Raw genomic sequence first — 288358 nt, forward strand, 5'->3', positions numbered from 1 at the left:
GCCATTTTGCAAACTCCGCAATGACGAAGAATTTGTGGCGTCCTGTGTGAACGGTAGCTCACAGCGCCACTCCAGAATGACTTGACTTGTGGCGATACTTTCTTTGCGTGTGTGAACGCGGCTTATGGTCTTCAGTGTGTTGCCATTTGTTAGGACACCAGCTCGGGTAAGGTTGGCAGTGGTGTAATGGATGCAAACTATTTCACTTGGTGGTGTTTACTGTTTGGCTATGTCAATTGTCAGTTTGAAAATGGCGTCGAATTGTGTTGGCATGCAATGTAGGTTTTTGAGTTTGTCTTCTACGCGTTATGGTAAAAGAAACTTCAGAAAGTTTTTGTTGCACAATAAAAGAGGCACAAGATTATTCAAGAAAGCGCAAACAGAAAAACCAGATCCTGACATTCCCATTTACCGTAAGTTTATCGAGGAATTTTAAATATAGTCAGCTGCTTCCATAATTTGTTTGCCACTCTGTTACGGCAAGTTTCGTCCATGAAATGTAAGTGACAATATTAAAATGGCTCTTGAACGATAGCTTTTGTTAATTTTTTTAATTTTGGAGATGCTTGGTGATTACCAAGGAGGGTATTGTCGTAGGCAGTTACAAAAAATACATTTTCGTTAAAATATAGACGTGGCTATAAAATTTTGTCGTACCGATTTTTACGTTCTGTTAAAGCGGAAAGCATCATACTCAATAAAAAGCATCATACTCAATAAAATACACTGTCAATCTTCGCGCTTCCCGAGAAGTCGGTGTGGAATGGTCCTGTGAAGTTGGTTGTTACTGTGCGTTCTTTAGGATTATTTAATTCGGAAACTGCTGTAGCTGGAAAGAGTGAAATCGTACCCTAATTTTGTCATTCAAATCACAGATTGATGTCTCCTCTGTGAAATAAAGGTATGTTAGCATTCATTATTGTTTCACGTAGAGATGCACGTGTTCTGGAAGGACCAGGCTAGATTGTCGTATTGGACTCGTCTCTTAAATCTTGACTGTTGTGACATAAATGAAAAGTGCAAAGGGACAGGGAGGAGGGTCCACAACGTAACTTTTACTAAATAGGTATTGTATTGTAAATGAAAGTGTGTGTGTGTGTGTGTGTAAAAATGTGCTAAAATTCTTCATCTTCAACACATTACATAATCTTTTGCGGTGTGTTTTCTACAAATATCTTTCCTGTCCGCGTTTTGAAAGTGCCAATATTGTCATCTGAGCAACCAAGATATGGTTTACTTGTGCTCTCCTGGCCAAACTATTGTAATTTTCTTAATTGCATCTTTAACCTGATCACCATTTGCTTTGTATAACTTTTCTCTCTTTTGAACTAGCTCTCTGAAATTTCAGTGGTTATTTTCCAACAGCTCAGAAGTTGTATTTAGTCAGGGATGCTGGGCTCTAAACTTCATCTGATTGAGATCATATTAACACCTGTGGAATGTTCTGTTGTGGAAAGATGTTTTCTGTAGGATGCACAGTTATAGGTCTGGTTTCAAAGCAGTCTTTTTTCACAGATTTTTGTATTTATCCACAATTTGACATGGCGTTGTGGCTTTGCTCAAGATATAGGCTCAGCCACATGATGCTAAAACACTAGGCCAAATTTAATACATTTCAAAGGAACATGCCTTCGTCATTATAAATATCAACTTACAAGTGCCTTCATTGGATGGAGTTCATTATTAACATTCATCAGCATAGTCATTGCAGTTATGTTAGTGTATAAACAGTTATGTTAGTGTATAAAAAGTAAAAAAGATAAAACGCATGAAAGTTAGTAAAAATTTCATGCTTACTTCCTTGGTAACAAAGTCGTCCTCTTGAAATGTGGCTTGTCAAATGTGTACTTCAGCAAATGAAAATCAGTGCAGTGCATGCAGAGAGAGAGAGAGAGAGAGAGAGAGAGAGAATATATGGTGTGATTCTGTGCATAAATTTGTCTGTATGGCTACTCTTTTTGCCAGGAAAAATGTGTAGATGTCAACACAGCATGTGTTGTTATTGTCTGGAATGATTTACCTTTGGTGATGTATAAATGTTGATTGGCCACATTTTAAGGTGGTCTTACTACCATGCAAGTGATCACAAAATTTTTATTGGTGCAAGTGTGTTTTGATCTTTTTACCCTTTTATACACCGTCATAATGCTGATGCTTGTTTTTTTCTGAATGTATTCCTTGTATTGATTGTTGTTTGTAAATATTTCTGACTATGAAGGCACATTCCTTTGAAACATATTAAATTATATATTAGTATCATGTACAGCTAAGCCTGCTGCAAGATTTTTTTACAAGTTTTTGTAGATTTTTGCTACATGACTTACTCATAAATGTGAGAATATCCAGGCATCTTCATCTAGGCATAAATCGCTTCATCAATTAAATATGTTTTTTAATTGTAGAGAAAATTAATTACTGTTTTCTAGGCCTTCATAGTGTGTGCACAGTTAAACAGCATACGGATTAGGTAACATTTTCAAAGTTATGTGGATTTAATTGATTATCTTGCTGCTCTGTACCACAAATTCACTGCCAATAGGAGTGTGAGAAGTTTCAAATCCGTGCGGGGCAGTAACATGTTTTGGAACAGGGTAACGAACTCATTGTTTAGTACTGTTCTGTACAGCAATTAATCTATAAGGCTTCAAGCATATTTTGTAGAAAAATGACCTTTTGTTATGTTATTTCTGTAGGCATATTACAAGGAACAAAGTTATGAGAGTGGCAAGTTGGAGCACCCTTGATCATCTGGGTCAGAAACAACTTTCATCAAAACTAGAGGATTTGTTGCAGGTTTCGACTTCCGAAGAAAATAGCTCACTGGAGCCAGCTCTACAATGCACATCAGGTTACTGGTGGAGCTGAAACTTGGAAGTAGTTCATGCACCCTTAAGGGTGTTCTGTAAAAGTTTCGTTAAAATCGAAGAGAGTTGAGCTGTGACCCCTAGGTTCTCAACTTTGACGACATTTTCCACTGTGCTATGTTAGTGAAAGATTTTTCCAAGTCGTAGACTATTTTGGACCCATGTAAAATTACTGAGTAGATTGAAAGCTACTCTTCAGCCACATGTCAACCGCTGTAGTGTGGAAAGAAAAACAGCCAAAGGAATGCCAAGTTTTAAAGTCTTGCATTTAAAAAATTTGAAGCTGTACATTATTCAACCACCACACAAACTCTCTGACAAACATCACAGAAATACACTTTCCAGATCTTGGGAAGCAGCCGAACCAGTTGGAAAATCAATAAAACACATGCCCTGGAAGAATTCCAGTTTGATACTAGAGAGAGAGAGAGCACCCAGCGACCTCTTCCTCATGCTTGGGAAAAAGTATGTATTACTCCTGGTGTATAAGCAGGGAAAAAGAACGGCTGGAGAAAATTATAACCCACTGTAACATAGGTCTGCTGCAGGATCCTTTTGAATTTTTTCAATTCAAATAGGATGAGTTTCTTGGAGAAATAAAAGCTTCTGTACATAAATTAGCATAGCTTTAGAGAGCATCACACTTAATGCACCTTTAACTTTTCACATATATCGTGCAAATCATGAAATGGGTCAACAGGTAGAAGCTATATTGCTAGATTTCATGAAAGTGTTTGATACTGTATCTTAGGCAGTTAAAAAAAGACCTGGGCATGTGGAATAGGTTCTTCAATATTTGAATTGTTTAATTTTGAGTGATACAGCTTAAGTACATTGTAAAATAACAAATGTTCACCACTTCAGGATTTCTGTCCCAAGAAATTTGACGGAGCTGCCCTTTCCTCCGTGTATGACCATGTGGGCAGCAGTCCGAGACTTGACTGCTGACTCTGTTGTATTGCCACTGAATGACTGTAGGGGAGTTCAGAATAACTTGGAAAAAATATCTTATGTAGTACAACAAATGGCAACTTGCTTCAAATGTGGATCAGTTTAAGTTAATGCAGATGGGCAGAAGGAAAAGTCCTGTGTACTGAAATACAGTACTAACGGTGTGCAATTTCAGTCACATTGAGTAAATATCTAAGCATAACATTTTGAAATAATGTGGAATGGAACATTATGGAGAACAGCTAATTATGATGTGTTGGAAGAATTCTGATAATGTGTACCACATTGATAAAGGAATACTGCACTAGTATCTGGTACACCAATTAGGTTAGACTAAAGGAAGATGTCAGATTAATTCAGGGCTGTGTTACCAGATGGGTCAGTCAGTACGAGTTTACGGAAATTATCCATGAGTTTTGATGGGAATTCTTGAGGGAAAACTAATTTTTTTATTTTGCAGACAGTTATGTCAAGATGTTTGGAGAAGCTGCGTTCGAGTCTTGCAGCAGAAAAATTTGACAGCTTCCAGTGTTCATCTTGCGCAAGGATAATAAAGAGAAATTGAGAGGTTAGGGCTCATACAGGGGCTTGAAGTAATTCATTTTTCCCCCCACTGTATTTGTGAGTAATACTAGGTATGTCACTTTACAGTGGCTTGTGAAATATGTAGTTAAATGTACACAATATGGTGCTTTTTGTTGCAGTGCTCTGTTGAAACTGTTTATTGTAGGAAGCACTATGAAACAGATCCTAGCCCATCAGAAGTTACTTATGCAACCTTTTCAGAAAATGGAGCCTGATATGCTCGTACAGTGGGGGTAGCAGCATCAAGCAGTATTGGGTGAGGGAGACGGGGCCTAGTCCCTAATAAATGAAAGGAAACCACTCACCTATAGCTAACATGTCTGGTGCATAGAAATGTGCAACAGGAAACTGTATTTATACTAGCTTTCAAGCTCTTGTTCCTTCCTAGTAGAAGTAAACACATTCACACACACACAAGCAGACACCCAAATGCACACAGCTGTTGTCACTATAAGATTAACTGTTGATTATCATTAGCAGTTGCCTGGAAAGATGGAGGTGATTGTGAAGGATGCACAAAGTGAGAAGAAGTTAGTGAGATGGTGTGACGCAGGTCTTTCAATAGATGACTCGGCTGGTGCACAAAAAGACGAAAGGAATTCAAAGGGTAGACTATATAAGAGATCGAGGGAGTGGAGAGAGGTAAGGAGAGGAAGGTGGAGATGAATAGGGAGACAGGGATGAAGGTGGGGGGGGGGGGGGAGAGGGAAGAGGCAAGGTGAGGCAGTGGGAAACAAGTTAGTGGAAGTTTATGCCAGGGAGCTTAAGAGCCTGCAGGATATGCTGTAGGGACAATTATCACCTACATAGTTCAAAGAAATTTGTGCATGAGGGTAGTATCCAAATGGCTCATTTAGTGAAGCAGCTGTTGAAGTCATTATGTTCTGGTGTGCAGTATGCTCGGCAGATGGATTGTCAAGGTTATGTTGTGTTGTGCAGCGTGTTTGGTAACTGGATGGCTGTAGTTCGGTGGTGGCCATTCATGGGGATAGACAGTTGGTTACTTGTCATGCTCACATAGAATACTGAACAGTAGTTGCAGCATATCTGATATGTGGCTGCTTTTACACATGGCACTGCCGTTTATTGGGTGGGAAACCTCTTTTGACTGTGCTGCGGTAAGATTTTGTGGATGGGTGTATGTGAAAGATCTTGCACCTCGTTCGACCAAAAGGGAATGAACCGTTGGCAGCAGGATTAGAATAGAATATTTGTAGGTTGAGTGAGCGACAGAACAGAACTTTGTGTGATGTGTGTAGGATTTTGTATTGAATTTGCCTGATTTCGGGGCACAACAAGAGGTAATCAAAACCCCTGGTGAAGTATGTGGTTGGATTTCTAATAAGGGTGATAATCCATGATCAGTGGAGTGCTGGTTAACAGGTTTAATGATGTCTGAGGTGTAGATGGCACTGGAGATCCCTTTACAGATGGGCTGTGTAGAATACTGTCTGTGAATAAAGACTGTAGTAGGGTTGTCAGTATATTTTAACAACTCCTGCTTTCGACTGTCAGTGTGGTGTCCACAAGTGGCGAGACTGTAAGTTGGACTTTTTGACATGGAACATGTGACAACTGCCAAAGTGGAGATACTGTTGGTGGTTGGTGCACTTGACATGAAAGGACATATTTATGGAGCCATCTGAGTGGTGGCGATAGACATCTAGGAAGGTGGCTTGTTGAATTTAGAAGGACCAGATGAAGCAGATTTGGAGTAGGTATTGAGGTTATGAAAGAAAGAATAAGTATAAGTGGTAAAGTCAGTCTTGCCATGTCCATGTGCGTGTGTGTTTGTCTGTGTGCGTGAATGTGTTTACTTCTAGTAGAGAAAGAGCAAGAGCTCGATAGCTAGCATAAATACTGTTCTTTTGCATGTTTCTATGAACTGCACATCAGGAAGCTATTGGTGAGTGGTCGTCTTTTCTTTATTTTACAAAGATTAATATCATTAGACCTAATGTTATTCTTCTTTTTACAAACAAAAACTAAGTTTTTGCCTGCTGAACCTAAATTATGCTGAAATGAAAGTAGGTAATTCTGTTCCACTTAAATGCCCTGTAGTAGAGTCCTGAAAATTCAGTCTGTTGTAGACCGAAGGGTGGCAGAGTATGTGAAAATGCCAAGTTAATGAGAAAGGTGTTAAAAAAAGAACAAATACATGATTTTTTCATCATAAAATACTTTGATTTGTGCTGGAAGATGAAAGTTACAAAGAGTGCTATACTCAAACTGGCCGAATAAAACGTAAGAAAATACCCAATATATGAACTGAGTATAAATGTAACTTAAGAGTATTTCAGTTTACCCTTAAATCGAGGAAAATTACTTTACAAAGGCATATATAGCCTTTATTAATGAAAATTAATGAATACAGTAATTTTTTAAGTGATAAGATAGACTTCAAAAAATTACCTTATGAAGGCGTAAACATTTTTCTAATAAAAATTAACTAGCCTACTTTTACAAAAGTAACTTTTTTTTAAAAAAATGCATAATGTTCTGGTGTTTTCCACACCACAATGTGCTTTTTGATACTTCATCACAAAGATGATGAAGGAACAGAAAGTCTTACTGATGCACCTTGTTCATAATACTGAAGGGCAGTTTTGACAGCCTTTAGTCCTTCGCTGTGAGATATTTAAAGTCTTGTGTGGTGGAGTCCTCAACATCATTTTCATGAATTTCTTCATTATCGGTGACAGCAGCAGTAATTTCTGCATCAGACATGATGTCTTGCTCACAAGGGAACCTCCCCATCGCACCCCCCTCAGATTTAGTTATAAGTTGGCACAGTGGATAGGCCTTGAAAAACTGAACACAGATCAATCGAGAAAACAGGAAGAAGTTGTGTAGAACTATGAAAAAAATTAATAAAATGTACAAACTGAGTAGTCCATGCGGAACATAAGCAACATCGAGGAAAATGTAGGCTCAGGAGCGTCGTGGTCCTGTGGTTAGCGTGAGTAGCTGCGGAACGAAAGGTCCTTGGTTCAAGTCTTTCCTAGACTCAAAATTTTACTTTCTTTATTTTCGCAAAGTTATGATCTGTCCGTTCGTTCATTGACGTCTCTGTTCAATGTAATAAGTTTAGTGTCTGTGTTTTGCGACCGCACCGCAAAACCGTGCGATTAGTAGACGAAAGGACGTGCCTCTCCAATGGAAACCGAAAACATTTGATCGCAAGGTCATAGGTCAACCGATTCCTCCCCAGGAAAACACGTCTGATATATTCTATAAGACACTGGTGACGGCGTGTGCGTCACATGACAGGAATATGTTGTCGGCCCACCTAACTTGTACACTTAACGAATGGGTAAAAAGATTCTTCTACCTTGCCCGATTTAGGTTTTCTTGTGGATATGATAATCACTCCCAAAAAAGCGATGAAAACATAAGAGTTTGTCACATAAACTGAAAATAAAAAATTAAACTTTTCGCCCGAGGGAAGATTTGAACCTAGGACCTCTCGTTCTGTAGCTGCTCTCGCTAGCCACAGGACCACGGCGCTCCTTGACACCCATTGTCCTTGATGTTGCCTATCTTCAAATGGACTACTCAGTTTGTATATTTTACTAATTTTTTTCATAGTTCCACACAACTTCTTCCTGTTTTCTCAATTGATCTGTGTTCAGTTTTTCAAGGCCTATCCACTGTGCCAACTTATAACTAAATCTGAGGGGGGTGCGATGGGGAGGTTCCCTTGTCAGTATCATTTTGGAACCACTCTTCGTCTTCTCTTTCATCAGCTTCATCATGATGCTCAATAAAATCATTCCCTTGTGATCAAGGAGTTTTCTCCAGGAATGAACAAGCAATAGTGACTGTGCCTCATTCCTGGAGCCTGTCACATTCAGTACTTCTATTTCCCTTAATGCCTGGATCATACGTTGACCATTCTCATTTGCAGAAAGAAAGGAGGACAACAGCTTGTGCTTATACCTTGTGTTGAGACTAACCAAAACTTGGCCTTTGGGCTGCCATAAAAAGATGCGTTGTCCAAAATCAGAGTAGAATTCCTCGGCAGTTTTTAGATCTTAAAACCTGCTCAGCTGATGCCCATGAGGCAAATACTGCATGAAACCATTCTTTGAAAATTGCATTGCTCATCCAGACATTTGACTGGTTTCACTGAGCAAGGTGGCGCAGTGGCTAGAACATTGGACTCACATTCGGGAGGACGATGGTTCAATCCCGGATCCGCCCATCCTGATTTAGGTTTTCTGTGATTTCCCTAAATCGCTCCAGGCAAATGCCGAGATGGTTCATTTGAAAGGTCACGGCTAACTTTCTTCCCCGTCCTTCCCTTATCCGACCAGACTGATTACCTCACTGTCTGGTCTTCTCTCTCAGAAACAACCCAATCCAACTCTACAGCTCTCTTAACTGATCCAGCTGGTTTCAGTACCACACTAAAAGTTTATCCATTTCAGTGCACTTTAAATGCGTGTGGATGTTTTTATTTTCCAATGAGGTCAAGTTTTGAGTTGGTCTCCTCTTGCATTACTGCATGCTAGAATTGAGACCCTCTCCTTGCTCCTCTTAAAATTAAGGGTTGACTGTTCCCTGTAAGCAAGATTTGTAGTTTGTAACAGTTTATAATTTAACCCTGTTTCATAAACGTTGTACAGTTCTTCTCCAGTCAAACCTTCAACCTTGATGAATTTCTGAAACTTTCCTTAAACTGAGTCACACTCTGTGTCACCAGCTACTTTTTTCCCCACAAATACTAAGCTGTCAGGCTTCATTGTATTTTTTCCAGTGATAAAGTTGGCCAGTCCCTGTGACTAATTTTGGGTAGTAGTCTGTTTTAATTCTTCATAAAATTTTCAGGCCTTGTCTTCCAAGATTGGTCCACTAAATGGCATACCCTTCTCTCTTGTCTGACAAAACCAAATTTAGTGGGCTTCATTTACCTCATTGAACTCAATTTTCTTCTTGCTTTTCCTTCTTTCAGTGTTTCTGTGCAAATTCGCTTAACAAACCAATACTCGATTTTTGTCATCTTCTTCCAGTCTCCAGTCATACTTTTACCGACTCCCAAGTCCTTAGTCACTACACCATAATTTTCTCACTTATCCAGTCTCTTTAAGGCCAAACTTTTGCTCTATGGACAAGTCAACCTGTTTTCTTTTAATGGAAGATGCCATCAGAGAGTACTTTACTCTGAAGCATGCAAAAGCTTTGAAACAGTTTGTCTTCCAAGATTGGTCCACTAAATGGCATACCCTTCTCTCTTGTCTGACAAAACCAAATTTAGTGGGCTTCATTTACCTCATTGAACTCAATTTTCTTCTTGCTTTTCCTTCTTTCAGTGTTTCTGTGCAAATTCGCTTAACAAACCAATACTCGATTTTTGTCATCTTCTTCCAGTCTCCAGTCATACTTTTACCGACTCCCAAGTCCTTAGTCACTACACCATAATTTTCTCACTTATCCAGTCTCTTTAAGGCCAAACTTTTGCTCTATGGACAAGTCAACCTGTTTTCTTTTAATGGAAGATGCCATCAGAGAGTACTTTACTCTGAAGCATGCAAAAGCTTTGAAACAGCTTGACTAATATTCACTCAACTTGCACAGCACGGTTAAGAAATTAACTAACTACTTTTATATACATTTTGGGAGTGAACAGTGTTACAAATATTTACTATCAAAGACATTCTTGATCGCAATTAATTTATTTATTACGGTGACCAGTTTCGACCACTACTGTGGCCAACTTCCATCTTCAAGTCGTATACAAAGCTTTAATTAGAGGGCTACATACATTAAAGAAAATACATAAAGCTATAAAACGATGACTTACCAATGAGTAAGAACTTTCTTCTGGTGGTAAAATCACTACTGGTGAAACCAGTTCACATCTTACTATATATATTGGAGGCTCCGCCTACTTCTGATGGAATGGTATCATTACTAACCAATGGGTTATAGGTCAAATAACAATGTAAAATGTCTTAGTTAAAATAACATTATCAAGAAAGGAAAATAAACATACACTAAACTTGGCTTGTTCAACAGCTATTGTCAATTAAGAAGCGTTAAAAATATTTAAACATGTAGGATAATGAACTTCGTTTTGGCAGTACATTGGTTTCCCTCTCAAGGCATGTTAGTGAACCATGTGGAACCACTGGTTGCCATGGTGAAGTTGGACACCGTTCCAAAGATGTGGCAGCAGGCTTCTTTCTAAAGAAGTTGTTGTGAAAGTGGAGTGGCAAAGACTGTCACATGAGACGATTTACTATTGAGCAGCAACATGTCTTTATTGAAACGATTTTCAATGAGTAGGCTGCAGTAATCATTAACTGACATGTAGTACATGCTGCACAGATACAATTTACTGGTGTAATGAGAGACTTCCATTTACATAGATTACATAATAATTCTTACAGATCAATACTAAGGGTGGGAAAATCGAGAGGGCACAGTAGTTGTGCATATTTATGAAATATTTTCTATGAAGTTCATATGTAGATTCCTATATAATAGAGGGAAACATTCCACGTGGGAAAAATATATCTAAAAACAAAGATGATGTGACTTACCATACAAAGGCGCTGGCAGGTCGATAGACACACAAACAAACGCAAACATACACACGAAATTCAAGCTTTCGCAACAAACTGTTGCTTCGTCAGGAAAGAGGGAAGGAGAGGGAAAGACGAAAGGATGTGGGTTTTAAGGGAGAGGGTAAGGAGTCATTCCAATCCCGGGAGCGGAAAGACTTACCTTGGGGGGAAAAAGGACAGGTATACACTCGCGCGCGCACACACACACACACACACACACACACACACACACACACACACACACACACACACACAAGCAGACATTTTCTGCTTGTGTATGTGCGGATGGATATGTGTGTGTGTGTGAGTGTAGACCTGTCCTTTTTCCCCCCAAGGTAAGTCTTTCCGCTCCCGGGATTGGAATGACTCCTTACCGTCTCCCTTAAAACCCACATCCTTTCATCTTTCCCTCTCCTTCCCTCTTTCCTGATGAAGCAACCATTGTTTGCGAAAGCTTGAATTTTGTGTGTATGTATGTGTTTGTTTGTGTATCTATCGACCTGCCAGCGCTTTCGTATGGTAAGTCACATCATCTTTGTTTTTAGATATATTTTTCCCGCGTGGAATGTTTCTCTCTCTCTCTCTCTCTCTCTCTCTCTCTCTCTCTCTCTCTCTCTGACGTGTATTTCATTTGTCAAAACAGTTAAAAACTAATCTCTACACTAAACTTAATGCTTTCATTTACTAGTTAACTTTCATGAATGTCTTTTAGTCACATTTCTCATCCCATGGTAGCGGTAGCCTATGTGTTAATTCAGGATGTAGGCTCTCCATTCCATGGTTATCCAAATCCATCCAGCTGCTACTTCACTGATGAAAGGAAATAAACAGTTTCTAGTTTTGTGCAGTGCAAATTTTATATCTGTACGGGCAGTGTCGTCATCTGCTCTCATGTGCATGCCTGTTACCAGCGGATACGCTCACATATCATAATCAAATCTGACATTACTAGAAGCCAACCACATTCTAAGTATAAAGAAGTGTAAAGCCATCATATTTCCCTGTTGTACAACTTTTAAATGAAAGCATCTTCATGACCTTAAACTGCCTCAGAAGCTATAAGATATGCCTGACACTCAGTGGCTAAAATACAATGGGCTTCTATGAAAGTATGGGTTAAACACTCTGAGGATTGTATAAACATGTATTCATTACGGTGAATCATATTATATAGAACATACTAAATGGTAAAAACACTTTCACAAGTACCTTACAGTTCAAAAGTCAAACAGTGAATAACTTTTTTTAAGTGTAATTATCGTTCCATATTTTGCACTATATTCTTCAAATCAATAAATATCTTGCACTACACACTTTCAAAAGTAACTTGTGTTTTCATTGAGGTTGTAAGTTACTTCCATTCCAAATTTCTTCCTTATCTGCCTAGCCGTTTCGGCGTAAAGGAGTAACAAACACTCGCACACAAACTTTCACATTCATAATATGTACGGGATAGTAAACACGCATTGCCTTGTATTCAGTTCACTCGTTCAGTGATATTTGCTGTTCATTCTTTCTTACATACCTTGCAAAGGCACCTCAGGCACTGGATGTTCTAGAACATTGTATAGACTGTGTGCCATTTGACTTAATTCAGGGAATTATTTCTCACAGTGAGACTTAAACAAAAATACATTAACAGAAGAGAGAGATAGTAATTGTAAAGAATGCCATGCATTTGTTTCATCTGCACATATCCCTATTGAACTTGGCAGATGTTGTTGTTGTTGTTGTTGTTGTTGTGGTCTTCAGTCCTGAGACTGGTTTGATGCAGCTCTCCATGCTACTCTATCCTGTGCAAGCTTCTTCATCTCCCAGTACCTACTGCAACCTACATCCTTCTGAATCTGCTTAGTGTATTGATCTCTTGGCCTCCCTCTACGATTTTTACCCTCCACGCTGCCCTCCAATGCTAAATTTGTGATCCCTTGATGCCTCAAAACATGTCCTACCAACAGATCCCTTCTTCTAGTCAAGTTGTGCCACAAACTCCTCTTCTCCCCAATCCTATTCAGTACCTCCTCATTAGTTATGTGATCTACCCATCGAATCTTCAGCATTCTTCTGTAGCACCACATTTCAAAAGCTTCTATTCTCTTCTTGTCCAAACTATTTATCGTCCATGTTTCACTTCCATACATGGCTACACTCCATACAAATACTTTCAGAAACGACTTCCTGACACTTAAATCTATACTAGATGTTAACAAATTTCTCTTCTTCAGAAACGATTTCCTTGCCATTGCCAGTCTACATTTTATATCCTCCCTAGTTCGACCATCATCAGTTATTTTACTCCTTAAATAGCAAAACTCCTTTACTACTTTAAGTGTCTCATTTCCTAATCTAATCCCCTCAGCTTCGCACTCGGGAGGACGACGGTTCAATCCCGCGTCCGGCCATCCTGATTTAGGTTTTCCGTGATTTCCCTAAATCACTCCAGGCAAATGCCGGGATGGTTCCTCTGAAAGGGCACGGCCGACTTCCTTCCCCATCCTTCCCTAATCCGATGAGACCGATGACCACGCTGTCTGGTCTCCTTCCCCAAAACCAACCAACCAACCAACCATCCCCTCAGCTTCACCCGACTTAATTTGACTACATTCCATTATCCTCGTTTTTCTTTTGTTGATGTTCGTCTTATATCCTCCTTTCAAGACACTGTCCATTCCGTTCAACTGCTGTTCCAAGTCCTTTGCTGTCTCTGACAGAATTACAATGTCATCGGCAAACCTCAAAGTTTTTACTTCTTCTCCATGAATTTTAATACCTACTCCGAATTTTTCTTTCGTTTCCTTTACTGCTTGCTCAATATACAGATTGAATAACATCGGGGAGAGGCTACAACCCTGTCTCACTCCTTTCCCAACCACTGCTTCCCTTTCATGCCCCTCGACTCTTATAACTGCCATCTGGTTTCTGTACAAATTGTAAATAGCCTTTCGCTTCTTGTATTTTACCCCTGCCACCTTCAGAATTTGAAAGAGAGTATTCCAGTTAACGTTGTCAAAAGCTTTCTCTAAGTCTACAAATGCTAGAAATGTAGGTTTGCCTTTTCTTAATCTTTCTTCTAAGATAAGTCGTAAGGTTAGTATTGCCTCGCGTGTTCCAACATTTCTACGGAATCCAAACTGATCTTCCCCGAGGTCCGCTTCTACCAGTTTTTCCATTCGTCTGTAAAGAATTCGCGTTAGTATTTTGCAGCTGTGACTTATTAAACTGATAGTTCGGTAATTTTCACATCTGTCAACACCTGCTTTCTTTGGTATTGGAATTATTATATTCTTCTTGAAGTCTGTGGGTATTTCGCCTGTCTCATACATCTTGCTCACCAGATGGTAGAGTTTTGTCATGACTGGCTCTCCCAAGGCCATCAGTAGTTCTAATGGAATGTTGTCTACTCCCGGGGCCTTGTTTCGACTCGGGTCTTTCAGTGCTCTGTCACACTCATCACGCCCCCCCCCCCCCCCCCCCCCTGCGGGTTCGGGGGTTAGAATAGGCCCGCGGTATTCCTGCCTGTCGTAAGAGGCGACTAAAAGGAGTTTTTAAACCGTTTCGGCCTTCCATGTGATGGTCCCCCTTGGGGTTTGACCTCCATTTTTCAAAATTCTACAGAAGTACGAGCCTTTTGGGGAAAGACCTTGGCACTCAGCATTGTACCGGCGTTGTAACCATACCCATTATTCCTCAAATTGGGCCTAAACGCCTGATGGGTTGTACGCGTTACGCCCATAGTGCGTCCCCATCTGCACCTACGATCATGATGGACTTTCCATGGCACCAGAAATCCAGCAAGGTAGCCAGCCCGTTGTGGTGGGGTCGTCATGTACCCTCTAGGTTGTAGCCCCCCTGACCACACAGGGATCGTACTACCGATACCTGAGCTGCACCCTCCCCACGTCGGCCAAGGAGTAGATGCCCGTCTCCTTGGGGCATCAGGACTCCCGGCAACGGTCATCCTGCCAGGTGGCCCTTGCTGAGGCTGGGTGGCGCCCGTGGGGAGAGCCCCTGGTTGGAGTGGGTGGTATCGGGGCGGACGTTTCGCAGATGAAACGTCAACACGAGTCTTTCAAAAGGAAAGGTACTGTTTCTAGTTCTGGTTCTCCTGCCCTTTCCCCCTTGGCCACTCCCTGGGAGGAGGGACAGGCCCGCCGGCTTGGGGCGAAGTACTTCCCCCGCTATTTGGTCTGTTCTCGAACCGATGGGGGGACGTTCGCCACCTCCAAGCCCATGTTCTTTGTTCAGCACATTGAGGACATCTTCGGGGAAATCGAGGCTCTCAGTAAGATGCGTTCGGGGTCCGTTCTTATAAAGACCACCTCCGCCACACAGTCGGCGGCGCTCCAGGCATGCGACCGCCTAGGGGACATCCCAGTGTCCATTGTCCCGCATCTGGCACTAAATAGGACGCAGGGGGTTATTTTTCATCGGGACCTCCTGCTGCAATCTGATGAGGAGCTCAGGGCCAACCTGGAGTGCCGAGGCGTGCATTTCGTCCGGCGAGTCCAGCGCGGCCCCAAAGACCGTCGCATCGACACCGGGGCCTTTATCCTCGCCTTCGAGGGGGACATTCTCCCGGAGAAGGTAAAGGTGATGTGCTACCGGTGCGACGCGCGACCTTACGTCCCGCCTCCTATGCGCTGTTTTCGGTGTTTGCGCTTTGGGCACATGTCGTCATGGTGTGAGGCTGAGCCGCTTTGTGGCGATTGTGGGCGTCCTCTTCGTGAGGAACATACATGCACCCCACCACCTCGGTGCGTTAATTGTCCTGGCATCCACTCGCCTAGATCCTCAGACTGCCCCGCATATCAGAAGGAGGAGAAGATACAAGAACTCAAAACTTTGGATCGTCTCTCTTATTCTGAGGCCAGGAAGAAGTATGACCACCTCCATCACGTGCCATTTGACCACTTCATTTGCCTCAGTTGTGTCCACTCCTTCCGCAGTATCCTCATCCCTATCCTGTCCCCCCTCCGCCTCCTCCCCCCATCCGGGGTCTCTGCCTCCGCCTCCCAAATCCCTCCCTTCCAAATCCTCCTCCCCCGTGGCCCCCGCCCCCTCTGCCCCAGGGGTCACCCTTCCTCCTCCTCCCCCCCCCCCCCCCCCCCCCGCCGCCTGAGAAGAGATCCTCTTCTCAGGCGTCCATCGGGGAAACGTTCCGGACCCCAACTTCCGAGGTCCGGCGTTCCAAAACGGACCCCGCGCGTGAGGACCTTCGAGTCCAGCCCACCATCCCTGCGCCTTCTCAGACTTCCAAGAAGGCCTCCAAGAAGAAGTCTCTATCCCCCTCTCCACCCCGGCGCGTTTCGTCTGACGCTCCATCCGTGAGTCGCTGCTCCCGGCCGTCCTCAGTTTCGCCGGGACGCTCTGCTGCCAGGTGCTCAGCTGGTCTCTCGTCGGCAAATGATGCTGCCTCTCCTACACAACCAGGGACAGCGGCCGCAGCTGGCGACGACTCGATGGACCAGGATCCGCCTCCCGCTGGTTGTAGTGTTGTTCCCTCGAAGCCTGGCCCTCCGCGGCCGTCGAGGTGACCAGCTCTTCCCCGTCTCGTTCCCCCTCTTTTTTGACTAGCGATGGCCTTGTTACATTGGAACATAAGAGGTATTCGATCTAATCGGGAGGAATTACAACTGCTCCTCTGCCTGCACTGTCCGCTCGTCCTTGGTCTCCAGGAAACCAAGTTGCGCCCGACTGACCGTATTGCCTTTACCCACTATACCTCGGAGCGGTATGACCTCACCCCTGTGGACGGTATCCCAGCTCATGGTGGGGTCATGTTGCTCGTTCGGGACGATGTCTATTACTATCCCATCCCATTGACCACCCCACTCCAAGCAATAGCTGTCTGTATTACTCTTTCTGCTTTTACTTTTTCAGTTTGTACCATCTACACTCCATCGTCATCTGCTGTTAGTCGGGCTGACATAATGCACCTGATCGTTCAGCTTCCCCCGCCGTTTTCATTGTTTGGCGACTTCAATGCCCATCATCCCCTTTGGGGCTCTCCTGCATCCTGTCAAAGAGGCTCACTCTTGGCGGATGTCTTCAACCATCTCAATCTTGTCTGCCTCAATACTGGTGCCCCGACTTTCCTCTCGGACTCTACTCATACCTACTCTCACTTGGACCTCTCGATCTGTTCTACCACTCTTGCCTGTCGGTTCGAGTGGTATGTCCTTTCTGACACCTATTCGAGCGACCACTTCCCCTGTGTCGTTCGTCTCCTGCACCCCACCCCATCCCCACGTTCTTCGAGCTGGAACATACCGAAACCTGACTGGGGACTTTACTCCTCCCTGGCGACCTTTCCGGACCACGATTTTCTCAGTTGTGACAGTCAGGTCGAATACCTCACGGATGTTATCATCAATGCTGCCGAACGTTCCATTCCTCGTACTACCTCTTCTTCATGTCGCATTTCCGTCCCCTGGTGGAACGAGGCTTGTAGAGACGCTATCCGTGCTGGACGACGTGCTTTTTACGCACCTTTCGCCGCCATCCTACGTTGGCGAATTGTATTGGATACAAATGACTCAGAGCGCAATGCCGTAGAGTCATCAAAGACAGCAAAAAAGCTTGTTGGGCTTCTTTCACCAGCTCCTTTAACAGTTTTACTCCCTCTTCTGTCGTATGGGGTGGCCTGCGCCGGCTGTCGGGCATTAAGGCCCACTCGTCGGTACCTGGCCTGACCTCAGGTAATGAGGTCCTCGTTGATCCTGTGGCTGTCTCCAACGCCTTTGGCCGGTTTTTCGTGGAGGTTTCCAGCTCTGCTCATTACCACCCTGCCTTCCTTCCCAGGAAAGAGGCAGAAGAGGCTCGGCGACCTTCCTTCCACTCGCTGAATCTGGAAACTTATAATGCCCCCTTTACTATGTGGGAACTCGAACGTGCGCTTGCACTGTCCCGCTCCTCTGCTCCGGGGCCAGATGCCATTCACGGTCAGATGCTGGCACACCTTTCTCCGGCGGGCAAAAGCTTCCTTCTTCGTACCTACAATTGTGTCTGGACCGAAGGTCAGGTCCCCATGCGTTGGCGTGACGCCGTCGTTGTTCGTATACCCAAACCCGGGAAGGATAGACACCTTCCTTCTAGTTACCGCCCCATTTCTCTTACAAGCTGTGTCTGTAAGGTGATGGAGCGCATGGTTAATGCTTGGTTAGTTTGGATTCTTGAATCTCGACGGCTACTTACCAATGTCCAATGCGGTTTTCGTCGCCGCCGCTCCGCTGTTGACCACCTTGTGACCTTATCGACATTCATCATGAACAACTTTTTGCGAAGGCGCCAAATGGTAGCCGTGTTCTTCGATTTGGAGCAGGCTTATGATACCTGTTGGAGAGGAGGTATCCTCCGCACTATGCACAGGTGGGGCCTACGCGGTCGCCTTCCCCTTTTTATTGATTCCTTTTTAACAGATCGAAAGTTTAGGGTACGTGTGGGTTCCGTATTGTCCGACGTCTTCCTCCAGGAGAACGGAGTGCCTCAGGGCTCCGTCTTGAGCGTAGCCCTTTTTGCCATCGCGATCAATCCAATTATGGATTGCATTCCACCTAATGTCTCCGGCTCTCTCTTTGTCGATGACTTCGCGATCTACTGCAGTGCCCAGAGAACATGCCTCCTGGAGCGCTGCCTTCAGCGTTGTCTAGACAGCCTATACTCAAGGAGCGTGGCAAATGGCTTCTGGTTCTCTGAAGAGAAGACGGTTTGTATCAACTTTTGACGATATAAAGTGTTCCTTCCGCCATGCTTACATCTCGGTCCCGTTGTTCTCCCATTCGTGGAAACAACTAAGTTTCTAGGGCTCACATTGGACAGGAAACTTTGTTGGTCTCCGCACGTCTCTTATTATGGCGGCCCGTTGTACACGTTCCCTTAATGTCCTCAGAGTTCTTAGTGGTTCATCTTGGGGAGCGGATCGCACTGTCCTGCTTCGCTTGTATCGGTCCATAATCCGATCGAAGCTGGATTATGGGAGCTTCGTCTACTCGTCTGCTCGGCCATCCCTCTTACGCCGTCTCAACTCCATCCACCATCGGGGGTTACGTCTTGCGACCGGAGCCTTCTACACTAGTCCTGTCGAGAGTCTTTATGCTGAAGCTGCCGAATTACCATTGACCTACCGGCCCGACGTACTGCTGTGTCTGTATGCCTGCCGGCTGTTGTCTATGCCCGACCACCCCTCTTACGAGTCCTTCTTCGCCGATTCTCTCGACCGTCAGTACGGGTTGTATGTGTCTGCCCTGCTGCCCCCCGGAGTCCGCTTCCGTCGCCTGCTTCAACGATTGGATTTTGCCCTCCCTACCACCTTCAGAGAGGGTGAGAGCCCGACACCACCTTGGCTCCAGGCTCCAGTTCATATTTATCTCGACCTCAGCTCACTCCCGAAGGAGGGTACTCCGGCTGCAGTGTATTGCTCACGGTTTGTCGAACTTCGTGCTCGACTTGCCGGTCACACCTTTATTTACACCGATGGCTCCAAAACTGACGATGGTGTCGGCTGTGCCTTTGTCGTTGGGGCCGCCACCTTTAAATACCGGCTCCTCGACCAGTGTTCCAGCTTTACGGCCGAGCTTTTTGCTCTCCATCAGGCCGTTCAGTATGCCCGCCGCCACCGCCATTCATCGTATGTACTCTGCTCTGATTCACTCGGTGCTCTTCAGAGCCTTGGAGCTCCCTATCAGGTCCATCCCTTGGCTCAACGGATACAGCAGTCCCTCCATTCTTTCGCTGATAATGGTTCTCCTGTCAGCTTTCTGTGCATTCCCGGACATGTAGGAGTGCCTGGGAATGAGGCTGCGGATGCTGCATCCAAGGCTGCAGTCCTCCTGCCTCGGTCAGCCTCCCATTGTGTCCCATCATCTGACGTTCGTGGGGATGTTTGTAAGAGGCTTGTGTCGTTGTGGTGGGATGCTTGGTCATCCCTCCAAGGAAACAAGCTCCGGGCAGTAAAACCGCTCCCAACTGCTTGGACAACCTCCTCCCGACCATCTCGGCGAGAGGAGGTCCTTCTGACCAGGTTGCGGATTGGGCATTGCCGGTTTAGCCACCGCTACCTGCTCTCCGGTGACCCAGCCCTGCAGTGCCCTTGTGGTCAGGCATTAACAGTGCGCCATGTTTTATTGTCGTGTCCCCGCTTTAGTCAATCTCGTGTTGTCCTGTTCCTGCCATCTACTTAACCAGATATTTTAGCTGATGACGCTCGAGCAGCTGCTCGTGTTCTGCGTTTTATAACCTTGACTGGCTTGTCCAAAGACATCTAACCTTTTTACTTATTTTATCTACATCTTTGTTAGGTCTTTCTGGTGTCCCCCCCCTCCCCTTGAGTTTTACTAGATTCCCTGTGCTCTAACAACAGTGACTGGGCGCTAATGACCTCAGTAGTTGAGCGCCCTTAAACCCCACCAAAAAAAAAAAAAAATCTCTTCACGCAGTATCTTATCTCCCATTTCATCTTCATCTACATCCTCTTCCATTTCCATAATATTGTCCTCAAGTACATCGCCCTTGTATAAACCCTCTATATACTCCTTCCACCTTTCTGCCTTCCCTTCTTTGCTTAGAACTGGGTTGCCATCTGAGCTCTTTATATTCATACAAGTGGTTCTCTTCTCTCCAAAGGTCACTTTAATTTTCCTGTAGGCAGTATCTATCTTACCCCTAGTGAGACAAGCCTCTACATCCTTACATTTGTCCTCTAGCCATCCCTGCTTAGCCATTTTGCACTTCCTGTCGATCTCATTTTTGAGACGTTTGTATTCCTTTTTGCCTGCTTCATTTACTGCATTTTTATATTTTCTCCTTTCATCAATTAAATTCAATATTTCTTCTGTTACCCAGGGATTTCTATTAGCCCTCGTCTTTTTACCTACTTGATCCTCTGCTGCCTTCACTACTTCATCCCTCAGAGCTACCCATTCTTCTTCTACTGTATTTCTTTCCCCCATTCCTGTCAATTGTTCCCTTATGCTCTCCCTGAAACTCTGTACAACCTCTTGGTTCTTTCAGTTTATCCAGGTCCCATCTCCTTAAATTCCCACCTTTTTGCAGTTTCTTCAGTTTCAATCTGCAGTTCATAACCAATAGATTGTGGTCAGAATCCACATCTGCCCCTGGAAATGTCTTACAATTTAAAACTTGTTTCCTAAATCTCTGTCTTACCATTATATAATCTATCTGATACCTTTTAGTATCTCCAGGATTCTTCCAGGTATACAACCTTCTTTTATGATCCTTGAACCAAGTGTTAGCTATGATTAAGTTATGCTCTGTGCAAAATTCTACAAGGCGGTTTCCTCTTTCATTTCTTCCCCCCCAATCCATATTCACCTACTAGGTTTCCTTCTCTCCCTTTTCCTACTGACGAATTCCAGTCACGCATGACTATTAAATTTTCGTCTCCCTTCACTACCTGAATAATTTCTTTTATCTCGTCATACATTTCATCAATTTCTTCATCATCTGCAGAGCTAGTTGGCACATAAACTTGTACTACTGTAGTAGGCATGGGCTTTGTGTCTGTCTTGGCCACAATAATGCGTTCAGTATGCTGTTTGTAGTAGCTAACCCGTACTCCTATTTTTTTATTCATTATTAAACCTACTCCTGCATTACCCCTATTTGATTTTGTATTTATAACCCTGTAATCACCTGACCAAAAGTCTTGTTCCTCCTGCCTCCGAACTTCACTAATTCCCACTATATCTAACTTTAACCTATCCATTTCCCTTTTTAAATTTTCTAACCTACCTGCCCGATTAAGGGATCTGACATTCCACGCTCCGATCCGTAGAACGCCAGTTTTCTTTCTCCTGATAACGACGTCCTCTTGAGTAGTCCCCGCCCGGAAATCCGAATGGGGGACTATTTTACCTCCGGAATATTTTACCCAAGAGGACGCCATCATCATTTAATCATACAGTAAAGCTGCATGTCCTCGGGAAAAATTACGGCTGTAGTTTCCCCTTGCTTTCAGCCGTTCGCAGTACCAGCACAGCAAGGCCGTTTTGGTTAATGTTACAAGGCCAGATCAGTCAATCATCCAGACTGTTGCCCCTGCAACTAATGAAAAGGTTGCTGCCCCTCTTCAGGAACCACATGTTTGTCTGGCCTCTCAACGGATACCCCTCCGTTGTGGTTGCACCTACGGTACGGCCATCTGTATCGCTGAGGCACGCAAGCCTCCCCACCAACGGCAAGGTCCGTGGTTCATGGTTCATTGGCAGATGGCAAACATGAATAATGATTGTCAGTAGACCTCCATATAAGCCCAAATTTATCCAGGTTTTCAGTCACAGTCATTACACAAGAGTGTGTGCAAAGAAGTACCATGCCGTTAAACTTCCTGTGTAACATACTGTTGTGACAGTGCCACGACATTTAAAAGTGCCGCTACGTCAGTACGCGAACACGGCGATAGAGGCGCTCCGCAGCTCGGCCGAGCGCGGGAGCGCCACCTGGCTATGAACGGCGCCGGCCGCATGTCACGACAGGGCAGTCGAATGACAGATACGAAGTTAGTAGTATGTAACCCGCTAGTGTTTCTACTTGTGATATCCACGCAAATTATTAGTGATTAAAGGTTATAACATTTTGGCGACGAGGTCGGATATTTTTTTTTCCTGCATTGTGGACTTGGGTGTCCGTGTCGGGGCAACCATGGAACAGCTTATGCAAGCGCTCATTGAACAACAAACACAGCTGACTGCTGCTATTCAGGCACAACAAACACAGCTGACGGCTGCTATTCAGGCATTGTCGACGTCGCTTACTCATCGTCTGTCTTCCCCTTCTCCGCCTCCGTTCCCTCCTTACGACGAGGCCGCTGAAGACTGGGAGGATTATCAGAAGCGTTTGCGGCAACACTTCTTGGCTTTCGGCGTTGTCGACGCTCCTATGTGTAAGTCGTTATTTCTATCTTGGATTTCCCCAAGGATCTACCAGCTGCTATCTCAGTTAGCCCCTCTGCGGGAACCTGCCTCTCTGTCCTTCCAAGAAATGTGTGAATTATTGTCTAACTATTACCGAAAAAAACACCCACGTCGTTGCCGCCCGCGTGGCATTCTACCGGTGTCGTAAACAGCCCCATCAATCTTACCGGGCTTGGGCGGCGGAACTACACGGTCTGAGTAGGAAATGTCAGTTTGTCACGGACACTCATCATGAGTCTTATGCTGATTCAATGGTTAGGGATGCTATTCTACGGCTTGCTCCTGATAGATAAAGAAGTTCGGCAACGTGCCTTACAACTGCCAAACCCGTCGTTGTCAGAAGTTCTCAGCATCGCTCAATCTTTTGAAGTGTCTCACGCTGCTGGTCCGCAAATAGACGCGTGGTGTGATGTAGGCGCTGTGCAGACAACTTTCGACATGGACAATTTGCCTGTTTCACAGGGGAACGATGATATGGCGGCGGTTCACTCACGTCAACAACGTCGCGTTGGGCCGCCACGCTCGCAGCGAAAACAGCAACCACAGAAGCAGGTTCGTTCCGCACTTCCTTCTTGTCCACGTTGTTTCGTACAGCATGACAGGGCCGCGTGTCCAAAACGTTGGGCCACATGTAATTCATGTAGGAAAAAAAGGCCACATTGCTTCTGTGTGTCAGTCCCCTAAAGTTCCTGTCGATGAGGACGAGGCATCGGACATGGATGTTAACTGTGTGCTTTCTCAAACAAATAAGTTGTTTGTTACTGTTCGTGTTCTGGATAAAGACATTCGCATGCAAGTGGACACTGGCTCTGCGGTAACTCTCATTAATTCTCGCACGTATTTGGAGTTGGGCTCCCCTCCCTTGTCTCCAGTTACGCGAAATCTGAGAACTTCTAATAAGCAGAAAATTCCTATCGCTGGCCAGTTTGATGCTTCCACTGCCTACAAGTCTGTTGTTCGGCCCCTCACGTTTTATGTGGTGGATCATGCTGGCACTGAAAACCTGTTCGGTTATGATGCTTTCCAGTTGTTCGGGTTCTCCATTGATGATGATGTGCACCTCATATCTGAGGATATTCCGTATCAACAGCTGGATGGATTGTGTTCTGAATTCTCGTCCGTGTTCTCTGCTGGTCTGGGTCGTGCCAAGGAATTTGAAGTCCACATTACTCTTAAGCCTACGGCTCGCCTTAAGTTTTTCCGGGCACGCCCTATTCCGATGGCGTTGCGTGCACCTGTCAAGGCTGAGATAGACAGGTTAACAGCTTCAGGGATTCTCCTTCCTGTTACCTCCAGCGAATGGGCATCGCCAATCGTGGTGGTTTCTAAACCAAACGGGAGTCTGCGATTGTGTGGTGATTTTAAAGCCACTGTCAACGCTCAGAGCCTCATTGACACTTATCCTCTTCCCCGTCCTGAGGAGTTATTTACCAAGCTCGCTGGGGGCCAGTTCTTTTCCAAACTTGACTTATCGGAGGCGTACCATCAGTTGCCGTTGGATGCTTCTTCCAAGGAATTTCTCGTCATCAACACTCCTTGTGGGTTGTATCAGTACCAGCGGTTACCATTTGGCGTCGCTAGCGCGCCGGCCATTTTTCAGTGGTTTTTGGAACAGCTCACGGCTTCCGTTCCCGGCTGCATCAACTACCTGAATGACATTGTTGTCACGGGGGCCTCCACTGAGGAGCACCTTCGCAATTTGCGTTCACTGTTTAGGGTTCTGCATTCGGCTGGGTTGAAGTGCAATCTGGACAAGCCACAGTTCTTCCAACCCTTCATTGTGTATCTTGGTTTCCACTTGTCCCGTGAGGGTATACATCCTCTCTGACAGCACGTTGCGGCCATTACCGCTCTACCCCGGCTGTCTACGGTCAAAGAACTTCAGGTGTTTCTAGGCAAGGTTGCTTATTTTCACAAATTCATTCCATCCGCAGCGGCGGTGGCTCATCCTCTGCATCAGCTGTTACGCAAAAACGTTCCTTTCTGTTGGTCCGACGAGTGTGAGCAGGTTTTTGTCCGCCTGAAGGCTCATTTGCAGTCGGCGCCTTGTCTTGCCACATTCCGTCCGGGTCAGCACTTGGTTCTGGCGACTGACGCGTCACAGTATGGCCTAGGGGCTGTTCTCGTCCATCGGTATGAAGATGGGTCGGAACGACCCATCGCCTACGCTTCCAAGACCCTCAACGATGCCCAACGGCGTTACTCTCAAATCGAAAAGGAGGCGCTCGCTATCATTTATGCTCTAAAAAAGTTCAGCGTTTTTTGTATGGTTCTAAGTTTCACATCATCACCGACCACAAGCCGCTGGTCTCTCTGTTCAGCCCCTCGGCGTCGCTTCTGGATAAGGCAGCTCACCGCCTGCAACATTGGGCCTTATACTTGTCTCGTTTTCACTATGAGATTCACTATCGCCCCACGGCCCAGCACGCCAACGCTGACGCGTTGACGCGTTTGCCGATGGGCCCCGACCCGGTTTTCGATTGAGATGAACTACTCTGTTTCCACATTGATGAGGAAGAACGTCGTGCGGTCGAGGGTTTTCCACTTACAGGTTCGTAGGTCGCGTCGGCTACTGCGCGGGACCCGGTCCTGCGTCAGGTGATCGGATTTGTTCAACGGGGTTGGCCGGACAGGACCAAGGGCCGGGCATCGGATCCCCTTTGCAACTACCATGCCTTACACCTTCGTCTGTCTGTTCGTGAGGGTGTTGTTCTTCTGGCCACGGATGGCGCATCTCCACGGGTCGTGGTGCCAGCCTCTCTTCGCAAAGCTGTTCTCAAACTATTGCATGAAGGCCATTGGGGGATTTCTCGGACTAAGTCCCTGGCCCGCAGGCACGTTTATTGGCCCGGTATTGATTCGGACATCGCCCACATGGTCGCTGCGTGTGATCAGTGTGTTCAACAACTGGCTGCACCTCGTACTATGCCCTCTCCGTGGCCTGATCCGGCGCAGCCGTGGGAACGGGTGCACGCTGACTTTGCCGGCCCCTTCCTCGGCACTTATTGGCTACTGTTGATTGACGCCTTCTCGAAGTTTCCGTTTGTCGTTTGATGTCCGTCGCCCACCACTGCGGCGACGACGCTGGCTTTGTCCAAAATCTTTGCGCTAGAAGGTCTTCCTTCCACGATTGTCACGGACAATGGCCCTCAGTTCTCTTCGCAGGCCTTCCGTGATTTTTGTACTGGACAAGGGATTCATCATGTTACAGCACCGCCCTTCCATCCGCAATTGTATGGGGAGGTCGAGCGCCTTGTTCGCACTTTCAAAAGCCAAATGAAAAAATTCCTTACTGATTTTTCCACAGATGGCGCTCTGTTGCAATTTCTGAGTTCTTATCGCTTCACGCCTCTGGGTGATCGCAGCCCTGCTGAACTCTTGCATGGCCGCCAACCGCGCACTCTACTGCACCTGCTTCACCCTGTCAGGCCTTGTACTGTGTCCCCTAGTGTGGGAAAATACCCAGTGGGCGCCGACGTGTGGGCACGGGGTATGGATCTCGCCCTAAATGGATTCCAGGGGTGGTCCAGGCTCTTCGCGGCCGCCGGCTTTGTGAAATACGTACGGACGATGGCATGGTTGTTCGCCATTACGACCAGATGCGCCCACGAGTGGAGGCCATGCCGGTGCCACCGCCCCTTCTTTGTCTCCACCAGCCCGAGAAGCCAGTCCTGTCGCTGCTGCCGATCTTCCGGGCGTGTTGCTGCCGGCGCCGTCGCTACCACTTCCGGGTACGCCGGAACCGGCCCCAGTCCCAACGCCGCCTTCTCCTGGACCCATCTCGCTGGAACACACCCCAGGTCCACGACACCTATGCATGCTGCTCCGGAGTTTTCACCCATCATCTCGTCCAGGAGGCACGTTCCACGCGCAAGCTTCCGTCCTGGACATTTTCGAGCATACTCTCGTGTTTCTCCGCAGGATCTTCTTGGGGCCTCCCAAGAGGCCATGGATGTCTCCGCCCTGTCCATGTCTCCAAGGAAGTGAGTGTTTTTTTTTCAAGGGGGGACAAGTGTTGTGACAGTGCCACGACATTTAAAAGTGCCGCTACGTCAGTACGCAAACACGGCGATAGAGGCGCTCCGCAGCTCGGCAGAGCGCGGGAGCGCCACCTGGCTATGAACGGCGCCGGCCGCATGTCACGGCAGGGCAGTCGAATGACAGATACGGAGTTAGTAGTATGTAACCCGCTAGTGTTTCTACTTGTGATAGCCACGCAAATTATTAGTGATTAAAGGTTATAACACATACACTCGTAGACTTTTAAGTGTATGGCTTGCAATTTTGTCCATACAAAAATCATCAATAATGTCAAGTGAGAGACACTACAGAAAAATGTGTGGCTTGGAAGCCATACTCTTAAGGCTGAGTGTTTGTTGCAAAGGAAGTTTAATGCCATGGTACTTCCTTGCGCGCGCGTGCACACACACACACACACACACACACACACACACACACACACACACACACACACACACACACTCACTCACTCAAGTTGAATGGGGAGAAAATGATACTAATGTTCCTAGGCACATCCACCACAAATGGTGTATGCTAGTTGCAGAGTACTGATGTAAGTACATCTGCCATCATTAGATGGGTGTGACAATGTGATAAAATGGAAATATTTTAAACTGTGCACTACTAATGGACCTGACCTTATTGACAGTTTCATTATAGAGATGGGAATTAGCATTCATAAAGTTATCATGGTCATGATGATTACTAGGAAGGCTAGCAGAGTTACTGTGCTGGAAAGAGCACTTAAGCAGTTGTTACTATCTGACTTAGACAATGAATGGATGTAATTTAGTTCCAATATGTCAGAAGTGGAGGAAATGAGCAAAATTTAAACTGATAGTAAGTTGCACTCTGGAGAAGTGTGTACTGAGTAAGCTGATGGAAAAGACCCACTGTTGTTTCATAATAACATTTGAAAAGCACTGAGAAAACAGATTATTGCACTCTTGGTAGAAAAAAAAAACAGTGTAGACAGGTAAAAGTTGGTAAAAACTCATGCATTTATAAAAAGAGTGATGTGCAAAGCACACATAATCTTCCACCATCATACATTACCCAATAATTGTACCTTCCTTCAGCAGGTTGTTCAAAGGGTGTAATGCAAGTATAACGACTGAATTAAAACTAAAAACAAAAGTGATTCTTTTAGAAAATATTCATCTCGAAGTTTAACTTAAGTTTTAAAACACCTTCCTCAGATAACTTGTAGCTTCTGCCTTAAAATGTCTCATCAATGGCTGCAGCAGCCAGAATGGAAAATCACAAATTCTGACTAACAGATTAAGGGCAAGAACTTTTCATCAACTTATGCAGGAATTCAACAACCCTATGCCTTGATATGTAGCAGGTACTGATCCTACCAAAACTATCAATCATTGAGGCATATTGTTCATGTCAAATAAACTATCACTCTCTCTGTGTGACAGACATGGATAATAAAACTGTGTCTGGACAGAAAAATAAAGTTGGCAGCAGTTCAGGTGATATTGTTTCAGGTTTCCATGATTATCTGGAAAAGTTTGAGTACCCTGTTGAGAATGATAGCCCACCAAAAATGTTTAATTAGCGTAGGCTATGGAAGAAGAGATTGTTTACCAAAATAACCACATTCTACCTGTGAGGTGCATCATTTTAGATTGTATTATGTACACCTGTGGACAAAATTCAGTTTGATACATTTTCATATGGAAATAAAAAATGGTTAATCACGAAAATAATTAGTCCAAAATTACTATAGAATAGCATTACCTGTTAATACGAAATTAATGTTTTCACAAAAAAATTCAGATGTATAGCATGCCCACAGCATCCTTTTTGCTGCCAACTGATGCTGAAAACCATTTTACAGTTCACAATGTCTTTCTGATAAAAATGTTGATTTGTAGAGTGTTCAGGAGGACCATCCTGTTGGTGTCTCTTCAAATTTGGTACTGTCCTCCTCCTTCCAAGCAACCATAAAGTGACATAGAAGCTTCTACCTCACTGCCAATTGCAGTAGGAACTGCATCGATGATGTCACCATAGAAATCTAAATTTCCTCTGCTCTTCCAAACATCCCCAAAACATTTGCAAAGCATATTATTGACATCAGTTGTCTTTGCTTCGCTCACTCTACTGTATATGCCTGACCACCCATCTTATCGTTCCTTTTTTGATGACTCTCTCGACAGTCAATACGGGTTGTATGTCTCCGCCCTGCTACCCCCTGGAGTTCGCTTTCGTCGCCTCCTTCAACACCTTCATTTTTCACTCCCTGCCACCTTTCGAGTGGGCGAGAGCCACACGCCACCTTGGCTCCAGGCTCAGGTTCGCGTCCACGTTGACCTCTGCTCACTCCCGAAGGAGGTTACCCCCGATTCAGTCTACCACTCCCGTTTTGTCGAACTTCGTTCGAAGTTCATTAATACGACCTTCATTTATACAGATGGCTCTAAGACCAATGACGGGGTCGGGTGTTCTTTTATTGTCGGGGCACAAAGTTTCCAATATCGGCTCCATGGCCATTGTTCGGTCTTCACAGCTGAGCTCTTTGCCCTCTACCAGGCTGTCCTTTACATCTGGCGCCACCGACATTCTGCATATGTCATCTGCTCCGATTCCCTGAGCGCTATCCAGAGCCTCGGTGATCCGTACCCGGTTCACCCTTTCGTGCACCGGATCCAACGCTCTCTTCAGCAGCTGGTGGACGTCGGTTCTCCGGTTAGCTTTATGTGGATTCCTGGCCATGTCGGTATCCCTGGGAACGAAGCTGCAGATGCCGCGGCCAAGGCTGCGGTCCTCCAGCCTCGGACAGCTTCTTGTGGTGTCCCTTCGTCAGATTGTAGCAGGGTAATTTGTCGGCGCATTGTCTCGCTGTGGCATGCCGATTGGGCTGCACTTTCAGACAACAAGCTTCGGGCCTTGAAAGCTCTACCCGTGGCTTGGACGTCCTCCTCACGCCCTTCTCGGCGGGAGGAGGTAGTTTTGGCCCGGTTGCGAATTGGCCACTGCCGGTTCAGCCATCGCCATCTGCTGACGGCTGCGCCGGCGCCGTTCTGCCCATGTGGGCAATTGCTGACGGTCCGCCACATTTTAACGTCGTGTCCGAATTTTAACACCCTACGTCTCGATATTGGCCTGCCATGTACTGTAGAAGCCATTTTAGCGGATGACCCACGAGCAGCTGCTCGCGTTCTTCATTTTATCAATTTGACAACCCTCTCAAAGGACATTTGATTATGCTGTTTTCTTTTTTAATCCTATGCCTGTCAGTATGTCTTTCATCGTGTTCTCCGTTTTGTTGCTGTTTTAAACTTGTGACTCGCGGTGCATTCCTAAAGTAGTCTGGGCGCTAATGACCGTTGACGTTGTGCGCCCTAAAACCACAAAACAAAACAAAAAAAAAAAAAAAAAACAAAACAAAAAAAAAAAAACTCTACTGTATGGTGAAATTGCTGATGATTCAGCAACAAAGCACATTGTTTTCCATGTTTATACAATGGGGCTGAACATGTTGGAGGGATTGTTACAGCTAAGTTGGCTTCATTTTTATTTTGACCGTGACATTTTCATCTTTGATTGACTTCTGTAATACAATTAGTTTCACGTCACTGATACCGAACATTCTTTTAAAATGTTCACTGAATGCTTTGTAGTCCTTCATACTGCAACCACCATCCTAAATCATGAACTGAATCTACAGTTTTGTAAAGATCATGGTAATCTTTGGGTGTCAGTATTTCAGATTTTTTTCAAAGGTCAGCAGGAAGAAATGAATGACCTATTACTGGAAAAAACAGAGTTATGTTCTTGAGCTGCTGAGGATCTTTTTAAGTAGAAAGAAAGTCAAAGCATTTACCACATTTGAATTCTTATTTTGACCTTCACTGTCATCTGCAGAAAGTCTCCAGTTATCATTCTCAATAGGGAACTCAAACTCTTTAAGATAATCAGAGATCTGAAGCAACCTCAACAGAACCTCTGAAATAGAAGTGTGGATTTTTGTTATCCATATCTGATACACAGAGAGTGTGGTAGTTTATTTAACATGAGTAATATGCCTCATTGATTGATAGTTTTGGAAGGACCTGTATTTGCCATGGAAGCAGCTCTGTCTGTTACATAGCAAAGCATAGGGTTGAATTATGGGGGTTTCTCCATCACAAGATACTGATAAGTTTTTCCCCTTAATCTGTGAGATTTTGTGATGTTTCATTATGGGGTGCTGTAGCCAGTCTATGAGACATTTTAAGCCAGTAGCTACAAGTATCTGAGACAGGTGTTCCAAAACCTAAGTTAAATTTTGAGTTGAATATTTTCTGAAAGAACTATCTTTTTACTTTTAATTCCTTTGATACTCTTGCATTATACATTTTGAGCAACCTACAGATGCTCACTTCTGAAGAAAGATACAATAATTGGCTCTTTTTCCTAGAATAATGGTTCTCCCTACCCTTTAGACTTGAGATGAAACTAATAACCTTCTCTCTCTTTGCTGCAAACTTATCTTTCTTGTGATCAACCTCTGTGTTCTTTACATCCTTCATCACCCATAACTGATTTACCAATAGTATTTACACAACTCTGTCCAAACCCAAACAGCTTTGCAAAAAAAATTTTCACGTACTGATTCCAAATCTTTATTTACTGGAATGTGATACTAACGATCATTGCTGTCGGTTTCCTGGTATTAGCTCTTAGGTGGCGTCTCACTGGTGAAGAAACATGAATCAGCAATGAAACACTTTGATCCTGTTCTTTTTAGTCGATGCATACTACATGAGGATGCATACTACATGAGGTGCATCATTTCAAATCTTTTTATGTCTGAAAAACCAAATTTTACAGGAGAAGCGAAAAACTGATTACACTTAACCTGACACACTTTTCACTTTATTTTTGGCATTTAGTAGGGAACGTGTTGGCATGGTGGTGTGAACATGGACATGTCAGAATCTTTATCACAGTAAAAAAAAAGGGGGGGGGGAGAATATCATAAATTTGACTGTTAACTTAATACTGTATTAAATCACAGAATTTCAGAGTTCATTAAAATTTTATCAGGGTGGGATTAATGTTTGTTGTGAGATATACAGTCCCAGTATTTATTTCGAAACTATTTTTACATACCTTGTCTCAGATTTACATTGATGGACACAATTGGTTTTCTTTTCCCTCTTTCAGCTTTCTCTTGCGTTATTACCAACAGCTATTTCTTCCTCCTTAATCACAAAACTGGATCAAAGCATATAAAGTCCAACACATTTTCCTTACATTTGAAGAACACACATGCAAATTGATTTCACTTTTTCATGTTTCTAGAAGTATAACTCACATAACAACTTGACATTTTAAAATTTGTGAAAAGAGAGAGAGAGAGAGAGAGAGAGAGAGAGAGAGAGAGAGAGAGAGAGAGAGAGAGTGAGTGAGTGAGTGAGTGAGTGTGTATACCTGTCCCTCCCCCCCCTAAAGTAAGTCTTTCTGCTCCCGGGATTGGAATGACTCCTTACCCTCTCCCTTAAAACCCACATCCTTTTGTCTTTCCCTCTCCTTCCCTCTTTCCTGATGAAGCAACCGTGGGTTGCGAAAGCTTGAATTTTGTGTGTGTGTGTGTGTGTGTGTGTGTGTGTGTGTGTGTGTGTGTGTGTTTGTCAGTGTCTCTATCAACATACCAATGCTTTCGTTTGGTAAGTTAAATCATCTTTGTTTTTAGATATATTTTTCCCACGTGGAATGTTTCCCTCGATTTTATATATATATATCGCTTCTTGGTTTGTGGCACTTCCTTTCTTTTTTCTGACACATTCGCTCCAATTTTTTACTAACAGCATAGCCAACATACAACTGACTAAAATTGTATTTGATGTGCAACATCTCAAGAAATGTCAGTCACTCCATTACAAAATTGTAATTTCATTACCAGTGCAAAATATTGTTAAAATGAATACTTTTTTGCCTGCTGTGAGACTTCTATTTACCTGAAAATCTATATTTCTTTGTCTGTTTTCAACCTTTCACAAAACTGCATTGGTACTGAAGAACAACTTTTAGGCTTATTTCAGTAATTGAGTGGCAACAGATAGCAATAAAACTAATCAGCCTTGGTACCTCACTAATTAAATAAATGCAATAAAAGCTATTGAAGTGAACTGGCTTAAAATATTTATATAGTTATTAATATATGCCTTTATGGTTTATTGTTACAGTACTTAAAGAAATTAATTTTCAATGGTAACAAGAAGCTGAAATTTTAGCCTAGTTATAAAACCATTTGTTCAGTTCCACCACTTCTTAACATAAAAATGGAGTTTCAAATTAAAAAATTTAATGTTTCAGCCCATAAAACTGGTAACTAGAATTGAAATGAGAACTTTTTGATTTATGTTCATATTCTCATGGAACAGTCATATACATAAATGATCTTAGCAACTATTTATGACTGTTTGCTGATGAGGCTGTAATGTAATAGAAGGTGTTCTCATTTACTGACTATAGGAAGATACAGGATGACTTGAACAGAAGTTATATTTTGCGTCACAAATGGCACTTGCTCCAAATGCAGATTAATATGAATGAGTGGGAAAAACATTCCTATATTTGAATACAGTGTTTGTGGTGCACTGCTTGACACAGTCATGCCGATTAAATATCCTGACGTACCATTGCAAAGTTATACGAAAAGGAATGAGCATGTAAGATCAATTGTAGGTAAGATGAATGGTCGATTTTGGTTTACTGGGAAAATTCAAGAAAAATGTAGCTTATGTATAGGGGAGACCACATACAAGAATGCTTGTGCGACCTATCCTTAAGCAGTGCTCGATTGTTTCGGATCTCCACCACGTCAAATTAATGTGAGACATCAAAACAGTTCATAGGCTTGCTGCTGGATGTGTTACTGGCAGGTTTGATGAACACACAAGTAATATGGAAATCTTCTGTGAACACAAATGGGAATCGCTGGAGGCAAGTTGATGATCTTTTCGAGAAAAACATTTGAGAAAGTTTAGAGAATTGGCATTTATGACAAACTGCAGAACTATCTTGCTGCTACCTATATACACCTCGCATAGGGACTATGAAGACAAGATAAGAGATCGTGTCAGCAGTCGTTTTTCCTTTGTTCTTTTCGTGAGTGGAACAGGAAAGGGAATGACTGTCAGTGTGAGGTTATTCTTACTGCATCTTGATCAATAAGAGAACAAATGGAATTGTGACCTCACAAGTGGTACACGGTATCCTTTGCTATGCTCCATGTGGAGCTCCTATGCTATGCTTATGGAAAATGCATGTAGATATAGATTAAAGCTGTGTGAACAGTTCATTGAATCTATGTATGGGATATGACTCTAATTTGTGTGTTCCGTGTTGCTGTAAAATAACCACGTGACACATCCTGCTTCGTGGTTTGCTGATGAAAACCAGCAGTGTTCCCCCCCAGCCGTTGTTTAGGATGTTAAAACATTTTTCTGCTCTAGGCGTCTAGTTCTTCTTTGAGATCAGCATGAAGGGTCAGATTTATTGGTCAAGTTCGAACTAAATGAGGCAACATTAAATTTAATTTGAGTCTGTCTGTTGCTTTTTTTGAGTCAAGTTTCAACAGAGAGACAAAATGAAATATGGGCAAAGGATGTCTGTTTCAGTGCAAGGAATAGGTTTCATAATAGGATGGTTCGTGCCAAAATATTTTTGATTGTACAGATACTTATAATCGTACTGCCTTCTGTAACCTGGCTAACCCATGGAGAGAGGGACAAGCCAGATGTCTGTAAACGAGATTTCATCCAATACTTAGTATGTACTCAAACTGATGGGTATAATTTTACTGCAACAAAGTCATAATTTTTACTGAACATACTAAAGATAAATTTGGAGAAGCTGAGTCTTTGGGAAAGGTACCCAATGGATGACTATTGATTAAACCCACCCCTGCAGCTCAGTAGGCATGTGATCCTGTAGGTGGCATATCAGTGATCATTGCCTCCATATAAAACTTTAAATATGGTCCAAACAATCATCTTCCACAGAGATCTGATGCTTGAAACAGATTAGTAGCTATGATGTAATCTGATGCATACATTTTGTCCGACATATCCAGCAAGGTTCCAAGGATAATCAAACAGATGCAGGTACCTGTATTTTAGCCTTTGAAGGGAATGACCTCAACAGAAAACTTTAGTCACGGTTTACAGGTGTGACATGAAATCTTACATCTCACCACCCATATCGTGCTTCCGATGCTTACGCTTTGGTCGTATTTCACCCCAATGCATATTGGATCTAAACTGCGACAACTGAAGGACCACTCCACGAAGGTAGCCCCTGTAAACAACCACCTTTGTATGTCAGTTACACAGAATACCATCTTCCACATTAACTGGCTTGCCGAGTCTTCGAGAAAGAAGAGTAAATATAAGACTATAAATTTATTGACTGCCAGCTGTATACTGAGGTATGAAAAAAAATGTGGACACCTACATCCTGTTGATATAATTGATTATGCAAAAGGCACAGCCATCATCCCCACTATCTAAACTTTTCCCAAATCAATCGTCTCACCACCCTTCTATCTTGTGGTTCCTGCAGCACTGTCTTTGGGAAACACTTCACACATCCACTTGGAGAAGCAGCTTCCTCCCCCAGCATCTACCAGTGACAGGCCTCCCTCTTGGGATGCCACTTATTGAAGGAACAGTGGTCTTTGGATCTGAGGGCTGTCCGTGCTTCACCCATCCCCATGTGCATCACAGATAGGCCCTCGCAACAATCTTGGCTACCAAAGGCTGCAGAGGAGGAGGAGAACAACTGAGACAAGGCTACTGTGTTGAACCCAGTTTTGCCAAATCCTCCCACACAGTTGGAATCTGAATCAATGCTCATGGCTATCGCTCTATCCCCATTGCTGGCAGGAAGTGATCCTGGGGTGTGATTGGTTCTCCTGGGCCTGAAGTCTAACCTGGAGAGCCATAATGTGATCAGTCAGTGGGACTGTAATTGATATAACCGTATCAGTATCCAGTAACATTTACAGTGATCTTCCAGAACTACAACAGCTTATTTCCTACTCTTCTGCAGTTTGTGTTGCTCTACAAGAAATGAACTTTGTTGATGACCATTCCCCAACACTCTGTGGTTATTGTGCATTCTGCAGAACCATGCTGGTCCTGACGGGACATTTGCAAGGATCTGTACTTGGTTCATGCAGACATTGTTAGTGAGTGGATTCCCCTACAAAAATCATTGGAAGCAGTAGCAGTTCAGGTGCCAACGACATCAGCGATCGTCATTTACAACTTTCATTTACCTCCAGGCAAGCCATTTACATAGAGTTCTTTGCCTTAAAATGGTGTCACATCTGTAAAGCCCTTTCTCTAGTAGTTTAGACAAGTGGTAAACTAGATAGAAAAATGATTAAAAAAGTAGTATCCTCCATTGTGAAACGGCATAGGAAGCGAAAGAAAAAGTTTCTCCTATTGGAACACTATAATCCCTAGTTTTTCCTTCATAAATTTGAAAGTGCAACATATAACCTGTAGCTACACACCATATTACAAATACTTGGAACCACACTTTGTAGGTTATGTATTGCTTCAAAGAACTTCTTCCCTTGAAAGCCACAATACTTTCGTCAGTTAATAAGTATTTACTGGGATTGAGGATTCTGTAAAAACTCTGTTAAAATGCACTGGCAGAGATCTGACTTTATATAATTTCTCATTTGTTTAATTTCTTTTTCCATTTTAATGTTGTCATTTGTATGGATGTGTTTTAGAATTTTCATAAACCTTTCCAGAGTCATCACATCAGCAGTTCTAGAAGTGTGAAGATTGCGATCTGGCGACCAGTAACGATGAACACTAGGAAGGCTGTGAAAACTCATTAGCAGTAACAAAGCTTGCAGCTCAACTGATGTGATGTTTAGAGATGTTCCACTCTGTGATGTATATTTACTTGGTTCTAAAAGCTATCAAGAAATTCCTCAGAGAAAAAATAAAAAAATTTGTAGAGGAAACGCAAATTTCCAGGAACTCTAGGACCAAATGATAGAAAGAATGTTTGAGTATTATATTGATTCTGTTTAGAGACTTCATCTGATATGCAGTAATTACAGGCATATTAGAAATTCTGAATCTGATTGTGAACTAGAAATATATTCTAATATTTCTTCACTGTTTTACTGAACTTCATCAAAATTCAGTTGTGTGTCTCTGGAAGATCATATTAGAACATCCTTTGCATATGAATCCCAGAATTGGAACCATTGTCATCAAAAACCTCTTCGAAGAGAATCTGTCTTGTCTCAGAAGAGCTCAAGCCTGATTACTCTAATACTTTGGGTTTGCCGACATCGAACCTTATCTACCCCCACGGGGCTTGCTGCTCTTTGCAGGTTCATGCTTGGCTGCAGCGGGGCCCAAGCCTTTGCAGCATCATGTCCCCTCTGTGCTGCTTGTATATCCTCGTGCAATTCTCCCCTCCCTTGGGAACATGTTTGGGATGTTTCGGAAATGTGTTCTGCATATTCAGTAGCCACCATCAGAACAATCTCTCCACTGTATTTACTGTGTTCATTGCCCTCCTCCTATCCTACTTCCACTTCTATGTTTGAGGTTCCTGTTTTTTCTCACAATGAGCCAGTCATCATCTTCCCAGTCAATGTCTACCAAACGTAAAGGAAATGAGGCTAACAGTTCAAAGCTGCACCACGGTTCCTTGTGGTGTTCCGAATTGAAGATGATCAGTCCTCTGATACAGTAAATCTTTTTATTATTCAGAAAGGTGTTGATGCAATTGCTGGCCCTGTGAAACCTTTGTCGTTTAAGAAGTGGCACTTTGGTTATGGAGTCTACTTCTGATACTCAAGCACATCAACTGCTTACAGCTTCCTTCCTCCACAGCTGTACTGTTCGTGTCGAGGCTCATCAAATGTTGAATTCATCCTGTGGTGTTATTTACACTAGGCTGCTTGACGGTCTGACCGAGGCAGAAATCCAAATGTTCTTCTCTGATCAAGGTGTCATTGCAATCCATCGTGTGAAAAAAAAAGGTAGATGCATAGTGCCCATACACTCCCTTTGTCTCACTTTTGATAGATTGGTGCTTCTGTCAGAGGCTGGAGCAAACTAGGAAGTTGCCACAGCCCGACTGTACACTCCACAACTGATGCGCTGCTACCACCTTAACCATTACGACCACACTCGACTGTCCTGTCAACGCCTGGCCAAATGTGTAACCTAGGGCTCACGAGGGCAATTGCCTGCCTCCTTCTCCCCACTATATCAATTGCAAAGGTGACGTTGCTGCCGCCGTCTCCTCCTCCTCCTCCTCCTCCTCCTGAAATTGTCCTGTGTATCTTGATGAGTGGACTGTCCAGGAGATCCGGGTGAAGGAAAAAGCACCTTACCCGGTCACTCACAAGTTGTTGGCTGCTTGGAAACCCTGCTTTGTACCTTCTGGCACCTACAGTACTGTTCTTGCTACATCTCTCTCCATGAAGGACATGGCTGCGCAGACATGCAACCTCAATTTCAGCAGTTTTGAAATTGTCTAGTGATGGTAGCATCCCCATCCCCTCCTGCAGCTGTACCACAAGTGACCAAACTTTCACCTCATGAGGTGAAATCACCTGCTAAACAACCGATTGACCGGACAGGGCGGAAGGAACACTCCACCGAAGACTTATGTCCCTCCAACCAACAAACGTCTGAGTCTTCCTCTGCAAACTGTAAAGGCTCCAAGAAGTCAAAGGCAAACAGTCTTCTCCTTTGCTGACTTGGAACGTAGTGTTGCCATGTGGTACCCTCACTCGGCCAACCTCCATGTCGCCGGTGCACACAATCGGCTGTGTTTCTGTGCTAGACTCCGCAGATTGACAGAGGGAGAATGCTGACGCCTCTTTAGATTTCATTGAGCAGGATCCTCCAGCCTCTGCGTCCTGTAGCAGTGAGTCTTCGAAGGCTAGCACTCGGTAGCTGCCAAGGTTACACCCCTTTTTCCTCATCGTGGCTCTCCTCCAATGGAATGTTTATGGTCTTCGATCCAACAAAGAGGACTTACAGCTGTGTTTAGAATTACAGTGTCCTCTTGTACTCTGCCTCCAGGGAGTAAAATTGCGTACTCACAACCACTTTGAGCTCTCGCATTGATTTCACTGTCCCCGTTGAACCCTCCCCCTCCAGAGGATGACATCCCATCATGGGGGGAGTCATGTTGCTCATCCAGGAAGATGTTCATAATCGACATATCTCCCCGACTACCCGGCTTCAAGGTGTTGTAGTCCACATTTTCCTTCCTAACGCCACCCTACAGTGGCGAATTGTATCACTTATAAACGATTACGTGCACAGTGTCGTCATATTATTAAAGAAAGCAAGAAAGCCAGCTGGGCTGCTTTCACAAGCACCTTCAACAGTTTTACTCCTTCTTCTGTTGTCTGGGGTAGCCTGCGCCGGCTATCTGGCACTAAGGTCCACTCACCAGTTTCTGGCTTGATGGTCGCGAATGACGTCCTAGTGGCCCCTGAGGATGTCTCCAATGCCTTCGACCGCTTTTTCGCAGAGGTTTCGAGCTCCGCTCATTACCACCCTGCCTTCCTCCCCCGCAAACAGGCAGAGGAGGCTAGGCCACCTAACTTCCGCTCCTCGAATCGTGAAAGTTATAATGCCCCATTCACCATGCGGGAACACGAAAAAGCACTTGCCCGGTCACGGTCCTCCGCTCCAGGGCCTGATTCTATTCATAATCAGATGCTGAAGAACCTTTCTCCTGCGGGTAAAGGTTTTCTTCTTCGTACTACAATCGCATCTGGATTGAGGGACATGTTCCCGCATGCTGGCGCGAGTCTATTGTTGTCCCGATTCCTAAGCCGGGGAAGGACAAGCACTTGCCTTCCAGTTATCGACCCATCTCGCTTACCAGCTGTGTCTGTAAGGTGATGGAGCGAATGGTTAACTCTCGTTTGGTTTGGCTGCTCGAATCTCGATGCCTACTTACCGATGTACAATGTGGATTTCGTAGGCGCCGCTCTGCTGTTGACCATCTGGTTACCTTGTCGACCTTCATTATGAATAACTTCTTGCACAAGCGCCCAAGCGCGGCTGTGTTCTTTGATTTGGAGAAGGCTTACGACACCTGTTGGAGGGCGGGCATTCTCCGCACCGTGCATACATGGGGCCTTTGCGGTCGCCTCCCTCTTTTTATTCGTTCCTTTTTAATGGATCGTCAGTTCAGGGTACGTGTGGGTTCTGTCCTGTCAGACACCTTTTGCCCGGAGAATGGGGTGCCACAGGGCTCAGTTTTGAGCGTCGCTCTCTTCGCCATAGCGATCAATCCAATAATGGATTGCCTCCCAGCTGATGTATAGGGCTCCCTTTTCGTGGACGATTTTACCATCTATTGCAGTGCGCAGCGTACACGTGTCCTGGAGCGCTGTCTTCAGCGTTCTCTTGACCGTCTTTACTCCTGGAGTGTCGCCAATGGCTTCCGTTTTTCTGCCGAGAAGACGGTCTGTATTAACTTCTGGCACTACAAAGAGTTTCTCCCACCATCCTTACGACTTGGTCCCGTTGCTCTCCCATTCGTGGAGACGACAAAATTTTTAGGTCTTACATTTGACAGGAAACTTAGCTGGTCTCCACATGTGTCATATTTGGCTGCCCGTTGTACCCGTTCTTTAAATGTCCTCCGTGTTCTCAGTGGTATGTCGTGGGGAGCGGATTGAACCTTCCTACTTCGTCTATATCGGTCGATCGTCCGCTCCAAGATGGATTATGGAAGCTTCGTATACTCCTCTGCACGGCCATCCATCTTACGCCGCCTCAACTCCATACAACATCGGGGTTTACGACTTGCGATCGGAGCGTTTTATACTAGTCCCGTAGAGAGTCTTCATGCTGACGCTGCAGAATTGCCAATCACCTACCGGCGCGATGCACTGCTTTGTCGGTATGCCTGTCAGCTACTGTCAATGCCCAACCACCCGTCTTATCGTTCCTTTTTTGACGACTCTCTCGACCGTCAATACGGGTTGTATGTCTCTGCCCTGCTACCCCCTGGATTCGCTTTCGTTGCCTCCTTCACCACCTTAATTTTTCACTCCCTGCAACCTTTAGAGTAGGCGAGAGCCACATGCCACCTTGGCTCCAGGCTCAGGTTCGCGTTCACCTTGACCTCAGCTCGCTCCCAAAGGAGGTTACCCCCGGTTCGGTCTACCACTCCCGTTTTGTCGAACTTCGTTCGAAGTTCATTAATATGACCTTCATTTATACAGATGGCTCAAAGACCAATGACGGGGTCGGGTGTTCCTTTATTGTCGGGGCACAAAGTTTCAAATACCGGCTCCATGGCCATTGTTCGGTCTTCACAGCTGAGCTCTTTGCCCTCTACCAGGCTGCTCTTTACATCTGCCGCCACCGACATTCTGCTTATGTCATCTGCTCCGATTCCCTGAGCGCCATTCAGAGCCTCAGTGATCCGTATCTGGTTCACCCTTTCGTGCACCGGATCCAACGCTCTCTTCAGCAGCTGGTGGACGTCGGTTCTCCGGTTAGCTTTATGTGGGTTCCTGGCCATGTCGGTATCCCTGGGAACGAAGCTGCAGATGCCGCGGCCAAGGCTGCGGTCCTCCAGCCTCGGACAGCTTCTTGTTGTGTCCCTTCGTCGGATTGTAGCAGGGTAATTTGTCGGCGCATTTTATCGCTGTGGCATGCCGATTGGGCTGCACTTACAGGCAACAAGCTTCGGGCCTTGAAACCTCTTCCCGCAGCGTGGACGTCGTCCTCCCGTCCTTCTCGGCGGGAGGAGGTCGTTTTGGCCCGGTTACGAATTGGACACTGCCGGTTCAGCCATCGCCATCTGCTGACAGCTGCGCCGGCGCCGTTCGCCCATGTGGGCAATTGCTGACGGTCCGCCGCATTTTAACGTCCTGTCCGGATTTTAACTACTGCGTCTTGATCTTGGCCTGCCATGTACTCTAGATGCCATTTTAGCAGATGACCCACGAGCAGCTGCTCGCGTTCTTCGTTTTATCAAAAAATTTTCCTTCCTCACTTGACTTTTCCCTTTGTACCTTTTACATCCTTCTGTCATTCGGTGTGACTAAGGCAGACTTCTTCCAGCTTATTGGGCAACTCCCTCACCCCTTTCTGCTGCTCAGTGACTTCAATGTGCGCCGTCCCCTTTGGGGCTTGCCCAGAACCTGTCAGAAAGGTACCGTCGTGACTGATCTTCTCAATCACCGCATCTGCCTTAACATGGGAACACTCATGTTCCTTTCAGACTCCACTCACATCTGTTTCCAATGGACCTTTCCTCCTGCACTGCCTAGCTTGCCCATCGTCTCGAGTGGTTTTTTTTTTTTTTTTTAGGGCGCACAACTTCATTGGTCATTAGCGCCCAGACTACGTTAAGAATGCACCGCGAGGCACAAGTTTAAAACAACAACTAAAAGGGAAAACACGATAAGACAGACTGACAGGCATAGGATTAAAAAAACAGCATAATCAAATGTCCTAAGAGAGGTTTGTCAAGTTGATAAAACGAAGAACGCGAGCAGCTGCTCGTGGGTCATCCGCTAAAATGGCATCTAGATTACATGGCTGGCCAAGATCAAGATGCAGTGTGTTAAAATCCGGACAGGACGTTAAAATGTGGCGAACCGTCAGCAATTGCCCACATGGGCAGAACGGCGCCGGCGCAGCCGTCAGCAGATGGCGATGGCTGAACAGGCAGTGTCCAATTCGTAACCAGGCCAAAACGACCTCCTCCCGCCGAGAAGGGCGGGAGGAGGACGTCCAAGCCACGGGAAGAGGTTTCAAGGCCCGAAGCTTGTTGTCCGTAAGTGCAGCCCAATCAGCATGCCACAGCGATAAAATGCGCCGACAAATTACCTTGCTACAATCCGACGAAGGGACACAACAAGAAGCTGTCCGAGGCTGGAGGACCGCAGCCTTGGCCGCGGCATCTGCAGCTTCGTTCCCAGGGATACCGACATGGCCAGGAACCCACATAAAGCTAACCGGAGAACCGACGTCCATCAGCTGCTGAAGAGAGCGTTGGATCCAGTGCATGAAAGGGTGAACCGGATACGGATCACTGAGGCTCTGGATGGCACTCAGGGAATTGGAGCAGATGACATAAGCAGAATGTCGGTGGCGGCAGATGTAAAGAACAGCCTGGTAGAGGGCAAAGAGCTCAGCTGTGAAGACCGAACAATGGCCATGGAACCGGTATTTGAAACTGTGTGCCCCGACAATAAAGGAACACCCGACCCCGTCATTGGTCTTTGAGCCATCTGTATAAATGAAGGTCATATTAATGAACTTCGAACGAAGTTCGACAAAACGGGAGTGGTAGACCGAACCGGGGGTAACCTCCTTTGGCAGCGAGCTGAGGTCAAGGTGAATGCGAACCTGAGCCTGGAGCCAAGGTGGCGTGTGGCTCTCGCCCACTCTAAAGGTTGCAGGGAGTGAAAAATTAAGGTGTTGAAGGGGGCGACGAAAGTGAACTCAAGGGGGTAGCAGGGCAGAGACATACAACCCGTATTGACGGTCGAGAGAGTCGTCAAAAAAGGAACGATAAGACGGGTGGTCGGGCATTGACAGTAGCCGACAGGCATACCGACAAAGCAGTATATCGCGCCGGTAGGTGAGTGGCAATTCGCCAGCGTCAGCATGAAGACTCTCTACCTGGACTAGTATAAAACGCTCCGATCGCAAGTCGTAAACCCCGATGTTGTATGGAGTTGAGGCAGCGTAAGATGGATGGCCGTGCTGAGGAGTATACGAAGCTCCTATAATCCAGCTTGGAGCAGACGATCGACCGATATAGACAAAGTAGGACGGTTCGATCCGCTCCCCACGACATACCACTGAGAACACGGAGGACATTTAAAGAACGGGTACAACAGGCAGCCAAATATGACACATGTGGAGGCCAGCTAAGTTTCCTATCAAATGTAAGACCTAAAAATCATGTTGTCTCCACAAATGGGAGAGCAACTGGACAGAGTCGTAAGGACGGTGGGAGAAACTCTTTGTAGTGCCAGAAGTTAATACAGACCGTCTTCTCGGCAGAAAAACGGAAGCCATTGGCGACACTCCAGGAGTAAAGACGGTCAAGAGAACGCTGAAGACAGCGCTCCAGGACACGTGTACGCTGCGCGCTGCAATAGATGGTAAAATCGTCCACGAAAAGGGTGCCTGATACATCAGCTGGGAGGCAATCCATTATTGGATTGATCGCTATGGCGAAGAGAGCGACGCTCAAAACTGAGCCCTGTGGCACCCCATTCTCCTGGCAAAAGGTGTCTGACAGGACAGAACCCACACGTACCCTGAACTGTCGATCCATTAAAAAGTAACGAATAAAAAGAGGGAGGCGACCGCGAAGGCCCCATGTATGCATGGTGCGGAGAATGCCCGCCCTCCAACAGGTGTCGTAAGCCTTCTCCAAATCAAAGAACACAGCCGCGCTTGGGCGCTTCCGCAAGAAGTTATTCGTAATGAAGGTCGACAAGGTAACCAGATGGTCAACAGTAGAGCGGCGCCTACGAAATTCACATTGTACATTGGTAAGGAGGCGTCGAGATTCGAGCAGCCAAACCAAACGAGAGTTAACCATTCGCTCCATCACTTTACAGACACAGCTGGTAAGCGAGATGGGTCGATAACTGGAAGGCAAGTGCTTGTCCTTCCCCGGCTTAGGAATTGGGACAATAATAGACTCGCGCCAGCATGCGGGAACATGTCCCTCAATCCAGATGCGATTGTAAGTACAAAGAAGAAAACCTTTACCCGCAGAAGGAAGGTTCTTCAGCATCTGAATATGAATAGAATCAGGCCCTGGAGCGGAGGACCGTGACCGGGCAAGTGCGTTTTCGAGTTCCCGCATGGTGAATGGGGCATTATAACTTTCACGATTCGAGGAGCGGAAGGTAGGTGGCCTAGCCTCCTCTGCCTGTTTTCGGGGGAGGAAGGCAGGGTGGTAATGAGCGGAGCTCGAAACCTCCGCGAAAAAGCGGCCGAAGGCATTGGAGACATCCTCAGGGGCCACAAGGACGTCATTCGCGACCATCAAGCCAGAAACTGGTGAGTGGACCTTAGTGCCAGATAGCCAGTGCAGGCTACCCCAGACAACAGAAGGAGTAAAACTGTTGAAGGTGCTTGTGAAAGCAGCCCAGCTGGCTTTCTTGCTTTCTTTAATAATACGTCGACACTGTGCACGTAATCGTTTATAAGTGATACAATTCGCCACTGTAGGGTGGCGTTTAAAGGTGCGTAAAGCACGTCGACGAGCACGTAAAGCGTCTCTACATGCTGCGGTCCACCAGGGGACCGGTACGCGACGTGGAGAAGAAGTAGGGTGAGGGATGGAATATTCAGCAGCAGTGAGAATGACTTCCGTGAGGTGTGCGACTTGGCGATCGCAGCTTGTGAAGGTTTGATCCTGAAAGGTCGCCCTGGAAGAGAAGAGCCCCCAGTCTGCTTTGGAGATGTTCCAACTAGTTGAGCATGGAGATGGGGTATGATGCAGGAGATGGATAACACAAAGGAAGTGGTCGCTTGAATACGTATCAGAAAGTGCATACCACTCAAACCGACCTGCATGTTGGGTAGTATATAGAGAGAGGTCTAAATGGGAATAGGTGTGAGTTGTGTCCGAAAGAAAAGTAGGGGTGCCAGTATTGAGGCAGACAAGATTGAGTTGGTTGAAAAGGTCTGCTAACAGGGAGCCTCTCTGGCAGGACGCTGGAGAGCCCCAAAGGGGATGGTGGGCATTGAAGTCTCCAGTTAACAAAAATGGGGCAGGTAGCTGAGCAATAAGCTGCATCATGTCTGCCCTGGTAACGGCAGATGACGATGGAGTGTAAACGGTACAAATGGAAAATGTAAAAGTGGGGAGAGTAATTTGGATGGCAACTGCCTGCAGGCCAGTGTGCAATGTGATGGGATCATAGTAAATATCATCCCGGACCAGCAACATAACCCCTCCATGAGCCGGAATACCTACAACAGGGGGTAGGTCAAAACGCACAGAGGTGTAGTGTGCCAAGGCAATTTGATCGCATGGGCGTAGCTTCGTTTCCTGGAGGGCTACGACGACCGGACGGTGCAAGCGGAGCAGCAACTTCAAGTCCTCTCGGTTGGAGCAAATGCTGCGAATATTCCAGTGAATAAGTGCCATCGTAAGAAGGAAAGGAAGATGAAAGAAGGGGTCACCTCGAAGGCCGCTGAGGGCCTGGCTTCGAGCGAGCACTGCCGCCACTATCAGTAGGCGGCCAGTCATCGTCCATTGGTTCTATAGGTTCATCGGCAATCTTGGTAAGATGGCCGGGAGGGGGAGCTTCCTCCGCCGGTGAACGGCCAGATGTTCGGCTACCAGCGGTGCGGCCTGGCGAAACAGATGACGGCCTGGGGCGGCAACCGCTGGGTGGCGCAGGAGAAGAAATGCGCCGTGGCGGAGAAGGAGAACTGTGCTTCCTATGAGCCTTCTTGGAAGGTCGTTTTGTGGAAGTACTGGTCGATGGCTGGGAGGTCGAGGTACGTAGGAAGTCTGCACGGGACGGTTCCTTCTTGAAGGCCCGTGCATCTGACTTCTGGGTCTTCGTCTTAGCAGAAGCTGATGAAGGGGCTTGTCTGTGGGGTGATGGGAGGAGGAGGGGACGTCGACTGCGCGATCTTAGCACTGGCCGAACGGACGACCGTGGTGCTGAAGGTCAGATCGCATGTCTGGGTTGCCACCTCCCTGGTAGTCCGAGGAGAGGCGAGGACAGTACTGTATTTCCCCGCTGGGAGCAGCGTGGGCTTCCTACTAGCAAACAGCTTGCGAGCAGCCGAGGTGGACACTTTCTCTTTGACCCAAATTTCTTGGATACAGCGTTCTTCCTTATAGATGGGACAGTCGCGGGAGGACGCTGCATGGTCACCCTGAGAGTTCACACAACGAGGAGACTGAGGTGGACAGTCACCCTCATGGGCATCCCTGCCACAAGTGACACATTTAGCCGCATGGGAACAAGACTGGCGAGTGTGATTAAAACGCTGGCACTGGTAGCAGCGCGTAGGTGTCTGGACATAGGGGCGAACAGAAATAACCTCGAAGCCCGCTTTGATGCGCGATGGCAGCTGAACACTATCAAAGGTCAAGAAAAGTGTCCGGGTCAGTACAAGGTCATTGTTGACCTTTTTCATGACCCTATGGACAGCCGTCACGCCCTGCTCAGCAAGGAAAGACTGAATCTCCTCGTCAGTCAATCCGTCGAGGGATCTAGTATAGACCACACCACGAGACGAATTCAAAGTTCGGTGAGCCTCCACCCGGACAGGGAACGTGTACAGGAGTGTGGCTCGAAGCAGTTTCTGTGCCTGAAAGGCGCTCTCAGTTTCTAGTAACAAGGTACCATTACGCAACCTGGTACACGACTTGACAGATCCAGCTATGGCATCTACGCCCTTCTGGATAACGAAAGGGTTGACAGAGGAGAAATCCTTTCCGTCCTCAGATCGAGAAATGACAAGGAACTGTGGGGCAGGCGGTAGTACTTTTGTCACTGGTGGCTGGTCATGTTTCCGTTTGTGGGCAGAAGTCGAGAGAGAAGAAGAAAAATCCATTGCGGAGGAATCCCCCATGATTGCCAGAGTCTCCGATGGCGCGCTCCTTCCTTATGGGGACCCTCTCAGAGGGCACTCCCGCATTAGGTGAATGTTTACACCTCAGGTCACACCTCCCGAGAAACAGACGGAGGGACCAATCGGCATGGTCAGAAGGTATCAGCTCAGGCAATCACCCCTCCCCGGGCCTGGCCTTTACCAGGGGGTACGTGTGTGCCTTACTTGTCTACCCAGGGCGGGGAATTACACGTTACCCTGTCAGCGGCTACGCGTGCGAACGCGTGGGTCGGCCTTCAGGCGCGCACAGGGAGGAAGGAAGAAGAGGAAAAGGAAGAGAGAGAGGACAGACTGTCTCAAACGCTGAGGCGGAGACCAGAGAAGGCAAGGAGAAGGAGGCAAGGAGAAGGAGGCAAGGAGAAGGAGGCAAGGAGCAGGAGGCAAGGAGCAGGAGGCAAGGAGCAGGAGGCAAGGAGCAGGAGGCAAGGAGCAGGAGGCAAGGAGCAGGAGGCAAGGAGCAGGAGGCAAGGAGCAGGAGGCAAGGAGGAGGAGGCAAGGAGGAGGAGGCAAGGAGGAGGAGGCAAGGGAAAGAGTAAGGAAGACAGTGAGACGGAGAAGAACAAAGAAAGGAACAAAGGAAGGAAGAAACAGGAAGGGAAAAACCAAAAAGACCACAAATATAGGTCGTGGAACCGTCCGTCTCCGGACACAGGCACTAACTACCCTCTTGAGGGGGATGGACTCCTTTTAGTCGCCTCTTACGACAGGCAGGAATACCTAGGGCCTATTCTAACCCCCGGACCCGCCGGGGGGTCCATTGTCTCTGACATACTCAAGTGACCATTTCAGTGTGGTATCTGTTTGCTAACTCCTACCCCACCTTCCTTCACACTGAAACGGCAGCTTTCTAAGGCCAACTGGAGGCTTTACTTCTCCCTGGCCTGTTGCTATCTCCAGCCCCTAGGGCCACAATTTTCTGGAGATTTCGAGAGCTCCTCCCACTATTACCATGCCTTCCTCCATCGAAGACGAGCAGAGGAAGCTTGGGCGATACCCTTCACTTCTCAGAATAGTGAGTGCTACAATGCCACCTTTATTATGAGGAAGCTAGATCATGCTCTCACTTCATTCCTATCCTCCTCCCCAGAGCCAGACGGTGTCCACATTCAGATGTTGCAGCGCCTTTCTCTTGCGGGCGAGCACGTCCTCCTTCATATGTACAACTGCACCTGGGCGGAGGGCACATTTCCCAGATGAAGCCACTGTCATAGCCATACCTAAGCACAGTAAGGACAAACTCCTTCCTTCAAGTTATCGCCCCATTTCTCTCACCAGCTGTGTTTGCAAGGTGGTGGAATGTATGATTCATGCCCGGCTAGTAAGGCGGCTTTAGTCTCGCAATTTACTAACCACTGCACAGTGTGGATTTAGAGTGCGGGATTCTGCAATTGACCATCTCATCACTTTGTACACCCATGTCACAAATGGTTTTCTGCAGTAATTTGTGGCTGTGTTTTTCAATTTGGAGAAAGCCTGCGACACCTGCTGGAGGACTAGTGGCCTCTGTACTCTCTACATGTGGGGCTTCCGTGGTCACATGCCCCATTTCCTAGAGGTATTTTTAAAAGACCGGGTCTTCCAAGTACATGTGGGTTCTGTCGTGTGAGCCACCTTTATCTGGGAAAATGATGTGCCTCAGGGTTCTGTTCTGTGTGTCGTCGTCTTTGCTATCGCCATTAACCCTATAATGGCATGTCTCCCGCTGGGCATCCACGGCTCCCTTTTTAATGATTATTTTGCCATCTATTGCAGTTCTCCACGGACTTGCCTTCCATATTGTGTCAGAAAGTTTCATTGCACTTGGGAATCAGATGTAGTCTCTATGATCCAGACTTACACATTGAATGTTCTCCTGAGGCAGCAGCAACATATTTCATCAAATCTGTGGCACCTGGGGGGATGGTGGTGAGGGGGAATAAGAGCTGAGAGTTATCTTGTCACATTTTTAAATCCAGTTGTTATTCAGTATGAGATTTCACTCTGCAGCGGAGTGTGCACTGATGTGAAACTTCCTGGCAGATTAAAACTGTGTGCCGGACTGAGACTCGAAGGTTCGCAGGAGAGCCTCTGTAAAGTTTGGAAGGTAGGAGACGAGGTACTGGCAGAAGTAAAGAGGACGGGGCGTGAGTCGTGCTTGGTTAGCTCAGTTGGTAGAGCACTTGCCCGTGAAAGGCAAGGTCCCGAGTTCGAGTCTCGCTCCGGCACACAGTTTTAATCTGCCAGGAAGATCCAGTTGTTATTGTCTAGTATAGTTTTAAAGTTGTTGAAGCCTAAAGTTGTAAAGGTAATTTATAAACACCCTGTATAACTTGACACGTTCCACATCCCTGAAGGCTCCTTTCATGAATATGCCTTGTGGCACACAGCTTCCCCACCAGATGTTACAGTAGTTACGCGGATCAGTGATGTATCTTCCATGTTTGTATGACAAGGCTCCTAAAATTTGTTTGATGTGGCCAATTTCATTCACTATCCATGTGCTACTGAAACCAATTTTTGCTGTGTGTTTACTAGCTTTATTAACATCACCATATTAGAGCCCAATCTTTTTACTTAGCTTCCATCTCAGTTTTGCTGCCAATCAGAGAAATTTGTGTGTAAACCACTCTAAAAGAAGGTCCCCCCAGGGGATCCACAACTCTTTTGTGGATACGTGCGTAGCGAGCACGGGACCCCGAGCTGATGTGGCCTTCCTTCCTTTCCGGGCTGCATACCTTCCCTTTCCGCATCCTTCCCCATTCCCCATCTTCGCCACCCCCCCCCCCCCCCCCCCCCCTTCACCTCTGGCTCTTTCTTTCCCATTCTCTGGGGTTATGGTTTGTGCCTACGTCCGGAGACGGACGCTTGTACATATACTACATTCTTCGCCTTCATTCCTTGCTTGTAAGTCTTCATCCTTCCTTTGTCCTTCTCTTTTCCTTACCTCTTCTCTCTACCTTCTCCGCTGCGGCGTTTGAGACCTCTCTTCTTTCCTTTCCCTTTCTCTTTCTTCCTCCCTGTGTGTGTCTGAAGGCCAACCCACGCACTTCCATGCGTAGCCGGTGACGGGGTAATGCGTAATTCCCCGCCCCGGGTAGACAGGTAGGACACGTACGTACCCCCTGGTAACGGCCAGGCCCAGGGAGGGGTGATTACCCGAGCTGATACCTTCCGAACGTGCCGATTGGTCCCTCCGTCCGTTTGTCGGGAGGTGTGACCTGAGGTGTGAACAATCACCTAAGGCGGGAGTGCCCTCAGAGAGGGCCCCCACAAGGGAGGAGCGCGCCATCGGAGACGCGTGGAGTCGTTTATACACGCTCCCTCGATGGACTGTCTGACGAAGAAATTCAGCACTACCTGTCTGACCAGGGCGTAACGGCTGTTCATAGGGTTATGAAAAGGGTTGACACGAACATCATTCCAACCCGCACTGTCTTCTTGACATTTGACAAAGTTCAACTACCATCGAAAATCAAAGCCGGCTATGAGATAATTTCCGTTCGCCCTTACGTCCTGAACCCTACGCGTTGCTATCGGTGCCAGCAGTTCAATCACACCAGCCAGTCCTGTTCCAATCCGGCCAAATGTGTTACGTGTGGCAGGGATGCCCATGAGGGTGCTTGTCCACCTCCATCCCCTCGCTGCATCAACTGTATGGGTGACCACGCCGCTTCCTCTCGAGATTGCCCCGTTTTTAAGGACGAAAAACTCATCCAGGAAATTAGGGTGAAGGAAAAGGTGTCTACCTTTGCTGCTCGAAAATTATTCGCCAGTCGACAGCCCACCGTGCCTCAGAAAGGAAACTACAGCACTGTCCTTGCTTCTCCTCGGCCAACAAAGGAGGCGGCCACGCAGACTTGCGACCTCACCTTTAGTGCCACGGTCGTCAGATCGGCCAGCGCAAAGATCGCCCGTTCAACCTCACCACTTTCGCCTGCCCACTCTCTGGCTCACCCTTTGTCGAGTTCTGCTAAATCTCGAGCCCAAAAGTCAGACACCAAGACTTCGAAAAAAGAGCATACTCGTGAAGAGTTTTTACGTACGGCAACTTCCCAACCATCGGTTCCTCCTTCCTCTAAACATCATACTTCGAAGAAGGCTACAAAGAAACCCAGTTCCTCTCCTTCTCCGCCAAGGCGTGTCCCATCTACAGCACCACCTGGCGGAAGTCGCCCTCGGCCGTCTTCTGTGTCGCCGAGGCGCACTGCTGGCGGCCGATCAACCGGCCGGTCGCTGGTGGCAGGAGCTGCTCCTGACCAACCTATGGATCAGGATCTTCTGCCTTCGGCTGAATGCCATTCCATGCTGTCGGTCGCAAGCTCAGAGCAGTCGTTGAGTTGACAGCGACCTTGGTCGCATTCCTCCATTTTCTGTTCACCCTATGTCCATTATCCACTGGAATATCCGCGGTATTCGAGCCAATCGGGATGAATTGTCGATCCTCTTACAATCCTACTCGCCGGTCATCTTCTGTCTTCAGGAAACAAAGCTGCGTCCCTATGACCGCTTTGTTCTCCCTCATTTTCAGTTCGTCTGATATGATCTCCCCTCTGTTGAAGGCACTCCAGCACACGGAGGACTCATGATTCTTCTCCATGAAACTGTCCATTATCACCCAATCCATTTAAACACTTCCTTCCAAGCTGTCGCCGTCCGTCTTTCCCTTTCCGGATACACGTTCTCTCTTTGTACTGTATACATTCCATCGTCCACACCAATGGCACGAGCTGATCTCCTTCATCTTCTTGGTCAGCTTCCACCCCCATATTTGCTGGTTGGGGACTTCAATGCCCACCACCCGCTTTGGGGATCTCCACATCCTTGTCCACGTGGCTCACTATTGCTAGACGTCTTCCACCAAGCAGATCTAGTTTGCCTCAACACTGGGGTCCCTACGTTTTTGTCTGCCTCCACGGCAAATTTATCTCATTTGGACCTTGCGGTCGGTACTGTTCCGCTAGCTCGGCGCTTCGAATGGTTCGCCCTTGATGATACACACTCCAGTGACCACTTTCCATGTGTCCTTAGACTGCAGCCTCAACGGCCATATATGCGCCTGCGACGCTGGAAGTTTGCTCAAGCCGATTGGACACTTTTTTCGTCTCTAGCGACATTCGATGACCGTCACTTTCCCAGCATCGACGATGAGGTCACACATATTACCGACGTTATTCTTACAGCTGCGGAACATTCAATACCACGCACCTCCGAATTGCCCCGGCGCCCCCCAGTTCCTTGGTGGAACGAGGCATGCCGTGATGCACTACGTGACCGGCGACGTGCTCTCCGCGTTTTCCGCCACCATCCTACTTTGGCCAACTGTATCCGCTATAAGCAGCTACGAGCGCGTTGCCGTCGTGTCATCCGCGATAGCAAGAAGGCAAGCTGGAAATTCTTTATTAGCTCATTTAACACCTTCACTCCTGCCTCAGAAGTTTGGAGTCGGCTTCGACGGTTCTCAGGCGCGCCTAGTTTCTCCCCGGTCTCTGGGCTCACTGTCGCGCATGACACATTAGTGGACCCCATCGCAATTTCTAACTCGTTGGGTCAGCACTTTGCCGAGATTTCGAGCTCTTCAAATTACCCGCCAGCGTTTCTCCCGAAGAAACGTGCAGCGGAAGTGCGACCTCTTGCTTTCTCCTCTCAAAATCGCGAAAGCCACAATACTGTTTTCTCCTTGCGGGAACTCCAACATGCACTCTCTTCTTCTCGCTCCTCCGCCCCAGGACCAGATGGTATCCACGTCCAAATGTTGCTGCATTTATCAACCCATAGTCTGCGTTACCTCCTTCGCCTTTATAATCTAATTTGGACCGACAGTACTTTTCCCAGACGATGGCGGGAAGCTATCGTCGTTCCTGTTCCGAAACCTGGAAAGGACAAACATCTCCCCTCTAGCTATCGCCCCATTTCTCTCACGAGTAGTGTCTGTAAGGTTATGGAGCGTATGGTGAATTACCGTTTAGCGTGGTGGCTGGAATCCCGCAGTCTTTTAACACCTGCCCAATGCGGATTCCGAAAGCATCTTTCTGCAGTTGACCATCTTGTTGCTCTCTCCACTTATATCATGAACAATTTTCTCCGGAAACGCCAAACGGTAGCAATATTTTTTGATCTGGAGCGAGCATACGATACCTGTTGGAGGACAGGCATCCTCCGCACACTGTTCCCATGGGGCTTTCGAGGCCGGCTGCCCCTTTTTCTTCGCGAATTTATGGCAGAGCGCACATTTAGGGTGCGGGTGAACACTACTCTCTCCCGCACTTTCTCCCAAGAAAACGGGGTACCCCAGGGCTCCGTGCTGAGTGTTGTACTGTTTGCCATCGCTATAAATCCAATTATGGATTGTCTCCTTCCCGATGTCTCGGGCTCCCTCTTTGTGGATGATTTTGCGATCTACTACAGCTCTCAACGGACCAGCCTTCTTGAACGACGTCTTCAAGGATGTCTCGATCGCCTCCACTCTTGGAGCATCGAAACAGGCTTCCGTTTCTCTCCCAGTAAGACCGTTTGTGTTAATTTTTGGCGACGTAAGGAGTTTCTTCCGCCCTCCTTACATCTAGGACCTGTCAACCTTCCGTTTTCAGACGTCGCTAAATTCTTGGGTCTTACGTTTGACAGAAAACTGTGCTGGTCCTCCCACGTTTCCTATCTTTCGGCTCGCTGTCTGCGATCGCTTAACACCCTCCGTGTCCTGAATGGTACCTCCTGGGGAGCGGACCGAGTGGTCCTTCTCCGCCTCTATCGCGCCTTAGTGCGCTCGAAATTGGATTATGGAAGCATAGTCTACTCCTCTGCTCGGCCGTCTATTCTTCGGCGTCTCGACTCTATCCACCACCGTGGATTACGTTTAGTGTCTGGAGCTTTTTACACTAGCCCTGTGGAAAGCCTTTATGCTGAGACTGCTGAACCTCCGTTGTCCAATCGGCGAGCGGTCCTTCTAAGTCGTTATGCTAGCCATCTGTCTTCCATGCCTGCTAATCCAGCCCATGCCCTTTTTTTCGATGCCTCATTTGATGTAGGGTATGCTGGCCGCTCCTCCTCCCTACTACCCCCGGGAGTCCGCTTCCGTCAACTGCTCCATTCTCTTTCCTTCCGCTTTCCTAAAACCTTTCTGACAACTTGGGGTACAGCACCGCCTTGGCTCCGTCCCCGGATCTGCCTGCTCCGTGACCTTTGTCGATTTCCCAAGGATGGTACCCCTACACTTGTTTATCGTCGGGCATTTGCTGCTCTATGTGCACAAATGACGGACGCCACATTTATTTACACCGACGGCTCGAAAACATCGTTAGGTGTAGGGAGTGCCTACATTGTTGGCGACACCCCAAATCAATTTCGGCTTCCCGACCAGTGTTCGGTGTATACTGCGGAGCTTTACGCTGTTCTCCAGGCTGTCCACTACATCCGCCGCCATCGGCGGATACAGTACGTTATCTGCTCAGATTCTCTCAGCTCTCTCCTCAGTCTCCAAGCTCTTTACCCTGTGCACCCTCTGGTCCACCGGATTCAGGACTGTCTGCGCTTGCTCCATCTGGGGGGCGTCTCGGTGGCGTTCCTCTGGCTCCCGGGACACGCTGGTATCTGTGGGAATGAGGCGGCCGATATAGCGGCCAAGGCTGCAGTCTCTCTTCCTCGGCCAGCTATTCAATCGCTTACCTTCACCGATCTACGGAGCGGTTTATGTCGCAAAGTTGCTCATTTATGGCATGCGCATTGGTTAACACTTCCCAATAATAAATTGCGGGAAGTGAAAGCTCTTCCTTGCGCTTGGACTTCTTCCTCCCGAACGCGTCGTCGGGAGGAGGTAATTTTAACTAGACTCCGGATAGGGCACTGTCTTTTTAGCCATCGACATCTTTTAAGCGGCGATCCTCCCCCACTCTGTCCCCACTGCTCTCAGCTGTGGACGGTAAGACACCTTTTAATTGAATGCCCCTATTTTAATCCGTTACGCGCCCGTCTACAGCTATCGCCTGATCTATCGTCGATTTTAGCAGATGACACGCGCTCGGCCGACCGCGTTCTCCAGTTTATTAGTGCTAGTGAAATGACATCAGTCATTTGAAGCTTTTTTTGGGGACAACCAACCCCTTTCTGTAGTGGATTTTTAAGCCTTCCTTCTGCTTTTAGTTTCTCCAATTTTATGACTTTGTTCCCATTGCTGCTGATTTTCAGTTTCGTTTTTTTTACTATTTCCTAAGTCACAGGCTGGGCGCTAATGACCATAGCAGTTCTGCGCCCTAAAACCAAAACAAAAAAAAAAAAAAAAAAAAAATCTAAAAGAAGGTTCACACCACATTAATATTTGGTAATACAGAGTGTATCAAAACGGATCATTCAATTTGTCATGTCTATATTTCTGAAACTAATAAACATATACAGTGAATTTTGTTTTTTGATGAACAGGAAACTCAATATGCCACCCTTGAGATGCATAGCATATGTCAATGGGGTATTCAAATTGTTCCCATGCTGCAGCAAGCATATCTTGAGTTACAGCTTCCATAGCTACTGTTATGCGATGTCTCAGTTCATTCATTGTTGTTGGTAATGGGCCACATAAACAGTCTCTTATAAACCTCCACAAGAAATAATCACATGCAGTCAGGTCCAGTGACCTTGGAGGCCAGTAATGTGAGGCTGAATCATTTGGTCCAGTGTGACCGATCAATCATTCAGTAATCCTTTGATTTAAAAATTCCCGCACTTCCAGGTTCCAGTGTGGCAGTGCCCCATCCTGTTGGTAAATGAAGTCATTAGAATCAGTCTCCAATGGTGGGAAAAGAAAATTCTCAAGCATATCAAGATACGTGCTTCCTGCAACAGTGTTCTCGGCAGAGGAAAATGGACCATGCACCTTTTACTGTGAAACAGCACAAAACACATTAAATTTTGGAGAGTACAACTTCATGTGCTTGTTCCATACCCCATATTCTCACGTTATGACTGTTCACCTTTCCATTTAAATGGAATGTTGCCTCGTCATTAAACACTAAGCGTGGAAGAAAACTGTCATCCTCCATTTTGCAAAGAATGAAATTACAGAACTCCACACGTTGCTGTTTGTCACCTTCACAAAGAACTTGCAGTATCTGAATTTTGTATGGTTTCATGTGTAAATGCCAATGAAAACATGCCAAACGGGCATCGGTGACATGATGAGGTGTTGAGCTGCAGGGCACAGTGGATTGTGAAACTATGGCAGATGCATTTGATGTCTGTGCCAGATACTCGGGGACAGTCCAGCGATTTGTCTTTACACAATCAAACTGTTTCTCAGAGTTGTTCGTGCCATCGTCTAATGCTCTGTGCTGTAAGAGGATCCATATCATACCTAGTACGAAAGTCATGCTGAACATTTATTACTGACCTGCACTGCACAAAACGTAGAACACAAAATGCTTTCTGTTGCCCTGACACCATTTTTACTAGAACTGAAGTGGGCGCACACTGCTACTGCTGCCTAGCGGGAACTGTGTAAAACTCGAGTACATTGTTCGTAAAATCAAGTAACATAATTGTTAAGGTTTTTTAAAATCACGATTCTTTTTTATACACCCTGTATATTTGGACTACCAGGGAATGAAATAATTCATTCTGCAAAACTAAAAAAGAAGCAGTTGTCAGTAAAACTAAACAATAATCTAAAAGAAAGCAGTTGATTTGGAAGGGCGCATAATTTGCACATTTATGAAAACTGAACTAGTGCTGAATAAAATTCACTGTCACATAGCAGCATCCTGTGCATCTGAATATCCCTGCCCACCCTTAAATGAATGACAGTCCTCCCAGGGCCATCCATGTTTTGAAGAGGGTTCCCATGATGATGCACTGCCCATTTCACCTGGCCCCAAGCACACTTAGTCAGGTTTGTGTCAGCAGACACTGCAGTTCAATTCCTGTTGCCTCGTGGAGGAACAAGTTTGAGGCGTGCACCCTGTGCACATGCGCTATTGCCGTAAAAGATGAACCCATCACCCAAATGTTGCTGGAAGGACCAAATGGTCATTTGGCAATCCTTTCCTCGATACTACAGTCATTAAGGTACCCTCAGTAGTGGTGAGAGGCATCTGTATGAGATCCCAGCCATAAATGTGGCTGACCCATCTTCCTGCTGAACCTGTCGGACCAAGCTCAAGACATCAGACAAATCCTGCACTTGTCGATGAAGAGACCTTAATGCCATTTGTGTTCCATTGTGTGTTCCCTTGCCCACCTACATGCACCACGGTGATGGGATGGTTTGTTGTGTTGTTCTTAGTGGATGCCTAAAGACCAAATTGATGATTTTTTTTTTGGGGGGGGGGGGGGGGGGCAGGCTGTATACTGTGTTGGTTGACACAGCCCTCCCAGTTGCCTCCAAAGAAACAGTAACAGTGCATAGTTTCTGTTGCAGTCTCTTTGGGTTACCTGCGAGTTGTAGTTTTAGGAGTGGTCATTAGTTGGTTTTGTTGAGTGCAGGTGACCATTACGTTGCCGATCTTGAATGTTTTGTGTCACACAATAGTAGCTGAAGATTCAGATGGCATCATTTTGTTATGTACTGATTCAGTGGACGAGTCTTCATGCTGACAACTGTTTTTACTATAAAGTGAAAATGTTTGGGCAATGGAAGTTTGAAGTAACTCATGTAAATGTGTTAACAGACTGATTAGTGTACATAGACTGTGGCATCCCTCTTTTGTTCATGATTGGAGAGACAGTGCTCTCAGCTGAGCTGCTCAGAGAATACAGGTTCACTTTTACCTCTGTTACGCAGGTGGCCATAGCTAGCGATTTCCTGTATTCGAAGTAATATTGAGAAAGGTGTTTCTGATTTTTAAAAAAATAATAATAAAAATAAAGCAAGTTATCAGCGCAGTGCAAAATGTATTTATTAATGAGAGAACAACTTCATTCTTGACATGAATTGTTGCTCAGACATTGAGGTGAAACAACTATTGAATTGTCCAGTTAGGATAGGCTTACCATGACACGAAGTGCCCCCAGGGTGCTCTCCACTCTGTGGTCGGCTCATGCTTGGCTAACATGAGGTGCCAGCTTTTGCAGCATCTTTTCCCTTCCGTGCTGCATGTCTATCCTCTTGGTATTCCTTTTCCCCTCCCTTGGGGAAGTGTGTCTGGGATGTTTACGGGAATATTCCTCACTGTCCATAGCTGATAAAAGAACAGTATTACCGGTGTTTTTCGTTCCCTTTTCCTTTCTTTGTCCACCTTCTATCCTCCCTCCCCTGTTTTTGTTCTTCCTTCCTGTGCGCTCCTGAAGGCCGGCCCGTGTGTCAGACACGTAACAGGTAACTGGGTAACACGTAATTCCCAGCCCTGGGTCAACAGGCACGGTTCACATATACCCACTGATACAGGCGAGGACCAGGGAGAGGTGACTGCCTGAGCTGCTTACCTTCCCAAATTGACGATTGGTCCCTCTGTAAGGTGTTCAGTTGGTGGGACCTGAGGTGTGAACAATCAAGTAAGGCGGGTCTGCCCACTTGTGAAAGGGGCTCCAGTTGGAAGGAGCACGCCATTGGAGACGCAGGCAATCGTGGTGATTTTCTCGCAATGAGCCAATTATCTTCACAATCGGCGTCTACAAAACATAAAAGGAATGAGGCTATCAATTCAAAAATCCTTCCAACTGCACCGTGGTTCCTCATGCTTTCACATACTGAAGACTGTCAGTCCTTCTCAACAGTAAATCCGTTTATTATTCAGAAAAACGTTTATGCAGTTGCTGGTCCTGCTCTTTTATGGAATGGCACTTTGCTTTTTGAGACTATTTCTGATTCTCAAGCACAACTGCTTGCTGCTTTGCTTCTCCACGGATATTCTGGTTCATGTCGAGGCCTATAGAACTCATAATTCTTCCCGTGGTGTTATTTACACTAGGCTGCTCGATGGTCTGACCAAGGTTGAAATCCAAACGTACCTCTCTGATCGAGGTGTCATTGCTGTCCATCGAGTGATGAAAAACATAGATGCCTCCTTAGTGCCCACACACATTTTTTCTCACCTTTGATAGTGTGGTGCTTCCATCCGAGATCAAAGCAGGCTATGAAGTTATCAGAGTCCAACTGTACATTCTGTGCTGCTACCAGTGTCATCGTTTCAACAACACTCGAATGTCTTGTTGACACCTGGCCAATACGCACTAGGGCGATTGTCCACCTCCTCCGTGCTGAATCGACTGCAATGGCGACAGTGCCACCGTCTCTTGAGATTGTCCCGTGTATCTCGATGAGTGGGCTGTCCAGGAAATCTGGGTAAAGGAAAAACTTCGTTACCCGGTCGCTTGCAAGTTATTGGTTAGTCTCAAACCATGTGTTCTACCGTCTGGCACTTATAGTACTGTTCTTGCTACATCTCGCTCCATGGAGGACGTGGCCACATAGACATGCAACCTCAAATTCAGCTCTGAGGTTATGAAATCACCCAGTGTCAAGGCAGTGTCACCAGCCCCTCATCCAGCTGTGCCACAGCTATACAACCAGCAGGCCAGAAAGGACAGAAGGAATACTCCCGTGAAGACTTCCTACGTCCCTCCAGCCAACCGACACCTTAATCTTCTTATACAAGCAAGAAAGGCTCAAAGAAAACGGTCTTCTCCTTTGCTGACTTGAAGATCCTCTTTGACGATGTTGCCACGTGATACCCTCGCCCATCCGGCCTCCATGTCGCTGGTGTGCACTACTGACTGTTTTTCTGCATTCGAGTCCACAGGCGGACAGCACAAGAAAGCCAACCCTACTGTGGACCTCATGGAGCATTCATTTTTTCCTCATTGTGATTCTTCTCTAATGCAACGTTCGTGGCCCTTCGATCCGACAAAGAGGACTTAGGCCTGCTTTTAGAATCGCAGCATCCACTTGTACTCTGCCTTCAGGAAACAGAATTGCATCCTCATGACTGCTTTGAGCTTTCATGTTTCTTCCCATTCCGTTTTGACCTTCCTCCCGAGGTAGGCATTCCATCTCGTGGGGGAGTCATGCTGCTCATATGGGATGACGTTCATAGTCAACCCATCTCCCTGACTACCCCCCTCTTCAAGCTGTTGCAGTTCACCTTTTCCTTCCTCACCTTACCTTTTCCCTTTGTACCATTTATATCCCTCTGTCATTCGATGTCAACAGGACAGACTTCCTCCAGCTTATTGGGCTGCTACTTCACCCATCCCCACTGCTCGGTGAGTTTAATGTGCACCATCCCCTTTGGGGTTCTGCCAAAATCTGTCGGAAAGGTGCCCTCTTCGCTGACCTTGTTAATCGACTTAACCTTTTCTGCCTTGACACAGGAGCACCCACACTCCTTTCTGACTCCTCACACACCTATTCCTATTTGGACCTATCCTTCTGCACTGCCCAGCTTGCCCATCCTCTCCAGTGCTCCGTTCTTTGTGACACCTGCTCGAGCAACTGTTTCCCGTGTGCTATTTGTTTGCTGATTCCTACCCCCACCTCTTGCACACCCCAATGGCAGCTTACTAAGGCCGACTGGTGACCTTTGACGAACAATGTTTCGCCAGTTGTGATGGCAAGGTAGAATATCTTAAAAACGTTATCCTTACTGCTGCAGAACATTTCACTCATCACACTTCCTCTTTACCACTCCGTGTATCTGTCCCTTGGTGGACTTGAGGTGTGCCGCGATATGATTCACATGCGGAGACATGCTCTCCATGTTTTCAATCGTTGTCCTATGATGACAAACTGCATTCTTTATAAACAGTCTATGCACAGTGTCATTGCATCCTTCAGCATACCAAAAATGGTAGCTGGATTTCATTTACTAGTTCTTTCAACAGTTCAACTCCCTCCTCTGTCGTGCGGGCCAACCTCCGACGGCTCTCTGGGACCAAGCTTCATTCATCAATTTCCAGCCTGACAGTAGCAGTCGATGTCATCGTGGACCCTATTGCTATCTCCACCATCTTGGGCCGCCATTGTGCGGAAATTTCGAGCTCCTTTGACTATCACCCTGCCTTCCTCCATCTGAAACGAGCAGAGGCGGCTCAGGCGGTATCCCTCGTCTCAGGATAGTGAGTGTCACAATGCCACCTTTAGTATTAGGGAGCTAGATCGCACTCTCACTTCATCCCAATTCTCCGTCCCAGGGCCAGATGCTGTTCACATTAAGATGCTGCAGCACCATTCTCTTGCAGGCAAGCACTTTCTGCTTAATATGTACAACCACATCTCGGCTGAGGCACGTTTCCATACGCTGGTGTGAAGCCACTGTCATACCCATACCTAAGCCCAGTAAGGACAAACACATTCCTTGTAGCTACTGCTCCGTCCCTCTCACCAGCTGTGTTTGCAAGGTGATGGAACCTATGATTCATGCCTGGCTGGTACGGTGGCTCAACTCTCGCAATTTACTAACCACTGCACAGTGTGGATTTAGAGTGTGGCATTCTGCAGTTGACCACTTTGTCCATGGATACCATGAATGGCTTTCTGCAGAAATACCAGACTGTGGCCACACTTTTCGATTTGGAGAAACCCTGTGACTCCTGCTGGAGGACTGGTATCCTCCGTACTCTCTACACGTGAGCCTTCTGTGGTCGCCTGCCCTGTTCCCTTGAGGAATTTTTGAAAGACTGAGTTTTTATTGTACATGTGGGTTCTGCCTTGTCAGACACCTTTATCCAGGAAAACAATGTGCCTCAGGGTTCCATCCTGAGAGCGTCATCCTATTTACTATCACCATTAACCCTATAATGGCCTGTCTCCCAGGCATCTCTGGCTCCCTTTTTGATGACGATTTTGCCGTCTGTTGCAGTTGCCCACGGACCTGTCTCATTGAGCGATCACCTGCAGCAATGTCTCGATCATCTTCACTCATTGAGCATTGACAATGGCTTTTGTTTTCCCACTGGTAAAACAGTTTGTATGAATTTCTGGCAGCGCAATAGGTTTCTCCCACCATCTTTACATCTTGGGCCTGTTGCTCTTCCGTTCATTGAAACTACGAAATTCGTGGGGTTCGTGCTCGATGGGAAACTTTCTTGGTCCTTCCACTTGTTTTACCTGGTAGCCCGCTGTACGCAGTCCCTCAATATCCTACGTGTCCTCAATGGCATTTCCTGGGTAACAGATCAAACCACCCTCCTCCATTTGTACCGGTCCCTTGTCCATTTGAAACTAGACTAAGGGTGTTTTGTATATATATCTACATGTCCACCCCTCTTAACACCGTCTCAATACTATTCACCTTCGAGGCATCCGTGCAGCAACTGGCACCTTTTACACTAGCTCCCTTGAGTCTGTAAGCTGCCGAACTACCACTGTCCTACTGATGTGATATTCTCCTCAGCAGGTATGCATGCCGTTTGTCTGCCATGTGTGGCCACCCATACTATGCCGCATCCTTCGATGAATGCTTTGAGCACCAGTATAGGGCACATCCCTCTTCTGTTACCTCCTGCAGTTCACTTTTAGCTCTTGCTCAGACGGCTTAACTTCTTGCAGCCTTCAACTTTTCTGGTGGGTGTGAACCCTTTGCCACCTTGACTTTGTGCAGTGGCCCGTGTTCCCTTTGCCCTTCAGTTTCACGACCTTCATGGAGCTTCGCAATAGTACCTTTGTATACACTAATGGCTCTCAGACTGACTGTGGTGTAGGGTGTGCCTTCGTCATTGGCGCTGACTTTTTTCGGTATTGGCTTCCAGCACACTGCTCAGTATTTACAGCAGAGCTCCTTGCCCTGTATCTGGCCATGGGGTACATCCGGTGACACAGGCTTTTCATTTCTGTAATCTGCTCATACTCTATCAGAGCCCTTCAAAGCTTCTGTGTGCTTTACACCGCCCATCCCTTAGTACAATGGGTCCAGGCAAGCTGTCACTTGCTCACTCTTAATGGAGCCACTGTTATGTTTACGTGGGTTCCTGGTCGTGTTGGTCTGACAGGAAACGAGGCTGCTGATGCTCCTGCCAAGGCTGCCATCTTTGTACCTCAGCCCACTAGTTCTTATACTCTCTCCAATGATCTCTGTGTTGCTGCCTGTTGGGAGGTGATGTCATTTGGCATCGCCACTGGTCCTTCCTTCATGGGAACAAGCTCAAGGTTATTAAGTCTCTCCCAGTGGCTTGGACAACCACCTCTCGGCCTTCCCGCCACGAGGTGGTCATTTTAACTAGGTTGTGTATGGGGCATTGCCTTTTTAGCCATCGCCATTTGTTAAGTGGTGCTCCCCCACCAATTTGTTCATATCCACCATTTCCTTATGGAATGGACATTTTTTTAACTGTTTACTTTACCGCTTGGATTTACTGTCGTGAGTTATCAGCCGTTTTAGCAAACAATGCGTGGGCTGTCAACCATGCTTGACTTTTTATCCGTCATAGCAATGTGGCAAAGACCATTTAATTTTTAGTTCTAGTGCATTTTTACACATCTTTATAACAGTATACATCAAAGCGCTACTGACCTTTTTTCCAGATGTACGGAGGTAAGAGATGATGTACATTTTTTCTGTAGGTCCACAGTGAGGAAATCCTACAGAATTTATTTATTTCTTCACATACTGAAGAAATCCTATAGGATTTATTTATGTATTTATTTATCCATTCATTCATTCCTCCTGGGATCACCTAACAATGCAGTATGTAGAACATGTCATGAAAAAATAAAACACACGCACACACGAGCGTGCAGGTGGGAATTTTCTCTGCAATATATTCTACATTCCTGTAATCCTCCTGGCCTAAGCCTTCATTAGTCATTGTCCTCACCCACCTAGCCCCTTCCCTATTCCCATTCCAGCACTACACAGTCCTGTTTCACTTAAGTTCAGCGGCAATAGATGACGGTAGTCAATAATGTTGCTCAATATCGATCTTCACCATTCTCAAAGCAGTACAGAATGAGACAATCAAACTGATGCTACAGAACAAAAACAAGATTCAGACTATGATATGTACATGGAAAACCTGAACAACAAAATTTCGTATCCAGAATGAAATTTTCACTCTGCAGCGGAGTGTGCGCTGATACGAAACTTCCTGGCAGATTAAAACTGTGTGCCCGACCGAGACTCGAACTCGGGACCTTTGCCTTTCACGGGCAAGTGCTCTACCATCCGAGCTACCGAAGCACGACTCACACCCGGTCTCATAGCTTCACTTCTGCCAGTATCTCGTCTCCTACCTTCCAAACTTTACAGAAGCTCTCCTGTTCTGCAAGGTTCGCAGGAGAGGTTCTGTAAAGTTTGGAAGGTAGGAGACGAGATACTGGCAGAAGTGAAGCTGTGAGACCGGGTGTGAGACGTGCTTCGGTAGCTCAGATGGTAGAGCACTTGCCCGCGAAAGGCGAAGGTCCCGAGTTCGAGTCTCGGTTGGTCACACAGTTTTAATCTGCCAGGAAGTTTCAAAATTTCGTATGTTCAGGGATATTTTCAACACAGTCCAGTTACATTAATGTGGCATCAACGTGTGATAACCATCCACATACAGCAGCACTAGCATTCAAGGGTGTGTAAAGTGTGTCTGGGGGATGTAGAAAGCAATGCAATCCTTGCCATAATGGGGAAATGGAGCGATTTACGTGACATCCAAAAGCACATAATCACTGGTTTCCAGGACAAGGTTAGAAGCATTTCCAAAGCAGCTAATTCTGTAAACTGTTCACGTAGTGCCGTGTATGTCAAAATGGCATTATCCAAAACCAGTGCCAAGGTAACTGTGGTGCACCACGGGCCAGCAGGTGCCTGGTTCAGGCACCCACGCTGACTGCTGTGTATCATTGATGAAGGTTGGGATTTGCATGCCAACACTGCTACTGGACCGCCACTGAGTGGCAACAGTTGGCTTTTTCAGACAATTAACATTTTATGCCTTCTCAGGGTGGAACGTCTGAAAGCTGCAACAATCATCAGAAGGGTCCAGACCGGAGAAGGAAGCATTATGGTCTGTGGTATGTTTTCATGGCATTCCCTGGGTGATATCATTCTGGAAGGCACAATGGATCAATCAAAGTATGCATCTATCCTTGGGACCATGTCCACCACTTTGTTTTCCTTGGGATGATGCCATCTACCAGCAGGATAGTTCAATGTGTCACACAAGTCGCAGTGTACAGGTGTGGTTCGGAGAGCACCAAAATGAGTTTACCATTCTCCCCTGGCTACCACACTTCCTGGATCTAAAGCTAATTGAGAATTTGTGGTGTCTGACAGCTCATCACAGAGTAATTGCATTTCATTTTGTTTCTTACCCTCATTATCTTTGTATCTCTTATTACCTTGAAAATATCTGCACAACAGTGCCAATGTTGACAGAAGATGCTGTGAGTTTTATTTGGAAACAAGTTCATTCCACTGACTCATGGTATGTGTCATTGACAATAGTAAACCCTGCTTTACAGGTTATCTTGAAATTTGGATTCAGGACTGCTGTTCTGAGTTTGCGTTAGTTGTATGTTAACAATGTTGTACAGCAGTAATCGTATGGTTACTGACAGATGACTGGTTGATACACATCTCTCTTAGAGTTCAGTAAATAATAAAGTAGAGCGGCGCAACAACACTAAACTGAGTTGTTCTTTTGCTGTGGTGCCTATCAAACCGCAGTAATTTTGTATCTGATGGTTGTTGCACTACTCTGTGTAATACATTTTGGCAATTGAATGTCACAGGTTTCATTCACTACTGTTAGTCTTTCCACAGCAACATATGTGACTGGGGTAAAAAACCTAATAAGTCGTAATTATTTTACCACTCATACAGAAAAGTACATCCTCCCTACTTAGAACAGAAAAATGAGTGGGGAAAAGGCAAATATTATTAGGATAGCATCAGGAACACACGACAGTGATTTTCAAGAATGAATTGGATGTAAATGTAGACATTCTGTGGCAGTATGGTTGAATCATATTTATGAATAAAGACTGCTGTGTCAAGTTTCTCATTCCAGTCACACTTTTCTTTCTCTTCTGTCAAACCATGACATGTAATAATATGTTGTGCAACTGTAACATGGAGTAGTCCCCTACCATCTTCACTCCCAGAGTTCTTATATCAACGCACAGCAGTGTTACAGAGATGGATAATGCCACAATAGAGTCTTCTCAATTTCCTCACCACACCTCATCATCATTTTAATGTAAAGAAAAGCAATTCTCTACTGAAGGTCATTTTGTTCAATAAAGGATAACACATTTCACAATCTTACTGTGCTCCATTAGCTTTAATTTGTTGTAAAATGACTGACTGTCAAGCTTAGTCCAAAGCATCTTCTGGCGTTTGATGGTTGTATATTTTTAAAAAATCCTAACATCCTGGTATCATTTGTACATAGTTGGGAATGAACCAGATCCTCATCAGGTAGATGAAGGCAGTGTGTGCCCACTGTTTTATCACAGCACCGACCAGAGCTATGCCTGCAGGGAAAGCACAAGCACCTTTGGGTAAAATGGTGTGTGACTTCTCCAGGTGATGACACTCTTATGCAAGTTGAATTCAACTGAATTCATCATTTGCTCCACTTTGCATTGTAGGTTCCGTGTTTCATTGAAAAAGGTAAAGAAAGGTTAATTACGTGCTTAGTCCTTCCTGTGGTATGTTGGAATATAAATAGTTTTTGCACTTATCTGAAGGAATTGTGGCAGAAGAAATATTGTGGCAGTTCTGTTGTGCTTGCACTAAAGAACTAAAACTACCCTGCCAATCTCTCTTTCACAGTTCGTAGCTCGGTAAGTGGTATATGATCACAAAAATCAGTCTGTTTAATCAAGAGCCCGGAGGCCACATGTGGACCGAATCAAGTATTAGTGAGGAACAAGAAATGGGCATCTATCAAATGATTGCGGAAATTTTTGAAGCATTTTTGTTAACGCTATCGTTCAGTTCACCTACCTCGATAGGATTCTTGTCGATGTCCCTTCACTCTGTGGTAGCAGATATGTGCTAGGCAGTGTAAAGCAGCGTTGATGAAACCACCACCTAATACCTACCATACAGCGGCCGCATAACTCTAGTTGAATGTCAGTTCCTGAAAGTTGTTGTTGTTGTTGTTGTTGTTGTTGCGGTCTTCAGTCCTGAGACTGGTTTGATGCAGCTCTCCATGCTGCTCTATCCTGTGCAAGCTTCTTCATCTCCCAGTACCTACTGCAACCTACATCCTTCTGAATCTGCTTAGTGTATTGATCTCTTGGTCTCCCTCTACGATTTTTACCCTCCACGCTGCCCTCCAATGCTAAATTTGTGATCCCTTGATGCCTCAAAACATGTCCTACCAACCGATACCTTCTTCTAGTCAAGTTGTGCCACAAACTTCTCTTCTCCCCAATCCTGTTCAATACCTCCTCATTAGTTACGTGATCTACCCATCTAATCTTCAGCATTCTTCTGTAGCACCACATTTTGAAAGCTTCTATTCTCTTCTTGTCCAAACTATTTATCGTCCATGTTTCACTTCCATACATGGCTACATTCCATACAAATACTTTCAGAAACGACTTCCTGGCACTTAAATCTATACTCGATGTTAACAAATTTCTCTTCTTCAGAAACGATTTCCTTGCCATTGCCAGTCTACATTTTATATCCTCTCTACTTCGACCATCATCAGTTATTTTACTCCCTAAATAGCAAAACTCCTTTACTACTTTAAGTGTCTCATTTCCTAATCTAATCCCCTCAGCATCACCCGATTTAATTTGACTACATTCCATTATCCTCGTTTTTCTTTTGTTGATGTTCGTCTTATATCCTCCTTTCAAGACACTGTCCATTCCGTTCAACTGCTGTCTCTGACAGAATTACAATGTCATCGGCAAACCTCAAAGTTTTTACTTCTTCTCCATGAATTTTAATACCTACTCCGAATTTTTCTTTTGTTTCCTTTACTGCTTGCTCAATATACAGATTGAATAACATCGGGGAGAGGCTACAACCCTGTCTCACTCCTTTCCCAACCACTGCTTCCCTTTCATGCCACTCGACTCTTATAACTGCCATCTGGTTTCTGTACAAATTGTAAATAGCCTTTCGCTCCCTGTATTTTACCCCTGCCACCTTCAGAATTTGAAAGAGAGTATTCCAGTTAACGTTGTCAAAAGCTTTCTCTAAGTCTACAAATGCTAGAAATGTAGGTTTGCCTTTTCTTAATCTTTCTTCTAAGATAAGTCGTAAGGTTAGTATTGCCTCACGTGTTCCAACATTTCTACGGAATCCAAACTGATCTTCCCCGAGGTCCGCTTCTACCAGTTTTTCCATTCGTCTGTAAATAATTCGCGTTAGTATTTTGCAGCTGTGACTTATTAAACTGATAGTTCGGTAATTTTCACGTGTGTCAACACCTGCTTTCTTTGGGATTGGAATTATTATATTCTTCTTGAAGTCTGTGGGTATTTCGCCAGTCTCGTACATCTTGCTCACCAGATGGTAGAGTTTTGTCATGACTGGCTCTCCCAAGGTCATTAGTAGTTCTAATCGAATGTTGTCTACTCCCGGGGCCTTAATTCGACTCAGGTCTTTCAGTGCTCTGTCAAACTCTTCACGCAGTATCTTATCTCCCATTTCATCTTCATCTACATCCTCTTCCATTTCCATAATATTGTCCTCAAGTACATCGCCCTTGTATAAACCATCTATATACTCCTTCCACCTTTCTGCCTTCCCATCTTTGCTTAGATCTGAGTTGCCATCTGAGCTCTTGATATTCATACAAGTGGTTCTCTTCTCTCCAAAGGTCTCTTTAATTTATCTGTAGGCAGTATCTATCTTATGCCTGGTGAGATAAGCCTCTACATCCTTACATTTGTCCTCTAGCCATCCCTGCTTAGCCATTTTGCACTTCCTGTCGATCTCATTTTTGAGACGTTTGTATTCCTTTTTGCCTGCTTCATTTACTGCATTTTTATATTTTCTCCTTTCATCAATTAAATTCAATATTTCTTCTGTTACCCAAGGATTTCTATTAGCCCTCGTCGTTTTACCTACTTGATCCTCTGCTGCCTTCACTACTTCATCCCTCAGGGCTACCCATTCTTCTTCTACTGTATTTCTTTCCCCCATTCCTGTCAATTGTTCCCTTATGCTCTCCCTGAAACTCTGTACAACCTCTTGGTTCTTTCAGTTTATCCAGGTCCCATCTCCTTAAATTCCCACCTTTTTGCAGTTTCTTCAGTTTCAATCTGCAGTTCATAACCAATAGATTGTGGTCAGAATCCACATCTGCCCCTGGAAATGTCTTACAATTTAAAACCTGTTTCCTAAATCTCTGTCTTACCATTATATAATCTATCTGATACCTTTTAGTATCTCCAGGATTCTTCCAGGTATAAAACCTTCTTTTATGATCCTTGAACCAAGTGTTAGCTATGATTAAGTTATGCTCTGTGCAAAATTCTACAAGGCGGTTTCCTCTTTCATTTCTTCCCCCCCAATCCATATTCACCTACTATGTTTCCTTCTCTCCCTTTTCCTACTGACGAATTCCAGTCACGCATGACTATTAAATTTTCGTCTCCCTTCACTACCTGAATAATTTCTTTCCTGAATAATTTCCTGAAAGTTAATGATCAATAAATCTGGGGTTTGGGGTATCTGGTCTACTTGCAGAAAAATGTTTAACATTGGATTAATTCTGCTTTTTATTCATATTGAAACACATGAAATGGCTACCAAGTCTGTATTTAATACGGTGAAACATTATCCTTGGAAGATCACTGTCTACACAACAAATTTTCACTCGAAAAGCAGCCAGAATTTTAGCAAGTCCGACCCGACTAATTTTCAAGTTCTACCAGTCACAGACCCATAACTATTCGTGAATTAAACATTTGGTCGTTTCAGTGGTCTTCTTCGTAAGAAACGCTAACCAAAGTATTCCGAACAGAGCACGAAACATGATACATGGCGTTGTTACTATGACCAGAAAGTTCACCTGCTCATATTTCTCAAACTATTTAATTTAGAACCACCACACTTTCATTAAAATGTTGGTAAGTCCAGTCGCTTCAGTCACGGTATGTTCGAACCGAAATTAGTTCACTATTTCCTCATCTTACAGAGTATTTATAAGGAGCGATCTGATAGTGTTATCCATAAACCAGCTAGCAAGCGACTCTTATTGAGGTACTCTTCTATATTCCAACTCCTCTTTTCACATGGGAACAGCTTAATTCTGATTGGCTGTTGGTCTAAACGACCAATCAGAATGTTCCTTCCAGATCATTCTTGTGGCAAATCGTACCTTATCCAATCACTAATTTGATAATAATTAATGTCAGCAAAACTTCAAATTCTTGTCTTTTGTTTAATCAAAATAAATGAAGTGCGAAATATTCTTCAAATTGATAAACAAACTTATTCCGCCTGTGCCATTTTGGCTACTTTTACACAATAGCAAGCACACACACCAACATGTCACCTGAATCATGATTGCAACATAACTTTCTCACAATTTGTTTGTACAAGGTTTTACGTAAAATGAAATATTGAATTGTAATGTATGTCCCACATACACTCCCTCAATCTTTCTTGTGCACTCACACGGCAAAATACAATCAAATAATAATTTTGACCAATTTCTGTATTGCGTAAAGCACAGTAACTAAAGTTTTAAAAAGAAAATTCTAATTGATTTTTATGCATTGATAACTTTGGAATGGCTTAAAGTGACAATGAAAGTCAATCTGTTATTGTTCCCAACTTGGTTTGAAAAACAAGCGTAGGTTATAGGAGTTTTAGGTAATTCTCTTTATCTCCAAACCTATAATAAATAAAAATCTGAAATTTTGACAGCATCATTATACTAATAACAAAAGGGTGTGTACCAAATTTGAACAAAATCGGATAATAACTAATGTGGATTATTTAGATTCTTAGAGGGTATGAATCTTCGTATTGACTGATTGTTATGCTATGCAGTTCTCATGGCAGGCAGTGTCAGCTGTGCTGTGAGCAAAGCGAAAAAGTAGCCGCCATCCTGCAGCCACCGTACTAGACGGCTGCCTGCCTTACTGCAACGAATGTCATCTTGTAATAACCTGCCGTTACACTTCACAATTTTTGATGAATGCTTCATTTTGCTATAAAATTAGCTCTGGCCTCAGCCCATCATTGGCAAGCATTTCTTGTACAAATTTCACATATTTTGGTGCTATAATATAACAGAATATTCATGAGTTTGTTGTTTACAAAGTTTTTGCATTATATACCAGGTCTTTACATTTTGCTTACTTGAGGAAAGATTCTCTTTTTATGCTTTTCTGTGTAGGAGTCCACATCACTTTTAAGGAGCATGATGATCATGAGCTTGAGTGAAGACAAGGTGAGGGGCAGGGTTTTACATTCGATGTCATATCAGCTAGTGATTCCATTGGTTGTACCTTGGAGCAAGATGGCATACTTACACAACTACGATGTATATTGTTGGAAAGATGCCCTTCTCTTTTTTTTTTTTTAAAAAAAAAAAAAAAAAAAGCCCGTATCAATCGTGATAGTAACTTTACATTAGATTTTTAGAAATAGTGGCAATGTATACTGAAAGTTTTTAGATGAGGCGTTTTCTTGTAATTCTTTTTGTTATCTGGGCTAAAATGGCAGTATACATGCTCCATCTATCTGTACAGCATTTTGGAAGTTGGGTGTAATTTTGTAAGTCTTTTTGGTTTCTTGCCTCTACTATTTGGTCATTCAAAACGTTATGGTGCAGATTCCATGTTGTAAATTATGTTTTGTTGCTAAAAATCTTGTATTTTACATCCACTTTTTGTGAAAATAGGTTAGTAAGGAAACCTGGTATTTTATTCACAATAAAAATAAAAAGGAAATTTTAGTTTTTATTTCAGTTTGTGATACCACAAATAACTACTTTTGAGTTTTCTACAGTCATATGCCTACAGAGTAGAATGAAATATGCCCAGTCTGCAGAAGCCTTTCACTAAGATTGTTATACAATGGTGATCCACCAATCATTCTGGATGTTCTGTACACTCTGCTGCAACATATTGTCCTTAGACCTCCTTTTTTTCCCAGAATTAACTTCTTTTCCAGCAGGTATATTCTTTCTGAGGATGTAAGTGTAATCTACACACCTAACAGTGTCTATAGCTGATAAGCCCCCATCATTTATTTCTTTCACCTGTCAGATTAGTTTCCATCCTTAGCGAACATCCCACTGTGGGTCCAGGAGGTTAGAATAGGCCCGAGGTATTCCTGCAATGTCGTAAGAGGTGACTAAAAGGGATCACACTCTTTTTGGCCCTATAAGTTCAGGTCCCGTTTTATTGTTTGGCCACTTTCCAAATTCTACAAAAGTGCGAGCCATATGGTGAAGGACACCTTACATGGTGCACGAGTTATCCATAGTGCCCTTAGATTCAAACTCCTCAACCTCTTCTTGTCATGGCTTTGCATCTCTATCTGCAATTCAACTATTCGGGCAAGGACACTTTCCAGGGAATGTCGTCTTCCTTTGTCTCCTGTTCTCTTTCGACCCCCCCCCCCCCCATGAAGATATTGGATTTCTCTGTACCCAATATCCAGCATGGTAGCCAGTCCGTTGTGGTGGGGCCATCTTGTACCCATTTGGTGGTAGTCCCCTGATAACACAGGGGTTGCACTGCTGGTGCCTGAGCTGTTAACTCCCAACGTATGCCAAGGAGTAGATGCTAGTCTTCATGGGGCATCTGGACTCCCGGCAACGGCCATCATGCCAGGTGGCCTTTGCTGTGGCTGTGTGGTGCCCATGGGGAGAGCCCCTGATCGGAGTGTGAGGCATCAGGCATCAGGGTGGATGACTCACAATGAAGCAGACGAAGTTATCTCTTGTAGGTGACTGACCGGCAGCAGCAGTCTCTAAGAAGGGCAAGATCGAATACAGTGCTGACAAGTAGACCCTAAATCGTTTCCCTCCCTCGCTATACCTTGGGAGGAATGTCGGGCTACAGAAGGTCTGTAGCGGAATGGATGGAGGCTCCTTTCTATCTACGAAACCTCAGTTTTTTGTTGCCCATCTTGAGCATAAGTTTGGGGAAGTGATAGTGCTGTCCAAGATGAGAAATGGTGCAGTCTTGATTCAGACCGTTCATCTGGAACCAGAACTTGACCTTCATGATGATCCACTCACTGTAGTGGAGACATATTGATTCTTAGGACTGGTTTTCGACGTCCAATTGACTTGGGTACCTCACCTTCATTAGCTTAAGTGGAAGTGCTGGCAGCAGGTCAATGCCCTCCACTGCCTGAACAACAACTGGGGTGCAGATTGCACTACTCTGCTGCAGCTCTACAAAGCCCTTGCTGAATTCCGCCTTGACTATGGGAGTGTGGTTTATGGTTTGGCGCCACCCTCAGCAATGCGTGTACTAGAGCCAGTGCACCACTGTGGTGGTCGCCTAGCAGTGGGTGCTTTTAGAATGAGTGCAGTGACCAGTGTCCTTGTGGAGGCTGGAGTCCCTCCATTGCAGATCCGACGTGCACAACTGCTTGCCAGTTACGTTGCACACATACGTAGTTCTCCTGAGCATCCAAATTACAGTCTCCTTTTTCCACCTGCGGCAGTTCATCTCCCGCATTGGCAGCCCAAATCAGGGCTAACGATTGCGGTTCCTGTGCGATCCCTTCTGTCTGAACTGGAGTCCTTCCCTTTACCACCTGCCATCCAGGTCCATCCGTATACACCTCCATGGTATACACCTAGGCTGCAGATTCGTCTGGACTTTTCACATGACCCTGAGGACTCAGTTACTCCTGCCCTGGGGAATCGTTTCTTCTGTGTACTGACTCCTTGAGCAGCCTGCAAGCTATCAACCAGTGCTACCCTCTCCATCCTTTGGTAGTGTCCATCCAGGAGTCCATCTATGCCCTGGACCGGTCCCGTCGTTCAGTGGTGTTTGTGTGGACCCCAGGTCATGACGGCATCCGAGGCAATGAACTTTCCGACACGGTGGCCAAACAGGCTACGTGGAAACCACTTCTGGAGATGGGCATCTCTGAACCTGATCTGCGTTCTGACTTACGCCATAGGGTTTTTCGGCTTTGGGAGATGGAGTGGCATAACAGTACACACAACAAACTGCATGTCATTGAGGAGACTATGAATGTGTGGAAGTCTTCTGTGCAGGCCTCTTGCAGGGAATCAGTTTCCTCTGCCGGCTCCACATTGGCTACGCTTGTGTGACCCACGGTTACCTCCTGCACCACGAAGACCCGCCTGAGTGTCAGTGTGGTGCCCGGTTGACAGTGGCCCATATTCTGGTGCACTGTCCCACTTTGGTAACCCAAGATTTCGTCGCTGGGCAGTCAGACTCATTGCCACTAATTTTATCTGACAATGCCTCATCGGCTGATTTAGTTTTAAATTTTATTTGTGAGTGTGGGTTTTATCATTTGATCTAAGTTTTAGCGCATGTCCTTTGTCCCTCTGTGCCTCCACCATAGCGCTTCTAGGGTGGAGGTTTTAATGTGTTGCAGAGTGGCTGGCTTCTCTTTTTTTTTTATTGTCATGCTCAGCCAGCCATGGTTATCTGTTTGTTGTTTTAATCTCTTCATCCCGTTTCTTGCATTTCTGTGGTTTTCTTGTCTGCTTTTGTCCATTTATATGTTTTTTGCCCTTCATCATTATGTTTCTTTCATTCCATTTTGAGTTGTCAGTCTCGTTTGTTTTATTCTCACACTTGCGGCATTGTTTTATTCGGAACAAGGGACTGATAACCTCATAGTTTGGTCCCTTTCCACCTCTTTTAATACAACCAATCCATCTTGCTTCAGACAGCATCCCCAGCCCAATGCCGGGTGTTACTCGCCTGTGTCCAGTTTGGTGATATTCCTGTTTTATCACTCCCCATAAAAGCCTGAACATGCCCCAGTGGATTATTTTCCATCGCGATCTCCTCTTGCAGTCTGACGACGAGCTCCGCACTAATTTAGAACGGCAGGGTGTTGATTTCATCCTGCACGTCTACAGGGGACCCAAAGACAACACGGTTACTACTGGTGCCTTCATCTTGGCCTTTTAGGATGATTCATTGCCTGAAAAGGTCAAGGAGATGGTTTACCACTGTGACATTAAACTATACATCACTCCCTCTACGCAGTGCTTAAGTGCTGGAACTTTGGGCAAATGTCTTCCTGCTGCACTTCCAGTGCCACATGTCGAGATTGTGGACGTCCACTGCATCCAGATACTCCATTTGCGCCTCCTCCCACTTGCGTCAACTGTGGAGAGTACCATTCTCCCTGCTCACCAGACTGTGCAGTACTCCAAAAGGAGCAGAAAATCATGGTGGACCAGTTGACTTACCAAGCAGCTCAACATAAACAGGTCCCTCCAGCGGCCCCAACACTGCCACTCCCTACCAGCTCTGCGTCTGAGGATAAGGTGGAGATCTTAGTGTCCCCTGAGAACCTGGATCTCACTGGTGCCTCATCCACAATAGGAATGGATATACATGCTCAGTCTGTGGCAGCAGGTGACCCTGAGCGTAATCTGCCTCCTTGCGTGCTTTATACCCTCCCAGCCTCATGATAATGTCACATCCTTCAGTGGAATTGCTGCGGTTTTTTCCACCACCTGGATGAGCTGTGGCAACTGTTAAGCTTTACACCTGCTTTCTGCATTGCCCTACAGGAAACCTGGTTCCCGGAAATGCGGACCCCTGGCCTCCGTGGCTATAGGGGATATTACAAGAGCCATAGAGAATATAAGTGTCGAGTGGAGTTTGCTTCTATGTTGTGAACTCAGTATGCAGTGCACCTGTGCCCCTTCAAACTCTTCTTGAAGCCGTGGCTGTCAGGATAAGGACGACACAGGAAATAACCAACTGTAACGTATATCTTCCTCCAGACAGTGCAGTACCCTTGAATGGTTTGGCTGAACTGATTCAACTACTCCCTAAACCTTTCCTACTTTAGGGAGAGTTTAACCACCATAACCCTTTGTGGGGTGGCACCATGCTTACTAACCTAGGTAGAGATGTTGAAAATTTACTGTCTCAACTCGACCTCTGCCTCTTAAATACTGGGGCCCCACACATTTCAGTGTGGCTCATGGTACTTACTTGGCCATAGATTTATCATTTTACAGCCCTGGACTTCTCCCGTCTGTCCACTGGAGAGCCCACAATGGCTTGTGTCACAGTGACTACTTCCCCACCTTCCTGTCACTCCCCTGGTGTCATACCCACAGACGCCTAACCAGATGGACTTTAAACAAGGCAGACTGGGAAGCTTTCACCTCTGCTGTCACCGTTGAGTGAGTCACCAGAACAATTGTTTCTGTGGCAGAAAACACGATCCTTGTTCCTAAGAGTGCCCCCGGCGAAGTCCTCTCCTTAACTACACACCACAGGAACCCTATAACGCCCCATTTACAGAGTGGGAGCTCCTCATTGTCCTTGCACATTGCCCCGACACAGCTCCTGGGCCAGATCGGATCCACAGTCAGTTGATTAAACATCTCTCATCCGACTAAGAGTGATATCTCCTCATCATCTTCAAGCAGCCCATCAGCTTCACTAACGTTCTTTGTAAGCTGCTAGAATGTATGATGAGTCGGCGGTTGTTTCGGGTCCTGGAGTCACGTGGCCTACTGGCTCCATGCCAGGGCGGTTTCCACCAGGGTTGGTCTACCACTGATAATCTTGTGTTCCTCAAATCTGCCATCTGAACAGCCTTTTCCAGAAGCCAACACCTGGTTGCTGTCTTTTTTGATTTACGAAAAACTTGCGACATGACCTGGTGACATCGTATCCTTGCCACGTTATGAGTGGGGTCTCTGGGGCCTGCTCCAGATTTTTATCCAAAATTTCCTGTTGCTCCGTACTTTCCCTGGCGAAGTTGGTGCTTCCCATAGTTCCCCCCCCCCCCCCCCCCCATATCCAAATATCCAAGAGAATGGGGTCCTACAGGGCTCTGTATTGAGCGTATCTCTATTTTTAGTGGCATTAACGGTCTATTAGCAGCTGTAGGACTGTCTGTCTCACCTTCTCTGTACGCAGACGACTTCTGCATTTCGTACTGCTCCTCCAATGTTGATGTTGCTGGGTTGCGCCTACAGGGAGCCATCCACAAGGCTCAGTCAAGTGGTTTCCACGTAGCCTGTTTGGCCACCGTGTCGGAAAGTTCATTGCCTTGGATGCCGTCATGTCCTGGGGTCTGTCAAGGCTGTAGACACGGCTTCCAGTTTTCAGTCCTGCACTTCTATCGGTGTTGTACCATTCATCTGGAACCAGAACTTTACCTTAATGGCAATCCACTCACTGTAGTGGAGACATATTGATTCTTAGGACTGGTTTTTGACTGGTTTGACTTGGCTTCCTCACCTTTGTCAGCTTAAGTAGAAGTGCTGGCAGCACTTCAGTACCCCCCACTGCCTGAGCAACACCAGTGGGGTGCAGATCGCTCTAGGCTGCTGCAACTCTACAGAGCCCTTGCTCAATGCAGTCTGGTTTATGGTTCGGCGGTGCCCTCAGCATTGGGTTTACTCGACCCGGTACACCACTGTGGTTTTAAACTAGTGACAGGAGCTTTTAGGATGAGACCGGTGACAAGCATCCTCGTGGAGGCCGGAGTCCCTCTATAGAAGGTTAGATGTGCACAACTGCTTGCCAGCTACGTTGCACAGATTCGTAGTTCTCCTGAGCATCTGAATTATCGTCTCCTTTTCCCAACCATGGCAGTTCACCTCCCACATCGGCGACCCACATTAGGGCTTACAATTGCAGTTCGCGTCCGGTTCTTTCTGTCTGAACTGGAATCCTCTCCTTTACCACCTCCCCTCCGTGTTCATCTGCAGATTCCTCCATGGTGTATACCTAGGCTGCAGCTTTGTCCTGACCTTTCGCATGGTCCTAAGGACTCACTCCTGTGGCTCTCTGCTGTCACCTCCTCTCGATTCTTGCCATGTTCTAGGGCTCTGAAATTGTTTACACCAACGGCTCGATGGCCGATGGTCATGTAGTTGGCTTTGCATTTGTTCACAGAGGATATATTGAACAACACTCCTTGCCAGATGGCTGCAGTGTTTCCACTGCAGAGCTGGTGGCCATATCTCGTGCTCTCGAGCACACCGCTCATGCCCTGGCAAGTTGTGTCTTCTCTGTACTGACTCCTTGAGCAGCCTACACGCTATTGTCCAATTCTACCCTCACCATTCTTTGGTAGCGGTCATCCAGGAGTCCATCTATGCCCTGGTACGGTCCAGTCATTCAGTGGCGTATGTCTGGACCTTGCTGACAGGCTGGCCAAAACAGGGTACACAGAAACCACTTATGGAGATCAGCATTCCTGAACTGACCTTCGTTCATCATTTACGCTCCAATGGTTTCTCAGCTTTGGGGGAAGGAATGGCATAACAGTATGCACAACAAACTGCGTCTCATTAAGGAGAATATGAATGTGTGGAAGAACCCATGCGGGCCTTGCGCAGGGACTCTGTGGTTCTCTGCTGGCTCCGCATTGGCCATATGTGGCTAATGGCTAACACATGGTTACCTCCTCTGTCACTGTGGCTCCCATATGACTGTAGTTCACATCTTGCTGGACTGCCCAATTGTAGCTGCTCTGCGGTGAACTTTTAACCTTCCCAGCACCCTACCTTTGCTGTTGGGAGACAGTGCATCAACAGGAGATCTAGTTTAACGTTTAATTAGTGAGTTTTTTTTTTTTATCATACCATCTAAGGGTTGGCATTTGGCCTTCTCTCAAAGGCCTACCCCCCCACCCCCTCCCCCCAGATTTTAACTCTCCATCACCCTTTATTTGCATTTGTTTGTCTTGGTGTTAGTCTTTTCCCTACATGTGTTCATCTTGCCTAGTCTTTTTGGGGTAGACATTTTAGTGGATTGCAGAGTGGCCGGCTCATCCTCTTTTATTCATATGATCAGCCAGCCCAACCCATCTGCTCTATGATTTTAATACCTTCCTGTGCTTTTCCTTGTGGTGTAAGTTTTCCCTGTTTTTTGTTCTTCTATTTGTTTTCTTTTTAGGTGTGGTTCCCCATTCCTTTTCCCCATTTTACTTTCTCAAATATGCTTTGGGTGTTTTTACCTTGAGCCTTGCGTGCATCAGGAGAAAGGGACTGATGACTCCCGGCTGGCCATGGTGGTCTCGCGGTTCTAGGCGCTCAGTCCGGAACCGCGCGACTGCTACGGTCGCAGGTTCAAATCCTGCCTCGGGCATGGATGTGTGTGATGTCCTTAGGTTAGTTAGGTTTAAGTAGTTCTAAGTTCTAGGGGACTGATGACCACAGATGTTAAGTCCCATAGTGCTCAGAGCCATTAACCATTTTTGAACTGATGACCCTGTAGTTTGGTCCCTATCTACCCCAAACCAACCAACCAACCAACCCATCAATCTTAGCGTTGCATCAGCGTTACATCACATTTAGATTTACAGAAGCTCTCCTGCGAACCTTGCAGAACAGAAGTTTGGAAGGTAGGAGACGAGGTACTGGCAGAAGTAAAGCTGTGAGTACCGGGCGTGAGTCGTGCTTCGGTAGCTCAGTTGGTAGAGCACTTGCCCGCGAAAGGCAAAGGTCCCGAGTTCGAGTCTCGGTCGGGCACACAGTTTTAATCTGCCAGGAAGTTTCATATCAGCGCACACTTCGCTGCAGTGTGACAATCTCATTCTAGAGTACATTAATGTTGGTTATGTTTGTTTTTACCAGATCTGGTGGAGTGTTCAAGAGTTGTGGACAGCATCAGACATTGAGTATCTCTGTGAATGTCATGGAAATGCCACATACTCAAACAAGACAGTGTTGTTAGCATCTGACAGTCTAAAATGGACCTCATTGTTCTCTATTTGGTTGGTTGATAGAATTGTGCAATATCCAGAGTTTAGGGTATTCTGTTGTAATAGTGATCCAAAGATGGGATCACGGTGGCAGGCATACTCATTGTCAAGGTTCTGACCACCACAAGGGACGATTGTCTTATATTGCATCAAGCACATTTTAGACCCTTCACACTTGCACCCGCTGTGTATTATTTATAGGTTCTTGGTCAATGTTTTTAAGAAAAAAACAATGACAATGAGCATATGGCATCATTGGCCATGAGGCCCCATCTGGGGAAGTGCAGCCGCCGAGTGCAAGTCTTATTTCAGTCGACTCCACATTGGGCAACTTGCGCGCTGGTGACGAGGATGAAATGGTGATAGGACAACATGACACCCAGTCCACAAGTGGAGAAAATCTCCAACCCGTCCTGGAATTGAACACTGGCCCACTTGCACGGGAGGCGAGCACGGTACCACCCAGCTAAGCAGGTGAACACTCATTCAACATTAAGCCCCCCTCCCCCCAGTCTGATGAGTTAAAATTTCTTTGTCCAAAATGAGGTGTGTCCATGATGGAAATCCTGCAGTCTGCAAATCTTATCTGAAATCGAAAAACAAACTATTTTCTTAATCTATAGGGTATTGCACACAGAATAATTAAACAGTTTTTTGAATTCTGAAAAAATAATACAGTGGCTGACTTTGAAACAAAGATATAGTTTTGTCATGTATTTTTGGTCTCTCTTTTTGCACTAACTAATAAATAAATTAAAATGAAAAGTTATCCCATTACTTCTTGTGGACCTGCATGAGGAGTAATGCAGCTGAATTTCAGAAAGAAGTGTGCATTAGTGTGTCCACAATTTATTCTGTCCACTTGAGATACAGAATATTTCAAGCTTATGGTATGGACTTCATGCACACTAATAAAGATATGTTTCTCCAGTTTGGCTGAAATACTCATGGGGCATGTCCACAAGGAGTAATGGGCAATTTTTATTACTGAAAAAAAGTGACCAAAGGACATGACAGAACGGAATCCTTGTTTCAAATGTCAGCCATTACATTATTTTTCAGATTTCAAAAAACTGTGTTATTGCTCCATGGGCCATATTCTATAGGTTAAGAAAGTGGATTGCTTTTTTATTTCAGATAACATTTGCAGACTGCTGGATTTCCGTCATGGATACACCTCATTTTGGACATAGCAACTTCAAACTTCTCAAATGGTGGGGCTTAATGATTGAATTTCTTTTTTAAAAAAAGTGAAAAATGTTGTCCAAGAATCAATAAATGATGCGCAAAAAAATTTACATTGATTGCTTCATTGATGTTTCAAAAAAAGGAAAAAAAAGTTGTAGTGTATGTTATACTCTTTACCACTACAACAAAAACAGCTGTGTTTGGAGTGGTGCTGTGTCTGGGAAGCATTGACTGCTGATGAATGACAGTGTGTTATGTTAGTGATGAATTGCAGTTTTACATTACCTCAGAAGACCATTGGTGAATATGGTGGCAACCTGGGGAGGACTCTAATTTTTTGGAGAGGCACAGTAATGTTACTCTTAACGTCAAGGCATGGGGAGCCATTGGCTATAATGTCAGGTCATGGCTCGTAATCATTAAGTGAAATCTGATAGCACAATGATAATCGTGCACATTTGGCATCCTCATGTGCTACCTCTAATTCGCCAGTATTGTAGAGCTCGTCCACGCCCAGCACATGTGTGTCCAACAAGATCCCCCCGATCTGCCCCTCATATAACTTGTGGGGCCAGATCTGACATCAACTCTGTGCTAGTGCCAATATGCAGTGCCAGTTGCACCAGTTGTTGGCCAGCTCACCTCAAGAGAGGCTTTATGACAACCTTCCCAGTGCTTGCATCCAACATTTAAAGTTTTTCTAGCTTCCTCCTCCTGTTTTGTATTTTTCACTTTCTTTAATGTGTCTTGATGATTATACACATTTCGTCAAGGTTATCTTCTGCACATAAAAGAAGAAACAGAAGACCATATCAAGGAATATGTAAGTGAAAGTGAAGTTTATTTGTCTTAAGACAAAAAAATGCTGGAGAAGGGTACAGAAGTACTCACTTCAAAGAATGGCCCAGAAAAGAAAGGTATAGTGATTGACTGCAATATTAAAGAGTTACCTTAACTTAATGGTAAAACAGAAAGAATAAATCTTGCTTCCATGAACAAAGTAAGAACCATGTTGTTTGATTAAAAAATTGGAAACAAAATGTTAAGGTATGCTGTTTTCAGTGCAGCTTCTCGCATGAATGTAAGTCCTACTACAGCAGAGGATGTGACTCCAGAGTAAATGTGTTGTAGTAGAAGACCAAATTTGTCGAGATTGGGTATTTTTGGAGCTGTGCTGTTCTCAAAGAACTTGAGTTAAAAAAAAAATTGAGTGTAAGAGGTGAAAGAGATGTTCTTGTAAGATATACATACATTGGTTATGTCATATGGCATCCTAAGACTGGGAAATTTTCTAAAATAAAAGATGTTGAGTTTACTCATCGGTATGAAAACCAAAAAAGAGAAAGCCAAAGAAGAATTCTTTCTTCTTTGGTTTCCTCTTTTTTTGTCTATCTGCAGAAGACCAAATTTTTGAAGAAGAAGAAGAAGAAGAAGAAGAAGAAGAAGAAGAAGAAGAATAAAGAAGAGAAGACCCAGGAGAAGAAAAAGAGAAACTCCAGAAGAAGATAAAAAAATATATCAAGGAAAAAAATGTTAAATACATTTGCCAAAAAGATATGATGATCATGATGCTCACTTACAAGAACTGCATTGAAGTTGAAGACAAGGAAAACTGGATAAAGATTGTAAATGAAGAGATTTGTCATCAAAGACAAATGAGACATGGACTCTGAAGGATAAAGAAATTGCTCATGGGAAATAAATAATTACAGGAAAATGAACTACAAATCTAGGCTAATTGCAAGAGGATGTCAACAGTAAATCAAAACTGTATTTTAAAGATATGTGTAGTTCTTTTGTACAAACTGATTCCTTGAGATTCCTGTTTGCACTTCCTGCACAAGATGATTTGATAATTGACATTTAATGTCAAAACACCGTATCTTAATGGTGATCGAAAAGAAAAAAAAAAGTTTGTCGAAGTTCCATAGGGATATAAGGCACATGGGAAAATTTGCATGCTCAAAAAAGCACTGTATGGTGTGAAATGAGCTACTTTGCAATGGAACAAGAAACTAAAGGAGTTTCTTACGAATGAACAATTCAGCCAGCTGAAATCAGAAACTGAGAAGAAAATATATCTTATTGTACATATTGAGGCTGGGATTCTATTTGGAGAAGACATCTATCAAATGAAAAATTTCCTGCAAAAACTGAAGAAAAAGTTTGATATTACAGTTGACAAAGAACCAACAATGTATCTTGAACTTGAAATCAAAAGGACCACTGGGTGGTGAGGTTAAGGATGGGGCTGGGGTGTGAAGGGGAAAGGATAGGAGGGTAGGGGTGAGGGGCAGTAGATTGTCTGTTTGTGGGCACATACAGGGACGAGGTTGAGGGAGGGTAGGGCAGCTAGTTGCTGTCAGGTGGTTAGGCGGAGGGCAAGGGTGGGGTGGGGGACGGGAGTTAGTGGAAAAGGAGAGAAATAAAAAGACTGTGTGTGCATTGATGGAATAGAGGGCTGTGTAGAGCTGGAATGGGAACAGGGAAGGGGCTAGATGGTTAAGGAAAATGACTGACGAAGAGGGGTTACGGGAACATAGTAGATATTGCAAGGAGATTTCCCACCTACACAATTAAAAAAAGCTGGTGTTTGTGGGAAGGATCCAGATGGCACAAGCGGTGAAGAAGTGATTGAAATGAAGAATATCATGTTGGCCAGTGTGCTCAGCAGCTGGGTGGTCCAGCTGTTCCTTGCTCACAATTTGTCAGTGGCCATTCATGTGGACAGTCAGCTTGTTGGTTGTCATGCCCCAGAGTGGTTGCAACTTAGCTCGAAGATAATGTGACTGGTTTCACAGGTAGCCCTGCTTTGATGGGATAGGTGACACTTGTGACTGGATTGAAGTAGGTGGTGGTGGGAGGCTGTGTGGGATAGGTCTCTTGCATCTAGGTCTATTACAGGGATATGAGGCAAGGGGCTGTGTACAGATGGACAAGGATATTGGGCAGTGGAATAGCACTGTGGGAGGGCACGATGATAGATAGTTGAAACCCTGATGGAGAATGTGATTCAGTTGCTCGAGTCCTGGGTGGTACTGATGCATGAGGGAAATGGTCCTCTGTGGCCAAATGGTGGGCATTTAGGAGGAGGAGGAGGAGGAGGTGGTGGGTGATTGGATATATGACACATGAGATTTGTTTTTGTACTAGGTTAGGATGGTAATCATAGTCTGTGAAGGCCTCAGTGAGACCCGTGGTATATTTCAAGAGGGACTGCTCGTCACTACAAATGCGAAGGCCTCAGGTGGCGAGGTTGTATGGAAGGGACTTCATGGTCTGGGATGGGTGGCAGCTGGTGGCAACTGGTGGTTGGTAGCTTCGATATGGATGGAGGTACTGATGTAGCCATTTTTGAGGTGGAGGTCAACAAGGAAGGTGGTTTCTTGAGTTGAATAGGACCAGGTGAAACTAATGGGGAGAAGATGCTGAGGTTCTGGAGGAGAGTGGATAGGGTGCCCTCATCTTCGATCTAGATCACGAAGACATCATCAACCTGAAGCACAATTCTGGGTGTTTAGGAAGGATCCTGCAGAGGACCCATGAATAAGTTGGCATAGGATGGTGCTATGCAGGTGCCCATAGCTATACCCTGCATTTGTGTGTAGGTAATGCCTTCTAAAAAGAAGTAATTGTGGGTGAGGATATAATTGGTCATGGTGACTAAGGAGGAGGTTGTAGGCCTGGAATCCATCAGGTGTTGGGAAAGGTGATTTCCTGTCAGAGAGGTCACAGTTCGTTGTAATTGACGGAAAGTCATCGAGTAAAACAGAAGTGATTTCTGGTGTTCTCCAAGGTAGTGCTATAGGCCCTTTGCTGTTCCTTATCTGTATAAACGATTTGGGAGACAATCTGAGCAGCCGTTTTCGGTTGTTTGCAGATGACGCTTTCTTTTATTGACTAATAAAGTCATCAGAAAATCAAAATAAACTGCAAAACGATTTAGAAGAAATATCGGAATGGTGTGAAAAGTGGCAGTTGACCTTAAATAACGAAAAGTGTGAGGTCATCCACATGAGTGCTAAAAGTAGCGCGTTAAACTTCGGTTACACGATAAATCAGTATAATCTAATATCCGTAAATTCAACTAAATACCTAGGTATCACAATTACGAACAATTTGAATTGAAAGGAACACACAGAAAATGTTGTGGGGAAGGCTAACCAAAGACTGCGTTTTATTGGCAGGACACTTAGAAAATGTAACAGACCTACTAAGGAGACTGCCTACACTACGCTTGTCCGTCCACTTTTAGAATACTGTTATGCGGTGTGGGATCCTTACCAGATAGGACTGTCTGAGTACATCGAAAAAGTTCAAAGAAAGGCAGCACGTTTTGTATTATCGCGAAATATGGTAGAGAGAGTGTGTCAGAAATGATACAGGATTTGGGGTGGACATCATTAGAAGAAAGGCAATTTTTGTTGCGACGGAATATTCTCACGAAATTCCAATCACCAACTTTCTCCTCTGAATGCGAAAATATTTTGTTGACATGACTTACATAGGGAGGAATGATCACCAAGATAAAATAAGGGAAATCAGAGCTCATACGGAAAGATATAGGTGTTCATTCTTCCCACGCGCTACATGAGATTGGAATAATAGAGAATTGTGAAGGTGGTTCGATGAACCCTCTGCCAGGCACTTAAATGTGATTTGCAGAGTACCCATGAAGATGTAGATGTAATGTTCAATAGCGGTAACGCTATGGGCATTTGGGATGTTAGTGTAAAGGGAAGTGGCATCAATAGTGACAAGTAGTGCATCATGTGGTAAACGAACAGGAACTGTAGAGTGTGGATGGAGAAAATGGTTGGTATATTTTATATAGTAGAGTAGGTTGTGGGTAACAGACTGAAGGTGTTGGTCTATGAGAGCAGAGATTCTGTCTATGGAGGCACGGTAAGGACTTCAGGAAGCCTGTAGAAGGTAGGAGAGTGGGGGGGGGGGGGGGGGGTAGAGGTGATTGGAGAGATAGGCTCCAGGGAGAGGTTCTGCTATGTGCCCAAGCATTTCAGGAGATCCTGCTGGATTTGTGGAATGGAGTGGCAGGGTTTGTTGGTGGATGTATCTGACAGGTGGAACCTTTGTCAGCTGGCAGGATTATAAGGTTGGGATCAGTTTTTAGGCGGTGGAATGCAGTTCTTTCAGCAGATGTAGAGTTAATTTGCATGTTGGCGGATTTTGGGAATGATGGTGAAGCAAGATTCGTGGTCCAGAAATTCTGGAAAGTTAACGGGGTGATTTGGGGGCAGTGGGGGTGTATCACAGTTGGATGGAGGAGTGAACTGAGTCAGGCTGAGTTCAACATTGGTCTTTGGTTGAGTGAGTTTGATTGGTAGGGTTGGGATGAATTAAATTATAGCTGGTTCAGTACACAATACTCTCAAACTCGGGAACAACTTGCTGACCTCACAACTAAATCTCTTCAAAATATTGCTTGTAATAGACTGAAAGAAATTGAAATTAAAATCTTTTCTTTGTCTTTATTAATTCAGGGATAGTGGACAATACTGTTTTGTAAAACATACTTTTTTAGGTGTGTGTGTGTGTGTGTGTGTGTGTGTGTGTGTGTGTGTGTGTGTGTGTGTGTGTTGAGATTTACAGAGTTCATAGTAAACAAAACATTGTCTGCATTAATGTAAAATTTTTGTTGGTTGCTGTTTATAATCATGAATGAAGACTTTCATACCTTTTTAGTCTAGTGGTTTTGTGTCCTCTTTTAAAATACAAACAAAAGATGATCCCCAGAATTTTCTGGGTTATCCTGACAATATCTCATAAAGTTCTCATTGTCCAACAGAGTGGAAAACTGTTTTCCTGTGTACCTTTCACTTAATTTCACTTGCTGTTTCGAAGTGATGATTCCATCTTTCTTTTTTTTCCCCTCCAGATTATGGTGTACGCCCCATTGGATATAAGAAAGACAACAGATTTATTATGGTGCCCGAAATGATTCCAGAACTTATAGTACCAGATTTAACCAACTTCAAGGTAACATTGTTCAAAATGAGGGGAGCAACAAAGTAATTATAGCATAATTTTACAATGATCATCCATTTTTTATATGTGCATAAAATGTTTGTGTCAGTTGCTGAAAACTGTAATCATGGATCTCACACGGTATTTTTCTTTGTGTTAAATAAATCTGCGCAGCTAAAAATCAGTCTCTAAAAGAGTTCCATGTAAAACATTGAAATGCTAAGTAGGTACAAAAAACTGCACTGTCTGTGTACAGGTTGCAGAACAGGCCAGTTAACATTTTTAAAATGATACTGCAAGACTGTTGCTAGATGGGTGATCTAAAAACTTAATAAAAGAATAAGTTTTCAAACAACCAAGAAAGCAGTTTATGAAAAGTTCAGTGTATATGTTGTGATATGGAGTTGGAGGCATTTGGAATGAGGAGTAACGACTGTGTTCTTTGGCGTGTGTCATCATCTTCCTAATTGTAGTATATTCTTCAGATTCCCCCAGGGGCTCATGGTCCTTTCGTGAGTTTGTGTGGCGCGCACACGGGGCCCTGAGCTATTGCAGCTCATTCTTCCTTCCCTAGCTGCATTTCCTTCTCCCTGCCTCCTCCCTCCCTATCCCTGCTCCTTCCCCTCTCTTGGTGTTCTGATTTATGTCAACCTGGCTATTCCCCTGGTTTCCTGTATTGGTTGCAATTTTGTTCCTTTTCTCCGTTCTTTCACCCTTTTGGCGTTTCGGTCCCCACTTAAGGTTTGACATCCACTTCAAAATTTCCTGTTTTTAGTGTGAGCCATATGGCGAAGAACTCCCTCCCTAGCATTTACGGTGTGGGTTCCTCTCCTCTCTCCCTTCCCCGCTGTAGCCCCCTTCCACCCTGCTAGGTCACCAGCATGTGTAGCCAGTCCGTGTGGTGGAGCTGTTATGTACTCATATGGCTGAGCCACCTGACAACACAGGGATCACACTACTGATATCTGAGGTGTTCTCTCCCCGTGTATGCTAGTGTGTGGTTGCTTGCCTTCTTGGAGCATTGGAACTCCCGGCAACTGCCGCTGTGCCAGACAGCCCTTGCTGTGACTGAGTGGTGCCCATGGGGAGAGCCCCTGGTCGGAGTGGGTGGTATCAGGGCAGATGCTTGGCACATGAAGAATATCAAGCTGCAAAAATCTGGCCGTTCTCACACAGATGTCTCGTCAAATGGTGAAGGATACTTAAATGCTGCCTCGTATGACCTGGCAGGCTTCTCTTCCCTGGCTACACCATGGGAGGACGGTCAGGCTTGCCGTCTTGGGCTGAAACCCTTTCATTGTTACCTCGTCTGTTCTAGGACGGATGGGGACGCATTCACCACAACAAAGCCACTGTTTTTTGTGGAAAATATCGAGGACAAGTGGAACTGCAATGGATACTATCATCGCCTACCTGAAATGCAACATCTTCTCTCCTCTTATTCTGTGTTCTGTCTCTTTTTCCAAGAAACGCATTTCCGTGATGACCACTCTCCAACTTTCTGTGGTTATTGGGCATTCTGTCGGAACTGTGCTAGCCCTGGGATAACATCTGGTGGGGTCTGCACTTTGGTTCGCTCTGATGTCCTTAGTGGCTGGAAGTGATAACAGTTAGAGTGCAAACGACTCAGGCAATCACCATTTGCGATGTCTACCTACTTCCAGGTAGGCGACTTGCTTATGTTGCACTATATCCCTTAATCCAGCAAGTCCTGCCCCCGTTTCTCCTCCTTGGGGATTTCAATGCCCACCATCCTCTGTGGGTGAGTGTCACATCAACAGGTCGGGGTATCCTAACCAACCAACTTATCACGGACTTCGATTTGTGTCTCCTCAACGATGGTTCCCCTACCCACTACAGTGCCGCTCATGGTGCCTTCTCTGCTATCGATCTCACAATCAATTCCCAACATTGGTCATCCCATGATGACCTTTGTGACAGTGACCACTTTCCAATGACAGTATCGTTCTCCTGCTGCCGCCAGGCAGACAAGCCTCACGTTGGGCATTCTGCAGGGCAAATTGGCCTTTATACATATCTGCAGTCCGCTTTGACACCTCCCTCTTGAATTCCATTGATATAGTCATGCAAGGCATCACTGCCGCTCTTCTTCATGCTGCTGGCACTGCTGTCCCCCTATCCACAAGGCCCCCTCATCATGGGCCAGTACCGTGGTGGACCAAGGACCCGCAGTCACTGTCCAGGACCGCCGACGGGCGCTGCAACGACTTAAGCGACACCCATCCCAGATCAACCTTCTCACTTTTAAGCGTCTTCGTGCTAAGGCTCGTTCCCTTTTTAAGTGGAGTAAAAGCTAATGCTGGGAGCACTATGTTTCCTCCCTGGGGACGTATGCCTCTTTATTGCAGGTTTGGTCAAAGCTCTGTAGTGTTCTGGGCCGCCAGTAACAGACAACTGTCCAGGGTCTGAACCTCCAAGGACCTCTGTGTACTGATCCATTGGTCCTCGTGGAACACCTTGCGACACTACATCTACATCTACATTTATACTCCGCAAGCCACCCAACGGTGTGTGGCGGAGGGCACCCTATATGCCACTGTCATTACCTCCCTTTCCTGTTCCAGTCGCGTATGGTTCGCGGGAAGAACGACTGTCTGAAAGCCTCCGTGCGCGCTCTAATCTCTCTAATTTTACATTCGTGATCTCCTCGGGAGGTATAAGTAGGGGGAAGCAATATATTCGATACCTCATCCAGAAACGCACCCTCTCGAAACCTGGCGAGCAAGCTACACCGTGATGCAGAGCGCTTCTCTTGCAGAGTCTGCCACTTGAGTGTATTAAACATCTCCGTAACGCTATCACGGTTACCAAATAACCCTGTGACGAAACGCGCCGCTCTTCTTTGGATCTTCTCTATCTTCTCCGTCAACCCGATCTGGTACGGATTCCACACTGATGAGCAATACTCAAGTATAGGTCGAACGAGTGTTTTGTAAGCCACCTCCTTTGTTGATGGACTACATTTTCTAAGCACTCTCCCAATGAATCTCAACCTGGTACCCGCCTTACCAACAATTAATTTTATATGATCATTCCACTTCAAATCGTTCCGCACGCATACTCCCAGATATTTTACAGAAGTAACTGCTACCAGTGTTTGTTCTGCTATCATATAATCATACAATAAAGGATCCTTCTTTCTGTGTATTCGCAATACATTACATTTGTCTATGTTAAGGGACAGTTGCCACTCCCTGCACCAAGTGCCTATCCGCTGCAGATCTTCCTGCATTTCGGTACAATTTTCTAATGCTGCAACTTCTCTGTATACTACAGCATCATCCGCGAAAAGCCGCATGGAACTTCTGACACTATCTACTAGGTCATTTATATATATTGTGAAAAGCAATGGTCCCATAACACTCCCCTGTGGCACGCCAGAGGTTACTTTATCGTCTGTAGACGTCTCTCCATTGAGAACAACGTGCTGTGTTCTGTTTGCTAAAAACTCTTCAATCCAGCCACACAGCTGGTCTGATATTCCGTAGGCTCTTACTTTGTTTATCAGGCGACAGTGCGGAACTGTATCAAACGCCTTCCGGAAGTCAAGAAAAATAGCATCTACCTGGAAGCCGGTATCTAATATTTTCTGGGTCTCGTGAACAAATAAAGCGAGTTGGGTCTCACACGATCGCTGTTTACGGAATCCATGTTGATTCCTACAGAGTAGATTCTGGGTTTCCAAAAACGACATGATACTCGAGCAAAAAAACATGTTCTAAAATTCTACAACAGATCGACGTCAGAGATATAGGTCTATAGTTTTGCGCATCTGCTCGACGACCCTTCTTGAAGACTGGGGCTACCTGTGCTCTTTTCCAATCATTTGGAACCCTGCGTTCCTCTAGAGACTTGCGGTACACGGCTGTTAGAAGGGGGGCAAGTTCTTTCGCGTACTCTGTGTAGAGTCGAATTGGTATCCCGTCAGGTCCAGTGGACTTTCCTCTGAGTGATTTCAGTTGCTTTTCTATTCCTTGGACACTTATTTCGATGTCAGCCATTTTTTCGTTTGTGCGAGGATTTAGAGAAGGAACTGCAGTGCTGTGAAACTGCAGCTGTGAAACAGCTTTGGAAAAAGGTGTTTAGTATTTTAGCTTTATGCATGTCATCCTCTGTTTCAATGCCATCATCATCCTGGAGTGTCGTCTGGATATGCTGTTTCGAGCCACTTACTGATTTAACGTAAGACCAGAACTTCCTAGGATTTTCTGTCAAGTCGGTACATAGAATTTTACTTTCGAATTCACTGAACGCTTCACGCATAGCCCTCCTTACGCTAACTTTGACATCGTTTAGCTTCTGTTTGTCTGAGAGGTTTTGGCTGCGTTTAAACTTGGAGTGAAGCTCTCTTTGCTTTCGCAGTAGTTTCCGAACTTTGTTGTTGTACCACGGTGGGTTTTTCCTGTCCCTCACAGTTTTACTCGGCACGTACCTGTCTAAAACGCATTTTACAATTGCCTTGAACTTTTTCCATAAACACTCAACATTGTCAGTGTCGGAACATAAATTTTCGTTTTGATCTGTTAGGTAGCCTGAAATCTGCCTTCTATTACTCTTGCTAAACAGATAAACCTTCCTCCCTTTTTTTGTATTCCTATTAACTTCCATATTCAGGGATGCTGAAACGGCCATATGATCACTGATTCCCTGTTCTGCACTCACAGAGTCGAAAAGTTCGGGTCTGTTTGTTATCAGTAGGTCCAAGATGTTATCTCCACGAGTCGGTTCTCTGTTTAATTGCTCGAGGTAATTTTCGGATAGTCCACTCAGTATAACGTCACTCGATGCTCTGTCCCTACCACCCGTCCTAAACATCTGAGTGTCCCAGTCTATATCTGGTAAATTGAAATCTCCACCTAAGACTATAACATGCTGAGAAAATTTATGTGAAATGTATTCCAAATTTTCTCTCAGTTGTTCTGCCACTAATGCTGCTGAGTCGGGAGGTCGGTAAAAGGAGCCAATCATGAACCTAGCCCGGTTGTCGAGTGTAACCTCCACCCATAATAATTCACAGGAACTATCCACTTCCACTTCACTACAGGATAAACTACTACTAACAGCAACAAACACCCCACCACCGGTTGCATGCAATCTATCCTTTCTAAACACTGTCTGTACCTTTGTAAAAATTTCGGCAGAATTTATCTCTGGCTTCAGCCAGCTTTCTGTACCTATAACGATTTCAGCTTCGGTGCTTTCTATCAGCGCTTGAAGTTCCGGTACTTTACCAACGCAGCTTCGACAGTTGACAATTACAATACCGATTGCTGCTTGGTCCCTGCATGTCCTGACTTTGCCCCGCACCCGTTGAGGCTGTTGACTGGGGCTTCTGTGGTCCCTTTCTGATTTTTATCTGCAAGTTATTATCTAACCAGCTCTTCCGGGTTTGAGTTGGCACTTCACTCAGCACCCCTCAGATTCAGGAGAATGGTATCCCACAGGGTTCTTTGCTAAGTGTTACACTCTTTGTGATGGCATCATTGTCTGCTTCCTACTCTCCTACCTTTCTCCAGCAGAAACGCAGAGTTGAACAGACCCCCCCCCCTTCCCCCCTTCATTTCATCCCACACCACGTTAAGCCCTTTCACTGAATGGTAATTGGCGCAGGATCTTAGCTCTTCACGAGGCACAGCCACAAGACCAGACTCCATTTAACAATCAGATGATTCAACACTTCGATGTTCCCCAGAGGCAACAGCTCCTTAGAGTCTTCAATTTCATCCGGCTCACGGGTGCTTTTCCGTCACAGTGGCAAGACAGTATAGTTATCCCCGTCCTTAAGGCCGGGAAAAACCCAATGTCTCTAGACAGCTACCGCCCCATTAGTCTGACAAATGTGCTTTGTAAACTGCTGAAATGGATGGTAAACTTCAGATTATGTTGGGTACTTGAATCTCGGGGCCTTTTGTATCAGTGTGGCTTCCAGGCAGGGCGATCTCCAACTGACCATTTACTCCAATTGGAATCAGCCATCCGAAAGGCTTTTAGCCTACTTACTGCCGGCACCCTGTTGCAGGTTTCTTTGACCTACATAAGGTGTATGACATGGCTTGGCACCATCATACTTTAGTACCTACCATGACTGGGGCTTCTGTGGTCCCTTTCTGATTTTTATCCGCAAGTTATTATCTAACCAGCTCTTCCGGGTTTGAGTTGGCACTTCACTCAGCACCCCTCAGATTCAGGAGAATGGTATCCCACAGGGTTCTTTGCTAAGTGTTACACTCTTCCTCATTGCCACAAATGGGCTTGTGACCTCTGTTGGGCCTCTGGTTACCCCGGCATTGTATGTTGACGGTTTTTGCGTCTGATGCAGCTCCCACTCTGTGGCGTCTGCTGAGTGCCAGCTCCAAGGCACCATCCGACAGCCCTCTGCATGGGCCACTGCCCATGACTTCCAGTTTTCCCCCTCCAAAATGTGGGGTATGTATTTTTGTTGTTGACCCACAGTACACCCTGATCCAGAACTTTATTTAGGCAACCAGCTGCTCGATGTTGTAGCACGGTCCCATTTCTTGGGCCTTATTTTTAGATAACAACTGACATGGCTGCCCCACATTCGCCACCTAAAGACCACATGCATGCAGAAGCTTAATGCCCTTCGCCTCCTGGCCCACACATCTTGGGGTGCAGACTGTTCCAATCTTCTCCATTTTTACTGTGCTCTGGTCTTGTCCAGACTTGATTATGATAGTCAGCTTTATGGCTCAGCAGCTCCTTCCACTTTGAAACTGTTTGTCCCTGTCAATCATTATCGGGTGCGTCTGGCTATTGGTGCCTTTTGCACTAGTCCTGTTGACAGTCTCCTCACAGAAGCAGGGATTCCCCCTCTGCACATCTGACAAAGCCAACTCCTTGTCTCTTACGCAGTCGCCATTCACCAATTCCCTGAGTATCCACTGTACCCTGTGCTCTTTGCCATTGAGGGTTGGCATGCATCTCACTACCCTCTGCTGGGATCTCCATCTGCACTCCCGGGACTGTGCCCCGTGTCTCCCCCCCTGTGGGTCCGGGGGTTAGAATAGGCCCGATGTATTCCTGCCTGACGTACGAGGTGACTAAAAGGAGTTTCACACGTTTCGGCCTGTATGTGATGGTCCCCTGTAGGGTCTGACCTCCATTCTTCGAAATTTTACCTAACAGGAAGCCAATTGGGGAAGGGCGCCTTTCAAGGTGCAGTGTGTTCATTGTGAATTGAGATCTTTAGCCCACTTTCTCGTCGTTACATTGCAGTCCTGCCCATTCTCCATCTCTTGGGCGAGGCCACCTTCGTGGGTGCGTTTTCCACCATGCACTACGCAGTGCTGATTTCTGCGTCGACGATGACCATGGACTTGTTTGCACCTGATATCCAGCATGGTAGCCAATCTGTTGTGGTTGGGCTGCCATGTACCCTGTTGGTTGTAGCCCCCTGACCACACAGGGATCGCTCTGTTGATGCCTGTGCTGTTAACTCCCCATGTTTGCCAAGGGGTAGATGCCCGTCCCCCTGGGGCATCAGGACTCCCAGCAATGGCCATCCTGCCAGATGGCCCTTGCTGCGGCTGGGTGGCACCCGTGGGGAGGGCCCCTGGTCAGAGTGGTTGGCATCAGGGCGGATGACACGCAATGAAGTGTAGTCCATCATCTCTTGCTGGTGGTGAAACACCAGCAGTCTCTAAGCAAGAACGAGCTCAATTCAACGCACAGAAGTACAACCCCAAATCATTCCCCTCCCTGCCCACACCATGGGAGGAGGAACATCAGGTTAAGGACTGCAGCAGATCATATTCGCCCCGGTATCTTGTATGTTCGAGAGTTGATGGGGAATGTTTCATGACGATGAAGCCTCAGTTTTTTGTTGAGCATTTAGAGGACAATTTCGGGGAGGTGGAGGGCTTGTCCAAAATGAGATCTGCGTCAGTCTTGATCAAAACAGCTCAAACTGGGGGAATTTTCTGTAACCATCACTTAAATATGGTCCAGGGTATCATATTTCACAGAGACCTTCTTTTGCAGTCTGACGATGAGCTGTGCACCAATTTAGAATAGCGAGTTGTATGTTTCGTCCGGTGTGTCCACCAGGGTGTGAGGGATAATCAGGTTGCCACCGGTGCCTTCATCTTGGCCTTTGAGGGTGATACATGACCCGAGAAGGTCAAGGTGACGGTCTACCAGTGTGATGTAAAGCCCTACATCCCTCCCCCGATGCAGTGCCTTAAGTGCTGGGAGTCCGGCCACGTCTTCCCGCTGTACTTCAAGCGTCACATGCCGAGATTGCGGATGCACATCACATCCCAATACTCCATGTGCCCCACCTCCCATCTGTGTCAGCTGCGGAGAGCACCATTCGCCTTGCTCGCCTGACTGCAGACTCGCCAGAAAGAAAGGAAAATCATGGAGTACAATATCCTGGACAGACTGACCTACACCAAGGCTAAGAGACAATTTGATCGCCTGCATCCTGTGCATATGACATAGTCTTACGCTGCCACTACAACAATTTTGGCACCATCAGCTCCGCCAACCCATGTCACCCCTCAGAGCCGGAAGACTACACCTGCCTCATTGATGGTGGGGACATTTCCCTCCCTGTTGCTCCTGCACCACCTACTTCAGGAGCAACCCCCCCCCCCCCCCAAACCATTGGGGACGTCTGTCCCTACTTCTAAGCTGGAAAAGCATAAGTTGTCTTCAGCTTCTCTCTCTGGGAAGGTGTTCCTTGGGTCACTCCCTTCCCAGGTTTCTTGTAGTGGGAGAGACGACAGCCACTAGTGGCTGAAGAGCCCAAAAGCAGCTGGTCGTGTGGCTTCATGCTCATCCTGAGTCCCAGAGACTGAGCCAGTGAAGTCTTCCCAGCCAGGGAAACCAAAGGAGCAGTGAGAGAAATCCAAAAGAAAACCCCTAAGACCAAGGATATCGCGGTGGCACCCACACCACCGCTACCTACAAGCTCTGCGGCTGAGGATGGGGTTCAGATTTTGGCGTCTGCTGAGGACCTAGATCTCGCCAGACCCTCAGACACAATGGATATAGATTGCTCAGGCAATAAATCGGTGGCAACAGGTGACTCTGAGGCGTAAACTGCCTCATTGACTGTTCCGTGCCTTCCCAGTCTCACGACGTCATCCTCCAGTGGAATTGCGGCGGTTTTTTCCACTGCCTGGCTGAGCTACGGCAACTATTAAGCTTTACACCTGCTATCTGCATTGCCCTCCAGGAACCCTAGTTCACAGCAATGTAGACCCCTGCACGCCGCAGGTATGAGGGACATTACAGGAACCGTAGCGACTATAATAAAGTGTCAGATGGAGTTTGCGTTTATGTCCTAAACTCGGTCTGTAGTGAACATGTGCCCCTTCAAACCCCTCTTGAAGCTGTGGCTGTCAGAATAAGGACGATGCTGGAAATAACTGTCTGCAATGTATATCTTCCTCCAGATGGTGCAGTACCCCTGAATGTATTAGCTGCACTGATTGATCAACTCCCTAAACCTTTCCTACTTCTGGGAGATTTTAATGCCCATAACCCCTTCTGGGGTGGTACCATGCTTACTGGCCGAGGCAGAGATGCCGAAACTTTACTGACGCAATTCGACCTGTACCTCTTAAATACTGGTGCCGCCAGGCATTTCAGTGTGGCACATGGTAGTTACTCGGCCATTGATTTATCAATTTGCAGCCCAGGACTTCTCCCATCTATCCACTGGATAGCACATGACAACCTGTGTGCTAGTGACCACTGCCCCATCTTCCTGTCACGGCCCCAGCGTCAGGCACACGGACTCCTGCCTAAATAGGCTTTGAGCAAGGCGGACTGGGGAACTTTCACCTCTGCTGTCACCGCCGAATCTCCCCCACACGATAACATCAATGTGATGGTTGAGCAGGTGACTAGCACAATTGTTTCTGCGGCAGAAAACACGATCCCTCGCTCTGTAGAGTGCGCAAGGCATAAGGTAGATCCTTGGTGGCCACTGGGAGTCGTTGAAGCAATTAAGGAGCGTCGGCGAGCTCTACTGCGGCATAAGCGGCACCCTTCCCTGGAACACCTCATAGCTTTTAAACGGCTCCGTGCCCTTGTTCGCTACCTTATCAACCAATGGGAGAAGGAGTGTTGGGAGAGATATGTCTCCACCATTGGGTTCCTCACATTACCTTCCCAAGTCTGGGCAAAGATCAAATGTCTTTTCGGGTACCAGGCCCCAACAGCTGTCCCCGGTGTTAGCATAAATGGCGAGATATGTACCGACGCAAACGCGATTGCCGAGCACTTTGCTTGAGCCTCTGCGTCAGAGAATTACCCCCAGCCTTTTGCACTCACAGGGGCTGGAAGGGAACATCCTCTCATTCACTACACAGTGCAGTGAATCCTATAACGCCCCATTTACTGAGTGGGAGCTCCTCAGTGCCCTTGCACATTGCCCCGACACAGCTCCTGGGCCCTATCGCATCCACAGCCAGATGGTTAAACATCTCTAATCTGACTACAAGCGACATCTTCTCGTCATCTTCAACCGGATCTGGTGCGATGGTGTCTTTTCATTGCAATGGCAGGAGAGCACCATCATTCCGGTGCTCAAACCTGGTAAAAACCTGCTTGATGTGGATAGCTATTGGCCAATCAGCCTCACCAACGTTCTTTGTAAGCTGCTGGAACGTATGGTATGTCGACGGTTGGGTTGGGTCCTGAAGTCACGTTGCTTGCTGGCTCCATGTCAGGGTGGATTCTGCCAGGGGCTTGTCCAATCCCAAGTTGACTCTGGGCGTGTGGTTTATGGTTCGGCAGCGTGCCTTCAGCATTGCATTTACTTGATCCTGTGCACCACTGTGGGGTTCGATTAGCGATAGGAGCTTTTAGGATGAGTCCGGTGACTAGCATACTGGTGGAGGCTGGTGTCCCTCCACTGCAGATCAGATGTGCGCAACTGCTCGCCAGTTACACAGCACACATTCATAGTTCCCCTGAGCATCTGAATTACCATCTCCTTTTCCCGACTGCACATCTCCCCCATCGGCGCCCAGATCAGGGCTAATGATTGCGGTTCGTGTGCGGACCCTTCTCTCCGATCTGGAGTCCTTCCCTTTATCACCTCTACTTGCGGTCCGTTTACGTGCACCTCCATAGTGTACGCCTCGGCTGCAGCTTCATCTGGACCTTTTACATGGCCCTAAGGACTCCGTTAACCCTGTCACTCTCTGCTGTTACTTCCTCTCGATTCTTGACGTGTTCTGGGGCTCTGAAGTGATTTACAGTGACGGCTCAATGGCTGATGGTCACGTAGGCTTCGCATATGCAGCACTCCTTGCTAGTTGGCTACAGTGTTTTCACTGCAGAGCTGGCGGCTATATCTCGTGCTCTCGAGTACGTCTGCTCTTGCCCTGGCGAGTCATTTCTCCTGTGTACTGACTCATTGAGCAGCCTACAAGCTATCGACCAGTGCTACCCTCGCCACCCTCTGGTAGCGTCCATTCAGGAGTCCATCTGTGCCCTGGAACAGTCCAGCAATTCCGTGGTGTTTGTGTGGACCCCAGGACATATCTGAATGCCCGGCAACGAACTTGCCGACAGACTGGCCAAACAGGCGACGTGGAAACTGCTTCTGGAGATAGGCGTCTCCGAAGCTGACCAGCATTCTTTCTTACACCGCAGGGTTTTCTGGCTTTGGGAGATGGAATGGCATAACAGCACACACAACAAACTGCGTGTCATTAAGGAGACTTTGACTGTGTAGAAGTCTTCCATGCAGGCCTCCTGCAGGGATTCAGTTGTCCTCTGCCGGCTCCGCATTGGCCATACATCTACATCTACATCCACATCCACATCCATACTCCGCAAGCCACCTGACGGTGTGTGGCGGAGGGTACCCTGAGTACATCGGTTCTCCCTTCTATTCCAGTCTCGTATCGTTCGTGGAAAGAAGGATTGTTGGTATGCTTCTGTGTGGGCTCTAATCTCTCTGATTTTATCCTCATGGTCTCTTCGCGAGATATACGTAGGAGGGAGCAATATACTGCTTGACTCTTCGGTGAAGGTATGTTCTCGAAACTTTAACAAAAGACCATACCGAGCTACTGAGTGTCTCACCCGCAGAGTCTTCCACTGGAGTGTATCCATCATCTCCGTAATGCTTTCGCGATTACTAAATGATCCTGTAACGAAGCGCGCTGCTCTCCGTTGGATCTTCTCTATCTCTTCTATCAACCCTATCTGGTACGGATCCCACACTGCTGAGCAGTATTCAAGCAGTGAGCGAACAAGCGTACTGTAACCTACTTCCTTTGTTTTCGGATTGCATTTCCTTAGGATTCTTCCAACTTTATATGATCATTACATTTTAAATCACTCCTAATGCGTACTCCCAGATAATTTATGGAATTAACTGCTTCCAGTTGCTGACCTGCTATTTTGTAGCTAAATGATAAGGGATCTATCTTTCTATGTATTCGCAGCACATTACACTTGTCTACATTGAGATTCAATTGCCATTCCCTGCACCATGCGTCAATTTGCTGCAGATCCTCCTGCATTTCAGTACAATTTTCCATTGTTACAACTTCTCGATACACCACAGCATCATCTGCAAAAAGCCTCAGTGAACTTCCGATGTCATCCACAAGGTCATTCATGTACACTCCTGGAAATGGAAAACAGAACACATTGACACCGGTGTGTCAGACCCACCATACTTGCTCCGGACACTGCGAGAGGGCTGTACAAGCATTGATCACACGCACGGCACAGCGGACACACCAGGAACCGCGGTGTTGGCCGTCGAATGGCGCTAGCTGCGCAGCATTTGTGCACCGCCGCCTTCAGTGTCAGCCAGTTTGCCGTGGCATACGGAGCTCCATCGCAGTCTTTAACACTGGTAGCATGCCGCGACAGCGTGGACGTGAACCGTATGTGCAGTTGACGGACTTGGAGCGAGGGCGTATAGTGGGCATGCGGGAGGCCGGGTGGATGTACCGCCGAATTGCTCAACACGTGGGGCGTGAGGTCTCCACAGTACATCGATGTTGTCGCCAGTGGTCGGCGGAAGGTGCACGTGCCCGTCGACCTGGGACCGGACCGCAGCGACGCACGGATGCACGCCAAGACCGTAGGATCCTACGCAGTGCCGTAGGGGACCGCACCGCCACTTCCCAGCAAATTAGGGACACTGTTGCTCCTGGGGTATCGGCGAGGACCATTCGCAACCGTCTCCATGAAGCTGGGCTACGGTTCCGCACACCGTTAGGCCGTCTTCCGCTCACGCCCCAACATCGTGCAGCCCGCCTCCAGTGGTGTCGCGACAGGCGTGAATGGAGGGACGAATGGAGACGTGCCGTCTTCAGCGATGAGAGTCGTTTCTGCCTTGGTGCCAATGATGGTCGTATGCGTGTTTGGCGCCGTGCAGGTGAGCGCCACAATCAGGACTGCATACGACCGAGGCACACAGGGCCAACACCCGGCATCATGGTGTGGGGAGCGATCTCCTACACTGGCCGTACACCACTGGTGATCGTCGAGGGGACACTGAATAGTGCACGGTACATCCAAACCGTCATCGAACCCATCGTTCTACCATTCCTAGACCGGCAAGGGAACTTGCTGTTCCAACAGGACAATGCACGTCCGCATGTATCCCGTGCCACCCAACGTGCTCTAGAAGGTGTAAGTCAACTACCCTGGCCAGCGAGATCTCCGGATCTGTCCCCCATTGAGCATGTTTGGGACTGGATGAAGCGTCGTCTCACGCGGTCTGCACGTCCAGCACGAACGCTGGTCCAACTGAGGCGCCAGGTGGAAATGGCATGGCAAGCCGTTCCACAGGACTACATCGAGCATCTCTACGATCGTCTCCATGGGAGAATAGCAGCCTGCATTGCTGCGAAAGGTGGATATACACTGTACTAGTGCCGACATTGTGCATGCTCTGTTGCCTGTGTCTATGTGCCTGTGGTTCTGTCAGTGTGATCATGTGATGTATCTGACCCCAGGAATGTGTCAATAAAGTTTCCCCTTCCTGGGACAATGAATTCACGGTGTTCTTATTTCCATTTCCAGGAGTGTATATTGTGAATAGCAACGGTCCTATGACACTACCCTGCGGCACACCTGAAATCACTCTTACTTCGGAAGACTTCTCTCCATTGAGAATGACATGCTGCGTTATGTTATCTAGGAACTCTTCAATCCAATCACACAATTGGTCTGATAGTCCATATGCTCTTACTTTGTTCATTAAACGACTGTGGGGGAACTGTATCGAACGCCTTGCGGAAGTCAAGAAACACGGCATCTACCTGTGAACCCGTGTCAATGGCCCTCCGAGTCTCGTGGACGAATAGCGCGAGCTGGGTTTCGCACGACCGTTTTTTTCGAAACCCATGCTGATTCCTACAGAGTAGATTTCTAGTCTCCAGAAAAGTCATTATACTCGAACCCAATACGTGCTCCAAAATTCTACAACTGATCGACGTCAGAGATATAGGTCTATAGTTCTGCACATCTGTTCGACGTCCCTTCTTGAAAACGGGGATGACCTGTGCCCTTTTCCAATCCTTTGGAACGCTACGCTCTTCTAGAGACCTACGGTACACCGCTGCAAGAAGGGGGGCAAGTTCCTTCGCGTACTCTGTGTAAAGTCGAACTGGTATCCCATCAGGTCCAGCGGCCTTTCCTCTTTTGAGCGATTTTAATTGTTTCTCTATCCATCTGTCGTCTATTTCGATATCTACCATTTTGTCATCTGTGCGACAATCTAGAGAAGGAACTACAGTGCACTCTTCCTCTGTGAAACAGCTTTGGAAAAACACATTTAGTATTTCGGCCTTTAGTCTGTCATCCTCTGTTTCAGTACCATTTTGGTCACAGAGTGTCTGGACATTTTGTGACATTTTGTTTTGATCCACCTACCACTTTGACATAAGACCAAAATTTTTTAGGATTTTCTGCCAAGTCAGTACATAGAACTTTACTTTCGAAGTCATTGAACGCCTCTCGCATAGCCCTCCTCACACTACATTTCGCTTCGCGTAATTTTTGTTTGTCTGCAAGGCTTAGGCTTTGTTTATGTTTGCTGTGAAGTTCCCTTTGCTTCCGCAGCAGTTTTCCGTCACTTTTGCTTAACAGAAAAATCTTCCTACCTTTTTTAATATTTCTATTTACGGCTGAAATCATCGATGCCGTAACCGCTTTATGATCGCTGATTCCCTGTTCTGCGTTAACTATTTCAAATAGTTCGGGTCTGTTTGTCACCAGAAGGTCTAATATGTTATCGCCACGAGTCGGTTCTTTGTTTAACTGGTCTAGGTAGTTTTCAGATAAAGCACTTAAAAAAATTTCACTGGATTCTTTGTCCCTGCCACCCGTTATGAACGTTTGAGTCTCCCAGTCTATATCCGGCAAATTAAAATCTCCACCCAGAACTATAACATGGTGGGGAAATCTACTCGAAATATTTTCCAAATTACCCTTCAGGTGCTCAGCCACAACAGCTGCTGAGCCAGGGGGCCTATAGAGACATCCAATTACCATGTCTGAGCCTGCTTTAACCGTGACCTTCACCCAAATCATTTCACATTTCGGATCTCCATCAATTTCCTTCGATACTATTGCACTTCTTATCGCTATAAACGTGCCTCCCCTTCACTGTCCACCCTGTCTCTGCGGTATACATTCCAATCTGAGTTTAGGATTTCATTACTGTTTACATCTGGTTTCAGCCAACTTTCTGTCGCTAGTACTATATGGGCTAACACATGGTTACCTACTCTGTCGTGAGGACCCACCTCAGTGTCGCTGTGGCTCCCAAATGACAGTCGTCCACCTCTTGCTGGACTGCCCACTTTTAGCCACTCTGCGGCGGACTTTTAACTTTCCAAGCACCCTGCTTTCGGTGTTGGGCGGCAATGCCTCCACAGCAGCTTTAGTTTTAGGTTTTGTCCATGAGAGTGGGTTTTATACTTCTGTGTACGTTTTAGCGCATGTCCTTTGTCCCTCTGTATCCTCCACTGTAGTGCTTTTAGGGTGGAGGTTTTAATGTGTTGCAGAGTGGTTGGCTTTCCCTTTTTATTCTCATGAGTGGCCAGCCACTGTAATCTGCTTTCATGTTTTACTCCCTTCTGTTTCTAGTGCCTCTCTTGTTTTCTTGTCCTCTTTTGTTCCTTTTATTATTCGTTTGTTTCCCTTCATGCTTGCGGCTTATCCTCCCTTTTGTTTTGTGTTATGTGTTTCGTCCGTCTTACTCTCACCCTTGTGGCATTGTTTTATTATGAACAAGGTCTGATTACCCAGTAGTTTGGTCCATTCTCTCTCTTCAAACCAGCCAACCAACCAACCAACCCGGTGTCTTTTTTTTCCATATCCCGCCTTGGACGGCGCCTTGACCACTGATTAGGACCAATCTCTTTCAGGGTCCCAAGGTCCCTGTTGCTCCTATGGTTTACCGGCATCCTGTCTGTGACATCCTTGCAGAGTTCCGGGGTGCCACCATCTTTTACACTGATGGTTCTAAGACTACTGATACGATGGAATACGCTTACACGTCTCCTACCGGCTTCTAGCACCATTTGTTGCCAGGATCATGTAGGGTATTTACAGCAGAGCTTCTAGCCATTCACAGGCCCCTCCTTTTTGTTTCTCAGGCCTCCCTCCATAGTGTTTTAATTTGTTATGATTCAATGAGCAGCTTGCAGGCTATCGATCGATGCTACTCTCGTCACCCCTTGGTCTCTGCCCTTGAGTGTGCCGCCTGTTCAGTCATCTTTCTCTGGTTCCCAAGCCATGTGGGAATCCCAGGGAATGAATTGGCTGACCGTTTGGCTAGAGAAACAGATACTTACCCCATTTCCTTTGATTCAAGCTGCAGATATGTGGATCTATGTCAAATCTCTTTTTGCCAAACAGTGGAATGCCATCTGGAGCGCTACTGGTCCTAGTAATAAACTTCGCACAATCAAGGAGTCTACTGCAACTTGGGGCACTTATTTCTGCCCCCCTCGGAAGGAGTCCACTGTTTTATGCCGCTTACGCGTTAACCATACCCGGCTCACCCAATGTTTCCTCCTACGTAATGATCCATCCCCACAATGTTGTTGTGGTGCCAGACAGACGATATCGCACATATTGGTGGAATGTCCCCCTTCTTTCGACCCTTCATGCTAAGTATGGTCTTCCTGCTTTCTTAAATTTAATATTAGCAGACAATCCACAGATGACTGACCTGGTCCTCGGTTTCCTCTGTGAAAGTGGTTTTTATTTCCAGGTTCTCCTTTAGTCTTGGAGCAGGGGTGGGTTGGTTGTGGTTGGGACTCCTTTTGCAGTCTTCGCGGTCTGTGAGCCCATGACTACCCTCCTTTTTTCCAGTTTTTAGATTTGGTCTTACCTTTTATGCTTTTACTGTGTGTGTTTAATGTTCATTCTTTTATAGTTTGACTACTCTGACTGAATCTGTCCACTTTTAGCAGACCCTCATTCTTCTGTAACCCACTTTATAATTGTGGGACTGATGACCTTATCATTTGGTCCCATACTCTCTCAGTTAATCAATCAATCAGTTAATTAATTATTCTTCTTATCTCTAAGCAAGCAGTGGAATTGTTGCTCTCACTTCAGCTAACATGAGTTCCCTAAATTTTTTCTAAGATTTCATTTAAGTTCTTTGAGCACCTGTAATACTTTGTATGGGCTGTACTGACATGCTAGGATTCCACTTGTGTACCTCTGAATTTGTTACATATGTGCAGACCATCCTACTTGATAAGGAATCCAAACTCTAGATTCAGTCACACTAGCATTTTGCATATTGTGTCTTTTACACTTAAACTCAACTTTTCCAGAGCTTTCCTGTCAGATTTTAAGTCTTCCATTTGTCGTTTCTACTTTTGATTTTGTTTTTACATCCTATTTTGTAAAGCTTTGCTGATTTCACTTGGATACATGAATAGTGACTCCCGCTGGTTCTATAACAGACATGTTTATCGGTCCTTCTGCAGATATAAAGTATTCTGCTGTACTAGTTTTACATTCCAATTTTTCACCTTCGGTTTGCGGGGTGTTGTCCCTCCCTGTTTGCAGTTTTTGTTCGTAGCTTATCAATTCTTCGTACTGTCCAATTATCCTCCATGGCTTGTAAATTCTTTTTGACAGGCTAGACTTACCCTTGTGGCAGAATCTTTAGGTTCCTGGATTCCTGTTTCAAAAGAAGCAGCATTCAGATTTGTTGACCTATACAGATTTGGGTTTCCAGTGATTTTCCTAAATGGCTTAATTCAAATGCTGGGTGTGGTTCTGGCTTTGTTTCTCAGAGCATGTGTTCTGACACTTATGAAGTCAGCTTCACTGGGACATTAAACCTTCATCTTCCTTCTTAAATTGCCAATAATTTTGACATGACATGTCTGTGGGTCAATCATGTTAGATACACAGATTACGTTAATGGGAAGTTGAGTCAAGGTTGTTATGTCGTAAGAGCTGTGAAACCGTTACTCCAGCAGCATTAAGTACGTTCAAAATCCGAAAGAAGATGATTAGAATAATAGTTGGAAGTGAAATAAGGGAGTCACATAAACTTGCCTTCACAGCATTTAAGACGATCAGTGATGTCCATGACCATAAAACCAAACTTGACTTTCATACAAATATCAGAGTGAATCAGAATGGTCTATTCCATATAGGTTTAGCTATTCAGGACACAGTCATTTGAACAATCCCTATAGTTGTATTGTATTTACTCTGTGAGGGAATACATGGAAATATGTTACAGTGCTACATATTTATTTATTTATTATGTGCTGTCTAAGTTTAATACATAAAATAAAGGCAACCACTCATCTACAGTTGAGTAATGTGTGGTTCATGGAAACACTCAACAGCTGCTGCTGCTGGTGGTGGTGGTAGTTTGTTTGTTTTGTTTGTTGGTTTGTTTGTTGGTGTGTGTGTGTGTGTGTGTGTGTGTGTGTGTGTGTGTGTGAGAGAGAGAGAGAGAGAGAGAGAGAGAGAGAGAGAGAGAGAGAGAGAGAGAGGTGGGGTGGGGGGGGGGGGGGGGGAGAGGTGTAGAGGTAGAGATAGAGGGTGCATATGCTAAAGAACTTGAAAGCTAGTTTAGTGCTGTATTCTGTTGAGTGGTTGCCTTTTTACATATTATTCCATTAAGGAATTTCCATTATTGTTACACTATCTAAGTTTATGTTGTATGTTTCAATTACTTATATCTATCAAAATATTTGTAGTTATTATGTATCGTTTATGATCCCCGTCTATGTGGAAACAAAATATATGATTTCTGGGCTTGAACAAATCAAATGATGCAGTCCAGATCCATAGTAAATGTAAAAGTGCTGAAATACAGTGGCAGATCTCTTCTCTTCTTGTCTCATTTTCTTCATAGGCTGGTTCTCACAAATCTTGCAGTGGAATTATTTGCGCAACTGTGGCAAGTAACTCCTTAATGTCGAGATCCTATTTCCTCTGCTGTACTATCAGAAACAGACTATCAATAGGGAGTCAGCTGTTTCATAAATGTATCAATGACTTATGTACATTATAGATAAAATATAAAAAAATTAAGTCTGTTGCAACTGATAAACATGAGAGACAGAAAACACATTTCTTATTCTCTCTCTGTGCCCTATGGTGACAGTTATTTGTGAATGTGCTTAAATCAGTTCCGAACATTAAGTAATTAAATGCTGTGTGTGATAATAAGAAAATTTATTCTGTGTAACTTGTTTTAAGCTGCAGCATGTGCACTGAACCATGGACCTTGCCGTTGGTGGGGAGGCTTTCGTGCCTCAGCGATACAGATGGCCGTACCGTAGGTGCAACCACAACGGAGGGGTATCTGTTGAGAGGCCAGACACACATGTGGTTCCTGAAGAGGGGCAGCAGCCTTTTCAGTAGTTGCAGGGGCAACAGTCTAGATGATTGACTGATCTGGCCTTGTAACATTAACCAAAACGGCCTTGCTGTGCTGGTACTGCGAACGGCTGAAAGCAAGGGGAAACTACAGCCGTAATTTTTCCCGAGGACATGCAGCTTTACTGTATGATTAAATGATGATGGCGTCCTCTTGGGTAAAATATTCCGGAGGTAAAATAGTCCCCCATTCGGATCTCCGGGCGGGGACTACTCAAGAGGACGTCGTTATCAGGAGAAAGAAAACTGGCATTCTACGGATCGGAGCGTGGAATGTCAGATCCCTTAATCGGGCAGGTAGGTTAGAAAATTTAAAAAGGGAAATGGATAGGTTAAAGTTAGATATAGTGGGAATTAGTGAAGTTCGGAGGCAGGAGGAACAAGATTTTTGGTCAGGTGATTACAGGGTTATAAATACAAAATCAAATAGGGGTAATGCAGGAGTAGGTTTAATAATGAATAAAAAAATAGGAGTGCGGGTTAGCTACTACAAACAGCATACTGAACGCATTATTGTGGCCAAGACAGACACAAAGCCCATGCCTACTACAGTAGTACAAGTTTATGTGCCAACTAGCTCTGCAGATGATGAAGAAATTGATGAAATGTATGACAAAATAAATGAAATTATTCAGGTAGTGAAGGGAGACGAAAATTTAATAGTCATGGGTGACTGGAATTCGTCAGTAGGAAAAGGGAGAGAAGGAAACATAGTAGGTGAATATGGATTGGGGGGAAGAAATGAAAGAGGAAACCGCCTTGTAGAATTTTGCACAGAGCATAACTTAATCATAGCTAACACTTGGTTCAAGAATCATAAAAGAAGGTTGTATACCTGGAAGAATCCTGGAGATACTAAAAGGTATCAGATAGATTATATAATGGTAAGACAGAGATTTAGGAAACAGGTTTTAAATTGTAAGACATTTCCAGGGGCAGATGTGGATTCTGACCACAATCTATTGGTTATGAACTGCAGATTGAAACTGAAGAAACTGCAAAAAGGTGGGAATTTAAGGAGATGGGCCCTGGATAAACTGAAAAAACCAGAGGTTGTAGAGAGTTTCAGGAAGAGCATAAAGGAACAATTGACAGGAATGGGGGAAAGAAATACAGTAGAAGAAGAATGGGTAGCCCTGAGGGATGAAGTAAAGGCAGCAGAGGATCAAGTAGGTAAAAAGACGAGGGCTAATAGAAATCCTTGGGTAACAGAAGAAATATTGAATTTAATTGATGAAAGGAGAAAATATAAAAATGCAGTAAATGAAGCAGGCAAAAAGGAATACAAACGTCTCAAAAATGAGATTGACAGGAAGTGCAAAATGGCTAAGCAGGGTTGACTAGAGGACAAATGTAAGGATGTAGAGGCTTGTCTCACTAGGGGTAAGATAGATACTGCCTACAGATAAATTAAAGAGACCTTTGGAGAGAAGAGAACCACTTGTATGAATATCAAGAGCTCAGATGGCAACTCAAATCCAAGCAAAGAAGGGAAGGCAGAAAGGTGGAAGGAGTATATAGAGGGTTTATACAAGGGTGATGTACTTGAGGACAATATTATGGAAATGGAAGAGGATGTAGATGAAGATGAAATGGGAGATAAGATACTGCGTGAAGAGTTTGACAGAGCACTGAAAGACCTGAGTCGAAACAAGGCCCCGGGAGTAGACAACATTCCATTAGAACTACTGATGGCCTTGGGAGAGCCAGTCATGACAAAACTCTACCATCTGGTGAGCAAGATGTATGAGACAGGCGAAATACCCTCAGACTTCAAGAAGAATATAATAATTCCAATCCCAAAGAAAGCAGGTGTTGACAGATGTGAAAATTACCGAACTATCAGTTTAATAAGTCACGGCTGCAAAATACTAACGCGAATTCTTTACAGACGAATGGAAAAACTGGTAGAAGCGGACCTTGGGGAAGATCAGTTTGGATTCCGTAGAAATGTTGGAACACGTGACTTCCGAAATTTTCCCGGCGTATTTCATCTTCTAATAATTTCCGGGTATGCAGCCGGATCCCGTCGACATTCTGCCACGATATTTCGGCATAATTTCGAGATTCGGCATAAATACCGCGACTACACCTGGGCTGTTCAGTAGTTGTGTACTCACCTGATGATGGCCGGACGCCTCTGGGCCGAAATATCGTGGCAGAATGTCGACGGGATCCGGCTGCATACCCGGAAATTATTAGAAGATGTTGGAGCACGTGAGGCAATACTAACCTTACGACTTACCTTAGAAGAAAGATTAAGAAAAGGCAAACCTACGTTTCTAGCATTTGTAGACGTGGAGAAAGCTTTTGACAATGTTAACTGGAATACTCTCTTTCAAATTCTGAAGGTGGCAGGGGTAAAATACAAGAAGCGAAAGGCTATTTACAATTTGTACAGAAACCAGATGGCAGTTATAAGAGTCGAGGGGCATGAAAGGGAAGCAGTGGTTGGGAAAGGAGTGAGACAGGGTTGTAGCCTCTCCCCGATGTTATTCAATCTGTATATTGAGCAAGCAGTAAAGGAAACAAAAGAAAAATTCGGAGTAGGTATTAAAATTCATGGAGAAGAACTAAAAACTTTGAGGTTCGCCGATGACATTGTAATTCTGTCAGAGACAGCAAAGGACTTGGAAGAGCAGTTGAACGGAATGGACAGTGTCTTGAAAGGAGGATATAAGATGAACATCAACAAAAGCAAAACGAGGATAATGGAATGTAGTCAAATTAAATCGGGTGATGCTGAGGGGATTAGATTAGGAAATGAGACACTTAAAGTAGTAAAGGAGTTTTGCTGTTTAGGGAGTAAAATAACTGATGATGGTCGAAGTAGAGAGGATATAAAATGTAGACTGGCAATGGCAAGAAAAGTGTTTCTGAAGAAGAGAAATTTGTTAACATCTAGGATAGATTTAAGTGTCAGGAAGTCGTTTCTGAAAGTATTTGTATGGAGTGTAGCCATGTATGGAAGTGGAACATGGACGATAACCAGTTTGGACAAGAAGAGAATAGAAGCTTTCGAAATGTGGTGCTGCAGAAGAATGCTGAAGATCAGGTGGGTAGATCACGTAACTAATGAGGAGGTATTGAATAGGATTGGGGAGAAGAGAAGTTTGTGGCACAACTTGACTAGAAGAAGGGATCGGTTGGTAGGACATGTTTTGAGGCATCAAGGGATCACAAATTTAGCATTGGATGGCAGCGTGGAGGGTAAAAATCGTAGAGGGAGACCAAGAGATCAATACACTAAGCAGATTCAGAAGGATGTAGGTTGCAGTAGGTACTGGGAGATGAAGCAGCTTGCACAGGATAGAGTAGTATGGAGAGCTGCATCAAACCAGTCTCAGTACTGAACACCACAACAACAACAACAACAACATGTGCACTGGTATGAAACTTTCTTGCAGATTAAAACTGTGTGCTGGATCGAGACTCGGACACAAGACCTTTGCTTTCATGGGCAAGTGCTCTACCAACTGAGTTGTGACTCACAAGCCATCCTCGCAGCTTTACTTCTGTCAGTACTTCATCTCCTATCTTGAATATCTCAGTTGGTAGAGTGCCTGTTGCGGACACAAAGGTCCCGAGTTCGTCTCGGTCCGGCACAGAGTTAATCTGCCAGGAATTTTCATGTTACAAGCTTGTATTATGTATTTAAGAGATTCCGTATACATGAAATATTATTGGGGTATCAATATGTACTGTCTGTTGATTTTATGTTCTGCGTTACTAATATGTTCCAGGCTGTTATTCCACGTTTGAATGGATTGCACCTTAAAATCTAACATTTTGTCCCCGGAGGGCATTTTCAATGGAGATAGTAGCTTCTTTGAATGTCCGATTCACACCCTGACTCACTACTGATTACAGCAAAATTCTACTTCGGCACAGTGGCGTGACATCGCATTTTGAATGTGGTTGTCTCCTGGCTGCAGAACATGTTCCACAACAGCTGATCTGTCAGTCTCCCCTCTTCTGCAATTGCCCATATGTTGTTCTAATTGTTTTTTGACTGTTTTTTTTGTAATCCCCATGTATGCCTCCTCACAGCTACATGGAATCCTATAAATTCCTGCTTTTTCCAGTGGTTGGCAAGCATCCTTGGCTGATTTTAGGTGTTCTTATATCTTCCAGGTGGGTTTGTAGATTATGGTGATGTTACGCTTTTTCAAGATTTTTCCTGTGTGGTCAGTAACTTTCTTCACTGGAACTTTAGCATTGCTATGATTTCTATGTGCTGGTCTTAATGCTCTTTTCACCTCAGTGAAAGAACAACCATTCTTGAGCAATACATTGGTGAGATGTTTTAATTCAGCATCAAGTGGCTCTGGTTCGCAGATTTTCCTTGCTCTATCTGCCAATGTTTTAATGTTGCCTCAATTTTATTGTGAGTGGTGGTTCAAATCCCGGTGTAGGTAACGTTCTTTGTGCGTTGGTTTTTGGCAAACTGTGTGGCCCAAGCTACCATCTTCTTTCTTTGAAGTCAGCACATCAGGAAAATTCAATCTTCTGCCTGCCTGCCTCCTCCTCCATGGTAAACTTGATCTTTGGATTGATCCCCGTCAGATGTTTGTGAAAATGATCCAGTTCCTCCCTGCCATGTCACCACAAAACAATCATCTGCGTACCGGAATCAAATATTTGGTTTCCTGTTTGGTTTCCAGAGCCCTAGGACTTTCAATAGGAAAGAGGGCATGAAATTGAATGACATCTGGATCCTTGTGCTGAGGAAGATGTGTATGTCTTCCACTATGGGGTGATAGCTGCAGAGGATGATGATGGCTGTGAACAATGGCCAGGAGCACTCGCATGTTCGAAACATGACATTACGCGACTGCGCGGAAGCATGCGGAAGTGGAATTTTGCTGTAGTCAGTAGCGAGGCCATGCTGTGAATTGGACCTTCGATACCCATTGAAAATGTCATGTTCAAGTGAGGACGAAACATTGCATTTTAAGGTGAAATCTACTTGACCACAGTATAATAGCCTGGAGCATTTTATTAATTGTGACATTCCGGCCATGAAAGTGCACATTTTACATGTTCTATATTGTTACACTGTTACATTAAATATCAAGACATTCTTTAGGTAGGGTAGGTGCCCATCATTATGTACTAATATCATATATTTTTAGCCCCTTGCTTTGCATTTGCTGTCAAGGCTGATAACCCCCCCCCTCCCCCCCCTCCCCCCGCCGCCCTGCTGAGACCTGGAACTGTGTTAATGTGAAAGACAGTTTCTGAAATTCCATATTTTACAGACTATAAGAAATTAGGGACTCCTTTTGTAGAAAATAACATTTTTTCTATTTTTATTATTAGATTGCAAAGCCAGACTAAAAAAATTCTCAGTTCATAAAACTGAACTGACTTTTAAAATCCCTGAAAATAATCTGCCTTTTTTCTTCTTCTTCTTCATTGCCATCCTTGTCCTTTTCATACAAGATGACCTTCACTGCCGTCATGCTGCTCTTTTTGAAGGATTTAACAGTAATGTCTTCTCTCACTCTAAACAATGACTGTTTTGTCCACTAAAAACTTGATTGTAGGTCTTTTTAAGGATCCTTTTGGAATAATTCATGTTCGGTTTCATTTATCATTCATTTGTTCCATTCCTCTCTCATGTACACTTCAAGTGGTTTATTTATCAAGACATCAAGAGGTTGCAGTTGTAAAGTAAGTTCTCCTAGAATAACAGCAATCTTTGTATTTCCCTGTCTCAGTTTCTCTTTCACAGAATTTTTCAAGTGTCTACTTAAGTGATCTAGAACAAGGAGAGAACTCTTCTTTAGTAAAGCGCCATTCCTTCTCTCCCACCCTCTGTTAATCTGTAATTTCATACTAACCTCGTCCATCCAACTCTTGTTATGTTTGTGAACACCACCATCTGGCAGTATTTCAGATGGTCTTAGTATTGTTTTGCACTTGAAAAAATCATTGCATTAAGTTTAGTACCATCGGCACAACATGAAAGGCCAACAGTGTAGTGCATTTTTTCATGACCACTTGTTTTTGTAGTTCTAGTTAGCACCTTTCATAGCAACAGTTGTTACGTGGCACATTAGATGTCAGAGGAATTTCACCCATTTTCGCTTTGGCTTAGTTCCACACTGTTCATCCCCACCCCTCCCCAATGTGGAATAATATGGCGATGTGAAGACAATATTTTCTCTTCATACTCTTGTGGTATTTTGTGAGAGATTTTGGTTCGCATGGTAAGTCCATGATGCTTTGTAAAACTGTAGCACGAACCAACTCTACCCATAAAATCTGTGATGTTCCACTGTAGCGCTAGCCTATGAGCATGTATTTGAATCATTTTTGTATTAATTCCAGTGCCGTTTTGACGGTGTCCTTGAATCCATTTCAGTACGTTATCTCCTTGTTATGATCATTTTGCATTCACTCCTCTATATGCACGTATAGTCCTCCTCATTTTTCTCAAATCTTTACCAACTCACCAATTGCAATTTTTCCCCCCTGTTGGTAGAGGCCTGAAATGTTACTGAGATGCTCTGTTTCCCTGTTCTTCTGCATGTGCTCTTACTTTCAATTAATAGCCCACAGGGTATGAATGTTGTTGTTGTTGTTGTGGTCTTCAGTCCTGAGACTGGTTTGATGCAGCTCTCCATGCTGCTCTATCCTGTGCAAGCTTCTTCATCTCCCAGTACCTACTGCAACCTACATCCTTCTGAATCTGCTTAGTGTATTGATCTCTTGGTCTCCCTCTACGATTTTTACCCTCCACGCTGCCCTCCAATACTAAATTTGTGATCCCTTGATGCCTCAAAACATGTCCTACCAACCGATCCCTTCTTCTAGTCAAGTTGAGCCACAAACTTCTCTTCTCCCCAATCCTATTCAATACCTCCTCATTAGTTACGTGATCTACCCACCTTATCTTCAGCATTCTTCTGTAGCACCACATTTCAAAAGCTTCTATTCTCTTCTTGTCCAAACTGTTTATCGTCCATGTTTCACTTCCATACATGGCTACACTCCATACAAATACTTTCAGAAACGACTTCCTGACACTTAAATCTATACTCGATGTTAACAAATTTCTCTTCTTCAGAAACGATTTCCTTGCCATTGCCAGTCTACATTTTATATCCTCTCTACTTCGACCATCATCAGTTATTTTACTCCCTAAATAGCAAAACTCCTTTACTACTTTAAGTGTCTCATTTCCTAATCTAATCCCCTCAGCATCACCCGATTTAATTTGACTACATTCCATTATCCTCGTTTTGTTTTTGTTGATGTTCATCTTATATCCTCCTTTCAAGACACTGTCCATTCCGTTCAACTGCTCTTCCAAGTCCTTTGCTGTCTCTGACAGAATTACAATGTCATCGGCGAACCTCAAAGTTTTTAGTTCTTCTCCATGAATTTTTATACCTACTCCGAATTATTCTTTTGTTTCCTTTACTGCTTGCTCAATATACAGATTGAATAACATCGGGGAGAGGCTACAACCCTGTCTCACTCCCTTCCCAACTGCTGCTTCCCTTTCATGTCCCTCGACTCTTATAACTGCCATCTGGTTTCTGTACAAATTGTAAATAGCCTTTCGCTCCCTGTATTTTACCCCTGCCACCTTCAGAATTTGAAAGAGAGTATTCCAGTTAACATTGTCAAAAGCTTTCTCTAAGTCTACAAATGCTAGAAACGTAGGTTTGCCTTTTCTTAATCTTTCTTCTAAGATAAGTCGTAAGGTTAGTATTGCCTCACGTGTTCCAACATTTCTACGGAATCCAAACTGATCTTCCCCGAGGTCCGCTTCTACTAGTTTTTCCATTCGTCTGTAAAGAATTCGCGTTAGTATTTTGCAGCTGTGACTTATTAAACTGATAGTTCGGTAATTTTCACATCTGTCAACACCTGCTTTCTTTGGTATTGGAATTATTATATTCTTCTTGAAGTCTGTGGGTATTTCGCCTGTCTCATACATCTTGCTCACCAGATGGTAGAGTTTTGTCATGACTGGCTCTCCCAAGGCCATCAGTAGTTCTAATGGAATGTTGTCTACTCCCGGGGCCTTGTTTCGACTCAGGTCTTTCAGTGCTCTGTCAAACTCTTCACGCAGTATCTTATCTCCCATTTCATCTTCATCTACATCCTCTTCCATTTCCATAATACTGTCCTCAAGTACATCGCCCTTGTATAAACCCTCTATATACTCCTTCCACCTTTCTGCCTTCCCTTCTTTGCTTAGAACTGGGTTGCCATCTGAGCTCTTGATATTCATACAAGTGGTTCTCTTCTCTCCAAAGGTCTCTTTAATTTTCCTGTAGGCAGTATCTATCTTACCCCTAGTGAGACAAGCCTCTACATCCTTACATTTGTCCTCTAGCCATCCCTGCTTAGCCATTCTGCACTTTCTGTCGATCTCATTTTTGAGACGTTTGTATTCCCTTTTGCCTGCTTCATTTACTGCATTTTTATATTTTCTCCTTTCCTCAATTAAATTCAATATTTCTTCTGTTACCCAAGGATTTCTATTAGCCCTCGTCTTTTTACCTACTTGATCCTCTGCTGCCTTCACTACTTCATCCCTCAGAGCTACCCATTCTTCTTCTACTGTATTTCTTTCCCCCATTCCTGTCAATTGTTCCCTTATGCTCTCCCTGAAACTCTCTACAACCTCTGGTTTTTTTTCATTTTATCCAGGTCCCATCTCCTTAAATTCCCACCTTTTTGCAGTTTCTTCAGTTTCAATCTGCAGTTCATAACCAATAGATTGTGGTCAGAATCCACATCTGCCCCTGGAAATGTCTTACAATTTAAAACCTGGTTCCTAAATCTCTGTCTTACCATTATATAATCTATCTGATACCTATTAGTATCTCCAGGATTCTTCCAGGTATACAACCTTCTTTTATGATTCTTGAACCAAGTGTTAGCTATGATTAAGTTATGCTCTGTGCAAAATTCTACAAGGCGGCTTCCTCTTTCATTTCTTCCCCCCAATCCATATTCACCTACTATGTTTCCTTCTCTCCCCTTTCCTACTGACGAATTCCAGTCACCCATGACTATTAAATTTTCGTCTCCCTTCACTACCTGAATAATTTCTTTTATCTCGTCATACATTTCACCAATTTCTTCATCATCTGCAGAGCTAGTTGGCATATAAACTTGTACTACTGTAGTAGGCATGGGCTTTGTGTCTATCTTGGCCACAATAATGCGTTCACTATGCTGTTTGTAGTAGCTAACCCGCACTCCTATTTTTTTATTCATTATTAAACCTACTCCTGCATTACCCCTATTTGATTTTGTATTTATAACCCTGTAATCACCTGACCAAAAGTCTTGTTCCTCCTGCCACCGAACTTCACTAATTCCCACTATATCTAACTTTAACCTATCCATTTCCCTTTTTAAATTTTCTAACCTACCTGCCCGATTAAGGGATCTGACATTCCACGCTCCGATCCGTAGAATGCCAGTTTTCTTTCTCCTGATAACGACGTCCTCTTGAGTAGTCCCCGCCCGGAGATCCGAATGGGGGACTATTTTACCTCCGGAATATTTTACCCAAGAGGACGCCATCATCATTTAATCATACAGTAAAGCTGCATGTCCTCGGGAAAAATTACGGCTGTAGTTTCCCCTTGCTTTCAGCCGTTCGCAGTACCAGCACAGCAAGGCCGTTTTGGTTAATGTTACAAGGCCAGATCAGTCAATCATCCAGACTGTTGCCCCTGCAACTACTGAAAAGGCTGCTGCCCCTCATCAGGAACCACATGTATGAATACCTTTTATTTTTTTTCCATTACAAAAGATAGTTACTAACAAAGATATTGTTACTGATAACACAAATCACTTTCAATTAATCACGATAAAGGATGACAGCCAAATCAGTTGCAGGATAAAAATTTATTAAAATTCTTGACCAAGGTTTCAGTATATATAAATATACCTTCATCAGAAGTAAAAAATCCTTAACAGGAAGACACTTTCATTAGAAAAACCTTAGCATCGGAAGTGAGAAACACAAAATCTTAAGTAACAGTGAAATTACCAGAGTAATACAGGCACAAAATCTTTTAGTTACTTACTAAAATTACATCATGCAATGGAGATCAACAAAACAATCGTGCCACATCTTCTCCATTTGTACAACATGACCAGTACTTCGCCTATGAACTATCGAGACAAGAGTGAAAGCACTAGGGCAGATGGTTTCGCCGAGAGGGGGCACTTGTGGTATGTGCCAGACACTCGCGCATATTAAAATCCATGCATACCTACATAAGCGCATCAAAAATTATTAAAAGTTGTGCTAATTCAAACTTTCTGTCTTAATAAATAAAACATATCAGACCATTTAAAAACATTTATGTAAAATAGAAAATATGGAACCAATTTACCTGTGTCCTAGTGTCAAACAGATGAAGCTCGCACTATAGAGCACATCTAACGAGAGAGGGCACTAGTGTAATGCGCGAGAATCTCGCGTAACGTAGGTGATGAAATACATACTAGCGAAAATAACCAAAATGTTACAATAAAACGAAACAATCTGTCATTGTGAATAGAAACATACTAGTCAATTAACCACACATACACATCGAAAATCACAAACAGCAAACATTAAAAATACGTAAAATCCCAACAAGACAGGAAAAGTGCATTTCACCGGCATCAGTAAGCAAGAAAACTAACTTCTAGTCAGCCACACTGTATTACATTAAGGCAAGGAGAGGTTTGAAACTGTCTAAAAAATTTTTGTTTCTAAGCTGCACCTGTTCATTAAGAACAAAACCATCTTTTAGAGACAGATGCTTGAAAATCTCTAATTCTTTGAGTAAGTCCAGTTTATAACCCTTATTCGCTTCATGAAGCAACTCTACATTGTCCAGTTCGCGTGGCGTATGCTGTAAGAGCCATAGATGTTCGGCAAACGTGGAATTATGTACGTTTTCCCCATTTTTACCTAGCATGTGCTCTTTATACCTTACTTTAATGAGTCTACCTGTCTGTCAAATGTAATAGTTTGGGCAGTCGTTAAAAGTAATTTTGTATACACCGGATTTAGTGCCGAGTTCTTCCCGTGTTCCAATAGTATGAATTACTCTTTGTTTCAGGCTATTATTTATGGAAAAGGCAACTCTGTAACCGTATTGTTTCTGTAAAAGTCTTCTTATCTTATATGAAACGTTCCCCAAAAATGGAATAGAAATAAAGTTACTACACTCATTCTTTTCGCCCTGTTATCTCCTAAAGTTGAACATTTTACAGCTGTTTTTTTCTTAACAATTTGGTCAATAAGTTTAGGATTGTATCCATTGTTAGTAGCCATTAATATTAATAAAGATATTTCTTTTTCTAAAGAATTCTGTTCTAAAGATGTGCTCACAGCACGATGAACTGCAGAATGAAAAAAGGCGATTTTGTGAGTTTGAGGATGACAAGAATCTACTGGGATAATATTATCACAAAAAGTTTCTTTACGAAAAATGTCGAAGCTAATAGTGTTACCAGATGACTTAACTTTCAAGTCAAGGAAATGGAGTTCTCTCTCATTATTTTGTATCTCTTTTGTGAATTTCATTTTCTCGTGAAAACTTTTAAAAACATGAAACAATTGTTGTAGATCTTGGTCACTCCCTTGAAATATTATGAGTATGTCATCAACATACCGAGCATAGAAGGGAATCATATTACACAACGCAAGATTATTTTTGAAGAATTTTTCTTCTAACGCATTCACAAAGATGTCAGCTAAGATACCAGCTAACGAGCAACCCATGGCTAAGCCGAATGGTTACTCATACATTTTGCCATTAAACTGAAAGTAATTGTAATCTAGTACAACCTGCAGTAGTGACATAAGTTCCGACAATTGCAACTCACTTAAAGTTCTATGTTGTCGAATGTTATCTTCGATAATCTTAAGAGTGATATCCACTGGAACATTAGTGTATAAACTTAAGACGTCAAAAGAAACCAAACGAGAGGAAGAAGTGATCTCTATCGATTTTAGCTTGTTTATTACCTCGGCACTATTTTTAACAGAATAGTTGTTTCCAAAAACAAAGGCTTCTTTAATTTTAGTGTGTAAGAATCTCGCTAATTTATGATGTGGACTCTTTATTCTGTTAACGATGGGGCGAATTGGGTGTTGACTTTTGTGTACCTTAAACTGACTTCTAAGCGTAGGTGTTTTATTATTCTCCATTGCGTGATGTAATTTTAGTAAGTAACTAAAAGATTTTGTGCCTGTATTACTCTGGTAATTTCACTGTTGCTTAAGATTTTGTGTTTCTCACTTCCAATGCTAAGGTTTTTCTAATGAAAGTGTCTTCCTGTTCAGGATTTTTTACTTCTGATGAAGGTATATTTATATATACTGAAACCTTGGTCAAGAATTTTAATAAATTTTTATCCTGCAACTGATTTGGCTGTCATCCTTTATCGTGAAGAATTTCAACAGTTGCTGTTGCAGCCATGTTTAAAATCTTGACTTTCAATTAAAGTTCACTAGCTCCATCTGCTGCAGTGACACACCATCGGCTAGACAGTGTTCACGGTTTGTGATGGTGAGGTGGGGGGGAGGCACTGTTAGCAAGCTTGTGAATCCTCAAAACACATGTTCATCACATCAGTGCACTGCTGCTGCCAGTTGGATACAATGTTGCCAGATAGAGATGAGTTTTCCGCAACATCAAACATATGGCCATTTTTTAAGACTGGTGGGAATTTTAAACCGAACACTGGAAATTTTTACATTCATTCCGAGCATCACACACACCTCAATTTTGGAGGCAATTTTTCAAAGAAAAAAGTGCATCTTATAGTCTGTAAAGTATGCTAAATATTAGTGATTGAGTTTTAGCATAATTTTTTTTTTCATTATTTAGTTTTTTACAACTCTCACCGTTTAGCTAAGTAAGACCTGTTTTACATTATTAACTGTCGGAACTGACGATTTATTGATGTGTGAAAATAGTGAGTCATCTTTTTAAAGCTATGTTACAGTAACTACTAAATTCCAAAAACTAGTATAATTTAAAAAAACATTACAAAGAAAGTTGAAAGATAACTCTATTCAGTTTTTCACAGTTAAAACCTTACGTGTCTTATGCGGCTCCGGATGTCATACAGTCGGAGTTCACAGCCCGTGACCTGTTTGATGCAGTGTATCGCAGGAAAATAGTAGAGGACTTCAAAAATGGAAAATTGGACTCCTCCGGAAATCCTCTAGAGCCAAGTCCTGAAGAGGCGTTGACTGCTGATGAAGCAAAGAATAAAGCAAGATCTGTTGGAAATGATATTTGTGGTGAACTGCCAAGAAGTGCCAGAGAGTAGGAGACTTGTTACATTATGTGACTTGTAACACACTAGGTAATCAGTATTTGTATAGTAAGAATGTCACTGTTAATACACATTGTACACAGGCACCAAAATAAAGTTAATAATTTGCTAAAAAGGAAAATTTTATTTTATGATACATTGTCAAGCCCCATTGATTGCGCACAGTTGAAATATTTGTGATTTGTTTTACAGTTGTTGAAGATGCGGCAGTATTTTTTAGCTGCTTAAGTTTTTCATGAAGAGTAAACTAAACTTTTTGTCGTCGACGGACACATCTGATTGCAGCTCTGTAGTAGCTTAAGAGACATTATCACGGTATATTGATAATTTTTACTTATGGACCGTCTGACAGCAACTGAATAAAACACTATTTTAGTGCTGTCCGACGGTCCATAAGTAAAAATTATCAATATACCGTGATATTACACGCAACTGAGGAAGACAGGACTACAAAAGTTGAAGATGACATTAATTATTATTCTTTTATTTCTTACTTTTATTACATTGTCATATGGCTTACTTTTTATGTCAAAAGAGCACTTAATCTCTGATCTAACAGAACTTGTTTGTTACACTGAGCATACTGTGAAAATGAAGTCAGTGAGACTGTTTACCCTTGCACATTGGATTTTTACCTGTTTGTCTGACAGTACTTAACTTCATAATTTAGGAAGTAAAGGTAACAACTCGCTGAACAGTTCAGGTGCCGAGTCACCGGTAACCACATTAACAATACTGAGAATGTTGCTAGCTTTTCAACGAATCGTCCTTTAGAGCTGTAGAACACATGACACTCGCATACATTGTCCCAACTCATTACATTGTAACAGCTCTGCAGCTTGGCTAAGATGTGGGATTGTATCTGGTGGAGTAGGTGAGGGGGGGAAAGGTGGTGAGGAGAGTAAGAGTAAGGGAGGGTTAGGGAAAGATCGATAACACCTGGGTGGGGGGGTGGCACTAGCAGGCACATGGGGTAAGTGCCTAGAAGCCGTGAGCTTGTTCTGGTCAAAGGCAGTGTCAGATGTGTGCAGTACACAGTGGCATAGAAGAGTGGATTGGGAGAGGGAGATTGAGTAGAAGGAAGAGTGAATGCAGAATGAGTGTAGATTGGGGTGGTGGTGGATGTGGGGAAGAGGACAGAAAAAGGCAGCACAATTGGAGGGTGTGATCCTCCTAGCCTCAGTCTTCGCTAATGATGTGAGTCGAGCATGACATTTATAAATAGGCAATTGTTGGGAATTTGCCCAAAGTAGTTTTCAATACCCAAAATCTGGGCATTTATAGAAAAAGTACTCTTAAAAAGTTTTTGCTTCGAGAATGTACTCGTGGTATTAAAAGTTCATAAATTTTTACACTTGTTCTGTTTCTAAGACTTACAGGAAACGAGAGAAGCCTGTTTCTCTTGTACTAACATTCTAACTTGCTGTAAAAACACACACAAAGAACTGATGCCTGAGACATTGGAATAGTTTTATTCGGATACTAAGAAAGCCTAGAGAACCCACGATTCTTGGAATTGTGGAATCGGAATCGGTACATAACCCATCCCTAACCCAAATCCTATTATTCCTGTTATTTTAAGTAAATATTGGTGCTATTGCTATTATTGCAAATATGTAGTAATGAAATTTTGCGTGACTGGCTGGTAATTTCTGGTAATTTGTACAGTTCTGTGAGGTTCACTGATCGAGAACAATTACGTTTTCCGTAGGAAGGGACACTGAGGGAAATAAATGAGCCTCTCAGCATTTATTTTGGCTTGTCAACTATGTCACTGCAGTAGCACATGACAAAAATTCCTTTTCTTTTGTGATGCATAGTCTTGAGATACTTTGATGTCTCTCAAAACTAAAACTAATGCCCCCCTTCTCTCTCTCTCTCTCTCTCTCACACACACACACACACACACACACTCACACTCACACACACACACACACACACACACACAGTCACAGTACCTCCTGATAATTGTTGTGGCCATGTGAAACTTAAACAAGGATGTCACGACTGTTGAACACGTTGCGTCATTCTGTTGTATGTAGTTAGACAGCTTACCGATCGCCACTTGGAAATTTTGAACTTTTTTAAACAAAATTGAGTCATTGCTAAATAACGTAAATAAAATGGATAGTGAGTTAATAATCTGTGGCAACTTCAATATTGATTTCCTCACGGACAGTAGAAACCGAGAGGACCTTCTGAACCTTGCAACATCCTACTATTTAATGGCTGAAATAAAAGCTGCTAGCTGAGTAACAGAAATTTGTGAGACAACTTTAGATCACTTTCTAGTTGAGAAAAGTGTAGATAACACTTCACTAAAAATTTTCAATGCAGCTTTTAATGACCATCTTGCTCAAATACTAAATGTAAAAATGAAAGGTGGTATTATTAACATCATGTCCTTAAGAACCTCATGTACAAAGTATAATTAGGATAATGTAAACTACTTAAACAGCTTATCATTGAATGAAAAATGATCACAGGTTTACAAAATGAACAACATAAATGACAAATTCAGCGCCATAATTGATACATTAACCCATTTCTTTCAAACTGCATTCCCACTGAAAACTGTAACCATAAGGGGGAATGCTAGAAAAAATAGCTTGATCAAAAGGGGCAAGGTTTTCATCCCAGAAGAAAAGATTGCTTCATGAAATATATAAATAAAAAAAAATTCCTCACTTGAAATACATGTATACTATAAAAAATACTCCAAAATACTAATAAAAAGTAATCGGAGCAGCAAAAATATTGCATAATGAGGAATACATTTGTAATTCATCTAACACAGTGAAGTTCATGTGGATCATTATAAAAAAAGAATCTGATGAACAGACCATCCTGAAAAATATAACACTGTCAAAAAGAAACAACCCCTTAAAAGTTGCCAACACATTTAGCAATTTTTTCAAAGGTGTTTCTGATAATATGATACAGTCAAACTTACATAAGAGCACCCAAGACAATTAATATCAAATAAGTGCTTGTAGAGGGTCAATGTACATCAGTTCTGTCTCACAACATGAAGTAACTAATGCAATAAAAGAACTAAAAATTTCCAACTCAGAAGGCATTGATGGTGTCCCTGCAACAACCTTTAAGAAGAACGCATCGAACTTAACTGAAATACTTAGACACATATGCGACTGCTCACATCAGGCAGACACTTTCTCTAACTTATTGAAACATCTAAAGTATTTCTTTTGTATAAAAAAAGGTGAAAAATACAATGTAAATAACTGCAGACACATCACAATTTCCTCCTGCATGTCAAAAGTATTAGAAAAAGTTGTGTATGACAAACTTATGAAATTTATAAATAAAAACAATATCCCCTGTAATGAACAACATGGATCCAGAAATGAGGGTCAATGACAAGTCAAACAATGGAAAATCCAGGATGGAATGTAACGATAACAGAGAAGGAAAGTTGCTACTCACCATATAGCGGAGATGCTGAGTAGCGATAGGCACAATAAAAAGATTCACATAAGAGATGGGACCACACTGTGAACAACAGCACCAGTGCATGATGGGAGGGCAACCCTGTCCCCATTCCAGCATTACACAGCCGCCATTTCACCGCCACACCCAGTCTTTTAATTTCTTTTATTTCTTGTGTGTGTGTGTGTGTGTGTGTGTGTGTGTGTGTGTGTGTGTGTGTGTGCACCAAACGAATGCTTTGGTATGTTGATAGACACAATAAAAATAAAATATGCACACACAAATTACAAGCTTTCGCAACCCAAGGTTGCTTCATCAGGAAAGAGGGAAAGACGAAAGGATGTGGGTTTTAAGGGAGAGGGTAAGGAGTCATTCCAATCCCGGGAGCAGAAAGACTTACCTTAGGGGGGAAAAAAGGACGGGTATACACTTGCACACTCCCTGAACCATTACACCAATAACCTGAAAACAGCTTTCACATCCCACAACTACCCTCCCGACCTCCAAAGAGCATCGGAATTTCGTAAACCATACTAAAATGCATAATTCGGCTTGAAGTGTAAATTGGCTTTTTCCAGATTCACAATGAAGTAGGTCGCATCTGATATTAAGCTTTTCAGTGTGGTTTTTGGGATGTAAATTTTCTTGGAGTACCAGTGCTCTACGATCTCATTTTTGGTTCTTTATTATCGCATAATGCCATATATGACAGAAGATGATAACGTCCACTTGAAATTCAGCGAACAGTTGGAACTAGCCAATACTGTAGAATGAAACCTTCGTTTCAAATAAAATGATTGCCTCGGCGGAAAGAATAATAAAGCCAAATTTCTTTAGCAAACTTGCAAAAATAACTTCACTGTTCTGCAAGGCGATTAATGTTTGACTGCTACTAACTTGGAAATAAAATAAAATCAGAAAACTGAAATTAATAATATATTTTTGCCCTCCGTAATTATGTGAATGTATTTTAATTCACTTGATAGATCCCGGCCACAGAAATCCGTTTTGTTTTCATTTGACGTGGGAGCTGTACACGAAGAGAAGCAGCGAAATCACTTAACGTAAACACGGGTCATGTGGAGGTTAACCCGCACCCACCAAGACAACTCTGTGCAAGCGTGAATCTGGCAGCTAGGGCGCGCAGGAAAAATTTTTCTCACTTGTATCTGGCTGCTTGTTGCTACTACCGATACAGCTAAAGGCGGGTCCACACTGAGCGCGCCGCGCCGTGCTGCGCAGCGCTGCTGCACCCCGCGCACGCGCCACTTCCTTTGATGTACCGACAACAGCCGGAACACTGCGCGGCACGGCGCGGTACGACACGGCGCAGCGCGGTTCGCCATCCACACTGAGCGCGCAGAGCCACGCACAGCCATTTTGCGCGGCGCGGCACGCTCAGTGTGGACCCGCCTTAACAGCCAAACTTCAAGTAACGGGAGAAGGTACTGCTTACACGCGAGTCAAATGCGCATGTGCAACAGACCGCTGGCAATTGGTCAAACAAACCTAATGTGAACAGTTGTGACGTCATGCTCATAGCAAGCAGTTTAATGTTACGAAGAATTACAGTCTGTGCCCTACGGCCTTTGACATATTTTTGCTATTTGCAGATGCGTGTGCGTGCATGGTTTTTTGTTGTTGTAAATTGCACATTTCTTTTGCCATTAAAGTTTTATTTTTTTCCCTCCCGTTATTTTATTGCTGCAGTATCATTCTCCAGTAGCAGGATACAATAACATTCTTTGCTAGAGAACCAATTCTGCAGTCAAAATTACAAAAATTTAACTGAAAGCTAAAACAATGAAAAATTCCCGGAATTCCGAAAAATTCCCGGGTTTTTCCCGTTTTCTCCCGGATGAAAAAATTCCCGGGTTTTTCCCGGGTCGTATACACCCTGCCCATGCCACTTTCCTCGACGTTGACCTCCATCTGTCCAATGGTCAGCTTCACACATCCGTCCACATCAGACCCACCAACAAGCAACAAACAGTACTTCCATTTTGACAGCTGCCGCCCATTCCATATCAAACGGTTGCTTCCCTACAGCTTAGGTCTTCGTGGCAAAAGAATCTGCTCCAGTCCTGAATCCCTGAACCATTACACCAATAACCTGAAAACAGCTTTTGCATCCCGCAACTATCCTCCCGACCTGGTACAGAAGCAAATAGCTAGAGCCACTTCCTCATCCCCTCAAACCCAGAACCTCCCACAGAAGATCCCCAAAAGTGCCCCACTTGTGACAGGATAATTTCCAGGACTGGATCAGACTCTGAATGTGGCTCTCCAGCAAGGATACGACTTCCTCAAATCCTGCCCTGAAATGAGATCCATCCTCCCCACTCCACCAAGACTGTCTTTCCGCCGTCCACCTAACCTTCGTATCCTCTTAGTTCATTCCTATGAAATCCCCAAACCACCTTCCCTATCCTTGAACTGCCCCCGGTGTAAGACCTGTCCCATGCACCCTCCCACCACCACCTACTCCAGTCCTGAAACCTAGAAGGTGTACACTATGAAAGGCAGAGCCACGTGTGAAAGCACCCACGTGATTTAGCAACTAACATGCCTACACTGTGAAGCCTTCTATATGGGAATGACCAGCAACCAACTGTCCATTCGCATGAACAGACGCAGGCAGGCAGTGTTTGTTGGTAATGTGTGTGTGCGAGTGTATACCTGTCCTTTTTTCCACCTAAGGTAAGTCTTTCCGCTCCCGGGATTGGAATGACTCCTTACCCTCTCCCTTAAAACCCACATCCTTTCGTCTTCCCCTCTCCTTCCCTCTTTCCTGATGAAGGAACCATTTGTTGCGAAAGCTTGAATTTTGTGTGTATGTTTGTGTGTCTATCGACCTGCCAGCACTTTCGTTTGGTAAGTCACATCATCTTTGTTTTTAGATATATTATTGTTCCCGTATGTGTTTTTTAACACAAACTTATGTTTTTTAAATGGACCTCCTATATTTTTTCTTCAGCAATCCGTAGCATGACAAAGCACATAGACAATGGTGTTGAGTGCATCGCAATATTCCCATTACATCCCGAAATATTAAGATGCGAAGTTGACGCTTGAAACACCCGACATGTGCTGCTAGTGCACGTCCTGAGGCTCAGGCGTGAACCCGATGCTGCCCGTAATCGCGATGTGATTGACATGTGTAATCACACTTCCATGCTTATCAAGAGGTCCGAAATGAATAATTCAGTCTGCAGCCATCCTGCATTAACGTCGTACATTCCAGCAGGTATTTATCCCATAGGCTAGGGGTGATGCGGTTCTGTAACATATCTGTGTACCGCAACGTTAGTCACAAAGTTAACTTCGCTTATCGTTAATCCGTTACTAAAAAGGTAATGCATTTCAACGTTAAAACTTTGCTTTACTGTAGATCTAGCGCATGTGACAGTTAATCATTGACTTGTAATAGTAAAATTCATGTTGATGGTTTTAGTGAAACGAGCAAGTGGACTAAAAGTTTTACCGTTATTTAGGTAAAAATGTTTTGATTTGGGAAGGTCAGGTACGACATAGAAGATGGATGTAAACATGTTTAACCAATTAGTTTTATTATCACATAATTATCAATGTTATGTTTATCTAATGCGTTAAATGACAAATTGTTGCAAACAAATGTTTCTTAACATCACTGTGTAAACTGGCCCTTTGTAGAAACTTCCACTGTGATACCAGCACTACATACTAAACATAGCGTTCACACCTCATGCTCAAAGTGATGCCCATTGGCTTGCATACATAGGGTCACTCTGCGGAAGAAGGATGCCCTACTTCGTACTACTATTTCCTCTTTGATGGCTGTACAAGCATCAATAATGGGTTGCTTCATGTCCTCTGATGTTGTTGGTTCATGTTGGTAAACAGCATCCTTCACTGCTCCCCAAAGAAAATAATCCAGCGGTGTAAGGTCCGGAGATCGGGCAGGCCACCTAACTGGGCCACCTCGTCCAATCCACCTACCAGGGAACTTACAGTTCAGAAGTCGCCGTGCTCGTAAGGCGTTATGTGCAGGGCATCCATCATGCTGATACCACATGACCATTCTCCGGTTCAGAGGTACGGTGTCCAAGAGAACAGGAAGATTGTGTCATATAAATCTGGAGTATTGTCTGCCATTTTGGATGCCACTTATAAAGAAAGGTCCGATGATGGTATCTCCAATAATCCCACACCAAACATTAACTTTCCACGGACATTGATGCTCTACCTGACGGAGCCATTTTGGATTGTCTGCGGACCAATAATGCATATTCCTCATATTGACAATTCCTTTGTTGGAGAATGATGCCTCGTCGGTAAAGAGAACATCTGCAAAAAAATTTGGATTAGTCAGAAGTTTTTGCTGAGCCCACCGACAAAATGTTACCCTATTGCGGAAGTCATTTCCATGAAGATCCTGGTGTAAATGAACATGGTAAGGATGAAATTTATGACGTTTAAGAATACGCTGTGCACTTGATTTCGACACACCAACTTCACGTTCAATTTGACGTGTGCTGATTTGAGGATTCACAGCTATGGTAGCGAGCACAGCAACTTCAGCACGTTCATCTGTGCGTGTTCTACGACGATGTCGACGTCTTGGATTTAAGCTTCCCGTTTCACGTAGACAAGATGTGAGATGACCAAACATCCGGCGCGAAGGCGATGGCTTGTCAGGGAATCGTCTTTCGCACACACCCACACACAGACGCACACACACACACACACACACACACACACACACACACACACACACGTAAATGCAAAGAGGTTGGGCAGAGATGTCAGTCGAGGCGGAAGTACATAGGCAAAGATGATGTTGAATGACAGGTGAGGTACGAGCGGCAGCAACTTGAAATTATCGGAGGTTGAGGCCTGGTGGGTAATGGGAAGAGAGAATATATTGAAGGGCACGTTCCCATCTCCGGAGTTCTGATAGGTTGGTGTCAGTGGGATTATCCAGATAACCCGGACGGTGTAATACTGTGCCAAGATGTGCTGGCCGTACACCCAGGCATGTTTAGCCACAGGGTGATCCTCATTACCAGCAAACACTGTCTGCCTGTGTCCGTTCATGTGAATGGACAGTTTGTCGCTGGTAATTCCCACATAAGGGGTTCACAGTGTAGGCATGTCAGTTGCTAAATCACGTGGGTGCTTTCAGACGTGGCTCTGCCTTTGATCGTATCCACCTTCCGGGTTACAGGACTGGAGTAGGTGGTGGTGTGAGGGTGCATGGGACAGGTCTTACACCGGGGGCCGTTACAAGGATAGGAGCCAGAGGGTAGGGAAGGTGGTTTGGGGATTTCATTGGGATGAAACAAGAGGTTACGAAAGTTAGGTGGACGGCGGAAAGACACTCTTGGTAGAGTGGGGAGGATTTCTTGTAGGATGGATCTCATTTCAGGGCAGGATTTGAGGAAGTCGTATCCCTGCTGGAGAGCCACATTCAGAGTCTGATCCAGTCCTGGAAAGTATCCTGTCACAAGTGGGGCACTTTTGGGGTTCTTCTGTGGGAGGTTCTGGGTTTGAGGGGATGAGGAAGTGGCTCTAGCTATTTGCTTCTGTACCAGGTCGGGAGGATAGTTGCGGGATGCAAAAGCTGTTTTCAGGTTATTGGTGTAATGGTTCAGGGATTCAGGACTGGAGCAGATTCTTTTGCCACGAAGACCTAAGCTGTAGGGAAGCAACCGTTTGATATGGAATGGGCGGCAGCTGTCAAAATGGAAGTACTGTTTGTTGCTTGTTGGTGGGTCTGATGTGGACGGATGTGTGAAGCTGACCATTGGACAGATGGAGGTCAACGTCGAGGAAAGTGGCATGGGCAGGGTGTATACGACCCGGGAAAAACCCGGGAATTTTTTCATCCGGGAGAAAACGGGAAAAACCCGGGAATTTTTCGGAATTCCGGGAATTTTTCATTGTTTTAGCTTTCAGTTAAATTTTTGTAATTTTGACTGCAGAATTGGTTCTCTAGCAAAGAATGTTATTGTATCCTGCTACTGGAGAATGATACTGCAGCAATAAAATAACGGGAGGGAAAAAAATAAAACTTTAATGGCAAAAGAAATGTGCAATTTACAACAACAAAAAACCATGCACGCACACGCATCTGCAAATAGCAAAAATATGTCAAAGGCCGTAGGGCACAGACTGTAATTCTTCGTAACATTAAACTGCTTGCTATGAGCATGACGTCACAACTGTTCACATTAGGTTTGTTTGACCAATTGCCAGCGGTCTGTTGCACATGCGCATTTGACTCGCGTGTAAGCAGTACCTTCTCCCGCTACTTGAAGTTTGGCTGTTAAGGCGGGTCCACACTGAGCGTGCCGCGCCGCGCAAAATGGCTGTGCGTGGCTCTGCGCGCTCAGTGTGGATGGCGAACCGCGCTGCGCCGTGTCGTACCGCGCCGTGTTCCGGCTGTTGTCGGTACATCGAAGGAAGTGGCGCGTTTGCGCGCGCTCAGTTTAGATGGGGCTTCGCTCGCTCGATCTCCAGACCGTGCGCGCACTCCAACTGGAACACAGTGCGCGCCTCGGAGCGGCGGGGCGCAGACGGCGCTCTTCCCTTTGTTACAGCTGTGCGCGGGGTGCAGCAGCGCTGCGCAGCACGGCGCGGCGCGCTCAGTGTGGACCCGCCTTTAGCTGTATCGGTAGTAGCAACAAGCAGCCAGATACAAGTGAGAAAAATTTTTCCTGCGCGCCCTAGCTGCCAGATTCACGCTTGCACAGAGTTGTCGTGGTGGGTGCGGGTTAACCTCCACGTGACCCGTGTTTACGTTAAGTGATTTCGCTGCTTCTCTTCGTGTACAGCTCCCACGTCAAATGAAAACAAAACGGATTTCTGTGGCCGGGATCTATCAAGTGAATTAAAATACATTCACATAATTACGGAGGGCAAAAATATATTATTAATTTCAGTTTTCTGATTTTATTTTATTTCCAAGTTAGTAGCAGTCAAACATTAATCGCCTTGCAGAACAGTGAAGTTATTTTTGCAAGTTTGCTAAAGAAATTTGGCTTTATTATTCTTTCCGCCGAGGCAATCATTTTATTTGAAACGAAGTGTTTCATTCTACAGTATTGGCTAGTTCCAACTGTTCGCTGAATTTCAAGTGGACGTTATCATCTTCTGTCATATATGGCATTATGCGATAATAAAGAACCAAAAATGAGATCGTAGAGCACTGGTACTCCAAGAAAATTTACATCCCAAAAACCACACTGAAAAGCTTAATATCAGATGCGACCTACTTCATTGTGAATCTGGAAAAAGCCAATTTACACTTCAAGCCGAATTATGCATTTTAGTATGGTTTACGAAATTCCGATACTCTTTGGAGTATCCTCTGATGCACTGTTTCTTTTATAGTGTAATGTAAGCTCTCATAGTGCTTTATACACACGAATATACGGGCTTCCTACACCGCTGCAGTTGCACACGCACAATAATGCCTGTTTTCTGGCGCTCTCTGGCAACTGGTAAATCGAACCTATTTCTAACAGTCTCCGGATAGTATTGCGAACGGTGGTTATAAAAGCGTTACTTTCAAAGTAAATTTCTTTTTACGCAAGATGAATTATGTTACGTGTGAGAAAGTGGGATGGATATCTAAATCACAGAGCATTCGAAACTGAACAGTTTGAGGACCAGCCACTTACAAGAATTTCAAGCCGAGACATTTATGTCATAATTTTAAATTTACTGGCACATTTGTGTGATGTCTCTTAAAGTATAACACACGCAAAAAAAGATCAATATTACATGTGAAAGCTTAGCTTCTGTTGTAGCCTGTTAATCATAGAGACTAACATTATATGTGAAAGCTTAGCTTTTCTTGTAGACATACGGTACTGTATACATTAATGTAAACCGTTAACTTTTCCTCTTGCGTGTTCACACTATGTAACCAGTGATCTTGCTATTGGCTGACTATAACACGTGTCCTATGCTCTGAATAGCTGCTGTCATCGGCGGACGAGATCTCATGGCTTGAGGTATGACTCGCTTACAAAAGGACATCGCAACCTCGGTTTCAACGCTCCGGAAACTAACGCGCTGTGTTTGGTGCAATTCGAATTTATACTTTCGTAATACGAAAATATGCAGCGTATATGTTGCTGCAAATCAAAGGTCTTTCCAAAACTTCTCCCTTTTTTTTTTATTTTTATTATTTTTTTTATTGAAAGTCTCTCCAAAACTTCTTTGCCCCGTCTTTTCTTTTTTTTTCCGTTAAGTTCTATGCGATTGTATAAAACGTTAACCATTCAAAGGATTGATAAGTTTTACAGTTCTGAGGGAAAATCTACGGAAAACTTACTGTCACTTAGCACAGAAAAAGTGTATTTTCTCCCGGGAAAAAGCATATTTTTTAAACGGGATATCCGGGAGAAATCCGAGATTTGGAGTAGGGCCAGGTGAATCTGATGGAACCAAAGGAGTTGAGGTTGGAGAGGAAACTCTGGAGTTCTTCTTCACTGTGAGTCCAGATCATGTAGATGTCATCAATAAATCTGTACCAAACTTTGGGTTGGCAGGCTTGGGTAACCAAGAAGGCTTCCTCTAAGCGATCCATAAATAGGTTGGCGTACGAGGGGCCATCCTGGTGCCCATGGCTGTTCCCTTTAATTGTTGGTATGTCGCCTTCAAAAGTGAAGAGGTTGTGGGTTAGGATAAAGCTGGCTAAGGTAATGAGGACAGAGGTTTTAGGTAGGGTGGCAGGTGATCGGTGTGATAGGAAGTGCTCCATCGCAGCAAGGCCCTGGACGTGCGGGATATTTGTGTATAAAGAAGTGGCATCAATGGTTACAAGGATGGTTTCCGGGGTAAACAGATTGGGTAAGAATTGCAGGCGTTTGAGAAAGTGGTTGGTGTCTTTGATGAAGGATGGGAGACTGCATGTAATGGGTTGAAGGTGTTGATCTACGTAGGCAAAGATACGTTCTGTGGGGGCTTGGTAACCAGCTACAATGGGGCGGCCAGGATGATTGGGTTTGTGAAATTTAGGAAGTAGGTAGAAGGTAGGGGTGCGGGGTGTCGGTGGGGTCAGGAGGTTGATGGAGTTAGGTGAAAGGTTTTGTAGGGGGCCTAAGGTTCTGAGGATTCCTTGAAGCTCCACCTGGACATCAGGGATGGAATTACCTTGGTAAACTTTGTATGTAGTGTTGTCTGAAAGCTGACGCAGTCCCTCAGCCACATACTCCCAACGATCAAGTACCACGGTCGTGGAACCCTTGTCAGCCGGATGAATGACGATGGATCGGTCAGCCTTCAGATCACGGATAGCCTGGGCTTCAGCTGTGGTGAAGTTGGGAGTAGGATTAAAGTTTTTCAAGAAGGATTGAGAGGCAAGGCTGGAAGGGAGAGATTCCTGGAAGGTTTGGAAAGGGTGATTTTGAGGTAGAGGAGGTGGGTCCCGCTGTGACGGAGGACGGAACTGTTCCTGGCAGGGTTCAATTTGGATTGTCTCTTGGGGAGTTGGATCATTAGGGGTAGGATTAGGATCATTTTTCTTCGTGGCAAAGTGATACTTCCAGCAGAGAGTACGAGTGTAGGACAGTAAATCTTTGACGAGGGCTGTTTGGTTGAATCTGAGAGTGGGGCTGAAGGTGAGGCCTTTGGATAGGACAGAGGTTTCGGATTGGGAGAGAGGTTTGGAGGAAAGGTTAACTACTGAATTAGGGTGTTGTGGTGCCAGATTGTGTTGATTGGAATTTTGAGGTTTTGGAGGGAGTGGAGCTGGAAGTGGGAGACTGAGTAGATGGGAGAGACTGGGTTTGTGTGCAATGAGAGGTGGTTGAGGTTTGCTGGAAAGGTTGTGAAGGGTGAGTGAGTTGCCTTTCCGGAGGTGGGAAACCAGGAGATTGGATAGTTTTTTGAGGTGGAGGGTGGCATGCTGTTCTAATTTACGGTTGGCCTGTAGGAGGATGCTCTGAACAGCCGGTGTGGATGTCGAGAGGAAAGATTAAGGACTTTTATTAAGGATAGGAGTTGACGGGTGTGTTCATTGGCTGAGTTGATGTGTAGGTGAAGGATTAGGCGGGTGAGGGCTATGAGTTGTTCAGTTTGGAACTGGTATAGGGACTGATGGAAAGAAGGGTTACAGCCACAGATGGGAACTTTTTTAAGTGTGAGGCCTTTGGGGGTAATGCCAAATGTCAGACAAGCCTGAGTAAATAAAATATCAGAGCGTAATCTGGCTAGGGCAAAGGCATGTTTGCGGAGGGAATGTAAATAAAACTTAATGGGGTCTTTGTGGGGATGTTGTGAGGGTGATAAGGTATTAGAAGGTGGAAAGTGTAATATGAGGCTGAAATGAAAATAAAAATATATGGGGAGAGATAAAGGTGAACTAGAAAGCAACTGGAGATATGGTGTGAAAAAAGTCGGAAAAGGGTTGGTTAAAGCTGAGCTATGTTTATCCTGTGGTGAACTTAGGTTGGTAAACAACGATGTGCACAAAGGTTAGGTGGTTGTGTTTTCTCCAAAACACGTTAAAGGTTGGAGAAATTCGGGAAAATTTCGAAAAAACTGCGTGTAAATGTATTAAAAGGAGTGGTTTTGTGGTGGCAGATTATGAAAATGAGGCTAACAATTGTCTGACGAAGAAATAATGACGTTAAAACCTGTGGGAAGCGGCTAAAAAATGATCGGTGATGTGGGGAAAATGGAAATGGACATAAAGCGAAAGTTGTTAGAACTAGCCAAAATGGTTGTTTAATAGGTGAAAGGAACTGTTGGAGAACTGGGAATGGTGGATTTTATAGGAACGGTAGTGTTGAAAGCGGAAAAAAAAAAATTTGGTTATGGTTTTGAAGTAAGTTACGTATTATTGAGTATATATAGGTAGGATAAAATTGTATGGTAGATTACAGTAAAAAGGGGAAGGGGAATACAAATTGAAACTACTTTCACAAACAAAAAGAGAAAGTAAGATGACAGAAAAGATTTCGAAATGCAACAGTGACAATAACAAACGTAATTGTTGGGTTCAAATTAATTATATGATATGAATATAATAGAGGGAAACATTCCACGTGGGAAAAATATATCTAAAAACAAAGATGCTGTAACTTACCAAACAAAAGCGTTGGTATGTTGATAGAGACAATAAACACACAAACACACACACAAATTTCAAGTTTTCCCAACCCAAGGTTGCTTCAACAGGAAAGAGGGAAGGAGAGGGAAAGACGAAAGGAGGTGGGTTTTAAGGGAGAGGGTAAGGAGTCATTCCAATCCCGGGAGCGGAAAGACTTACCTTGGGGGAAAAAAGGACAGGTATACACTCGCGCGCGCGCCCACCCACCCCCCCCCCCACCCCCCCCCCCCCCCACACACACACACACACACACACACACATCCATCTGCACATATACAGACACAGGCAGACACATAAATTCAAAGAGGTTGGGCAGAGATGTCAGTCGAGGTGAAAGTACAGAGGCAAAGATGTTGTTGAATGACAAGTGAGGTACGAGTGGCGGCAACTTGAAATTAGCAGAGGTTGAGGCATGGTGGGTACCGGGAAGTGAGAATATATTGGAGGGCAAGTTCCCATCTCCAGAGTTCTGATAGGTTGGTGTCAGTGGGAAGTATCCAGATAACCCGGACGGCGTAAAACTGTGCCAAGATGTGCTGCCCGTGCACCCAGGCATGTTTAGCCACAGGGTGGTCCTCAATACCAACAAACATTGTCTGCCTGTGTCCGTTCATGTGAATGGACAGTTTGTTGCTGGTCATTCCCACATAGAGGGCTTCACAGTGTAGGCATGTCAGTTACAGGACTGGAGTAGGTGGTGGTGTGAGGGTGCATGGGACAGGTCTTACACCGGGGGCAGTTACAAGGGTAGGAACCAGAGGGTAGGGAAGGTGGTTTGGGGATTTCATTGGGACGAACCAAGGGGTTACGAATGTTAGGTTGACGGCGGAAAGACACTCTTGGTGGAGTGGGGAAGATTTCTTGAATGATGGATCTCATTTCAGGGCAGGATTTGAGGAAGTCATATCCCTGCTGGAGAGCCACATTCAGAGTCTGATCCAGTCCCGGAAAGTATCCTGTCACGAGTGGGGCACTTTTGGGGTTCTTCTGTGGGAGGTTCTGGGTTTGAGGGGATGAGGAAGTGGCTCTAGCTATTTGCTTCTGTACCAGGTCGGGAGGGTAGTTGCGGGATGTGAAAGCTGTTTTCAGGTTATTGGTATAATGGTTCAGGGATTCAGGACTGCAGCAGATTCGTTTGCCACGAAGACCTAAGCTGTTGTGACTTACCAAACGGGAAAGCGCTGGTAGATAGACACAATAAAAAATAAAACACACACACACTAATATCAAGCTTTCGCAACCCACGGTTGCTTCATCAGGAAAGAGGGAAGGAGAGGGAAAGATGAAAAGATGTGGCTTTTTAAGGGAGAGGGTAAGGAGTCATTTCAATCCCGGGAGCGGAAAGACTTACCTTAGGGGGGATAAGGGACAGGTGTACACACACACACACACACACACACACACACACACACACACACACACACACACACACACACACACACACACACACACACACACACACACACACACACACACACATATATATATCCATCCACACATATACAGACACAAGCAGACATATGTCTGCTTGTGTCTGTATATGCTGACAATGGCCTTAATGGCCAAAAGCTTTAATTGTGTGAATCTTTTTATTGTGCCTAATCCGACTCAGCATCTTCGCTATATGGTGAGTAGCAACTTTCCTTCTCTGGTATTGGTCAATGACAAGTGCTATTTATGAGTGCATCAATTCCATATTAATCCTGATGAACAAGAAATACGAATCAATAGCAGTATTTATTTATCTGTCAAAAGCTGTTGACATGGTGGACCATAAGATTCTGCAGTCAAAGCTTGAAAAACGTGTTGTTCAAGGTCTGTCCGACATCTGGATCAGCATGTTCCTTAGCAGTTGTAAGCTGGCAGTGTGCATCAAGCACACAGTTATCCACCTAAAACTGTATTCGAACACTTATCAGACTATAAACAAATTAAATATGATGTACCCCAAGGATCACTAATGGGATTCCTTCTATTCGTCCCGTATATAAATGATAAATGTTGTGTGCTGTCCTTAGGTTTGTTAGGTTTAAGTAGTTCTAAGTTCTAGGGGACTGATGACCATTGCTGTTAAGTCCCATAGTGCTCAGAGCCATTTGAACCATTTGAATGATAAATGTGGATGCACATAAAACAATCATATTTGCAGATGACACCACAATTATACTAAAAGGAGACAGCAGTGAACAATTACAGCAATCAGTAAACGCTGAAACAAAACAACTTAGCAGCTGGGTACAGAATAATTAGGTTGTAATAAATAGTAAAAAAACCATTGTACTAAAATTCCATAGTGTTCCAAACAATGTCACGTTTATCCCATTGGTCTCTATCAACAACAAGATAGTTGGTGACAATACCGAAACCAAATACTAAGACTTTGGTTGCAGAGCAATGTAAAATAGAATAAGCACACTGAATACCTTAATGCAGAACTGAGCAAGACATGTTAACTTTGTGCACTCGAATTATGCTGTAGTGAGAAAACAATAATGAATGCATGCCATGCCTACTTCCATTCTCACCTTAAATATGGTGTCTCTTTCTGGGAAACTCTAAAACAGCTAATCACACTTTCAAACTACAAAAAAGGGCTGTTAGAATCTTGTTTGGATGCAATCCTAGACTCTTGAAAACTTCTGTTTAAGGTATCTGGTATTACTCCAGTACCGTGAGTACACATTATGTAAACCCTTATATTATTTAAAATAATTGTAATAGGTAAGGATTGCAGACTGCAAAAACTCTGTGATGTACATGATCAATTTACCAGATAAAAAAAAATATGTGTAACCCAAATCATTACATCTCTGTACTTTCCTCATGGGAGTTAAACTTTATAACAAGTGTCCTGAAAACATAATGAGGTCAAATCCTTTGGAAAATCTGTAAAGTTGTATTTACAGCATCACTCCTTTTACTCCATTGAAGAATATTCAAATTAATGAAAATAATGTCTATTATTGAAACCTCAAATAAGTATGCTAAAGTCACTTTCAGAAGGGTACTTGTAAGTTGACCTGTCCAATGCAAAAGATGCTTTTGTAGACAACAGGACCAATGAATACAATACAACACAGTACAATACAGTAAAATATAAGGGTGTGGTTAATTCCTTATGAGAGCACTGAAACATGATGCAAATTGCAGAGAAGCAGACTCCAGCATACTCCACCTTACAAATTTTTTGTATATAAATGTCCTGTGCTGGTTTTATCTAAACAGGTTAAATCTACAGATGCTTGTGCAAGTGCTGAAACGTAACTCCATATGGTATTAGCGTTCCAATGTATATTTCACATTATTCCTGTTCTTGCAAAGTGTGAATGAAAATGCTTACCAGGTCACTAGTGCCAAGATAAAGACAGGTAATTACCTGAAAACCACATTGAATGTGACTATCAGTACTGCCTCCAAATATTCTAGGGTCAAATTGAGGCAACACTTGCCACAAAGACTTGACAATCTTGACATGTTATTGCAGACCTACCTAACCAGACTCAGTTTTCTTATTTGGAAGGGACATAAAATATTTACTATTCACTTGTCAAAACAGTAATTTTTTCTTGATATGCGAGTTAACTAATAAGTCTCCTCTGATAGATAGTTACGGGGTTTTGATTAATATTAATTGTGTTGTTCAGATAATGGTTCAAAAATTAAAGTTATAACTTGTTAATAATTATATTAGTTAAATAAAATTTTATTTATTTGGTACTTGCACATATTAAGGAAGTCAAATAACACGTTTAAAACAATCATGTACTCCTGAATACAGGTTCATCAGTGCCACGGGCTTTGTGTGACCCAAAACCAGACCTGTATCCATGCAAGATCATGGCAATGGAGTTCAACAGGCTGAATTTCTTTTGTGTTAAAAAACTGAATGTCTGTGTGAATGCTACCTCTGACAGTAACAGCAAGCGACAGCTTTATTCCACCTGGCTGCTGAGCTAAGAACAAGCATCCCAATGGTGGGTTGTTTAAGACTGGGGGAAATAATAAACACAGCAGCATGACCAAAAGATGTGTGAGTAGTTTCCCTGTAACCTCGGTGCTTTCGAGGCCCTTCTATTGGCATCACATTTGTATATTTTGCAAGATAGTAAAGAGTAGGGATGAAGAAAATATGGTTCTTTTCTGTGCCTGTCAACATTGTGAGATGTAGTGAAATATTCTGAAATTGGTTTTGCTTCTTTGATTTTAATTGATTGTATACCTAGAGATGATGTGTGCGAGGCTTCATTAATATCTTCTTCTTTAATCCACTTCAGAGGCATGTGCTTACTGTCACTGTCGGAAACTGTACACAAATTGTTTCTGGAAGATTTGAATTATTTGCTGTGTACTGGGTGTTCTATGTTGATATTATCTCAGTTGTGTTAATATTTTAGATATTTGTATATGTGAATGGATAGCTTGCACAATCAGCAGTAGTTACTATGTTATTGTTAGTAATCACATAATTGTAAGATCATTAATATAAGTCAAGAAATCGAAAGCCGAGGGTTGAATTCTAAGTATGGTTACTACTTGTAATTTGTTGCCATAAACACTGAGCACACATGGTAGCATAAGCTTCAAAGTTGATTGTGGTTTGTCAGGATTTTTCTGTATTCCTCATTTGTACAAGTCCAGGATTCTAAATTGCCCATGGTAATCCTGGCGAATACAATTCAAGAAAATGTTCCTTCACATCAGTTTGCAATATGATCATGTTCCTCCACAAGATTACATTGAGATGGAACAAATTCCGTGGCCACACAATGTCTGTCCAGTATATTGCATTGCCTGAAGTCACTTGGTGAGTGCTAACTTAAAAGGTGGTGAAATTGTAGAAAAGGAGATGGAGTGTGGGAGATCTTTGCAGTGAAGATGCATCTTTCCATTTATTCATCATCATTATTTGGTAATTTTTTCATGCATGTAAGATTTTAATTTCCTTCAGTAACTAATGCATATATTCGGATTTTATTGAATGCGTTGCGTTACCAGTAATATGCTTGGCTCACATTGAATTTGAGATTCATTGTCTGTTTCATACATTTGTCTGCTATTAAGACTATGGATTCATATTTGGGAGGTTTAAGAGATCAAATTTCTATCCGGCCATCCGAATTTAGGTTTTCAAATGACTCTATAAATCATTTAAACTTAATCTTGGATGGCCCTATGACAAAATAACAACTGAATTTGTTCCTCATTTTTGTCCATCTGAACCAGTACTCGTGTCTTTTATTACCTCTCCTGCAGCCATGAAAGTTTGGTAAAAGATCACTTCAGAATTGATTGAAAGGTATGATTTTTTGTACATTTTTATGCTATCCACGATTTATTTGATCAGCACACTTTCATAACATGAACAATTTTATTGCCACTTTATTTTTCAACTATGTTTACATGTTAGAATTGTAAGTTTGAAAATAGTGTTACACGCAACAACACTTCTGATAAAAGAACACAAGGTCTTTAACAATTTGATCTATTGCTGTGATCAATCCAAATATTCTTATCCTTTCTATTTTGTGCTGTGCATTATGTACAAAATTCCATCAGAAACTGTAACTGTTTATCCCTTCATGCCCAAGTGCATTTGACCACAATAGGAACTGGGCCTCTCTTCCATCTGACACCATTCCACAATCAGACAATACACACATCATTCAGTCAGGAAGAACACAAGATGCAGACCAACATTAAAACAGGCCTGATATGTAAATGTTACATGTTTCACAATGTCATAAATGTTCATTCTTTTTGCTTCTTTAGTGAATTATTTTCTTTTCGTACATACACATGGAATAACACTGGGTATTCACAGTTTTCACCACATGGAGGAAGTTGCAGTGTAGGAATACAGTTCGCACTTCCCAGTGTCAGTAACAACATCATTAGAAGTTCATACTGTAGCTGCAACATGTGCCATACTTTTCAGTAGAACATATATAATTTCATTTTAGGAAAATCTAATAGTAAAACAGCTTTGACAAATTCATTTGTCTGGCACATTTTAGGCTCTAAGAATACTCTGTGAAACAATTACATGAGCCACAGAAAGAAAGTAGGTTCAAAATTCAGTCGTTCATCTCTTTTTAAGCCATTTTAAAAATATACGAATCACCAAATTCATACAAAACAAATACAACATGCACAATAAATGGACACATAGGCACACAGTCTACACATACCATTCTTTGACATCTTTAACATTCTGCTTTTTTGTGGGTTTGCCGGGTGCCACCTTGTCGAGCCCCGTTCCGTTCTTAATGCTCCCGTTCATGTGCTGAAGTGTGGGGTGTTGCACTTGCTGTGGATGGTGCAGGAGGCCCTGCTGTAGTTGTGGCTGGCCATTGCAGCCCAGGAGTCCGGTCCCCATGGCAACACCACTGCCACTCACACCGCCACTGCCACCACCTTGCACAGGTTGGGCACGGTAATTCTTACTCTCGTCCACTTTGTAAGACCCGTCTGCTCTGTTCTTGAATTTGAGAATGATCAGTATGAGCAGTATAATGGCTATCATAGCACCTGCAATTATGCCGATGACTAGAGCAGTATTCTCTGCAGCTTCAGAAGAAATCCGCACACGTGTCTTGTTACGACCCGGTGGAGGGCGAGGGGATGGAATCGGTGGCTCCCTCGGAGGCGGTGGTGGTGGTGGCGGTGGCAGCTCTGTTGTTGTCGTGGTGAACTGCGTGAACGGTCCGGGCGGCGAACCGTCGGGCATGTGGGAGCTGCCGCTTGTGTAGCTTCCCACACCTGCGGCATTGGCCGCCCCAGCACTGCTGCCAAATGTGTCTTCCAGTGTGCTGCTGGGTTCGGTCCATGCTGGTGCAGATTCTGAAGTGGCTGTCTCCGTGTCTGTTTCTGTCTCCAATGCAGGACCTTTAATGGAATAATAAATCTCATTACTTTTGAGTTGTTTGATGTTTATCTTCTTCTGCTACAGAAAACCAGTATGATGTTAAAACTACTCTGTCTTGTAATAGTAAATTTTGTGTTTTATTGGGAAACAGATAAGTGTGGGTTAGTAACACTATGCTAATCTGTGAAGTAACTGGTTCAGTCCAAGTTACTTATAGATGTTCCAGCACTCCAATATTCTGAAATAATGTGTCAAATACTTTAATAACATTCCTTAAAGCAGTAAATTAAACATTAAGGATTTCTGAAGTTGGAGATTCCTCATTATTTATTGTCTTACAAGTAATTTTCAGAACAGCTTTGTGCATTCACTGAAAATAATCAGCTGATTGAAACTATTTTGTTGTTGTAGAAGGACATGAAAATGTGTTTAAAGCTTTATTTCGCTTCCCTCTTTGTGCAAAGTGATTATTCTATTCAGATTGCAAGTGAACCATTGAGCAAAGTGGCACAGTCTGGGCTCGTATTTAAGAGGACAGTGCTCCAATTCCACATCTGACCATCCAGATTTGAGTTTCTGATGATTTCCCTAAATTGCTTAGGGCTAATGCCAGGGTAGTTCCTTTGAAAGGAAATGGATCATTTCCCTCCCCAATCCCATCTTATACTTCTGTCCATAAAGCCATCCAATCAGGTCTTCTGATGTCCTGTTATAAAAGTGAATTTCTAAAGGGGAAAGGAACATAAAAAAAGAGATTAATTCAGCAAGGGGAGGAGAGGTTCTGGCTTATAGTTACTGAACAGCATATTGTATGCCATTGCCCTAGGCTGAATTGGTTACCAGTCATCATTAAATCATCAAACAAAACCAGGACATTAGTGATTGTGCATTAGACATAAAATAAGCCTGGCTCCTTGTTCTTGATGATATCACCAGGTTATATGCAGATGCTGGAGTTCATGCTCTCCATTTCTTTTATAGTACTGACAGGCACATTCTTCTTCCGTTTTGCTTATAAGCTCTGTTTTTGACCACTGGTAGAGTGCTTTGACTTTTTATTTACATTCCTAATCAATGATGTTCCATTCCCTGAACTTTTCACATTCACAATACCATACAACTTAACACTGTTTGTCCATTACACTGATGTGAATTTAGTATAATCATCGTCAACAGGTCTGTCAGTTGTATTTATAGGGGACAAATGAAGTATACCCACTGAGCTGCAGGTAGGTGCAACGAAAAAACTGTTACACATTAAGGGGAGTTTGAATGTCCTATCCCAACAATATTAAATTTAGTGACCTGGCTTCCCTGTATTTCAGGAACCACTGTAGCCATTGACATTAAAACTTTGACAGTACATTAAACTGTATGTTCTGAGTCTACCGAACTACAGTAATTGAATTTCAGCCACTGCTTTCAGAAATACAATTTTTTAATTACATGGTTAAAATTTTGTGTATTTTATACACATTATCCTAAGTAATTTTAATTATACATAACATTATGTTCTTCTTTTAGTTCAGTAGGTGCAGGATATGTATGTTATTACTCCCTGGAAATTTGAATACTCTACTCGAAGTGGTTTCTGAGATTTAGGGAAAAATGCAACAGAAAATGTAAATTTTCAGGAACGGCTTCTAAAGTTTCAAAAGACTGTAACTCAATATATGCTTAATTTTTCAGTTTTAGTCACTTAGAAGCACCCTGCACAATACAGTATATCATACTCTTGATCTTTTTCCAAGTTTTTTCTTCTTTTAGGACTCATTACTTACCAACTATGATGCATACTCTGCTTTATCAATGCAAACCTTGTCTATCTATTCAAGTTCTCTGATGCAGTCTGCTCCAGGATTGATTCCCATATGCTGTAGCACTTTGACCCTACCAATGTTGCCAATATAAAAAGCAATAACAGCATCAATGACCCCCACTTTAGTGTATTCATTCCAACAAAAACACATTTTGGTAAGCGAGTCCATATAAGATCATTGAATGACTCATTGAGATTTTGAGTCTGCCCATGCAGACACTTTGTCAATAATTGAGGATTTGCCAGGTATCTGTAAATAGGTTTTATGATATCCATGACTGCAGCTGGGATGGAATGTTTATGCCTGGAAATTTGTGGTAAGGTCTAATGGGGCCAAACTGCTGAGGTCATCAGTCCCTAAGCTTATGCACTGCTTAAGCTAACTTAAACTAACTCATGGTAAGGACAACACACACACACACACACACACACGAGGGAGGACTCTGTGGGGGAGAGTGGGGGGAGTTGAGGGGTGGAATGGGGATAGGGTTTATAATTGGAGGAGTCGGACAGTTGGCAGAGGTCATCCACCAGCCCCACAGCATCCCAAAACAGTGTCTGGAAGCCTTGTCTTGCCACCAGGTAGTACCTACGTGCTCCACCAGATAGTGCGTCTTCCCTGTGCAGCTTTTGTTGAATGTGACAGGCAGAAATGCACAGAGATAGCAGTCATGTGTACATGAGGAGTGCTTACCTTTGTGTGTGTGTGTGTGTGTGTGTGTGTGTGTGTTTTATATTCTGAAGAAGGATTTTTATCTCATTATAAAATTTGCAATTTTCTGAATAAAATAGAGGGAAACATTCCACGTGGGAAAATTATAACTAAAAACAAAGATGATGTAACTTACCAAACGAAAGTGCTGGCATGTTGATAGACACACAAACAAACACAAACATACACACAAAATTCAAGCTTTCACAACCAACCAATGGTTGCTTCATCAGGAAAGAGGGAAGGAGAGGGAAAGACGACAGGATGTGGGTTTTAAGAGAGAGGGTAAGGAGTCATTCCAATCCCGCGAGCGGAAAGACTTACTTTACGGGGAAAAGAGGACAGGTATACACTCGCGCACAAACACACACATATCCATCCGCACAAGCAGACATGCTTGTGTCTGTGTATGTGCGGATGGATATGTGTGTGTGTGTGCGAGTGTATACCTGTCCTTTTTTCCTTTTTTCCCCCTAAGGTAAGTCTTTCCGCTCCTGGGATTGGAATGACTCCTTACCCTCTCCCTTAAAACCCACATCCTTTCGTCTTTCCCTCTCCTTCCCTCTTTCCTGATGAGGCAACAGTTTGTTGCGAAAGCTTGAATTTTGTGTGTATGTTTGTGTGTCTATCGACCTGCCAGCACTTTCGTTCGGTAAGTCACATCATCTTTGTTTTTAGATATATTTTTCCCACGTGGAATGTTTCCCTCTAATATATATATATATATATATATATATATATATATATATATATATATATATATATAAAGAAACATTCCACATGGGAAAGCTTGAAATTTTGAGTGTGTGTTTGTGTGTTTTTTTTTATTGTGTCCATCTACCAGCGCTTTCCCGTTTGGTAAGTCACAGAATCTTTGTCACTTATAAAGTCACTGTGATTCACAATTACAGTGGTGGAATCTTTGTCCACAGCCAGGATGACTGGGTCGGAATCTGTTTTTGAGGCTGTATATGATCTCCCTTCCTCTGCTGAAAGGTTGGTGTTTTCAGGATGGGACCTTGGGAAGGATGGGGAGGCCAAGTTGGAGGTAAGAAATTCCCAGAAGGTGACCAGGCTTAGTTAGGTGGGAGGGAGAGGAGGATCATGGTTGGGCAATGCTATGAACTGGGAGAGGTAGGATACAATGTTAGGATTAGGTTGGCTTTGGTTGGAGGGATTGGTGGCAAAGAGGTAATTGCAGGGATTGATAGAAGGAGAGTAAGGCTTTGACAAGTCCAGCATGGTTAAATTTGGGTGTGTGGCTAGAGGTGCAACCTTGGATAGAACTGAAACTTCTATGGGGCTCAAGTTTTTGGTGGAAAGGTTAACAACAGTATTCCAGCATTGTTCAAACTTTGGCTTTGGTTTTGGAGTGTTGGTAGAAAGTTTCTGGGGATGTGGCAAGTTGAGAAGTTCTGGTAGGCTGGGTCCAGGTGCTATGAAGGGTTGATGAGGAGAAACACTGGTTATGATAGGGGTTGGATAGTGGTGCCCAAAAGTGACAGTAAGATGTCAGCAGGTTGGGTAACTTCTGGAGGTGGTGTCTAGAAAGCTCTTCAAAGTGCTGGAGAGCATGTGCTCAGTTTCAGAGATATTATATATGTAGAAGGTATTACACAGCTGCAGTATCTTGCAGAGGAACAAAATTGGTTCTGGGATGCCTATGCCATGGAGATGCATTTTTGCAGTGCCAGTTCTGTGAGGGATGGATTTGCAGAATCTGAAAATGTGAAGGTCACTGCGAAAGGAGGAGCGGGATACAGAGAAAGGAATTTTTATTGTTATATCGTTGGAGGGGGGGGGAGGTGGGGGGAGGTGCCATTGCTTTGGAAGCATTTAACTGGCACAGAAAAATGGAGCAGGGGTAAATTGTGGCAGAATGGTATCTGGGAAATAACATAGGAAATGGGCAAATGAAGGCATTAGGTGGTTATGAGGGAAGCTGGATCACAAAAAGAAGTGTAAAAATATGTACAGACACAAAAAAATACATAAAAATCCCTCCCATACAGGCTAGCCATGTGGGGACGGTGTATCTGCAGTGACAAGAACTCCCTTGTCTAGTGTACTGAAGGTCTCACAAAGGACTTCAGACAGGCACTATCCCCCAGACATTGTCTGCAAATGATTCCCACACATCTCCTTTCCTCTCACCACTCCCAAGAATCACCTGCGCAAAGGACTGCTGCTTCACAGTCCAGACCATCTGGATCCTCCCTTCCACCACCAGCTTTCCTGAACTGCGCATATGGGAGTTATTCTTACAACACTTTCTCTGTTCCTGAAATTACCATGACCTCAACCTGTGGCAACCTACTGCCCCCACACCAACCATTCAACACCTTCTGCCCCTTTTGTCCTATCAGCCCCTCCCAATTCATGTCCCTTCAATCTCATTATATACCACTCTCTGCCAACATAGCCACTGGTCTTTTCCCCTTTCTGTGCTCCCCTCCTTTTCTGCTCTCCATTTCCCCTGCTGGTCTCTCCCTCACAGCCTCCTGATGCTCCGCCTGGCAGCTGTTGGCTGCTGTGTGTTGCTGCCATCTAGTCCCTACGCACCCTGCGAGACAGTGCTGACTTCTCTGCCCCCAAGCTGTATCATGCTAACCTTTGCCCTTCCTCACCCCACTCCGGACTGCTGCTTGTGTTCAACATGACATTTGGCCGGAGATAGTGGTCATTTGTGCATGAGGTGTGCTTGCTTGTGTGAACATGTGTGCATTTTTTATTATGAAGAAGGCTTTTGTCAATAGCTTTCTGAATAACGGTCTTTTCGTTGTGCCTATCTGCAACTCACCATGTCATATTTATGTTTATTGGCAGTCTAACCTTTCTTTATATTGTTGATCTGACCGTTTCACAATATTGTTGATATTCCAGTGTGGAATTCTCATTGTTTAAATTAAGTATACAGTAATTTTCTTCATAATGGATGTACATCATAGTCAAAAATTGTGTTATTTATTCATTTTTTTAGTAGTGTCACCAACTGTTTGAGTTTTCAGTTTAGCAGTGTTACTTCTATTTAATTGTGATGCACTATTTCAGTTTTCTTTTTCTTTCAGATCTGAAGCCTCAAGCGGATGATTCTTAGATATTTCCATATTGTGTCACAATTTTAACGAGTGTGAACATGATTTGTTCTATCACTGAAATTGTTTTACTGAAATGGTGCTCTTAGGTCAATATAGCACTAGTTCTTAGCTTTATTAATCTTTCCAGTTTAGCTGGCATTCCTGTTGTAGAGAGGATGCGATATAAACTGCTTTGTGCTCTGTCTATAAGGAACAGTTTGCAGCTTTTACATTTCCTCATGCTCTACACACTTTATTTCTATGCAACAAAAATGTAAACTAAGGAGCCTTTCATTGGAAATATTTTACTCTGTGTGTGATTGTAAAATACATTTTGAGAAAACTAAAATTTTCTGTCTAACTGGAACTCAGACTTGGAACTTGGGAATGTCGTTATCAATTGAGCTATACAGTCATAGCGTATGAACCACTCCACAACTATTTTGCCATTATTTCTCACCTTTTATTGTTCTGTATGGAACCGGAGACCTAGAAACGATGGCAAGGCTGCGTCCCCGCCGTAGCCCTCAGTGGTCCACAACCCCTCAACAGGCTACAGCAGTCCACTCACCCCACCGCTGCCCCACACCGAACCCAGGGTTATTGTGTGGTTGAACCCCCAGTGGACCCCCTGGAAATGTCTCACACCAGATGAGTGTAACCCTAATGTTTGCGTGGTAGAGTAATTATGGTGCACACATACGTGGAGAAAGTGTTCGTGCAGCAATCGCCGACATAGTGTAACTGAGGCAGAATAAGGGGAAACTGCCTTAAAAACCATCCACAGACTGGATGGCACAGTGGACCTCGACACTAATCCACTAGGCAGATTCGTGCCAGAGACCGGCATGCCTTCCCGCCCTGAAAGCAGTGCATTAGACTGCACGGCTAACCGGGAGGGTATTTCTCACCTTACTTTCAAATTCCTCATGCTCTTTCGCACACTAGCTGTGACAGAACTTCGGAGAGAAAATTGTAATGGAGACTGGCTTAGCCACAATCTATTTCAGAATGAATCTTTCACTTCGTAGCAGTGTGTTTGCTGTCACGAATCCTGTTGACGGACTAAGACTACGTACCAGATTGATACTTGAAATTTGAATCTTTACTTCCACAGGCAGTGCTTTTGCCAATTTAACTATCTGGGCACAATTCACAATCACCCTCATACTCTCAATCCACTTGTAGCTCTCACCCACTTTTTAAATGCTGCCAGATCTCCCCGGCACACCGGATAGACTAGCATCGCCAGAAGAAGGATGTTGTGGAGAATAGGTTAATCACAGGTGACAAAACAAGCTGCAGGATTTAAAGCTTGATACCGGTTACAAATTGTAGGATGTTGCTAAGTCATTCTCAGTTACGTTCTCTCTCCCCGGGACATTAGTCCAGCAGTCGGAGAGATTTTCGAGAGCAAACTCGTGACGGGGAGAGAAATACTAACATATGAAAGAGGGCAGTGAGGTCGTGAGTCATTTGTGCATAGCTCAGTTGGCAATGACATCATTTGCAAAAGTGAGGATCCGGGCTCGAGTTCGAGTCCAGCATAGCTTTGGACTGTCAGGAATCTCCAACAGCTTCAGCCTGTTAGGCATCTCCAACAGTAGTGTACACTTTGCTGCACAGTGAAGGAGGAACATTTTGTGTTGGCACTTGGGCTTTTGCTGAGAGAACATCAAACATAGATTATTAGTGAAATATCTCATTAATAGTTCTATAATCTGTTTGAATAATAATGTGCTATCATTGAAAATGGCAATCCTAAGATGTCGTGGACGATTTGAAATGTACACCGTCCGATCAAAAGTATCCAGACACCTATTAGTGGACACGAATATCGGGTGCATCCAGTCTCCACCGTATGACAGCTCGAACTCTGCCAGGGACATTTCAAACGACGTGTCTGAATGCACGTGGAGGAACGGAAGCCCATTTTGCCTCAAGAACTGAAACCGAAGAAGGTAGCAATCAGTGATATCGGGCACTGGGGTCCAGAGCGAAGTTGGCATTCTGAGTTACTGTAAAGACGTTCCCTCAGTTTTGGATGAAGAGTCTGGGCAGACCGGTCCATTTCAGGAGTGTTATTGCTCTAAACCATTGGTGCCGCTCTACGACAGGGTTCACTGTCATGCCGGTACGATCGATCGTCATCTCTGAACTGTTCCTCCACTGTGCACAGTACACAGTGCTGTAAAATGTGTTCAGATCTACATCTACATACATACTCCGCAATCCACCATATGGTGCTTGGCGGAGGGTACCTCGTACCACAACTAGCATCTTCTCTCCCTGTTCCACTCCCAAACAGAACGAGGGAAAAATGACTGCCTATATGCCTCTGTACGAGCCCTAATCTCTCTTATCTTATCTTTGTGGTCTTTCCACGAAATGTAAGTTGGCAGCAGTAAAATTGTACTGCAGTCAACCACAAATGCTGGTTCTCTAAATTTCGTCAGTAGCGATTCACGAAAAGAATGCCTCCTTTCCTCTAGAGACTCCCACCCGAGTTCCTGAAGCATTTCTGTAACGCTCACGTGATGATCAAACCTACCAGCAACAAATCTAGCAGCCCGCCTCTGAATTGCTTCTACATCCTCCCTCAATCTGACGTGATAGGGATCCCAAACGCTCGAGCAGTACTCAAGAATAGGTCATATTAGTGTTTTAAAAGCGGTCTCCTTTACAGATGAACCACATCTTCCCAAAATTCTACAAATGAACCGAAGATGACTATCCCCCTTCCCCACAACTGCCATTACATGCTTGTCCCACTTCATATCGCTCTGCAATGTCACGTTCAAATATTTAATCGACGTGACTGTGTCAAGCGCTACACTACTAATGGAGTATTCAAACATTACAGGATTCTTTTTCCTATTCATCTGCATTAATTTACATTTATCTATATTTAGAGGTAGCTGCCATTCTTTACACCAATCACCAATCACAAATCCTGTCCAAGTCATCTTGTATCCTCGTGCAGTCACTCAACAACGACACCTTCCTGTACACCACAGCATCATCAGCAAACAGCCACACATTGCTATCCACCCTATGATCATTTATGTAGATATAAAACAACAGCGGACCTAACACACTTCCCTGGGGCACTCCAGATGATACCCTTACCTCCGATGAACACTCACCATCGAGGACAACATACTGGGTTCTATTACTTAAGAAGTCTTCGAGCCACTCACATACTGGGGAACCAATCCCATATGCATGTACTTTAGTTAGGAGTCTGCAGTGGGGCCCCGAGTCAAATGCATTCCGGAAGTCAAGGAATATGGCATCCATCTGATACCTTTCATCCATGGTTCATAAGATATCATGTGAAAAAAGGGCGAGTTGTGTTTCGCAGGAGTGATGCTTTCTAAAGCTGTGCTGATGCATGGACAGCAACTTCTCTGTCTCAAGGAAATTCGTTATATTCGAACTGAGAATATGTTCGAGAATCCTGCAACAAACCGGTCTGTAATTTTGAGGATCCGTCCTTCTACCCTTCTTCTGTACATGCGTCACCTGCGCTTTTTTCCAGCCGCTCGGGACTTTATGTTGGGCAAGAGATTCGCGATAAATGCTAGCTAAGTAAGGAGCCAATGCAGTAGAGTACTCTCTGTAAAACCGAATTGGAATCCCATCAGGACCTGGCGATTTATTTATTTTCAACCCATTCAGCTACTTCACAACCCCAGGGATGTCAATCACTATGTCCTCCATATGGGAATCTGTACGAGACTCAAACAGCGGTATGTTTGTACGATCCTCCTGCATGAAAGATTTCTCAAATGCTAAATTTAAAATTTCAGCTTTCGTTTTGCTGTCTTCCGTTGCCAGGCCAGACTGATCAGTGAGTGACTGGATGGAAGCCTTCGACCCGCTTACCAATTTTACATAAGACCAGAATTTCCTTGGGTTTTCAGCAAGATCTTTTGCTAAGGTATGACGGTGATAGTGGTTGAATGCTTCGCGCATCGCTCTTTTTACAGCAGCACGAATCTCTACTAACTTTTGCCTGTCATCATTCTCCTGATCTTTCTTGTACCACGAGTGCAACTGCCTTTGCTTCCTGAGCATTCTCCGAATTGTGCTGTTAAACCACGGTGGGTCTTCTCCGTCCGTAACCCACTTTTTTGGCACGTACTTGTCCAATGCGTGATTTACAATGTGTTTAAAATTTGCCCATAATTCTTCCACGTCCATCGTACCGCAAGTAAATGAAGTCGATGGTAACAACTGCTTATCTGCTCTTTCTAGTAAGAATACTCTCCTAGCCTTCTTGACCGACTTTTTAACTTTTGTAACCATAGTCGTAATGACAACATCATGATCACTAATCCCTGTCTCAACACTGACACCGTGGATGAGGTCTGGTCTGTTCGTGGCTACCAGATCTGTAGATTTAGCTGCTCAATACAGTTTTTGGATAATGTGTTCAAAAGTAATTCACACGACGGCTTGTCTGTACCACCTGTAAATTAATCCATAGACATCCCAGTCTATACGAGGTAGGTTGAAGTCGCCTTCGACTAATATAGCATGGTCCGGGTACTTCTACGATACAGAACGTAGACTCCCTTTGAATGATTCTAGAACTGTCATGGCAGAACCTGGTGGCTGGTAATAACACCCCACAATTAACTTTATTTCCCCTAGCCCTGTTAAACATGTCCAGATAACTTCACAATCACACTCTACACGTCGACTGGTGAGTGTTCATCAGGACATCTCGCACTACTGCCTAGCCTAAAAAACCCCCATGTGCATGCCACAAGTACTCTGCTGCCCGAGTAGCTGCTTCCTTTGTGTAGTGCACCCCTGACCTATCTAGGGCCGTCCTACAATTCCCCACCCAATAGCGCAAGTCTAGAAATCTGCAGCCAAGACCGTCACAGAGTCGACGAAGCCTCTGCTTGAGACCCTCCACTCAGCTCCAAACCTAAGGACCCTGATCCACTCTGGGAACGATGCTGCAAATAGGGAGCTCTGCTTGCACCCCGCATGCGAGGCCAGCGGTCTTGACCAAATCTGCCAGCCGCCTGTACAAACTGAGGATCGCCTCAGAACCCAAGCAACAGGAATCATTGGTGCCGATGTGAGCAACTACTTGCAGACGACTGCGCCCCATAAGCTCGATAGCCGCAGGCAAGGCTGCCTCCACATCTCAGATGAGGCCCCCCGGCAGACAAACCGACTGAACGTTGGATTTCTTTCCAGCCGTGTATGCTATTTCCCTAATGGGCTCCATCACCCGCCTAACGTTGGAGATCACAATAACCAGCAAGCCTTTACCCTCGTGTGCCTGCTCGGGCCCTGCTGAAGGAGTGGCCACCTGCCCACTGACAGGATGAACGGGCGAGGCCAGCCTCCACATTGGCCCTCCGCCTCGAGCGACGCGAACGTGTTGCAGTCCGTCACTCACCCTGAGGTGAGGGTGGTCCCAACGCCCCGGGTACACTAGAAGGTGCCTCGGCGGCTGAGTCAGCAGATGCAGCAAGCGACACCTGGGGTGTCTCAAGTGATGCGCCAGACCCTCCGCCGTCGCTGCACCTCGAGGCAGCAGCCTGAAGGTGACTGACCGTGGCCAACAGCTCTCTCAGCTGCTCGCGAACCGCGGCCAGTTCCTCCTGCGCCCGCACACAGCACGCACACACCCTATCCATCATACTGTAAATATCTAACGATTCTGCGAATTTATACTCTACGGCTATCAATAAGCAATATTACTCCTCTCAAATATGAGAATATGCAGGGATTTTATGTAATTAAATATGCAAGCGCACAAACACTCGGAAAGCGAAATATGCGACTCGCTACTGCACTGCTGCTGCACTGATACTTCACCAGCGGCTGCTCAAGGATCCCTTCACATTTAACATTTTCTGAAGTGTAATAAGAGGACCACAGTGTACCCACACAAAACACTCCCATTCCTTAAGATCATTTCCTCTGTACCTCACTGCTAGCACTACACATAATGATTGGTAATGTTCTCCAGGCATTTGCCAAACCCATTCTCATTCACTGAATTGGCACGGGGTACATACTGATCCATTACTCTGCACCACTCATTTCCAGTCATTGGCATTGGAATAGCACCCCAGCATTGGATGTAATGGATGTTGGAGAGCCCTGGCAGTAGTGACAGTCTAAGGGAAAATAAGCTGAAGACACAAATTGAAGTTTGTGTTGGGGAGGGCATGCGAGTCAGATAGTTCTTACAGCAATATTGACCATTGTGCTTGTGGTGGTGTAATGTTTAGCATTTCTGCCTAGCGAGCAAGAAGACCCGGGTTCGAGTCCTGGCCACAGCACAAATTTTAATTCATTTCTTTTGCTTCGATCATTACCATAGATAAGGAAGATACTTGAATGTCTCAGGGTTTGATTTAATTATAAGATCTATAAAATGTTCCTGATGAATTTGTTACATATGTGATTGGTCAATGTTTGAAGTCACTGAGTTCTCCTGACTGACCCATTCCACTGTTGTTGCTTCTGTACTGACAACACAGCTCTTCCTGCCTCCTTTGATACTGACGGGTCTGCCTCCCGTGATATCTAATGGTCAGTTCCACATTAAATAGGGATGTCTGGATACTTTTAATTAGATATTGTGTATAAGATCAGATTGCTACTATCAAAATATATGGCAAAGTCCTCCATCACACACACAAACACAAACACACACACACACACACACACACACACACACACACACACACACACACACACACACCTACACCATTGTCAAAATGAAAATAATTTTCTGCCTATCTGTTCAGTTGCTCATCGCCTCTTCTATTTTGTGAGTATCGTATACATATGCTTCTTTTATCTTGTAGCCACTGTGGCATATTTAAATCTGTAAACTGCTAAAATAAGTCTCACATAAAAAACTTTAACCTTTTTTAGACTTCTCATATACAACAGTTGAGATGTATATTTGTGGATGTGCTGCCAAATTACTGTCACATTCTCCACATAATAATTTGATAACTACTTTAGTTGCCTTTTCCTGGTGCTGTAAAAAATGGATTAAATGTTCATTGCTGTCTCTTGTCTAACCAGACTGTGAGGTATTATAGTAAAGCTTGATTCTGTGTGTCCATCCTGAAGTGTATCACCTGCAGTGTGGTCTTCCAGTGCAAAGGAGGGAACTTTCTAGAGTTAGGTGCTACAGTCATGTCCTTAATGTGACCTATCTCATTGCGTGATGTCAGCTGACACTGACACTGGCTGGACGTTCAGGAAAGGATATTTCAATTTAACATCCCTTTGATAATCTTGGAGACAGAGGGTTTTAAATTTCAGCACACACCCAATAATACTTCACAATTAACCGGCAGGCAAATTGGAAAACTCATTAGAGATTTTTACTTGCAGCAGAAGAAGGCAATGTGTCCAATTGCCAATGTAGCATGTGAAAAGTGAAAGCAATAAATGTTTCTGGAGTTACAGAATGCTGCCGATCAATTCAGTTAGTCTTTGATGACATTAATTTGGTTCTTGTTGCACTGAAACTGTCAAGTAGCATTGGAAAAAAATTACAATTTAGCAAAAAGGAAGGATCAAAATGTTTTTCTTGTTTGGAGGTGATACATGACTTAAATAGCATTCTAAAATCAAACAATGGAAAATCCAGAATGGAGTGTAACAATATTATGAAAAGGAAAGTTTCCACTCACCATATAGTGGAGATGCTGAGTCACAGATAGGCACAACAAAAACACGGTCACAATGGTCACAAATAAGCTTTTGGCCAGTAAGGCTTTCATAAAAAATAGACGATACACACACACACACACACACACACACACACACGACTTGTCTCTGGCAACTGAAGCCACAGTGCGAGCAGGGTGTGCCCACTGGGTGGGTATAAGGAGGAGGCTCGGGTGGGGCTGGGGAGTGATAATAGGGCAGGGGTGGGAAACAGAGTGAATTGCTGCTGGGGAGCGTGCTGGGACAAGGAGGAGAGAGGCTAGGGCAGCTATGTGCAGTCGGGAGGTTAGACGGATGGCAGGGGAGAGGTGGGGAGGGGGTGGAAGTAACGGGAAAGGAGAGAAGTAAAAAGACTGGGTGCAATGGTGGAATGAGGGCTGTGAAGTGCTTGAATGGGAACGGAGAAGGGGCTGGATGGGTGAAAACAATGACTAACAAAGGTTGAGGCTATGGGAATGTAGGTTACATTGCAGGGAAAGTTCCCAACTGCACAATTCAGAAACACTGGTGTTGGTGGGAAGGATCCAGATGGCACAAGCTGTGAATCAGTCATTGAAATGAAGGATATCATGTTGGGCAGCATGTTCAGCAACAGGGTGAGCCACTTGTTTCTTGGCCACAGTTTGCCAGTGGCCCTTCATGCGGACAGACAGTTGTTAGTTGTCATGGCCACATAGAATGCTGTACAATGGTTGCAGCTTAGCTTGTATATCACATGACTGGTCTCACAGGTAGCCCTGTCTTTGATGGGATAGGTGATGTTTGTGACCGGACTGGTGCAGGTATGGTGGGAGGATAGGTCTTGCATCTGGGTCTATTATAGGAATATGTGCCATGAGGTAAGGGGTTGGGAGCGGAGGTTATCTAGGGATGGATGAGTATATTGTGTAGGTTTGGTGGATGACAGAATACCACTTAGGAGAGGCGGGAAGGATAGTGGGCAGGACATTTCTGCCAAAGTCTTACCGTCCAGCCACAGAAGGGCATTCCCCTCGTAACTCAGTACCACCTAGGAATGGAGCAACTGAAATACAATCTCTGCCAGGGTTTCAACTACCTCTCGCTGTGCCCTGAATTTAAAAATGCCGTGCACACTGTCCATCCAACCACTCCTACAGTGGTATTCCGCCATCCACTGAACCTACACAACCACTGCTCCCAACACCTTGCCTCATGGTTCATATCCCAGTAATAGACCTAGATGCAAGACCTGTCCCATACATCCCCCCCACCACCACCTGCTCCAGCCTGGTCACAAACATCACCTATCCCATCATCGGCATGGCTACCTGTGAGACCAGTCATGTGATCTACAAGCTAAGCTGTAACCATTATGCAGCATTCTATGTGGCCATGACAACTAACAACTGTCTGTCCGCATGAACGGCACAGCCACCGGCAAACTGTGGCCAAGAAACAAGTGGCTCACTCTGTTGCTGAACATGCTGCCCAACATGATATCCTTCATTTCAATGACTGCTTCACAGCCTGTGCCATCTGGATCCTTCTCACCAACACCATCTTTTCTGAATCGCACAGGTGGGAATTTTCCCTGCAATATATCCTACATTCCCTTAACCCTCCTGGTGTCAACATTCATTATTCATTGTCCTCACACATCCAACCCCTTCCCTGTTCCTATTTCAGCACTACACAGCCCTCATTCTTCCAGTCTTTTTACTTCTCTCCTTTCCTGCTACTCCTGCCACCCCCACCCCCCCACCCCGCCCACCCCCCGCCCCCAAATCATTCCCCTGCCATCTGTCTAACCTCCCGACCGCACATAGCTGCTCTACCGTCTCTCTACCTCGTCCCTGGGTGCTGCCCAGCAGCATTTCATTGCCACCACCCCTATCCTACTATCCCTCCCCCTCCCTGCCCCAGCCTCTTCCTTACCCCCACCCAGTCATCAGTGCCACAATGTACTGGTGCTACTGCTCGCAGTGTAGCTTCAGTTGGCAGAGACTGCAGCCATGTGTGTGTGTGTGTGTGTGTGTGCGTGTGCGTGCGTGTGCGTGTGTGTGTGTGTGTGTGTGTGTGTGTGTGTGTGTGTGTGTGTGTGTCTCATCTATTTTTGATGAAGGTCTTACTGGCCAGACGCGTATTTGTGACAGTGTTTTTGTTGTGCCTATCTGCAACTCAACGTCTCTGCTATATGGTGAATAGCAACTTTCCTTTCCATAATATTGTTAAAATGCATTCTGAGTGATTTGCAACAGCATCGTGCAGTAAGGGATGAAAAAATGAAAACATTCAGAGTTGCAAAGGAGATAGTGTTGTATGTGTGAATATGTAGTAACGTAATGGGCAAACAAAAAAATGTTCAATACTCCAGAATTTGGACTGGGACGAACCAGAAAAGTATCGCCTGTGTGGGTTTAAAGGTGGCAGCTATGTAGTGCAGAGGCCATGCAAGTGTTAAAAAATTAGCATGTGAAAGAAAATTTTCTTTTATGTGGCATCCCATGGTGTAAAGCGTGAATGACAAATTACAGTGCATTGCTATAACAATGGTACCCGAAGGATGTATGGTGTGACTGAGATGGCAAAAGAACAGTACAATTCTTACGAAGCTGGGGGGGGGGGGGGGGGGGGGCAGCATGGGGGGCACTGTACTCCTCAGCAAAGAGCCTGCGGTACACTTGTTTTCTTTTTCTTCTTTGTTTGTGTGTGTGTGTGTGTGTGTGTTTGTGTGTGTGTGTGTGTGTGTGTGTGTATTTAAGCTACTGTTATCTTTGAATCATAGTAGCAAGGTCACTGTTGTGTATGTACAACAGAATGGTTTTAATATCTAAACGAAAATTCATTTCAGAAATGTACAAAAGATTATGAGCCAAATTACTAGTCAGTTTTTTGTGGTAAAACATTCAGTATTGCTGTTAGACACACACCAAAGTACTTAACACTGTCTTACTTTCGAAACCATTAGTTCCTTTTTGGGTAAGCAGAGGGAGGGGGGGATGGATTGGGTGGGAGTGTCCCCACCCATTGTGAGGATGAGGGGAGACAAAGACAAAAGCTAGTGTCATGTACAGGGCAGTTGTAATTAAACTTGGGCTTCTTGGGAGGGACCCCATGAAAAGTGAGTGATCATAGGACAGTGAAACTTTGTGGAAACATTTTTAAGGACATACAGAATAGAAATAACAAATAAACCATTGAAAGAAACACATTTTAGTTTCCACATGAGAGGGTAACATATGTTACTTGTGGACCTTGTTTTCACTCCAGATAAAAATGTTGCTGAATGTGATGACCATCTGCATGTTAAGTTTATGTAGATACCATTTCACAATTGTTTACAGCACTTTTTGAATGGTGGACCACAAAATATTCAGCTGTCGTGACACAACTCGTGCAGTGCTTGAAGATAATACATTACGTCCAGCATTCTCAGCTGTTGCAACAGTAATTTCTTCACCAATATGTGGCATAATTGGCCATTGGCCTCTCCCAGGAGCAGTTTCTAAATTGCCAGTTAATGTGAACTTCTGAATCATGTGATTCAATGCCAGTGTGGAAAGAGAATCTCTCCATATTCCTCTAATGCACTGATACTCATTAAGAGCTGCAGATTATTGCTATTGTTTTGATAAAACAGCTTTTTGGAATAAAGCCCTGTTCACCTTGCCCAGACCCATGTTCATTATCTGCAGCTGTAATGCACACTGATGCTTGTACTTCAACCCTGTGTCGCTGTACCAGAACCGCACCTAACAGCAAGTCATTACACTAACACTACTAACAATGATAATCCCACAGTGCAGAGTCTGAAAATCATTCCTATAAAATTGGATACCCATATGGTAAATAGTTTTCCATTTACATTGGCTCAAGAAATTAAAGTTAAATTATAACCGCTCTGTCCTTCTATACTTTTATATTGACAGTACTAAATATTTTGTCTGCTGGAGGTAACTGCTGACCAGCCATTCTGTCTTATAATTCTATGGTGTTAATATTTATAAAATATATTATTTATACAGATGTTTGTATTTATCCATTTATACTTCCCAGGAAAAAAATTATGAAGAAAAAGCCAGTAATTGTTAAAATTTTATTCAGACATTACTCTAAATTTTTGTTTTGTGTTGAGATTGGCAGTTAGGTGTACCAGCTAATTTAGCGCAACTGTGTGTAACTAAGTTACTAACATTTCCAAGTTTTCTCAGAGAGATGAAAATCTCATTTTTGTTATATAAGGAGCTGCCAGATTTTTAACTAAGCTTACAAAGTATCTCTGAAACAGAGAACTGTGTGCCTCCTGATGATGATCTCCATTTAAAGTGCAGAAAAGTTAAATTAATGGTCTCAATAAAGTAAAATGATGAGAGCCATTGTCAAAATGTGGGCTAAGTTGTAACTAACATTGCCTTTATTATTTATGAAGTACTCTTTGGCAAAAAAGCAATGTATATTTTTCATACCTCTTCTATAACATCAAAAATTTGATTCATTGATACTTTAATAAACACCTTCCTGAAAATTTGTACCCAAAAACAGGTACCTTTAATTTTTTGTCTTCATAACCTGAAATTTATTAAAATTTGTAAAACTGAAAAAGTTTAAGTTTTGCGATAACAACAAAAATTTGGCAGTTTTATGCTACTAGAATGATGTGTTACATATTTTGTACTTAACTGTAGGAAGTTTTTTTCTGTATTTCGTGTTATATTCTACATGGAACTCATACAAAACATGTAATGGTGACTGAGGAGCTGTTAAACTGGTTCTGTGCAAATGGCATGTAGAAAATATAGTCATATAGGATATTGTTATCAGGCACTGCTTGCACTGCTCATAGTGGAAATTGGGACACTACAAAGTATTTTTATTTATGAAAGCATTAGGTTTTGACTTTGTAGAATAAGAGTTAGTTTAACTTGTTATTGATATGAGAGTGTACGAGTGTTAAATTGTCACCTTTCACTTCAACACATATGACTAATTTTGTGAAGTGGCAACAGTGTATCGGTGGAAGTCAGAACTGGGTCAGTCAGTTGCATGGAACAGTGGTACTGAAGATATCATATTCAAATGGCAGTCTTTTTAAGACACTCATATGACAGGGGACAAATTAGTTGGACTTTGTCTTGCAAGTGACAAGGCTGTGAATAGAAACATGATAAAAGAATATGAAATTCACTAAAAGAAGGTCTGAAATTGATTGTGGTTGTTAAAAGATTTTCTAGCTACTTTATTTGACATCAATCCTATGATCCAGATCTTTTACTTAGCAACTTTCACATTTTGGAGTACAAGCTGAGACACTTGTGTATATTATTTTGCACTAGACTGGACTAACTAACTGGATTGTACTTCTGTATGTAGCCTAAAGACTTCTGAAATGAAATGGATTTACTATCTTCTAATGTCACAGAAAATATGAAAACTATCTTTTGAGATGAAATGCTTTAAATGACTGAATTCAACTTACACTCTGTAGTGCAGCTCAGTCTATACTGAAATGAACATTCCTGAGAAATTGAAAGTATGTGCATAACATGCTAATAAAGCTCTCTGGATTTTTTTCTGCCTCATTAATTAATTAATTTTATAGGAGCAGGATTTCTAAAAGTGTTAATATACTATCATTTGCTCTTCATGGTCAGGCCTACTGTTAAAATAGTGAAACATAAGTTTTATGTGCATATGTTTTCTTTGTACATCTTAAACTTATACCACTTATACCCTTTTGGAACATGTCCCAGCAACTGTCAATAAGGTACTTAAAAAGTGTATCAGACGTTAGTTCTGAGACAGAATGTTTACTTCTTGATTTACTTTTCTATTGTCATTGGATTGTTACTACTAGAAAGGTAATGCAGTTCATCGCAATACAACTAAGCAATAACCTTTGATGGTGTATGCATTGTTACACCAATAATGAATATCAATAATAAAATAAACGCTGCATAAACTATTTTCTTCTTCATTTTAACAATATAGGAAAAGGATAGATAGCTACTCAATGACACACTGAGTTGCTGACATGCACAATGAAAAGACTGTTACACATTTAGCTTTTGGCCAAAGCCTTCTTCAGAAAAGGAAACACATGCACATTCATTCACACAATCAAGCACACCACATGCACACAACTGCAATCCCCGGCAGCTCAGATCAGTCCAAGTTGCTGGAGGTAGTGGTCATGTTTGCATTTGGTGTGCTTGCTTGCATGTGCTTCCTTTTTTAAAGAAGGCTTTGGCCAAAAGCTAAATATGTAACAGTCTTTTTGTTGTGCCTGTCTGCAACACAACATGTCATCTATATGGCTAGCAATCTCTCCTTTTATTTTTGATATTGTGTGTCACTGGATCATTTAAAACCCATTTCCTTTGTTTCCAAATTTTAAGCCATTCTGTACTAGTATTGTGTCATTCCAAATAAGTACTGAACCTATCAAATCTTTTTCAACTAATAAGAAATGTCATTTCTGCTGGTGCACTGTAGGTGGTATCACCACATTTAGAGAGCTACAATTTTAGAAGTTTTCACTACACTTCCAATTTTTTCCTTCCTTTATTTTGAGGAGGCCAGTCACCAACATTTGAATGTAGTGAACTACTGTGTATCATTGTCTGCATCGCATACCTCTGTTACACAGTAATTGGTATATTAGTGGCTGAGGGAATATCCTGTCAGGTAGTGATTGCATCAAAGTGTGACATCCCACAGTAGAATGCAGCAATCTCCCCCACCCTATAGCTTTATTACCACCAAACTTCCATGGTTTGATATACTAAGACAATAAGAAACCAACATGTTACATGTTTTAAATGTTAACAAGTAATGCGAATGGCAATTATTTCCTCATTGCATAGTCAGTGCTGCTGAGCAAGATATTCTCAGTGCCAGATAGCTGCCTCATCTTGATGTAGCATTTTCACAAGTTTCCTATTCTTAACCATGTACCAATATGTTAGAATTAGTGAGGATGTCATCTTTTATAGGTTCTAGACCACATCTCCTAAGTGAGCAATAGGCAGGCCAATAAAGTGTATCTGGGAATGAGATTACCAGACAGTTGTAGGGGACACGGACTGCCAGTTCACGAAAGTCATTGCCTGGAGTCAGCTTGCAGATGGAAATGTTCTGGTGAAACCTGCATTAATGCAGCATCCTCTGCAGAAATTGGAAGGAAATTGCCTACATTTCCATCTACCCTTAACTGTAGTCCAATAACTTATTCACATGATACAACACTGTGCAACATTATACAACATTCACATATCTCGCAATGTGTCCTTCAATAAGGCTTGGCCTATTGTTATGGACTGACTGTAGTCACTGTTGAATGCTTCTTGTGACTTCCACATGGTTCTCAAAGATAATATTCTCTTTGTATTGTCAGTCAGTGTCTGGCAATCCTGACAGTGGATGACTGTATACACAATAAAATGATAAATGCCTGTTAGCTGGTTGCATCATATTCTTCTACTTATTTGTGTGGAGAATGTGTCTGGTGCAGGCCAATAAAATGAATCTGGGAATGAGATTATCAGACAGTTGTAGGGGACAGGGTGCTTGTAACAGAAGATTCAATAAAATACAATACTTCACTAGAAGAAGAGAAGTAGAAGATTTATCAAAATATTTCATCAAAATGATGCTGTTGTGAGTTAATAGCCTAAGAAAATTTCATCCGTGAAACTACCCGAGAAAGTATCTGTTGTCATGTGTTTAGACGCAGGAGGAGCTGGCCACAGTTTGTGTACAGCCGAAGATGCTGCTTGGCACTGGTCAGCCATCTGCTGGCTGCTGCCTCAGGGTGTAGTGGTAGCAGAGGAACTGGTGCATTACATGGAACATCTCAAGTGTTGCCCTTTTCACCCACAGGCTTGGCTGCTAAGGCGTCTTCCAGTGTACTTGACATGGAGGAACCGTGCTCACCACAGAGTGAGTAGCAGTTTGTGATGCATTAGCATTGCTTTTTCAGCAGGATCAAACCACTGTGGGGGGTGGGGCGGTCAGGGGGGGGGGGGTTCACTGTCAGAAGCTCCAATATTAGGTGCGTTATGTTGGGTTGGTCGTGGACCTCGTCTGAGGAGAGTAGCCTGTGGCTATCGAGGGTGCAGGGTGTACTTGTGAGTTAATAGCCTAAGAAAATTTCATCCGTGAAACTACCCGAGAAAGTATCTGTTGTCATGTGTTTAGACGCAGGAGGAGCTGGCCACAGTTTGTGTACAGCCGAAGATGCTGCTTGGCACTGGTCAGCCATCTGCTGGCTGCTGCCTCAGGGTGTAGTGGTAGCAGAGGAACTGGTGCATTACATGGAACATCTCAAGTGTTGCCCTTTTCACCCACAGGCTTGGCTGCTAAGGCGTCTTCCAGTGTACTTGACATGGAGGAACCGTGCTCACCACAGAGTGAGTAGCAGTTTGTGATGCATTAGCATTGCTTTTTCAGCAGGATCAAACCACTGTGGGGGGTGGGGCGGTCAGGGGGGGGGGGGGTTCACTGTCAGAAGCTCCAATATTAGGTGCGTTATGTTGGGTTGGTCGTGGACCTCGTCTGAGGAGAGTAGCCTGTGGCTATCGAGGGTGCAGGGTGTACTTATTGTCAAGTTGTGGCCCATATTGGTACCACTGACGTCTTTTGCTTGGGTTCTGAGGTGTAATGGTGAAGATTGCTGGCCTTGCTCTTGGAATGCAAGCAGAGCTTAAAATTAGCAGCATCATAGCCAGAATTGATTGTAGCCTTTTGTTTTGGAGATGAGTGGAGGGCCTTTACCTGAGGCTCCATCAGTTTTGTGATGGTATTGGCTGAACATTTTTGGACCTGCATTATTGTGTAGAAAATTATTGGATTCCACTCAATAGGTCAGGGATGCACTACAAAGAAGAAACAGGTTCTCAGCTAGCAGACTTCTTACGGAGTGCACTTTTCTTTCTGACGAATGATCGCCAGTCAACTTTGAATGACAGAATTTAAGAATAAATTGTTTAAGTATTTGTGATAAAGTCTCTGAAATTCCCACATTGCAGGAAAGCTCTCATGGTCAGGATAGAGATCTGGATGAAACCTGCAAGTGGAAAACTCAAAAAAATTTAATGAGATAGGGTACATATATCAAAAAGACAGGTCATATATCATGCCATAGGAGTGGTAGTCTTCATTGCAGTTGACAAAAATATTGTTTCTATCAAGGTCGAAATTGAGTTTGAGGAGTTATCTGGACATGACTAACTGATGTAGGTGAACCCGAGTTAATCATCGGGTGTTTTTACTGGCCACATAATTCCACCGTAACAGTTATAGAATCATTCAAAGAAAGTCTACACTCAGTAGTATGGAAGTACCCCAATCTTGCAATATTAGTTGCAAGCAACTCTAACCTACTTAGTATAGAGTAGGATGTCTATGGATTCATCTCAGGTGACATGGACAGATAGTCTTGTGAAGTGGTTTTGTACACATTTTCTGAAAACTGTCTTGAGCGGGTAATTCAACAGCCCATACAGAATAGAAAAATTGTTAGCTACAAACAGGCCTGACCTTACAGACAATGTTACTGTAGAGACAGGTATTAGCCATCATGATACTGTAGTGACAATGGTAACTAAAATTAATAAATCCATCAAGAAGGTTAGGAGAGTTTTTATGCTGGAAATAATAGATAAGCAGGTGTTAGCATCCCACTTAGACACTGAATGCACATAATGTAGTTCCATTATGTTGGACGTAGAGCAATTATGGGGAAAGTTTAAACTAACTGTAAATTGCACACTGGATAAGTATGATGTACCAAAAGTATGGAAACGTCCCATTGTAGTTTAATAATATAATTCAGAAAATACTGAGGAAACTGTGTGTTTTTCACTGAGTTCATGAGGAAAGGGGTGGATGCAGAAATGTTAACAGGAAAACATTAGTAGAAATTTGTGCATCTATAAAAAGATAGATGCATGAAACATATAACTTCTACTGTCATACTTACTGAAAAAATCATTAGGTGAGTAGAAGCCTCCTATTAAGTCATTTCTTGACCAGTCTGGTGTGGCAACAGAAGGCAGCAAAAGGAAATCTCAATTTTTAAACTCCATGTTTAAAAACCACTCACACGTGAGGATCATACAGACATGCCATCATTTGATCGTTGCTCAGAATTGTGTATGGAGGATATATAAATAGGAAACCCTGACATTGAGAAGCAACTGAAAGAGTTGAAAAGTTATTAGGTCCAGATAGATTCCCAACATGTTTTACAGAGAGATCTCTGTGGCATTGACCCCTTACTTGCCAACATTTATTACAAATTTCTTGCCCAGCACAAAGTCCCAAGTGAATGGAAGAAAGCGCAAGTGAATCTTTTGTAAAAGAAGGGCAAAAGAATGTATCCACAAAATTACAGGCCAATATCTATAACCTCAGTTTCCTGCAGAGTTCTTGGGTATTTCCTAAGTTTGAATATAATAAATTTCCTTGAGACATTAAAGCTTGTGTCCACAAATCAGCATGGATTTAGAAAACATTGGTTGTGCAAAATTTGAGCTTACCCTATTCTCACAGGCTATCGTGCAAACTGTGGATGAAGGGCAGCAAGCAGATTCCATATACCTAGAGATTTTCAGAAATTGTTTGTTGCATATCATTAATGAAGATCTTAGCATATGTTTCCAGAGTGAAATTTTCACTCTGCAGTGGAGTGTGTGCTGAAAAGTTAGAAAAGGATACACATTTGAAAGCAACTCAAGGAGAAGTCAACCACTGAGGCAACTGAGTGTTGAACAGGGTGTACTAAATTAAACCAAGAACCTATTTTGCTTGTAGTTAATCAGCTGCTCCTCAAAACCTGAGTTCATTGTAGATGTAGAGAGTCTGTTGCATATTCTGTGTTATTGATCTGATTTCTGTGTGATGTTGAGTGGAAGAAATGATGATGATGATGATGATGATGATGATGATGATGATGATGATGATGATGGTGGTGGTGATGACAACAGGGAGAAAAAAATGGATACAATGGTAAAATACCATGGACAGTGAAGTGATGGAGAATATGGGGTATAATAAAGTGAGGTATACTGTAATAATATTACTCCTCTACTTCTTCTCTCCCCTCTCTCTCTCCTTTTCGGCTTCACCGTAGCCAAACTTTTCAAGGACATGTTTTTAGTAACACAGGGTCCCCATCTTGGTGCTTTCTTGTCTCACGTTCTGTGTCAGCTACAGATAGATTACATTACATTAGTTTTTTGTCCCATAGATCCATGCTGAGGAGATCTTCGTGGATGTGGAACATGTCAATTTTTTTTTTAATTTTTCTTAAAGCTGAAATAACAATACTAATAGTATGAATATATACAATACATCATTTGTTTCTATTAAAAAATTCGTCAATGGAGTAAAGGGAGTTGGCCACTAGTAGGTCTTTCAGGCTCCTTTAAAACTGATCTTTATTTGTAATTAAATTTTTTATGTTTGCTCGCAAATTATTGAAGATGAGTGTTCCTGAGTAGTGGACCCCTTTTTGAACTAAAGTAAGTGCTTGTAAGTCCTTGTGCAGATCATTTTTGTTCCTGGTATTGTATGTAAGAACTGAGCTGTTTGTTGGAAAAAGAGATATATTATTTAGGACAAATTTCATTAAGGAGTAAATATACTGAGAGGCAGTAGTTAGTATACCCAGTTCTTTGGAGAGGTTTGTACAGGACATCTGTGAATTTACTCCACAAATAACACATATTACACGCTTTTGGACTCTGAAAACTTTTGTTTGACTTGAAGAGTTACCCCAAAATATTATACCATATGACATTATGGAATGAAATAGGAAAAGTATGCAAGCTTTTTCATTTTTATGTTGCCTATGTCTGCTAACACTCGAATTGCAAATACAGATTTGTTAAGGCGTTTCCGCAGTTCTGTGGTGTACTCCTCCCAACTGAATTTATTATCAAGTTGTAATCCCAGGAATTTAAGACTGTCAACCTCTTCTATCTGCTCTTCATACTTTATGCATATACTGGGTGGAAACCTCTTACAGGTTCTGAATTGCATATAGTGAGTCTTTTTGAAGTTTAATGACAGTGAGTTGGCTTTAAACCAATTATTAATACCCATGAAAGTATCATTAGCAGATCTTTCTAGAACTACACTTGACATACTATTTATTGCAATACTTGTGTCATCTGCAAACTAAACAAACTCTGCTTCTGGCAGTGTAACTGATGAGAGATCATTAATGTACACAAGAAAAAGCAATGGCCCTAAGATAGATCCTTGTGGGACACCACATGTAATTTCTTCCCATTCTGATGATGACTGATGACTTAATTTACTAGTCCCTCGCACTGACACCCTTTGTTTCCTGTTAGCGAGGTATGACTTGAACTATTTTGCAGCACTGCCCGTGACACCATAGAATTCTAATTTATTTAAAAGGATGTTGTGGTTCACACAATCGAATGCTAATTGTTGGGGACTTATACTTTCTATAAATTTCCCATCATAATTGCAGTTTTGGTTTCTTTAATTTGTCAACCAACTAGAATTTTTCTGCATTTGCATTCTTTGAGGGACATCAGCAATTGCAGCCATAATTGTGCTGTCAGCTTTAATAGTTTATTTTTTCCCAGTGTGTATTTGTAGTCCTTAACATTGTATTTGTAGTCCTTAACATTTGTTTGCCTGTGCATTGACAACACTTTCTAGTTCACATTTTTAGTGTGCAAAAACTGTTATACCAGGCAAATGAGGTCAGGTCTCAAACATTCAATACACTTGTGACTTCAGGATTTCCCGGCAGATATGTTCAGTATATGGCTCTTGGGTCTGTCTGTGTATCACATTTTATGTATCCCACAATATTTCCTCACGGTAGCTGCTCAACACTGTCAGTTGGTGGCTTTTTGTTACTGCTGAGAAGAAGCAACTGCTGGTGTCTGCATTGTGACAGTTTATTATGAAGGGCTTGTTTGAAAGTCGCACACGCTCAGTCAAGTTGCTTGTAGGCAGTTGATGGTAAATGTTCAGAGACCTGTATTGGCCTGCTGAACTGTGGCATTGTGTATGTAGCAGTGGCATGATCTCTTCTCATCAAACAAAACTGTTTATGCATTTAAAGATGGAAACAAACATTTTGTGCAATGAGAAGTATACATTATTAAATGCTTCATTTTCAAAATCTGTTGATTTGTTGTGCAGTTTTTCAAGAACAAGTTATAACAACTCTAAATGAAATGAATTTTACAATGTAAATTCTTTGTTAAAGGACCAAGAACATAGACTGCTCAAGAGCACCAATAACTGTGTAAAAAAAAAAAAAAAATATTGCTCAAGTAACAAGAAAGCACATTCTGTTAGTCATAGTTTTCAGATGGAGGTTCTTAGATATTTTGTTTTCCACATGGTTTCCTGGTGTGTCAGCTGGCTATGTTCTCGTGAAATCACTTTGTTTGCAGTAATGTAAAAGAGACAACATTTCTTTCGAACAACCAGTTGCAATTTTCATAAACTTGTAGCACATTGTATTACTCATAACACATGTATCATGCAGAATAATGAACTTCCTATTATGCAATTTGGTATGTTCCATTGATTCAGTGCTGTCTCAGCCAGAACATGTAACAAAATGTTATCATTCTGAGAACATTTTGGTGTTATATGAATAGATTTAATCACATTTTTCCTCTGAAATTAGTATGATTCAAGCATTATGGCAGTCAGATATCTCTGTGTCCCTGCTAACAAGATTATTTGCAATGATGAAGGGCCTCATTGGTTTTTAATTTTCTCATGATTCCTGTATTGGTGGTGAATGCATGATTGCACCCAGGTGTGTACATTTTCAGTGTTCAGTGCTTCTGACTTGGCGTGACATGTGGTTGGTGTAGATTTCTTTTTCTCTGCTACATTGTCTTATTCATGCTGGACTTTAAGATAGATTTCTGTTTTCCAGAGCGGCATCAACTCTGTGGGAAAAGGCAGTGCTTTAATGTTTTAGACAGGATCCACATCTCAGCAATCTACCTATCCATAGTTGTAGTAGGCCTGTTATACACAGCAAAAGTACAATATATCACTAATGTGAACAGTATATTAAGCAGTCTCAGACAATGATAATTAAGAAGTGACCCTTTGGGAAAATATGAAGGAAGACTAGTTTTGTCATGGAAAAAATCAAGTTTCATTTCTTATTTACTCAATGTAGGATAAATCAAATCTAAGCTAACAGGTAGTGAAAAATTCCATGCCAATGTATTCAGTAGACAATGATGTTACAAACATGTGGGGCAGCTATAAAATGGTTAGGGGGAACACAGCATATAATTTAAAAGAACTGCTGCTGTGTTATGAAGAAGGCCAGTGGCTTTTAGAATGCTCGAAGCCTCACTGACAGTGATACAAGCATTCAGCTATTATCTGTGCCTACTTTGCCGAAATTAGATTTCTTAGAAGAGGACATATAAATAGTGGCATGTTAACATCTAATTGGGCATGAGCTATGAATAACATAATCTTGGATTCAGCCCTTGCTATGGCAATATGAACAAAAGAGTGAAACAAACTGTAATACAATACAATAATTGTTATGTATACCACAGAACATGCGGGTCAGCCTGGTTGCATATAGCACTGGATAGACAAGCCATTGTTGCTAAAATACCACTCAACAGCCACTTCATCAAAAGGAAAACATTCAATCTACAATGTTTTTTTTTTATAATCAACACTAGAGAAGGAGAAATTTTGTGAGAATTTCAGTTCAGATACAAGATAGTAAATATGATCTTTGTCCATAGGAAAATTATGTATTGTGCAGATCATCATAGCAAGACTTCAAATTTGTCTGTACATCTCATTTCTTCAACTTATCCATATTTCTTTTGCATATGAATTTTGTCCACAATTTCATCTGATTCTGTCAACTTCCCAGTAGTATATATTTTTCACAACTACTTCTGGGTGTTTTCTTATTTTATCATTCAAAAGGCTTTTTCCCATATTACACCCTCTGACATTCTGTGATCATTGCTCTGTTGAAATGTGATCACAATGGATATTATACAGTCATTATGACCTTGGCAAATGTGCAAACATTTTCTGTTGAAGTCACACAGTAATATAGTAGAGGGAATAATTAATCCCTTACTGCCCAGTGCACCATATTTGGCACATACACAATTAATGCATGTATTTAATGCTAAATTTTAATGTTAGAACTTATTAGCCCATTGTGCCACATCTGGAACAGTTTTTAACTATCTACCATATTTTGCTGTTACCTGGCAGCAGTGTAGTGAACTACAGACCGTGAGCAATTACATCGCCTGAGATTAACATGTGCAGTTGCAACATCGTTTGTACCTCATAATGAGGATGAAGTTAGTTTGGTGAATGAGTTGGATGAGGATCCAGATTACACACCTGACTGTGAAAGAAGGAACAAGATAGCCTTATATGGTGATAACTGAATTCTTCTCTTTATTTGTAAAATGTTACTTACCTAAATTAAACTACAATCATTGGCAATTAACAATAAAATTACAATAATTTTCTACCTAATATTACCAAAGATAAAATGACTAGGGCTATATGTTATATAGTAGTCGGGAAAATTAAAGAGGCTTTTGGGGAAAAAAGAAGCAGCTGTATGAATATCAAGAGCTCATATGATAAGCCAGTCATAAGCAAAGAAGGGAAAGTTGAAAGGCGGAAGTAGTATATAGGGGACAGAGGTTGAAAGTACTGCTACAGTTGTGAGGTTCTTTTATTTAACACACAACCAAATTTGGGCTCTTATATGACTATCATCAGGTGCCGTACTGAAAGTAGCAAGAGATGGGAGCAATACACATCAAAAATAAAACGAAAAAATCCATAAATTTAAAAACTGACAGTTGGGCTAGTTGCTGCGAAATGTACGTCAATGCCAAAATGACATGAGACAGTACTACGAAAGACTACCTGTGTAAAGAGATATGCAATAAAAATCAGGACACTTACACTTGGTGCTGTGAGCCTGAGCATTGTGGTGGACAAGTACAAGATATGGCGTGCTACCAACAAGCACAGAGCATGGAGTAGTGGATGCAAAGGAGGAAGCAAACTGGTAAAACAGAGCAGTGAGAAACACTGATCCAGTTAAGAAATATACATGTATGGCATACAATAATCAAAAACTAGAAAGAGAGGGAAGTGAGGCTGGACACTGCTTCAAAAAAGAAAAGTTATTCAGCAGTATTGCTCATTCAAAATGCCAGACATATCACGGCAGATGCTTTTAAGGTGTCCTTTTAGTGCTATTGCTGCTAGCTATTAATTGGTATAATAGTTTCTGACAGTGTGGAACATAAGATTTCTCTACTCTCCCTTTTTGGCCAATAGCGAGATGCTTGTAAAAAGGAGTGGCCCATGTGTATGTTTTTTTAACTGATGACTGTGGTGTTTGTCCCATGTCACCACATATATATCCCCCTTAACTTAAAAATTTGCATGCCACTCATGTAAAGGGAAAAGTTTCATTGCTGAACTTGTTGATAGCACACTGTATCTTGTACTCGTCCACCACGGCACTTAGAGTCACAGCACCAAGTGTAAGTGTCCTCAAATTCTTTGCATATTTCTTTACCCAGGCAGTCTTCTGTAGTACTGTGTGGTGTCAATTTGGCATTGACTTAGGTTTCACAGCAACTTGCCCGACTGGTAGTTTTTAAATTTATGGATTCCGTGTTTTATTTTTTATGTGTATTGCAGCATGTAAATATTATCTCTCATCTTGCTCTTTTTGGTATGATATGTGAAGATGGGCATATAAGAGCCTGAAACTGGTTGTGTGTTAAACAAAAGAACCTTACAACTGTAGTGGTATTTTCAACCTCTGGTATAACGTTCAGTTGCGGATGTTCCTCTTACAGGATTGTTTGTAATATATAGGGGGTCTAAACAAGGGAAATGAACTTGAAAGCAATGTTATAGAAAGGGAAGCGGATGTAGATGAAGAACTTGACAAAGCTCTGAAAAATTTAAGTCGACACAAGGCCCCAGGAGTAGGTGACATTCAATCAGAACTACTGATAGCCTTGGGAGAGTCAGCCTTGACACAACTCCTCCATCTGGTGTGCAGGATGTATGAGACAGGGGAAATATTCTCTGACTTCAAAAAGAATGTGATAATTCCAATCCCAAAGAAAGCAGTTGGTGACAGGTGTGAAAATTACCATACTGTCAGTTTAATAAATCATGTTTGCAAAATGCTAACGTGATTTCCTTACAGAAGAATGGAAATACTGGTAGAAGCAGACCTCGGGGAAGATCAGCAAAGGATGTGGAAGAACAGTTGAATGTAATGAACAGTGTTTTGAAAAGAGGATGTAAAATGAACAGCAAGAAAATCAAAGCAAGGATAATGGAATGTAGTCAAATTAAATAGGTGATGCTAAGGGAATCAGATAAGGAAAAGAGATACTTGAAGTAGTAGATGAGTTTTTCTATTTGGACAGGAAAATAACTGATGATGGCTGAAGTAGGGAGGATATAAAATTTAGACTGGCAATGGCTAGAAAAGCATTTCTGAAGAAGAGCAATCTGTTAACATTGAATATAGATTTAAGTGTTAGGAAGTCTTTTCTGAAAGTATTTGTCTGGAGTGTAGCTATCTGTAGGAGTGAAACAGGTATGATAAACAGTTTATATACAAATAGAATAGAAGCTTTTGAAATGTAGGGCTATAGAAGAATGCTGAAAGTTAGATACCTATCACATAACTAATGAGGAAGTACTGAATAGAATTGGGGGAGACAGGAGATTTGTGGTGCAACTTGACCAAAAGAAGGGATCAGTTGAGAGGAAACATTCTGAGACATCAAGGGATCATCAATTTTGTATTCAGTGTAAACCTGTGATGTTTGAATGAAACAAGATAACAGTGAGTTTGTTTTGTTTCAGAGAACAATGAAGCAAGTCCCACTGATGACACAGATGAAGATGAAGATTGTGGCCCTACAAAATCTACAACTCCAGCCACAGGAAAGAAGATCATCAAAGTAAAACCACCCATTTGGCTTGAAGTGAACTCCAATAATAATGAGAAACCTTCACCATCAACATAAGATTTAGGTAATGATCATGTAATTCTGTCTCGAATCAATTATTTCAAAGAATTTTTTTTATGATGACCTTATAACTTTAATTGTCACACAGTCATTGTTGTACAGTATCCAAAAGAATCCAAACAAGCCTTTGAATACCTCAGAGAAGGAAGTAGAGCAGTGTATCAGCATATGTATCTCTATGAGCATTTATGATCTACCTAGGAGTAGGAAGTACCAGAATGGTAACACCTGAATAGAAAAGGTAGCAAATTTTATGTCACATAACAATTGGAGGAATTGAAGTCTGATATAAACTTCATTAACAATGATCACATCCCTCCACAGTATGACCCCAATAGAGATAGCCTCAAAATAAGTTTAAAGAAATTCCTATTGAAGAATTGATGCTGTATGTTGAAGGTCAGATTGTGCTCTTCAAAGGTTCATTTTCACTAAAGCAGTGCAATCCAATGAAACCCCAGAAGTGGGGATATAAATTGTTAGTCCTTTGCGACAACAAGGGCCTAATTCACTGGAGTTACCTCTAATGTTGCTTTACAATTGATAGAACATTTACCTCACAATGAAAACAACTCTTAGTTTACTTTGACAATTGGTACACATCACTAGCTTTGTTAGTGACTATCAAATTTTAATTTGCAGTCCCTAGCAACCATTCAACTAAGACAGTTCCTGGGGTTACAGTTTTCATCCGATGAAGAGAAGAAAAAGAAAGGGTGTAGTTTCTGTCAGGAAAAAGAAACAACAATTGATGGAGTAAATATTGGGGCTGTAAAATGGTTGGTTAACAGAGGAATATCTCTTGCATCAGCTTTTGAATCTGCCCTCGCTCTCAACACTGTACAACATTTTGACCAGAAAGTTCATTAACAGATTAATGTCACTTTCCCTAAAACAGTTACAACTTACAACAAATTCTTGGGGCCAGTAGACCTAGATGCCCTCATCAGCTATTACCAAATCGCTCTAAGCTCTATGAAGTTTCATTTGAGACTTTTCTTTCACTTCATCGACATAGCTATTGTCAATGGTTGACTTCTCTTGAGTCTCTTTGCAACTTAGCAGCTGACCCATTAAAAAGAGGAAGGCCTGTCGATATCCCTGTACCAGATGTTAGCAGACATACTGTTGGACATTCACCCGTTCTTGTTGAAACTAGAGAGAGATGCAAGCATCCCTTCTGGAAGCATAAATCATCTGTTATGTGCAAGAAATGCAAAGTCCACTTGTGTCTCAATAAGGGAAAGAACTGCTTTGTGGATTTCCATTTGTAAAACACCCATATATCTACTTGTAACTTTTTGTGATATATTACAATAAATAAATTGCCAGTTCAAAAAAGTGCACTATTAATTTTAACCTCTTCCTTTTAAATTTAGTGCTATTTTCCCTATTGTCTAACATGCATTTACTTAAAAGCAGTCCAGTTTCCCTTATTGCCCAATGTGTCAAATTTGGCAGGTACTCAGAATGGAAAAACTGGTAGAAGCCGACATCGGGGAAGATCAGTTTGGATTCCGTAGGAATATTGGAACACATCTTAGAAGAAAGATTAAGGAAAGGCAAACCTATGTTTCTAGCATTTGTAGACTTAGAGAAAGCTTTTGACAATGTTGACTGGAATACTCTCTTCCAAATTCTAAAGGTGGCAGGGGTAAAATACAGGGAGCGAAAGGTTATTTACAATTTGTACAGAAACCAGATGGCAGTTATAAGAGTGGAGGGGTATGAAAGGGAAGCAGTGGTTGGGAAGGGAGTGAGACAGGGTTGTAGCCTTTCCCTGATGTTATTCAATCTGTATATTGAGCAAGCAGTAAAGGAAACAAAAGAAAAATTCGGAGTAGGTATTAAAATCCATGGAAAAGAAATAAAAACTTTGAGGTTCGCTGATGACATTGTAATTCTGTCAGAGACAGCGAAGGATTTGGAAGAGCAATTGAACGGAATGGACAGTGTCTTGAAAGGAGGATATATGATGAACATCAACAAAAGCAAAACGAGGATAATGGAATGTAGTCGCATTAAGTGAGAAGATATAAAATGTATACTGGCAATGGCAAGGAAAGCGTTTCTGAAGAAGAGAAATTTGTTAACATTGAGTATAAATCGTTTCTGAAAGTATTTGCATGGAGTGTAGCCATGTATGGAAGTGAAACATGGATGATAAATAGTTCGGACAGGAGGAGAATAGAAGCTTTTGAAATGTGGTGCTACAGAAGAATGCTGAAGATTAGATGGGTAGATCACATAACTAATGAGGAGGTATTGAATAGAATTGGGGAGAAGAGGAGTTTGCGGCACAACTTGACGAGAAGAAGGGACCGGTTGGTAGGACATGTTCTGAGGCATCACGGGATCACAGATTTAGTATTGGAGGGCAGCGTGGAGGGTAAAAATCGTAGAGGGAGTCCAAGAGATGAATACACTAAGCAGATTCAGAAGGATGTAGGTTGCAGTAGGTACTGGGAGATGAAGAAACTTGCACAGGATAGGGTAGCATGGAGAGCTGCATCAAACCAGTCTCAGGACTGAAGACCACAACAAAAACAACTCAGAATTTGGTTAAAGAGTAAAATTAAAAATGTCATAAAAATTAAATGGCATCTAACCAGGGAACCTCCCCATCGCACCCCCCTCAGATTTAGTTATAAGTTGGCACAGTGGATAGGCCTTGAAAAACTGTACACAGATCAATCGAGAAAACAGGAAGAAGTTATGTGGAACTAAGAAAAAAATAAACAAAATATACAAACTGAGTAGTCCATCGGCATGATAAGCAACTTCGAGGATAAAGTGAACTCAGGAACGCCGTGGTCCTGTGGTTAGCATGAGCAGCTGCAGAACAAGAGGTCGTTGGTTCAAATCTTCCCTGGAGCGAAAATTTTAATTTTTTATTTTCAGACAATTATCAAAGTTCAGGCACTCACACATAATCAACTTCGCTCTCCAAAATTCCAGGACATGTTCAGATTTGCTTGGACATATGCAGGATTTGACTGTCTACACACGGAAAAATTTGAAAACGTTAAAAACATATGTTTTGACAGAGCACAGGGAAAACTGAAGAAAAAAAAAGGAATCGGTTGACCTATGACCTTGCGATCAAATGTTTTCCGTTCCCAGGGGAGAGGCACGTCCTTTCGTCTACTAATCGCACGGTTTTGCAGTGCGGTCACAAAACACAGACACTAAACTTATTACAGTGAACAGAGACGTCAATGAACGAACGGAGAGATCATAACTTTGCGAAAATAAAGAAAGTAAACTTTTCACTCAACAGAAGACTTGAACCAAGGACCTCTCGTTCCGCAGCTGCTCATGCTAACCGCAGGACCACGGCGCTCCTGAGCTGATGCTGTCCTTGATGCTGCCTATCTTGCACATGGACTACTCAGTTTGTATATTTTGCTTATTTTTTTCGTAGTTCCACACAACTTCTTCCTATTTTCTCGATTGATCTGTGTTCAGTTTTTCAAGGCCTATCCACTGTGCCAAATTATAACTAAATTTGAGGGGGGTGCGATGGGGAGGTTCCCTTGTAAGCACTATTTGGAGTAACCTCCAGCAGATTTTTTCCCCAAAATGAATTTACAGGGTAACAATAAGTGAACTATATAAAAAAAAAAAATGTACATTAGTTACAAATTACGGCAAGCACACACTTGTGACATCTTTGATGTGCCTGCCATAAGTGGCAATGATGTGGCACAAATAAATAGCGAAATTCTGCTTGACCTGCTGAAGTGTAGGAACAATGATGCGGTCGATGTCCTCCTGAATGGCTGTTTTCAGTTCAGCAATGATGTTGGCATTATTTTACACCTGGTCTTTAATATATCCCCACGAAAATTAGTCACATGTGTTCAGATCAGAAGAATATGGTGGCAAATCGAGGCCCGGGCCAGTGGTCTCTGGGTACACCAGAGCGAGAATGCGAACCCCAAACTCCTCCTCCAGGACATCAGACACTCTTCTGCTTCGATAGAGTTGAGCTCCATCTTGCATGAACCATGCCTTGTTGAAATCAGGGTCACTTTGGATAATGCGGATGAAATCATCTTTCAAAACCTTCACATACAGTTTGGTAGTCAACGTGCCATCAAGGAACGTCACACCAATTATTCCATGACTGGACATTGCACACCACACAGTCACCTGTTGAGGGTGAAGAGACTTCTTGCCAATTTTGCTTATTTATGAACCCATCCAATTGAAAGTGGACTTTGTCGCTTAACCATAGCATACAGTGAATACTAATTCCTCTCATGCCCTATGGCCAATCATGCAGTTCGAATGTCCTAATGCAAACTGTTCAGAAGTTGTGATGATTTTATTTCATATAGTTCAACAATTGTCACCCTGTATATAGTAAGCATGAAGAGGTTAACTGAAGTGACTGGACTGAGCATATGTTATTTACTGCACACCACTTTTGGGTGATTCTCACAAGATGATCTGTCACTCCTACACAACAAACTCTTACATTATAAAAAAAACTGTTCTTTCAAGATATATACAGTGTGTCCTATTGATAGTGACCGGGCCAAATATCTCACAAAATAAGCATCAAACGAAAAAACTACAAAGAATTAAACTCTTCTAGCTTGAAGGGGGAAACCAGATGTCGCTATGGTTGGCCACTCTAGATGGCGCTGCCATAGGTCAAATGGATATCAACTGCATTTTCTTAAACATATTCGTTTAGTACGTAAAGAAATATGAATGTTTTAGTTGGACCACTTTTTTTGCTTTGTGATAGATGTTGCTGTAATAGTCACAAACGTATAAGTACGTGGTATCACGTAACATTCCCCCAGTATGGACAGTATTTGCTTCGTGATGCATTACCCGTGTTAAAATGGACCGTTTACCAACTGCGGGAAAGGTTGATATTGTGTTGATGTGTGGCTATTGTGATCAAAATGCCCAACGGCGTGTGCTATGTATGCTACTCGGTATCCTGGATGACATCGTCCAAGTGTCCAGACCGTTCACCGGATAGTTACATTATTTAAGGAAACAGGAGGTGTTCAGCCACATGTGAAACATCAACCATGACCTGCAACAAATGATGCTGCCCAAGTAGGTGTTTTAGCTGCTGTCGCGGCAAATCCGCACATCAGTAGCAGACAAATTGTGCGAGAATCCGAAATCTCAAAAATGACAGTGTTGAGAATGCTACATCAACATCAATTGCATCCATACCATATTTATATGCACCAGGAATTGCATGGTGACAACTTTGAACATTGTGTACAGTTCTGCCACTGGGACAGTTCTGCCACTGGGCACAAGAGAAATTATGGGACAATGACAGATTTTTTTGTATGTGTTATATTTAGCGATGAAGCGTCATTCACCAACAGTGGTAATGTAAACTGACATAATATGCACTATTGCTCAACGGAAAATCCACGATGGCTGTGACAAGTGGAACATCAACGACCTAGACGGGTTAATGTATGGTGCGGCATTATGGGAGGAAGTATAATTGGCTCCCATTTTATCGATGGCAATCTAAATGGTGCAATGTATGCTGATTTCCTACATAAGGTTCTACCGATGTTACTACAAGATGTTTCACTTCACAACAGAATGGCAATGTACTTCCAACATGATGGATGTCCGGCACATAGCTCACGTGCGGTTGAAGCGGTATTGAATAGCATATTTCATGCCTGACATCATGCGTGTCAGTGCATTGTCAGTGCATGTGCAGACATTATGGAAGGCAAACCACTTGCTGTTGAGAGGAATGTTGTTACATGTATTACCAAATGCATTGAGGTTGACGGACATCATTTTGAGCATTTATTGCATTAATGTGGTATTTACAGGTAATCACACTTTAGCAGCATGCATTCTCAGAAATGATAAGTTCACAAAGGTACATGTATCACATTGGAACAACCGAAATAAAATGTTCAAACATACCTATGTTATGTATTTTCATTTAAAAAACCTACCTGTTACCAACTGTTCATCTAAAATTGTGAGCCATATGTTTGTGACTATTACAGTGCCATATATCACAAAGCGAAAAAAGTGGTCCAACTAAAACATTCATATTTCTTTACATACTACATGAATATGTAATAAAAAATGGGGGTTCCTATTTAAAAAAAACACAGTTGACATCCATTTGACCTATGGCAGCGCCATCTAGCGGGCCGACCATAGCACCATCTGGTTTCCCCCTTCAAGCTAGACAAGTTTCATTCTTTGTAGTTTTTTCATATATATATGTGTGTGGGTGTGTGTTCCTGTTTTGCAGGAAATTTAGTAATATACGAGGGGAGTTTGAAAAGTCCATGCAAAGTCCGAGAGATAGCACCACCGCCATGTACTGAGGTCATGTTTAGTTAGTAATATCTTTGGAGAGTACACACACCAAGTTTTAGGCATATTGGTCTATTTCTTTGTGTTTGGCATTCGTGTGAATCAAGGAAGTCAAGTGATTGTCAAGAAATGGACGGAAAAGAATTTTGTGTGGTGATTAAACATTACATTATGAAAGGCAAAACACCTCAGGAGACTAAAGAGAAGCTTGATAAATATTACAGTGACTCTGCACCTTTGATAAGAACAGTTTATAAGTGGTTTGAAAATTTTGGGAGTGGCCATGTGGGCACAAGTGATGCTGAATGTTCTGGACGCCCTGTGGAGGTTACGACTCCAGAAATCATTGATAAAATCCATGATATGATGATGGATGACAGAGGAGTTAAGGTGTGTGAGATTGCTAGTGCTGTGGGCATCTCAAATGAATGGGTACATAATATTTTGCATAAACATTTGGACATGAGAAAGCAATCCGCAAGATGGGTTCCACAAATGCTCACGCTTGACCAAAAACGGTATCATGTAAAGTGTTGCAAGGATGGTTTGCAGCTGTTCGGGAAGAATCTGCAGGACTTTAAGTGCTGTTTCGTCACTCTGGATGAAACATGGATACATTACTATACTTCTGAGACCAAACAACAATCTAAACAATGGGTTACCAAGGGAGAATCTGCACCAAAAATGCGAAGACCATTCCTTTGGCCGGAAAGGTTATGGCGACTGTCTTTTGGGATTTGCAAGGGATAATCCTCATCAACTATCTGGAAAAGGGTAAAACTATTACAGGTGCATATTATTCATTGTTATTGGACCATTTGGTGATTGGACTGCAAAAAAGTCCTTTTCATCACGACAATGCACCAGCACACACCTCAGCAGTTGTGATCGCAAAATTAATGGAAATAGGATTCCAGCTCGTTTCACATCCCCCTATTCTCCAGACTTGGCTCCCTCAGACTTCTATTTGTTCCCCAATTTGAAGAAATGGCTGGTGTGACAAAGATTTTATTCAAACAAGGAGGTGACTGCAGCAACTAATAGCTATTTTGCAGACTTGGAAAATTCCTATTATTTGGAAGGGATCGACAAATTAGAACAGCGTTGGACAAAGTGTATAAGTCTAAAAGGAGACTATGTCAAAAAATACAAGAGGTTTATGCCAAACACGTAAGTAGTTTTTATTTTTGCACGGACTTTTAAAATTCCCCTCATAATTACCTAGATCAGAGGAGCAACTTTTATCATTATTTTCTATCTTAAGGCTATGGTAAGGATGAGCAGCTGTGTGTATAGTCTGCAAACCTGTGTAACAGATGGAAACTTGATCTATATTGACATTATTCAACCCAAATAGTTCAAAATGAAATAAATGAATTTTGCTCTGTCTGCCTGTTGTATTTCCCGAGATCATTTTTCTGCAGTTGTTTAGCTTTAAATCACTCCTTATGCATACTCCTACATTTCTGCAATTGTTCAGCTTTAAATCACTCCTTATGCATGCTCCTACATATTTAATGTATGTGACTGTAAAAGTAATAGTATTGTAACACCTGCTTAAGGTATGCTCAAAGTTACTTTTATGTCTGATGACTTGTCACCATTGAGAATGACTTGCTGTGTTCTGTTTTCTAGGAATTCTTCTATTCATTCAAACAACTGATGCGATAATCTGTATAATCTGGTTTGGTCATCAAAATGTTGTTGTTGTTGTTGTGGTCTTCAGTCCTGAGACTGGTTTGATGCAGCTCTCCATGCTACTCTATCTTGTGCAAGCTTCTTCATCTCCCAGTACCTACTGCAACCTACATCCTTCTGAATCTGCTTAGTGTATTCATCTCTTGGTGTCCCTCTATGATTTTTATCCTCAACGCTGCCCTCCAATACTAAATTGGTGATCCCTTGATGCCTCGACACATGTCCTACCAACCAACCCCTTCTTCTAGTCAAGTTGTGCCACAAACTTCTCTTCTCCCCAATTCTATTCAGTACTTCCTCATTAGTTATGTGATCTACCCATCTAATCTTCTGTAGCACCACATTTCAAAAGCTTCTATTCCCTTCTTGTCCAAACTATTTATCGTCCATGTTTCACTTCCATACATGGCTACACTCCATACAAATACTTTCAAAAATGACTTCCTGACACTTAAATCTATACTCGATGTTAACAAATTTCTCTTCTTCAGAAGCGCTTTCCTTGCCATTGCCAGTCTACATTTTATATCTTCTCTACTTCAACCATCATTAGTTATTTTGCTCCCCAAATAGCAAAATTCCTTAACTACTTTAAGTGTCTCATTTCCTAATCTAATTCCCTCAGCATCACTCGACTTAATTCAACTACATTCCATTATCCTTGTTTTGCTTTTGTTGATGTTCATCTTATACCCTCCTTTCAAGACACTATCCATTCCATTCAACTGCTCTTCCAAGTCCTTTGCTGTCTCTGACAGAATTACAATGTCATCGGCGAACCTCAAAGCTTTTATTTCTTCTCCATGGATTTTAATACCTACTCCGAATTTTTCTTTTGTTTCCTTCACAGCTTGCTCAATATACAGATTGAATAACATTTGGGAGAGACTACAACCCTGTCTCACTCCCTTCCCAACCACTGCTTCCCTTTCTTGCCCCTCCACTCTTATAACTGCCATCTGGTTTGTGTACAAATTGTAAATAGCCTTTCGCTCCCTGTATTTTACCCCTGCCACCTTCAGAATTTGAAAGAGCGTATTCCAGTCAACATTGTCAAAAGCTGTCTCTAAGTCTACAAATGCTAGAAACGTAGGTTTGCCTTTCCTTAATCTAGCTTCTAAGATAAGACGTAGGGTCAGTATTGCCTCACATGTCCCAACATTTCTATGGAATCCAAGCTGATCTTCCCCGAGGTCGGCTTCTACTAGTTTTTCCATTCGTCTGTAAAGAATCCGCGTTAGTATTTTGCAGCCGTGACTTATTAAACTGATATTTCAGTAATTTTCACATCTGTCAACACCTGCTTTCTTTGGGATTGGAATTATTATATTCTTCTTGAAGTCTGAGGGTATTTCGCCTGTTTCATACGTCTTGGTCACCAGATGGTAGAGTTTCGTCAGGACTGGCTCTCCCAGGGCTGTCAGTAGTTCTAATGGAATGTTGTCTACTCCCGGGGCCTTGTTTCGACTCAGGTCTTTCAGTGCTCTGTCAAACTCTTCACGCAGTATTATATCTCCCATTTCATCTTCATCTACATCCTCTTCCATTTCCATAAAATTGTCCTCGAGTACGTCACCCTTGTATAGACCCTCTATATACTCCTTCCACCTTTCTGCCTTCCCTTCTTTGCTTAGAAATGGGTTTCCATCTGAGCTTTTGTTATTCATACAAGTGGTTCTCTTTTCTCTGAAGGTCTCTTTAATTTTCCTGTAGACTGTATCTATCTTACCCCTAGTGAGATAAGCCTCTACATCCTTACATTTGTCCTCTAGCCATGCCTGCTTAGCCATTTTGCACTTCCTGTCGATCTCTTTTTTGAGACGTTTGTATTGCTGTTTGCCTGCTTCATTTACTGCATTTTTATATTTTCTCCTTTCATCAATTAAATTCAGTATTTCTTCTGTGACCCAAGGATTTCTACTAACCCTCATCTTTTTACCTACTTGATCCTCTGCTGCCTTCACTACTTCATACCTCAACTACCCATTCTTCTTCTACTGTATTTCTTTCCCCCCTTCCTGTCAATTGGGCCTTAAGCTCTCCCTGAAACTCTGTACCACCTCTGGTTGTCAGTTTATGCAGGTCTCATCTCCTTGATTTCCCATCTTTTTGCAGTATCTTTAGTTTTAATCTACAGTTCATAACCAATAGATTGTGGTCAGAGTCCACATCTGCCCCTGGAAATGTCTTACAATTTAAAACCCGGTTCCTAAGTCTCTGTCTTACCATTATATAATCTATCTGAAACCTGTCAGCATCTCCAGGCTTCTTCCATGTATACAACCTTCTTTTATGATTCTTGAACCAGGTGTTAGCTATGATTAAGTTATGCTCTGTGCAAAACTCTACCAGGCGGCTTCCTCTTTCATTTCGTAGCCCCATTCCGTATTCAGCGACTACGTTTCCATCTCTTCCTTTTCCTACTCTCGAATTCCAGTCATCCATGACTATTAAATTTTCGTCTCCCTTCACAATCTGAATAATTTCTTTTACTTCATCATACATTTCTTCAATTTCTCCATCATCTGCAGAGCTAGTTGGCTTATAAACTTGTACTACTGTAGTAGGCGTGGGCTTTGTATCTATCTTGGCCACAATAATGCATTCACTATGCTGTTTGTATTAGCTTACCCGCATTCCTATTTTCCTATTTATTATTAAACCTACTCCTGCATTACCCCTATTTGATTTTGTGTTTATAACCCTGTAGTCACCTGACCAGAAGTCTTGTTCCTCCTTCCACCGAACTTCACTAATTCCGACTATATTTAACTTTAACCTATCCATTTTCCTTTTTAAATTTTCTAACCTACCTGCCCGATTAAGGGATCTGACATTCCACACTCCGATCCGTAGAACGCCAGTTTTCTTTCTCCTGATAACGACAACCTCTTGAGTAGTCCCCGCCCGGAGATCTGAATGGGGGACTATTTTACCTCCGGAATATTTTACCCAAGAGGATGCCATCATCATTTAACTATACAGTAAAGCTGCATGCCATCGGGAAAAAATTACGGCCGTAGTTTCCCCTTGCTTTCAGCCGTTCGCAGTACCAGCATAGGAAGGCCGTTTTGGTTTGTGTTACAAGGCCAGGTCAGTCAATCGTCCAGACTGTTGCCCTTGCAACTACTGAAAAGGCTGCTGCCCCTCTTCAGGAACCACACATTTGTCTGATCTCTCAACAGATACCCCTCTGTTGTGGTTGCACCTACGGTACGGCTATCTGTATTGCTGAGGCACGCAAGCTTCCCCACCAACGGCAAGGTCCATGGTTCATGGGGGGAGGGGGAGGGTCATCAAAATATTGTGCAGAAAATGGAAACAACAACTTTTCTGAACACCTAGAAGCTCACTATTAATCAATCATGACGAAAAGAACCTGAGAAATCACATGTATGTACATATTTTATTTCTTAGGTGACAAGAGTAGAACAATGTCACCTCTTCCTGAAAGTCAAGGAACATTGCACAAACCCTCACAGGTGCCAGTATCTACTGATGTTGAGGTCTCGTGGACGAACTGAGTGAGCTGGTTTTCACATGGTCATTGTTTGCAGAATCCTTGTTGATTCCTACATTGGAGATTTTCAGTCTGCAGAAAGGTCATAACATGCATGTATACAATGTGTTAAAAGATTTTGCATCAGACTAACATCAGTGATATAGGGCTGTAATAGTAAGCATCTGTTTGATGACTCTTCATGAGAACAGGAATGAGCTGCACATTTTTTCAGTCTCTGCACTTAGTAAAGCACTTCATACAGTGAATATCATTGTGTGAGGGGCCCAAAGAAGGCACACTTGCTGGTGATCCTTGTGACTGCAATACAAATCAGGTCCCAGAGAATCAGTCTGTTTTGTCAGGAGTCATTTCCTGGAAGCTGGATTGTGAACAAGGCTTCCTCCCACAGCAACCAATTAAGTTGGCACCTTGGCATGGTGCTGGGCATGCATTAGGGCTTAAATACTTATCTGACCATTCAGATTTAGGTTTTCCATGGTTTTTCTAAATAGTGTATGGGAACTTCTGAAAAATGGCATGGCCGAATGCCTTCCCTGTTTATGATAACTTTGAACTTGTGCACCACCTCTAACGACTACCTACTTCATCATAATTGTAGAATTTAGCAGATCTCAGTGCATTACATCCCTGAGATTGGAGAAAGTACTGATATTCAAAATAGTACTGATATTGTTTCTAAGGGAGAAGGTATTTATGGGATCACTAATGATAATAAGTAGAGCTTGTTTCTAATGGAAAAGGTAACACATTTGTTTTTTACTCATTGTAAACATATTTTTTCTGAACTAATTCTATATTATTTTCAAATATTCAAAGAAAAACTGGCACTAGTGTTTTCTTCAGAGTGAAAGAAACTGAAATTGAAAGTACTTAAGTAAATCACTGGTGAGAAATACTCTGCAAATAAGGCATTTTCTTAAGGTTATCAGACACACATGTAATTGCACAATGCAGTAAGTATTTATCATACAATTATTAAGGCTATTCAGACAGAATAATTACCATCACTTCAGAAGCAGTTGGAAAGTGGAAACCTCGTTCTTTTTTATGATTCATTCCTGTCATACTATTTTCTGAATAATATTTCTATTTCATTATTGAACATCAATTATTACATTTTTAAAAACAATCACGGAGAAGAACCCCAGCTCATTAGCCATGACATTCAGCACTGCAAATGCACACTTTCCTTTCTAAGCATCCTCTGCATTATTTTAGGCAACAGCGTTACAGTTATGTCTAGTGGCTTTATAGTCGTAACATGAATTAACTCTATTATCTTTTGAAATCTTTTTGCCACCTCTCTTTTGTATGCAATAGTGAAACAAACGTTATAGCTGCCACATACATTTCAGAAAACCATTTATTTTGTCATTTTTTGTACACCTTCAGTAATATATGTCAAATAATAATGAAGCCATGGTATATTCGGAAATATCTTTTTGTTGAATATTTCATTGAAAGGAAGTGTCACTGTTCTGTCTGCTGATAGTGCAGGTATGATAGTTTCATTTTTATTATGTTTATCAAACTGTGTTGAATTTTATGAATATTTTTTTAAATTTTCTTATTTGAACCAAGATACTGCTGGCATTAGAATTAAACAGACTCACGGCATTAGGTGTTGTGTGTTTTTCCTAATTGGCAAACAAGATTCAAGATAACTGTGTAGAACATTATACAAACACTGTATTTTACCTGTATTCACTGTAGAGTAGCTGTTTAAATTAAAGTTATTACTGGAAAAATGTCTTTGTCAGAAATGTTGGAGACTCAACTTACAGAAGGAAGAAGGATTTGAAAAAAAGAAAGAAAGAAAGTTGAATGTCCAGGATTGTGACATATAACACCTTGAAATTTATTGTGTTACTTGAACTGAGACACAAAATATTACTAATAGAAAGGCACTAACTAACAAGAATACATTTGTATTTCACATCTATATTTGCAAGATGTGTGGATTTTTTTGGTTTGGTAAGGAACACTTTATAAAAAAGTGTGTTGCAGTATTACTTAACTGCATTGTAGTGATGGTAATAACAGGCTTCATTAATTAATTAATTGTTTGTATTGCTATTCTGAACACAATTTGTCTTTTGTACCATCACCACTATTTACAGTTGGTGTTGAAATGCAAGATATAAATGTGTGATATATTAGGAAACAACACAAAAACTCAAAAGTACCATTGCTTTACAGTACTGCCACAATTTACTATACAAATAAACAGTTTTGGGAACAAATTCCATGCACATGCTTAATGGTGCAAGGGATAGTGACATAATATTTACCACATGCAGTGCAGTGCTTTACACAATTTGAGTTTTCATTCACTTTCAGATTGTTACATTTGTACAAAGGTAGTATGGTACTGAACTAAATATCTTTGGGTTTAATGAAGTAACACTGGAAGCACATGAGAGCCTTATGTCAGTTAAACATTCTTTGTGCAACATCCATATGTTATTTATGTACATGCAGAAGGTATGCACAGTCTCTCTCAAGTTACTATTAAAATATTTTGCAAAAGTGTCTTGTACAGGTTTATAGTAATTAGTGGTGATATTAGTGCACAATGAAAGTGCGCTCTATCAGATGTAATGACATAAAATAAAAAAAAAGTATTAGGATAAAATAATTCTCCATATAATCAATATGCACTTTCCTTTTGATGTAACTATTATAACAAATCTTAAATGTGCAGTTTGAATATGATTACTAGTCGATAAGGTATTTCTAATATTGTAGTTTCTCTTTTCTTCCTGGTTCAATTAATTCTTTTAAAAATGTTTGTTTGAAAATACAAGCATTGTTACAGACCATGCACTCAGTATTGTGATATTCTCTGTACTCCTCTTTGTCTTAAAAATGCATGCAGGCATCACAGGTTTTTATGCTGCTGACACTCAATTTTCAGTGTGTTCTTGGATGGAAGGGAATATTATAACCCTTTCATGAGTTTATATGTAACACACAAATTGCAGCTGTATTTAGCATATCAACACTGTATTGTTTTTAACTGTCAGTATTGACAGTTATAAAATAATATTTAGTGACTGTAATACATGTCATGTGTAATTCGAACAAAGGAGACATTGTTATTTGTAAGCAATTCCTGAAACTTATACTTTGTGTGAAATAAATCTTTGTATTTAAATTTAAAACAACAGTACTGATGTTAAATGTTTTGTTGCATGCAGTTGCAGAAACACATATGACATAGTGGATTTAGTGATATTTGTGAGAAAGGTGTTTGTTGTAGTAAGATCTGGCAACCACCCTCGAATCAGTAAGCTCAGTTTCATATTGCTTTAGCTGTTTATATATGTGTTTAATTCTTATACAGTTTGTGCACTAACAGTTCATTATAGAAGCTATTTATTATGTAATATAACAATGAATAAGCAACATTTCATATTCATGCTTTGCAAATACAAAGTATAAATGATAACTTATTATTTTATCTTATTAATGCAAAATATATGTCTTGTCACCACAGTTCATATCTTGTAGCACCATTTATATTTTTTGTGGACTGCAGCATATGTTGCCACAGCATGTAATAGCAAATTGATTGTAAAATGAAGTTTGAAATTTTATTCACTTCAAAACCATTCGTCTTTGGAAGAAATTTTCATGTAGGTTACAAATCGAGGCACTCTGTTATATTTTCAGACATACCACTCCTTAAACCCATCTTTGTCCTTGTCTTTTATGTTAATAACACTTTCTGGATACTGCTCTCCTACTTCTGCTGCTGCCAGGAGAGCAGCATTGGGTCCTGTGGATTTGTGGAAACTGTCACTTTGCCTGACCACATATTTTCCATCTGAGTGCCTGTTGTGTCCCTTAATTCTGAGGATGAGCAGCAGCAGCAGACAGAGCAAGACGAGCAAACCAACAATCGACGCAATGATGACCATCGTATTCTCAGCAGCTCGAGAGATGGCTGACCCTGCATCAGGTTGGGGCTTTGAGTGGGGATCAGGGCTGGACGTGCTGCCTGTCAGGTTGTCCACGTCGTTTGCTGCCGGCGTTTCTGTGATAAGAGTTCACGTTTTTGCTCTGTGGTACAATTGTACCTGCTTCCAAACTACAATCAATGGTATCAGACATGAAGTATTATTTCTACACATACCTGGTTCACCTTGTCAGAGCTTTTTTTGGAGTTTCACAAATATTGCTACTTTGTATCTTTCTTTTTATGAGAAGTAATCTATGAATTTGTGGAAGAAATATTGTGGTCTTAAGTATATTATTGTAAGGGCCTGTATAGAAAAGCTGGGGGGAGGGTTTGGCAGAAATACTACCTGTAAATAAGAAAGTGACCTGTTCAGAATGATTTTTCTCTGCTTGTCGAAGCTTAAAATTCATGATATGATTGGGAGTGGATTTAATTAAGCATTGAATTTTATCTACAAAGTGTTTCGGCTATTTTTGGAATATAGGACTCACCATATGCAATTTGATATGGATAAACATACCTGATTATTTCAAAATAAAAGCAGGAGGTTTGTATATTTCCTTTTTTTATTAGAAGCAGAATCCTGAAATGCATCTTTTTGTTTCTTAGATATGAAATTTATACATTTTCTCAGTTCAGCATCCTGTCTCAGCAAGAGACACACTGAAGTAATTCCCAACAGGGTTCTCGAATGTATCCAGCTGTTCAACAAACGTGCACTAGTGTAGCAAATATGAGACAAAAAGTAATACTGTACATGAAAGAGAACACTCCACTCCATTTTAGCCATCATATGAACACTATAAGTGTCGGTAATTGAAAGAAAGACCATTGAGACATCAGAAATGAAATTTATATTGCTTTTCATACAATGGCCATTGGTATTTAGAAGCCTTTTGTTACAGTCGTCTGCATTACCTGTGATACAAAGAGGAAATAAGAGTGAAACTAGAGACGCTAACTATCTGATTTAAGTAGATGGTGCAGTTGTTACTCATACTCTGAATCTAGGTGACTATATATATAAATATATTTTAGCTTTTGACTGGCTATCAAAATACTGCATTACGTTGAAAATGCTTGTGTGACTTAAGCATTTACAAAGGCAATACTGTTGGCAATAATCCAGTGGATCAACTAAGAGATAGTGGCAGATGCACACACTCTTGTAGAATGTGTAAGCTAGCAATGTGGCAGTCTATCCCTAGAGGGCCAGAGGCTGTGACTTTTCCGTGCTGTACAGGTGTCCACTGTCCAACTTTACCTTTCGCAGCATGAGAAGTGGACGTATTATCTTCTGTGGACACCTCACCTGACCCCGAGCCGGTGAAGCAGTCCTCGTCGTCACAGGGCTTACCCGTCGCTAGTCCTCGGCCGTTCTGCTGTGACTTGGGGGTCACGGTGGTGGGGGGTCGGGTGGGCGGCACATACACTGGCGTGATGAGGTCATCTCCTGCGAACAATGCACCAGCTCATCTTCATGGCTTGAGCAGTTCCCTTGTAGCTTGTAAATACAGAGTAGTCAATTACATCTTTCTTCAACTTATATGGTACCTCATACGGTTTCAAGTTATCAGCGTAAAAGAAATATTTAATGATACTTGAGCTACTGTCGTATTACTTCCCTTAGTTTATTTCCTGTGGATGGCTAGTTTTTAGTGAATTACGTTTCCATTTTATCAACAGATTAATTTTGAAATTAATACCTAATTAAACATTGTACATTGTGTAAAACCTAGGTACATTTTTGATTTGATACAAGAAACCATGACCAGTACAGCCATATACAGGAAGATCACAGAGTAAGTGCTGTATACTGCAAGACAGCAACTAAATCAGTCTATAAAATGGAAAGAAGGAGCTGTTTAAATGTCTCATAAAAATTCACATAGAACAAAACTGTTTATATGAAGAGTAACTCAATTTCAAGGATATTCTTTTGAATGCAATGCTTTATTATGACACATGGTAATTAATTATGATCAAATTATATGAATATTAATGAGTCAGGAGAACTAGCGTAAGCTATAAAAAGTTCTGGGTAATGGGCAGTGAGACTTTGAGTAGTAAATCCCATGTATATTTAGATGAAACAGAACTGAGATAACTCTCATCATTTATCCCAAAATGCTTCTAACAATTTCAAAAAGAATATTCACAATGCGTGAAACAGATGAGGAATGTCTTATTATTTGCGGCATGGCCTAGAGAGACAGAAATGGCAAATTTTTCTAGGGGCAATAGAAAAAATGTTAGTGTGCACATTTGCTGGATGAAGAGACAAGCCACTCCAAACTTTGGAGCAGGATGACACAATTTGTAAGGTGCTACACTTAGAGATTCAATATTTATGTATTTATTCGCTTATAGTTTCCGTTTTAGGAGTAGAAGATCAGTCTTCTGTTTTGAGGATTATTCCCACTAGGTTTGTGTTCTTGGCTATAAAGGAAATGCTAGCTAGACCTGCTTGTTACTGTCAACCATTAAAAACAATTTAGGGATTAGATCAAATATCATGTATTATGAGAAGATAAGTTCTCACTTCGCTCTAATAGACCACTTACAAGGATAAGAGGAAACCTTCCTAGCCTTCCAAAACCCAAAACCCCCACCCCTGGTCTAATTCAGGTTAATTGATGGTATCTTCATGATGTGAACTCAGGGCTAACAAACACCCTATCCTCATTCCTTCACAACCTCATCATCTTCTATCCCATGTGCTTCATCTGGTCCTCCTCAGCCCAACATTCCACTTTCCTGGACACTGACATCTGATGGCTCAATACTCACCTCTGTTCATGTTAAATGCACCAACCACCCACAGTACCTGCATTTTGATAGTTGCACATCCTTTTGAAACCAAAAAACCCCTACATACAGACAGGCCACCTGGAGATGGCATATCTGCAGTGACAAGAACTCCCTTTTCCAGTATGCTGAAAGTCTTACCAAGGCTTTCACAGACAGGCACTATTCCCCAGCTCTAGTGTGCAAACAATTTTCCATGTCATATCCCCACACACTTCCTTTCCTCCCTCCTCTTTCAAACCACATCCTCTGTCACGGCTATGATTATCTATCATCATGCCCTGAACTGAGGGACATCCTACCCAAGATGCTTCCAAACCCTCCTAAAGTGGTGTCCTGTCACCACCCAACCTCCACATCACCGTAGTCCACCCCTACGCCATTTCCAGTCCCAACCCTTTGCCACAGGGACAATATTCCTGAGGAAATCCAAGGTGGAAGACTTGCACAATCCACAAACCCAGCCCTTCCTATTTCAGCACTGTCACGGGCTTATCTTACCCCATCAGAACCTGGGCCACCTATGAAAACAGTCATGTACGATACCAGCTCTGCCGCAATCATTTCACAGCTTTCTATACTGATATGACTACCGACCAGCTATTCACCAGGATGAATGGCCACTGCCAAACTGTGGCCAAGAGCAAAGTAGATGACCCTGTGGCACAACATGCTTCTGACCATAACATGCTTTATTTCATTGCTGCTTCACAACCCAGGCCATTTGGATCCTCCCCTCCACCACCAGCTTTTCTGAACTGTGCAGATGGGAGTTATCCTTGCAACACCTTCTCCGCTCAAAAAATTATCCTGGCCTTAACATACGGTAACCTACTGTCCCCGCTCTCTGCATCCAACAGTTTCCACCCCCTCTGCCATATTATCTCCCCCCTTTTACATGTCCTCACCCCATTGTGTGCTGCCCTCTGCAAGTGCACCCCCCTGTCCTTTCCCCTTCTCTGCTCCTCACATTTACCACTCCCTGATTTTTTCCACTACATCCTACCTCTCGACACTGCATATGGCAGTCTTGTCAGGCTGCCATCTAGTCCCTTCATACCCGTGAGACAGTGCTCTTCTGTCCCCCAAACTGTACCCTGCTATGCCTGCCCTTTCCTGGCCCACTCCAGACTGATATTTGTGTGACATTTGCATTGCAATCGAAGCTGTTGATGGTAGTGGTCATGTGTACGTGAGGTCTGGTTGCTTGTGTCAATGTGTGTGCATTTTCTTGTTGACAAAGGCTTTGGCCAGAAGATATAATGTGTAACAGTCTTTTCGTTGTACCTGTCTGCAACTCAATGGGTCATCTTAACCGTGCTTAGAAATCTGTCCTTTTTCTAATGTTGTTGATACTCCAATCTGGAGTTTCCACATGTAAAATGTATTGTCCATTGGAAATGATTGAACAATACAAAGCTTTAATACTGAAGCACACTGTATTTTTTGATATAGTAACAGTGGTGGGGAGGAGGGGTTCAGGGTGTGGGCAAGAGAGCCACCCATGCATTTACAGCCCAAGAAACTCATTCTAGAAGCAAACCAAAAAATAAATTTAGAGTTTAGGTACAGTATTCTCTTACATGTTGTTTTGTTCTTGGAATTTTTGCATAATATTTGGCAAGGAAACTGATTATATCTTTCATTTTTCATTTAGTGGGCAAATATAGCTTTAAAGAGTACTACAAACTTACATAATATCTCTCTTAAGAGTAATTACAGAAAGCAGTGAGTCTCAAATAGCTTGCACATTACAGATTTCTTGTAGTTTTCTTTTTCAAATACAATTTCTGTGTTATTACACAGTTCAACCATTTTTCTCTTTTCATAGCCACAAATTACGTAACTGAATACCTACCTGAGCCATGATCAAACACTTGCTCGCACTCATCCTCATCGTCAGCATTACATCCGGACCCAGCACCAGAGAACACAAGGTCATCCATCACTCCAGGATGTCCAGATGCTGGTGTCTAGTCATAGTATAAATTACATTAGGACAGCTCTGATTTTTGTTAACATTAGTGAGTATCTGTTAATGCTAGTGTATTTTTTCTATAAATATTTATAAAAAAAACCTGACATACCATCATTCTTCACCAAGATACAAAGCACAAGTTGGTAAATTAAATAATATTAATTTCAGCTGTCAGATTCATTTTTAAGAGCATTTTACAAACCTGCTGCATACGTTGGAGGAGTGGATTTTCTCGCATTCGTTCGTGTAGGCCCCCAGTGAGCTGCCGTACGTCTCCCCGTAGTGTAGTGCGCACGTCTCCTTCTGCTGCCAGGTCCAGAATGCGCAAGCCATTGAAAACTATTCCTGCCATCACTCCAGAGAATGGCCGCTCAATCCTTTTAGTATAATTATTCCATTTCCCCCCAACGAGCACTTTTGATTGACTGTTGAACACTGTTAGTTGATGTCCTAAAAGGTAATATGGCAGGTACAAAAATTTCATATTTATTAATTTCTCTTGTGAATTTTTAAAAATAGGTGTGCATTAGTGTTAGGCAAAGTCCTGTGTTACTCTTTTACTAATATCTTAATAACTGGCAGTGAAAGACTCTACCTGATACAAATTGTCACTACCATAAGGAATGCCTTTTTCATTTTGTTAATTTTTTGAGCAATTGTTTTGGAATCTGTCCATAACATGATGTAAATTATTCTGTAGTTGAAGCTGAAACTGAATTGTGAATTTCTGCTCATTTCATTACACCAGAAGCCATATTAGTGATACTAAGCTTATAAGCATAACACCTTGTGTTTATTAAACATGTGAAAAACAGGAGTGTGTGGTAAGAAGCATTTTTATTGTGAGTTTAAAGTTTCCAGTTTTTTATGAGCCCTTACTTCATTTCATGTCTTTGTCTTTTAAAAGTAAATGTAGCAGTATGCTCCACTACTTTCTTAATGAAAATCAATGGAAGGTAGAGTTACGCCCTTGAGAAAATAAACAAACAGTACAATGTTGCAGTAGTTCATTTAGAGCAGGCACTATACTTAACAACAAACTTAATGGAAGAGCATGGGAGGGAAAAAGTGGAAAAATAAAGGATTGAAAGAAGTGTCAGGCAAGGAGGTTCCATTTCACTCAAAACTCTTTTCCACAGATCTACGGTTGGTTTACCAGTCTCTAGCTTTGGAAACAAATGCAAACCACCTACAGTTGCAAATGATCTCACTTGAATGAAACAACACATTTACAGTTACCATTCACTATTTATTTATTTCTACAATGTCTTTCAGAGATTTAAACCTCCATCAGATAGATTTATATTGATTAATATGGCATGTATGTCTCGTATTATGACTTGGAAGTAACATATGACACCTCGTAATAAAGGAAACAAAAGAAGAGAGAGATAGAATTACCACTATTTAAGTACATGGCAATCAGTTTTTGGAGGTCCTTGACCCAAAGAACCAACAAGAATATAAATAGAAAAAACAAGAATACTTCCTGTGGTCTGGACTGGTGCAGTAAAATCATTGTCTTATTTGGTTTCAATAACAGTCACATCCGAGAAGCTCACTATTTCACCAGAAATGCCTCACCTGCACACGCCAGAAGCTGAAGAACTACCACCTGGACACAATGAGAGCTGGCTGGTGTGGAAATCTTTAAACATATTACGATCAGGAGTTAGACGATCCAGAGACAACATGAAGAGATGGGGCTTCATAACAGAAGATACGTCCTGTGATTGTGGACAAGAACAAACCACAAGACACATGCTCCAATGCCTTTTATGCCCTACATCCTGCATGAAGATTATTCTCCTGCAAGCCACTCCAAGCGCCTTGGAGGTTGCAAAGTACTGGGCACATGTAATATAAATACAACTTGTATATATATATATATATATATATATATATATATATATATATATATATATATATATATATATATATAAACAGAGGGAAACATTCCACGTGGAAAAAAATATATCTAAAAAGAAAGATGATGAGACTTACCAAACAAAAGCGCTGGCAGGTCGATAGACACACAAACAAACACAAATATACACACAAAATTCAAGCTTTCGCAACAAACTGTTGCCTCATCAGGAAAGAGGGAAGGAGAGGGAAAGACGAAAGGATGTGGGTTTTAAGGGAGAGGGTAAGGAGTCATTCCAATCCCGGGAGTGGAAAGACTTACCTTAGGGGGAAAAAAGGACAGGTATACACTCGCACACACACACACATATCCATCCACACATACAGACACAAGCAGACATATTTAAAGACAAAGAGTTTGGGCAGAGATGTCAGTCGAGGTGGAAGAGTAGAGGCAAAGAAGTTGTTGAGAGACAGGTGAGGTATGAGTGGCGGCAACTTGAAATTAGCGGAGATTGAGGCCTGGCGGATAACGAGAAGAGAGGATATACTGAAGGGCAAGTTCCCATCTCCGGAGTTCGGATAGGTTGGTGTTGGTGGGAAGTATCCAGATAACCCGGACGGTGTAACACTGTGCCAAGATGCGCTGGCTGTGCACCAAGGCATGTTTATCCACAGGATGATCCTCATTACCAACAAACACTGTCTGCCTGTGTCCATTCATGCGAATGGACAGTTTGTTGCTGGTCATTCCCACATAGAATGCATCACAGTGTAGGCAGGTCAGTTGGTAAAGCACGTGGGTGCTTTCACACGTGGCTCTGCCTTTGATCGTGTACACCTTCCGGGTTACAGGACTGGAGTAGGTGGTGGTGGGAGGGTGCATGGGACAGGTTTTGCACCGGGGGCGGTTACAAGGATAGGAGCCAGAGGGTAGGGAAGGTGGTTTGGGGATTTCATAGGGATGAACTAACAGGTTACGAAGGTTAGGTGGATGGCAGAAAGACACTCTTGGCGGAGTGGGGAGGATTTCATGAAGGATGGATCTCATTTCAGGGCAGGATTTGAGGAAGTCGTATCCCTGCTGGAGAGCCACATTCAGAGTCTGGTCCAGTCCCGGAAAGTATCCTGTCACAAGTGGGGCACTTTTGTGGTTCTTCTGTGGGCGATTCTGGGATTCTGGGATTGAGGGGATGAGGAAGTGGCTCTGGTTATTTGCTTCTGTACCAGGCCGGGAGGGTAGTTGCGGGATGCGAAAGCTGTTGTCAGGTTGTTGGTGTAATGTTTCAGGGATTCCGGACTGGAGCAGATTCGTTTGCCACGAAGACCTAGGCTGTAGGGAAGGGATCGTTTGATGTGGAATGGGTGGCAGCTGTCATAATGGAGGTACTGTTGCTTGTTGGTGGGTTTGATGTGGACGGACGTGTGAAGTTGGCCATTGGACAGGTGGAGGTCAACGTCAAGGAAAGTGGCATGGGATTTGGAGTAGGACCAGGTGAATCTGATGGAACCAAAGGAGTTGAGGTTGGAGAGGAAATTCTGGAGTTCTTCTTCACTGTGAGTCCAGATCATGAAGATGTCATCAATAAATCTGTACCAAACTTTGCGTTGGCAGACCTGGGTAACCAAGAAGGATTCCTCTAAGCGACCCATGAATAGGTTGGCGTACGAGGGGGCCATCCTGGTACCCATGGCTGTTCCCTTTAATTGTTGGTATGTCTGGCCTTCAAAAGTGAAGAAGTTGTGGGTCAGGATGAAGCTGGCTAAGGTAATGAGGAAAGAGGTTTTAGGTAGGGTGGCAGGTGATCGGCGTGAAAGGAAATGCTCCATCGCAGCGAGGCCCTGGACGTGCGGAATATTTGTGTATAAGGAAGTGGCATCAATGGTTACAAGGATGGTTTCCGGGGGTAACAGATTGGGTAAGGATTCCAGGCGTTCAAGGAAGTGGTTGGTGTCTTTGATGAAGGATGGGAGACTGCATGTAATGGGTTGAAGGTGTTGATCTACGTAGGCAGAGATACGTTCTGTGGGGGCTTGGTAACCAGCTACAATGGGGCGGCCGGGATGATTGGGTTTGTGGATTTTAGGAAGAAGGTAGAAGGTTGGGGTGCGGGGTGTCGGTGGGGTCAGGAGGTTGATGGAGTCAGGTGAAAGGTTTTGCAGGGGGCCTAAGGTTCTGAGGATTCCTTGAAGCTCCGCCTGGACATCGGGAATGGGGTTACCTTGGCAAACTTTGTATGTGGTGTTGTCTGAAAGCTGACGCAGTCCCTCAGCCACATACTCCCGACGATCAAGTACCACAGTCGTGGAACCCTTGTCCGCCGGAAGAATGACGATGGATCGGTCAGCCTTCAGATCACGGATAGCCTGGGCTTCAGCAGTGGTGATGTTGGGTGTAGGATTAAGGTTTTTTAAGAAGGATTGAGATGCAAGGCTGGAAGTCAGAAATTCCTGGAAGGTTTGGAGAGGGTGATTTTGAGGAAGAGGAGGTGGGTCCCGCTGTGACGGAGGACGGAACTGTTCCAGGAAGGGTTCAATTTGGATGGTGTCTTGGGGAGTTGGATCATTAGGAGTAGGATTAGGATCATTTTTCTTCGTGGCAAAGTGATATTTCCAGCAGAGAGTACGGGTGTAGGACAGTAAATCTTTGACGAGGGCTGTTTGGTTGAATCTGGGAGTGGGGCTGAAGGTGAGGCCTTTGGATAGGACAGAGGTTTCGGATTGGGAGAGAGGTTTGGAGGAAAGGTTAACTACTGAATTAGGGTGTTGTGGTTCCAGATTGTGTTGATTGGAATTTTGAGGTTTTGGAGGGAGTGGAGCTGGACACCAACCACTTCCTTGAACGCCTGGAATTCTTACCCAATCTGTTACCCCCGGAAACCATCCTTGTAACCATTGATGCCACTTCCTTATACACAAATATTCCGCACGTCCAGGGCCTCGCTGTGATGGAGCATTTCCTTTCACGCCGATCACCTGCCACCCTACCTAAAACCTCTTTCCTCATTACCTTAGCCAGCTTCATCCTGACCCACAACTTCTTCACTTTTGAAGGCCAGACATACCAACAATTAAAGGGAACAGCCATGGGTACCAGGATGGCCCCCTCGTACGCCAACCTATTCATGGGTCGCTTAGAGGAATCCTTCTTGGTTACCCAGGTCTGCCAACGCAAAGTTTGGTACAGATTTATTGATGACATCTTCATGATCTGGACTCACAGTGAAGAAGAACTCCAGAATTTCCTCTCCAACCTCAACTCCTTTGGTTCCATCAGATTCACCTGGTCCTACTCCAAATCCCATGCCACTTTCCTTGACGTTGACCTCCACCTGTCCAATGGCCAACTTCACACGTCCGTCCACATCAAACCCACCAACAAGCAACAGTACCTCCATTATGACAGCTGCCACCCATTCCACATCAAACGATCCCTTCCCTACAGCCTAGGTCTTCGTGGCAAACGAATCTGCTCCAGTCCGGAATCCCTGAAACATTACACCAACAACCTGACAACAGCTTTCGCATCCCGCAACTACCCTCCCGGCCTGGTACAGAAGCAAATAACCAGAGCCACTTCCTCATCCCCTCAATCCCAGAATCCCAGAATCGCCCACAGAAGAACCACAAAAGTGCCCCACTTGTGACAGGATACTTTCCGGGACTGGACCAGACTCTGAATGTGTCTTTCCGCCGTCCACCTAACCTTCGTAACCTGTTAGTTCATCCCTATGAAATCCCCAAACCACCTTCCCTACCCTCTGGCTCCTATCCTTGTAACCGCCCCCGGTGCAAAACCTGTCCCATGCACCCTCCCACTACCACCTACTCCAGTCCTGTAACCCGGAAGGTGTACACGATCAAAGGCAGAGCCACGTGTGAAAGCACCCACGTGATTTACCAACTGACCTGCCTACACTGTGATGCATTCTATGTGGGAATGACCAGCAACAAACTGTCCATTCGCATGAATGGACACAGGCAGACAGTGTTTGTTGGTAATGAGGATCATCCTGTGGCTAAACATGCCTTGGTGCACGGCCAGCACATCTTGGCACAGTGTTACACCGTCCGGGTTATCTGGATACTTCCCACCAACACCAACCTATCCGAACTCCGGAGATGGGAACTTGCCCTTCAGTATATCCTCTCTTCTCGTTATCCGCCAGGCCTCAATCTCCGCTAATTTCAAGTTGCCGCCACTCATACCTCACCTGTCTCTCAACAACTTCTTTGCCTCTACTCTTCCACCTCGACTGACATCTCTGCCAAAACTCTTTGTCTTTAAATATGTCTGCTTGTGTCTGTATGTGTGGATGGATATGTGTGTGTGTGCGAGTGTATACCTGTCCTTTTTTCCCCCTAAGGTAAGTCTTTCCGCTCCCAGGATTGGAATGACTCCTTACCCTCTCCCTTAAAACCCACATCCTTTCGTCTTTCCCTCTCCTGCCCTCTTTCCTGATGAGGCAACAGTTTGTTGCGAAAGCTTGAATTTTGTGTGTATATTTGTGTTTGTTTGTGTGTCTATCGACCTGCCAGCGCTTTTGTTTGGTAAGTCTCATCATCTTTCTTTTTAGATATATTTTTTTCCACGTGGAATGTTTCCCTCTGTTATATTCATATCATTAATTTGAACCCAACAATGTCGTTTGTTATTGTCACTGTTACATTTCGAAGTCTTTTCTGTCATCTTATTTCCTCCTTCTGTTTTTGCCAGTAGTTTCCCTTTGTATTCACCTCCTTTTTACCGTAATCCACTATACAATTTTATCCCGCCGATATATACTCAACAATACGTAATAATACGTAACCCACTTCCAAACCATAACTAAAAAATTTTTTCTTCCGCTACTGCTATAAAATCCACCGTTTCTAGTTCACAAACAGTTCCTTTCAGCTATTAAACAACCTTTTCGGCTAGTTTTAATAACTTTTGCTTTATTTCGATTTCCGTTTTTTCACATCACCGATCATTTTTAGCCGCTTCCCACAGGTTTTAACGTTATTATTTCTCCACCAGACAATTGTTAGCCTTATTTCCATAATCTGCCACCACCATACCTCTACTTTTGATACATCCTCACGTAGTTTTTTCGAAATTTTCCCGAATTTCTCCACCCTTTAACGTGTTTTGGCGGCAACACAACCACCTAACCTTTATGCACATCGTTCTACCTTCACTATTTCACCACAGGATCAACATAACCCAGCTCCAACCAACCCCTTTTCGCCTCTTTTCACACCAGATCTCCATTTGCTTTCTACTTCACCTTTATCTCTCCCCACATATTTTTATATTCATTTTCATTTCAGCCTCACGTTACACTTTCGACCTTCTAGTACCATGTCACCCACACAACACCCCCACAACGACCCCATTAAGTTTTATTTACATTCCCTCCGCAGACATGCCTTCGCCCTAGCCAGATTACGCTCCCATATTCTATTTTCTCAGGCTTGTCTGACATTTGGCATTACCCCCAAAGGCCTCACACTTAAAGTTCCCATCTCTGGCTGCAACCCTTCCTTCCATCAGTCCCTATACCAGTTCCAAACTGAACAATCCATTGCCCTCACCCACCTAATCCTTCACCTACACATCAACTCAGCCAATGAACACACCCGTCAACTCCTATCCTTAATAAAAGTCCTTAATCTTTCCTCTCGACATCCACACCGGCTGTTCAGAGCATCCTCCTACAGGCCAACCGTAAATTAGAACAGCATGCCACCCTCCACCTCAAAAAACTATCCAATCTCCTGGTTTCCCACCTCCGGAAAGGCAACTCACTCACCCTTCACAACCTTTCCAGCAAACCTCAACCACCTCTCATTGCACACAAACCCAGTCTCTCCCATCTACTCAATCTCCCACTTCCAGCTCCACTCCCTCCAAAACCTCAAAATTCCTTTCAACACAATCTGGAACCACAACACCCTAATTCAGTAGTTAACCTTTCCTCCAAACCTCTCTCCCAATCCGAAACCTCTGTCCTATCCAAAGGCCTCACCTTCAGCCCCACTCCCAGATTCAACCAAACAGCCCTCGTCAAAGATTTACTGTCCTACACCCGTACTCTCTGCTGGAAATATCACTTTGCCACGAAGAAAAATGATCCTAATCCTACTCCTAATGATCCAACTCCCCAAGACACCATCCAAATTGAACCCTGCCTGGAACAGTTCCGTCCTCCGTCACAGCGGGACCCACCTCCTCTTCCTCAAAATCACCCTCTCCAAACCTTCCAGGAATTTCTGACTTCCAGCCTTGCATCTCAATCCTTCTTAAAAAACCTTAATCCTACACCCAACATCACCACTGCTGAAGCCCAGGCTATCCGTGATCTGAAGGCTGACCGATCCATCGTCATTCTTCCGGCGGACAAGGGTTCCACGACCGTGGTACTTGATCGTCGGGAGTATGTGGCTGAGGGACTGCGTCAGCTTTCAGACAACACCACATACAAAGTTTGCCAAGGTAACCCCATTCCCGATGTCCAGGCGGAGCTTCAAGGAATCCTCAGAACCTTAGGCCCCCTGCAAAACCTTTCACCTGACTCCATCAACCTCCTGACCCCACCGACACCCCGCACCCCAACCTTCTACCTTCTTCCTAAAATCCACAAACCCAATCATCCCGGCCGCCCCATTGTAGCTGGTTACCAAGCCCCCACAGAACGTATCTCTGCCTACGTAGATCAACACCTTCAACCCATTACATGCAGTCTCCCATCCTTCATCAAAGACACCAACCACTTCCTTGAACGCCTGGAATCCTTACCCAATCTGTTACCCCCGGAAACCATCCTTGTAACCATTGATGCCACTTCCTTATACACAAATATTCCGCACGTCCAGGGCCTCGCTGCGATGGAGCATTTCCTTTCACGCCGATCACCTGCCACCCTACCTAAAACCTCTTTCCTCATTACCTTAGCCAGCTTCATCCTGACCCACAACTTCTTCACTTTTGAAGGCCAGACATACCAACAATTAAAGGGAACAGCCATGGGTACCAGGATGGCCCCCTCGTACGCCAACCTATTCATGGGTCGCTTAGAGGAATCCTTCTTGGTTACCCAGGTCTGCCAACCCAAAGTTTGGTACAGATTTATTGATGACATCTTCATGATCTGGACTCACAGTGAAGAAGAACTCCAGAATTTCCTCTCCAACCTCAACTCCTTTGGTTCCATCAGATTCACCTGGTCCTACTCCAAATCCCATGCCACTTTCCTTGACGTTGACCTCCACCTGTCCAATGGCCAACTTCACACGTCCGTCCACATCAAACCCACCAACAAGCAACAGTACCTCCATTATGACAGCTGCCACCCATTCCACATCAAACGATCCCTTCCCTACAGCCTAGGTCTTCGTGGCAAACGAATCTGCTCCAGTCCGGAATCCCTGAAACATTACACCAACAACCTGACAACAGCTTTCGCATCCCGCAACTACCCTCCCAGCCTGGTACAGAAGCAAATAACCAGAGCCACTTCCTCATCCCCTCAATCCCAGAATCCCAGAATCGCCCACAGAAGAACCACAAAAGTGCCCCACTTGTGACAGGATACTTTCCGGGACTGGACCAGACTCTGAATGTGGCTCTCCAGCAGGGATACGACTTCCTCAAATCCTGCCCTGAAATGAGATCCATCCTTCATGAAATCCTCCCCACTCCGCCAAGAGTGTCTTTCCGCCGTCCACCTAACCTTCGTAACCTGTTAGTTCATCCCTATGAAATCCCCAAACCACCTTCCCTACCCTCTGGCTCCTATCCTTGTAACCGCCCCCGGTGCAAAACCTGTCCCATGCACCCTCCCACCACCACCTACTCCAGTCCTGTAACCCGGAAGGTGTACACGATCAAAGGCAGAGCCACGTGTGAAAGCACCCACGTGATTTACCAACTGACCTGCCTACACTGTGATGCATTCTATGTGGGAATGACCAGCAACAAACTGTCCATTCGCATGAATGGACACAGGCAGACAGTGTTTGTTGGTAATGAGGATCATCCTATGGATAAACATGCCTTGGTGCACAGCCAGCGCATCTTGGCACAGTGTTACACCGTCCGGGTTATCTGGATACTTCCCACCAACACCAACCTATCCGAACTCCGGAGATGGGAACTTGCCCTTCAGTATATCCTCTCTTCTCGTTATCCGCCAGGCCTCAATCTCCGCTAATTTCAAGTTGCCGCCACTCATACCTCACCTGTCTCTCAACAACTTCTTTGCCTCTACTCTTCCACCTCGACTGACATCTCTGCCCAAACTCTTTGTCTTTAAATATGTCTGCTTGTGTCTGTATGTGTGGATGGATATGTGTGTGTGTGCGAGTGTATACCTGTCCTTTTTTCCCCCTAAGGTAAGTCTTTCCGCTCCCGGGATTGGAATGACTCCTTACCCTCTCCCTTAAAACCCACATCCTTTCGTCTTTCCCTCTCCTTCCCTCTTTCCTGATGAGGCAACAGTTTGTTGCGAAAGCTTGAATTTTGTGTGTATATTTGTGTTTGTTTGTGTGTCTATCGACCTGCCAGCGTTTATATATATAGTTATAGTAGAGGGAAACATTCCACGTAGGAAAAATATATCTAAAAACAAAGATGATGTGACTTACCAAATGAAAGTCCTGGCAGGTCGACAGACACACAAACAAACACAAACATACACACAAAATTCAAGCTTTCGCAACAAACTGTTGCCTCATCAGGAAAGAGGGAAGGAGAGGGAAAGACAAAAGGATGTGGGTTTTAAGGGAGAGGGTAAGGAGTCATTCCAATCCCGGGAGCGGAAAGACTTACCTTACTTACTTACTATACTTTACTTACTTACTATCCAATCTCCTGGTTTCCCACCTCCGGAAAGGCAACTCACTCACCCTCCACAACCTTTACAACAAACCTCAACCTCCTCTCATTGCACACAAACCCAGTCTCTCCCATCTGCTCAGTCTCCCACTTCCAGCTCCACTCCCTCCAAAACCTCAAAATTCCAATCAACACAATCTTTCACCACAACACCCTAATTCAGTAGTTAACCTTTCCTCCAAACCTCTCTCCCAATCCGAAACCTCTGTCCTATCCAAAGGCCTCACCTTGAGCCCCACTCCCAGATTCAACCAAACAGCCTTCGTCAAAGATTTACTGTCCTACACTCGTACTCTCGGCTGGAAGTATCACTTTGCCACGAAGAAAAATGATCCTAATCCTACCCCTAATGATCCAACTCCCCAAGACACTATCCAAATTGAACCCTGCCTGGAACAGTTCCGTCCTCCATCACAGTGGGACCCACCTCCCCTTCCTCAAAATCACCCTCTCCAAACCTTCCAGGAATTTCTGACTTCCAGCCTTGCCTCTCAATCCTTCTTAAAAACCTTAATCCTACTCCCAACATCACCACTGCTGAAGCCCAGGCTATCCGTGATCTTAAGGCTGACCGGTCCATCGTCATTCTTCCGGCGGACAAGGGTTCCACGACCGTGGTACTTGATCGTCGGGAGTATGTGGCTGAGGGACTGCGTCAGCTTTCAGACAACACCACATACAAAGTTTGCCAAGGTAATCCCATTCCTGATGTCCAGGCGGAGCTTCAAGGAATCCTCAGAACCTTAGGCCCCCTACAAAACCTTTCACCTGACTCCATCAACCTCCTGACCCCACCGACACCCCGCACCCCTACCTTCTACCTTCTTCCTAAAATTCACAAACCCAATCATCCCGGCCGCCCCATTGTAGCTGGTTACCAAGCCCCCACAGAACGTATCTCTGCCTACGTAGATCAAAACCTTCAACCCATTACGTGCAGTCTCCCATCCTTCATCAAAGACACCAACCACTTTCTCGAACGCCTGGAATCCTTAGCCAATCCGTTACCCCCAGAAACCATCCTTGTAACCATTGATGCCACTTCCTTATACACAAATATCCCGCACGTCCAGGGCCTCGCTGCGATGGAGCACTTCCTTTCACGCCGATCACCTGCCACCCTACCTAAAACCTCTTTCCTCATTACCTTAGCCAGCTTCATCCTGACCCACAGCTTCTTCACTTTTGAAGGCCAGACATACCAACAATTAAAGAGAACAGCCATGGGTACCAGGATGGCCCCTTCGTACGCCAACCTATTCAAGGGTCGCTTATAGGAAGCCTTCTTGGTTACCCAGGCCTGCCAACCCAAAGTTTGGTACAGATTTATTGATGACATCTTCATGATCTGGACTCACAGTGAAGAAGAACTCCAGAATTTCCTCTCCAACCTCAACTCCTTTGGTTCCATCAGATTCACCTGGTCCTACTCCAAATCCCATGCCACTTTCCTTGATGTTGACCTCCACCTGTCCAATGGCCAGCTTCACACGTCCGTCCACATCAAACCCACCAACAAGCAACAGTACCTCTATTATGACAGCTGCCACCCATTCCACATCAAAAGGTCCCTTCCCGACAGCCTAGGTCTTCATGGCAAACGAATATGCTCCAGTCCGTAATACCTGAAGCATTACACCAACAACCTCACAACAGCTTTCGCATCCCGCAACTACCCTCCCGACCAGGTAGAGAAACAAATAACCAGAGCCACTTCCTCATCCTCTCAAACCCAGAACCTCCCACAGAAGAACCACAAAAGTGCCCCACTTGTGACAGGATACTTTCCGGGACTGGATCAGATTCTGAATGTGGCCCTCCAACAGGGATATGACTTCCTCAAATCCTGCCCTGAAATGAGATCCATCCTTCATGAAATCCCCCCACTCCACCAAGAGTGTCTTTCCGCTGTCCACCCAACCTTCGTAACCTCTTAGTTCATCCCTATGAAATCCCCAAACCACCTTCCCTACCCTCCGGCTCCTACCCTTGTAACCGCCCCCGGTGTAAAACCTGTCCCATGCACCCTCCCACCACCACCTACTCCAGTCCTGTAACCCCGGAAGGTGTACACGATCAAAGGCAGAGCCACGTGTGAAAGCACCCACATGATCTACCAACTGACCTGCCTACACTGTGATGCATTCTATGTGGGAATGACCAGCAACAAACTGTCCATTCGCATGAATGGACACAGGCAGACAGTGTTTGTTGGTAATGAGGATCACCCTGTGGCTAAACATGCCTTGGTGCACGGCCAGCACATCTTGGCACAGTGTTACACCGTCCGGGTTATCTGGATACTTCCCACTAACACCAACCTATCCGAAATCCGGAGATGGGAACTTGCTCTTCAATATATCCTCTCTTCCCGTTATCCACCAGGCCTCAATCTCCGCTAATTTCAAGTTGCCGCCACTCACACCTCACCCGTCATTCAACAACATCTTTGCCTCTGCACTTCTGCCTCGACTGACATCTCTGCCCAAACTCTTTGTCTTTAAATATGTCTGCTTGTGTCTGTATATGTGTGGATGGATATGTGTGAGTGTGCGAGTGTATACCCGTCCTTTTTTCCCCCTAAGGTAAGTCTTTCCGCTCCCGGGATTGGAATGACTCCTTACCCTCTCCCTTAAAACCCACATCCTTTCGTCTTTCCCTCTCCTTCCCTCTTTCCTGATGAGGCAACAGTTTGTTGCAAAAGCTTGAATTCTGTGTGTATGTTTGTGTTTGTTTGTGTGTCTGTCGACCTGCCAGCACTTTCATTTGGTAAGTCTCATCATCTTTGATTTTAGATATATTTTTCCTACGTGGAATGTTTCCCTCTATTATAACTATATATATATATATATATATATATATATATATATATATATATATATATATATATATATATATATATATAACATTCCACGTGGGAAAAAATATATCTAAAAACAAAGATGATGTGACTTACCAAACGAAAGCGCTGGTACGTCGATAGACACACAAACAAACACAAACATACACACAGCTTTCGCAACCAACGTTTGCCTCATCAGGAAAGAGGGAAGGAGAGGGAAAGACGAAAGGATTTGGGTTTTAAGGGAGAGGGTAAGGAGTCATTCCATCCACACATATACAGACACAAGCAGACATATACAGAGGCAAAGAGTTTGGGCAGAGATGTCAGTCGAGGCGGAAGTGCAGAGGCCAAGATGTTGTTGAATGACAGGTGTGGTATGAGTGGCGGCAACTTGAAATTAGCGGAGATTGAGGCCTGGTGGATAACGGGAAGAGAGGATATATTGAAGAGCAAGTTCCCATCTCCAGAGTTCGGATAGGTTGGTGTTAGTGGGAAGTATCCAGATAGCCCAGACGGTGTAACACTGTTCCAAGATGTGCTGGCCGTGCACCAAGGCATGTTTAGCCACAGGGTGATCCTCATTACCAACAAACACTGTCTGCCTGTGTCCATTCATGCGAATGGACAGTTTGTTGCTGGTCATTCCCACATAGAATGCGTCACAGTGTAGGCAGGTCAGTTGGTAGATCATGTGGGTGCTTTCACACGTGGCTCTGCCTTTGATCGTGTACACCTTCCGGGTTACAGGACTGGAGTAGTTGGTGGTGGGAGGGTGCATGGGACAGGTTTTACACCGGGGGCGGTTACAAGGGTAGGAGCCAGAGGGTAGGGAAGGTGGTTTGGGGATTTCATAGGGATTAACTAAGAGGTTACGAAGGTTAGGTGGACGGCGGAAAGACACTCTTGGTGAAGTGGGGAGGATTTCATGTAGGATGAATCTCATTTCAGGGCAGGATTTGAGGAAGTCATATTCCTGCTGGAGAGCCACATTCAGAGTCTGATCCAGTCCCGGAAAGTATCCTGTCACAAGTGGGGCACTTTTGTGGTTCTTCTGTGGGAGGTTCTGGGTTTGAGAGGATGAGGACGTGGCTCTGGTTATTTGCTTCTGTACTAGGTCGGGAGGGTAGTTGCGGGATGCGAAAGCTGTTGTCAGGTTGTTGGTGTAATGCTTCAGGGATTCCGGACTGGAGCAGATTCGTTTGCCACGAAGACCTAGGCTGTCGGGAAGGGACCGTTTGATGTGGAATGGGTGGCAGCTGTCATAATAGAGGTACTGTTGCTTGTTGGTGGGTTTGATGTGGACGGACGTGTGAAGCTGGCCATTGAACAGGTGGAGGTCAACATCAAGGAAAGTGGCATGGGATTTGGAGTGAGACCAGGTGAATCTGATGGAACCAAAGGAGTTGAGGTTGGAGAGGAAATTCTGGAGTTCTTCTTCACTGTGAGTCCAGATCATGAAGATGTCATCAATAAATCTGTACCAAACTTTGGGTTGGCAGGCCTGGGTAACCAAGAAGGCTTCCTCTAAGCGACCCATGAATAGGTTGGTGTACGAAGGGGCCATCCTGGTACCCATGGCTGTCCTCTTTAATTGTTGGTATGTCTGGTCTTCGAAAGTGAAGAAGCTGTGGGTCAGGATGAAGCTGGCTAAGGTAATGAGGAAAGAGGTTTTAGGTAGGGTGGCAGGTGATCGGCGTGAAAGGAAGTGCTCCATCGCAGCGAGGCCCTGGACGTGCGGGATATTTGTGTATAAGGAAGTGGCATCAATGGTTACAAGGATGGTTTCTGGGGGTAACGGATTGGCTAAGGATTCCAGGCGTTCGAGAAAGTGGTTGGTGTCTTTGATGAAGGATGGGAGACTGCACGTAATGGGTTGAAGGTTTTGATCTACGTAGGCAGAGATACGTTCTGTGGGGGCTTGGTAACCAGCTACAATGGGGCAGCCGGGATGATTGGGTTTGTGAATTTTAGGAAGAAGGTAGAAGGTAGGGGTGCGGGGTGTCGGTGGGGTCAGGAGGTTGATGGAGTCAGGTGAAAGGTTATGTAGGGGGCCTAAGGTTCTGAGGATTCCTTGAAGCTCCGCCTGGACATCAGGAATGGGATTACCTTGGCAAACTTTGTATGTGGTGTTGTCTGAAAGCTGACGCAGTCCCACACCCACATACTCCCGACGATCAAGTACCACGGTCGTGGAACCCTTGTCTGCCGGAAGAATGACGATGGACCGGTCAGCCTTCAGATCACGGATAGCCTGGGCTTCAGCAGTGGTGATGTTGGGAATAGGATTAAGGTTTTTTAAGAAGGATTAAGAGGCAAGGCTGGAAGTCAGAAATTCCTGGAAGGTTTGGAGAGGGTGATTTTGAGGAAGGGGAGGTGGGTCCCGCTGTGACGGAGGATGGTACTGTTCCAGGCAGGGTTCAATTTGGATAGTGTCTTGGGGAGTTGAATCATTAGGGGTAGGATTAGGATCATTTTTCTTCGTGGCAAAGTGATACTTCGAGCAGAGAGTACGAGTGTAGGACAGTAAATCTTTGACGAGGGCTGTTTGGTTGAATCTGGGAGTGGGGCTGAAGGTGAGGCCTTTGGATAGGACAGAGGTTTCGGATTGGGAGAGAGGTTTGGAAGAAAGGTTAACTACCGAATTAGGGTGTTGTGGTACCAGACTGTGCTGATTGGAATTTTGAGGTTTTGGAGGGAGTGGAGCTGGAAGTGGGAGATTGAGTAGATGGGAGAGACTGGGTTTGTGTGCAATGAGAGGAGGTTGAGGTTTGCTGGAAAGGTTGTGAAGGGTGAGTGAGTTGCCTTTCCGGAGGTGGGAAATCAGGAGATTGGATAGGTTTTTGAGGTGAAGGGTGGCATGCTGTTCTAATTTGCGGTTGGCCTGTAGGAGGATACTCTGAATAGCCGGTGTGGATGTGGGAGAGGAAAGATTGAGGACTTTTATTAAGGATAGGAGTTGATGGGTGTGTTCATTGTCTGAGTTGACGTGTAGGTGAAGGATTAGGTGGGTGAGGGCAATGGATTGTTCAGTTTGGAACTGGTATAGGGACTGATGGAAAGAAGGGTTGCAGCCAGAGATGGGAACTTTAAGTGTGAGGCCTTTGTGGGTAATGCCAAATGTCAGACAAGCCTGAGAAAATAAAATATGCGAGAGTAATCTGGCTAGGGTGAAGGCATGTTTGCGGAGGGAATGTAAATAAAACTTAATGGGGTCATTGTGGGGGTGTTGTGAGGGTGACATGGTATTAGAAGGTGGAAAGTGTAATATGAGGTTGAAATGAAAATGAAAATAACTGGAGAAATTAACTGGAGATCTGTTGTGAAAAAAGGCGAAAAAGTGTTGGTTAAAGCTGGGCTATGTTGATCCTGTGGTGAACTTGGGTTGGTAGACAACGATGTGCACAAATGTTAGGTGGTTGTGTTGCTGCCAAAACACGTTAAAGGATGGAAAAATTCGGGAAAATTTCGAAAAAACTGCGTGTAAATGCATTAAAAGGAGTGGTTTTGTGGTGGCAGATTATGAAAATGAGGCTAACAATTGTCTGTCGAAGAAATAATGACGTTAAAACCCGTGGGAAGTGGCTAAAAATTATCAGTGATGTGCGAAAAACGGCAATGGAAATAAAGCGAAAGTTATCGGAACTAGACGAAATGGTTGTTTAATACGTGAAAGGAACTGTTTGTGGACTAGAAACGGTATCCACTGTTGTTAAATGGTTGACAATGATGATGGTTTTACTTGAAACTTCTTATGTAATGTTACATATTACTACAAAATGTGCTGTAGCTAGTCATACTGCTACATGGTATCTTACTATAAATCAGTAAATGAAAGAATGCAAAATACTTACACATCCATTTTACATTAACATTAATTTTAATGATAAAGTTAGTATATACAGGCATCCTGATAAGATAGTTGTGGGTTCAAAAGCATAAAATTACAGGAGAAAAAATGTTATCAGTTTACCATGTAGGTGCGATTCAGAATTTCTAGTAAAACTGGGGAGGTAAAGGTATGTCTCCTGCACAATTCATTCATCCAGTCATCAAGTTCTGTAGCTTCCATCAGGAACAACAACTTTCATTGATGGCAGTGGTATACATTAAACAACATATCTGTTAATATTGAATCCTATTTACAGTACATTATTACCATCATTCAGCTTTATCGCAGACATTGCCAGTTATATTATAGCTAACAGAACATTTCAGACTCTGTATAATATCTTGCAGAAACAGTTTCTAGTGATGTAAGTTTTAATTTTTAGTGTATTGGTGGGGAATCCCAGTTTCTTACTTATCATGTAACCTGAGTCTGAGTCCTGGACAGGAAAGCAAAGTCTATGTGAAAATTATTTTTATCTTGTCTATTGTGATTGTGTATATCACAGTTCAGTTTAAACAGACTTTTGTTATCAACAATGAAAAGCTTTATGGAGTAAATAAATATATAGGGAAGTAAGTGTATCCTTAAAAAGGCTTCTGCAAGATGTACAATTCTTTACTTTACATAATATTCCTACTGCTCACTTCTGATGAATAAACATTTTATTTACTTTGGTTGTGCTGCCCCAGAATAAAATTCTGCATAACAACAAGTGGTGAAAAGATGCAAAACATGCCAACACCATTGTCTTTAGGTTAACACAATGAGAGATGTTTCTAAGGGTGTAAAGCATGGTACTGAGCACGGATTCAGAAAATATTGTGCTTGTGAAACACAACTAGCTCTTTATACTCATGAAGTAATAAGTGCTATCGCCAGGGGATGTCAAATTGATTCCATATTTTTAGATTTACAGAAGGCTTTTGACACCATTCCTCACAAGCATCTTCTAATCAAACTGCATGCCTATGGAATATCGCCTCAGTTGTGTGACTGGATTCGTGATTTCCTGTCAGAGAAGTCACAGTTCGTAGTAATAGACAGAAAGTCATCGGGTGAAACAGAAGTAATATCCAGCGTTCCCCAAGGAAGTGTTTTAGGCCCTCTATTGTTCCTGATCTTAGATTGTTTGCAGATGATGCTGTCATTTACCGTCTCGTAAAGTCATCAGATAATCAAAACGACTTGCAAAATGATTTAGATACGATATCTGTATGGTGTGAAAAGTAGCAATTGACCCTGAATAAAGAAAAGTGCGAAATTATTCACACGAGTACTAAAAGAAATGTGCTAAATTTCGATTACGCGATACGTCACACAAATCTGAGGGCTGTAAATTCAACGAAATACGTAAGGATTACAATTACAAATACCTAAATTGAAACGATCACATAGATAATAGAGCAAACCAAAGACTGCAATTCATTGGCGGAACAATTAGAAGGTGCAACAGGTCTACCAAAGAGACTGCTTATACTACGCTTGTCCACCCTATTCTGGAGTATTGCTGTGCAGTGTGGGATCCGCATCAGGTGGGACTGACGGATGGCATTGAAAAAATACAAAGAAGGGCAGCTCATTTTGTATTATCACAAAATAGGGGAGATAGTGTCACAGACATGATACATGAATTGGAGTGGCAATCATTAAAACAAAGGCATTTTTCGATGCAACGGGATCTTCTCATGAAATTTCAATCACCAGTTTTCTCCTTTGATTGCGAAAACATTCTGTTGGCACCCACCTACATAGGGAGAAATGATGATCATGATAAAATAAGAGAAAACAGGGCTTGCACAGAAAAATTTAAATGCTCGTTTTTCCTGCTTGCCGTTCGAGAGTGGAATAGTAGAGAGACAGCATGAAGGTGATTCATTGAACCCTCAGCCAGGCACTTTCTTGTAAATAGCAGAGTCATCACGTAGATGTGTTGGCTTCATTTTAACTAGTTATCCAGCTGGACTTCAGGGAATTTTACACTCTGCACTCCATTCAGTGTGTAACAACTGATTATACTTCTGATGTTTGTTTGAAACTGAAAATACAAGTATGAGGTTAAGATTTAAACTGTTCACTGTGAACCGCTCTTTGCCATTTTCAGCTGTCATCTGAGCTTTGTCTGCTAGTGTTGAATTTGGGCCTCTGACTGGTCCGCTTGTGTCATCAGCAAAATGTTTGCTGCCCTTTAAAGACACTAGAACATGATTTGTGTAGGTTAAAAACATAACTAAGCACAGTACCCATACCTGTGGCACTAGACACGGCATGTTCCCTCAAACTGAGGTTATTTTTATGCCAGAATAGTCTTTTAATGTGACACTCTGATTTCTTTTATTGAGGTAAGAGTCCAGCAATGCAACAGGGATGCCACTAACACTGTAACATTTCAGTTTGCTAAGTAGAATTTTGTGATCTACACAATCAAAGACTATGGCATGGTCACTGAATATACCAGCAAGGTATTTATTTCTTGTTAAGCTCTGCAAGCACTTAATTTTTGAGATCTTCTATTGCTTTCTGTATGGAGAATCCTTTACAAAAGCCAAACCGAGGGTTAGGTAACAAGTTCTGCTTAGTTAACATGAGTCCATACTCTATTATAGGCCACTTTCTCAAACACTTCTGAAAAGACTGGAAGGAGTGATACAAGCTTGTAATTAGTGGTGGTTTATGCAAGCAATCATCAGATTTGGTGGCCAGTGATTTGAAAGTTCCGCTTTTTCTGCCACAGCTATTTTCCGGGGGATCAATTTCATTTGGATAACTTGTTTTGTATGATTCATGTTTAATAGCATTTCAGATATTTTTTCCATATTCTTGGAGTATTTTATTTTTTGAGTGTTGTACAAAGGTTTTTCTGCTTTAATGAAAGAGTGGAGGATTCTACAGTACTGGTGAAGTAGAGTTTAAAATCTTGATTACTGCCTGTTCTCTGAATTGAGCTCTCTTCCTAGCTCAACATACTTTAATCCCAAGAGTCATCCATCCCTTATCCTTGCTTTTGTTCAATTTTACACTTATTTGTTTTAGAGCTAAAACACCCAAAAGTGTTGTAAAAAAATTCCATTAACACTGTCTTCTTTATGAATTTGACCCAAGTGTCATTTAATAATTTTGCTCTAAACACTGTGGTCAGATCATTGTGTATGATTCTGCAGTTTATATGTTTCTTCTATGATGTGTACCTAACTGGCTAGTGAATTTTATTGTTAACATTTCACTAAGGTCAGGTAAATTGTTGGCTATTGGTTTAACAGCTAAATCAACGCAGGTTGTTGGATCTAAAAACAGAATGTTAATAAGCTGTTGCATTATGTCCTTCAATCCTCATAGATGATTGTACTGTGGAAAATAATCCAAAGGTCTAGGTGCTGTCATTCAGTATTATCTGACAGGAAATCAATGTTAAACTCTCCATGAACAACATTTTTCCAGTTAACTCTGCATAATCTTATTAAATATGTTTCCAGCTGCTCTGTGGAGTATTGAATGCTTTCTGCTAGAGGTCTGTAAACTTCCAGTACTATAAGCCTGTGTGCATCCTGACCTACTTTTGTGCACAGCATTCAAAGACCTGTTCAACATAATATTCAGTAATCTCAGGTGCCTGGGACATAACTCCACTTTCTGCATACATAGGGAATGAATGATAATTGTTTAAGACCTTTCACAGTGGTGTAGAGAAAGTCAGGATGAACAATTTGATATGGGACACTTGTGATCTATTAAGTCAAGAAACTACCACAAACTGGCCTACAAAACACCTACCGGTAAGCTATGGCAAATGTGCAATGCACAAGACTTCCAATATTCTCTTGCTCTCTGTGCATGAACTGTTGGTTCTGGAGAAAAATAGATAGGACCTTTTTTGCAGGAAATTTAATTTTGTACTGGGTACATTCTTCCAAGAGTCTATGGTTTTACAGCTATTAAAAAAAGAAGTACAAAAGTGACTTTCAAATACACCTCCACTCCCTAGTAAGGATTTTTAGTATGTTGTTCATTTCACCTCCTCCTACCACTGTACGCAAACTTGTGACTACATGAATTATTTCCCATATTGGATCATTTTTTGGTTTTCGTTTTGTCCATCACCAGCTTAGTCGTGCAGCCACAAATTGTGAAATTGACATTTGTGCAAATTTTGCCTCACAGTGTTGTGTATTTTAACAGAATAAAATTAGAAATTAAATTGTTTTGTTTGTACAACCATCTTAATAAAAAATTAGTCTGCTTTTAGGGGTTACATTGAGATTGGATTGTAAATGTAATTAGTTTATGCATGACAGTGACATTTTCTTTATTTCTGTCAATACCCTCCTGGGAGGGTTTAAATTAATAATGTTAATGAAACAGCCAACGGAACCAGTGGCTTAGTAGCTCAGCCAGTGAAGACCAAAAGAGGTCAAATATAAGAAATAATTTATATGGTGAAATATTTTTGTACAGTGGTAGAAGGAGGTGCAATGAGCAGTATACTATCATGACTACAGAGGTAGGCAGGGATGTGTCTGTGGGAGTGACTGCATTTGAAAATCACTCTTGTATGGTTTTCTTGAATATCTCTAAAATTGTGCACTCTAGCAAAAATGTATCCCAGTAGATTAAATTTCCTACAAAAATCTCCTATCCATTTTTTCTATAGGACCAACAGTTTGTGCACAGTGAGCAAGAGAATACTGAAAGTCTTGTGCACTGCTCATCTGCTGTAGCTTACTTGGCTTTTCTGAGCCAATTTTTGGTAGTGTTCTGGCATGATGGGCCACAAAAATCCCATATCAAATTGTTCATCTTGACTTCTTCTGCACCCCTGTAATATGTTACAATCAATTATCATTTATGCTCTGTACAATCACTCCCCCTTTCTTTTCATTGGTTCTACAGTGGTATCATATTAGCTTGTCTCAATCTCTCAATCAAGATGAGTCCTTTCAGTTTCAATGATTTCCATATAATGTTCTGATAGGCACAACAAATCTGCTGAAATTCCATCTAATTTTTCATTTTGCTGGATGGATATGTGAAGTTTGTCTTTTTTTATTTACAAGGCTTCTAATGTTTTAATGGAAGGCACTAAATGTATTTCATTTATTATCCTTGGCTTTCTCAAGCTGAAGGATTTTGTTGTAGCTGTCTGAACAGTCTGATCTGAACTGTAACTATGTATTCTGCAGCTCTGCCTTTCAGGTGAACTCATTACATACGACTTGAATAGGGTGCATACTGCTTTGGTCAGATGGGATGAGGCTGTACTAGCATAAGATAAGGATAAAGGAAAAAATTATATGTACTAACATGGAACATAGTTGGAAATTCATTTTCAATGGTTAACAGGAGAAGCAGTAAACATTACACTTAAATTTCTTATATTTAAAGGAAATTTAAATAAAGAGTGTAGTATCGTATGCACGGGTTTTGGGTTTTTAAATTTCATTTTTATTTTTCCTCAGTCCTACAATGAGATAGCTATGCAGCTGAAAAGACCACAGGTTCAGTTATGATATAGGACAAAATGATTCAGAATATAGCAGAAAAGTAAACAGAACTACAGGAGAACTTTGGACAAAAATGTAAAAGTCAGAATATTTAGTAAGAATTCTTGTCACAAACACAATCAGGGTGACGCTACCACTTAAGAAATATTGGAGGTGTTATGAGAGGTTGGTAAGTAGTTCTGGAGGTGAGCAGAGGGAGACATGGAGTCTTCAAAGTGGAATGTTAAATGTCAACGACAGAAGAAACTGCAGTTGGTGTTAGGTTGTGCCATCATGAAAACAGTGATACTAAGATAACTTCATGTATTTTGAAATACCTATGTAATATGCTGCTGTCACATTATTTTTAGGATGTCACCATATTAGTTTTTCCATCACAGCAGCTCGTACCACCTACAATATTGCTATATTCATCTTTCTTGCATCATATTGGAGGTTTTAATTGTCAAAGATTATGTATTTATCTCTTTTGCTTCCCTCTCTTTGATTTATTCAGACACTATTCCGTAAACTCCACTGTAAAGAACAATCCACAGGATTGTGGGGCACATCAAGTTACACGTTAACAGGCAGGATCAGCAACTGCAGATCACTTCTATAAGGTACACACTAACTACAGATTGTCATTAGAGCTGATTTGCTCACACTGGTGAATGTCAGAGATACTTCTAGTTTACTTCTTTATATGCATATTTTACTCTGAAAAAACAATTGCACTGTGGCTTAAACTATTTAGTTTTTGTTCCATCTGACACTTTAAACAAAGCATTTTTATAACTTTATACAGAATACTATCAGTTGTCTATATATTGGCAAAGTAATTAGAGGGAAACAGAATTTACAACTTAGTGTCCCAATATTCTGATGAACTGTAGAATGTATGGCTAATAAGATAACAGAACATATTTTGAGCTCAAACATAATGAGGTATCTTGAACAGAACAGCCTCCTCAATGCCAATCAACATGGTTTTCGAAAACAGATCATGTGAAACCCAACTCGTAGCTTTCTCACGTGACATCCTGAAAGCCACACTCCACTGCAGAGTGAAAATCTCATTCTGGAACCATGGAGATGTGTTTGTAGTACTTAAGGTCTGGCCTAATGTCTATTGTCCATACTACAACACTAGACTTGTTGGACCATTAAATAAATAAATAAAATAAAGTGACTTTATGTAAAAGTCAGCCATGTAAATAGTCAGCATGTTGCTGCATTTTTCACTAAGTGTGTTACAATTACATAGCAACTCATTTCACATAATAGCAACAGATCATAATTATGGAACAGGGCAGCAACATTTTAGTACAAATGTAGCTGATTTTGTGGAGTTTGCCTTTGGCGTATTGTCTCTTGTGTGAGCAGGAGAGCGAAATATGTTACATACATTTTTTAAAAATATTTACGTAGCTATTTGATTTTTTACTTGTTACTTATTGGGTAATGATTTAGGATCTTGCAAATAAAAAATGCTACATAAATATGTCAAAGATATATATACACAAAAAGTTAATAATGAGGAACCAGGTGATACAATTGCTAATGTTTGGCAAATTCGGGGTTTTCAGGACAGTTTCAAAGACAGTAGGCTACTATAAACTTTTTTTAAAGTTATCAAAGAAACATTGACTAGAACAGACTTGGCAATGCAATAAAATGCCATATAAAACTGAAAAATAGTGGTGGGTGTCACAGAAATTAAGATAAAGGTACATTTGAGCTGATACATTTTCTTCAAAGAAACAAAATGTCCTTTCATTTAAGCCTACTTTATTCCAGGTACCAAATGCAAATTGTTATAATGTCTATGAAATGTCTACAGCAAATCCATGGGACCTACAAGAAAATCTGCCCATACTAGGGATTTAATGACATTATAAACCTATAGGGTGCTTTGTGGACAAACTGAGTGACCAAAGTGGCAATGTATGCTGACAACACAAAATCTGTTCTGCACATCTGAATGCTCACTCCAGAGATATTTCTACTTTATACTGCCAAACCATTTGCAACAAAGAGCGAAAATTTAAGGTCCTGATAAAAAGCAGTAGTCAGGGCTGGTCTGAGAACATTTTTCCACACAAATGAAATCAAAATTGCATCTAATCACAGAGGTCTAGTGTGGGGTGTAATAATTGTATGGCAGCAAAACATGGTAGTTGGAACCGATTCACGGTATAAAAAAATTAGTTCCGATTGTGGCCACCAGATGCAATTCTGGAATTGTACAGCTTCTAGTTGTGATTTCCATTGGTCATATTGAATAAATTGTGTATTACCGTTATGCCTTTCTCACATTTTGACCTTCCCTGCCCATGTCCCCTTCCTAATCCATAACACATTGGAGCATTTCTGTATTCTCTTCTTGCCTTCACAGCACCAGATTCGTACCTGGTGAGCAAAAGTGGAACTAATTTTTTCCAGTGTAAATATATTCAGCATTAACGCATTGGAATATCTATCAAATTTTGCTGCCATATGATAATTACAGCCAACACTAAGCCTCTGTGAGAAGCTGCACTTTATTTACAACCAACCAGTACTGAGTGACACATCATTTAGCGCCGCCCCCCCCCCCCTTCCCTCCTTCCTTCACACATTAATGCTGACATTCATTGTCTCTTGGTTAGGCATTTAAATAAAATATAAATCTACTAATAGTGGAAACGGGTTGTTTTACCTACTAATTATTGACACATCTTGTGTACAAACTTTGCACTAAGGGTGCCCCTCTCTGCTCGGCACTCCAAGTGGCTGCTTGATTCACTTGGAACTTAAACCAGCCCTGACAGTGGTGCTCACTTAATACTATGTACTGAAAGCTATTTAAATCCCAGAATTGACAGCAGTGAGATTTTTGGGATGAATCTAAGTGAATATCAAAGAATAGCCTAATGGGAAATGAAATTCAAGCTAGAATGAGATTTTCACTCTGCAGCGGAGTGTGCGGTGATATGAAACTTCCTGGCAGATTAAAACTGTGTGCCCGACCGAGACTCGAACTCGGGACCTTTGCCTTTGCAGAGTGAAATCTCATTCTGGAAACATCCCCCAGGCTGTGGCCAAGCCATGTCTCCGCAGTATCCTTTCTTTCAGGAGTGTTAGTTCTGCAAGGTTCGCAGGAGAGCTTCTGTAAAGTTTGGAAGGTAGGAGACGAGATACTGGCAGAAGTAAAGCTGTGAGTACCGGGTATGAGTCGTGCTTCGGTAGCTCAGATGGTAGAGCACTTGCCCGCGAAAGGCAAAGGTCCCGAGTTCGAGTCTCGGTCGGGCACACAGTTTTAATCTGCCAGGAAGTTTCGAAATTCAAGCTGCATGTGAGGTTGTTGGGGTGATATTCAGTATCAAGACTGGTCAGATTTATGATTCATTCCTTCTGTCAAGCACTGGACTCACTTCCAGATGTATCAAAAAAATATTTGAGAAAAGCAGCTCACTAGTACAAATGTTCCCCAATCATACTCTCATTGTTGGAGGAGACTTTAATCCTCTGACAGTAGATTGGGATAAACAGTGGACAATGCTAAATGGTTTCTTAGAAAACCAACTAGAACAGATAGCTCAGAAGCCAACTAATGGTGAAAATATGTTATATCTCATGCCAACAAATGGATTAGACTTTATTGAGAATGTTCTTTTTTTCTGTGTTTTCCTCACATTTATTAAATTCCATGTATGTTTTTCTATTTAAGAGGTTTAATCTTGTATTTTTCTAAATGTAAATTCATTCAGTCTGTTGCACAGTAGTTGCCCACTTGTTTTCTTTTGAAGGCAGTAATCCATTCGTTTAGTAAAAGAGTTAGTCAGGCCACAGCTCTTGGCTTATGTACACGTGTAGAGCAGCAAATTAAGTGTTTATGTTTTTCTGTATTTTCCTCATAGTGTAGTTATTAAATTTCATGTGTTTGTTTTTACTGAAGAAGGTGAATTCATTCAGTTTGTAGTGCAACACTTGCTCACTGAACAGCCAGCTTCATAACTCATTAACCCATCGGCATCCATTGGTGACACATCAGGAGGGTAGCAAGTTGTGTGTTTAGGATTCTGTCTATTTTTACAGCTTACTTCTTCAGTTAGTGTTAGTAGGATGGTTAGAATGTGTGCATGCTGTGTACAGATGCAGGAGGAGCTGGCTGCAGTGCACAAGCTGTATGTGCTTTTGGCTATGGTTGAATTGAATTGAATTGAATTTTATTTGATCCTGTAAGATTACATTGTGTACAGTAAATGTACATGTAATATAGGACATGTCAAAGTATTAAAATTCTTTATCACTTATTTTTCTACATCTTTAGCTGACATTTTTACATCACTGATAATGAGTAACAATATATACAAATTTAATGGCATAAGTATTCTGCAACACTGTAAAACTCTTTTTCAATGAGATAGTCTTTAAGTTTCTTTGCAAAGTCATTGTGAAGTACACTATCTTGCAGGGTTTTGGGCAGACTTCTTAGTAGTCTGATACCAGAGTACTGGGGTCCTTTTTCTAGCATTGCCAGCCGGTGGGGTATGCTCCGTACTTCATTCTTCTTTCTTGTATTGTGGGTGTGTACACTAGCATTTGTAATCCAGTCCTCACTACCTTTCGTGATGTACATTATTGTTTTGTATATATACAATGATGAAAAAGTTAAGATACCTAAATTCTTGAAACAGTTTCTGCATGTTTTAGAGGTCTTTCTTCTTAAAATGGTCCTAATTGCTTTTTTTTGTAATGTGAACACTCGTTTTGTCTCTCGTTTGTTTGAGTTTCCCCACACAGTCACTCCATACTGTAAGTATGGTTCGAAAAGTCCATGATACACTGTACACAGAAGGTTCTTGTCTGAATACTGTGATATCTGCATCATTAAGAATATGACAGAGCTCAGTTTCTTACAGACATTATTAATATGTTTTTTCCATTTCAGTTCATTATCCACAAGAATACCTAAGAATCTAGCAGATTCTACTTCTTCCAGCCTTGTTCCATCAACCTCTAAATCCATGTCTACAGCCTTTTCTTTGTTTTTAAACACTGCATACATAGTCTTTTTTTAGATTTATAACCAGTTCATTTTCCAACAGCCAAGCTGTTCCATATTTTGGTCACTATTTAGTATTGTCATGTCATCAGCATACAATATTTTCTTTTCTTCCTCCTCAACACCTATATCATTAACAAATACATTAAATAACAATGGCCCCATTACCGAACCCTGCGGCACTCCATATTTGATGGATTTGGTTTCTGATTGGTACGAGTTTCCTAATGATACATACTGCTTGCGGTTGCACAAGTATGATTTTATCCATTCACCTGGTTGCCCCCGAATGCCATAGTTGCTTAATTTTTGTATCAGCATTTCATGGTCAATGGTGTCAAATGCCTTTGAAAGATCCAGAAACATTGCAGAGACAACCTTTTTCTCATCTAAGGACTGTAAAATGTATTCTGTTAGACTGACAATTGCTGATTCTGTAGATTTACCCTTTCTGAAACCATGTTGTGAGGTCATGAGAATGTTATGTTTGTCCAAATAGTTAACTAATCTGGTATACATAAGCATTTCTAGGATTTTTGAGAAACCTGATATCACTGAAACTGGTCTGTAGTTGTTGGGATCATCCTTACACCCTTTCTTGTACACTTGCACTACCTTCGTTATCTTCAGTTTTTCTGGAAAAATTGCATCTCTGAAAGAACAGTTTGCTATGTTCAGCAGTGGTGTTATTATCTCCTCACATACTAGCTTTATTACATGATTTGATATTTCATCATCACCAGCTGATTTCTTGGACTTCAGTTCTGTATAGTTTTCTGCAATTCATCTTCCGTGACTGGTCTTAAGAACATAGTACTGCATGATCTTTTTGGTACCTTAATACCCTTCTGTTTTTGACTATTTCTTTCCAATTTTAGGTTTTCTACTACACTGATATAGTTGTTATTCAGTATGTTTGCTATTTCCATACCATCTGTGACCACTGTGTTGTCTACTTTAATTGACCTAATACCTTCTTCTTTGTTTGACCCATCTTTTTCCTTTCTTTCAGCATTGATTGCATTCCAATCTGCCTTTGCCTTGTGTTTTGAGTTCGCTATAGTGGTGTCAATTGCTCTTGCTTTCGCCATGGTTCCAAGATGGCCGCCGAGTAAGTGACGCCAGAAACCATTTCCAGAAAGATAAGTGATTTAGACAGTAATATAATTTAGTTTAACGCCGACAACAAATTAAATACGTGCATTAGTGTATCGTTTAGTCTTGCCATTAAAGGTTTCACTTTTCTTTGCGTATTTTTTCAGAAAACACAAAAAGATCGTAACTTCGCGAAGTCGCGCTTAGGCTTAAATTTTGTAAACGTGTTTGTTTCTTGTTTCACGGTAATTTAACTAGTTTCTCGGTAACAAATAAGTAAACTACCGCAAATAGCGTATAACTTCATTGTTTTAATACAGATTTCAGAAAAACAGCGTAACTTTATATCAGAAACTTGCCTATATACATTTGTTTATAGGCCTAATTCTCGTAACGTTTTTGGAGAATCAAAGTTAAAGTATCTCGTTTAATTGTCCTTTTTTTCATTCCATCGAGTGAAATATATAATAAATAGCGTATACCTTCATTGTTTTAATACAGATCTCAGAAAAACAGCGGAATTTTAAATCGGAAACTTGCTTATATACATTTGTGAATAGGCTTAATTCTTGTAACGTCTTTTTTGATTTTCGGTAATTTAATTGATTTATTCTAGCTAAAGTATTATTTTTGCCATGAGTGAGAAGTGCCTGACTTGCCGTAGAATTGTTAGTTCCGGGGTTTGGTGTGATGGATGTAGTAGTTTTTTTCACTGGGGGGACTGCAGTGGCGTGGGTGTTGGGAAAGTGGATCAGGCTCATCAGTGGTTATGTAGGATTTGCAGCAGAGATAGGAAGATAGTGGAACAGGAGGGGAAAATTGCTGCCCTTCAGGCTGAGCTAGATCAGGCTAGGGAAGATCTGGACAGGTTAAGGAGGGAGAAGGGCAAAGAGAGGTGGGAAGTGGCAACAGGTAGCAGAAGGAACAGGCCTAGAACTAAGTCTGACAGTTTTGTGGTGAATGTCAAAAATAAGTTTGACCTGTTGCTTCAGTTAGAAACTGATGAGCCTCAAGCAGAGGTAGGTGTAGACAGGACACAACAAACTTTCAATAGGAAATTGAAAAAGAATGTAGGAAAGTTATCGAAAAGGAAGAAAGTTTTGTTGTTAGGCAGTTCTCATGCCAGAGGTGTAGGCCAACTTCTGCAGGAGGAATTAGGACCAGAATACCAGGTCACAAATTTTTTCAAACCAAGTGCTAGTCTGGATCAGGTGACAGAGGATTTAGGTTCACTCTGTAAAGGATTTACCAGGGAAGACACCGTGGTTATTGTGGGAGGGCCAGGGAACAGCATTGACAGAGATCCTGGGTACAGTATAGAGTGTGACCTGGTAAAGATTGCGTCGGCATCGAAACACACCAATGTTGAATTTGTATCTGTCCTGAGACGTCATGACCGGCCTCATTTGGACTCTTCTGTTGGGAGAGTTAATTTGGAGTTGGAACGGCTGCTTGGGTCGGGTGCGGGGGCTCATATTGGTGTGGTTCCTGTTGATTATCTCAGTAGGTGGGACTATACCAGGCACGGCCTACATCTCAACAGGAAAGGGAAGGGGAAACTGGCTGGGGTAATAGCAGGAAATTTAAGGGGGGGAGGCACTGCCATGAATGGTAAAATACCAGTGGTTACAGGTGTTGGAGCAGCACCTTTTTTAGGATAGGTAAGACAGAAAGATGTCAAGTTCTACGAGAGGTCAGGATTGAAACAAATCTTCAGTTTAGGAAAGAAATTAAACAGCACAATTCTAGCACATTGGATCACCAATCACAGCTATCAATTATAAATTTTCACCAATCACCAGAAATTTTATTTCCACCAAGTTGTAGCTCAGTCCTAGGTAATTGCATTGATGAATTAAAGTCACCCAACCCAGTTGACATAATCTGCCTCTCTGAACACCGTGTGACCACTGGTATAGGAACTAGGCCTAAGCACAATGAGAAACTCAGACAGGAGAGTACTGCAAATGTTAGAATAAGGAAAGGTTCTCATAAAGGTATAATTAAAAATAATGTAAGTATATTTCATCAAAATATTGGGAGTTTAAAGAATAAAGTAGATGAGCTTCTGGTTTGTTTAGAAGATTTAGAAGCTGAGAATGAAATAGATATACTATGCCTGTCTGAGCATCACATTGTTACTGATATGGATAAGGTAAATGTAAGTGGATATAAGCTCTCTGCACATGTAATGAGAGAAAATATGGAGAAAGGAGGAGTTGCCATATATGTCAAAAGTTATCATTGTGCAAAAAGTATAGAAACAAAAAAGTTTTGTGTAGAGAAACATATAGAAGCATGTGCCTGTGAGCTTAAATTAAATAAAGGCACATTTATAATTGTAACTGTATATAGGTCCCCATCAGGAAATTTTCATCTATTTCTGAAAAATTTGGACTCCTTGTTGTGCTATCTGTCAGACAGGGGGAAGCAAATTATTATTTGTGGGGACTTCAATGTAGATTCTCTGAAAGAGGGTAATAGGAAAAATGACCTTGAAGTATTACTCAGTTCTTTCAATTTGACACCCATTATTGATTTTCCTACTCGGGTGGTAAAGGATAGCAGCTCACTGATAGATAACTTCTTTATAGACCAAGATAAGTTTAACCAGATAAATGCTCAGCCTGTTGAGAATGGTCTTTCTGATCATGGTGCACAGCTAGTTACAATATATGACATAGCTCCATTCAGCAATACTAAACAGTCCTCCAAAGTGGTACGTTCAGTCAACGATTTAACAATTGCAAATTTCAGGGAAAGCCTACAGCAGTTAGACTGGGATGAGGTGTACCGTGAACCTGATGCCAATTTAAAATATAATTTATTTCATGACATTTTTGTAAATGCATTTGAAAACTGCTTCCCCAAGAAAATAGTTAAATATACTCGTAAGAAACCTTGTAAGAAACCATGGCTTACTAAGGGTATAAAAATATCTTGTAACCGCAAAAGGGAAATGTATCTGACAGCAAGAAAGAGTAGTGACCCAGAAACTATCAAAAATTATAAAAACTACTGTGTTATATTAAGAAAAGTTATTAAAAAATCCAGGAGTATGGGTATCATGTCTGAAATCAGCAACTCTGATAATAAAATTAAAACAATTTGGAATATTATTAAAAGAGAAACAGGTCAACCAAGAGCAGAGGAAGACAGTATTACCATCAAATTGAATGAAAACTTTATGAACAAAAAGTCAGAAGTTGAAAATATTTTTAATAATCATTTTCTAAATGTTGTGGATATAGTAGGATCCAGGTGTTCATTAGAAGATGCTAGGCTGTTAATGGAAGAGGCCATACCTATGCAATTTGATACAATTGAAATCTCACCCACTTCTCCCTTTGAAATTAGGAAAATAATAAACTTGCTTAAAAGCAAAAACTCACATGGAATTGATGGCATTTCCAGCAAAATACTAAAAGCTTGTTCTCAACAGATAAGTAAGATTCTCAGCCACCTGTGTAATAGCTCTCTGGAACAGGGCATTTTCCCTGATAGACTGAAATATGCTATTGTTATACCTTTGCATAAAAAGGGGGATAGATCTGATGTCAACAATTACCGTCCAATCTCCCTTCTAACAGCTTTATCCAAAATTTTTGAGAAAGTAATGTATTCAAGAGTAGCTTCACATATCTGTAAAAATGAAGTACTAACAAAATGTCAGTTTGGTTTTCAGAAAGGTTTTTCAACAGAAAATGCCATATATGCTTTCACCAGTAAAATTTTGAATGATCTGAATAACCGAACACCACCCATTGGGATTTTTTGTGATCTCTCAAAGGCTTTTGATTGTGTAAATCATGAAATTCTGCTAGACAAGCTCAAGTATTGTGGCATGAGTGGGACAGTGCACAAATGGTTTAATTCGTACCTAACTGGAAGAGTGCAGAAAGTTGAAATAAGTAGTTCTCGTAACATGCAAAGATCAGCACATTCCTCAAACTGGGGAACTATCAAGAATGGGGTTCCACAAGGGTCAGTCTTGGGTCCTTTGTTGTTCTTATTATATATTAATGACTTGCCATTCTATATTCATGAAGAGGCAAAGTTAGTTCTCTTTGCTGATGATACAAGTATAGTAATCACACCTGACAAACAAGAATTAACTGATGAAATTGTCAATACTGTCTTTCAGAAAATTACTAAGTGGTTCCTTGTAAACGGACTCTCACTGAATTTTGATAAGACACAGTACATACAGTTCCTTACAGTGAATGGTATGACGCCATTAATAAATATAGACCTTAATCAGAAGCATATAGCTAAGGTAGAATATTCCAAATTTTTAGGTGTGTCCATTGATGAGAGATTAAATTGGAAGAAACACATTGATGATCTGCTGAAACGTTTGAGTTCAGCTACTTATGCAATAAGGGTCATTGCAAATTTTGGTGATAAACATCTTAGTAAATTAGCTTACTACGCCTATTTTCACTCATTGCTTTCATATGGCATCATATTTTGGGGTAATTCATCACTGAGGAATAAAGTATTTATTGCACAAAAGCGTGTAATCAGAATAATAGCTGGAGTCCACCCAAGATCATCCTGCAGACATTTATTTAAGGATCTAGGGATATTCACAGTAGCTTCTCAGTATATATACTCTCTTATGAAATTTGTTATTAACAACCAAACCCAATTCAAAAGTAATAGCAGTGTGCATAACTACAATACTAGGAGAAAGGATGATCTTCACTATTCAAGATTAAATCTAACTTTGGCACAGAAAGGGGTGAATTATACTGGCACTAAAGTCTTTGGTCACTTACCAAATAGTATCAAAAGTCTGACAGATAACCAACAAGTATTTAAGAAGAAATTAAAAGAATTTCTGAATGACAACTCCTTCTACTCCATAGAGGAATTTTTAGATATAAATTAAGAAAAAAAAGAAAAAAATATTAAAAAAATAAAAATAAAAAATAAAGAAAAACAAAAAACACAAAAAATAAAGTTGTTATATTAACTTAAGTATGTTGTTAAATTAACCTAATTATGTCATGTATTGGAAAATTCGACTCGTTCCACATCATTACGAAATATCGTATTCATGATCCATGGAACTAGTATTAATCTAATCTAATCTAATCTAATCTAATCTTATTGTTTTTCTATACTTCTTTTTTAACATTTTATAGTTTTCAGCTTTGCCCATCCGTCTCATGTCCTGAAGCTTCCTTCGCTGTTCTAGTATTTCACTCGTAATCCACTGTGCTTGATCTTGATGCCTTTCTTGTCTCTTTACTTTGGGAAATGCTACATTAAAATGGTACTTAATTGTTGAAAGAAATGCATCATATTTTTTATTTACAGTCTGGGCCTGTAGGGTTTCATTCCAGGTTTCCTTACTTAACATTGTTCTAAAGATGTTGATATTTTGTTTACTGATGATCCTAATTTCTTTGGTTGTTTGTTTTGGTTCTGATACTGTGTCATTACTTCTGCAAAAGCTGATTAGTTGTCCATGATGATCAGATATTTCTGTCTGAACTACATGTGACTCATAGTTACACATATTAGTAATTATGTTGTCAATAATTGTCTCACTTTGTGAAGTCACTCTTGTTGGTGCAGTTATTGTCACATTCATGTTATGCTGTATTAACAATTCTTCAAAATCCTGTCTTATTTTTGTGTCTTTTCCCATGTCAATGTTGAAGTCTCCACATATGATAAGATTTCTCTTCATATTCATTCTCAATAAGCTAGCAATTTTTTTTAGAAAGATGCTAATATTGCCACATGGTGACCTGTACACACAAAACACTCTAAAATCCTCTGCCACTATACCAGTAACTTCAAAGTCTTTTTCTCTAGCTATGGGAAATGTAGCAGCTTCACTGTTTACATTCTTTGATAGAGTACCTGTTTTAATATATATACAAACGCCACCACCCTTATATTTAGATCTGCAGAAGTAACTAGCTAGTTTGTAGTCCTTTATTGCCACATTATGTATTTTTCTTTCAGTTAGTCCATGTTCACTTATGCATAATATGTCTGGTCTTACTTCACTCAGGAGTACTTCTGCTTCTAATTTTTTGTTACCAAAGTATTGAATATTTTGATGAAGTACTTTTATGTAATTTTTCTTTTGTTGGTTTACATGTTGTGAGCTGTATTCTGGGGCAAATTCTTTAGTATCGTCTTTTTTTGTATGGTGCTTATATTTTTCTTTTCCAGCTTTAGTGTATGATTTTTCATCCCCTTCAGGCCATATCAGTTTCCCTTGCATCTAATGATTTTGCAGACATCTGCAAACACTCTGCTGAACGTTACAGACGCTAGTCTATTTAAATGCAAGCCATCCTTCGCTAGTGAGTTTTCACATAGGAATTTGTTTGGGTCCATAAAAATTGCCCCAAGACGATCACATTGTTCTTTAAGAGCACAGTTTATTTTGGTGATATATTTTTCACTCACCGACCTTCTGCTTTATGATTCCGCTAAGTATCAGACGAGGTCCTGCATACATATTTCTTGCAGAACGAATCATGTTTCTTGTTTCGCTTGCCATTTCTTCCTCACTGCTGCTTTTTAACGAATTCGTCCCAACATGTATAAACACCCCATTATAGTTATGTCTGGTTTCAGAATCTGGTTCTGTAGTATCTTGTCTTGCATTTACCATATTTTTAAAATGTTTACCGAGTTGATGCGTTCTAATACCAGGTCGTACGTCGATCTTGCAATTGGGGACAGCAATATTCTTCAGCAGCGAATCGCCAATTATTAAAAAGTCATTTTCCTTTTGTTGCGTATCTGCCGCCTTGTTTTCCTTTTGCTGTATGTCACCATCTTCCATTTATATTTATCTTCCGGTTTTTGGCTTACTGAGTTTACCGAGACATCAACGGGAACACTTGAAATGTTATTTTTAAAGTACGATCGGTCATTCGTATTTTCGCTATCTTCTTGCTTTTCCGTTTGATGGCTTTTACATACACAGGACTTCTTTTCTTGTATTAATGTATCATTTTCTTTCTTGATGGTTGAAAGTTTGGTTTTTAATGCCTCAATGTCACTTCGTAGTAACTTTATAATTTCGTTTTTTGTATCAACTGCACTTACAAGATCGGCCGTTTCGTCACGTAAACAACCGTGACATGTCCACGGAAAATCATCGCTGACGAACTTTAGATTTACTTTCGTGCACTTTTCGTGTAACCAGAAGTTGCATTTGATACACAGAATACCCTTCACCACACGCTTTTTACATTCTCTACGCGAAGAACTGTTCATTTTTTGCCTTTTTAACGAGAGAGAAGCGTCACTACACTTTCCTATCGGCGCTACCTTCAGGCTGCTGCCTTGACATGTAGCGGTGGTGGAGATTCTGGCGCATCACACGGGTGTCCCTCATTTTGCCCGAGGGCTCTGCTTCTGAGGAACCTCATAGTGTACCCGATGTGGTGGATCTGCTCTCACAGTAGGGCGAGTGGCGGGTGGTAACACGTTCAGATCGCTCAAGGTGGAGGGCCACGCCTGGTGTAAGCCATTCGACCTGAGAGTGGCTAGGGGCCTGCTCCCTCAGCAAAGTCTGAGCAGGCAGCAAGGGGGATGGGCTTACTGGTTATCTGGCATACCAATGTTATGCACGTTATGATGCCCCATAGGCAGATGGCATTAAGGGTATAAAGGAAGCCAGTGTGCACTCAGTATGTCGCCAGGGGGCCCTATCCGAGATGTGAAGGCAGCCTTACCTATGGCTATCGAGCACGTGAGGTACAGTCATCTGTAAGTTGTGGCTCGTGTCGGCACTGACGTCTCGTGTCGCTTAGGCACTGAGGCCGTCCTCAGTTTATTCAGGTGGGTAGCTGAGGCAGTGAAGACTACTGGCCTCATGAATGGGTTGCAAGCAGAGTTTGCAATTTGTAGCATTGTTCCCAGAGTTTATCAGGGTCCTTTGGTTCAGAGCTGAGTGGAGGATCTCAAAAAAAGTGTTCATTGACTTGTGGACTACACAAAGGAAGCAACAACTCGGGTAACAGAGTATTTGTGGAGTGCACATGCTGGTTTCTTTTAGGCAAGTGGTCATCAAGGTATGCCAAAACAACTTCAAAATTTCTGAGGAAAAATGAGCAGCCAACAGTTGTAATGTGTCATCTGCAGGTACTTTGGTGAACAGAGAAACCACGTCGAGGCTGACCGTGATATCATTTGGACCTATCTTCATCTGTTTTATGATATCAACAAACATTCTTGAATTCTTAATATGATGTGGGCAGTGACCAACTATAGGCGCCAACAATTTAGTTAAATGTTTTGCAAGCCTGTATGCAGGAGAGCGGTAACAATCGGTCTCAATGGGATGTTCTCCTTATGAACCTTTGGCAAACTGTACAATCTTGGTGGCCTAGGTGCTCTCGGCCGTAAGTTCTTCACTAGTTTGTCGGAGAGGCCAGAGTTTTTTAGTAGCTCCCTCGTCTTCCTGCTGAGCGCCGATGTGGGATCCTGTCTGAGAATCCGATATGTGCTATCCTCCAGTAACAATCCAACTTTCTTGTGGTAATCTGTAGCATTGAGGATTACCGTGGCATCCCCCTTGTCAGCAGGTAAAACAACTAGATCTACATCCTTTTGCAACAGTTTCAGTCCTTGTCTCTCCTCTCTGCTGATGTTTGACTTAGGCGGCTTGGATGTTGCTAAGATCTGGCTAGTAGCAAGACTTACATCATCTGCTGCTTCTTGAGGAAAATGATGAACTGCTTGTTCCACTCCTCTAATAATCTCAACCACAGGTAACATACGTGGAGCTGGGGCAAAGTTCAATCCTTTACTGGGAGCCGAGATGGTAGCTTCATCAAGTTCCTTGTCAGAGAAGTTGATAACAGTGCGGTGAATGCTGTTGTACCCAGTAGGTCCTTGATCACGGTTGAGCTGCTCAAATTTATCGGCCTGTTTCGCCGTAGTCCTGCTTAAATTGTCTCGTTGGTGGGCAGCCAAAGTCATATCCACTCATTCCCAGTCCAATGGTGAGAGGACTCCAGCCAGAAATAAATGGTAACTAAATAACAGGCGAGCGTTAATGGGTAAAGAAAACTCACAGAGGAAAACTTCCCACACCTTACCTCCTGATTCAAGGGATGGCGCTGCAAGCAATGCGGGATAGAAATTACATCTATGGAAGTAGAGTGCACCACTTCACTACGCACCATATCGCTTTTGCTATCACGTATTCCAGTCAAAAGCCATCCTTTGAAAATAAAAGTGGCAGCCTCGCTAGTTTATGACAGTCAGTTTTAGCCCTAACGATGACCATGGAGGTAGTGGTCGAGAGCTTGGAATTTTATCCTGAATTGATGCGACATGTACACCGAGAGATTTTTATTCACAGTCAAGTTCCCAGAGTGAGATTTTCACTCTGCAGCGGACTGTGCGCTGATATGAAACTTCCTGGCAGATTAAAACTGTGTGCCCGACCGAGACTCGAACTCGGGACCTTTGCCTTTCGTGGGCAAGTGCGGGCAGTTGGTAGAGCACTTGCCCGCGAAAGGCGAAGGTCCCGAGTTCGAGTCTCGATCAGGCACAAAGTTTTAATCTGCCAGGAAGTTTCATATCAGCGCACACTCTGCTGCAGAGTGAAAATCTCATTCTGGAAACATCCCCCAGGCTGTGGCTAAGCCATGTCTCCGCAATATCCTTTCTTTCAGGAGTGCTAGTTCTGCAAGATTCGCAGGAGAGCTTCTGTAAAGTTTGGAAGGTAGGAGACGAGGTACTGGCAGAAGTAAAGCTGTGAGTACCGGGCGTGAGTCGTGCTTCGGTAGCTCAGTTAGTAGAGCACTTGCCCGCGAAAGGCAAAGGTCCCGAGTTCGAGTCTCGGTCGGGCACACAGTTTTAATCTGCCAGGAAGTTTCACAGTCAAGTTGTTTAAATATGTGAGTGTAACATTGCAGGAAAAGGAAGAGAAGGAAAAGTAGTAGGTGAATATGGAATGGGGGTAAGGAATGAATGAGGAAGCCACCTGGTAGAATTTTGCACAGAGAATAACTAAATCAGAGCTAACACTTGGTTTAAGAATAATGAAAGAAGGCTGTATACGTGGAAGATGCCTAGAGACACTGGAAGGTTTCAGATAGATTATATAGTGGAAAGACAGAGATTTAGAAACCAAATTTTAAATTGTAAGACATTTCCAGGGGCAGATGTGGATTCTGACCACAATCTATTGGTTCTGAACTGTAGATTAAAACTGAAGAAACTGCAAAAAGGTGGGAATTTAAGGAAATGGGACCTGGATAAGCTGAAAGAACCAGAGGTTATAGACAGTTTCAGAGAGAGCCTTCGAGAATGACTGAAAAGAACAGGGGAAAGAAATACAGTAGAAGAAGAATGGGTAGCTTTGAGAGATGAAACTGAAGTGCAGCAGAGGGTCAAGTAGGTAAAAAGATGAGGGCTGATAGAAATCCTTGGATAACAGAAGAGATATTGAATTTAATTGATGAAAGGAGAAAACAAACAGTAAATGAAGTAGGCAAAAAGGAATACAAACATTTCAAAAATGAGATCAACAGGTAGTGCAAAATGGCTAAACAGGGATGACTCGAGGACAAATTTAAGGATGTAGAGGAGTATATCACTATGGGTAAGAAAGATACTGTCTACAGGAAAATTAAAGAGACCTTTGGAGAAAAGAGAACCACTTTTATGAATATCAAGAGCTCACTTGGGAAACCAGTTCTAAGCAAGGAAGGGAAAGCAGAAAGATGGAACGAGTATATAGAGGATCTATACAAGGGCGATGTACTTGAGGGCTATATTATGGAAATGGAAGAGGACGTAGATGCAGATGAAATGGGAGCTATGATACTGCATGAAGAGTTGGACAGAGCACTGAAAGACCTAAGTTGAAACAAGCCCCTGGAGTAGACAACATTCCATTAGAACTACTGATAGCCTTTGGAGAGCCAGTCCTGACAAAACTCTACCATCTGGTGAGCAAGATGTATGAGACAGGTGAAATACCATCAGACTTCAACAAGAATGTAATAATTCCAATTCCAAAGAAAGTAGGAGTTGACAGGTGTGAAAATTACTGACCTATCATTTTGTAGACTTTCCCGGCATAATAACTGCTGATATTCTTCACAGGTTTGCAGCTGGATCATGTCGTCATCCAGGTGAGTTAATGCTCACGCACTGCCTCGCCAGAACTGAATTCCTGCCACAACGACGGAAACCTTTATACACCACGGACAAAGCAACACACGTGCGCGAGATGATGGGCAGCGCCTCCTGGTGGCAAGTAGACATGCAGCGCACCAGAGGGAGAAGACGGCAGAAACGATAAATCACAACAGCACTAGTTGGAAGAATCCAATGATCAAAAAGACCATTGTTGTTTAATGTTGGACAAAATCAGATTCCAAATCTTACTTAGAGGAAAGCCTTTATCCCTGTTAATAATATTACTTGATAATCTAATTTGAGTGGATTCTTTAAGAACACATTCCCAATAGTGAGAAGCAGGAGAGATCAATTGTGTCTTGTCGTACATCATCCTGTGTCCTTCGTTAAGGCAGTGTTCCTCCACTGCCGACTTCTCAGGCTGGAACAATCGAGTGTGCCAATGATGTTCCACACACTGGTCCTGAATAGTTCAAATAGTTTGACCAATATGCTTCTATCCACAGTGACACGGAATTTCATAAAGGGCTTCATCAAGCCAAGAAGGGCTCTAGTCTTGGCCACCGGCTAAAAACACTTTTAATATCACATTTTCTTAAAATTCTTGACATTTTGGATGATATACTTCCTGCAAAGGGTAAATAAGCAACAGCTTCAAAAGTATTCTCCATTGGCTTGCTATTCGGTCTCTGAGAGAAAATCAGGATGTAATAATTCTTCCGGCTGATAAGGTAATGCCACTGTTATTCTCTCATATGAGGATTATATCTCCAAAATGGATCTTTTGTTAGAGGAATCGGTCTATCAGAAAATAAAAAATGATCCCACGGATTGTATAAAATGGAAGACTATCTGAATTTTAAAGAATAGCTCCTTACCTAGTGATGTCATCAAGAAACTTCATCCTGGTGCGGCAGTTCCTCCGAGATTGTATGGTTTACCCAAGATTCATAAGAGTGGTATCCCTCTGCGTCCATTGTCAGCAACTTTTGTGCCCTTACCTATAATTTGGCCAAATATTTAGCTTCAGTCCTCAGGCCATATGTGGAAAAATGTGAACATCACATATCAAATTCATCCGACTTTACTTGACAATTAATATCTTTGTACTGTGGTCCTTCTGACTAGCTCATCAGCTTTGATGTTATTTCTCCCTTTACTTGGGTTCCTATTGAAGAGTCCCTGTTACTAATCTGTGAGAAATTAGATGAAGAAACCACCAAGTTATGTTGTCATGTGTTGACTTCAACGTATTTTCTTTTTAATGATGTTTATTTTGAGCAAACTGATGGAGTGGCTATGGGGAGTTCACTCTCCCCCATAGTCGCCAATCTTTTTATGGAAGACTTTGAGGACGTGACACTCAAAACTTCATTTCTTAAACCAAAGTGTTTTCTGAGATATGTTGCTGACATTTTTATGGTTTGGCCACATGGAATTGATGCTTTGAATCACTTTTTAGATCATTTTAATTGTCTACATCCAAGTATTCAATTTACTATGGAAATTGAAAGTGATGGTAAACTTCAATTTCTTGATGTTTTAGTTCAAAGAAAAGATGATGATACTTTTGGACACTGTGTATCAGAAACCTACTCATACTGACTGCTATCTTCATGTGACCAGCTGTCATCCACCACACCAACTTAGTGGAGTTTTGTGGACTCTGGTGATAAGAGCTATGCCATTTCTGACAAGGAACATTTGAAAGAAGAACTTGATCATTTGAAGATTGTTTTTAAACAGAGTGGATATATGGAACAACAAGTATGCTGTGCTCTTCAGTTTGGTCCATCACACAAGCCAATAGAGGATTGTTTTGAAGCTGTTGCTTATTTACCCTTTGCGGGAAGTATATCATCCAAAATTTCAAGAATTTTAAGAAAATATGATATTAAAAGTGTTTTTACACTAGTGGCCAAGACTAGAGCCCTTCTTGGCTCAGTTAAAGATAATTTGGACTTGAAAAAGTCCAGGGTTTATGAAATTCCGTGTCACTGTGGAAAGAAGTATATTGGTCAAACTATTTGAACTATTCAGGACCAGTGTGTGGATCATCATCGGCACACTCGGTAGTTCCAGCCAGAGAAGTCGGCAGTGGAGGAACACTGCCTTAACGAAGGACACAGGATGATGTACGACAAGACACAATAGATCTCTCCTGCTTCTCGCTATTGAGAATGTGTTTTTAAAGAATCCATTGAAATTAGATTATCAAGTAATATTATTAACAGGGATAAAGGTTTTCCTCTAAGCAAGATACACAATCCTATTTGCCCGACATTAAACAAGAACGGTCTTCTTTTTGATCATTGGATTCTTCCAACTAGTGCTGTTGTGATTTATCATTTCTGCCGTCTTCTCCCTCTGGCGTGATGCGTGTCTACCTGCCGCCAGGAGGTGCTGCCCATCATCTCACGCACGCAGGGTGCTCTGAGCGTGGTGTATAAAGGTTTCCGTCATTGTGGAGGGAATTCAGTTCCAGCGAGGCAGTGCACAAGCATTAACTCACCTGAGGATGGCGGCCAGATGGCCCACTGAGATATTGTGTCTGGATGGTGACATGATGAGGCTGCAAACCCGTGAAGAATATCTACTGAACCATCAGTTTAATAAGCCAGGGCTGCTAAATACTAACACAAATTCTTTACAAATGAATGGAAAAACTGGTAGAAGCCGATCCCGGCGAAGATTAGTTTAGATTCCATAGAAATGCTGGAACATGTGAGGCAAAACTGACCCCATGAATTATCTTAGAAGATAGATTAAGGAAAGGAAAACCTACATTTCTAGCATTTTTAGACTTAGAGAAAGTTTTTGACAATATTGACAGGAATACTCTCTTTCAAATTCTGAAGGTGGCAGGGGTAAAATACAGGGAGCAAACGGCCATTTATGATTTGTACAAAAATCAGATGGCAGTTATAAGAGTCGAGGGGCATGAAAGGGAAACAGTGGTTGGGAATGGAGTAAGACAGGGTTGTAGCCTATCCCTGATGTTATTCAAACTGTATATTGAGCAAACAGTAAATGAAAGAAAGAAAAAAAATTAGAGTAGGTATTAAAATATATGAAGAAGAAATAAAAACTTTGAGATTTGCTGATGACATTGTAATTCTGGAAGGACCTGGAAGAGCCATTGAATGGAATGAACAGTGTCTTGAAAGGAGGCTATAAGATGAATATCAGCAAAAGCAAAACAAGGATAATGGAATGACGTCAAATTCAATCAGGTGATGCTGAGGGAATTAGATTAAGAAATGAGACACTTAAAGTAGTAAATGAGTTTTGCTATTTGGGAAGCAAAATAACTGATAATGGTCAAAATAGAGAGGATATAAACTGTAGACTGTCAAAGGCAAGGAATGTGTTTGTGAAATAGAGAAATTTGTTAGCATTGAGTATAGATTTAAGTGTCAGTAAGTCTTTTCTGAAAGTATTTATCTGGAGTGTAGCCATGTATGGAAGTGAAACATGGATGATAAATAGTTTAGACAAGAAGAGAATAGAAGCTTTCAAAATGTAGCGCTACTGAAGAATGCTGAAGATTAGATGGGTAGATCATATAATTAATGAGGAAGTACTGAACAGAATTGGGGAGAAGAGGAATTTGTGTCACAAATTGACTAGAAGAAGGGATCAGTTGGTGGGACATGTTCTGAGGCATCAAGGGATCACCAATTTAGCGTGGAGGGTAAAAATTGCAGAGGGAGACCAAGAGATGTATACACTAAGCAGATTCAGAAGGATGTAGGTTGCATTAGTTACTTGGAGATGAAGAAGCTTGCACAGGATAGAGTAGCATGGAGAGGTGCATCAAACTAGTCTCTGGACTGAAGACCACAACAACAACAACGTTGCAAAGCAATATAAATGGAATGAGCAAGTGAGAACAGTGGTAGGGAAGGTGAATGGTTGGTTTATTGTGAGAATTTTAGGAAAAAGTGATTCACCTGGAAAGGGGACCACATATAGGGTGCTGGTGCAACCTATTCTTGAGTACTGCTCAAGTGTTTGGGGTCCTTACCAGGTCAGTTCGAAGGAAGACAACGAAGCAGTTCAGAGGTGGGTTGCTAGATTTTTTACTGGTAGGTTCGAACAATATGTAAGTGTTACAGAGATGCTTTGGGAATTCAAATGGGAATCTCTGGAGGGGTTTTCTTTTTGAGAAGCACTACTGAGAAAATTTAGAGAACTGGCATTTGAGCTGATTGCCCTACAATTCAACTGCCACCAACAGATATTGATGTATGGACCACAAAGCTTAGGGCTCATATAGATGATCATTTTTCCCTTGCTCTATTTGCGAGTGGAACAGGAAAGGAAAAGACTAGTAGTGGTACAGGGTACCCTCCACCACACACCGTATGGTGACTTGCGGAGTATTTGTGTAGATGTAGACATAGATGTAGATGTACAAACTAATATCAGTGACTGTGAACCATTTGTAGCAACAATGGTTACCAAGGTTTGCAACAACAATGAATACAAAAGATGTATATAACAAGCAGAAATATTTACATGTTCCGTAAATTAGATAAAGAGACTGGGAATATTTAATTCTGGGCAGGAGCATGTGGAGCAACTGTGGCTTAAATTCAAAAGAATGTTGGGTACATATACTGGATACATACTTGCCTAGTAGGACAATTCATGATAGGAGGTACCCTCTCTGCTACCAGTCTCTGTGAAGAAACTTCTATAGAAATGTATTGAAGTACGTCATGAAAACGTGAGGAAATTCTGGTCATGTGTAAAAGCTATAACTGGCACCAAAGTTAATATGCCCATGGACTCAGGGCAATGCAGGAACTGAATTGAACAGTATGAAGGCAAAAGCAGTGAGCTGAACTAAATTAAAGGGACTAATAGAATCCCCAAGAGATTCTGTATAGAATTTACATGTGAGAAAGTCTCTCTTTTAACTATAATATACTTAGATTCTTTGAACCAAAGTACAGGTGACACACGTTTATAGATAGGGTAGCAGATGTAATCCACAAAACTACCATCCAATACTTTTGACCTTCATCAATGTTGGTATCTAACAATACATCATGAACTCACACATTATGAGGTATCTCGAATAGAATGAACCCCTCAGTGTCAGCCAGCAAAAATTCCACAAACACCGGTCTTACGAAACCTGACTCACACTTCTCTTACGTGACATCCTTAAGGCCTCGGATCAAGGCAGTCAAGCAGATCCAGTATTTATCGCCTTCCAAATAGCTTGTGAGTTAGTAGCACATCAACACTTGTTAATGAAACCATGCTAATTGTGAGTACCAAACGAACTATGTGACTGGATTGATAATTTATTGGTAGGAAGGAGGGAGCTTATTGTCTCAGTTTGGGAGTCATCTAGAGATGTAGAACTAAATTCAGGCTTATCCCAGGTAACTGCCTTCAAACCTTTGCTGTTCATGTTGTAGTTTAATGAGCAACTAGAATGATTAATGATTAGCTGTACTAACATGCCATAAACACTGTTCAGCCTTCTACATTGGCATAACTACCACTAAATTATCAGTCAGGATGAATGGGCATAGGCAGAGGGTGTATACTGGCAACTTGCAATATCCTGTTGCAGAGCATGCTTTACAACATGACATTCAAGACCTCAGTGCCTGTTTTGCCACACGCACCATATGGACTCTACCCCAGACACCAGTTTCTCAGAACTCCACAGGTGGGAACTAGCACTACTATATGCCCTAAGTTCTTTCCATTCCAGCATTTCTTCACTGTAACTACTCTTTGCTTCACTCCATTTTAGTTTTCTACATATTTCATTGTCTTTCCTGCCTAGTTTTCACCCCCCCCCCCCCCCCCCGCCCACCCCCGACCACTGTTACATACAATGACTTAGCTTTTCACTCTTATTTATTTGTGCATGATGTATTAGTAGTAATCTCTGTCTTGTGTATTACCATGTCTTCCACCTTTAAGCTCACAGGTTTTTAAATCTCATCTGATGCAGTCCCCAACAGTCAGTCTTTCCTTCTCATCCCATACGGTAAGTATCCCCTGACCCGCAGTTCTGGGTGACTTTCCCGAAACCTACCCCTTCTTTTAGACCTCTCCAATCCTTTTCCTTTACCCTTCTTCCTTCCTCTTCAACCCTTCTGCCTGAAGTATGACTCAATGTCTCCGAAAACTTGCCAATTTTAACATTCTTTTATGTGTGTACTCTGCCACTGCTTGGTGAGTATACTTTGCCAATAATTGATTGTTTTTGATGTAATATTCTAGATCTGATAGATAAAAGATCTACTCATCAAGTGGTGGCAGGAGAAAATGCATATAAAGGTAAGGAAATGTGCAGGCTTTCAGAGCCAGTAGCTCCCTCTTCTGGCAGAAGGGTTTAAGGGGAAGGAAGAGGGATGGTGGAAAACTAGCAAGAGTTAGAAAAATGGGAGAGTTACAGAAAAATCTCCCAGAAACGTGGGTCTGGGATGAGATGAGATGGGAGAACTGATTGTTATCGACTGTACAGGTTAGATTTGAAACCCTGAAAGTGTAAATGGTGGAAGATAGGATAATAAACAGACACACATTACTGACAAACATCATGTAAGAGTTAATAAGAGCAGAAAAATAAGTGCATTATACATAAAAGAGCTGGAGGGACAGAGAGAAAAGGGGGAGGGGGAATAAACAGGTATGTGATAAAAGATATAGAAAACTAAAAGGAAGTGAAGAAAGGAATAGTTACTGAGAAGTAGTCACTCCCACCACACACCATGCTCATTGCTGTTGATGCTACCTCCCTCTATACCAACATCCTCCATGTACATGGTCTATCTGCTGCTAAACATTACCTCAACTGGTGCCCAGCTGATCCCAAACCTATAACATCCTTCCCACACATCTGAATCAACTTTATGCTTAGAAACAACTACTTTACCTTTGAGGGGCAGACATACAAACAGATCAGTGGCACAGTCATGACAACCAGGATGGCTATTCCCAACGTCAACCTTTTCACTGGGTCACTTGGAGCAGGCTTTTTTGGGATCCATTAACCTTCAGCCCCCAATTTAGTTTAGATACACTGATGGCATATGGACTCATGGTGAGGCTGATCTGTTAAAATTCCTGGAATCTCCAAATACATTCTCCCAATTAAATTTCACAAGGTCCTGTTCAGAATCCTATGCCACTTACTTTGATGTTGACCTTATTCTCACTGAGTGTCAGTTACACACTTCTGTTCACATTAAAACAACTAACAAAAACCAGTACTTAAATTTTGACAGTCGGCCTACTTCAACAGCACATGTCTCGAGCCATCATATCCAATTCCAATACTGCTGATCCCTCCAAAAACAATTTACGAATACACCTTTTGTGACTTGGTACTATACTGGTCTTGAATGTATTAATCAGCAACTTTGACAAGACTTTGACCGAGCAAGGTGGCGCAGTGGTAGCACACTGGACTCGCATTCGGGAGGACGACGGTTCAATCCCATGTCCAGCCATCCTGATTTAGGTTTTCCGTGATTTCCCTAAATCGCTCCAGGCAAATGCTGGGATGGTTCCTTTGAAAGGGCACAGCCGACTTCCTTCCCCATCCTTCCCTAATCCGATGAGACCGATGACCTCGCTGTTTGGTCTCTTCCCACAACCAACCAACCAACCAACAAGACTATGACGTCCTAAAATCTTGCTTTGAAATGAGATCCATTCTTTTTTGCCCCCCCCCCCCCCCCCCCCAGTCTCAACAATATGCTTATGCTTCTTCTACACCCATTTCCCCATCCTATGGTACCATATGGCTCCTACTCCTGTGACCATTCCCACTTTAAGACCTGTGCACCCTCCTACCACTACCTATACTAGCCCTGTAACTGGCAAAACTTACACTGTCAGGGGACAATCACCTGTGAAATGACATGTCATGTACCAGCTGTTGTGTAAACACTCTTTTGTGTTTTACATTAGTTTGACTACCACCAATTTATCACTTTGGATGAATGGGTATAGACAGAGGGTGTATGCGGCCAACACCCAAGATTCTGTTGCATAGCATTCTCTACAACATGACCCCTGACACCAGTTTCTTAGAATTCTGCAGGTGGGAACTGACATTACAACATGCTCTTGGTCCTTGTCATCCACCTGGCCTTAATTCACATTAATTTCTTTGGCCTCAGTATTTCTTCCCAGTACCTATTCCTTTCTTGATGCCCTTTTAGTTTTCTATATCCTTGATTTTCTGACCTGTCAGGGGTCGATGTTGCTTCATGTCTGTGGGTGTAAACCTGAAATTTGCCCCACACATGAGCCCTGGGTGGTGCTAAGAAGGCAACAAAACTGGCAGCCAGACAATCTTTCTAGATCTCCTGGCTATACGAGAAGTACATAACTGAGAGGAAATGACTCATAAACACATCAAAAGTCCTTCTCAGGGCCAAGCATATAGGAAACTTGGAACAAGTATTAAAATATGCCAATTGGACATTGAGGGCATTAGTAAAACCAAATGCCAAATACTTCAAAAGTTATTGGCTAAGCACAACATTGATGTGGTTGCCCTATAGGAAACACACACAGATAGCAAAAATGAGCTGCGCTCCAGAGGAAAATATGATATCATTGGTGCAACATTCCACCATGCCTATGAAGTGGCCACATTCATCAAAAATAAAACAGAGAATGCTCATGTGCTATCCACTTCCACAGATGACAATATCCACTCTGTGATAATCAAAATAGGTGAACTGGTCATGAGTAACATTTACAAACCACCAGGATCCACATGGCCAGCAGGTGTTCTCCAATCACACTACCATCCCGCGGTCTTTGTAGGGGACTTTAATAGCCACCACACACAATGGCGATACAGAATAACCGATACAAATGGTGAAGCCTTACCAACCTGGGCAGAAGAAAACGAACATCCACCTCATTTTTGATGCTAAAGGTCATGGTTCCTTCAGATCAGCAGCTTGGAAACAAGAGTATGACCCTGACCTATGCTTTGTCACAGCTGATGAAAATCACCAGCTGGTCAACACAAGCCGAAATGTGCTGCCAGATTTCCCTCACAGTCAACACCATCCAGTCCTAGTAGAAATCGGCACAAGTATTCCATTGATAACCTCAACTCCTCGACCCAGATGAAAGATACAAAAAGCGGATTGGAAACCTTACTCTGAAGACCTTGATAAATGCCTGGGATGGATCCGTTCATCTGCTGATAGCTATAAAAGATTTGTGGGAGCAGTCATCAGTACAGCAAAAAGCACATATCTAGAGAATACCGCAAAGAATACATTCCAGGCTGGGATGAGAAATGTGAGGAACTGTATAATGACTACCAAAGCAGCGGTGACTGAGAAATAGCAGATGAACTCGTACACAGCCTCGATACTGCACAACGACAGACGTGGATGGAAACTACTCAGGCTATGGACTTTAAAGTATCCAGCAGAAAAGCATGGTCCCTGCTTCAAAAACTAGGAGGAGCCAGCCATATCACCCGAGAAGAAAACCCCACAACACCTAAAAAAATTGCTTTCCACATTGTTAAAACATCTAAAGGGATAAACCACCGAAATACAACAATAAGCATTATGCGTGAACTTACAAAGCTAAAAGCAACAGACAGTGTTGAAACTAAATATTCATGCGACATCACCCCCAAAGAGATCTCGGCAGCATTATAGGACACAAAACCAGGTAAAGCCCCTGGCTCAGATGACATCCTCTCAGAGTTTCTTATCAAGTGTGGCAAATGTACCAAAATATGGTTAGCAGAGTTCTTCACATCACTACTGCAGACAGGAAACGTACCCCACAAACTTAAACGTGCCAAGATAATTGCCCTCCTAAAGCCAGATAAACAAGGAAATATTCCACAAAACTACCGGCCCATACCACTACTTAGCATGGTGTACAAACTTCTGGAATGAGTACTGCTTAACAGGATCTGTCAGACAATACTCATGACCATCCCAGTAGAACAACCTGGCTTTCATCCCAACCGATGCTGTGCAGACCAAGTCCTGGCCTTTACAACACATATTGAAGCAGGATTTCAAAAGAAATTAAAAACACCTGTGGCCTTCATTGACTTGTCAGAAGCTTATGATACTGTCTGGAGACAAGGCCTACTCTGTAAACTGATGAAAATAATTCCCTGTCAAAAAGTGACAAAGCTTATTGGTAACATGATTGGTAACAGAGGATTCCAGGTCGTCGTGGGAAACAAAGTCAGTAACCAGAAATTCCTTCAAAATGGCTTACCTCAAGGCTCAGTATCAGCCCCCCTGCTTTTCAGCCTGACATGCCAGAAACAGCTTGTATGAAATTTTGACTACGCTGATGACAGGGCTATTGCAACAAGGCACACCAATTTGGATACAATGTCATCTGATCTGTCTGCCTTGGCAGCATACTTCCGTAAATGGAGGCTTAGGCCTAATGCCACAAAGACAGAAGTAACTTGCTTCCACCTCAGTAACAGAGAAGCCGACAGAGCTCTGGACAACATGTGCCTCAACCACAACAAGGAGCCAAGGTACCTAGGGGTCATGTTAGACAGAACCTTGTCATTTAAATCACACCTTACAAAAGCAGCTGCCAAGGTGAGAACAAGAAACAACCTCATCCATAAAATCTGCGGAACCACCTAGGGATCAATGACAACAACTGTGAGGATGACTGCACTGAGCCTGATATACTTTGTGGTGGAATACTGTGCACCAGTATGGCTAAACAGTAGTCATGTGAACAAAATCGATGTTGAACTTAACAGCACCATGTGCATTATTTCAGGAACCGTTAGGTCTACCCCTAACATATGGCTACCTTTCCTGAGACATATACTACCCCCAAAAATATGACGAGAAGCAGCCTTGGTCAGGGAATACAACAAGATCAAAGCAAACCCTGAACTACCGGTACACATCAATATCCCTGATCTGAGTACCAAGAGGCTTCGTTCAAGACATCCTCCTCTTGCTCTCGACAGCGTCACTGGGTCTGACATCAACTCTGGAAAAGAGAATGGCTCCAGAATGCCCCAACAACTTGCCACCTAAAGCCTTGTATTATCGAGGCAGTACCTGGGTTTGATCAGCCCTGCAAGATTTGCTCAGCTCTGAACCGATTAAGAACTGGACATGGAAGATATTCTGATTCACTCTTCAAATGGGGACTGCTGTTTTCGCCAGCATGTGACTGCAGCGTGCCTAAGCAGACAATCCAACACATCAGAGAAGAATGCAGTGCTAGAGCATTCAGTGGGGACTTTGAAGAATTCCTTGTGGCATCCCAAAGATCCATCGAATATATAAAAGGACTAGATGTTTGTCTGTGAATATATGTAATTTTGTGTAATGTAGAATTACTTGATCCAATACTGAAATGTACTTAAATGCCATACGCAAAATAAATCTGACCTGTCTGTCTTTCCCCAAATGCCCCCCCCCCCCCCCTTGCCCCCACCCCTCCAGAACTCTACCATCATGTTAAACACAATTAGCTTTCTATTCTTATTCACTTTTACACAATGCTTTGTCGCCAGTAATCTCTGTCTTGCTTATTACCCTATCTTCCACCTTTAGGCTCTTAAGTTTTCAACTCTCATCCTGTGCAGTCCCAATGAATTAGTCTTTTCTTCTCATCCCATCTGGTAAGTTTCCTCTGATCCAGGGTTCTAGGTAACTTTTCCATAGCCCTCCCCATTTCCTAAACCTTGCCAGTCCTTTTCCTCCATCCCTCTTCCTTCCTTTTCCACCCTTCTGCCAGAAGAAGTAGCCTGGCTCCAAAAGCTTGCACATTTTATTACCTTTATACATGTTTTCTCCTGCTGCCACTTGGTGAGTAGAACTTTTTATTTTTCAGAGAATGGAAAATCCAGAATGGAATGTAACAATATTATGAAAAGGATAGTTGTTACACACCATATAGCGGAAATGCTGAATCGCAGATAAATAAATGGTTTATTTGTCCAAAATAACTTAACAGTCATGGACATAATCTGTGTACAAACACAAGAACATTACAGAAATATAATGATTATAAAGAATCCTCTTCAATTGCAAATAGAAACTGGATGTTGACCTAGGTTTCGGCATGGATAACCACGCCTTCTTCGGAAAACACTAAAACTACTGTCTAAAGAGGCATGGTCCAACATTAACACAGAACGCCCAAAAGGGCAAAAGACTTGCATAAAATGTAAAATAAACGGTACGTGTGTACCATGTCAGTAGTTGAACTTAGTTCAAACGTCAGAAGTGTGCTTCCTCATCCCAGCCAACTTTCTGTGGGCAGTGGGCTCTCAGGTAAACTGAGGTGGCACTGGCAGCTAGGCTGTGAGAATGTCAGAAAAGAACATGCATGCGCAAATTGAGAAATCGTCTTCTTCCATGTGATTGGCATAAAATGTGTTACGAAAATGATCCGATGACTGGGTGAAAGGCACAGGAAGTTAATGCGTGTGTATGTATAATGTCCTAGCTCGAGGATAATTTTATAGAAATATAGAATGTGGATAGCAAAATCCACAGGTGGTCAAAACGCATGCATGAAGGACAGACAAAATACCGTCAGCTAGAAGCAGGCTAAAAATATGGGGGATGAATAACCCATTTTTCAATTACTTGGGGTCAGCGATAGTAGTTGATGACTATGCTTGGATAAGCGTGTAAAGTTACTATATTAAATTCAAAGCACTGTTGACCAGAAAAGGGTCAAATTAGTTGTTGTTGTTGTGGTCTTCAGTCCTGAGACTGGTTTGATGCAGCTCTCCATGCTACTCTATCCTGTGCAAGCTTCTTCATCTCCCAGTACCTACTGCAACCTACATCCTTCTGAATCTGCTTAGTGTATGCATCTCTTGGTCTCCCCCTACGATTTTTACCCTCCACGCTGCCCTCCAATACTAAATTGGTGATCCCTTGATGCCTCAGAACATGTCCTACCAACCGATCCCTTCTTCTGGTCAAGTTGTGCCACAAACTCCTCTTCTCCCCAATCCTATTCAGTACCTCCTCATTAGTTATGTGATCTACCCATCTAATCTTCAGCATTCTTCTGTAGCACCACATTTCGAAAGCTTCTATTCTCTTCTTGTCCAAACTATTTATCGTCCATGTTTCACTTCCATACATGGCTACACTCCATACAAATACTTTCAGAAAAGACTTCCTGACACTTAAATCTATACTCGATGTTAACAAATTTCTCTTCTTCAGAAACGCTTTCCTTGCCATTGCCAGTCTACATTTTATATCCTCTCTACTTCGACCATCATCAGTTATTTTGCTCCCCAAATAGCAAAACTCCTTTACTACTTTAAGTGTCTCATTTCCTAATCTAATACCCTCAACATCACCCGACTTAGTTCGACTACATTCCATTATCCTCGTTTTGCTTTTGTTGATGTTCATCTTATATCCTCCCTTCAAGACACCATCCATTCCATTCAACTGCTCTTCCAAGTCCTTTGCTGTCTCTGACAGAATTACAATGTCATCGGCGAACCTCAAAGTTTTTATTTCTTCTCCATGGATTTTTATACCTACTCCGAATTTTTCTTTTGTTTCCTTTACTGCTTGCTCAATATACAGATTGAATAACATCGGGGAGAGGCTACAACCCTGTCTTACTCCCTTCCCAACCACTGCTTCCCTTTCATGTCCCTCGACTCTTATAACTGCCATCTGGTTTCTGTACAGATTGTAAATAGCCTTTCGCTCCCTGTATTTTACCCCTGCCACCTTTAGAATTTGAAAGAGAGTATTCCAGTCAACATTGTCAAAAGCTTTCTCTAAGTCTACAAATGCTAGAAACGTAGGTTTGCCTTTCCTTAATCTTTCTTCTAAGATAAGTCGTAATGTCAGTATTGCCTCACGTGTCCCAGTATTTCTACGGAATCCAAACTGATCTTCCCCGAGGTCGGCTTCTACTAGTTTTTCCATTCGTCTGTAAAGAATTCGTGTTAGTATTTTGCAGCTGTGGCTTATTAAACTGATTGTTCGGTAATTTTCACATCTGTCAACACCTGCTTTCTTTGGGATTGGAATTATTATATTCTTCTTGAAGTCTGAGGGTATTTCGCCTGTTTCATACATCTTGCTCACCAGATGGTAGAGTTTTGTCAGGACTGGCTCTCCCAAGGCCGTCAGTAGTTCCAATGGAATGTTGTCTACTCCGGGGGCCTTGTTTCGACTCTGGTCTTTCAGTGCTCTGTCAAACTCTTCACGCAGTATCGTATCTCCCATTTCATCTTCGTCTACATCCTCTTCCATTTCCATAATATTGTCCTCAAGTACATCGCCCTTGTATAGACCCTCTATATACTCCTTCCACCTTTCTGCTTTCCCTTCTTTGCTTAGAACTGGATTTCCATCTGAGCTCTTGATGTTCATACAAGTGGTTCTCTTATCTCCAAAGGTCTCTTTAATTTTCCTGTAGGCAGTATCTATCTTACCCCTAGTAAGATAAGCCTCTACATCCTTACATTTGTCCTCTAGCCATCCCTGCTTAGCCATTTTGCACTTCCTGTCGATCTCATTTTTGAGACGTTTGTATTCCTTTTTGCCTGCTTCATTTACTGCATTTTTATATTTTCTCCTTTCATCAATTAAATTCAATATTTCTTCTGTTACCCAAGGATTTCTACTAGCCCTCGTCTTTTTACCTACTTGATACTCTGCTGCCTTCACTACTTCATCCCTCAAAGCTACCCATTCTTCTTCTACTGTATTTCTTTCCCCCATTCCTGTCAATTGTTCCCTTATGCTCTCCCTGAAACTCTGTACAACCTCTGGTTCTTTCAGTTTATCCAGGTCCCATCTCCTTAAATTCCCACCTTTTTGCAGTTTCTTCAGTTTTAATCTACAGGTCATAACCAATAGATTGTGGTCAGAGTCCACATCTGCCCCTGGAAATGTCTTACAATTTAAAACCTGGTTCCTAAATCTCTGTCTTACCATTATATAATCAATCTGATACCTTTTAGTATCTCCAGGGTTCTTCCATGTATACAACCTTCTATCATGATTCTTAAACCAAGTGTTAGCTATGATTAAATTGTGCTCTGTGCAAAATTCTACCAGGCGGCTTCCTCTTTCATTTCTTAGCCCCAATCCATATTCACCTACAATGTTTCCTTCTATCCCTTTTCCTACACTGGAATTCCAGTCACCCATAACTATTAAATTTTCATCTCCCTTCACAATCTGAATAATTTCTTTTATTTCATCATACATTTCTTCAATTTCTTCGTCATCTGCAGAGCTAGTTGGCATATAAACTTGTACTACTGTAGTAGGTGTGGGCTTCGTATCTATCTTGGCCACAATAATGCGTTCACTAAGCTGTTTGTAGTAGCTTACCCGCGTTCCTATTTTCCTATTCATTATTAAACCTACTCCTGCATTACCCCTATTTGACTTTGTGTTTATAACCCTGTAGTCACCTGACCAGAAGTCTTGTTCCTCCTGCCACCGAACTTCACTAATTCCCACTATATCTAACTTTAACCTATCCATTTCCCTTTTCAAATTTTCTAACCTACCTGCCCGATTAAGGGACCTGACATTCCACGCTCCGATCCGTAGAACGCCAGTTTTCTTTCTCCTGATAACGACATCCTCTTGAGTAGTCCCCGCCCGGAGATCCGAATGGGGGACTATTTTACCTCCGGAATATTTTACCCAAGAGGACGCCATCATCATTTAATCATACAGTAAAGCTGCATGCCCTCGGGAAAAATTACGGCCGTAGTTTCCCCTTGCTTTCAGCCGTTCGCAGTACCAGCACAGCAAGGCCGTTTTGGTTATTGTTACAAGGCCAGATCAGTCAATCATCCAGACTGTTGCCCTTGCAGCTACTGAAAAGGCTGCTGCCCCTCTTCAGGAACCACACGTTTGTCTGGCCTCTCAACAGATACCCCTCCGTTATGGTTGTACCTACGGTACGGCTATCTGTATCGATGAGGCACGCAAGCCTCCCCACCAACGGCAAGGTCCATGGTTCATGGGGGGAGGGTCAAATTAGTATGATATAAGGGCAATGAAGGCGTTGTTGTACGTCCTTTCACACAATTACAATTGGCCTGTCATACTAATAATGTCAAATTAGTATGACAGGCCAATTGTAATTGTGTGAAAGGACGTACAACAACGCCTTCATTGCCCTTAATATCTGATGACCGACAGAGGTCATTTTGAATAGTGCTATCGGATATATAAAAAGAATCTAAAGCTAAACTAGTTTCTTAAATCAGGTACTTGAGGTACTGAACCATGAAGCTTAATCAAGTGAGGCCAGCGAATGCATATAGCGTGGAACAGACAAACTAACTTTAGGTTTTAATAGCTGTTGATGTGAAAGGTCAAATAATGTAACAGGCTTAATATACATGCCTGATAGGACATACAATGTCACTTTCATCACCCATATTATATATTGACCGACAGACATCAAAGTGATTAGTGCTATCAGGTGTTACCAAAATGGTATGCAAAGATGTGTAAAGAAATGGCCACCTTTACAGTAATACCGCTGGACCAGGGAAACCTGTAAAGCCTGCTGGTCTGTCTGGCAAAATATTAACAGATATGCTCCAGCAGGATCAAAATAATCTTCAAACCATTCACTCTGAGCCCAGTAAACTAGATGTATCCGAACATTGTCAAAATGGGGCCTGGCTACCAGCAGTAGACTTACAAACAACTTATGATATCAGCTGTATAGAAGTGCCCTTAAGGAGACAATCTGAACCGTCTTCTTTACTGCCCAGGGTTAGCAAAAATAGTCTTCTGTTCTTACGTATTAATATACAGTCTTTAAGAAAGAAGTTGGAAGAATTGCAGTACTGGTTAGAAACTTCCAACTGTGGTATACTTAGTGTAAATGAGCACTGGCTATATTCATCAGAAATTGACCTCAATATTCCATTTGGTTACTCCTTAGCTAGTAGTTACTGCAGATCAACAATTGGACATGGGGGTGTTGCAATATACACTCCTGGAAATTGAAATAAGAACACCGTGAATTCATTGTCCCAGGAAGGGGAAACTTTATTGACACATTCCTGGGGTCAGATACATCACATGATAACACTGACAGAACCACAGGCACATAGACACAGGCAACAGAGCATGCACAATGTCGGCACTAGTACAGTGTATATCCACCTTTCGCAGCAATGCAGGCTGCTATTCTCTCATGGAGACGATCGTAGAGATGCTGGATGTAGTCCTGTGGAACGGCTTGCCATGCCATTTCCACCTGGCGCCAAAGTTGGACCAGCGTTCGTGCTGGACGTGCAGACCGCGTGAGACGACGCTTCATCCAGTCCCAAACATGCTCAATGGGGGACAGATCCGAAGATCGTGCTGGCCAGGGTAGTTGACTTACACCTTCTAGAGCACGTTGGGTGGCACGGGATACATGCGGACGTGCATTGTCCTGTTGGAACAGCAAGTTCCCTTGCCGGTCTAGGAATGGTAGAACGATGGGTTCGATGACGGTTTGGATGTACCGTGCACTATTCAGTGTCCCCTGACGATCACCAGTCGTGTACGGCCAGTGTAGGAGATCGCTCCCCACACCATGATGCCGGGTGTTGGCCCTGTGTGCCTCGGCCGTATGCAGTCCTGATTGTGGCGCTCACCTGCACGGCGCCAAACACGCATACGACCATCATTGGCACCAAGGCAGAAGCGACTCTCATCGCTGAAGACGACACGTCTCCATTCGTCCCTCCCTACAAGCCTGTCGCGACACCACTGGAGGCGGGCTGCACGATGTTGGGGCGTGAGCGGAAGACGGCCTAACGGTGTGCGGGACCGTAGCCCAGCTTCATGGAGACGGTTGCGAATGGTCCTCGCCGATACCCCAGGAGCAACAGTGTCCCTAATTTGCTGGGAAGTGGCGGTGCAGTCCCCTACGGCACTGCGTAGGATACTACGGTCTTGGCGTGCATCCGTGCATCGCTGCGGTCCGGTCCCAGGTCGACGGGCATGTGCACCTTCCGCCGACCACTGGCGACAACATCGAAGTACTGTGGAGACCTCACGCCCCACGTGTTGATCAATTCGGCGGTACGTCCACCCGGCCTCCCGCATGCCCACTATACGCCCTCGCTCAAAGTCCGTCAACTGCACATACGGTTCACGTCCACGCTGTCGCGGCATGCTACCAGTGTTAAAGACTGCGATGGAGCTCCGTATGCCACGGCAAACTGGCTGACACTGACGGCGGCGGTGCACAAATGCTGCGCAGCTAGCGCCATTCGACGGCCAACACCGCGGTTCCTGGTGTGTCCGCTGTACCGTGCGTGTGATCATTGCTTGTACAGCCCTCTCGCAGTGTCCGGAGCAAGTATGGTGGGTCTGACACACCGGTGTCAATGTGTTCTTTTTTCCATTTCCAGGAGTGTATATTAAGAATGGACTAAATCTACAATACTTTACTATTGATGTCACAGACCTGTGTATAGACACCATAATATTATTGTTGCATCTGTATATCGCACACCATCTTCTAGTGAATATGAATTTATAGTAAATTTAAAAAAAACTGTTAGTCTTACTAACTGAGCCTAAATATAAATACCAAAGAATCTTAATTTATGGTGATATTAATAGGGATATCAGGGTACAGAGTCATATCGTATTGGAATTCTTGGATAGCCTAAGAGCTTTTGATTGCTATTGTCTAAATGATAAGCCTACAAGATATAATGCATGCTTAGACAATATAATAAGTAATATCCATGAAAATAATGTTGAAATTGGAGTAGTCAAGTTAGGCCTAGCTGACCATGATGACCTATGGATTACAGTTCCAGTCAGAATTCCAGATGAACAACATAAAACTGTTAGACCTGTGAATAAATGCAACATCAGAGAGTTTAGAACTAAATTAAGGTCAGTTAACTGGAATGACATCTTATACAAAGATATGTGTGTGAATAACACAAGTAAATTATTTATAGAGGAAATTACAAGAATATTTGATGAGTGTTGTCCCAGATTAGTAAAAAGACAGAATAATAACCAAGCTCATAAACCACAGAGACTAAATAATTGGTTTACACCATACCTCAACAGCATCAGGATTATGCTTCTTATGTTTAAGGACAGATCTCATAACAGCAGCGAGTACAAAGAGATGTACATTAGAATAAGAAAAATTTATAGATCTGAAATAAGCTTGGCAAAACGTAGGGCGAATGGTAACTATATTATTAAATCCAGAAACATCTGTAAAGCTGCTTGGGAAGTAATTAAAAGTGAAATAAATAGACCAACAACTTAACTAGCTATACCCATAGCCCCAGATATCTTAAACTCACACTTTGTTAACTTCAGTTTACAACAAGATTTGTCTCCCCCCAATGCCATGCTTTATGCTAAAACTCTTATAGGTTCAAATAAGTATGTAGTCCATAAATTCTGCTGGGCAACAGTAACTGAAAATGATGTTAGCAAAGCAATAGGCAAACTAAGTAGTTCCAGAGCAGAGGACTTCTATGGCCTGTCAAACTTTGTCATAAAGAAGATATCAAGTGGTCTTCTGTCCCCTCTAACCACTCTCATTAACCGTATATTACAGCAAGGGATTTTCCCCAACTGTTTGAAAATAGCAGTAACTATTCCCATATTTAAGAAAGGAGATAAATCAAATCCAAGTAACTATCGCCCTACCTCATTAATCCCAATAATACCTAAAATAATCGAAGACTGTGTTCACGAATAAATGAATCACTATTTTGAGAGGAATAACTTGTTAAGTAACTCACAGTATGGATTCAGGTCTAAACTATCCACAGTTAAAGCAGTTGAAAATATTGTTAGTGATATATATGATGGCTTTGAAAATAAATTAATCTCTTGTGCTACTCTCCTAAACCTAAGTAAAGCATTTGACACTGTATCTCATAGTACTTTGATCATGAAATTAAGACACTACGGCATGGAAGAGGACACCCTGAAATTATTAGAATCCTACTTGAGCAACAGAGTACAATTTGTTAGTGTAAATGGGCAGCTGTCAAACCCACAAACAATAAAAAGAGGTGTGCCACAGGGCTCCACACTTGGGCCCTTCCTGTTTGTAGTGTATGTTAATGATATGCCACAGTATTTACCCTGTAAAACAGTCCTCTATGCAGACGATACAACTTTTATCAATTCAGGACAGACTCTTGAATCTGTACGAGAAAAAAATAATATAATATTTGAAAAATCGGTTCATTGGTTTAGTGCAGACTCCCTATTCACAAATGAAACAAAAACTGAGGAAATATTCTTTAATTTGAAGGTATCAAACAAAGAAAATAAGTCTGTTAAACTGTTAGGAATAATGATTGACCAGAAACTTAGCTGGGATAAACATATCACATACGTCTGTTCTAAACTTGCACGTGCTATGTTCCTACTTTATAAGCTTATGAGTAATGTCATATTAACAATATATAAAATCACAAATGTGTGCTATTGTACTACACTAACATTCATATGATTTATATATACATTGTTATGAGAATATAACCATCTTTATACTGTAATTGAACTTATTGATGAAGCCCATTGTATGAGAAAATACTGACTGGCTAATAAAGATTCTTCTTCTTATTCTAATTCTTATTCTTATGTGTGAAGAGACATACGAGGTCACTTCAACATTTTTTAAAAAATGTTAAGGATATATTTCCTTTTATCATGCAAGTATATTAAGCCCATAAGTTTCTAATTTATGTAGAACAGAATGATTTATAGATTCAAAAGCCTTCGATAGGTCTAAAAAGGTGCCAATAACTTTGTTTCAGTCATCAAGTGTATTCAATACCACTTGCAAAAATGTAGCTACAGCTGTTATTGTAGACTGGCTCTTCCTGAAACCATGCTGAGAGTTTTTTAGTAGATTGTACTTATAGAAAAATGTTTCAAGTTGATCAAGAAGTAGCCTTTCCAACAGCTTATAAAGTATTGATGTCAATGAAATATGACTATAACTTTGTATATCTGTAGTTATTACCTTTTTATACACTGGTCTTATTTCAGTGACTTTTAACACGTCAGGAGTGACCCCTGACAGAAAGAGCTGTTTAATAAATGTTGTAGTGGCTTTATTAATTCATTACTGCATTCTTTCAGAAATTTTGCTGAGGTGTCATCACAGCCACTGGGAGTATTTGCTTTTAAGTTAGAAATGGTTTTCAGGATTTCCAATTCTGTAACACACTTCAAGAAGAATTGACATTACTGGGATTTAGCACCTTTTGTGGGTTGATCACACCCTCCCTATTCACCTTACTGAACTGCTCTATGAATCTCTCACATATTTCCTTTGGGTCACTTAGCAATTTTCCATTGTCACTTATTATCATGTTAACGCATACTGCATTGATGCTCCCTTCTCTTTCCTTATTTATTATACTCCACACTGTTTTGGTAACATTATTAGATTGCCTCATCTGTTCAGCATACATCTGTGCTTTTAATGTCTTATGTGCTTCCCTGTAGGTTTTTCTACAGGCTTTGTATTTAGATTGGAAGTACTGCAGTTTGGTGTCCAAAAAGAATATATAGATCCCTCATATCTTCCTTTAATTTAATCATGGCAGGGGGAAGTTTAAGACTCCTGGAACCGTCAGTTTTCTTTAGTATTTTGACCAATGGGCACACTTGATTAAGACAATGCATTAATGTTGTATAAAATTTGTCCCACTTTTCATTCATATCTTCTATTTTATATAGGCTTACCTGGTGCCAATTTATGTATGTCAGGGTTTCCTTTAATGTACGATAGTCAGGCTTTCTTTTATAGGTAAATAGGTTCCCATCAGATACTATTTCTTTGTCTGTATGAAGTTTTAGGACTAATACACTAAGATCTGAAATCTGGTTCTCAACAGTTCTAACTGCAAGGTCTTCTTTTCTTAAGTTTGTAATAACATGGTAAATAGGAGTCTGAGAGTGACATGTATTTCTTGCTGGCATTGAATTCACTTTGGTGTAATTATAGGGCTGTAAAATATCAATATATCTAAGATAATTTATACTGTTAGTTAAGAAGTCTATGTTGATATCCCCTACTATTATAGTCTGTTTTTTAAGAGGTGAGAGTCTGTAAATAATTTCCTCTAAATGGCAGAAATATTCTTCCATGTTACTGTTGGGGGATCTGTACAGGCTAGCTATTATTAAACTGCTATTTCTAAGCTTTAGTCTGGTTACAGCTATTTCAAAAACCCATCTCACATGCAAGTTTATCTACCCAATCAATTTTTTTGCACTGGACATTATTTTTGACCAACACCCAACCATCTTTTTGTTATTTCCTACAATAGACACTGTTGGCTTTATAATTACTTAAATTAATGCTACACATTTCTTCAGTTTTGCACCCTAGTTCATTCACAAGATAAATATGTGGACTACTAACAATTAAAAATTCGTCAATTCATTCTATTTTGTTGGTAATATATTGGATGTTTTGTGATATTATTTTGAGTTTACTGTTATCTATGATGTTGTTGTCAAGTACTTCACCTTCACATATACATGGTGAAGGCTGTTTTACTCTAAAAAAGTTTCTGTAGGACTACTTTCACTTCTGAATGAACTGTTTTTATATTTAAGCCTTTTCAGTTCGAGCCTTTCTTTTATTATTTGATTTAATTTTTCACACAAGTAATGTTTACCTGCATAATTCAAAGGAAATCCGTGGTTAGTGTGTTGACCTTTATCCAACTTTCCTATATCTAGAATTGAACACTTTCCATAGTTTGAGCATAGGCACATCAAAAAGACTGTTACACAGTAAGCTTTCGGCCAACAAGACCTTTGGCAAAAATAGACAACACACACACACATGTGACCACAGACCAAATGCAACTCTCACACACACATGACCACAGTCTCTGGCAGCTGAAGCCAGACTACGAAAAGCAAGCACGATGGGAGAGGCAACCAGGTGGGGGTAAGGGAGAGACTGGGGGCCTATATTTTTCATAACATTGTTTTATTTTTCATATTATATATTTTCAAAAATTGTTTTCCTTGAAAAATATTAAATTTACCAGATATGCTCCCAGGACTATATCTTTGCTCCCATGTCTTCTCTTTTAGATAGTGCCTAAATGCTTTGACTTCCTGATCACTGTAAAAACTACTTTCTTACATTGTTGGCTTGCTTTTCTGCTAGTTATTACTTTAAAAATGGAGACTTCTAATGTGATTATAGTGGTCTCCTATTCCTGTCATAAACTGAGTGAGGTGGCACAGGGGTTAGCACAATGGGCTCCATTTTGGGAGGATAACGGTTGCAGTCCCCGTCCAGCCATCCAGATTTAGGTGTTCCGCGATTTCTCTAAATTGCTTAAGGTACAAATGCCACGTCAGTTTCTTCGAAAAGGGCACAGCTGAGTTTCTTCCTCATTCTTCCATAATCTGAGCTCGTGTTCTTTCTGTAATAACCTCATTGTCGCAGAATGTTAAACTGTAATCTTCCTTCCGTCCCCCTGTTCCTGTCTGAAGTATTTTTCCTTCTGATGGCCATATTACTGTGTGATCTGTAGCGGAATTTGTATAAGAAATTTCCAATGGTGAAGGACATCGTGAAAGACGTGGGCTTCACTGAGGCTTCGACTATCAATAATTACGCCTGTAAATAAGGGACATCCCACTCAAAGTCCTTCCCACCCATCCTAAAGTGATACTCTGCTACCCTGCTCCACACCTGTTGCACTCCCTTTCCAAAAACCTGTGGAAAACTCAGCTGCTAGACCTCTGATTCTCCCATCCAGCACAAACTACTTCAGTTCTATCACCAGCTTATCCTGTCGTGCCAGAGGCAGGGCCACTTGTGAAAGCAGCCGTGTCATACAGCAACTCTGCTGCAATCACTGCACAGTTATGTATGTCAGCACGATAACTGACCAGCTGTCCACCAGAATGAATTGCTACTGTCGAACTGTGGCTGAGAGCTGAACTGACCACCCACTGATGGAACACGCTGCTAAACTCGGCACGCTCGAGTTCAGTGGCTGCTTTACGACCCATGCCATCTAGATCCTTCCAGCCAGCATCAGCTTTCTTGAATTACACAGATGGGAGTTAACCTTGCAATATGTACTTCATTCCCGTTATCATCCTGGTCTCAATCTCTGCTAACCCACAACCCCTCCCAGCCTCTTTAAATGCACACCATTCTGTCTAGGCAGTTTTCAGTTACAAACTTGTTTGGGTATAGGAACAGTACTCTGAGCTGATCACACAGTTCTCAGATGGCATAGTTTATCTTGCAAATATATTGATCAGCCATCAACCTAATTTTTGTAACACCATTAATTAAGAGCCTAGGTTCTACACAAACACTTCTTGCCAGAACAGATCTTGCTTCTTGTCTCATTAATAATTTTTGTTTCACTATTGATTTTTACCTAACTTGTCCCAGCATGTATGAAGACTCCCTTGTATTTATGACTGAGCTCAGAATCAGCTCTTGCGGTAACTTGTTTTGCAGTTTCTCTGTCTTTTTTTAAAAATGTTTGCTGAGCTGTTGCTTCTAATTACAGGTTGTACATTGATTTTGTGATGACATTTTTTAACAGTGAACCACCGATTAATATATATTCTTTTTTATGGCACTGCATAGCTGTGTTACTGTTTTCAGCATTCATAAGTACGCATGAATTTCTGCGGTTTCATTGATTCTGACACTTTTTCTTATATTAATCTCTCATTTTCTTTCTTCACAGTCTTTATTTTATTTTGTAATGCCTCAGTGTAATTATGTAATGGTGTAATAATATTATTCTTCTTGAAGACTTTTGCACTTGCAAGCTGTCTTTAATTTTTCTCTCCTGCCAGCAGCAGTCAGGGAGGTTTCCCACAAAATCTGTCGATCATTTACTAAGGTGCTGGCGCTGAGGTAGAGCTGATGAGCAGAAGTCTGTGGGAGAAAAAGTACATGTAGATCTGCCAGCTGATAAGAGCAATGTTATGGTCCTTTGTGGACTAAAATAAAAAGATTTTCAATCTTTTGAATGACATTGCATTCAGACAGATAAATGTCAGTCCTATGGATAAAGTGAGAGGAAGGTGATGAGTCTTCCAAATGAGTCAGACTTGCTCCAAAACATCATTAAGGGCCTTAAAACATGAACAGCAGTGCCACCATGACTATAGGGCCTGCCTGAAATGCATTCTCAACAAATATATGGGGTAGTGAAAACACCACATCTGCAGCTGCACTGTCTTTGTGCACTGTCTCCATCAACTGTGGCTCCAGAGTATGAATATTATGGTCAGCCTCAATGTGGTATCCCTCTTTATGAGATTTCCACTTACTGATGCCTTCGAACATATCACAGAAAAGTTTGACAGTTGCTTTGCAGAACTTTTTAGGAACATTCTGACATCTACTTGTTTCCTATTTGATGGAAAATATTGTAAAAAAAAAAAAAAAAAAAAAAACGGATGGCATGACGATGGGTAGTTATCACCTGTTGTGGTAAACCAGTATGTGGAACATTTTGCTGCAAAGGCACTAGAATCTGCCAAGTTAAAACCTATGTGTCTGTATTGGTAGACGGATGACACATTTGTAGTGTGGCCACATTGCTTCAAGAGTTCCTGCAACTATTAAGCTCGATCCACTGTAATAAAAAATTTGAGATGGTACTTGAAAAACAGGACCTGTCTTTTCTTGAAACGTTAGTTTAGAGAAGAAAGGATGGATCACTGGATTAGAGTTTACAGAAAAATATCTACTGACACTGACCCTTATCACCGCACCCAGCCCCAGATCTACTACATTTCCAAACCAGGGCAAAAACTTGATAGTGGCACTCCCTCTCCCCCTCGAGCATTTGAGACAGGACACCAAAAATTTTAAAAAATCGATTTTTCAAAAATGCATTCATTATGTAGCCCACATCTTTCTGAAGATGTTTGATATATAAAAAATATATGTTCGAGAAATATAAGACATGTTATTTGGTCTTCAGTGTGATAAAATGCAGTGCCACACCTCTTCACACAGCATCTTTCTATCACACATCACTGTATTTCGCTCTGTGGAGTTCAAATGTTTATATTTTGTAATGAAGCCATCAAACCTATATTCAAGACAGTGAAAATTAAAATGTCCTTTGGTGACTCTCCTGCTCCCAGTTGGCCAGGTTGACATCCTACCCCCATCTTCAGAAAATTTGCACTCTCTAGTGCCTGTTAGTTAATAACTTTCTCTTTTGTGTGACAAAGTTAAATATAAGAAACATAAAACCAGTAAAGACAAGAGACAAGAAAGACAGTATACATTTCTTCAGTCCTTAGATCCCAGCATTTTTTTCTGTCTAGTCTTGCTACAGATTTACAGAGTGCGCTTTCCTTTGTGCGAAAGAATCTATTCTCTTATTAAAGTTTGTCAAATGTTTTGCTATATGACAAATCAAAATGTCGCTGTCTAATACTGAAGAAGCTGTTAATATGAATAGTACTCAATACTGGTGTGGTTTCTCAATTTGATTACATCTATTTTGTTGCTCTCTGCTAGATAACACAAAATAGGCCTTCCTTATATGGCAGTAACTGTAACACGCACCAAATAAGTGCAACTGTTTTGGCACATGTGGTCATTTTTATCTACCTTGTTGACATAAATAACATGACAGAATATAATTGACAATGTACTAACGGCTACTAGACCTACTACAAGCAAAAAGTTCTATGTTAGGAAATAGTTTCACATTTCATTCATATGCTCCAGTTTACCAAGCATGAGATTGAAAGACAGTAATAGTAGAAAATTTTTATATAAATTTGGAATCGTCATATTCTTCCATGTAATTTGTGTGATGTCCCTGTTCCTTCTCCTTACTCATTCTAACAAACAATCTTGTCATAATTAATTCTGTAATTTCCTGCCCTTCGGTTAACTTCACTAACCTTACCAGAATCACCAGTTTAGTTGTCCCGTATTTATTCCCCAGTAATACATTATTACATGTTCATATAAAGTGTTTTCCATGTTATTCTGAGAACAGAACATAAGTGGCTGCTAAATGGGGACTGTACAATGGGCCCTTAGTAGTACAGCAACCTGGCAAAAAATTTCTGTCAAAATTTCATTTTCTTGATACACTGAGAAGATAATATGTGAAACAAATACTAACAAAGAAATAGAGGGGCTGGCCAGTACTTACCTCAGCTCAGTACAGCCGATAGATACACAAAAAACAGAACCAAAAATTTTACGTTCCTAGCTTTCGGAACAAATGTTCCTTCATCAGGGAGGAGAGAGAGGAAAGAAAGGGAAGAAGGGAAAGTAGATTCACTTACTCACAACCCAGGTTATGAAGCAACAGGGAAAGGAAAACAGGGAGGGTAGCAAGGATGGAGGCATGGTTGTCAGAGGGAGCCAAAGATAGTCTACTTTAAGTACTGTGCCAGCTTCAAACCAAAGAGGATGCATACAGAAGTAAAGAGGTATATAGTATAAAGATAAACACAACTATGTAGGATGAAAAGATGCATGAATGGCTAAAGAGGAAAGGGAAAGAGGAGAAGATTGAAGAGTAAATGGGAGTGAGGTTGTTTAACATAGATTCAGTCCAGGGGGATGGCTGGATGAAAGGATGTGTAGGAGTGCATGTTCCCATCTCCGCAGTTCAGAGGGACTGGTGTTTGGTGGGAGAAGCCAAATGGCACATACAGTGTAGCAGGTTCCTAGGTCCCTAGAATTATGCTGGAGGGCATGCTCCGCTACTGGGTATTGGACATCTCCTAGGCGGACAGTTCGTCTGTGTCCCTTCATGCGCTCAACCAGTTTAGTTGTTGTCATACCGATGTAAAAGGCTGTGCAGTGCAGGCATGTCAGTTGATAAATGACATATGTAGTTTCACACGTGGCCCTGACTTGAATTGTGTATGTTTTAGCAGTAGCGGGGCTGGAATAGGTGGTTGTGGGGGGATGCATGGGGCAGGTTTTGCTCCGGGGTCAGTTACAGGGGTAGGAACCGCTGGGTAGAGAAGGTAGTCTGGGAATATTGTAGGGTTTAACAAGGATGTTACGGAGGTTAGGGGGGCGACGAAAGGCAACTCTGGGTGGTGTGGGGAGATTTTTGTCAAGGGATGATCTCATTTCAGGGATTGACTTGAGAAAGTCATGTCCCTGGCAGAGTAATTTGTTGATGTTTTCGAGGCCAGGATAATATTGGGTGACAAGGGGGATGCTTTTGTGTGGTCTGGGGATAGGAACATTGTTGTTGGATGGGGAGGAATGTATTGCTCGGGAGATCTGTTTGTGGACAAGGTCTGCAGGATAGTTGCGGGAGAGGAAAGCACTGGTTAGGTTATTGGTGTAATTGTTGAGGGATTCGTCACTGGAGCAGATACGTTTGCCACGAATACCTAGGCTGTAGGGAAGGGAGCGTTTGATGTGGAATGGATGGCAGCTATCAAAGTGAAGGTACTGTTGTTTGTTTGTGGGTTTGATATGGACACAGGTGTGGATGTGAGCTTCAACAAGATGAAGGTCAACATCCAGGAAGGTGGCTTGGGGTTTGGAGAAGGACCAGGTGAAATTCAGATTTGAAAAGGAGTTGAGGTTATGGAGGAAATTAAGGAGTGTTTCTTCACCATGATTCCAGACCACAAAGATGTCATCTATAAACCTATACCAGGCCAGGGGAAGCAGCTGTTGGGTCTTCAGGAAAGCCTCCTCCATGCGGCCCATGAAGAGGTTGGCATAGGACGGAGCCATCCTGGTTCCCATGGCCGTTCCCCTGATTTGTTTGTAGGTCTGGCCTTCAAAAGTGAAGTAATTATGGGTGAGGATGAAGTTGGTAAGTGTGATAAGGAACGAGGTTTTTGGAAGATCTTCGGGTGGGCGTTGGGAGAGGTAGTGCTCAAGGGCAGAGAGACCATGGGTATGCGGGATGTTTGTGTAAAGGGATGTAGCATCTATGGTGACAAGAAAGGTTTCAGGTGGGAGAGGAGTGGGAATGGATTTGAGGCGTTCTAGGAAGTGGTTTGTGTCTTTGATGTAGGATGGGAGCCTGCGGGTGATAGGTTGGAGGTGTTGGTCTACCAGAGCTGAGATACGTTCTGTTGGGGCTTTGAAGCCTGCCACGGCCAGGATGGTTCTCTTTGTGGATTTTGGGTAATAGGTAGAAGGTAGGGGTACGTGGCTCAGGTGGAGTGAGTAAGTCTATGGAAGCCGTTGTGAGGCCTTGTGAGGGACCTTGGATTTTTAGGATTTTCTGCAGCTCAGTCTGGATGGAGGGAATGGGATCCTGGGTAACAGCTTTGTAGGTTGAGGTGTCGGAGAGTTGACGCAGTCCTTCTGCCACATACTCCACACGGTCAAGTACGACAGTTGTGGAGCCTTTATCCGCCGGGAGGATGACAATAGAGCGGTCTATTTTCAGCTCCTTAATGGCACGGGATTCAGCTGGGGTGATGTTGGGGGTTGTCGGGATGTTCTTCAAGAAGGACTGGGAGGCAACACTGGATGTGAGGAATTCCTGAAATGTCTGCAAGGGATGGTTTTGGGGGAGGGGAGGAGGATCCCTTTGAGAAGGCGGTCGGAACTGTTCTAGACAGGGTTCAACACTGGGTCTAGTATTTGGGGGCTGTGTTTGGGTAGTGAAGTGATATTTCCAGTTGAGGTTCCGGGTCAATGAGAGGAGATCTTTAACCAGGGCAGTGTGGTTGAATTTAGGTGTGGGGCTAAAGGTTAAGCCTTTTGATAGAGCAGATGTCTCTGGAGAAGAGAGGAATCTGGATGGGAGGCTTAGAACTGAATTGGGATTGGTGATATGTGGCTTTTGACTGTGGTTATTGTTGAGATTTGGTCTGTGTGGGGTATGTGCTGGGATGGGGAGATTGAGTAGGGTGGCTAGGCTAGGATTGTTGGCTATGAGGGGGATTTGTTGAAGGTTCTGTTGTGATTGGTGTTCGTGCGGGATAGGGAGAGGGACCCCAATTCTTAGGTGTTGCACTAGCACTGTGGATGGTTTTCTCAGGTGGTGTGTGGCATGGAACTCAAGTTTGCAGCTGGCTTCTAGGATGATGTTCCTGAGTGTGTTCTCCAAGCAAGGGTATGAGAGGTGGAGGACTTTGAAGAGAGATAGGAGCTTTTGGGAGTGGTGGTTACATGAAGTAGTGTAGAGATTCAGGACAAGTTGGGTAAGGGCTAAGGATTGAAGGTTCTGGAAGTCCAGGAGAGACTGGTGGAAGGAGGAATTGCACCCAGAGATGGGAACTTTTAAGGTAAGTCCTTTAGGGGTAATTCCAAAGGTTAAGCAGGACCGGAGGAAAAGTATATGGGATTGCAGTTTGGCTACGGTGAATTCATGTTTCCGGAATGAATGTAAATAATGTGGTATAGGATTAGGAAACATAGTGGGTAACTGGTGGGTAGGGAAATTAAATAACTAAAGTTAAAATAGTAATCATAAGAAGGAATAAAACAAGGAATAAAACACGTTTTTGAGCAACGTGTGTTCTTTTCCCCTGATCTGGACATGCTTACTTGGTCTGGTCATCTTTTTCCGTATTTTTCTTATTTATTCTTTGGTATTGAACATTACCAACACAATTTCTTTCTTTCTCATCCTTCCCTCTGGTTTTATTCCTTATTTTATTCCTTCTCAAAAACCCAAGCCACCTTCCTGGATGTTGACCTTCATCTTGTTGAAGCTCACATCCACACCTGTGTCCATATCAAACCCACAAACAAACAACAGTACCTTCACTTTGATAGCTTCCATCCATTCCACATCAAACGCTCTCTTCCCTACAGCCTAGGTATTCGTGGCAAACGTATCTGCTCCAGTGACGAATCCCTCAACAATTACACCGATAACCTAACCAGTGCTTTCCTCTCCCGCAACTATCCTGCAGACCTTGTCCACAAACAGATCTCCCGAGCAATACATTCCTCCCCATCCAACAACAATGTTCCTATCCCCAGACCATACAGAAGCATCCCCCTTGTCACCCAATATTATCCTGGCCTCGAAAACATCAACAAATTACTCCGCCAGGGATATGACTTTCTCAAGTCAACCCCTGAAATGAGATCATCCCTTGACAAAATTCTCCCCACACCACCCAGAGTTGCCTTTCGTCACCCCCTAACCTCCGTAACATCCTTGTTAAACCCTACAATATTCCCAGACTACCTTCTCTACCCAGCGGTTCCTACCCCTGTAACTGAACCCGGAGCAAAACCTGCCCCATGCATCCCCCCACAACCACCTACTCCAGCCCCGCTACTGCTAAAACATACACAATTCAAGGCAGGGCCACGTGTGAAACTACACATGTCATTTATCAACTGACATGCCTGCACTGCACAGCCTTTTACATCGGTATGACAACAACTAAACTGGCTGAGCGCATGAAGGGACACAGACGAACTGTCCACCTAGGAGATGTCCAATACCCAGTAGCGGAGCATGCCCTCCAGCATAATTCTAGGGACCTAGGAACCTGCTACACTGTATATGCCATTTGGCTTCTCCCACCAAACACCAGTCCCTCTGAACTGCGGAGATGGGAACATGCACTCCTACACATCTTTTCATCCAGCCATCCCCCTGGACTGAACCTATGTTAAACAACCTCACTCCCATTTACTCTTCAATCTTCTCCTCTTTCCCTTTCCTCTTTAGCCATTCATGCATCTTTTCATCCTACATAGTTGTGTTTATCTTTATACTATATACCTCTTTACTTCTGTATGCATCCTCTTTGGTTTGAAGCTGGCACAGTACTTAAAGTAGACTATCTTTGGCTTCCCTCTGACAACCATGCCTCCATCCTTGCTACCCTCCCTGTTTTCCTTTCCCTGTTGCTTCATAACCTGGGTTGTGAGTAAGTGAATCTACTTTCCCTTCTTCCCTTTCTTTCCCCTCTCTCCTCCCTGATGAAGGAACAGTTGTTCCGAAAGCTAGGAACGTAAAATTTTTGGTTCTGTTTTTTGTGTATCTATTGGCTGTACTGAGCTGAGGTAAGTACTGGCCAGCCTCTCTATCTCTTTGTTAGTATTTGTTTCACATCTTTAAATGAGATTTTCCATTAATCAATGAGAAGATAATATGTGATCTTTCTTACCTGTTATTCCTATTAGTGATTTATTTCTAATCCAATAGTCTGAATGTATGGACTTCTCTAATAATTATAACAATACTTATAATTCACACACCAAATCAATCACATAAATGAACAGCAACTGGCATCGATCCGTTCGGGTTTATTTGGATCAGCTCATATAGCCCCATTCCCTTTGGTCTGTGGGAAAGTTTTTTATTTCTCAATATGATGAGGATTCTTCTGGCAGAGACATCATGTACACTAAGCACTCATTCAAAATTCAACTCATGACTTGTTCAGAAATCAACTTAGAATGTGTTCAAAAATAAACAGGGATGCATTTCAAAATCAAATTATTAGATCAACATGTGCTGGATGCTAGGCACTTCATGAAATAAGTTTTTTTTTTCTTTAAGAATATGAATTGGGCACCCCTTTCAATTGCCACCCCCTAGATCTGGTCCTGTTTGCACCTTGTGCCATCTCCATCTGTCATTTAAAGACATTGTGCTAATGATTCTGGTCAGTAGAGCTCACTTTCATGCAAGAAGAGCCTTGCCAAAGAATTACAACACCTATGAATAGTTTTCTAATAGATTGGATACTCGACTCATCAAATTGAATGGACAATGTAATCAAAATAAAGAATACTTGACAAAGAAGCTGAGACTGAGACCGAGGGAGAGAAGCCACAAATTGCTTATCTACCTTATGCTTGTCCAATATCCAGGATGATTGGTAGGTTCTTATGGAAACATGGCATCCAGTGTATTTTTCTCCTTTCAACTAAGGTAAAAAGTATTCTTTGTAATATTAAAGATAATCAAGCTCTCCAAAATCGGGGTGTATATTGCATTCCATGTGAATGAAGCATGTCTTACATGAGGCAGGCTATTAGGATAGATAAGGAGAGATGCAAGGAACATCAGCAACATACCCAACTAAAACAACTATGAAAACAGCTGTCCTGAGCACTGCCTTGAATGTAATTGTGAGATGAAATACAATGAGATAAGTATCTTGATGCAAATGCCAAGTTTCTGGGACCGTGTAATTAAGAAGTCTATCCAAATAAGTAATAAACAGGGATATCAGTTTCAATTTCATTAATGCTTGTGGTCAGGCACTCAATTTATTAAAATATTGCTGGCCATCACATACACCAAGTTGGAAATTCTGAGAGAATTTGCATTTCATGGAATATCGGTGCAAGCTCCAAACAACAATAGAGCATCACTGGGCATAGTGGGTGTTGGGAATCAAACTCAGCTATAAATAACAGCATGAGATCAATAATAGTTCACAATCTGGTTGCGGTCCAGGCAGTGGGTACACATAATAGCCCAAACACAGCACCTGATGAAGATGTGTGGGCCAGTCTGCACTGAGAAAACCTGTTGGGTTAGTGAGAATGTTACTTTATCTGTCATTGCTGAGATTTCTGCTTTCATTTCTGATCTGTGATTTATGTTTTACAATTTATAAGGATTTGTAATTACAATAATTCAATTCACTTACTTCTGTGATGTATACATATTTTAAATTGCATTTGGTTGCATATACTGTAAAATGTTTTTCGAGCAATTATGATGTCAAAGCAGAACACCGTATGTGAAAACTATCAAATAATATAAATAATAAATGCTTACCGGCTGGATGGTTAGTCTGAATGTTGTAATCATCAACTTGAATTGTTGAGTTAGCTCCTGACCTTGTGAATCGGACCACATGGTACTGATTGTCATTCACTTTCACTCCAATTTCACCAATGGGATGATCATTTGTCCCCATGTTGTAGACCATAAATATGTTTCCCTCAACCTGATAGACACATTAAAATGGTTTGTCATTAGATTGAGTGCACAGTTATTTGATGATGACCTTATGTCTGAATAACAAGTCTCAATGAACAGACCCTAGCCCAGGAGACAAACCATAGGTTTTTAGGTGACAGTTGAGCTGAGTGTGTTATTTAATGACAAGAATGAGAATCGGTTTCTCTGAAATATGAATTTAATATACTGCCTATTTCTTTTTTATTAGCAATCAGCAACAAGATCAATCCAAGCAAAGTGATCCAATAAAAATTAAGTTGGTTGCTCGATCACTTTTAAATATTTTGATTTTTTAAAATATGTGATTACCCTATGATTGAGAAGTTCAAAACAGTTTTTATTTTAATTACCTTGTACCATTACTGAATGGTGACCATTTTTATTTGTAAGCACACTACAGTTTTTCATTTTGGAGACATTAGCATTAATCTGAATATCTCTGCATAGGGTTGTTACACCATTGTAATTGACATGATTGTTTTTAGAAACGTCTCATCTACCATAGTGTTTATTACCCAAAGTATATGAAATTCTAAAATAACCAGTCAAAATGACCTCAGAAGTTTGGTATTGGAAATTTAGGGAATCCACTTTTAAGACCCAAAAATAACAACTAGGGAGTGATTCATCAGAGCATATATTGTTTTGTAGTTAGATATCATAAACTAATAGCTTATATAGAGCAAGAACACTGACATAGGTTTCCTTAATTTTTTATAAGTTTTTGAAATTTGAAAATCTTTATTTTTTTACAAAATGTCTGGGGCTAGTTATCTCTTGTAGGACTGAATATAAAATTTTGATTTTTGCTCTTTCTCTACTCCTATATGATAGCACAGAACTGTAACATTTTTAACACTGATATTTGACTGTGAACAAAGATATTAACCTTTGAAAATGAGGAAATAATTCACATTACACTACAACTGATCTTATGGCTGTTGCCTAATTCATGTGCTGTATTGGCAGGGTGTAATCAATTATTATTGAAGTTAAGGTACTGAATTATAGGCAAAGACTTGAAAAATTACTGAACTAAACATTTACATTAGCTTGACAAATTTAAAATAAATATTTTCAGTTAACACTCTTTCGAGATGTGGTGCTTCCTAATCCTAGTGGTGGTTGTTAAGAATACTTATTTCTTCAGACAGTTTTTCTGACATAGAATAAGACCTCGCAGTTGTTGTGGCAAGTTCAAGCACTGACAGTTTCCTTAACATGTTTTTCATTCATATCCAAAATTTGTCACTAGTAGATTTCTTGAATGAAGTTCTTGGGCCATCAGGGTGGTAAAAATGCACAAAAACATCATTGTTTTCCAAAATTATTCTTTTTAGCCTTTCCAACCCACCACTGTCTATCATACACACATGCCACTATGTCATTCCACTGAATGACAGAGATGTACTTTGTAGGCTGACTTACGATAACTCACTAGATGTTTTGTTGTACTTCCTGTTCCATCACATGCATTCTTACCATGGAAAGAAGCCAAAAACCGCCATTTCGCCTCCAATCCAAAATCTACTTTGTTTTTGCAAAGATTTGAAAAATCTTTTTGTTCTTGTGTTGAGTACCACTTCCATTCAAAAAGTATGTGAGCTTTTCAACCTTGGGAAACTTTTCTTTTATGTAGTTTGTTACATACTTCTGAAATATATGGACAACTGAAGTGTTGTGCTCCTAGTAGTCACTTAGAATGCAAATTGAATAACTGCAGAATTCATCTTTCTTATTTTTGAAGTACAGAAGAAATGGTTGCAGTATTGCCTAGTCATTGACCCAGTGGTACACTTGTGTTTCATCCCGAACCCCAAAAGTTTTCTGCAGAATTAGCTAGGACTGGGTATTCAGTTTCATAAAGTTGGTAGTTTTTTGTCCTTCAAAAACTTACTTTGGATTTTATGAAAATAGTGGTGACTTTTGAGATTTTCTAAGATATCAATTAAAGATTCAAAGTACTCTTCCTGAGATTTAACTGCTTATCATTTCAGTCCTGTCAGTTGTGACCCACTGTTTGAAGCCAACACTGTCTGGCATTTCCTTCTCAGATTTCATTAAACAATTCAAGAGTGGTTTCTTTACCAGGGCATTATGCAGTCATAATTGCTAGTGTCACAGACCATTAACTCTAGTAACTCTTTGTAGTTAAAATCATTGAGTTCTGCACCCACAGTTGTCAGTTTGACATTCTGATGATATAAACAAACATATACAGAGTGTGTTCATGAGGAGCCATCCAAAATACATCATTTAGAGTGAAGATCACAAAATTTTGACCTTTGAATTTTGCATTCAGGATGAGCCTAGTGCTAGTAATTTCTGCCTTGTTACTTTAACTCCATTTGCAAAACTCTTTTGCTATCTTTGCTACCTGAGAACATTCTACTAGTTTCATCTTCTTCAAAAAACTGCTGGATGTTTTCAGTTGTTTCTTCACTTATATTTACTCCTTTCTTCTATCCTAAAACTGGTGGAATGCCTTACTCTTTCACTAATTTTTGGGTTACTCTGATGACCAAATGATCAGATATGAAATCATGAACTATTTTTTCTCTTGACCATGAGAGCAAACTTAAAATTTTAACTTTTTCCTCTTTAGGTGTCACTGAACACTTGATTTTCAATTTCTTGATTAAGCTCAAATATACAGTGGCAGATGATTCTGGAGGAAGGTTTTCTTCTTTTTTAGAAATACTGTTGATATGTGCATTATTAAAACATGATTCTAAAATTTTTTAAATTTTGTCTAAAATTCATTGTACCTTGCTTTCAGCAGCTAATTTTGTTTTTCTACTACTCAATTTTCTTATTTTCAAAGCAGGAGATACCTCTAAATTAGAATAAGCAAAGTCCAATTTGCTAATAGCTTCCTCATTAGGAATAAAAATGTCATTAACAAGGTTATATGATTCTGTTTCTAGATTCATGATAAATATTTTTGAGTGACAATTTGGGCACAGGAAATTTCCAGGAATCACATTAAGTTTCACTCGAGAAGCTGTTTTACTCACACTTAACAGGAAAAATGTTCAAGTTTTATTCCCCTCAAACATTTAATAAGTGGCTTTTTATGAACTTTGAGTGGATCAGATCAGTTTATTTTTCAAAAAATGTGATTGTACTTAAGAATACATTTTTTTCTCATGATACTCATAAACTGATGATACAGAAGAACTTAATCATAACCAAACAAAGTTTGTCTTTCTTCATCAAAGTCATTAACATTTTCTGAAACTGAACCATAAACTGTTTTATGACACACTTCACTTACTATCTGTCCGTTAGGGCACTATTCATCCATTTTGTTCTATTCCAACTAGTCTTTCAAATTTCCTTATAGTTAATTAAAAATCACCACTCATTACAAAAGCACATAAAATATTCTACTCTCTCAATAAAGTAGGAACATCCATTCAAACAGAGGTTTCTGAACAGAGTACAATAATGCCACACCCAACAACTGTAGAGGTGTACATAGTTCACTTGTCACTGACTACTGGGCTCCTGTGCAGGCTTGTTACTCTGTCCACTAAGCTCTTGTACACAATTGTCTTGAGGAATAAACACATGCACAAAACTGAGAAATTTCGCATGTTTATTATTTTACTTTTATGATTTTGAACTTGTAATAATGTGCTACTTAATCGAGAATAAACCTATGAAAATGGTAAATTTTTTAAACTCAGCACTAGAGCAAAAGCTTCTATTGTCTATCATTTTATTATTAAAATAAATAATACTAAATAAACATAAGGTGACAGTGTAAACTAAATATAGGTTACAACTAAATTTTACTACAATCAAACAGCAAACCATGTAAATAGGCAACATCCATAGGATCAATTGTAGCATAATGTGAATTATTTCATTATTTTCAAAACTTCATATTTTGTTCACAGTCAAATATCAAGTTCAAATTTTTACAGTACATTTCTGTCAGATAGGTGTTCAAAATGTGCAAAAATCAAATTTTTGCATTCAGTCCTGCCCAAAACTTAAAAAAATTTTATTTTCAAATTTCAAAAATGTATACAGAATTAAGGAAACTCTTGCAGTGCTCTTGCTCTATATAAGTCAGGCAGTTTATGGTATCTAGTTGAGAAAAAATATGCTCTGATAAATCAGACTCCAGTTGTTATTTTTGGGTCTAAGAAGGAGATTTTCTAAATTTTCAACACCAAACTTTTGAGGTCATTTTGACTGGTTGGCATTTATCTGGTAATAAATATGCAGCCAGTCACTTTTTTATGATTTATTCAACTATGAACATGTTTTTGAGCCACTGCAGGCTCATCATCAGATGGAGATGTTGTGGACCAAGTGTAGCTAGATGCAGTGCAGGTGAGTGCACTACCTAGTGGTATTCATTTCAGACTGCTTCATATAACATACATTATTAAAGTATGCACACAAATAAACACAGTAGTTAGCTACACTTGGTTTTACACTGATTCACAGCATGTAAACATTCAATGTTTTTACAGAGAATAAAAAATTATAAAAAAGTGACTGGTTGCGTATATATTGCCAGATAAACACCAATTTAAATCACAGTCACAGTTCATCATCCACAATGGATACTGAAATTTTGACTGGTTATCTTTGATTTTAGGGTATTTTTGGTAATTAACAATGAGGAGACTTTTCTAAAAGCAATCATGTCAATTGTAGTGTTATAACCTAACCCAGTCCAGCAATATTCAAATTAATGCCAATGTCTCCAAATTGAAAGACTGTCATGCATTTACAAATAAAAATAGCCACCAATCACTAATGGTGCAAGGTAATTAAAAAAAAAAACTGTTTTGAACTTCTCAATTATATGGTAATCGTGTGAAAAAATCAAAATATTTCAAAATGGTCAAACAGCCCTCCTTGGATCACACTGCAGGGATTGAACCAAGAATAAGAATACAAAAATATGCATTGTCATGGAAATGTATTTAAAATCAGTACAGTTCTGCTGATGCATACATATGGCACTAAAAAGTGTTTTGTTTTAATTTTTAATGCTGGTGTGAAAGATGTGAATCTCAGCAAACTTACAGTTTTATAAAGAAACCAGGATGCTTATGACATGTAGAAGCAGAAAAGGTAAGTTAATAAGCAATGACATAAGAATTGAGTATGAGTTAGCAACAATAACAAAAATGTGAGCTACATTATGTTCCTCATAAATTCTTACAAATAATTCACAAATGATTCACAATCTTTATAAATGTAAAAAAATCAAACATTAATGTCAAAAATTACATGGTAACTTAAATTTCTGTGGCATTGAGCAATTTGAAGGTTACCCTTTCAATAAATTTGTGAAAACTACAGGAAAAGAAATAAAAAATGTAACACTATCACTGAAAGGTAAAACATCAGCAAGGTGGGATGGAATACCAAGTGTCTAAATCAAGTGTCTAAAATAATTGTGCAGGCACTATCCACAACAGTTAATCAATCTTCTGAAGAAGGTTGTTTGCAGGTTACTCTTAAGTACCACAATTCAAAAACGGCATGAAAGAACATATGAGAAACTATTTCTGCAAACTTTCTTCTTCTTCTTCACTTTCAAATATATGTGAAAAAATATCATTATAAACATTCACAATTTTGTCCAAAAAAATAATACAGTTTCAAAAATTGGGCTTCAAAAATACCAAAGCAACGTATCTGCTGTCAACCAATCTGCAAACAAAATTAGCTCCTATCTAGACAACTTTCTGTATTCCACAGGAATTTTTTTTGACCTGTCAAAGGCCTTTGATAGTGTGAACCATTGCTACTCTCTAAACTGGAAAAATATGGAATCAGGGGCACTGTACCAGAATGGTTTAGGTCCTACATAACCAACAAAAGACATAGAAATGATAATTAAATAGACACCCTAGCTGCAAACAGGCGTTGATGTAGTTCATTGGGGACATGTTGAAAATGTGTGCCCCGACCGGGACTCGAACCCAGGATCTCCTGCTTACATGTCAGACACTCTATCCATCTGAGCCACCGCGGGCACAGAGGATAGTGCGTCTGCAGGGACTTATCCCTTGCACGCTCCCCGTGAGATCCACATTCCCAACATGTCCACACCACTACATTCGTAGTGCACCTAATAGATGTTTGCCCATCATACTCATTACTCGTGGCAGATTAATCTACCAAGTCCCGTACGAGTTCGGGCATAGCGTGTGCGTTCACACAAGAAGGTCAATGGCTGGGAAGCCATATTTTTAACTATATATGACGGTAATATCTGTTCCCGAAAGAACAGTTACCGTGGATGACCATGCAGCTTTGCTAGAAATGAAATGATAATTAAATAGACACCCTAGCTGCAAACAGGCGTTGATGTACTTCATTGGGGACATGTTGAAAATGTGTGCCCCGACCAGGACTCGAACCCGGGATCTCCTGCTTACATGGCAGACACTCTATCCATCTGAGCCACCGCGGGCACAGAGGATAGTGCGTCTGCAGGGACTTATCCCTTGCACGCTCCCCGGTCGGGGCACACATTTTCAACATGTCCCCAATGAAGTACATCAACGCCTGTTTGCAGCTAGGGTGTCTATTTAATTATCATTTCATTTCTAGCAAAGCTGCATGGTCATCCACGGTAATTGTTCTTTCGGGAACAGATATTACCATCATATATAGTTAAAAATATGGCTTCCCGGCCATTGACCTTCTTGTGCGAACGCACACGCTATGCCCGAACTCGTACGGGACTTGGTAGATTAATCTGCCACGAGTAATGAGTATGATGGGCAAACATCTATTATGCGCACTACGAATGTAGTGGTGTGGACATGTTGGGAATGTGGATCTCATGGGGAGCGTGCAAGGGATAAGTCCCTGCAGACGCACTATCCTCTGTGCCCGCGGTGGCTCAGATGGATAGAGTGTCTGCCATGTAAGCAGGAGATCCTGGGTTCGAGTCCCGGTCGGGGCACACATTTTCAACATGTCCCCAATGAAGTACATCAACGCCTGTTTGCAGCTAGGGTGTCTATTTAATTATCATTTCATTTCTAGCAAAGCTGCATGGTCATCCACGGTAACTGTTCTTTCGGGAACAGATATTACTGTCATATATAGATAAAAATATGGCTTCCCGGCCATTGACCTGATTGTGCGAACGCACACGCTATGCCCGAACTCGTACGGGACTTGGTAGATTAATCTGCCATGAGTATTGAGTATGATGGGCAAACATCTATTAGGTGCACTACGAATGTAGTGGTGTGGACATGTTGGGAATGTGGATCTCACGGGGAGCGTGCAAGGGGTAAGTCCCTGCAGACGCACTATCCTCTGTGCCCGCGGTGGCTCAGATGGATAGAGTGTCTGCCATATAAGCAGGAGATCCCGGGTTCGAGTCCCGGTCGGGGCAAACATTTTCAACATGTCCCCAATGGAGTACATCAACGCCTGTTTGCAGCTAGGGTGTCTATTTAATTATCATTTCATTTCTAGCAAAGCTGCATGGTCATCTACAGTAACTGTTCTTTCGGGAACAGATATTACCATCATATATAGTTAAAAGACATAGAGTTTATAACATCAGAGAATAAAAATAATACTGCAGTAAGGATGTGACTTGCATTGACAGAAAAATTCACGTTGAGTACTTCAAGGTTCAGTGTTAGGTCCCATTCTATTTCCGTTTCATATAACAGATCATCTGCTTAATAATGGCTACAACTCCGTTTTATTTGGAGATAACACATCTGTAATCATTGAAACTATGAATGTACTGACCAGATTCCTCAAACTGTCTTAAATACCTTAGGAAAACTAGATAACTATTTTAGACTAAATGGGTTAAAATTAAACATGTTAAATCTAATTTAATGCAGTTTAAAACAAAAACAGCAAAGATAAGTGACAATCATATCCATCACAAAAACTAGGTTCTGCAGGTCTGTGAAATTCTTAGGAATGCAACTGGGTAAAAGTTTTTCATGGGCCTCCCATAAACAGTATCTCACAAATAAATTAAATAGCATGGCATTCATGGTTATGATGCATGCAATGCTACTAGCATGAACTTCAGGAAAGTAGTATGTCGTAGGTACTCTGAATCAGTAATGAGGAACAAAATTGAATCAGTCAATGGAGAAAGGAATTAAGTTACTTTTTGATAATTTTCACTTTTTTTACATAAATGTATTAAACAGACCATGACACACCTTAGTGTCATGAAATGAACTATGTTTGACTTGTTCCTGTGGCAATAACATGAGGTTGACTTGTTATGTCCTGAGAAGAAAGGAATCTAGTCATTTACTTAGTTCCTTTCTCCGCTGCATGTTGCGTGCTACCAGGAGACTATGTCTGTGAGCTTGTACTACACCATCTTCAAACTAGATTGTGATGGCTTGTAGCACACAGGCATAGAGTGCGTAATGAAACACTAACTTGGGTCCAATGTCCTGAGGTGTCATGGTTATTGTTGATTGTTGTAAGTTATTGAATATCACCATTTGAAATGTCTCCCAAACAAAAGCGAAATGAAAGTGAGCACAAGAGGAAGTGAATCTAGGAAACTAGAGTTCACAGGTTGCCATATAATGACTGCAGTGGGAAAGCAGTTCCTGGAAAATCTATCAGTGCTGATTGCAGATAAGGTATCAGTACTGACATTTACCCATTCAACAAGTTCAGTATAACATGAATTCCACAGCATTACTTAATAAATTCCAGATGCTGAATGGAATGTTTCCAACATATCAATGAGGGTGATCACATCAAGATACTTTCAAACTTTTTAAATATGGAAAAAAATCGAGATATTTATCTACAAAGGTCAGTTGTGGCAAGTGACATTACGAATTGTTGGCCAAGAAAAGATATCAGTAGCATCAAGAAAAGGCATTCATGTGTTTACCATGCCATTGTCTGTGGTGGAAGAGTCCGCATCTGCAAATGTGCTTTTCTCAGTCTTCATGCTGTATCACAGAAACGTCTTTTTGTATTTGGAATTTACCAGTTAAAGGCCAAATTCCAAAGGACTTTTGTGGAACAAAGCCATACACAACCAAATTTTTGGAAAATGTAATAAATTTGATAGATACCCACATCACTATCGTGGGAAGGAAATGAAATACCTAGACACACCCTTGGATCTGAAAACCATGCACAAAATGTTCCTTACAAAGAACCAAATGTGAATCTCCAAATTGATGTATGTGGCAAATGTGAGGAACTTCAGGCTAAGTTAAAAAGTCCACATACAGGGTGTTTCAAAAATGACCGGTATATTTGAAACGGCAATAAAAACTAAACGAGCAGCGATAGAAATACACCGTTTGTTGCAATATGCTTGGGACAACAGTACATTTTCAGGCGGACAGACTTTCGAAATTACAGTAGTTACAATTTTCAACAACAGATGGCGCTGCAAGTGATGTGAAAGATATAGAAGACAACGCAGTCTGTGGGTGCGCCATTCTGTACGTCGTCTTTCTGCTGTAAGCGTGTGTTGTTCACAACGTGCAAGTGTGCTGTAGACAACTTGGTTTATTCCTTAGAACAGAGGATTTTTCTGGTGTTGGAATTCCACCGCCTAGAACACAGTGTTGCTGCAACAAGACGAAGTTTTCAACGGAGGTTTAATGTAACCAAAGGACCGAAAAGCGATACAATAAAGGATCTGTTTGAAAAATTTCAACGGACTGGGAACGTGACGGATGAACATGCTGGAAAGGTAGGGCGACCGCGTACGGCAACCACAGAGGGCAACGCACAGCTAGTGCAGCAGGTGATCCAACAGCGGCCTCGGGTTTCCGTTCGCCATGTTGCAGCTGCGGTCCAAATGACGCCAACGTCCACATATCGTCTCATGCGCCAGAGTGTACACCTCTATCCATACAAAATTCAAACGCGGCAACCCCTCAGCACCGCTACCATTGCTGCGAGGGACATTTGCTAACGATATAGTGCACAGGATTGATGACGGCGATATGCATGTGGGCAGCATTTGGTTTACTGACGAAGCTTATTTTTACCTGGACGGCTTCGTCAATAAACAGAACTGGCGCATATGGGGAACCGAAAAGCCCCATGTTGCAGTCCCATCGTCCCTGCATCCTCAAAAAGTACTGGTCTGGGCCGCCATTTCTTCCAAAGGAATCATTGGCCCATCTTTCAGATCCGAAACGATTACTGCATCACGCTATCTGGACATTCTTCGTGAATTTGTCGTGGTACAAACTGCCTTAGATGACACTGCGAACACCTCGTGGTTTATGCAAGATGGTGCCCGGCCACATCGCACGGCCGACGTCTTTAATTTCCTGAATGAATATTTCGATGATTGTGTGATTGCTTTGGGCTATCCGAAACATACAGGAGGCAGCGTGGATTGGCCTCCCTATTCGCCAGACATGAACCCCTGTGACTTCTTTCTGTGGGGACACTTGAAAGACCAGGTGTACCGCCAGAATCCAGAAACAATTGAACAGCTGAAGCAGTACATCTCATCTGCATGTGAAGCCATTCCGCCAGACACATTGTCAAAGGTTTCGGGTAATTTCATTCAGAGACTACGCCATATTATTGCTACGCATGGTGGATATGTGGAAAATATCGTACTATAGAGTTTCCCAGACCACAGCGCCATCTGTTGTTGAAAATTGTAACTACTGTAATTTCGAAAGTTTGTCTGCCTGAAAATGTACTGTTGTCCCAAGCATATTGCAACAAACGGTGTATTTCTATCGCTGCTCATTTAGTTTTTATTGTCGTTTCAAATATACCGGTCATTTTTGAAACACCCTGTATCTCTGACAGTAGTAAGACAGCTGCACAACTTGAGTTGGATATTCATTAGCAGAACATTTTATTAATTCATTAAAACAACTCAGCAAGAATGTACAGGCAGGGATGACATTGTTGGACTAACTTAATGCAAAACTTGCCTCTGCCAAACATCCCTGTGCAGGAAATATTCTATTGACATCAGCTGTGGGTTAACTGTTTCTGTATTTATGATGTAAAGTCCACGCATTCCACAGTGCACTTGTATCATGAAGGTGAAGTGAAAAAGAGAATGAGGTGTGTTCATTACTGTACCACTACATTGAAAACTATGTATTGAATTATGTTACAGAAGTACACCTGTTCTCAGATGGAGCACCTGGCCAAAATAAAAATAATGCTGTAGTCCTTACTCCAGTATTGCATTGAGAGAAAAATTAAAAAAAAAAAAAAAAATCACTCACAGATTTCCTGAAAGAGGTCACACATTTCTCCCTTATGACCATGTGTTTCAAACACTAAAGAGACAAATACAGAAATGTGACCAAGTTTACACCCCTAAAGAGCATGTGTAAATAACAGCAAACATTATTTCTGAAGTTACAGTCATTATGGTGGAAAGTGAAGACATAATGGACTTTGACACAGGGTGGCCTCACCAACAAAAAAATGTACAATCTAGGGAAATGGCATATCTCAAGAAGCTTCATCAAGAAAAACAATTTTTTTCTGCAGCAATGTTCAAAGAATTTCATTATGAAGCAACAAAACTGGGAGTCATGACTGCCTACCCTTTTATACGCAGCTTTATCAGTCACCCCTTTAATGTGGCAAAAATTAAACTTGCTTCATGGGGTTGCAAAGGCTACATGATGGGAAAAAGGTTACAATCAACAAAAAGAAAATTTAAGATATTTAGAACCTGTTAAGTACATCCATGGAGAAAATGCTGAAATTTTTTATGAGGAGATATTGGACAACTACAAATGATAACTCACTATGATAAATTTTGAACTATCCAGAACTTCGAATTCTATGAAGTAGTTGGTTTCAGGTTCAGTTGAAGATAATTTTCCATTAGTTAATCAATAAATTTGAGTTTTAGACTAGAAATGTATAATTTTGAATGTGTTATACTCACAAAAGTGCTAAATTTGCTTGTTGACTGGAGAAAGAAACTATGTTATAAATTTTCAATTTTTTTTTTTGAAAAGATACTTTTCAGAATACATGAAAATCATTTTCATTGACAGTATATATTATTAGTGTACAACAAATGCCAAAATTTTCAATGCAATCTGTCAAATAGTTTAACAATAAGACAGTTTCTTGTCTCTCCTGAAAAGTAAGAAAAGTGACATAATTCCTTTCTCCACTGACTGATTTAGTTGTATCTTGGGGTAGGTCGAACCATAACTCTTGAACCATCAGACCATGAGAATGTTATTCCATCTGGTGGATCTAATGGTTCTGCTTCAGAGCCAATGAAATACAAAGTCTGCTGGGGGCAACCATTTAGCCCCAAGACTAAGTCTCCATCCGTTGCAGGATCCCCACTCTTGTGGAGAGACAGGGTGAAAGAAAAGCCTTACTGATAATATGGCTCCCGTCCTATAGTGGAACATCAGTGAATTCACCACATATCATATCAGAAGACAGGAATCCCTCCCACTTATATGTTGCTACTGGACTGTCATCTGCTACTGATCTCTCTTTCTGCTCTACAAGACATGCAATCCTTCATTCCATTGACCACATCCCACCAGATAGAGCAACACTTGAAAGGAAGCTGCCAAAATGAATGATCAGCAGATGTAAATGGATGCTTCTCAGGCAGCTGGCTACATTTGAGTATTGAGGTAGCATTCAGGAATGGGTGGACCATATCAAATCTAAGATCTATCATGCACCAACTTATCCATTCTGAAGTTGTCAGGTCATCTTTGGAGGCAGCCAGTACTTTTGAGGAGTGATTCATGCCGCTCAGCAATCTGGGTCAGGGATGCAGCTCTGCAGTCATTTAACTGCCACCCAACACTAGAAAAGCTCACAGCCTTTCTAGTTGTGGGAGCCAAAGCTCAACACGTAATCTAGGAGACCAAGAATAGGCCATGGCATGCATTCCTGGACTGCAGCAATCATCCACTTGTTTCACAAAAGTATAAGAAGCCAACAGGAGGATTTCTGGTAAATGCAGTCTTTACTAACAGTAGTGGTGCTGAAGCAGGTGAGTGTCCAAACACTGCCAGGAAGCAACACTAAGACAATGGCAGAGCAGTTTGCAACAACTACTGTCACTGCCAGCCAGGATCCAGTATCCCACCACTACGGTGGAACATGAAAAGGGGTGTGCTGGACTTCAAATCCAACAATTCTGTGTGTCACAACTTCCCTTTCTCGATGTGGGAGCTGGATACGGCACTTCTGAAGCTTGTAATACTGCACCTGGTCATGATCAAATCCAGTACAGCATGCTGTGACACTTGCAAATAGCATCAAAGGAAATCCTTCTTGAATATTTCCATTTGATATAGCAAGCAAGACATTTCCCAACTCATGGAGAGAGGCAATTTTGAAACATCCTCCAAACCAGAAAAGGACCAAACATGTTCCATTAGTTACTGGGATGTCACATTAATGAACTTTGTAGGAAGACATTGGAGCAAATGGTCATGTCACCTGGTCTGGTGTTAGAGACAGGCAGCTCCTAAGCCACTGTCAATCTGGATTCAGTAGACGTTGATCCAATGAGCTTTTGGCCAACAAGGCCTTCGTGGGAAACACACACACACACACACACACACACACACGGCAACAGCCTCTGGTTACTGAGGCTAGTCTGCAAGCAGCAGAACATAATGGGAGAAGCAACTGGTTGGTGGGGCTAAGGAGGGAGCTGGGGTGGGGAGGGATAGGGGCAGGGAATGGTAAATTGCTGCTGGTGGGAGCATACAGGAAAGAGGTGGAGAGAGAAGGGCAGCTAGATGGAATTAGGAGGTTAGACTACAGAGGGTGCAGATTGAGGGAGGAGGGTGGGCGGGTGGAAGGAGAGAAGTAAAAAGCCTGTGGATTGGTGGAATACAGGGTGTGTAGTGCTGGAATGGGAACAGGGATGGGGCTAGATGGGTAAGAACAATTGAAGGGTCTCTACACGAGCATCTTCATCATTTTTGATTAACATTTAACTTAATGTACCCATGTCTAGTACCTCAATTCTGGGTGCAAACTGTAAACTACATAAAAAAATGACTGAGCATCTGAGTGTTATCTTTATTTCACTTACTAAGATTTTTGGTAATTATCAGAGCCCCTCACGCATATTCAATACATCAATGTGCAATATGTCAGTATGTACATCCTTACCTCCTCTTACCTGATGAATGAAAAACATGAATGGGAATGTACAAGATACATTTCAATATCTAGATCTGTGGGAGTAAAAGTAGTCTGCTACTGTGGCAGAATAGCCAACCCTGTAAAGCACATACCAAGTTGGAAAGAGATTCCTGTTTGCTTTGGTTGAAGCTCTTGTACAGGTTGGCATGACACAACAGGGAGCTCTCTGAGCACTTCTGGAGAAATGGGATGCATGGATTCCAAAAGACTTCACTTGGCAGTGTTCTGGAAGATTCGAGACGGGTGACACTGACCATGTGTGAATGTGCCTATTCGTAGTTAATTCATTATCTTATTTTTCTAGATTTTAGCTCCAGTAAAAATTAATGTCTTGCTCTCATCGCTCATTGCTCATTGAGCAGTATACAAAATTTTTCTTGTTAACTTCACAACATTATAACCAGTCACACTTAGCCATGCATGAAAGCTGTTGTTCTGCTCTACCTATGTTCAGACTTGTGGACTCGTGCTGCATCTTCTCAGTTCAGTCCAATTTAGTTCATTGGTGATCTTACAAGTACAGTAGAATTGAACAGATTTCTGAAACTTTGCTACTTTCAATTTCAGTTCGCAATCTAGTTTCCACATGTCTTTGCTGTCTCAGCACATGTTAAGTGTGAATCTGAGAGCCCTATGTTCACAGATCATGTCTCACAGTAACGTACACTGTCCAATTTGGTTTGCTATTCAGAATTTTACCACTCATTTTATGCAGAATTTTTGTTTGAGACAACACATGTCCAGAGATTGTGAGAATTGTTACATGTCACAGTTACTGATTCTCAGGGTAGAACTTCCAAATTAGTTTCACAATCTCTTCTGTGGTGCAACTATTAAGAGTTTATTATTATCAATGCACTCAAACCAAGGGAATGACCTTTTGTCAAGCACATGCATACTGGTGAAGTTTTTCTTTGTTATTATATTTGTCCTGAATATCTATTAAATGTGTATATGTGTGTGAAGTCACTATGAAAAGATTCCTCTGATCCTTCCATATTAATAATTAATGATAAATTGTGCTGGGGTCACCAAGATGCAATTATAAGTGTAATTTTGTAACTCAGCGAGGAGTGTTATGAAGAACAGCAATCATCCCCCATTTATTAGTTGCTTAGTTCATTAGTTTGTTCAATTGTATCTTCAATAAATGTGTTATTTTTACCAGTGTACGTGCTTACATATTTCCTAGCAAACTTTGATTTTTACATCCCACTGCTATCTGCTGTGCAACTGATACATATGGCCAAGTTATTTATTTAATATTTATTCAAGTATCATGAATGTGCAGATCCAGCAACCCAGTTCATTTAAAGACCAAAGGTTTTTCAGTCATTTATATCCAGAAACCATCTACCCACCTAACATGTTAAAAGGTACCTCATTTTTATGGACACCTTCATCACAATCACTGATTCCTAACCAGATCCTTCACATACAGATACCATCCATATGATAACCCTGACCTTTGAGTACACTCTTCATAGGAATTTTCTGTGAAAGTGTTTGATTCTGTAGGATGTGCGACTCAACACAATGGAAGCAGGGGCAGGTACAAGAGACCAAAGCAACAGAAGAAAGCAGAGACAGTATAGAGTGGGATTTCCAGGCTCTCAGAGAACAGTACCTACAGGAACATGAGTTAGTCTTAGAATTAGTGGAAAGCTCAAGGGCAGCAGACAATAGGTCTGCAGATACCAAAATAGGAAACAATGCTATGGCCATTTCCTTGCTCGAAGAACATTTCCAGTAACTTAAACTAAATTGTGAGGAGGAAAGTTTTAAAGTGAAGCATGACCTACTAAAGCTTGAAGAGAGTTTGGGTAACTTAAAACGCACATGTGCTTAGTGTACACATTGCACCAATAACTGTGCATGAAACTGAGGATACATGGTCCCTTTTAAGATTCCAAGAAGGACAATGCAAAGTTAACAGGAGACAGAGAGGTGCCACAGAGGACCTAAATGAGTGTGTATCTTTATTGGAGGACCACCTCAAATGCAATGATATGAGAGATACATGCAACGATAAAGGTAGGTGATACAACGAAGATAGAGACTCAGGTCATTGAGAATCAAATGACTCTGACTACAAAAATTTCCTAACAGTCAGGCGATTTGAGCTCTTCAGAGATGGAAAGAATGGAATTAACCATCAAACCTGGGCTGACCAGTTTTGGTTTTCATTACCTCCCTCGAGGCCCCATGCACAGTAGATCCAATTTATGTGTGGCTATCTAGAACCAGGACTTGCATTCTGAATGTGACCACTTGCACAGAACACAGTTTATGAATTTCTTATGGCACTCATCTCAGCCTATAGGTCAGAAAGGTCCAGGAACAAGTCAAACACGGCATAATAATGCCACCACCCTTGAACCAGTCTGCCTTCACAAGTCCCATGCACTTTTTTGACAACATGCTGCAGAGAAACCAGTCCCTGTACCACCCATATGGAGCAGTGGAGCTCATCCGCAGCTGTATCACAAAGGTGCCACTACATCTTTGTCACATACTCCTAGCCAGTAGATGCAAAGATGATGTAGAATCATTCAGAAACATACTACAAGAGCTAGAATATGATGTGAGTGACTGTGGAACAAACAGTGGAAAGCACCACATAATAATTATGGGCCATGCCCATACGATAACAGTAGCGGACATAGTAGAAAGAGGAGAGACACTTGCAGTGGGATGACCAGCATAACAACCAACAACAGTCATACCAAAACAACTGGCATTGCAATGGTGGCAATGATCAGAATGCTGACATAAGGAACAATAGGTGCGGTGAATGTAGCACACCAAACAGCAACAGAACCAGTTACAGTAATCAAGACCATTTCCCCAATGACCGTGGCGAGGAGCAAAACTGCACCATGGCTCCAGGATGTTACACTGAAGTGTCAGCCAATCTCTGTCACAAATGTTCAAATGACAGACCACACATGCAACAATGATGCTTGTCAAATGTGGAGCATATTGTCACTAGCCAAAGCATATCAGAAATCTGCAATGTATGGCTTATTGCTAAGGAGGATATAAGGGAAGAATTATTGCATGAAACAACCAGTATGATGGTCCAAGCCATTAACTCAGTAGTTACCATCTCAATTAAACCATCTCTTATGTGTGTAATCAACACTGGGAATCCCTTCAGCATTCTGAATGAAACGGCATTTCAAAGACGTGAGGAGACAGGGGCTTGGCCTACTCTTCTGTTGCATGGAACAAAGGTGAGGAGAGAAATCTGTGGAAATTGTACTGAAATCAGGAAGCAGACTCACAAAATATTTATGTGTCAAGGGTGAGAATTCAAATGGAATTTCCTAATCATGCCCATACAAAATGTAGAAGCAATTCTGGGGACCAATTTTCTGCAACCGTGATGGTTAAAATTGGGGAAGGTCCCACTGTACTTGTTTTTACTGGGTACATCCTGTGTGATGAGTCAGAGGTGAGCTGCTTAAAATATCATACTCAATCTGGATCATGAACTGATCTGGAGTTCCTTGTGAACTACATTTGTGAGATGAGCTGTCTGTCTGGCCAGCATCAGAAATATGCCATTCTCGCAAAGACTGTGGAAATGTGTACTGTCAGCGTTGGAACACTGGAAGCTGACTGACAGAGGCTGTACCATACTTTGGGGTGGCATTCATGCATATGTTTGGATGCACCCAGTGCGATCCAAGGTTTCATCTGTCAATTTAGAATGCATGAGCACAATCCCAATTCCACTCACATATAAAACATGAGTTGAAGAAGAAATCAATGACATGCTGGATCAAGGCACTAGTAATAGTGTTCCATGGATTTCATGTTTGTTTTGAATACAGTCCCGAGACAGTTAGTCCTTATTTGCATTATTTCCAACAAGAAGTGACTAGTAACCACAGTTTAGTCAGCTATCAGCCGCCTTTAGTGAATTAGCAGTCTAGTTAAAAGTTGATTACTTAACTTTCCATGGTAAATTGTTGATTTCTTAGGATGGATAGGATGTGTGACTGCTGTGTATGGACACAGGAGGAACTGGCCACTGTTTGCGAACAGCTGAATGTGCTGATGGCTGTGGTCAGCTGTCTCCAGGCTGCTGCCTCGGAGTGTTGCAGCAGTGGGGAGTCTGGTGCGTTGCATGGAACACCCCAGGTGTTACATGCTTAATCCACAGTCCCTTCTGTTGAGACATCTTTGCTGGTACAGGGCGTGGCTGGGCCACCCTCTCCCCAAGGGGAGTGGCGGGTTCAATGGCGTTCATGTCGCATGAGGCGGAGGGTCAACGTGGAGGCTGGCCATGTGGCATTGCCTGCTCTGCCTGTGAGTGGACATGTGACTGCTCCTTTAGCAAGGTCTGAGCAGGCACACGGGGGAGGGGTTTATTAGCGATTGTGAGCTCCAATGTTAGGCGGGTGATGGAGCCCCTTAGGGAAATAGCTGAAAGTTCAGGGAAGAAGGCCAGTGCTCACTCAGTCTGCTTACTGGGGGATCTCATCCGAGATGTGGAGGAGGCCCTGCCAGTAGCGACAGAGAGCACTGGGTGCACCCGACTGCAAATTGTTGCTCATGTCGGCACCAATGACTCCTGCCGTCTGGGTTCAGAGGTCATCCTCAGTTCATATGGGCGGCTGGTGGAGTTGGTTAAGGCGGAAAGCCTCTTTCGCAGGGTGGAATCTGAGCTAACTATTTGTAGTGTCATTCCCAGAACCAATCATGGTCCTCTGGTTTGGAGCTGAGTGGAAGGCTTAAACCAGAGGCTCAGATGATTCTGCGGAGATCTGGGGTGCAAATTTCTCTACCTCCACTATCGGGTGAAGAAATGTAGGGTCCCCCTGAATAGGTCAGGCATGCACTACATGCAAGAAGTGGCTACATGGGTCACGGAGTACATGTGGAGTGCACAAGTGGGTTTTTTAGGTAAGAGAATTCACTCCCTGAGCCTGACAAGATGCCTCCTCTGATGCGGCAAGTTAGCAGTAGGCAAAACGCAACAGGGAATGACAATATTAATGTGGTAATAGTTAACTGCACGAGCATCTATAGAAAGGTGCCAGAACTGCTCTCATTAATAAATGGTCACAATGCCCACATAGTACGAGGGACGGAAAGTTGGCTGAAACTAGATGTAAACAGTAATAAAATTCTAAACTCAGATTGGAATGTATTCCACAGAGACAGGCTGGACAGTGAAGGGGAGGCGTGTTTATAGCAATAAAAAGTGCAATAGTATCAAAAGAAATTGACTGAGAGCCAAATGTGAAATAATTTGGCTGAAGGTCACAGTTAAAGCAGGCTCAGACATAGTAATTGGATGACCCTATAGGCCCACTGGCTCAGCAGCTGTTGCAGCAGAACACCTGAAGGAAAATTTGGAAAATATTTTGAGTACAATGTTATAGTTTTGGGTGGAGATTTTAATTTACCAGATATAGACTGGGGGCAGGGACAAAGAATCCAGTGAAATGTTTTTAACTGCACTATCTGAAAACTAGCATGAGCAATTAAACAGAGAACCAACTTGTGGTGATAACATATTAGACCTTCTGGTGACAAACAGACCTGAACTATTTGAAACAGTTAACGCAGAACAGGGAATCAGTGATCATAAAGTGGTTACAGCATCGGTGATTTCAGCCGTAAAGAGAAATATTAGAAAAGGTAGGAAGATTTTTCTGTTTAAAAAAAGTGACAAAAAGCAGATTTCAGAGTACTTGACGGCTCAACACAAAAGTGTTATCTCAAGTACAGATAGTTTGAGGATCAGTGGACAAAGTTCAAAACCATCATACAATATGCATTAGATGAGTATGTGCCAAGCAAGATAGTAAGAGATGGAAAAGAGCCACTGTGGTACAACAACCAAGTTAGAAAACTGCTGCAGAAGCAAAGGGAACTTCACAGCAAATGTAAACATAGCCAAAGTCTTGCAGACAAACAACAAATTATGTGAAGCGAAATGTAGTGTGAGGAGGGCTATGCAAGAGGCATTCAACGACTTTGAAAGTAAAGTTCTATGTACTGACTTGGCAGAAAATCGTAAGAAATTTTGGTCTTATGTCAAAGCGGTAGATGGATCAAAAAAAAAAAAAAAAAAAAAAAAAAAAAAAAAAAAAAAAAAAAAATCTGCACACTCTGTGACCAAAATGGTACAGTTCGATTTTACACAGAGTATGTGAAGGAACTTCCCCCCCCCCCCTGCCCCTCTCCCCTTCTCCCCCTCCCCTTCTTCTTGCAGCA

At 42.6% G+C, this 288358-nt stretch overlaps 2 protein-coding genes and 1 non-coding gene across 8 annotated transcripts in view; 2 read left to right on the top strand and 1 right to left on the bottom strand.

Annotated features, from left to right (window-relative positions):
• Positions 1–250: 250 nt before the first annotated feature.
• On the top strand, positions 251–120796 carry LOC126260118 (39S ribosomal protein L41, mitochondrial). 2 transcript variants are annotated; one of them, XM_049957361.1, is made up of 3 exons: positions 251–413; positions 87369–87501; positions 120427–120796. In XM_049957361.1, exons 1-3 carry the CDS (start codon positions 251–253, stop codon positions 120680–120682), a joined length of 552 nt encoding a protein of 183 aa, XP_049813318.1. In that variant the 3' UTR covers positions 120683–120796. The 2 variants fall into 2 exon arrangements, with proteins under 2 accessions (XP_049813318.1, XP_049813319.1); XM_049957362.1 differs by having other exon boundaries at positions 87369–87469; positions 120437–120795.
• A 19807-nt stretch (positions 120797–140603) lies between these two features.
• LOC126260117 (neurexin-1a) overlaps positions 140604–288358 on the bottom strand; it is a 2420624-nt gene continuing 2272869 nt past the window's right edge. For 2 of the 5 annotated variants that reach the window (XM_049957356.1, XM_049957355.1), the window contains 5 exons: positions 267785–267956; positions 194015–194262; positions 193693–193807; positions 190291–190479; positions 140604–142127 (listed from right to left, as the gene is read on the bottom strand). In XM_049957356.1, the coding sequence (XP_049813313.1) occupies positions 141421–142127; positions 190291–190479; positions 193693–193807; positions 194015–194262; positions 267785–267956 (1431 nt within the window). In that variant the 3' untranslated portion in view covers positions 140604–141420. Of the gene's footprint in view, positions 142128–188552; positions 189102–190290; positions 190480–193692; positions 193808–194014; positions 194263–267784; positions 267957–288358 lie in introns of those variants that run through there. The other 3 variants (XM_049957358.1, XM_049957357.1, XM_049957359.1) reach the window with 3 other exon arrangements.
• Positions 275286–275360, top strand: Trnai-uau (transfer RNA isoleucine (anticodon UAU)). Its single transcript has one exon. It is a non-coding gene; the product is annotated as a tRNA-Ile (tRNA).

Source organism: Schistocerca nitens, chromosome 5, assembly GCF_023898315.1.
Source record: "Schistocerca nitens isolate TAMUIC-IGC-003100 chromosome 5, iqSchNite1.1, whole genome shotgun sequence".
Classification (NCBI taxonomy): domain Eukaryota; kingdom Metazoa; phylum Arthropoda; class Insecta; order Orthoptera; family Acrididae; genus Schistocerca; species Schistocerca nitens.

Coding starts and splice junctions, on each gene's coding strand:
- LOC126260118 (XM_049957361.1), top strand. CDS start 251: ATGGCGTCGAATTGTGTTGGCATGCAATGTAGGTTTTTGAGTTTGTCT. Junction 414..87,368: donor TCCTGACATTCCCATTTACC/GTAAGTTTATCG, acceptor TTTCCCCTCCAG/ATTATGGTGTACGCCCCATT. Junction 87,502..120,426: donor AAAATGAGGGGAGCAACAAA/GTAATTATAGCA, acceptor AACTCTATTCAG/TTTTTCACAGTTAAAACCTT.